Source organism: Dryobates pubescens, chromosome 27 (genome assembly GCF_014839835.1).
Source record: "Dryobates pubescens isolate bDryPub1 chromosome 27, bDryPub1.pri, whole genome shotgun sequence".
NCBI classification, from domain to species: Eukaryota; Metazoa; Chordata; class Aves; order Piciformes; family Picidae; genus Dryobates; species Dryobates pubescens.
In genome coordinates this window covers 3,792,430-4,032,500 of record NC_071638.1, presented here as the reverse complement: position 1 = coordinate 4,032,500, position 240,071 = coordinate 3,792,430, and the positions used below count along the sequence as shown (strand labels likewise).

Here is a 240,071-nt window from a genome sequence, read left to right as displayed (position 1 = left end):
ACTGTTAGCCTTACCATACAAATCCATCTGTTAAACAGATGGTATGAGATCAGGGTATGATCTCATACCTTCTTGGGCACAATATCAAACCCATGGGATCACACTCGAAGTATATGGAGCAAAGGACCTGCATGTGAGAAGGCCACCTCAGAACCACTGCATCATCATGAAGATGAGCAGAGCTCCTTTCAAACTTGCAGAAGGCGAGTTTTTCAAATAAGATCAGGAAAAACGTTACCTTGTGTGCTCTGTTATCTCCAAGACTCAGTGACATCATTCCCAAGGCTAAGAATCAGACAGGCTCCTTGATACATTGCTCCTTCATCCTATTTTTGAAGCCACTCTGCCAGCATTGAAGATCACTAGAGTGAAGTGTGAAACACATTGTCATAAAATTAACCAGAGCTATTCCTGAAAAAACAAACCCTCCTTAACATTGTGATGAAACAGTCACTTCCTGGCTATTTGGAAAGGTTATTCCACAAGCACTGAACCTAAGCCAATAACTCTTTCTGCATGTTCAGGTGTTAACACTGCCTGCTCTCAGCAAGCACCTTAATACTACTCAGCAATGTTTTGCTTCATATAATGGAGGATTTGTTTTCTTGACCTTTTCTTTCCATCAGCAACACATCAACATCCTATCTCTCTCTGTCTCAGAAGATCATAGTGCCACACTACATTAGAGGTGGGAAGGGACCTCCAGAGTCCAACCCCCCTGCCAAAGCAGGATCACTTAGGATAGTCCACACAGGAATGCATCCAGATGAGTCTTGAAAGTCTCCAAGGAGACTCCACAACCTCTCTGGGCAACCTGTTCCAGTGCTCCATCGCCCTCACCGTAAAGAAGTTTCTCCTCATGTTCTGTGTTCAAGCTTGAACCTGTTGTTCCTTGTCTGTGCATCATTCAAAAGAGATTGGGCCCCTCCACTTGATGCCCACCCCTCAGATATTAATAGACACTGATGAAATCCCCTCTCAGTCTTCTCAAGACTAAACAGCCTAAGGGCTCTCAGTCTCTCTTCATAGGGTAGATGCTCTGAAGTCCCCTAATCGTCCTTGTGGCTCTCCATTGGATTCTCTCCAGCAGGTCTCTCTTGAACTGGACAGCCCTAAACTGGACACAGTATTCCAGGTGTGGTCTCACCAGGGCAGAGTAGATTTATGATATAACTGACATAATGTGATATCTGAGATATTTGATATAATGTGAAGCTGCTCTTCAGGAGAGGCTGATGAGAATGTATCCCACAAATTCTGACATCTCAGTGGTTAGACATCCATCCAGGGGTGGGGCCCTGGGTTATGTTTCTCGTTTTGGGGCCCAATTATGTGTGACCTAAAGAACCATCACAAACACAGAAATTAACAATCCTCCTGGTCCGATGACCAGGACCTAGCTCTGAGAGAAGCTCTACTTTAGCTCAAACAGGTCATTCAAGGATGAATGAAGTGGGAACACTTGCCTTTCATTTTAATGAGAGAGGGAGGGAAACTAGCTGCAGCTGACCAGAAGCAAGTGTTTTTATCTAAAAGTTTTGCTGAACTGGAAAATCAACTTTTCACAAACCCTCTGATCAACACAAGGCTTTCATGTTAAATACAGATACATACACACACACCCTCTATGGTATGTAACAACCCCTTCTTCCCCCACCCCCACCCCAGCCTTAGACATACTCTTATTTACATCCTTTGTTCCACTTTTCCTGCAGAATTAGCTTTGCTCACACTTAACTAACACTTTGAGCTAAGACACGTAGAGGTGCAAGGTAAGTCTCCAAATCCCTTAGTGCACTTGATCTGTGGAAATTAGAAAACCTTCTCAACTTAAAGATTTATCAATGAGCTTCATTTATTCAGTCACAAAAGGAGGATCTCGGCATGCGTGCGGTTTAATGCTGAAAGGCAAAGCAACTTACCAGAAAGGCACATTGGAAAATCTAAAATGAGGGGGGGAAAAACCCAACCCTCGCCGTGAGTGAACCAGCAGGTCTCTGAGTTTCCAAGGCTGTGGGGTAAGAAGATGAAGTTAAATGCCCGTGGTGTGAGAATGTGCTTATGCCAACTGCATCTGGAAATGCACAACTGGGGGTATTATTTGGAGGCTGAAGGTTCCACCACAATAGGATGTGAGAGGGTCTTTCTGTGGGTGACAAGTCCTTTCACATGTCCTTGCCCTGAAAAGAAAGGAATGCCAACGCATCAAGTCACTTCTCCTTCTCCCATCACCATATTTTTCTTTCCCATGCTCATCTCAGCCAGCTGTTACATTGTCCCAGCTCATCTTTATTTGAACAGCTCAATGGTATTCTGGAGCAGCGAAGCAGCCCACCAGGAAATTCCCATCCTGACTCACGGCTCTTGCTGGTCTCAGCCATATTTCATCCTGCAGATTTACAGGGACAAACAAACAGCTGACTGACCTACAGACAGACAACTGGGAGGATTCTAGAGCTCTGCAAGCAAATTCAGACTCTAAACTTCATTTATTTGTGTTTTAGTTCTGTTAAGAGCTTCAAAGCAATTATTAGCATATTTTCTACCATGACTTCCTGAACAACACACTCTGCAGAAACTCTTTTTTGCTGAAATTCCCAGGAAACAGCTTTGTGCAAACCTCATTTTTAAATGGCAGCTCTGATCTTTCTGTTCACCTATGCTTCCATGAAGCAGCTGGAGGTTTTGACAGGGAGAAGATTTGGGTGCTTACTCTGTTTTACCACATGTATGACCTCTAAATTACTGTTCTGTTTGCTTGATATTAAGCTTAACAACACCCCTAGATAGTTAAGAACTGTTATTAATTTCCCATCTGTAAAACAGGAATTAGATACAAAGATATTAAGGATTAAATACTCTCCTCCCCCTCTGCCAATCCCATGATGAAAAGCAAAGTCTGAACATAAACATCTCATGTTCTTGAGATGAGATTTGGACTCTCAAAATCTGAGCATATCTTTCACAAGCATACTATCCAAGCAAAACTTCTGCCAGTTAAAAACTATATCTAACGTTTTTCCACTGTTCTTGCCCAGGACTGCAACCTTCTCATCAGAAATGAGAGTCTTTATTCTCATCTTACTCAAAAGCCAATTTGCCAAATTAGCAGCAGTCCTTGGCCTAAAATCCCTTACAGAATCTTAGCATACTGGAAATACTTTTGTTATGTTATGCACCTCAAAGGTGCATTCAGAGAGGAACAGAAGTGATTGTCCCACAGAACATTGCCAATGCAGAACATTGCCAATACACAGGGACATACCTACTTGCTCTGAGTTCACAACTAGCTTCTGGAAGGAACTCCCAGTTAATTCTGCAATGGACAGCCTTAACCTCACAGCTCTGTCTTCTGCATACATGCCATAAATATATAGCATTCATTTAATGGAACAGACTACCCGAAGAGGTTGTGGAGTCTCCTTCTCTGGAGACTTCCAAAACCCACCTGGATGCATCCCTGTGCGGACTATGCTAAGTGATCCTGATCCAGGGTTGGACTCATCTCTTCGAGGTCCCTTCCAACCTCTAATGTACTGTGATACTGTGATACAGGCTCACAGGATGTTAGGGGTTGGAAGGGACTTCTGGAGATCATCAAGTCCTACCCCCCCTGCCAGAGCAGGACCATAGAATCAAGCACAGGTCTCACAGGAACACATCCAGACAGGGCTGGAAAGGCTCCAGGGAAGGAGACTCCACAACCCCTCTGGGCAGCCTGCTCCAGGGCTCTGTGACTGTCACAGTGAAGAAGTTCCTCCTCATGTTGACGTGGAACATCCTGTGCTGTAGTTTATATTCATTGCCCCTTGTCCTATCACAGGGTGCAACTGAGGAGACCCTGCCCCCTGTAATGTACTTCAGCTTCCACCTATATTATTAGCCATTAAGTAACTTGTATGGTCAGTATGCCCTTGTCAAGCACAACAGAAGGCCACTGTGGAAGTGCTTTGATTTCAAAGCTCATATTGCAAAGGAGGCAATGATAAATAAGTGAAAGGGGAACTACAGCATTAAAAGACAGGCTGAAGTTCTTTCACAGTGTAGGATGCCAAGCTAGTACTGCAGCATTATATTCAGCTCTGTTCACCCAACTCACTGCAGTTTATATTATTGTGCAAAACTTGGCAAAGGGAGTTCAAAGAGGTAGAGCAAATGTTTGCACTCTGGCCCTATAGCAGATTACAGGTGAGTAGAAAGCAACTGAAATGCAAAGTGAGCAAGTCCTTCACTGAGACCTCTGTCTTACCTAATTTTTCTAAATTGAGCTGAAGATATTCTTGAGGGCAAATGTATGTTTCATCCTCCATAGTTTTAGATGAACAGGAGACACCAGTAATGTTTGGGGAGAGCTGAGGTGGCACAGTGACTGCTTTGAGGCACAACTTCATAGAATCAGAATCAATAAGGTTGGAAAAGATCTCAGAGATCATCAAGTCCAACCAATTACCTAACACCTCATGACTAACTAAACCATGACTTCAAGTGCTACATCCAATCCTTTTTTGAACTCCTCCAGGGATGGTGACTCCACCACCTCCCTGGGCAGCACATTCCAATGGCTAACAACTCTCTCGGTGAAGAGCTTTCTCCTCACCTCAAGCCTAAACTTCCCCTGGCACAGCTTGAGATTGTGTCCTCTTGTTCTGTCACAGGTTGCCTGGGAGAAAAGACCAACCCCCTCCTGGCCACAACCTCCCTTCAGGTAGTTGTAGACAGCAATAAGGTCTCCCCTGAGCCTCCTCTTCTCCAGGCTAAACAATCCCAGCTCCCTCAGCCTCTCCTCACAGGGCTGTGCTCAAGGCCTCTCCCCAGCCTTGTTGCTCTTCTCTGGACACATTCAAGAGTCTCAATGTCCTTCTTAAATTGAGAGGCCCAGAACTGGACACAGGACTCAAGGTGTGGCCTAACCAGTGCTGAGTATGGGGGCACAATGAACTCCCTGCTCCTGCTGGCCACACTATTTCTGATGCGTGCCAGGATGCCATTGGCCTTCTTGGCCACCTGGGCACACTGCTGGCTCATGTTCAGCTGGCTGTCAACCAGCACCCCCAGGTCCCTTTCTGCTTGGCTGCTCTCCAGCCACTCCGACCCCAGCCTGTAGCACTGCAGGGGGTTGTTGTGGCCAAAGTTCAGACACAGAGAAAATCTCTTGTCCCAGGGAGGAATAAAAAAGAATCATAGAATTCTTAGGGTTGGAAGGGACATCAAGGATCATCCAGTTCCAACCCCCCTGCCATGGGCAGGGACACCTCACACTACATCAGGTTGCCCAGAGACACATCCAGCCTGGCCTTAAAAACCTCCAGGGATGAGGCTTCTACCACCTCCCTGGGCAACCTCTTCCAGTGTCCCACCACCTTCATGGTGAAGAACTTCTTCCTAACATCCAATCTGAATCCACCCATTTCTACTTTTGTTCCATTCCCCCTTGTCCTATTTGACAGCCTCAGAAGTTCCTCACCAGCTTCCTTGTAGCCTCGTTCAGACACTGGAAGGTCATAATAAGGCCTGCTCCAAACTGAACACCCCCAATGCTCTGTCTGTCTTCATAAGAGAGAACAGCAAGCTGCCAATCTCAGTCAGCACATGGCTGTGTTAGGCAGAGGACACAGCCCTGCAGGGCTGGAGCATATTCACCACCCATTCTCTGGCTGCAGGAAGGTGTGATAGTATGTGTGACTCACACAGATCACTCACCATCGTTCTGCTCCTTTCCAAAACAGGAAAAATAACTCTTACAGAAAATTACTGCCAGTCATAGAATCATAGAACCACAAAATCATAGAATCATAGAATGGTCTGGGCTGGAAGGGACCTCCAAAGGTCACCTAGTCTGACCTGTGCCTGCAGTCAGCAGGGACACCCCCAACTAGACCAAGTTGCCCAGGGCTACTACTCAGGCAATTACACTCAATATTCAAAACTCTTGATTGGCATACAGCAAAGCAGCTAACTTTGGGCAAGTCCTCTTTCTTGACAGAAGTGACAGATCTGTTTCTCTCTCAGTGCTGCAGCCACTCGTCACGCCTTAGGTTCGGTTGCGATGGATGCAGCTCGCGTTGGCCACCGCCAGCCCATATCATTGGGCTTCCTATGCAGCTGCTCATAACTCCAGGCCTCTCCACAGCACCGAGCCTTCAATCAAAACAAATTGTTTGTTTCTTTCTGACCACAAGAAGAAGTCTGGTTTCATCATTTGCTTTGGCTATACTGCCTGAATGAAAACATGCTATAATGCTAGGAACTCCACTTAGCTCCACTCTGCAGCTCTAAATCCATACAGTTGCAGTTTACAGTTCTGACTGACAAAGCAAAATAATTCATAACTGCTTTTGAAGCTGTGGCCCTCACCAAGGAACCCTTCTTTGTATGCCTTACACATATGCTGAGCTCATACATGAGTGTGAAGGTGAAGACACTCACTGAAAGGTTTTGAAATAGTGTGAGAGTTTCCAAGGATGGTGTATTGCACAACACAGGCATACTTAAGCTAGTGTGAGAATGGAAACCACCCAGACAGTGCGGTGTGGGGCTCCCCAGGTGTCAGTTCCCTTTGTCCCCAGCATCCCAGGCTCCTTGACTCACCCTAGGCTGCACAGCAGGGTAGGCATACCTGAGGGAAGTGAAGTGCTTTCACTCCTCTGACAGCAGGTTGCAAACAGAAAGAGAAATAATGTTTGGAAACCTTATTTTCCAACTTGATGCTCCTCCTGGCTGCTGGAAGAGTGACTCTGAATCCTCCTTGTTCTTCATGTTCTGCTCACTTGTGTTGCTGCCACAGTCCCCAGCCTGCTGGCACACTGCCCTGTGCCGAAACAAAGCCACCAGTAGAAACTCGCGATAAGCCTCCCTCAGCTAATGGAGACAGGGGAAAACTCTACTGGACTGGGACAAATCTGTAAATTTAAATCCCCATCTTTTGTATCATCTAATGGTATGTCAAGATCGTAACACAGTCTGAAAGAGGGCAACACAATGCGATTTCCTGAGACTGGGAGGGACTGGAGCCAGTGACCCAGCAGGTCCCAGCCCTTCCCATGCTCTTCTTTTCTTTCCATGCTCCCTTCTTGCTGCCACACATCTAAATTGAGGCCATAAACTAATTTTAAGTGTTAAGGGGCATGGGGTTGACTCTTTTGAGTGCCTGACACACTGTAGGAGCAGGGTAACTAAAACACAAATGCTTATGTAAATTCATCTTTGATTTCGTAATCAATTTAGTTCACTAATTTATTGCAGGGATTGGCTGAAGCAACGTGCCAGAATTTTTACTGCCTCTCTGCCATAAAACTGACAAATGTAGGGTTTCTGTTTTTGTTTTTGCTTCCTTTCAAGTGTAATAACTTCCCTTTTCATAAAATGCCAACATATTCTTTTAAAACTGTTAGGCTGCCATCAACCTGGTCATGATCCAGTGCCAGGCCATAGCCAGACAAGATGAGTTACAAGGTAATCTTTTCCGTGCCAAACAATACAAATATTGGCACCTTTCTCACGGCTGCAAATCAGCTCGAAAGGCCACAGAAATCAGAAACCCAAGAATCACTTCTTCCTTCTTTTGGTGTTTGCCTTGTGAGGAAAGTGGTGTTCTGCAAGGAATCTAATGTTTTCATTAATAGCATGCTGGCTTCTTTCCTTTCTCCAAGCCTTTTCCTCCACAAAAATCCTGGAAATTATTTTAATGAAATTGAGGATACCCTCGCCCCCTCCAAGTTACACACTGGATTCCTGAAGGCTGGTTTCAAGCAAATGCTATTCCTGAGATGAAATACAAAGCAGCTGCACAACTTTGGCAGAGGAAACTGCACAAATGCCACCAAAAAAGTGAACTGCTGTCTCAGCCTAACTGGAAACACATCAATATTCCTCTTCAGGAAGGCCGTGGAGCAGTGGACACCACCCCTTACATCATGTAGGAAAAAAACAGTACAAAAGGCCACAGAACTGGAGTATTGACCCCATTTTTTCCATATGACTGACACTGAAAAATCAGGCTTTTCAAAGTCCATCAGCTGGTAAATTAATACATCAGCACAGTTAGAGTCTTTAGACAGATCTGTAAAGCAGTGGTAGCTTCATGTGATTTTGAGACTGCAACTATGTTCTCTGCTGCTACAGTCCCTCTAAATTCCTGTTGCTTTTAAAGGGTCTGAGATGTATGTGGGTGGTACTGAATTCCTACCTCCTACCTCCATCCCTTTTCTGGGATTTCAGAGCCAGATGCATCAGGCTGTTAATTTCATAGTCCTGAAAGGGCATCAACAATCAAGATGAAAACAAGTTTCTCCATGTAGTGCTTTCTATGACACTTACCCTAGTAAATGCAGAAACAGCAGCTTTGCACAGGCAGAAAACAGGTAGGGAATGCAAGAAGCTCTTGAACTCTTGCTTAGTGATCCTGGGAGGATTTTCCTTTTTAAAGTAATTTTATTTCTATGACCATGAAGCACAGATAGCAACATTAGTGCATCAATCCTTCCTCACACCACTTTATTGAGCAGCATGCTACTTAACGGTTGCCAAGTTGAGGAGAGTTAGCCTGGACTCTGACCGAAGTCAAGCTGGTTTTCATTTGGTCTACACAGCACCACCAGTAACAGAGATTCTTAGAGCCAAACTTAGCCCTCAACTCATTGTGGACAACCTGTTTCTAATCATGTAGAAGAAAGGTAAATTAAAGGCAAGATTTGCATTCATGGTAGCAAAACAGTTAACAGTGCCAAGACTTATTCCAAAACTGCTTGCAGCAATAAAAGTAGTAAATATTAATTTCTTTCACAAGAGCAAACATATAGGGATATGTTATCAGGCATTTGCTGATAATGCTGTGTTATGGAGCGATAATGGTATGTTATGAAGTGATAATGGTATGGAGGAAAGGTGAAATTTTTTTCAGAACACCTTTTCAAAGTAGGAGCATGATGGAGTTGGAGCATAAGGGAGCTGAAGAAAGAGGTAGGCTGGTGGAATCACAGAATTTCAGGGGCTGGAAGGGACCTTGAAAGATGATAGAATCATAGAATCAATAAGGTTGGAAGAGACCTCAAAGATCATCAAGTCCAACCTGTCACCACAGACCTCATGACTACTAAACCATGGCACCAAGTGCCACGTTCAATCCCCTCTTGAATACCTCCAGGGATGGTGACTCCACCACCTCCCAGGGTAGCACATTCCAACAGCTAACAACTCTCTCTGTGAAGAACTTTCTCCTCACCTCAAACCAAGATCATCCAGTCCAACCCCTATGCCAGAACAGGATCACCTACACCAGATTACACAGGAACACATCAGGTAGAGTTCTGAATTTCTCCAGAGAGGGAGACTCCACACTTCCCTGGGCAGCCTGTTCCAGTGCCCTGTCATCCTCACAGTGAAAAAAAATTTCATCATATTTGCATGAAACTTCCTATTCCTTGACTTCCACCCACTGCCCCTTGTGCTGTCATTGGGCACCACCAAGAATCACACTCTGTCCTCCCCGAGACAGGAACAGGGACAGGATTGGTCACTACAAAAAGCTCATAATCAAAAGGATCCTGCATCATCCCCACAATCAGGAGGTAGGTAAGGCCCTGAAGGTGATCAATGAGTGGAAATGAGTCCCCAGGATGTGAAGCTCTGTTATGAAGACAGGCTGACAGAATTAGGGTTGTTCAGCCTGGAGAAGAGAAGCCTCCTGGGAGACCTAATAATAACCTGAAGGGGGCCTGCAAGAAGGCTGGAGAGGGACTTGTTACAAAGACCTGTAGGGATAGGATAAGGGCCAATGGTTTCAAACTAGAGAAGAGTATATTCAGATTGGATATTAGAAACAAGTTCTTCACCATGAGGGTGGTGGAACACTGGAATGGGTTGCCCAGGGTGTTGGTTGAGGCCCCATTGCTGGAGATATTCAAGGTCAGACTTGAAGGGGCCATAAGCAATCTGGTCTAGTTGGAGATGTCCCTGCTCACTGCAAGAAGGTTGGTTAACACGACCTGTGAGGGTCCCTTCCAATCCAATGTATTCTATGATTCTGTGAAACATCCTCTGGAAAGCATTGGGTTAACTAATGCCTCACTGATATATATTGATATTACTGATAATGACTGGCTATTAGAACAAATACACACATATACCCATACAAAGGACTTGTGAAAATGCCCATATGAGTACAGTACACATCACACATATCCTTCTTAGAAACTTGAACTGCCATTGGATTTTAGTCAGCTTTAGGCTCTACACGAACTGTTTAGCAACAGACAATGGCCATTTAATAAAGGATTTATGAAGTTCAGTAAGGACAAATGCAGGGTCCTGAACCAGGGGGTGCGGTGGGGGTTAGGGGCTGGAGCACCTCTCCTATGAGGACAGGCTGAGAGAGCTGGGGTTCTTCAATCAGGAGAAGAGAAGGCTCCCAGGAAACCTTATTGTGGCCTTCAAATAACTGAGAGGGGCTACAAGAAAGGTGGGGAGGGACTTTTTAGGTTGTCACATAGTGATAGGACTATGGGGAATGAACCCAAGCTAGAGGAGGGGAGATTTACAGTATCACAGTATCACAGTATCACTAAGGTTGGACGAGACCTCGAGGATCATCAAGTCCAACCTGTCTCCACAGACCTCATGACTAGACCATGGCACCAAGTGCCACATCCAATCTCCTCTTGAACACCTCCAGGGACGGTGACTCCACCACCTCCCTGGGCAGCACATTCCAATGGCGAACAACTCGCTCAGTGAAGAATTTTCTCCTCACCTCGAGTCTAAACCTCCCCTGGCACAGCTTGAGACTGTGTCCCCTTGTTCTGGTGCTGGTTGCCTGGGAGAAGAGACCAACCCCTTCCTGGCTACAACCACCTTTCAGGTGTTTAGATTAGATGTTAGGAAGAAGTTCTTCACCATAAGGGTGGTGAGACACTGGAACAGGTTTCTCAGGGAGGTGGTAGAAGCCCCATCCTTGGAGGTTTTTAAAGCCAGGCTGGATGGGGCTCTGAGCAACCTGATCTAGTGTGAGGGGTCCCTGCCCATGGCAGGGGCTTTGGAACTAGATGATCCTTGAGGTCCCTTCCAACCCTGACAATTCTGTGATTCTGTGATTTGGGCAAGGTAATACCTTTGGAACATTCAGTAAGAATTTACAGCATTAGAATAGAATAGAATAGAATAGAATAGAATAGAATAGAATAGAATAGAATAAACCAGGTTGGAAGAGACCTTCAAGATCATCATGTCCAACCTATCATTCAACACCACCTAATCAACTAAACCATGCAACCAAGCATCCTTTCAAGCCTCGCCCTGAACACCCCCAGTGATGGCGACCTCACCACCTCCTTGGGCAGCCCATTCCAGTGGGCAATCACTCTCTCTGTGTAAAACTTCCTCCTAACCTCCAGCCTAAACCTCCCCTGGCACAGCCTGAGACTGTGTCCTCTTGTTCTGGTACTGGTTGCCTGGGAGAAGAGACCAGCCTCTGCCTCACTACAACCCCCCTTCAGGTAGTTGTAGAGAGCAATAAGGTCACCCCTGAGTCTCCTCTTCTCCAGGCTAAGCAACCCCAGCTCCCTCAGTCTCTTCTCACAGGGCTTGTGCTCCAAGCTCCTCACCAACCTTGTTGCCCTTCTCTAGACACGCTCCAGCAGGTCAACCTCCTTCCTAAACTGAGGAGCCCAGAACTGGACACAGGACTCAAGGTGCAGCCTAACCAGTGCAGTGTACAGGGGCAGAATGACCTCCCTGCTCCTGCTGGCCACACTGTTCCTGATGCAGGCCAGGATGCCACTGGCCCTCCTGGCTGCGGGGCAGGTAACTCTGTTACGCACAGTTCCAGTGCTTGCACCTTTGAATCCAGCACAAGGTATCATTAGAAAGGGAATGTTTGCACTCGCGTTCGAAATCACAAGCCCTGAAACACGCCTTATTGGAGCCATGGTGGCTGAATATCAAACACGCTCATTTTGAGGCATGAAGTCTGAGACAAGCAGGCGACAGTAAAACTTTCGCAATAGTAGAGCTCAGCCGCTCCAGAAGCATGAGAAGAATGACTAAAGAAAATAAAAAGCAGAAGAGAAAGGTGACACAGCTGACTGAAAGCATGCAGTGATTTGGGAGTTTGTCCAGTTCTGCTTAGGAAGCCAAATGAACCACTCTTCAAGGGAAAACGATATCCAGTAAGGAAAGGAAACCAGATGAGTACACAGTTTACACACCATATAGATAAGAGATATTTACCTTCAGATAACTTTAAATTCAACTGCTGAAATCAAGTATTTCCGGTCTCCAAACTCTTGTGACCTACACCAACATCTCAATAGCTCTAATCCATGTTGTTGGAGAGACTAAAAGAAAAAAGAAAAAGAAGAAAAGCAAGATAAGGAGGTAAAGTACATTCAATAAGGAAGTCCTCAGGCAATCTTCTGCCTAAAGAGTACTCCAAAGTAGTCCTCTTTTTCTTGCTCAGTATATTTCCTTTGAAATGTTTAACTAGAAAAATGAGATTATATTAAAAACAAATTTCCAGGGAGAAGTACACTTCAGCTCCACTCCACAAGTGAGTGAAAATCTGAGACATGGGGTGGGGGGGTGAGGGGTTTGGACTCAATGATCTCTGGAGATCCCTTCCAACCCCTAACATCCTGTGATCCAGGTTATGATGATGGAGAAACTGAATCTCCACTCTTACATTTATCACAGTATCACAGTATAACTAAGGTTGGAAGAGACCCCAAGGAGCATCAAGTCCAACCTGTCTCGACAGACCTCACGACTAGACCATGGCACCAAGTGCCATGTCCAATCCCCTCTTGAACACCTCCAGGGATGGTGACTCCACCACCTCCCTGGGCAGCACATTCCAATGGCTAACAACTCACTCAGTGAAGAACTTTCTCCTCACTTCCAGCCTAAACTTCCCCTGGTGCAGCTTGAGACTGTGTCCTCTTGTTCTGGTGCTGGTTGCCTGGGAGAAGAGACCAACCCCCTCCTGTCTACAACCACCTTTCAGGTAGTTGTAGAGGGCAATGAGGTCACCCCTGAGCCTCCTCTTCTCCAGGCTAAACAATCCCAGCTCCCTCAGCCTCTCCTCATAGGGCTGTGCTCAAGGCCTCTCCCCAGCCTTGTTGCCCTTCTCTGGAAATGTTCAAGAGTCTCAATGTCCTTCTTAAACTGAGGGGCCCCGAACTGGACACAGGACTCAAGGTGTGGCCTAACCAATGCAGAGTACAGGGGCACAATGACCTCCCTGCTCCTGCTGGCCACACTATTCCTAATGCAGGCCAGGATGCCATTGGCCCTCTTGGCCACCTGGGCACACTGCTGGCTCATGTTTAGGCAGCTGTCAATCATCACCCCCAGGTCCCTCTCTGTTTGGCAGCTCTCCAGCCACTCTGACCCCAGCCTATAGCTCTGCATGGGGTTGCCGTGGCCAAAGTGCAGCACCTGGCACTTGGACTTGTTAAATGCCATCCCATTGGACTCTGCCCATCTGTCCAGTCGGCCGAGGTCCCTCTGCAGAGCCTTGCTACCCTCTAACTGAACAACATCTCTTCCCAACTTGGTGTCATCTGCAAACTTGCTGATGACTGACTCAACCCCCTCATCCATATCATCAATGAAGATGTTAAAGAGGATGGGGCCCAGCACTGATCCCTGGAGATAGTACAATTAGTAAAGACTCCACTCAGAAAAAGACTTTGAAAAGATTTTCATGTTTCTGTCAGTGGTGGAACACTGGAACAGGTTGCCCAGAGAGGTGGTTGAGGGCCCTTCCCTGGAGATATTCAAGGTGAGGCTTGACAAGGCCCTAGGCAACCTGATCTAGTTGGGGATGTCCCTCCTGACTGTGGGAAGGTTGGACTAGATGAGCTCTGGAGGTCCCTTCTGGTCTAGACCATTCTATGATTCTATCCTTTACATCAAATCTAATCTCACTCAATAGTTGCTGTTGACAATAAAGTAGAGCCTAATAGTATGAAAGATTATTAAGGGTCCTATGAAATATAACTTTACATGCTCTTCAAGGCACCTTTACAAAGTGGTAAAGGTTGTCTTGTGGTGGGTTGAAATTACCCCCAAAGATAACATTGCCAGACCAGTGCAGTTAGAAAGCAAATGAAGCTATATTTTCACAAGCAAAACTATAATCTAGAAATATGAAATGCAATGAATATGTACAAAATATACAGTATTTACATGTATTTTATGAACAACACAAGCACCCCTGTGGACAAAACCAAGGGGTTACCAAAAGCTTCCCCCCTCTCAACTCCCTTCCCCCACCCCTGTAAAAGGGAAAAGAGAAAGAGCAACAAGAATGCAGCCAAGGTGTGGTGGGTTAATGCCCATTCTGAAAACAAACAAAACAGGGGGGAGGGCTTGCGGGTGCTTTGCCCTCCCTGCAGGGCGTTTTCCCCTCTGGGAAACTGAGTCTGTCCCACTCCCCCCTCCCTGCCCAGCCAGGGTATAAAAAGCAGGACATTGCAGTCATTAGCGCTCCTTTTGGCTCCTGCCTCTGCTGGATGACAGCTACTGCAAATGCCTTCCTGCTCCTCTGCCATGTGGTCCGGCCTGATCCTTCTCCCTGCTGCCTCCACGCCTCTTCAGAGAGAGACTGGTTTTGTATTCTTCTTCTTTGTCCCCCTCCCATCCATCCTTGTTCCTTGCCCTTGTGAACCTTACCTGTTATTGTTATATATATTTTGTTTAAAGAAAACTCTTTACCTCTCTACTTCCAAGCTGAGTCCAAATTATTGCTTGGTGGATTTGCTCCTTTCCTTTTTTTTTCCTCTCCGTTGAACACCTCCAGGGATGGTGACTCCACCACCTCCCTGGGAAGTACATTCCAATGGCTAACAGCTCTCTCTGTGTGATGAACTTTCTTCTCACCTCCAGCCTAAACTTCCCCTGGTGCAGCTTGAGACTGTGTCCTCTTGTTCTGGTGCTGGTTGCCTGGGAGAAAAGACCAACACCCTCCTGTCTACAACCACCCTTCAGGTAGTTGTAGAGAGCAATGAAGTCCCCCCTCAGCCTCCTCTTCTCCAGGATAAACATCCCAGCTCCTTCAGCCTGTCCTCGTAGGGCTTGTGCTCGAGGCCTCTCATCAGCCCCCCAAAACTCCTCTGTCCCAAGAGAGAATGGAGTTAAGAGAGAAAGCAGTGGGTTAGACTTATCCCAAGGCCAACCAGAAGCACATTATCTCCCTCCCAAGTGAAGCAACACAGCCAAGATCAGAAGAGAGGAGAAAAGGAATGGGAAATGGAAAATGTGAAGAATTGTTATGACACAGCTCTCCTCTTATCCCAGACATTTACCCAATGAATTTGATTAAAATAATCTTTTGTTTTCCTTTTTACACCCAATAGTGATTTGTTTATATTCTTCTACTTTTCTGCCCCAAATCTGCAGCTAGATTTTAAAGGCATAGTCTAAAACTACCACAACTTGTCAGTAAATCACATAAATTAAATGAAAAAGCACCCACTGGACCTCTGTCAACCAGGAATCAGAGTCCTTCTTCTCTCGATCTCTGTATCACAATCCCAAAGAATGATTAGAAGATTGGAGCTCCTCCCCTATGAGGACAGACTGAGGGAGTTGGGACTGTTCAGTCTGGAGAAGAAAAGGCACCAAGGAGACCTTCTTGTGGCCTTCCAGTATCCCAGTATCTGAAGGGGGCTTACAAGAAAGCTGGTGAGGGACTTTATAGGGTGTCAGATAGTGATAGGACTAGGGGGAATGGAACAAAACTAGAAATGGGTAGATTCAGATTGGATGTTAGGAAGTTTTTCAGCATGAGGGTGGTGAGACACTGGAACAGGTTGCCCAGGGAGGTGGTAGAAGCCTCATCCCTCGAGGTTTTGAAGGGCAGGCTGGATGTGGCTCTGGGCAACCTGATGTAGTGCGAGGCGTCCCTGCCCAAGGCCATGGGGTTGGAACTGGATGATCCTTGAGGTCCCTTCCAACCCTAACAATTTTATGATTCTACGATTCTATAAGCCAGGAGGACAACAACAACTTTAATTTTGCACAACATGCCCACAGCCCCAAGGGTTCTGGACACAAGCACATGGAAAAGTGTGAGGCAGAGGTAAGGGGGAAAGCCTACAGAGTATGCACTGCCAGTGAGCTCACCATCCCTTCTTCTGAGTGAAAATTCATGTAACGGGCCCACTCCTTTTCTGTAGTAACATACAAAAGAAACTACTAACCTAAACTTGTAAAAGACTAACCTAGCTGCTCTCTTAAGGAAAGGACTCATTCTTCTTAGGAAGTGCCAGGTGCTGGTGGATATATGGAAAGTAAGCATTAATTATGGACAAGGATCTAGGTGTTGTATGCACATACAAAAGAAAGTTGGCTCTTGGATCAGAGAACTGCCAGTTAAGGAGGGCAAGAGAAGAGATGTGGACACAGGCAGACAAGTAAAGGACAAATGACGGACAGGGACAAAGGAAGAGATAAAACAGGTGGCTCTGTTGGTAGCACATAAGACCCTTAATGGGAAGATTGTGAGTTCAAGCCTGCAGTGGGCACTAGTGTCCTCCCTACTCTAGTCATGTGGTCTGTGGTGACAGGTTGGACTCAATGATCTTTGAGGTCTCTTCCAACCTTAGTGATACTGAATACTGAATACTGAGAGCAGCCTTATGAATAGAAGAATACATAGAATACATGCTCTCCAGCCACTCTGACCCCAGCCTGTAGCTCTGCATGGGGTTGCTGTGGTCAATGTGCAGAACCCGGCACTTGGATGTGTTCAATCTCATGCCCTTGGACTCTGCCCATCTGTCCAGCCTGTCGAGGTCCCTCTGCATAGCCCCTCTACCCTCCAGCAGATCAACTCCTGCCCCCAGCTTGGTGTCATCTGCAAATTTACTGATGATGGACTCAATGCCCTCATCCAGATCATCAATAAAGATGTTAAAGAGCATGGGGCCCAGCACTGATCCCTGGGGCACACCACTGGTGCCTGGCTGCCAGCTGGATGTGGCACCATTCACCACCACTCTCTGGGCTTGGCCCTCCAGCCAGTTCCTAACCCATCGCAGTGTGCTCCCATCCAAGCCATGGGCTGACAGCTTGGCCAGGAAATACCTGCAAAAAGTTCTAGATAAAACTTGCTTTGCAGTCATTCCAGCAGAACGTTCCAGGAAGATTTTGAAGGGAAATAACATCATATGAGATTTTGTGTGACTACAGAGGAATCCTCTGACACACAAATAGCAGCAGCTGATGGCAAGGCATAATTTTGAATAGTCTTCACCAATGTAGCTCATCAAGTATCACCTCCATGCCTTAAGCAGGGTCATACTTCAAAAGCATCTCTATTTGTTGTGACATTTCAGCCTTCACTATTTACATACTCTTAGCGTGAGTGTTGAGCAAGTCTGGCTTTCTTTTATCAGGCAACACTTTATTCACACTCTAAAAACATCGTTTCCCCAGAAATGCCTTCAATATGCAATTTGGATGACAGCCAGGCATGAAAAGCCATCTCTAAGTGAAAAGTATGAAAAAATTGAATGGACTTTGGAATGAGGAATACCTCTCATGAAAATATAGCAAACATGCAGAGTAGATTGTGTGCAACAGGCAAAAGCTTTACACAGGTTGATTGCCTAATCAACATCTCTTTCATGGATGAACTCTCACTCATAGCATACTGGTGAGTAAAGCAGTGGCAGTGCTTTGAGTCACATCCACAATCCAATTCCAACTTTAACTGCATTTATCATATTTGTCTCAAAGAAGAAACAGCCCCATAGTAATCTCAGACTATCTTAACAGCCCCAGCTCAGGCACCCTACACCTGGGAGGGAATCACAGCATCACCAAGGTTGGAAGAGACCTAAAAGGTCATCAAGTCCAACCTGTCACTAAACCATGGCACCAAGTGCCACATCCAATCCCCTCTTGAACACCTCCAGGGATGATGACTCCACCACCTCCCTGGGCAGCCCATTACAATGGCTAACAACTCTCTCAGTGAAGAACTTTCTCCTCACTTCAAGCCTAAACTTCCCCTGGTGCAGCTTGAGACTGTGTCCTCTTGTTCTGGTGCTGGTTGCCTGGGAGAAGAGACCAACCCCCACCTGGCTACAACCACCCTTCAGGTGGTTGTAGACATCAGTAAGGTCTCCCCTGAGCCTCCTCATCTCCAGGCTAAACAATCCCAGCTCCCTCAGCCTCTCCTCATAGGGCTTGTGCTTGAGGCCTCTCCCCAGCCTCGTTGCCCTTCCCTGGGCCCATTCAAGTGTCTCAATATCCTTCTTAAACTGAGGGGCCCAGAACTGGACACAGGACTCAAGGTGTGGCCTAACCAGTGCTGAGTACATGGGCACAATGACTTCCCTGCTCCTGCTGGCTACACTATTCTTGATGCATGCCAGGATGCTGGGAATCACTTTCTAGAACATAAATGGGAGTGAGAAAAGCCCAAATATGATTAGAAACATTCAGCTAGTAACTTTTAAACAGTAATCTCCTTGAAGAGAATACATAGATGTGACCGTTTGAGGCTGTGCCTTTAAGGACAAACAGTGCTGGGACACTCTGGCTAAATGTTTTCCCTCCCTTGGGGAGGGATTTTTGTTGTGTTATTTCTCTTTGCTGTGTATTTCTGTGTATATATTGTAAATACCTGTATATATTGTGTTATATATAACCTGCTTTCCATATATGCTTGTAAATATATAGCTTTGCTCCTTCAACTGGGCTAGTTGTGGTTTCTTACTCTGTGGAGGAGGGAGAGCTAAGCCCTCTCTCAACCTACCACAATAGAATACATAGAATATGCATCCCATTTGCTTCTCATGCTCTATCAGCATGGAAGAGATCACAGAAACACGGTGCTGACTCACTCCAATTCCAAAGGCTGTAAGCCTTCAAAACCACATTCTGTCCTGAGATGATTGCCCCAAAGAGACATGAAAAAAGGAAAAAAAAAAGAAAAAAAAAAAAAAACAAACAAGAAAGGAAAAAGGAAAAAGAAAAACAGAGAAAGGGGAAAAGGAAAAAGAAAAAAAAAAGAGAGACAAAAGAAATAAAAAATAAAAAAGTGAAAAAAGAAAAAACTGGAAAAAAATAAAGAAAAAACCAAAACAGGACACAGCATTAGCATTGTCCTTTTCACTCCTATGGCTGCCCAGGAGTGAGGATTAGCTTCCTTTCAGAAATCCTTGAGATTTTAGCCTTCATAGGCTCAAAGTAGTAATAATGACATTTTGCCTGTTCCTCTTCCAGGGGGCTTAGAGCATGACCAGACTTTCAGAATTGAACCAACAGGAAAGGGAAAGTGCTCTCACAACTAAGTGCCATCCTTGCATTCTTTCCCAGTGCTCATGGGAGAGGAGAGAAGCCCCAGAATAAAGTGCTAACCCTGCCACATGTGGTCATTATTAATTACATAGTTAATCAAGCTAGAAAAGCCACAGGACCTTGCAGAAACCTGGACAGAAATAACTTTTCTTTTGCTGTTGATCATCCACCCCCTTGGTATGTGCAGGTAAACCAGAAACTGTCATTTTCAAACTGTGAGGACAGGCAAAAGCTAGAATTGACAGATTTAACTTGGGAGGAGGAAAGGTGAAGTTCATGGTGAATGGCATGAGCCAGTTAAAAACTGAAGGCCTGTCATATGAAATAGGAAGAAACCTATTAGCTACCAAAACTCTGCTGAGCAGAGTCTGACCCCACTTATGGAGAGCTTGAATTACAAGATATTTGTTATAAGAAACAGAAAAATTCTAGGGAACCCAAGCTAGGAGTCAGGCTGGGCAGTACACTGCAGCTCTCTCCCCAAGGTGACAACCTTTCCCCCAGGGAAAAGAGCAAAAGAGCAGCCCTGCCAAGGAAGAATCTATCTGTGTAGCCAAGTTGTTTTCTCCCTTGGCCCCTAGGCTAAGAGGAAGTTAACTGTCACAGAATCATAGAATCAATAAGGTTGGAAGAGACCTCAAAGATCATCAAGTCCAACTTGTCAACACAGACCTCATGACTACTAAACCATGGCACCAAGTGCCACGTTCAATCCCCTCTTGAACACCTCCAGGGATGGTGACTCCACCACCTCCCTGGGCAGCCCTGCTGTTTGTGAGAAGTACTGCCCCCTCCTCACACAGGGAATTGAAAATAAAATCTTTTGGACAAAGAGCAGAGCTTCTTCTTATAGGGGAAAGGGTAAAGCTTACTGATGGGAAGAAACTCTCTGTAATACAGATCAAGAGCTGGTGGGTAGTGACAGAGAGGAAAGAGAAATGTCCTTCTACCTTTGATGTCCCTTACTTAGAGTCTTAGAATCATTAAGGATTCAAAAGACCTCTAAGATCATCAAACACAACCATCCCACTTGCAAGACAAGGGAATTACAGTAATGCTATGGCCATCTATGCAAGGTGAAAAAGCATTTCTTACTAAAAAGGCATTTCTTACTATCTGGAGTTTCTCAATGATCATCTGGAGTGTGATTCCTAATGCCCAGCCCGAAGGCCCTCACCAAAAGAAGCTGGGGAACTCAAGACCTCATGTGCATGCAGGACCTCTAATGCAACAAGAAGCAAGACTCCCATGGGACTGCAGCACATGTACTTGCTCCTTGTTTCAGCCTATCATCTGCCCTGTTTGGTGGCTAGCTGATAGGAGAGCGTGACCGCCACTCTCCTGAAAGACATAAGCCACAAACAAGTCTAACAGCACCAGAAGTATTAAAGTGGGGCAAAGATGCCAGGAAGAGGCAACATGCTCTGTGATTACTTAAGAAGGGTGAGAAAACAGATCCCAGCTTAGGAAACTACTACATAGAAGCATGTCAGGTTAGATCAAACCACTGCCCAACCCAATATCCTGCCTCTGAGCGTATTCAGCAGCAGATACCTAGGGTAGGTGTGTGAGAAACACAGCAGGAATAAAACAGTTCTCCTTGAGATATTCCTTCTCAGCTTCCAGCAACCCTGAGCATTAAGGAGAGGATGTAGTAAAATCAGATTGCCTTCCTGCTGATGTGCCTCATGGACCTCTGCAAATCACCACCCTTCTGTGCCTACACTGCCTTGCCCTCCTTCCCCCAACACTTCTTCCTGTTCCTTAGACTGAAGCACACCTGGGAAAGGGCTGTCTCTGCTGTACACATGAATGGCACTTAATACAAACCAGCCCTTATCTGGAAGGCCCTTCATGAGATCTGAAAAGAAATTGTAGGTTAAATCCCACCCTCATCTAGAAAAGGCAAATGGGAAAAAAACCCCAGCAACTCATGTTCTGCTTCTACATGCAAATAAATAGCGGGATAGTAAAGAAAACCCCTGGCTATGTAATTCCTCCCCACTATTCCAGCTGCCAGAAAATCAAAGGAACTGAAAACAATATTTTCTGGGGGGAGGGCCACGCTATTCCTTTCCATACTACATCAGTATGCTAGGATAAATCCAGCAAGAAAGTTGAAATACAGCAGATAAAACAGATAAGAGCTACTACTACTGCATTTGCAAGAGCTAAACAATTGGATGATCCATTAGAGACCTAAGACAGCACAGAGGAGTGAGAGGTCAGTCACTGCCTTCAATATGCAAATTAAAAATGCTGTAGGTATTGTAATCTTCTTACTTACAGAGAAAGCTACATTTTATTTAAAGGTGTAGTTAGTCTCAGGAAGCAATGGCAAGTGTAAGCCACAGCCAAAGAGTAAACTCCTTGCTTTCCAATGTATTTGGATACCATTAGAACACCATTATTGAAAGCACAGCCATACAGCTGAAAGGTTAAACAGCTATAATTGTGGGGAAAATTTGGCCTGGTCTCTAAATTCAGGCTACAATAACAATTTGATCCATATTAAGTACATTCCTTCCTTTTCCTTCCTTTCTTGCTTCCATCCTTCCTTCCTTCCTCCTTCCTTTCTTTTCCTTCCTGCCTTCCTTCTTCCTTGTTCCTTCCATCCTTTCTTGCTTTTCCTTCCTTCCTTCCTTCCTTCCTTTCCTTCCTTCCTTTCCTTTCTTCCTTCCTTCCTTTCCTTCCTTCCTTCCTGCCTTCCTTCCTGCCTTCCTGCCTTCCTTCCTGCCTTCCTTCCTTCCTTCCTCCTTCCATCCTTCATTCCTTCCTTTTACCACCCATCCTTCTTTCCATCCTTCCTTCTTCCTTCCTTTCTTCCCCTTTCTTCCTCCCTTTCTCTCTTTCCTTCTTTCTTTCTCTCTCTCTTTTCTGTCCTTTTTTCTTCTTTCTTCCTTACTTTCTCCCTTTCTTTTTTTTCCCCCAAGCACCAAACCCATTAGTTTCATAGCTTAAACTTCTCCTTGAAAACACACTTTAAAATCTGATACTAAACAGGACAGCCATAGGCCTGATACAAAATACAGCACTACAGATGACACACTGGGAAAAAATAAAACAAAATTAACATACCAATGTTTGTGGCTGGACCACGATACCATTACTGGCATTTTGCTTATGTAGTGATTCCATTGGTGTTTTGCATTACATGGCAAAACCATAGGTTCCCCTTCTAAGAAAAGAATTGCTTAATGTGCCAAATGGTACATCTGGAGAGAAGCACTGCCAGCCTGCAATGACAAAACACAAACAAACAAAAAAAAAAACACCCAGAAAGAAAGAAAAAGAAAGAAGAAAGGAAAGAAAAAGATTCATCTGATGCCTGCTGGCTGGGTTTCTAAATGATGCTGCTTCTCTAAAGATTCCTGTTGATAATCACAGTTTGCTAATGCATTGTTTAAAGCTTTCAGGTCTGAAAGCATCTTTAAGCCATTAGTCTCTGCTTTGCCCTTATTTATTTATTTATTTATTTATTAATTTTTTTTATTTTTAATTTTCTGGCAAATGCTGCAGGGAAGAAAACTGTGGGTTTGGGAAGAGAAAAATGCATTACCAGTGCCTTGCTTTAGCTCTTTAATTAAAATATTCTGCTGCCTTCCGCTGTCAAAGACACTATCAGGCACAGAATTTGTTTGATCTTCAGATGAGTAATGCAAAAGGAAGCTTTTTGCCTTCTAGTGTGGTTTTAGTGTTGTGTAGCACTCAAGGTTTAGAATCATAGAATCATAGACTCATCAAGATTGGAAAAAGACCTCAAAGATCATCAAGTCCAACCTGTCACCCAACACCTCATGACTCCTAAACCATGGCACCAAGTGCCACGTCCAATCCCCTCTTGAACACCTCCAGGGATGGTGACTCCACCACCTCCCTGGGCAGCACATTCCAAAGGCTAACAACTCTCTCTGTGAAGAGAGTTGAAAGGGACCTCAAGGATCATCTAGTTCCAATCCACCTGCCATGGCCAGGGACACATCACACTACATCAGGCTGCTCAGAGCCACATCCAGCCTGCCCTTCAAAACCTTCAGGGATGGGGGTTCTGCCACTTCCCACGGCAACCTGTTCCAGTGTCTCACCACCCTCATGCTGAAGAACTTCTTCCTGACATCCAATCTGAATCTACCCATTTCTTCCTTTGTTCCATTCCCCCTAGTCCTATCACTACCTGACAGCCTAAAAAGTCCCTCCCCAGCTTTCTTGTAAGCCCCCTTCAGATACTGGAAGGCTACAAGGTCTCCTCAGCGCCTTCTCTTCTCCAAACTGAAGAAGCCCCAACTCTCTCAGCCTGACCTAATAGGAGAGGTGCTCCAGCCCTCTGATCATCCTCATGGCCCTTCTCTGGACACATTCCAGAGAACGATACAAGCAGCATCCAGATCTGACAGATTTTACCTCAGTGATAGAAAAGATAAGCCCTATTAGCAGAAGAAAGAGAACAGATGTTGTGGAGGATACTACTGCAGCAAGGCACACAAGTAATTCGGGGTAGGTTCAGGACATCACCAAACACATCTGTTCCAGCAGCCAAGGCAGGGATATGAAGATGTCTTGGAGCAAGGCTCTGCATTGCTAAAGCAATGCCAAACCATTCAAGAACACAACTGTGAGAATTTGCAGCCATTTCAGAAGCTGAAGGAGCTCCCTGGTTTTGAGGTTTGTAACAGTCCCTACATTCCAAAGGCCATCTAAGGAAAACAGATGACTTTTATTTTTCCCACTAAAGATGAATGATTTTCTAATTGGACACCTCCCTGACTCAACAGTTCTAGGCATGCTTTCTGGAGTTTTTGGTACGTCTCAAGAGTAAAAGCTCTGACAAACATTGCTCTGGAATTGTTTGTAACCAATCTGAAATAGTCAGTGGAGCATCTTAAATGGCAATGCCTGTGTCTACAGGACATTTCACACCAAACAAATAAATAAGTTCATAGAATCATAGAATCAATACAGTTGGAAAAGACCTCAAGGATCATCAAGTCCAACCTGTCACCCAACACCTCATGACCACTAAACCATGGCACCGAGTGCCACATCCAATCCCCTCTTGAACACCTCCAGGGATGGTGTCTCCACCACCTCCCTGGGCAGCACATTCCAATGGCTAACAGCTCTCTCAGTGAAGAACTTTCTCCTCACCTCAAGCCTAAACTTCCCCTGGTGCAGCTTGAGACTGTGTCCTCTCGTTCTGGTGCTGGTTGCCAGCTAATTCAGAGAGCTAGCTGAGAGAGCTGAGAGAGGGTACTTAATCTGGTAGTACAAATGCTTCAGGGATGATACATCAGTGCATGTGACAATGTAGACACAACACAGGTGAAATATGTGGAATTCTGAACAAGGCTATAGGTCATTGTTACTATTATTAGCCAGCACGCCTAGGTTAGGGCTGAGAGGAGGAGATGAAAAGTGCCTCTCTGGGTTACATCCTTTGGATGTTTATGCTGTGGAATTTCTTAAAAGTTAGAACAAAGACCTTGACAGAGTTGGCTTGGTCAAACTCCTGGTTTTCAACAGCCACACTGTGCCCACTTTTCAGCCAGTTTAAGCATAGAACTATGATACTGATGCCCCTTCAGCTCTGCTGGACAGATTGTGGTGGACAGACATGTGTTCTGCTTAGGCAATTTCCACTTCCCATAGGATTAATAAATACTGAAATATAGAATTGAACTCATACTGACCTTTTGACAATTCTTCACCATCATTTCCCTTACACAGACAAATTACTACCTGTCACAGGAAGCTTCCGTGTTTCCTAACATGAACAGTGTAGATTGCTTTGACATTTATCAGTGCTTCCTACATCTAGAAGCACCTCCTAGCAAACTCACTACACAACTTAAAAGACAGACCTGAAGTTTGCAAACAAGCCAAGTTTGGCAAACGCACTCACTTGTTCTCTAAATCTAGCGAGTGACATTTTTCATCTCAGGTAGCAGTTCCTTTACTTTTCCTAACATGAGAATTTTCACATTCCAGGAGGTAGTTTTCAGGATCGCTCTTCAGATCCTTCCTGAGGGAACACGTTTGAAAATTGATCTTATCTAAGTTATTTCCCTTCTCTGACACAGAATATTAATGGAAATTTGAACAAAGAGGTCAGAGCAGCTTGCCTGACGATGAGTGGATGAGAAGTACCTACCTTTAGACACAAGCTACTGAACTTGTCAGACAGCCTTGAGAGACAAATCCTTACTGAGCCCAATGCTGTTTCTTTTCACCATCCAGATTTGTGTTTCATTTTATTGAACAATCAGCTTTGAAATCTTTCCAGCTTCATGTCATGTATCTCTTATTATAGCCTCAGACATCAGCCCTCCAAGCGTGGCTCTTGTGGTCTGTATCTTGAATTTCTGCTTAGCTTATTTCTATGGAGTGAAAACGTTGTTTTTCCTGAAACAATGCTAATAGCAAAAGAACAAAGTTCACAGGGAAAACAGACGTGGCAGGGCTCTATCCCACGATAATGTAACAGTTCCTTAATATTTAACTTTCATAACAACAGCTAAATTAGATACATGCTTGCAGAGACACAAACTGTTCCAAGCCTTGCTGTTTCACAGATGCTGGATGCAAAGATTAAGTGACAGAGAGTAACACAGGAAGTCTGTGGCAAAGCCAAAAACTGCTCCAAGAGCTCCTGATTCCTATCCACTGTCTGAACCACAAGAGCATTCTGCCATCCAACTTGTATTATTAATTTGAACCTGTAGATCATAGAATCATAGAATCAATAAGGCTGGAAAAGACCTCAAGGATCATCAAGTCCAACCTGTCACCCAAGACTTCATGACTACTAAACCACGGCACCATGATGTTTGTCCTCTTCATGCGTTGTTAATAGAACTCCAGATGACATTAGAAAACACCATTGGACAACTCTAGATAACATTAGGTTGCACCCATGTTTAGTCTCAACAGCCCTAACTCCTCCCCAAACCTTGATGGGGATCCAGGAGTCCCTTCCATCACTGTTGTCAGACACAGAGCACTGACAACCCATCTCTTGGCAGCCCTATGAACACATTCTCACAGACCTCTCACCTGCTCCCAACCTCTTGAACACAGTCTGCCTTGCAATTCATTTGCTAAACCTACAAATCTGGAAACATAGCTGCTGAAGTAAGCCTTCCCTGTCTATTAGTGGCTTGAAGATACTCGTGGTTCAGAAATCCCTTTCCTATCCGGTCTGGGAGGTCCACACTCCCCTTGGTGCCCAGCAACTTCATCCAACCAGCTCCAGCTGCAGAAGTGAGCTGCCAGCGTTCTTGGAGGAACCAGGCAGTAAATGTCACCTCTGACAATATGTTTCTGCAGAACTTGAATTCCAGGGAAGAAGACCCTAAAGCTTTAACCTTTTATTTGGGATAACTGAGAACGTGGAAACGGAAAGACTGTATGGGAGGGATTCAGAAAAAACACAGCTGGCTGCTAACTGCTTCATGTGGAAAGTGTCCTTACCCATGGCAGGACGGGTTGCAACTAGATGATTCTTGAGGTCCCTTCCAATCCTGACAATTCTGTGACTGTATGTCAATGGGAAATAAATACCAGATGTGGTCTTTGAAAGCCTCCCTGATGTGGTATCTCTAGAGCTGCAAAGGACACACCAGTAATACCATCCAGGAATCACATAAGTGTGTGTCCGGGCACTGATCACCACTAAATGGCTCACTGCACCTTGTGTTCACACACGGAGCACCTTTGATTCTTGCTGAGTGGAAAGAAATCAAATGCAGCTTCCACAAATCTGCTAAAAATGTGGAGGGGGGGAAAAAAAATAAGGAAACATGAAAAATATTTGTATAGAGCTGTAAGCGAATATAGAAGTCTACAGTGCCTACAAAATGTAACATTCATCACCCCTTTAGAAACAGTGATAATTTCCCTTTCAAAAATCCCTTTTACAAACAGACATACCTGTATTTAACTGCTCTATAAAGCAGTCCATCCAGGTTGGCTCCTATTAGCCAGATTCCATGGACCAGAAATGAAAAGCTGGCCGCTGCCGGTGGATGCCGGACGGCTTCTGAATAAAACAACAACAACAACAAAGATTTTTGGGATTGAGTTTCCTGAGTAATAATGGGGGGGGGGGGGAGGAGGGAAAGACCACCACATATTGATGCTCCTCAATTTAAGGAGGACATTGAGACACTTGAATGTGTCCAGAGAAGGGCAAGGAGGCTGGGGAGAGGCCTCAAGCACAAGCCCTGTGAGGAGAGGCTTAGGGAGCTGGGGTTGTTTAGCCTGGAGATGAGGAGGCTCAGGGGAGACCTTATTGCTGTCTACAACTATGTGAATGGAGGTTGTAGCCAGGTGGAGGTTAGTCTCCCATGCAACCAGCACCAGAACAAGAGGACGCAGCCTCCAGCTGCACCAGGGGAAGTTTAGGCTGGAGGTGAGGAGAAAGTTCTTCACTGAGAGAGTTGTTAGCCATTGGAATGTGCTGCCCAGGGAGGTGGTGGAGTCACCATCCCTGGAGGTGTTCAAGAGGGGATTGGACGTGGCACTTGGTGCCATGGTCTAGTAGTCATGAGGTGCTGGCTGACAGGTTGGACTTGATGATCCTTGAGGTCTTTTCCAACCTTGTTGATTCTATGATTCTATGATTTCACTGTTCTTCTATCCTAAGGGTAAAAATATAGGAATATGCATTTGTTTACATCAGTGTAAAAGGAAACAGTTGAGAGAATGACTGTAAGACCACTCTGCCCAACAGAATTTCTTGGCTCTCACAGCACCTGCTGATGTTTGAAGTGAATCTGCAGGGTTTTCACCTTTGCTAAACTTCTCAAAACATATGAAATCTAAACTACTTCTAACCAAAATTACGTGCTAGGTGTATATACCTGAATTCCTATTTGACTCCCACCTGCACTAGTGGAAGCATATTACTCAGGAATCTCAGAATGATGGTGTTTATTTCCATACCACCACTGATTTGTGGTCCTTAACTCCATCACTTCCCATAGAAAAGAGAGGAAGCTGCGAACAGCAGATAAGGAAAAGAGGATTACCATCAGAGAGACTTGTCTCACATTAATAATTTGCCAATATTTGAGTTATGCCCTCCATAACCATGGCATCAGCCATATTCTTTATATTACAGACACAGAAACAATGAGGAAATGTCTGTTTCAAAGTGTCAAGTAATTCCAAGTATGATAATTTTGCTAAAGTTAGAATAACTTTCTTATGCCACTCATGAATCTAGTTGCACAGCATGGAAAACTGGATGGTGCTCTTCCTTACAAGCATAAAGCAGAGACAAATAGACCTCGTGCTGTTAATTTGGTCGGTAATCCCTGGAACAGTTTGGTCCAGAATTTGTCTTAAAAGAAAGACAGAAAAAAAAGAAGTAATAAATCAAAGGAGATGTGTGACTATGGTGGAGGAAGTCTTGGGGTCCAGCACTCAGAAAATGATCAGTAGATTGGGTACTGGGGGAGAAGCAGAACTATTCTTCCTTCCATACCAGCTTCCACATAATCTTCCCCTCCATCTCCAATACATCCCTCACAGCAACAACTTGTCCTGGACATGACCCCCATTTCCAGCTAGTGGAGCCCTCCTCTGTTTCCCCCATTTGCTCAGAAAGGCATCAGGTTTCTATTTTAAAAACTTCAACTCACCCTATCTCAGCTGCATTATAAACAAAGACCAACAAAACAACCCCAAACAGTTTTGTGTGTGTGGAACAAGAACAAAACACTTCAAACCCGAAGAAGTTTCCAATAAGTCACTCATTGAAATTCAGGAAGAAAAAAACCCCAAAGGGTAAAAATACCCCCACGTGTCCAAGTTCTCTGAGGCCATTTCTTTCCCTCATCTGTGTTCCATCAGCTTCTCCCTTATCCAAAAAAGTTGTGGTGTCCGTGGGAGTATGAAAAAACATTGGTGTGACCACCAAAAGGAACTCTCTGTCTGGCAGCACAAAGCCACGTGTTATCCCGTCTCCAGGAACTCAGTCCTGCTTCGACAGTCATAAATATTCCCTGACGACAAAGCAAAGGCCACTCACTCACCCAGCCTGAATAATGCTTTAAAATCTTGAAAAGCACACTGGGACCTATGCTTTGTCCCCAGACAAAACATAAGATCCATAGGGAAACAACTCCTGACTGGCCTGAATGCATAAGACAGTGCTGCCTGCTTCCTTCTTCAGGGTGATTCAAAACAGGAAAGAGCAGTGGACTTCTCCCTTCCAGAGGTCCCAACCCAGCTGGTGGCTGTTCAATTTATCTGAGGACAGAATGAAGTTTTAAAACCTACCTAATTCCCTCCCTTATAAAAAATATTTTCTGAGTGTACTGAACACTACTGGAGAGAGTCCAACAGAGGGCCACAAAGATAATGAGAAGCCTGGAGCAGGGAAGTCATTGTGCCCATGTACTCAGCACTGGTTAGGCCACACCTTGAGTGCTGTGTCCAGTTCTGGGCCCCTCAGTTTAGGAAAGATGTTGACTTGCTGGAAGGTCTCCAGAGAAGGGCAATGAGGCTGGTGAGGGGTTTGGAGCATAGCCCTATGAGGAGAGGCTGAGAGAGCTGGGATTGCTTAGCCTGGAGAAGAGAAGGCTCAGTTGCTACCTACAACTACCTGAAAGGAGATTGTAACCAGGTGGGGGTTGGTCTCTTCTCCCAGGCAAGGAGCACCAGAACAAGAGGACACAGTCTCAAGCTGTGCCAGGGGAGGTTTGGGCTGGATGTTAGGAAGAAATCCTTCACAGAGAGAGTGATTGCCCATTGGAATGTGCTGCCCAGGGAGGTGGTGGAGTCACCATCACTGGAGGTGTTTAAAAGAAGAGCGAATGAGGCATTTAGTTGATAAGATGGTGTTGGATGATAGGTTGGACTTGATGATCTTGAAGGTCTTTTCCAAATGGGTTAATTCTACTCTATCTCTCTTATAAAGTGAGGCTCAGCGACCTGGGGATCTTTAGCCTGGAAAAAAAGACTGAGAGGGGAACTTATCAATGCATATAAGTATCTAAAGGGTGGAGATCATGAGGATGGTCCTGGGCTCTTTTCAGTGATGGCCAGTGACATGACAAGGGGCAATGGGTACAGACTAAAACACAGGAGGTTTCACCTCAACTTTAAGGAGAAACTCTGAGAGTGACAGAGCACTGCAACAGGCTGCCCAGAGAGGATGTGGAGTCACCTTCTCTGGAGACTTTCAAAACCTGCCTGGACACATTCCTTTGAAACCTGACCTAGGTGAACCTCTGTGTTAGCAGGGGGGTTGGACTAGATGCTCTCCAGAGGTCCCTGCCAACCCCTACCATTCTGTAATTCTGTTTTCACTTGCTAGCCTCATCCCATCTTGAACATGTATAGGAAGCCAGTCCACATTATGCAGGTAGCTGGAGGCACTTTCATAGCAAGTTCAAATATCCTCTCTGTGAGCGTAATCAGCCTCAAGTACGTCACTGAATGACACACAGATGCACGAAGGCTGAGGAAAGCATCCAGGCACAGGCTGATCAAAGATAGGTAGTGTATACTATTAGGACAGGAGGAAATGGCCTCAGGATGCACCAGGGGAGATTTAGATGGGATATTAGGAAAAATTTCTATGCTGAAAGAGTGGTCAGGCATTGGAATGGACTGCCCAGGGAGGTAGTGGAATGAGCATCCCAGGATGTGTTCAAAAATGTGTAGGCATGGCACTTTGGGACATGGTTTAATGGCCATGGTGGTGTTAGATTGACAGTTGCTGATCTTAGAAGTCTTTTCCAACTGAAAAAAATTCCATTAGAGGGAGCCCAGAAAGTTAGGTCACCTTTTCAGCTACACTCTGCCCCTGGAGGTTTTCAAAGCTTTACAAAGTGTTTGCACACACGTGTTTAAAAGGAAGGGGAGGATGGAATCATAGAATCAAAGAATCACAGAATCAGGCAGGTTGGAAAAGACCTAAGAGATCATCAAGTCCAACCAATTACCTAACACCTCATGACTAACTAAATCATGGCTTCAAGTGCCACATCCAATCCTTTTTTGAACACTTCCAGGGACAGTGACTCCACCACTTCCCTGGGCAGCACATTCCAATGGCAAATTACTTTTCTGTGAAGAACTTTCTCCTCACCTTGAGCCTAAACTTCCCCTGGTGCAGCTTGAGACTGTGTCCTCTTGTTCTTGTCACCTGGGAGAATGGACCAACCCCCACCTGGCTACAACCTCTCTTCAGGTAGTTGTAGACAGCAATAAGGTCTCCCCTGAGCCTCCTCTTCTCCAGGCTAACCACCACAGCTCCTTCAGCCTCTCCTCACAAGGCTTGTGCTCGAGACCTCTCACCAGCCTCGTTGCACTTCTCTGGACACGTTCATGTATCCTAATGTCCTTCTCAAATCAGGAAGCCCAGAACTGGATGCAATACTCAAGGTGTGGCCCAACAAGTGCTAAGTACAGACTCATTACAGCATTGCTTGTATACTCTACTGCATCATCAGAGATCTAACTCTCAAGGGACCACTTCTTGACATCTCGCTGTGTAAATATTCTGCTCATGCAAGCAGGTCCACAAGCATCAGTCATGTATCTCACAGTCTTGCAAAAGTCAGTATGAGAAAATTATCTTTATGATGAGCCTTGATTTGGACAGCTAGGAAAAAACCCAACAACCCAACATCTAAATGGAAGTCACTTCCCTCTTTTTGGTCTCCTTTTCCACACTCCAACCCCTGAATTAAGGGCCACGCAGATATCAGAGGGCTGGAGCACCTCTCCTGTGAGGACAGACTGAAAGAGTTGGGGCTGTTCAGTCCAGAGAAGAGAAGGCTCTGAGGTGACCTTATTGTGGCCTTCCTGTATCTGAACGGGGTCTACATAAGGCTGGGGAGGAACTTTTTAGGATGTCAGGTAGTGATAGGACTAGGGGGAATGGAATGAAGCTGGAGGTGGGGAGATTCAGAGTGGACGTGAGGAAGAAGTTCTTCACCGTGAGAGTGGTTGTTCAGGGAGGTGGTTGAGGCCCCATCCCTGGAGGTGTTTAAGCCCAGGCTGGATGAGGCTCTGGCCAGTCTGATCTAGTGTGAGGCGTCCCTGCCCATGGCAGGGGGATTGGAATTAGATGATCCTTGTGGTCCCTTTAAACCCTGGCTGATTCTATGAATTGATAATATATATATGCATTGATTAAGTAATAACATTATTCTATCTGCATGCCTTCTCCTTCCATGGTGGGCTTTTAAATTAAAAGCAATCTTTCTCTTCAAGGTAGAAGAGAGTAATAAAAGCTACCTGTTTATTACTCAGTGTAGTTTCAGAGTTATATTCACATTTCTTCCTTTGAGAATGTAACTGATTGTTGACACAATGTAGGCCAAGCATGCATTTATGGTGCATGATATCATTGTGTGGCTAATAGAGGGAGTTCACTTATTCCACAGATGACTGCCACAAGAGAATGTAATTGCTCAATAATGTGTCGATGCGCCCATGGGAAGGATTTAAGTCATCTGAGACCTGTATTGGGAACCTGCCAGGAACCCCAGCACTACCTCTAATTTGCACGAAATGGAGGAATTGTGGCCATCTTCTGCAAGAAGGATAAACAGAAGGAGGAAGAAAGGACAAGCCAAAAGGGCACCAGAAGTCCAAGAACTGGTTAGGCTTTCAGAGGACATGAATACATTAGAGATTTAGTGATTAAAAAAGAAATAATCATTGCTTGAAGTTTCTGATTTAAGAGAAAGGCTAAGAAAAAACCCAAACATTGAATTAAAAACAAAAGGGTGGTGGGTTTTTTTTTGGGGGGGGTGGGGAGAGAGGGGGGTCATGTGGGTTTGGTTGGTTGGTTGGTTGGTTTGGGGTTTTTTGTTGCTGTTGGTTGGTTGATTTTATTTTGGTTTGGTTTGGTTTTTCTTTCTTTCTTTTCAAAGGGTCCAGCATGTGGATCACAGGATGTCAGGGGTTGGAAGGGACCTGGGGAGATCATCGAGTCTAACCCCCTCCTCCTGCCAGGGCAGGACCACAGAATCTAGTGCAGGTTACATAAGAACGCATCCTGTTACCACCTAGCCATAAGATGCTGGCAGATGCAAATGTCTCTTCATAAAAAATGATTATGACATGCTCCTTTAAAACAAACAAAAGTGAAAAAAAAGGCTTCTCAGAGAACTGAACAAAACTAGAAGGGGAAAACTGTTACCCAGATGCAGAAAACAACAGCTGGAAGAGTCACGAGCTTCCAAAGGGACAAGACAATATAAGTGTGGTATACTCCAGCACAACGAAAGGCTCAAAACCAGATGCAACACCTGACTAAAAAGCTGTGTGTGAACAATCAAAACTTTGCATCATCCACACTGTGGCTTTAGTTTTTTAATGAGGTATCAAGTTAAAGTGGAACACCTGACTGAATACTAGTGTGAGACAGAAAGAGTTAAGAGCCCTCTGAACACTGCAAACTGAGTAGAACAAGGCAGGATCAGCTCAAAGTAAGTAGGAATGCTTTCCATACTTCTCAAGGATGCAAAGGGCCATACAATCAGCTTCAGCTTGGTGGATGAACTAAGCGCACAACCCCTCTCACTGGTTTTTGAGAAGGCTACCCAACTGCTTTGGTTTGTGTATGTGCAAATAAAATGGGGGTGAATGAAGTTCTGTATTAGGAATTCTCCTCTGGATGTGTTGAGAAGCTTTTCAAAGCAATGGAAATTGTAACTCCAATGAGACCATGATAATTTAAAGAGCCCCTGTGGTTAAAAAGAGGATGACCAGACAGCCCCCACTGGCTAGGGCAGGGACTGGAATTTGAATCACAGAATCACCAAGGTTGGAAGAGACCTCAAAGACCATCAAGTCCAACCTGTCACCACAGACCTCATGACTAGACCATGGCACCAAGTGCCACGTCCAATCCCCTCTTGAACACCTCCAGGGATGGTGACTCCACCACCTCCCTGGGCAGCACATTCCAATGGCTAACAACTCTCTCTCAGTGGAGAACTTTCTCTTCACCTCCAGCCTAAAGTTCCCCTGGTGCAGCTTGAGACTGTGTCCTCTTGTTCTGGTGCTGGTTGCCTGCGAGAAGACACCAAACCCTTCCTGGCTACAACCTCCCTTCAGGTAGTTGTAGACAGCCATAAGGTCACCCTTGAGCCTTCTCTTCTCCAGGCTAAACAATCCCAGCTCCCTCAGCCTCTCCTTGTGGCCCCTCCCCACCCTCATTGCCCTTCTCTGGACACGTTCAGGTGTTTCAATATCCTTCTTAAACTGAGGAGCCCAGAACTGGACACAGTACTCAAGCTGTGGCCTAACCAGAATCCAACTTGGGAGTCTTTTCCTGGGTTTCCTGAGTTCACCTTTCCTCAAAACAAAGCTCAGAAGTACCTGATCGCTCTCAGCACAAATGAGTCCAGTGTTAAGCCCTGCGAGTGAAATGATCTGATTCAATGAGATGCACTTTGTCATGATGTGATGCTCAGCTCAGGGCCCATATGTAACCACTACCCTTAAAATAAAATATAAATAATCCCAACCCCAAAACCCAATGATTATCCTCATTTGGCTAATTTCAGGTTAGTTTTTCAAATAGATCCTTTCCCCCCAGCTCTCCCTCTATTCCTCCCACCACCCTGATCGGATTTTTCCCACTTCCAAATAAATTCTAGAAATCTGCCCAGTGGCAGGTGGGTGGAGGCACTCCAGATACTATGTTTGCTGGTAGCCCAGAAGTTATTTGTGGTTGACTTTTTTGGTTGCCCACAGGAATTTCTAGGGTGGTGTAAACAGACAGATGTGGCTTCTTCTCTGCTATATAGATCACACCATAGAGAAGATATCAAAGGAAAACAACAAATCCATGAATAATGCACCAATGCACTCAGAACTTTAAAGACTGGCCTCTGAATTGATTGGTTTAATTGTTGGGTATGGACATTTAAGCCACCAGACAGCTTTTGAAATCAAAACATCACTGAGAGGTTTCCCAAATGTTTAAAAGATCATACAAAGTGAAAGTGGGCTCAAGTACTGGCAACTTCAAAGCTGCTCCGGTCCTGAAAGCACTGCCCTCATCTTAAAAGCTAAATTTCCTCCCTGGTTTTATTTCCTCAGTGTTGAGTTGTTTTTCACTCCAGTGAGGCATCCCAACACCTATTTCATGGCTCTTGTCTGCTGTCATGTTGGCAAGCGAAAAGTGAGGACTTTGAGGGTTGGGCGACAAGGCAGACCTTTTGCTGGCATAGATCAGCTCATGGAATTAACCAGGTTAGAAAAGACCTTTGAGGTCATCAAGTCCAACCCATCACCCAACACCAGCTAATCAACTAAACCATGGCACCAAGTGCCTCATGCAGTCTCTTTTTAAACACTTCCAGTGATGGTGGCTCCACCGCCTCCCTGGGCAGCCCATTCCAATGGCCAATCACTCTTTCTGTGAACAATTTCTTCCTAACATCCAGCCCAAACATCCCCAGGCACAGCTTGAGACTGTGACCTCTCATTCTGTCACTACTTGTGTACTATGTATTCTACTATGTACTATCTAGTTGTGTACTATGTATTCTACTATGTATTCTATGTATACTTTCAGGTAGTTGTAGACAGCAATAAGGTCTCCCCTGAGCCTCCTCTTCTCTAGGCTAAGCAACCCCAGCTCCCTCAGCCTCTCCTCATAGGGCTTGTGCTCCACTGACCCCAGGTGAGCTCAAGCAGGAAATACTACTCCTTGATCTCTTTATATTTTAATTTTTACTGGTACCATTATGTAAAAAAAAAAGAAAAAAAGAAAAAATTAGTTTTGCCATGTGATTTTTTGTGTGCCTTTTGCTCACACAAGAGACACAACACAGCTTATTTCCCCCTTGAGATTCCCAACCAGCAGCACATGATTAAAAATCATGTTAACTCAACAGTACAACTCGCTAACCATTCTTCCTCTGGCACTGCCAGTTAAAGCTTTTTTTCCCCCCCATTTATTTTTTCAGTAGGGTTTGTGTATGTTTCTGTCAGCCTGTTTTCGAGCATTGCAGGTTACAGAGGCACTTTGATTCATGGCTGGACATAGATTATTTGAAGTAGAAGGGAAAAGGAGTCTGGGTTTTAACAGCATTGCACTGTCATCTTGCGGTTACAGTGCTCAGCTCCTAAACCTTATTTGGAAATGCCTTGAAAAAGAATTTGATGTGAGCTGGAAGAAATGGTGTTTGCCTCATTCCCAGAGCTTTAGTTTGTTTGGAGGCCTCCTTCCTGCCACTCTTGTGACAACAAGGCAGCCTGACCTTGCCAATTGTTTCCATTTCAGTTCTTTTCACCTCCTTCCTTCATGAGAGAAGAGCATGGCCTCCCCTATAAACCCATTATTACTTAGAAGATTCCATCTCCTCCAGACTTGCAGTACTTCTATGAACAGTTATTTGAAGACACATTTTTAGGGCAGCACTGTGCAGAGTCCTCTTCCTGCCTGAGCCTTAAATAGGAAATGCTTTACCACTGCCAGCCGCTGCCGAGTTGTACATTTGTTTCACAAGTCATTTCATCCAACTTGTCAACAGCTACCATTTTTGTTTCCTTTTCTGGACTGTCTAAGACTGTCTAAACATGAGCCAGCAGTGTGCCCAGGTGCCCAAGAGGGCCAGTGGCATCCTGGCCTGTATTAGGAATAGTGTGGCCAGCAGGAGCAGGGAGGTCATTGTGCCCCTGGACTCTGCATTGGTTAGGCCACACCTTGAATACTGTGTCCAGTCCTGGGCCCCTCAGTTTAAGAAGGACATCGAGACACTTGAACATGTCCAGAGAAGGGCAACAAGGCTGGGGAGAGGCCTTGAGCACAGCCCTGTGAGGAGAGGCTGAGGGAGCTGGGGTTGTTTAGCCTGGAGAAGAGAAGGATCAGGGGTGACCTCATTGCCCTCTACAACTACCTGAAAGGTGGTTGTAGACAGGAAGGGGTTGGTCTCTTCTCCCAGGCAACCAGCACCAGAACAAGGGGACACAGTCTCAAGCTGTGCCAGGGGAGGTTTAGACTCGAGGTGAGGAGAAAGTTCTTCACTGAGCGAGTCGTTCGTCATTGGGATGTGCTGCCCAGGGAGGTGGTGAAGTCGCCGTCCCTGGAGATGTTCAAGGGGAGATTGGACGTGGCACTTGGTGCCATGGTCTAGTTGTGAGGTCTGTTGGGACAGGTTGGACTTGATGATCCTTGGGGTCTCTTCCAACCTTGGTGATACTGTGAGATACCAGCCAGTGCAGGATTCTCCTTGTAGACCCTTCCAATCAGCTCAAAAATGTTCATTTCCTGAGCGTGTCCAAAATGTAAGAGGAAAGCCTTGAGCTAGGCTCCACCTCCAGTTCTGCTGTTCCCAGCTAAAGCTCTGCTTTCCCATCTACCTTCTAGTGGCTAAAAAGAAACTATATTCCAGAATGACACAAAAAATGCATCCAGTCCCACTGAAGTCCAATCTAATCATCTACTAGTGTGTGACTAGAAAGTATGAAATAGTCATCAGTCTAACTACTTACTTGGAATTGTGCATCATGATGCCACCCCTACCCTAAACTGCAGGTTCCAAAAGCCACAACCACGTCCTCCTCTTTGAAAGGCAATAATGTAACTCTGCTACTAGTCAGTATCATCACAGAACCACAGAACATTAGGGGCTGCAATGGACCTTGAAAGATCATCAGTCCAACCCTGCTGCCAGAGCAGGATCACCTAGACCAAGTCACACAGGAACATCCTGGCCTGTATCAGAAATAATGTGGCCAGCAGGATCAGGGAAGTCATTGTGCCCCTCTACTCAGTACTGGTTAGGCCACACCTTGAGTCCTGTGTCCAGTTCTGGGCACCTCAATTTAAGAAGGACTTTGATACTCTTTAACATGTCCAGAGAAGGGCAGCGAGGCTGGGGAGAGGCCTCGAGCACAAGCCCTACGAGGAGAGGCTGAGTCTCAAGCTGTGCCAGGGGAAGTTTAGGCTCGAGGTGAGGAGAAAGTTCTTCATAGAAAGAGCTGTTGGCCATTGGAATGTGCTGCCCAGGAAGGTGGTGGAGTCCCCATCCTTGGAGGTGTTCAAGAGGGGATTGGATGTGGCACTTGGTGCCATGGTTTAGTAGTTATGAGATGTTGGGTGCCAGGTTGGACTTGATGATCTTTGAGGTCTTTTCCAACCTTATTGATTCTATGATTCTATGTCCAGGTGGGTTTTTCAGTGTCTCCTGAGAGGGAGAGTCCACAACTCCCCTAGGCAGCCTGTTCCAGTGTTCCATCACCCTCAGAGTGAAAAAAGTTTTCCTCATGTTTCCATGCTCTTACTTCCACCCATTGCCCCTTGTTCTGTCATTCTTTGCCCATTGCCCCTTGTTCTTCCTTACTGTTTTACCAACACCAAGAGTCAAAGGTGTAAAAATCTCTGTGGTTTCTATTTCTGCTTTTCACTTCAGTCATTTCTCTCAGGGAAGTAAAACTTACAAGGTCACTGTGGTTACCTTCACTTTGGCTTTTGTATTTGGGCTGCCAATACTTTGAAGGAGTATTTATTTTTGAATATACATTATATATATATTATATTTTATATATATATAATTTTTTAATATTTTGTTAACATTAAAGTTTGGCAAAACAAACAAACAAGCAATAAAAATCACAAATGGGCTCTTACCTGGCTTAGAATCCTGTTACTGTTGTTCCTCTGAAGGGAATTTGGCATTTTCACACTGCATTTCCCCTCCTCAGAAAGCCTTGCCTACAACCTGCTATGTCATAAGCCCCAACACTCCAGCCATTTTCACATGGGAAGAGTTTCATGGTCTTGCCAATGGATTACCAAAGCTAGCCTTGTGCATTGACCTAAAATCTGACTAACACCAGAGGGATCCTGTGTGGGCCCTGAAACGAATTAATGCACCTTTCAGAGTACACATGAAGGTTTGTCCTGGATTTGCTGGGCCAGAATCACAGGCAAGCTGTGGCCTGCAGGCTGTTATCAGTTTCAAGTCCCACAGGTGTATGTATCATAGACCATAAATTATAGAATTCTTTAGGTTGGAAAAGACTTTTGAGGCCAACCATTTAACTACCAAGTCTGGTGCCACAGCACCTCACCACCATCTCTCTGCCTCTTTGTAACATCTCCAGGGATGGGGATTCAACCACCTCCCTGAGGCTCCTATTCCTGTATTTGAGAACCCTTTCAAAATCCAATCAGAACCTCCCTTATGCAACTTGAGGCCATTTCCTTTCCTATTACTTGCTACTAGGGAGAAGAGACTAACCCCCACCTTGCTCCAGTCTGCTTTCAGGTAGTCGTAGAGAGCAAGAAGGTTTCTTCGCACCTCATCCTCCTTTTCTCCAGACTAAACATCCTCAGTTCCCTCAGATGCTTCTCAGGGGACTTGTTCTGCAGACCCCTCACCCCTTCTTTGGACCCACTCCAGCACCTCAATGTCTTTCTCATGCTCAGTATAAAGGAAGAAGTTTTTTGAGGAGAGGGAAGCCTCCTGCTCATAGTCCTAGTTGGGCTTCCTCTGACCCTGCTTTTCTTTCTTCTGCTCTTGAGGACAGCTTTCCTGTTTCTTGTGACTGCTGCACCTTCACTGGACTGAGTAAAACTTCATATATTCATATTGCCATTGGTATCAGTTTTATTGCTTCATTAAACCCAGTTTCATCTCAACCCACAGGTCTGTCCTTTTCCTGGTCCTCCTCTTCTGCTAGGAAGGGGTCATGGGGTGATAAAGGAAATGCTTTACTTTAGCCTCAGATACAGGCTAAATGTGGACAGGGTTAGATTGTAAAACTCACAGAAGATATTTATTACAAGATTTTTGTTTCAGCTGCAAGTTATTTTGAAAGATCAGAATTATTTTATCCTCACACTTTCAAAATGACCAAGTTTGAGCTTAGCTTCAGAAAAGAACAAAACTTGTGGAGATCAGGGAATCACAAGATGTTAGGGGTTGGAAGGGACCTCCAGAGATAGAATAGGATTAACCAGGTTGGAAAAGACCTTTGAGATCAAGTCCAACCTATCACCCAACACCATCTAATCAACTAAACCATGGTACCAAGATCATCGAGTCCAACCCCCCTGACAGAGCAGGACCATAGAATCCAGCACAGGTCACACAGGAATGTATCCAGATGGGGCTCAAAAATCTCCAGAGCAGGAGACTCCACAATCCCTCTGGGCAGCCTGTTCCAGTGCTTTGTGTCCCTTACAGTGAAGAAGTCCCTCCTCTTGTTGAGGTGGAACCTCCTGTGCTGTAGTTTATATCCATCGCCCCTTGTCCTGTCACAGGGTGCAACTGAGCAGAGCCTGTCCCCTCCCTCTTGACCCCCAGTCCTCAGATTTATGAAATCCCCTCTCAGCCTTCTCTTCTCCAGACTAAGCAGCCCCAGGGCTCTCAGCCTCTCCTCACAGGGCAGTGCTCCAGTCCCTTAATCATCCTGGTAGCTTTCTGTTAGACTCTCTCCAGTAGATCCCTGGCCCTCTTGAAGTGGGGACCCCAGAACTGGATGCAATAGTCCAGGTGAGGTCACACCAGGGCAGAGTAGAGGGGGAGGAAAACCTCCCCCAGTCTGCTGGACACACTCCTCTTAATGCACCCCAGGATCCCATTTGCCTTCTTGGCTTCTTGAAATACAAAAACACTTCAGATAGACTCAAAATGATCGGAGCAGTATGGAACCTCTTGCAACTGACAGCTGCCCTCGGTGCAATCGCCATGATGAAACAAAGGGACTGAAATGTAATGAATCTTGTGGTACCTGTAGCAGAGATGTTAGGGGGCTAATCTAACTGATAAAGAATACATAGAATACATACATACATAGAATACACCAGGTTGGAAGAGACCTTCAAGATCATCGCGTCCAACCCATCAACCAATCCAACACCACCTAAACAACTAACCCACGGCACCAAGTACCCCATCAAGTCTTCTCCTGAACACCTCCAATGATGGCAACTCCACCACCTCCCCAGGCAGCCCATTCCAATGTGCAATCACTCTTTCTGTATAGAACTTTTTCCTAACATCTCGCCTGAACCTCCCCTGGTGCAGCCTGAGACTGTGTCCTCTTGTCCCGGTACTGGCTGCCTGGGAGAAGAGACCAATATCCGTCTGTCTACAACCTCCCTTCAGGTAGTTGTAGAGAGTAATAAGGTCACCCCTGAGTCTCCTCTTCTCCAGGCTAATGCGTGGGAAAGTACAACTCTCACGCATGGAGATGCCTCTGAACCCAGAAATCAATGAAGTGCAGAGGGCAAAGCAAAGCTAAGCCAAAATGACGGCACAGCTTACAGCTTGATACTGTAGGAGCACAAGAAAAGCTGCAGTCTCCTCAGAGGAAGAAAATGCACATGCACACAATCCAGATAGTGTCAAAACCAAGCTGCTGCTGCTGCTGCAAGACTCCAAGAGCAGGATGCCCTGGCTCTGTTTCAGCGAGACCACCTCGAGCAGCAGAAGGCAGCTTGACGGCTAATTCAGTCCTGCGCATCACTAAACCAATCCTGCCAACAAGGAAGCTAATTAGTACTAACTGTGATGGTGGTTTCTGTGATGTGGACAGCTGTTAGCAAAAAGCTGGATTGAGACCACCAACTCACTTCAGACAGGCCACTAAACAGCCAGCTGAGGGTAACCACTAGGTCGCTAGCAACTTGGGTTAGATTCAAACTAGTGACTACGAGGTGAAAAGGCTCCGTATTCAATTACCAGTCCCCTGAGTCATCCCATCCACCCTCCACAGTTACTTCAAAGTGCTTTGGTAAGCAATATCTGAGGACATTACATGTGTTCAAAATGCTAAAAATATACATCTCAGTTGGCAGGGGAAAGAGCAGATCACCCAAAAGTAAATTTTCCTTTCTGTTAAAAAAGAAAATAAAGGAGGAAAGGGAAAAAAGAAAACAAAAAAAGAGGCAAACCCCAATTTTGACACTTTAGGCTTGGTTGGTTGGGTGGGGATTTTTTTTAATACATAAAAGCCCCCCCCCCCCCCCCCATTTCACTTTGCCTTTCCAATTAATTTCTTGAAAAAAAAAATCAATCATTAGAATATTAAGAAAGAGAGATTGCTCTTGGAAGGAAATAATAATACTTCTTTTGCCATTGTGTTTTCTAAATAGCCAAATCAGTAGCAGGGAGAGGGGTGGGAGTGCAAGAAGCGTAGCAAATGAAAATAAAATGCTAAAAGATGGTTTCAAAAAGCCCCAGGCTGAAAACAACTCCCAGGGATTCCACCCAGGGCTTCTCAAACTTGCAGATTTGTTTTCAGAGTGACGCTGCCCTCCGGTACCCGGGCACAGGGTATATTGAATGCAACTCCAGTGGGCCACCAGCCTACTTTTTTTGTCACCTATCCTGGGATCTGACAACTCCCACCAGGGGCTCACTTAAACAAGCCTCCAGTTTTTAAACAAAGTGGATTTTAATTGAGAAGCACCTGTGGTGAGAGAGCCGACCAGCATTATTGGAGTGAAAATTTATCACAGCTAATCACAGAGGCAGGAGGCAGGGGAGCGAGCAGGGACTGGGGGGGGGGATGTCCATGCATACGTCATACCTGCAGCACAGTACCATTCCTTTCATAAAATTCCCTTGAAGAAATGTGTAGGATTTGATTGCACCCCATGAAGAGTGTTTTTCCCAACAAGCTGTTCCCAGGCTGTTGAAAAGCTGTCATTCATAAAAAATTATTGAGGGGGAAGGAGGCAGCAAAGGGGAGTTCAGAAGGCCAAGGATGCCAGTGGAAAGCACAGAATGAGAGCCTCTGTAAAGCATGCACCTGTTTATGGCCACCATAATAGCTTCACTAGAAAGCTTAAAAGTTCCAAATTGTGGGAGGTGGGAGAAGAGGGAAAAGAGGGAAAGCATAATGAAAGCTTGTTCAAAATACCAAAATACACTTTAACCCATGGAGTGAAGGCTCGCGGCAGATAAAATGCAGTCTAGAATAAGACAATCAAAAATACAGAGGATTGAGAAGGGCACTCTTCAGACTCATCTTGGTATCACTAAACAGACATGGGCAGGGACCAAAGACTGGAAAATAATAAAAGATGTGGCTAAAATAACATGCTTATTAAATAACACTTAATTGTGGCCCAGAGAGCACTTGGCAGTGGGGCCTAGGTCTAAGTGCAGTATTGAACAACTCCTTTGACAAAGGACCTGGACAATACACAAATATGTAGAATGACAAAGAATGTGCTGTGATTTCATTGACATTGTGAGTGAAATCCCTTGGTGATTTGTAACGGTGTTATGCATGCACTTTGCCCTCAGTGAGTGCTAAAAGTGAGGTACTCAAGCCTGTTGGTCCAGCTGAGAAGACCTGGCACTAAGGATGAGACTCCTCACAGGTATTAGTCAGTTCAGATGCTTCTTTTTACCACCCCAGACAGGAGCTACGCACTTTAATCCGCCATTCCCTTATGAAGTGGCTTTCTGACCTTTTTGCCAAGACTTCTCCAAACATCTTGAGAAGATTCATCTCAAAAAATAAGTTGAAGGAAACCACAGGCAGGGGAATAAGTGACAGAGAAGCTGGGTTTAAACCTTTTATCTTCAGTATTCTGAGTGAGGCTGGGAGGTTGCCTTTGATGCAGACATCTTGGTTTTGTTGAGAGATTAACACTTGTGGAAGAACCTGTCACGATGGGCCTGCCTGAAGAGAAGGCTCAGGGGAGACCTTTTTGCTGGATATTAGGAAATATTTCTTGATTTGAATTGAGAAGCACCTGTGGTGAGAGAGCTACTTTTGCCCCGACAGAGGCTTTAATGGAATCATGGAATCATAGAATCAATAAGGTTGGAAAAGACCTCAAAGATCATCAAGTCCAACCTGTCACCCAACACCTCATGACTACTAAACCATGGCACCAAGTGCCACGTCCAATCCCCTCTTGAACACCTTCAGGGATGGTGACTCCACCACCTCCTCCCTGGGCAGCACATTCCAATGGCTAACAACTCTCTCAGTGAAGAACTTTCTCCTCACCTCAAGTCTAAACTTCCCCTGGCACAGTTTGAGACTGTGTCCTCTTGTTCTGGTGCTGGTTGCCTGGAAGAAGAGATCAACCCCCTCCTGGCTACAACCTCCCTTCAGGTAGTAGACAGCAATAAGGTCTCCCCTGAGCCTCCTCATTTCCAGGCTAAACAACCCCAGCTCCCTCAGCCTCTCCTCACAGGGCTTGTGCTTGAGGCCTCTCCCCAGCCTCGTTACCCTTCTCTGGACACATTCAAGAGTCTCAGTGTCCTTAAATTAGGGCCCCAGAATTGGACACAGGACTCAAGGTGTGGCCTAACCAGTCTACAAGGCTTGCCTTAACTTTTTTGTTTGTTTGTTTTGACACATGACAGTTTGAACTCTGTAGATCTGTATTTCTAGGTCTGATCTTTTTCAGTCAGCCTGTCTCATATATTTTTCCAGCATGCTCCCCCTGCCTCTGCTGTAGTTCTTCTATACAGCATTAAGAGCTGAAAAAGCTCTGTAGCAAAAGTAGGCAACTTCATCCACAATTAATAAAACTGAAGGAGCAAATGGGATTCTTTTCCTCCCATTCCCCCAAAACTCCCACAAACCCACAAAAATAAAATACATTGCAAAGCCCAGTATAAGACACTGACCTTGCAACATGAAAGCACAACTCCAGATGCTCCAGGCAGTTATGTGATTGGCTTTCATCACTCTTTCATAGAATCATAGCATCAATAAGGTTGGAAAGGACCTGAAAGATCATCAAGTCCAACCTGTCACCCAACACCTCATGGCTACTAAACCACAGCTTCAAGTGCCACGTCCAATCCCCTCTTGAACACCTCCAGGGATGGTGACTCCACCACCTCCCTGGTTAGCACATTCCAATGGCCAACCACTCTTTATGAAAAGAACTTTCTCCTCACCTCGAGCCTAAACTTCCCCTGGCACAGCTTGAGACTGTGTCCTCTTGTTCTTGTGCTAGTTGCCTGGGAGAAGAGACCAACCCCCTCCTGGCTACAACTTCAGTATCACAGTATCACAGTATAACTAAGGTTGGAAGAGACCCCAAGGATCATCGAGTCCAACCTGTCTCCACAGACCTCATAACTATACCATGGCACCAAGTGCCACGTCCAATCTCCTCTTGAACACCTTCCCTTCAGGTAGTTAGAATAAACCAGGTTGGAAGAGACCCTCAAGATCATTGTGTCCAACTTATCATCCAACACCACCTAATCAACTAAACCATGGCACCAAGCACCCTATCAAGTCTCCTCGTAAACACCTCCAGTGATGGTGACTCCACCACCTCCTCGGGCAGCCCATTCCAATGGGCAGTCACTCTCTCTGTGTAGAACTTCCTCCTAACCTTCAGCCTAAACCTCCCCTGGAAACTGTCCCCTCTTGTTCTGGTGCTGGTTGCCTGGGAGAAGAGACCAACCTCTACCTGTCTACAACCTCCCTTAAGGTATTTGTAGAGAGCAAGAAGGTCACCCCTGAGTCTCCTCTTCTCCAGGCAAAGCAACCCCAGCTCCCTCAGCCTCTCCTCATAGGGCTTGTGCTCCAAACCCCTCACCAACTTTGTTGCCCTTCTCTGGACACCTTCCAGCATTTCAACCTCCTTCCTAAACTGAGGGGCCCAGAACTGGACACAGTACTCAAGGTGTGGCCTAACCAGTGCAGTGTACAGGGGCAGAATGACCTCCCTGCTCCTGCTGGCCACACTGTTCCTGATGCAGGCCAGGATGCCATTGGCCCTCCTGGCTGCCTGGGCACACTGCTGCTTCATGTTTAGCCAGCTGTCAAACAGTACGCCCAGGTCCCTCTCTGCCTGGCTGCTCTCCAGCCACTCCGGTCCCAGCTGAGCTACCCAAATTCAGTATCGCTTCCTGACATTTCCCATAACAAAATATTTTCAGAGGAGCTCATCACTTATCAGTTAGTTAGTCAAGCTAATATGAGCAACGAGCCACAGGAAGGTCCATTGTCATGAAGCTTACTTCCTTATTTTTTCTCCAATCTGCTCTTAAGAAGTCTCTCCTACAAAAGCCCACATACACTGCTTTCACATAATCACAGAATGTTGGTGGTTGGAAGGGACCTCCAGAGATCGAGTCCATTCCCCTGCTAAAAGCAGGATCATGTAGGTTAGTCTGCACAGGAATGCAGACAGGTGGGTTTTGAAAGTCTCCAGAGAAGGAGACTCCACAACCTCTCTGGGCAGCCTGTTCCAGTGCTCCATCATCCTCACTGTAAAGAAGTTTCTCCTCATGTTGAGGTGAAATCTTCTGTGTTCAAGTTTGTATCCATTATTCCTTGTCTTATTACTGTGCACCACCGAAAAGAGCTTGGCCCCCTCCACTTGACACCTACCCCTCAGGTATTTATAGACATTGATGAGATCCCCTCTCAGCCTTCTTTTTTCAAGACTGAACAGCCCCAGGGCTCTCAGTCTCTCTTCACAGGGGCTAAAGTACTGTGATCATCCTCGTGCCAATAGTTTAATGATCTGCTCTGTGAGAAATGTGTCAAACACCACATTACATGCTAATCACAGAATCACAGAATCAACCAGATTTGAAGAGACCTCCAAGATCATCAAGTCCAACCCATCACACAGCCCTATCCAATCAACTAGACCATGGCACTAAGTGCCTCATCCAATCTTTTCTTAAACACCCCCAGGGATGGTGACTCCACCACCTCCCCAGGCAGCACATTCCAATGGGTAATCTCTCTTTCTGTGAAGAACTTCATTCTAAGATCAAGCCTAAACTTGCCCTTGCACAGCTTGTGACTGTGTCCTCTTGTTCTGTTGCTGGTTGCTTGGGAGAAGAGACCAACCCCCACCTGGCTACAACCTCCTTGCAGGTAGTTGTAGACAGCAATAAGGTCTCCCCTCAGCCTCCTCCAGGCTAAACAACCCCAGCTCCCTCAGTCTTTCACAAAATCACAGAATCGCCAAGGTTGGAAGAGACCTCAAAGATTATCAAGTCCAACCTGTCACCACAGACCTCATGGCTAAACCATGGCACCAAGTGCCATTTCCTCACAGGCCTTGTGCTGCAGACCTCTCACCAGCTTCATTGCCCTTCTCTGGACATGTTCAAGAGTCTCAATGTCCTTCTTAAACTGAGGGGCCCAGAACTGGACACAGGACTCAAGGTGTGGCCTAACCACTGCTGAGTACAGGGGCATAATGACTTCCCTGCTCCTGCTGGCCACACTATTCCTGATGCAGGCCAGGATGCCATTGGCCTTCTTGGCCACCTGGGCACACTGCCAGCTCATGTTCAGCCAGCTGTCAACCAGTACCCCAGGTCCCTCTCTGCCTGGATGCTCTCCAGCCACACTGTCCCCAGCCTGTAGCACTGCATGGGGCTGTTGTGACCTATGTGCAGCACCCAGCACTTGGACTTGTTAAATGCCATCATGTTGGACTCTGCCCATCTGTCCAGCCTGTCAAGGCCCCTCTGCAGAGCTCTCCTAACCTCTAATAGATCCACACCTGCCCCCAGCTTGGTGTCATCTGCAGATTTACTGATAATGGACTCAATATCCTTGTTCAGATCATCAATATAGATACTGAACAGGATGGGGCCCAGCACTGATCCTTGGGGCACACCACTACTGACTGCCTACCAGCTGGATGTGGCACCACTCACCACCATTCTCTGGGTTCAGCCTCCAGCCAGTTCCTAAGCCAGCACAGAGTGCTGCTGTCCAAGCCATGGGCTGACAGCTTGGCCAGGAGTTTGCTGTGGGGGACAGTGTCAAAGGCCTTGCTGAAGTCCAGGTAGACTACATCCACAGCCTGCCCCACATCCACCAGGCAGGACACATGATCATAGAAGGAGATCAGGTTGCTGAGCCAGGACCTGCCCTTCCTAAATCCATGCTGGCTGGGCCTGATCCCTTGGCCATCCTGTAAGTGCTGTGTGATTGCCCCCAAGAAGATCTGCTCCACAATCTTTCCTGGCACTGACGTCAGGCTGACAGGCCTGCAGGTTCCTCCATCTGGCCCTTCTTGTGGATGGGCATCCCATGGGCCAGCTTCCATTCTGTTCAGTCCACACACTTCAGATGTAATTTTGAGATTGTTTTTCTTAGACAACATAACTTTTGTGACTGCTTTGCTCACTTTTTCAAAACTTCATGAGAAGAATACCTCTTAAGAACACACCCCTTCCCCTCTGCCCCTCCCCTCTCCCCCCCCCCAGAAACCCACAAATTAGAGAGTGGATTCTTCATCTTGTAACAAATACTGACTATGAACATATGTAAATTCTTTTAAAGATATTCAGAACTCTTGAATTATTACACAGCACCCAACCAAAACTGAAGGCATCACATAAAGCTCCACAAGTGGACAGAAAGGTTAAAACACTTCTTGAATGACAAAGTGAAAATTCAAACAGAAATCCCTTTTGTGAGAATGTGCCTCCCAACTTTGGTTTGCTTGTTCTCAAAAAATGATAGAAAACTTTTAAGTCTAGCACAAATAGGTCAGGGAAGTCGCCTGAAGTTTAAACAAGAGCCAGTGCACATTACAGCGATTCTTACTAATGGAGCTCTGCCTCACTGCTGAGGTGTTAGCTGTGCTTCTGAACTGAGATCACAGGATTGCTTCTGAACTGAGATCACAGGGGTTGGAAGGGACCTCTGGAGATCGAGTCTAATGCCCCCTGACAGAGCAGGACCATAAAATCTAGGACAGGTTGCACAGGGGCATTCCAGATGGGTCTTGAAAGCCTCCAGAGAAGGAGGCTCCACAACTTCCCTGGGCAGCCTGTTGCAGTGCTCTGTGACCATCACAGTGAAGTTCCTCCTCGTGCTGAGGTGGAACCTCCTGTGCTGTAGTTTACATGCATTACCCCCAGTCCTATCACATGCTGCACCTTAGCAGAGTCTGTCCCCTCTCTCTTGCCCTCAGATATTTGTAAATGTTTATGATGAGATGCCATGCAGCAAAACAGGATAAGGTTAATTTCAAATCCTCTAGACTTCCATCTATCTTTGCCTCCAGCAGCCTGATCTAGCTGAAGATGTCCCTTGCTCACTGCAGGTCTAGATGACCTTTAAAGGTCTCTTCCAACCCAAAGCATTTTGTGATGCAATACTTTAAAAGCAGCACACCCACTATTACCCAGCCGAGACCTCATCATACTGCAGATAAAACTCTGAGTGGCCTGGGGGAAAGAGCAGCACGCGAAACAGGCCATGGCTTCCCCCGTGGAGGTCACCAGCGGCTCGCAGAGCTTCCTCCGCACAGCCACGGGCGGTGTCATCAGTACCTTGGACAGCACCTGCGGGGAAGCCAACGTCGCCCGGCGCAGCCGCCGCGCCTCGGCCACCCGCAGCGCGGGACGGCCCCGACCCCAGCGCATCTCCGTTCCCTACACTGCCGCCTTCAAGTGCACCAAGGGGGTGGCTATCACGCAAGGAAAGCCTTAGGGATTTTAAGGCGGCAGTGAAAAGACAAGGTACAAAGCGCTCTTCTGCATCGCTTCAGCATTTTTTGCCCGCCAACACTTGGTACGACGAGTAAGTCTGCTTAGAGCACTGTAAGAAGACAGCAAACAATGAGTCAGCACAGAACAATTATATAGATAAGGCTAGGTACAAATATATAAGGTTATTTTACATATATATAATAAGGTTAACATGACTTTTGGATACAGCCTGATGTTTTTTAGTACTTCTTTCTCTTGCAAAAAAAAGGGGAATTTCTCAGAGTCTTTACTATGCCCTCAGATCACTCCCAAAATACAAACCCAACTGCTGTATCAAGGCTATGACAATGGCATTAACTGCCTAGGATTTTATTTGAGATTTTTTTTGTGTGTTTTGGTTGGTTGGTTGGGGTTTTGTTGTTCGTGTTGGTTGCATGTAACAATGTATTTTACAAGTGCTTTAGGCAAAACAAACTTAAACTATTTAGAAGCAGTAAAAATTCGGAGCTTTGCAAGCATTGAAGCTTATTTCTCACAATTTGCAAGAAAGCTCTTCAAAAATCTACCCACTTACAAAGAAAATAACACAACTCCCTGTTCCTTAAAAAAAAAGGTAAAAAAAAAAAAAAAGGTTAAAAAAAAGTAAAAAGATCTGATCACTATTGTTGGAAAGCACTCGAAAGCAATAAGATGGTCACAAGACGTGATCTGACTGTTCTGCCCCTTTACAAACTCAATAAAGCTTGCTTTTTATGACTGATTGCCGCGCTGTATTAATCCCCCAGCATATAAAACAAGCCTATTGGAGACTGGGACTCCGCTGGGGGAGGACAGGGAAGCTGTTGTGTTCCAAGAATTAATCCATCTAGGAAAATCAAAAGCCAGCCACTCACAATACAGTAATCAGCATGTTCCCCAGTGTGAAAGCCCTACATTTCCCATTTAGAAAACACAATTATTGCTCCATTATGTACTGAAAGACACCAACCCCCTTCTATTTATTTGTTTTATTATTTGGCTGATGTTTATGGGTTTGTGCCTGTTCCATTGGTGGGTATACAACCACCAAGTTTAAAAAACAACAACAACAAACAAACAAACACCCAAACCCCATTTCCAGCCACTTAAAAAGGAAAAAGGGACTCCTACTGCTTTTTCCACAACCAAAGTTCTTTCTGGGTTTGCTTTGTGAACAGGATTTTAACTCTTTAGTACCCTAAATAAAAGGAAATTCTTTGCATTCTTTCCTGACACAGAAAGTTCATTTTCTGCTCAGGGCAATGATGTTATTTCTTCCTTAAAAAAAAACCTAAAAATCATCTGAGTGTCCTAAGTTGGTGCTACAATAAAAATGGCTGAAGTTTTATAATTGCTCAAGTGAAACCCAGGTTATTTGTAGGTGCTGTTATATGTTTGATGCTCCTTTTTTAGCAAAAGTTTTTGTTGTTGTTGTTGTTTTTCATTTTAAAGTTGAATGATGTACCCTCCCAAATAAAATACATGTATTTGAAAAGTAGAATTCTTTACTTTTTCTCCCCTTCCCTCCCCCCTCCCCCCCCCCCCCCCATTTACATGCTGGAAGTATTAATTTTGCATTGTGCTACGGAGATAAAGATTACAAAACCCCACCAAAACCAGCTGTAAATCTTAAGTGACACAGTAATTAAACTGCTAAATGAATTCTGTCCTAAACACAAGAATTAAGGCTTATGGAAATCACCGGGAAACCACAATCTGATGGATCATGTCCTCAAGAAAAATAAAAAGAACAACATCTCCCCTTTTCCATCCAGCCAGTGAAAGGCACCTTAGTGCAATCAGCAATTAAACTCAACAGCTTTTAATATCCACTGAAATGTTGCTGCCAACTTGGTTTTAAAAAGCAAATGAAGCACTCTGTTTATATTAATATTTATTCTCCACGAAAACAAAGAACACTTTGTTCCCCCATTTGTTTTTAAAGTAAGAAGCAAACAAAACCAACTGAAGTTAGTCTCTGCTCCTATTGCCACCACCCCTTCCTCTACATCCTTAACTTAAAGACAACAGTTTTGCATCCTTGTCTTTGAAACCAGCTGGTGACTAAAACCCGACACGGTCAATTCCACGGTTGCACCTGGTCAGCACAGTAGACAACAAAATCTTGTGGTTATCCTGCACTCAGGTTAAACTCATCCTCAGTATTCAGCATTACTATGCATTTCTTGCAGTTCACAGTGCCATGTGGGGTTTTTCCATTTTTAAACCAAAAAATGAGTGGAAGGAGCACAAGCTGACACACATTCAGGACGATCTTGCCTTTCCATTCAAGAATGGGATTAAAAGACGATGACATGATGAACCATCTAACTTGCCTTGGACCTACCTGTCAGACATAACTGAAGACACCCAAATGACAGCAATTATACAGAAGTGATAGTAATACTAATCTGAAATGCCTGGTTTGCTTATGCATGAAAGGATTACATTTCTTGGCCACCAGGGCGAAGCTATGGCACACACAGAGTTAACCATGCTCCCCCCTCCTTTTCTTCACCACCCCCACCCCCCCTTTTCCCCCCATCTCATTCATGCCACATTCCACAGTGGCAGGGTCCAACAACAATATAGGAGGGTACCCAAAATGAAGAGGCAGGGCCTTCCATTCTTCTTCCTCTCTTGAATTAATTAACTGGAAATGAGTTTTGTCAATGTTTTGGAAAGGCAGAGGGGTGAAAAGAAACTGCTAGAATTAATCACAGTGAGAAACTACCTCTTCAGCAGTCTGCCAGAGTTCAGAAAACCCATGAGAAGTGCAAAATAAAAGGAAAGTGGGCTGACTTACCATCCAAAGGAACAAATAAAATTCAAACAAACACCCGAGTCTCCAAAACAGAGACATGCCCCAGTGCAAAGGAATGTAGCATCTGTTGCCACAACAGCTTCAGCTTTGCTTTTAATACACTTGTCATGAAGACTGAAAGGTAACAAGGTAGAAAAGACAATTTACTAATAATTTAAACAGATAGAAGGCATGCTGTGTTTCATTCACTAAATATGTCCAGTATTTATGTTCCACAGATCCTTAGGTAAGTAGAGATATTTAAGCACCATGACTGAAAACCAATAACTTGCATTGTTTAGCCCTGACTCAGCACAAAGCTTTCAGACAGAGGAGGCAGACTGCAAAGTAGTTATTTCTTAGTTGAGTTTTTAATGATAGTTATCTCCAGGCTCAGAAACGGCAATGGCAACAACTCCACACCGCACACATGGCACCTTTCTGCTAACAGAACAAGAAAGGAACACAATTCCAACCTCCTGAAAAGAAGCATCTTCTTTCCACAGCTAAATTTACTTAGGCATTTAGAAAACGGGTAGGTGTCCCTTTGTTTACAACAGTGAGGCCAAAGTATCATTTGGCAGCATTTCTGAGAATGAATGTACCACTTCCAGCAGGCTGGAACCAAAACTGAAGAAATCCTGATGGCCTGAACAGGGGGAAATGTTTTTAAAGGGAAAACCTCTTTTAATAATTTGACTGCTCTTCATTGCTTCATTCATGAGGGCTTTTTCCTGGCAGATCTGAGAATTAAATTGTTGTCCCGTTTCTCTACCTCTAAACCCATGCTCTCAAGGGCAGAATTGTCTGCCAGCCTCCTCTCCTCCATCCGTGCAATAAACTCTTGATTTCTCTCATTTTGCTCCGTGAGATTTCGGATAGCATATACTGCCCACTGGCTCACAACTGTTGGACAAAGTTAAGGGTAGTTTACTTATTTAAAGGTGAAACAACACTTATTAATTCCTATATTCCCCTCCCTCTCCTGTACTCTCCCCCTCCCCTCCTCCAAATCCCTTAAACCCATAAAAAAGAGTAGAAATCAAGACTTAGGAAAAGACAGACCTTTACAGGCAATGACTCTGAACCTGTACATACTTGCATGGGAGGTAATTTCAGTTTAAATGAGGTATGTCCATTAACTTCAGGCAACTTTGCTAGGCTTTATCTTGAGTTAAACACCAACACAATAAAACAAAACACAAATGAATGGCAGGAGCTATCAACCAGGTACAAGGAAGAAGACAACAGTTATTTCCACTGTACAAGCTGAAGAAACAAAGAAAAAGAGAAACATATCTTAGCCAGGTTAACAACTGAAAATAGCACAAATGACATGGGAGACACTCAGAAATATTTATCTTCTGAACTTGGTGCCTTGTCCCTGGGTGCTTTTGCAAAGTTGCCAGCAGAACAGCTACTAAGATCACCAGCAGGTAGCTCCTGATCGTGTTTAAATGGGCACAAGCTGCAACTTATTCACCTTCTAAGGTGGTCCCTTGAGGCCAGGATTGAGGCACATGTCAGGGTTATAGACAAAGGATTTAAATTCCCAGGATTATCAGTCAGGAATCTTCCAAATGAACTACAGTGTTCATTTTATGATGTGTCAGAGATGTTAGTCCCAATTCTGCAGCTGAAAAGCTATGCTATGATAAAATCTTTCCCAAGTTACCCATATGGGAGGCAAGCCATTCTGAATCACACAAAAGTGGTTTGCCTGCAGGGCACCAATTATTTACTACATGTAGCTTCACATCCAGTATAAGAATATGCATAATTTACTCATCTCCTTGATGTCTTCTGGGTTGGACAGTGTCTAAGCACAGAGATAAGATATTGTTCTTATGGGCATTTGCCAGAGGTTGGCTGGAGGGGAAAACTCCAGTTGTGGAAGAGGAGAAACTTCAGCCAAAAGAATAAAATACAGGAACTGGACTTTCTTACACACTCTACCATGACAGCATTTGGAAAACCCAGTATCACTGCATACACATCCTTACACTAATGCTCTTGCCATTACCTCTGTGCACCTTGCACTGACTCTTGTGCTTACTTTGCTGCCACTTCCAACCACCCCTTAGGCATTGAGCAGAGGCAGTTTCCCATGCTGGGTTGCTGGATGCACGAGGCAATGTGGGTGAACAAAAGCATGCAGCAGGAGCAGCTTTATTATATATGACCTGGTCCTGCCTCACAAGCTTACATTTAAGAGAGAGGAAGTGATAAAATAAGAACACAAAAGACCAAAAAAAGAAAAGTTTATGACTCTATCTAACCACAATGCTACTTACATGCCAAAAGAGAACCGAGAAGGCACTGCAATAATATGCACACGAGGAACTGTCAACAGAGAGAGAAAAGGATAAAGAAAGAGCAGCTTGGGCAAACATCACAGGAAACATCCACGGTAGGCAACAATCCTGCACTGGCAAGCAAGACTGAAATAGCCCCTGCCTTGCAATAGCAGTTTATATTTATCTTCATGTTCAAGCAGCCCAGAATCAAAGTTCAGAAACCTCAAAGCAGTAACAATCAAGGGCTTTTCTCTGACAGAGCTCTTCAGGCTGTCAGGAAACATGCTGCATAGCACCTCCATTTAAAAAAAATCCTGGTCTGAGGTAATGCCATATGGCAGAAATTAAGGGAAAAAAAAAGAATTATATATTACATCAAACCCTCAAAAGGTGAACATGACACAGACTGTCAATGTGTTCTCTTCCATGAGTGCATCACTGCTATAGTTCAGTGAAAAGACAAGTGCCAAATTACATTCAAGTTACATAAGTGGAACATTTGCACTGGAGATTATATCTGAGCATATAAAACAACAATGAAACACCAAAGAAATACAATTATTTATGAGCAGACTCTCCCTCATCAGCACCAGTGGTGAGAAAAAGGTTCAGAATAGTGAAGCATAGAAGTCAAGCAACGCAGATAAACAAAGGCTGATACTGAGGGCTGATTTCAGGAGTGCCAAACAGGAACACAAAATTCTCCCAACGGACTGTGAGAAACATGCTACCACCCTCCCTGGCTCTGCTCCTGGGATGAGGAGCAGACTTCTCTTGTTGTGCTCCTAAAGTACAGCTCTGCATAAAATAAAGCACTTGCACAAAAGAATACCTCTTAAAAAAAAAACCAAAAACCAAAAAAACACATTAAAAAACCCCCAAACCACCCCATCAAAAGAGTGACAGTTCTCCATCATGTACAGTACTCTCTAGTTTATTTAAATTTATTTATTCAATTTTTGGGTGTGTGTGTTAGTCTTGGGAATAATCCTGTTACCATCATCTTTCTGGCCCTCAACACAAAACCAACGCTAAACCCCACAGCAAACGCTCTTTTCCTATTATCATATCCATTCATGCTTACATAATATCTAAGACATCCCCATTATCTTATGAACTCTATCATCATTATGGCATTTATCATTATTGACTACTGTAGCTGAAGTTGCAAAATGGTTTCAATAACGTTTTCACTCATTCAAACCCTCTTTTCTCTACGTAGGTTTTCCATTGTAAATTCAGCCATGAATATGCATGATTTCCCTCGTTCACATGCTGTGAGAGGCTAAGACCTTTGGATGGCTGTGTGCAGACCTAGACAGACTTAAGTGTCAGCAGAGATTAAAGCTAGTCTCCAGCTAATATTCACATTACCCTCTTGCTCCTCTCCAAAGACAGAGACACACAGAGAAAATTAAACATATTCTGGAGCCTCTAATCCTACGAACACTTTAAGCACTTTATTGTATGGTCAGCTTTAGAAAGAGAGCTTCTAAAGTTTCCATAGTTACTACAAATAAGAGCATGAGCGTGTTTGTTGTGAGTCTGCAGGAAAGAAAATAAAGTGCAGCAAGCACAGCAGATCTGACTGGGTAGCCTTGTCTAGATTTTTCCAGCAGGGCACACTGCACTCTCAAATCGAGTCATATTAGAGAAAAGTGAGGACTGCAGTATCTCTGTTATCATGCAGAGGGCAATAGAAAAGAAAGAAAGAAAGAAAAAACTTCTTTTGATTTTGCAGGAGCTTCATTGCTAAGCTACCTGTGTGTTTAGGGAATGAAAGCAAACATATTCTCACCTTTAGAGCAACTTTCCCCCCCCCCGCCTAAATCTATCAGTGCTGTGCGCTACGGGATTCCTACCTTATTCTGACTTACACAAACAATAACAAAAGTGAATCAACTTGCCCTGTTACCTCTGCAACACCTTCATACAGCAATTTAAAATTTATCACCTAAACTCTTCTGGGTCATAACTTTCAACACCAGGGAGTGGGACATACAGGCAGAAAAGAAGTAGAGAAAATGTGCTGGCAGCTTGCCCCAAGAGGATGAAAAATTTTACCATCTGGAATGAACCATGAAAATTTATGCCACTGGCTCCCATGGAAATGTTGCCAATGGCTGCAATGGGAACTTTTCACAGTTCTCTCTTTTCATATGGATTCTGCTAGAAAAGGTTGCTGGAGGCAGAGCTAGCAATAGCACAGTGCTGGTTTTGTAAGTGGAATGGTGTATGAAAATACAACTGCAGAGTGTCAGGAGCCACTACCCTATATCCTGTTGTGACACATTACTGAAGAGGAGGACTTAAAATCCATTCCCAAGGAGAGCATTCCAGTTTTTCATTCTCCTATGAGAAGGTCCAGTTTGGACTACATGTTGTTAGTAAGTCCACTGCAGCCTTATAGATAGTTCTATAAAACAATTTGGATTCTCTAGATGAAAGACAGTAGGCATAATTATTAATGATATGTGAATTTGACAAGGTAGATGCATAGCAATGCATGAGTAATCCTGGAAGAATGGTGCTTGGAACAAGAAAGTAGCAAGGTTTAAAAATTAAGTATCACTAGGATACCGAAGAGGATGAATTGTGGTGACGAGCAGAATGAACTCACAGAGTCATTGAATTGCACTGTTATCCTAAGTCCCCTGAATAGTTATCAATACTGAAGAATTTCTAAATATAACATCCTTGGAGCAGAGTATTAGCTTTTACAGGGTAGACACTGGTGGGTTGGTTTTTTAGTTAAACTGTTTCCTGCACTACACTTAATTTTCAATAATCAAAGGATTACTTAGGCAACTTTCTTCCTTAAGAGTCACTTGGCTTCATGAGAAAAGCAAGATCTTCTTTGCCCAATTCCATTACCTGATTTAAATCAGATTTTAGACAACTGTGATGGGTTGAGATTTCCCCCCCAACAGTAGTTAAGTATTAACTACATTTTAATCAAATATAGGAAGAGATACAAAACCTTATCAAAAAAGATAACCTACATGATTTGCAACCCCAGTCAAATGGGCTGTTTATGCAACAGTTAAAGCCACCCAAATTCCCTAAGAGCTTTTCAGGAACAGGTCTACAGGGCTAGAAACAAGAGATAATGAAGGTACAATTCTAGTTAATTGTATTTCTTTCTGGTCTTCAACAAGTAAACCAATCATCACTAAAATATCTGTAGACAGGAATGAAATATTAGAGTGTCACGTTAGAAGAATTGCTTCCACTTACAGACCTGACTGGACCACACTGAACAAACATAAACCATTTCCCCTTCAAGCCTTTCAGTCTAAGTACTTTTGTTACACAGCAACCTAAAGATAATTCTTCTCACCATTAAAAGAGGTCTCCAGACAACTACTGCCAACTGTTAATCACAGTTTGAATCGGTGTGCTGTGATTGACCACACATAGTAGATAGTCAGGACTTTGGCCCTTCACAGTCAGCCAAATTGCTTGCAAAGCTCTGGAAGTTTATTTAGGGTGGAGGTTTTAATCACTTTACGAAGTCCTAGAAGCTGTAACAGATGTCAGCAACTCCTTACAGCTCCTTTACCTTTTGTACATAGCTTTTACTTGTGCTTAAGACTACCAAAAAAAGTAATCCCAAAAAAGGTTTTATCTTCTGTACTTAAAAGAAGCTAATTAAAATTTGTAGCATTAATGCTTTGGACTCTATTTACACCTGACAGACTATCAGAGAACTTCAGGAATTCAGCCTATACAAACTCCATGTAACTGTTTAGAAGTTAGAATTCAAAAAGTCTAAGGTATTCTGGTTGCTTGCATTTTTATTTACTCCATAGCAGTTACCATCACTTATGATTGCAGTCACCACATTCTAGGCTTAAAAGCTAGAAACAGGTAGTGCTGTAACATCTGGGAAAGTCCTTCACTCCCCTGCTTGACTTGGCTCCTGAAGAGCAGATGTGGCACAACACATCTAATCTAGAAGCTTCCAAGGTGGAAAGGCTCCATTGGATACTGAAAGAGGCATTTATTCCTGACCATGCTTCATAGAATCATAGAATGCCAGGTTGGAAGGGACCCCAGGGATCATCTGGTCCAACCTTTCTAAGTGATAGTATAAATTAAATGAGATGGCCCAGCACCCTGTCAAGCTGAGTCTTAAAACTGACTAATGCAGGAGAACCCACTGCTTGGGAGATTATTCCAATGCCTAACTGTACTCATTGTGATTTTTTTTTCTTCTGTATTCCAATCAGAACCTTCCCAGCAGTTGCTTGTACTCACTGCCCCTTCTCTTTTCTATGTGACTCCTTGTGAAAATGGGAGTCTCTATCGTTTTGATAGCCACCCTTTATGTACTGGTAGATGGTAATATGGTCTCCCCAAAGCCTTCTCTTCTCAGGGCTGAACAAAACCAGTTCTCTCAGCCTTTCCTTGTATGGCAGGGCTTGCACTCCTCTGATCATCCTTGTGGCCCTTCTCTGGACACTTTGCAGCCTGTGCACAGCTTTTTTCGTACAGTGGAGACCAAAGCTGAAAGCAGTGCTCCAGGTGCACATTTCCCTTTTGGTTCTGAGTGGACCCAGAAACGCAGAGTTAAGCCAAGGTGGGGGGATCTCTTGTTCCACCTACTCCCCTTGCCTTTAGAGGGGGTGAAGTGGTTTTGTGTGTCTAGGATAATGCTCTTGAAAAACTCCTAGCATTTGCTAGCTCCTTTTATTCTCCTTGGAAGCTTCCCACAGGATCCCTTCCAAATGAGCCCTGAGCATGCTGAAGTTTGCTTCTTCTAAAATGTAAACCTTTTGTTTTGGAGGTAACCTTCAGTGTGCTCACAGTGTCTCACATTTCACAATATTGTGCTCACAGCAGCTGAGGTTGTCAGTAAACTGAGATACTACAAAGCAGGTTTTCTTGGCTGGTGAGCAGCAAGTCCAGCAGCGCCCCATTCCTGGTTGGCACATCTAAGTTTTGTATGAGGAAGGAGTCCCCTCTGTGTTCCAGAAACTTGATGGATGCCAGGTGAACTGCTATGCTGTTACTCCAGAAAATATCTGGGTGATCAAAGTCTCCTGTAAGAACCAGGTTTTGTTGACCTGAAGCTTGGTTTAGCCTGGAGAAGAGGAGGCTCAGGGGAGATGTTTATTGCTGTCTACAACTACCTGAAGGGAGGTTGTAACCAGGAGGGGGTTGGTCTCTTCTCCCAGGCAACCAGCACCAGAACAAGAGGACACAGTCTCAAGCTGCACCAGGGGAAGTTTAGACTTGAGGTGAGGAGAAAGTTCTTCACAGAGAGAGTTGTTAGCCTTTGGAATGTGCTGCCAAGGGAGGTGGTGGAGTCACCATCCCTGGAGGTGTTCAAGAGGGGATTGGACGTGGCACTTGGTGCCATGGTTAAGTAGTCACGAGGTGCTGGATGACAGGTTGGACTTGATGATCTTTGAGGTCTTTTCCAACCTTATTGATTCTATGATTCTTGCTCAAGTGACTCAAGAATTGCCTCACTGGCCATGTCATTTTGGTTTGGGGGTCAATAACAGACGCCTGCTGTAAGATCTCCCTTAAAGATAAGTTTTGTAACACTGTTGAAACATAGAGCAGAGGTTCGTTTCTGCTACAGGTAATCCTGTCCTGGTCCAAGAGCTCACCGGGAGGGTTGGACCATTCATAGTCAAACAAGCTTCAATCTCCACCACTATGTGGCAGCAAAGCTTCACTGGAAATGCATGAGAGAAGATGCCTGCGAGCAGCCCTGGAGGTGTTCAAGAGGAGATTGGACGTGGCACTTGGTGCCATGGTCTAGTCATGAGGTCTGTGGAGACAGGTTGGACTTGATGATCCTCAAGGTCTCTTCCAACCTTGGTTATACTGTGACACTGTGTGATACTGTGATACTGTAATTATGAAACATCCATATTAGAAAACAATCATGCATTGAGTATTTTTCTTTTCAGTTCAGAAGCCATCACTAACCAGTAGGTATCTCTTCCTACGGCAAATAAACACCATCTTTCTGGCTCCCTGTATTGATATCAGTCTCTGGACATCCTACCCATCACCTGTAATGACGACTCCATTTCTTTGTGAGGTACAGGTCTCTTTGAAATGGGACTGATCTCATCTGTGTAATCAACAGACAGGCCTGTCATTTCATGTAGAGCTTTCACTGAAAGGTCAGTCATTTAATTTCCTGTGCCAAATAAACACACTTAAATGTTGTAATATAGACTAAACTACAGAATAGAATAGAATAGAATAGAATAGAATAGAATAGAATAGAATAGAATAGAATAGAATAACCCAGGTTGGAAGAGACCTTCGAGATCATCATGTTCAACCCATCATCCAACACCATCTAATCAACTAAATCATGGCACCAAGCACCCTGTCAAGTCTCTTCCTAAACACCTCCAGTGATGGTGACTCCACCACCTCCCTGGGCAGCACATTCCAATGGCAAATCACCCTCTATAAAGAATTTCTTCCTCACCTCCAGCCTAAACCTCCCCTGGTGCACCTTGAGACTGTGTCCTCTTGTCCTGGTGCTGGCCGCTTGGGAGAAGAGACCAACCCTCACCTGGCTACAACCTCCCTTCAGGTAGTTGTAGACAGCAATAAAGTCTCCTTTGACCCTCCTCTTCTCCAGGCTAAGCAATCCCAGCTCCCTCAGTCTCTCCTCACAGGGCTTGTGCTCCAAACCCCTCAGCAGCTTTGTTGCCCTCCTCTGGACACGTTCCAGCAAGTCAACATCCTTCCTAAACTGAGGGGCTTAGAACTGGACACAGGAGTCAAGGTGTGGCCTAACCAGTGCTGAGTAGAGGGGCACGAGGACAATCCCTGATGACTTCTCCAGGCTAAACAATCCCAGCTCCCTCAGCCTCCTTGCATAAGTAGGGCTTATGCTCGAGGCCTCTCCCCAGCCTCCTTGCCCTTATCTGGACACGTTCAAGAGGTGACAGAAGACATCATTGAAAAGTAGTATACACCCAGACAGCTCTTACTGTTTAATGCCTACTAGCTAAACAACATTTAATTCATATTTTATGTGCTACCTTTCATGCTCTGGGAGATTTAAAAGCACAGTGTCAACACATCTTAGGAAATTAAACGCAAAATTTTGGTCAAGTACTCCAGGGCTCCAAAAGCCATAGCAGATGTTTAGCTATGTCAGGCTATTTTTATGAGCATGTCTCTTATGCCAAAACTGACAGAACTTTAGCAGTAATTAAGCCATAACTTCTAGTTCATTTTACTTTTTCCTACACTCAGGCTTGTAATACTAGCTTAAAAGCATGAATATGACAGACTCATTTTTTGCTGCTTAGGCTGCCAATGCTTTAAATTATGACTTACATTTTTTAATAGCAACCCATGATTTATGAGTAACTATAAATCATCTCGTTTTAAAAACAGAAAGAGTCACACTCTTGATCAATTTCAAGCTAATGCTCCACAGCTACATTATGTTCTTACAGCCCCTTCTATTACACTAATCCCATTTTAAGAATTCATGACAAGTGAATGTGGCAGTTATCTATGTGAAGCACCAGAGAGTCAGAAGATTGTTACATTAAAAAGCTTCAATTGCTGTAACCTAACTTTAAAAATGCCTTAGCTTATCTTCTTTACTCAGGTACAGGGAAAAAAAGGCAGAATTCCATTAAGCTGAAACTCATGTATCCAATTCCTATTAAAACCTACCACAAACATTGACATGTAAGGCACTACAGCATAGAAGGATGGTAACTGTATTCACAAGTTGATTAATATCAGGCAGATTGTACTCATTTTAAATTTCCTTGGACATGTAAAGAAAAATCTCCACCTAGACAGACAAAAATGTACTCATGAGTATTTCCATGCAGACATCTGGAAACAAAGAGCTTTTTAAAAATGCAGTAACATGGGAATTATGGAAGTCAAATAAAACCTTCAAGAATTGAGAATCATAGAATAGAATCATAGAATCAACCAAGGCTGGAAAAGACCTCAAAGATCATCAAAGTCAACCTGTCACCAAAGACCTCAAGACTACTAAACCATGGCACCAAGTGCCACGTCCAAGCCCCTCTTGAACACTTCCAGGGATGGTGACTCCACCACCTCCCTTGGCAGCATATTCCAATGGCTAACAACTCTCTCTGGGAAGAACTTTGTCCTCACCCCAAGCCTAAACCTCCCCTGGTGCAGCTTGAGACTGTGTCCTCTTGTTCTGGTGCTGGCTGCCTGGGAGAAGAGACCAGCGCCCTCCTGGATACAACCTCCCTTCAGGTAGTTGTAGACAGCAAGAAGGTCTCCCCTGAGCCTCCTCTTCTCCAGGCTAAACAATCCCAGCTCCCTCAGCCTCTCCTTGTAGGGCTTGTGCTCGAGGCCTCTCCCCAGCCTCACTGCCCTTCTCTGGATACATTCAAGTGTCTGTGGTGGTTTGAGCCTTAACTGGGAGTTAAGAGCTCAGATGGGGGCAAGGCTGAGAATCTCTTCCCCCACTCCTCCCTCCTCCCTCCCAAAAGAGAGGGAAACAAAAAAGAAGGAGCAAATCCACCAAACAATAATTTGGAGTCGGCTTGGAAGTAGAGAGGTAAAGAGTTTTCTTTAAACAATATATATATATGTAACAATGACAGGTAAGGTTTACAAGGGCAAGGAACAAGGATGGATAGGAGGGGGACCAAAAAAAAAAAGAGAATAATACAAAACCAGTATCTCTCTGAAGAGGCACAGAAGCAGCAGGGAGAAGGATCAGGTCTGACCACATGGCAGAGGAGCAGGAGGGCAGCTGCAGTAGCTCTCATCCAGGAGAGGCAGGAATCAAAAGGAGAGCCCATAGGTGCAGTGCTCTGCTTTTTATACCCTAGCTGGGCAGGGAGGGGGGAGTGGAACAGACTCAGCTTCCCAGGGCAAAACGCCCTGCAGGGAGTGCAAAGTACCTGCAAGCCCTCCACCCTGCTTTGTTTTTTTGTTTTCAGAAAGGGCCTTAACCCACCACAGAGTCTCAATGTCCTTCTTAAACTGAGGGGCCCAGAACTGGACACAGGACTCAAGGTGTGGCCTAACCAGTGCTGAGTACAGGGGCACAATGACTTTCCTGCTCCTGCTGGCTACACTATTCTTGATGCAGGCCAGGATGCCATTGGCCTTCTTGGTCACCTTTGGCACTAGACTTAAAAACCCAACCTAATTAATACCTGAGATGTGGTCAAGCTAATTCTAATTTATCATTCTAAGGTAGATGACTAGATAAGGTGACTCACAATTTGGAGAGAAGTTGGTTTTCTGTTTATAATCTCTAGTGATTCATCTGTTTAGACAGATTCAGCAAAGTTTGCCTTTCTGCATTGTACTTCAGTATTTTAACGATTCAGGGTCTCTGAAGAACATTTGTCATAACTCCTGCCACTGATGCCTTTGGTAATTTCAAATATCATTTTATGACAACAATGAAGGTAAAGCAAATGGCACTTGCAGTCTCAAAGACAACAGATGATGTCCAGTGTGCACCCAAAAATAACAGTTAGATAAATGTGTGTTTAGAAAGTTGCAACTAAATTATAACCAGCTAGGGTTTTTCTCCCACATTTTGCCAAACAGCTGTTAGCCACAATTATATCTGATACAGCTGCAGGGAATCTTTGCATCTCCTTGAAGAAATCTCTGGCCACCAGAAGACAAGAACAAATCAACAAGGTCGGTGGAATGGACTGCAAATATATCCTCAGTGAGAAGGAAAGGTTAAATTTTGGAAACCATTTCAGAAGTAGAAAGCACAGTCTCAACAAAGAGCTGAGAAAGTGAGGGAAAACAATTCAAGGACCAGGAAGGAACTCCACAGGCAGCATGCAGATCTGGAGCCCTCAGCTCAGGAAAGACATTGACCTGATGGAGTGGGTCGAGACAAGGGCCACGAAAATGATCAGGGGGTTGGAGCACCTCCACTATGAGACAGGCTGAGGGAGCTGGGGGTGTTCAGCCTGGAAAAGAGAAGCCTCTTGGAAGACCTAACAGTGGCCTTTCAGTACCTGAAGGGGACCTACAGAAAGCATGGAGACAGGCCTATAGTGATAGGATGAGGGGCAATGACTTTGAACTAGAGAAGAGCAGATTTAGATTGGATTTTAGGAACAGGCTCTTTATCATGAGGGTAGTGGAACACTGGAACAGGTTGCCTGGAGAGGTGGTTCAGGCCCCACCCCTGGAGATATTCAAGGTGAGGCTTCACAGGGCTCTGGGCAACCTGATCTAGTTGAAGATGCCTCTGCTGACTGCAGAGGGAGTTGGGCTAGATGACTTTTGGAGGTCCCTTCCAACACAGACCATTCTACGATTTGCCAGCTGAAGTTGCAGCTTGCTTTAGTAACAGTAATTGAAAATGTGAAACCAGAGAAATGTTAGAATAAAGATATTATGCAAAGCATTGGTCATGGGACATTTGAATATTCTTTGGAGGCATGCAAGAAACAATGTCAACAAGACAGGCTGAAATATGATAAGGTGGTTGTGGAAGGCATTCCATTCTCAACAATATTTCTGAACCACTCCTGGCTTTATTAACAACAACAAAAAACCTCCACCAACAAACCTTCAGGTCTCAAATTTCTAGTCCTCTGTCTCAGCCCAGAAGGGAATCTTTGAAAAGAAAGTGTACAGAAAAATCAAGCAAGCTGTTTCAGCTGTAAAGCCAGTGAAATAATATATTTTCTCTGTTTCTTTGTGTGTGTGTGTGTGCGCTCCTGGTGACTACAGATACACTATCTTTCCTGAATTCAAGCCTGTCATGGATTTAAACCCACCAAGAGGATTAGGGCAGAGGACAAATATGACAATATTTGGTTTAGAAATAAAGTTATTAACTTTAATGCCTCACTTTTACATGCGTGAGTTGCTGCTGATAGAGATTATTCTCCTCAAAGGATTAGATATATTATAATGTAACATTTGAAAGCACCTTCTTGCGTTCTGTATACCTCTGCTAAACTTCCTCCAGCTCCAAGAGGGACCATGTTTCTTAATCGTGGTAGCTGTCACTTACTGGGGCTGGGTAAAAGTGAGATACTGAAGAACAGACTTCATCTTGGCAAATCTGCTTTAGTATTTTAAATACCCTCCAGAAGATGAATACTCCCCTCCATGACCTCTGAATTTCAATATTTTAATCACCCTGCAGATGCATTAAATAAATTGCATCCTGACATTATGGGATCAGCAACCTGAAATATACCATTTGGAATTATAACTTTGTTAAATGTTACAACACAGAATTTAATCTGTGGCTGATTCTGGAAGGTATCTTTTCCTCTACTGCACACTGCATTCCTTCCTTCCCTTCTGTGATCTTAGTCTTTTTCATGTTAGGAGAATGTTGCTAAAAGAAAATTTGTTCTTGCTGAGCAATGTGGATCACTGCTATAGGTGGTAGATGTAGGAACATCTCACAACAAAATTCCCATTTCTGTTTCTGTTCTAAAGCAAACATTCTCTTGCATTAAACATTCAGTAGACTCAGAATTTAGATCTACCAAATACCACACTGAATATGGTAGATTTTTTTTTCCCCTTCCCTCGTGGTTCTTCACCTTCACCAGAGTTCTGTTCCAAAGAGTTTGCAGCATACAGAAAAGATAAGCAATGGCTTAAGACATGGAAGTTGTATTATCACAACTCTTCAGATGTGAAGCCAATGTCAAGGGTGATTTAAAGTAAGATTAGGTTACACCAATACCTCCTGCATCCTTTTCAACCAGGAGCATGCACCTAGATCCTCCCTTTTCAGAGCTTTATAATAATTCCACTCAAGATACTTTATTCACAATCGTATAGAAAAAAACTACATAGACTGGAATCCAGAATCCTTTAATCCATTAAACACTGCTGTAAGCACAAGGCTTGCTCCGAGCACTGCTTCTTTCAAGAGTGTAAAAGTATGCTGATACACAGTGAGTGCTTGTGGGTGAGAATTAGAGGGAAGGTCAGCAGGGCTGACATCCTGGTTGGAGTCTGTTATAGACCACCCAACCAGGAGGAAGATGTTGATGAAGCATTCTTTAGGCAGCTTAAGGCTGTCTCAAGATCACCTGACCTTGTTCTCATGGGTGACTTCAACCTGCCTGATATCTGCTGGGATCTCAACACAGCAGAGAGGAGGCAGTCTAGGAGGTTCTTAGAGTGCATGGAGGACAGCTTCTTATCCGAGGTGCTGCACAAGCCTACCAGGGTAAGGCTATGCTTGACCTCCTCTTCACCAACAGGGCAGGGCTGGTGGGTGATGTGGTGGTCAGAGGGTGTTTAGGGGCCAGTGACCATGAGATAATTGAATTTTCAGTACTCAGTCAAGCTAAGAGGGACAGCAAGAAGACCTCCACTCTGGACTTCCAGAGGGCAGACTTCAGGTTACTCAAGGAACTAACTCAGAAGGTTCCTTGGGAAACAGCCCTTAAAAACAAAGGGGTCCAGGAGAGCTGGACCTGCTTCAAGTAGGAACTCTTGAAGGCGCAGGAACAGGCTGTGCCAATGTGCCAGAAGATGAGCCGCTGGGGCAGATGGCCAGCCTGGATGGGTGATGAGCTTCTAATAGAACTAAAGGAAAAAAAGAGGGTGTACCATCTTTGGAAGACAGGGAAGGCAACCCATGGAATGTTTAAGGATGTTGCTAGGTCTTGTAGGAAGAAAATTAGGGAGGCAAAAGCACATTTGGAGCTTAGCCTGGCCTCTGCTGTGAAGGACAACAAAAAGTCCTTCTATAAATACATTAATAGCAAGAGGAAGGGCAAGGACAACCTCCACTCCTTGGTGGACACAGAGGGGAATGTTGTAACAAAGGATGAGGAAAAGGCAGAGGTACTTAACACCTTCTTTGCTTCCATTTTTTCTAGCAGGACAGAATGTCTTCCAGACAGCTGGCCTGCAGAGCTGGCAGAAGGAGCCAGGGAGCAGAATAGTTTTCCTCTGTTCCAGGAGGGGATGATTAGAGATCTCCTCAGCCACTTGGATCCCCACAAGTCCATGGGACTGGATGGGATCCATCCTAGGGTGCTGAGAGAGCTGGCAGATGAGCTGGCCAAGCCACTCTCCATCATTTTTCAACAGTCCTGGCTCACTGGAGACATCCCAGAAGACTGGAAGCTGGCCAGCATGGTGCCCATCCACAAGAAGGGCCAGTTGGATGAGCCAGGGCAGGTTGGATGAGCCTGTCAGCCTGACCTCAGTGCCAGGCAAGATTATGGAACAGGTCATCCTGAGTGCAGTCACACAGCACTTAGAGGATGGCCAAGGGATCAGGCCCAGCCAGCATGGATTTAGGAAGGGCAGGTCCTGCCTGACCAACCTGATCTCCTTCTATGATCAGGTGACTGCCTGGTGGATAGAATAGAACAATAGAATAGAATAAACCAGGTTGGAAGAGACCTTCAAGATCATCGCGTCCAACACCACCTAAACAGCTAACCCATGGCACCAAGCACCCCATCAAGTCTCCTCCTGAAAACCTCCAATGATGGTGACTCCACCACCTCCCCAGGCAGCCCATTCCAATGGGCAGTCACTCTCTCTGTAAAGAACTTCTTCCTAACATCCAACCTAAACCTCCCCTGGCGCATGTGGGGAGGCCTGTGGATGCAATCTACCTGGACCTCAGCAAGGCCTTTGACACCGTCCCCCACAGCAAACTCCTGGCCAAGCTATCAGCCCATGGCTTGGATGGGAGCACACTGCGATGGGTTAGGAACTGGCTGGAGGGCCGAGCCCAGAGAGTGGTGGTGAATGGTGCCACATCCAGCTGGCAGCCAGTCACCAGTGGTGTGCCCCAGGGATCAGTGCTGGGCCCCATGCTCTTTAACATCTTTATTGATGATCTGGATGAGGGCATCGAGTCCATCATCAGCAAATTTGCTGACAACACCAAGCTGGGGGCAGGAGTTGATCTGCTGGAGGGTAGAGAGGCTCTGCAGAGGGACCTGGACAGGCTGGGCAGATGGGCAGAGTCCAAGGGCATGAGATTGAACACATCCAAGTGCCGGGTTCTGCACATTGGCCACAGCAACCCCATGCAGAGCTACAGGCTGGGGTCAGAGTGGCTGGAAAGCAGCCAGGCAGAGAGGAACCTGGGGGTACTGGTTGATAGTAGGCTGAACATGAGCCTGCAGTGTGCCCAGGCAGCCAGGAGGGCTAATGGCATACTGGCCTGCATCAGGAACAGTGTGGCCAGCAGGAGCAGGGAGGTCATTCTGCCTCTGTACACTGCACTGGTTAGGCCACACCTTGAGTACTGTGTCCAGTTCTGGACCCCTCAGTTTAGGAAAGATGTTGACTTGCTGGAGCGTGTCCAGAAAAGGGCAACAAGGTTGGTGAGGGGCTTGGAATACAAGCCCTGTGAGGAGAGATTGAGGGAGCTGGGGTTGCTTAGCCTGGAGAAGAAGAGACTCAGAGGTGACCTTATTGCTCTCTACAACTACCTGAAGGGTGGTTGTAGCCAGGAGGGGGTTGGTCTCTTCTCCCAGGCAACCAGCACCAGAACAAGAGGACACAGACTCAAGCTGCACCAGGGGAAGTTTAGGCTGGAGGTAAGGGGAAAGTTCTTCACGGAGAGAGTTGTTAGCCATTGGAATGGGCTGCCCAGGGAGGTGTTCAAGAGGGGCTTGGACGTGGTACTTGGTGCTATGGTCTAGTAGTCATGAGGTCTTGGGTGACAGGTTGGACTTGAAGATCTTTGAGGTCATTTCCAACCTTGTTGATTCTATGACTGTATGAAATAACTGCAAGAGATTCAGTGAATTTGTTCTTAACTGCCCATAACCACCTTCACGTCTGTTACTAATGTGAGTAGTGTTTTTGTTTGGGGGTTTTGCTATTACTGAAGGAAAAAAATATTTTTTGTTAGTATAAATGTAAATGGTACAAGTCTGTCTGAGATATAATTAGACAAGATAACAGTTCTCCCAAACTGGGCATTAAAAGATAGGATAGGATAGGATAGGATAGGATAGGATAGGATAGGATAGGATAGGATAGGATAGGATAGGATAGGATCTAATAGAATAGAATAGAATAGGAATAGGAATAGGAATAGGAATAGGAATAGGAATAGGAATAGGAATAGGAATAGACCAGACCAGGTTGGAAGAGACCTTTGAGATCATTGTATCCAACCTATAATCCAACACCATCTAATCAGTTAAACCATGGCACCAAGCACCCCATCAAGTCTCCTCCTAAACACCTCCAGTGATGGCGACTCCACCACCTCCCTGGGCAGCCCATTCTAATGGCCAATCACTCTCTCTATGAAGAATTTCTTCCTCACATCCAGCCTAAACCTCCCCTGGCACAGCTTGAGACTGTGTCTTCTTGTTCTGCTGCTGGTTGCCTGGGAGAAGATACCAGCCACTGCCTGGCTACAATCTCCCTTCAGTAGTTCTAGGGAGCAAGAAGGTCTTCCCCAAGCCTCTTCTCCAGGCTAAGCAACCCCAGTTCCCTCAGCCTCTCCTCAAAGGGCTTGTGCTCCAAGCTTCAAGCTTGTGCTTCAAGCCTAAAAGGCTAAAGCAATGCAAACATGTCAGCTGAACTTCAGCTAGCAATCTTGTAAGTAACCAATCTCCTGATATTTCTGTGCACACCACAGAACTGTGCAGGATCTCAAACAATGCAATTTTAAGGTAATGACAGGTTTATAAAGACATTTATTTTAGGATAAGAGCAGATCCATTTCCGCTTTCTGTATGCTTCCATATGCTACAAACAAAAAGATTTATCAAAGGATTTCTTCTCTGAAGGTTATAAAGAGCTCTTTTTAACATCTAACATGGCAGTCCAGCTTCCCCTGATGAATTGCATACTTTAGGGAAATTATTATTGTTTTCCTATCCAGGAGAAAAAAACCAAATCAACAAAACCAAAACCTCTAATATTTTTACCATGAAAGTTACATTTTATTTTGGAAAATTTTGTGCATGTAATCTGGAGGCAGAGCTTAGTTTATAAAATGTAGAAAATGAGCATATTAAGTCTGTTTTCAGTAGAAAACAATCCTTAGAGCTTAGCTACCTCCAAAACAGACAAAAGATCAAACAAAAACATGCAACTACAAAGACTTTACTAAGAAATCAAAGAAGTTCTGCTATAAAAAGAACATAGATGAAACTTCTTCCAGTCAGCTCTATCCAACTAGAAATCCAAATAACACAGCTTGAAGCCACAAAAACAGGCACCAGAAACAAGACTGTTAAATAGAAATTTCTGGATGTGACTCCCTGAAGGAACTATGGGTGAAGAACTACACTAAGCCATCCCCCATAGCTTTCTCCGTCACCTTGGCAAGCTGCAGCACCACTGAGTGATCATATTCGAACCTCAGTAACTGTCTCAACACCCAGTTCAAGAGCTGCCTAAATACTTCCTTTTAATTAATCTCCTTTGAAAAGAGAAGAGACACACAATATATTCACTCTCCAGCCCAAAGTTACAATGCAGGCAATTTTAGGATGTTTCAGTGTTAAGCAAATGGGATTTCAAATCTTAGCAACAGCATGGCTCTCATTTACAAGCATTACAAAATAGAGTTGTGCCATGGGACTGAGAGCAAAGAGAGAGGAGAGAGACAGTTGATTCTCCTCAGAGGAATGTTATACTGAAGGCTTGGTTTGTGGTGTCTAGAAGCAGCAAAATTGCTGAAAAGCGGATGAAAATAGAGACAGCTACAAACTGCATTCTGTAAGGTGCCAAAAGCCCAGCAGAAGGGGAATATTAGAGGCAGGAGAGAAGGGCAACATTAACTTCAATGTGGTACAAGAACACTTAGGTCAAAATGATAAACAGTAGTAGCCAGAAGCTGTGCTCCAAAAGCTGGTGAAGCAAACTGTCACAGCCCTGCCTGTGCCCAAGTGCTGCTTAATTTTTCACACACTTGAATACTGTATGCTATGAATCAGTGGTGAAACTCATATTAAGAGGTATCACTATGTCTACTAAGTCTTTAAAACCCAAGTAAACAAAGTTTTATCCTCTGGTAAGTTTATAGTACAGCCATAAAATGTCAGCCTGTACCAAAAGGTGTAAGAAGTTCCATGTTGCTCAAAATGCAGTAAAGGCTCCCATGGTGTTTTATCTTCATTTCATTCAAGACTGTAAATTTCAGTTCTACCCTTTGAAGGCCTCAAACTTTAACCTCTTTTACTAACAGCTAAAGTGAAAGATTACTCCTAGAAAGAAATTCTGAAAGTTGTTGCGTAGCTGTGCTTTCCAGCACATACCAATAAACTGGAATCAAAACTCTTCACTCAGGTTACTCAGGGTTGCTCTTCTGCTTAGAGAAATTTAACTTGCTTGGCCCTCCTCAGTACATCCAGTAGTGTCCCTTACCAGAATTAGACTATGTGAAGTGGAACCCTAATACTCCATGCACTGCCAAAAGACACAGTCAGGTCTCCAGCTACAGGAATAGTGATGAATGTGGAAACCTTGCATATCAAGCGACTAAGCGAATAACCCATTGCTCCTCTACCCAGCTGGTTAACATTTTGCTACCATTTGTCCCTACATGATTTCATCCTTTAAAAGTACAAATATATGTAGATGATATTCTACAGCACAACATTATGAGAATACATAAAATTTTCAGAACCTTTTTGGGGTATTTTATGATATATGTTAAAAAGCGAGCTGCTTCTGACAAATTAAAACACTATTCATGTGTTCATTATAAGAAAGCTAACACTACTGTAGACAGGAAAGGCATTTGATTTCCAGATGCATATATCAGATACAAGGAGCTCATGATAAGATGGAAGAAAATAATAGCTCACCCACTGAACACATCAGCAGGATAGAATGCAGTTCATGAACAGATGGGGAAGTCTGCTTAACAGCTGCTTATCTTCAATAGAAAGTTATTCCCTTCTAACAGCAATCTATCTTGGAAAGTCTCAGCTGTTAAACCTCAGGAAAACAAACAAACAAAACCTTCCCAATTATGAAGCACAATGCCATTTAAATATAAGCCTCCTCAACACTTCAGTAAACTGTATCATTATTTCACTCAGTTATATGCATTTTCATTACAGCTTTATTAGCCTTGTCTCTGTGCTTAAAATAAGTTCTCCAGCCAGATTTTGTAAGCATATAGAATTCATGGGGTGCTTACTGCAGTCTAGATTTCAGCTGAAGCAATAGCTTCGAGATCTGATGCAAGGACCAAACATGGTCATAGCTCAAATTTCTATCACGGTTAGCTCTATGGATCAACATTCTTAAACCAGTAGTATTTATTATTTTAGGAAACAGATTATAACCACAGTTCAACTTAGAATCATGTTCCTGGAAGTGCATTTATGAGACTGCTCTCTTCTGAATCAATCATTTAAATACAACCAAGGAACTCATGAGGTCAGTTAGACTTAAAGCTATGCTAGCATGAATATATCAAACCTCAATACCTTTTCTTAAGAGTAACATCCAATAATTAGAATTCTTTTGTAAAGGATACAAGGATTGTTGTCATCAATGCTGCAGTTGTCCAGAATCAGGGGAATGCCATCTAACTCATAAACCTAAATAAAAGCACAGAAGTTTAATTCAACAGATCTCAACAATACTAATGACATTTCATGCAAGCAGACATTAATCTCACATTCGTCCTTCATTTTGCATGTGTTTGAGGTATTTTCTATGCTGTGCTTCTCTGTGAGCCACAAAAGCTATGCTTATTGACAGAATAACAGAATTGTCAGGGTTGAAAGGGACCCCAAAGATCATCTAGTCCCAAACCCCTGGCATGGGGAAGGACACTTTCCACTAGATCAGGTTCTCCAGAGCCACATCCATCCTGGCTTTAAAATTCTCCAGGGATGGGGATTCCACCACCTCCTTGGGCAACCTATTCCAGTGTCTCACCACCCTCATGGTGAAGAACTTCTTCCTAACATCAAATTTAAATCTCCCCTCCATTCCCCCTAGTCCTATCACTACCCAACACCCTAAAAAGTGCTGAGAGTCTCTTAAATATCCTCATGCTAATCAGCGTGTAATCTCCCACACCAGCAGATGTTGTAAATACTGAGAAACCATCACCCTGTTACATAGATTTATTGGAACTATGCAGCCCCATAGAAAGAGGTGAGTTAATTTTTCCAGAAGTTCTCAGAGTTTTCCCTTTGCTAAGTGGATCTTCTGCAAGGGTCTTCTGCAGGTCTTGGGAAAGGAGTCAATACTGCAGAATCCTCAAATCTCACTTTAAAGAAAGTGAGAGAAGATCTCTGGAAGACACCGCACAGTGGCTGGTGTGATACTGGCTGCAATCCATCCAGGTTTTGGAAGAAGTTACAGACAGAAACAAAGGAATAGGACACTTCTGGAATCTGTTTTCTAAATGCAATTCTTCACACTGGCCTGTGTTACAAAAGATTGCTAAACCTACTCCCCATTTACATTACTGACAACACAGCCAGCCCATAACATGGAACTGCACTGGACTGCACACTAAAATCACAAGGCTATTTTATTATGAAGAACTACAATACTGTATTCTGATTTGCATAGAAACAACAAATGAAGCTGCAACCCATATATAGGCCAAAATCTCTATCAGGTTTAAGTTAATGACAAAAGTTACTTAAATTTAAATGAAGATCTGCTTCAGTTGAGTCAGCACCAAAAATTTTGCCCTAATGCTATTATGTCAGTTTCTCAAATTGTTTTCTAAAAAGCAGAAAACAAAACATTCAGCATTCAAAGGCAAGCATCTGTCCCTGCCAGGTTAAAAAATGCATCTTGCACACTTGTTTTCTATACTTGCCTTTGAAACATAGTAGAAGATTGGGATCATGCCAGTGAGAAATTGAATTGTATTACACTTACAAGAAAATGCCTTCCCCAGTGACAATCTGATTGCTAAGTTTCTTCTCTTTCTCTGTACATGGAATTTAATGATCTATTTCAATAACTTAAACCAGACAGTAACAGAAGCTCATGTAGGCAGAGGTGCTACATAAATGCTAAACAAGAGCTTATGGAAGTGATCAGTCCAGACTGGCCAGGAACAATAGACTGTTTTATTCAGATGCTTTAGGACACATCCTGGAGAAAAAAATGTGCTTTTCCTCTTGATAACCAATTAAAATATTCAGACCAAAATTAAAGCTTTGATCCTATCTTACACACTTTACATTTATTGACCAATATATCTAAATAAGGTCACTAGCATAATTAAGGATGTCTGCCTGAACAGAACTACTTCTGAGAATAGAATAGAATAGAATAGAATGGAATGGAATGGAATGGAATGGAATGGAATAGAATTAACCAGGTTGGAAAAGACCTTCAAGATCACCAAGTCCAACCTACCATCCAACACTATCTAATCAACTAAACCATGGCACCAAGCGCCCCATCCAGTCTCTTCCTAAACACATTCAGCAGTGATGGTGACTCCATCACCTCCCTGGGCAGCACATTCCAATGGCCAATCACTCTTTCTGGGAAGAATTTCTTCCTAACACCCAGCCTAAACCTCCCCTGACACAGCTTGAGACTGTGTCCTCTTGTTCTGGTGCTGGTTGCGTGGGAGAAGAGACCAACTCCCTCCTGTCTACAACCACCTTTCAGGTAGTTGTAGAGGGCAATGAGGTCACCCCTGAGCCTTCTCTTCTCCAGGCCCAGGTGGCCATGAAGGCCAGTGGCATCCTGGTCTGTATCAGGCCCAGTGTGGCCAGCAGGAGCAGAGAGGTCATTCTGCCCCTGTACTCAGCACTGGTTAGGCCACACCTTGAGTGCTGTGTCCAGTTCTGGGCTCCTCAGTTTAGGAAAGATGTTGAGTTGTTGATTCCTCCTTTGAATCTCTTTGAAGTCTGCATGACTTTCTCAGGCAGAAAAATCATAGTAGAATAAACCACGCCAAAGTAAAGTGATCCAATGAAATGCATGTTGGGGATTCAATGATGGTCTTTGGTCATCACTGAAGATATGCCTAAGTCTTACTCTTTCTGAATGTACAACATAAGGACTACAAAATGACTACACAATGAGAAACACATCCTTCAGGCCGTGCCACCAAAGGGGCTGACCATCAGAAGTCAATTTTCCTCCAAGTCCTGCTCAACATCTGGGCAGCATCCAGCATTAGGTTCATGAACTGGCTCCTCTGCAGCTGTGCTGGTAGGGAAGAAGAAGGTTATTTCACTTATTTTCATTTGTGAGTCTCAGGTTTGGGATTTTTTGTTTGTTTGTTTTTTTTTTTCAAACAGCAGAAGTGATGGGAGATACACAGGACATTCTACTTGAAAGAACAAAAGCACGCTTTAGTCTCTTAACACTAGTGGATTCCTAGGTCTAGTGCAGACTGCAGGCACTTTGGCTTAGAATAGAGGCAGCTGTGGCTTGCGGCAATCAAGTCTATTATTGGAGTACACCACATCCTGCAGATCTACCGAAATACTTGTGGACAGAAGCTCCTTTCTCCAGGATATCACAGTAAACTTGCTTAGCTAGTTTGAGAGCTCCTTGCACCAGCATGAATCACTTTTGAGAGCAGAGGGAGATCTTTATGCCCATTTCAGTCCAGTAGTGTCCCCAGTATACTCTTCCACCTACCACGCCATTTAGGTACGCACATATATATATAACATTTGAATGCTTGACCTTGAGAAATCATGGCAACAAAACTTGTGGCTCCTGCTACACTAATTTTAAATATCTTCTCCCACTTTTAGCATTATTTCCCAGAGTAATGTGAGGTCTATTTCAGCTCTCTCAAAAGAGGTGACCCTTGCTTCTTTCTGGGATTTAAAAAAAAAAAATTGAAACAAAACAAGTCTAAGAAGCTAAAAGTGGGAATCCTCTGAGATGTTCTAAAAGTCTCCTAAGAGAATTGGTTTAGATATGATGGCTTTGCCCTTACTGAAAGGGAAGGGGAGAGAACACGAAGGTACCAAGCACACAATCAGAACTGAGCCAAAACAAACAGGAGCTAGAGCATCCAGCTACTAGGAGAGGGTAACAAGCCATCTTCGTTATGAGTAATTTTTTCCTTTAGTCTTTCCAAGAGCAAAACAGAGGAGTTTCCAGCCATTGAGATGATAACATAAACACTTGAGAATTCAGAATGGGTTCCCACAAGAGAGAGTAACACAATTGCTTCATTTGCTTTTTAAACAATTCAGCTTTTATCATCCACCTATTTACAGTTCCTGAAACAGAAGCCACTTTTCAGTAACAAAAGCTGCTATGAGGAGAAGGCTCTTAGCTATTTTTAGGTTCAGGACTGCTACTTAACAAGGCTAAAGTAAGGTCCAACACAAGATGGAGTTCACTTGAAATACACACTATTTGATAGTGTGGTCTTTACCTATCCTGGCAAGTGCATTAAGAGAAAACAATAGTGCTAAGCATCATCCAGTATGCTGCCCTTTAGAATCATAGAATCAACAAGGTTGGAAAAGACCTCAAAGATCATCAAGTACAACCTGTCACCCAACACCTCATGTCCACTAGATCATGGCACCAAATGCCACGTCCAATCCCCTCTTGAACACCTCCAGGGATGGTGACTCTACCACCTCCCTGGGCAGCACATTCCAATGGCTAACAACTCTCTCTAGGAAGAACTTCCTCCTCACCTCCAGCCTAAACTTCCCCTGGCACAGCTTGAGACTGTGTCCTCTTGTTCTGGTGCTGGTTGCCTGGGAGAAGAGACCAACCCCCCCCAGCTACAACCACCTTTCAGGTAGCTGTAGACAGCAATAAGGTCTCCCCTGAGCCTCCTCTTCTCCAGGCTAAACAATCCCAGCTCCCTCAGCCTCTCTTCATAGGAGAGTTGTATCAGTTGGATTTGTACAAATTTACATCAACAACTGAGAGTAAGTTTCGTAATTCTAGTCACTCATCATTTTATTCTCAGCCCACTAAAACCACATGGTCTTAGTTTGCCAGTTTCAAATCATTGCTGTAAAAGAGGTTCTCTGGTTTTTGTTTCATCAGGAGGAAAAGTGAAAGGAAATTAAGTGTAAGAATTAACTATGTGACTACAGCTGGGCTGAGGCAACTTATCCAAGATCATAAACATTTTGAATTTGTATTGTGTTCCAGACCAGAGTGAAAAACCAAAGGCTTCAAAGCTCTGAAAAAAAGAGCTAAAGCTTAGGCAAGTCACATGATTCATTTCAGCTACTTTAATCATAGAATCGTAGAATCATTAAGGGTGGAAAAAAGATCATTGAGTCCAACCATAACCCAACTATCATGACCACGAAACCACGTTCTGGAGCACCACCATCTACACGCTTCTTTAACAGCTCCTTGGGATGGTGACTCCACCACCTCCCTGGGCAGCCTGTTCCAGCCCCTCCGCACCCTCGCACTAAAGAAGTTTGTCCTAATATCCAATCTAAACCTCCTCTCTCACAACTTAAATCCACTTCCTCTTGTCCTATCAGCATTTACTTGGGAGGAGAGACCAACACCATCCTCACTCCAATCTCCTCTCAGGTAGTTGTAGAGAGTGATAAGACTTCCCCTTAGACTTCTCCAGACTAAACAGTATCACAGTATAACTAAGGTTGGAAGAGACCCCAAGGATCATCGAGTCCAACCTGTCTCCACAGACCTCATGACTAGACCATGGTACCAAGTGCCATGTCCAATCTCCTCTTGAACACCTCCAGGGACGGTGACTCCACCACCTCCCTGGGCAGCACATTCTAATGACGAACTAATTGCTCAGTGAAGAACTTTCTCCTCAATTTGAGTCTAAACCTCCCCTGGCACAGCTTGAGACTGTGACCCCAGCTCCCTCAGCTGCTCCTCCTATGGCATGCCCACCAAACCCCTCACCATTGCCACAACGTTTTAAGTCATCCTGGCAAATATTTTAGTGTCTATGGTACTTTTATCATCCATGTCAAGCTTAACAAAACATTTAAGCATCTCTCAAAATAAGGAACTTTATTTTACTGTGGTTTATTTATTTGGGGAGGGGGAAGGGGGTGGTTGGCAGGGGGCACATATTGTTTTTTTGCGCGTATTGGTTTCTTTTCCTTTTCAGTTTGATGTCTTATGTTGGAACACCTTTTCTTCTGAAATAAAATTCCAGACATTCCATAAAAGAGTTCCATTTTGAAAATCACTGCTGTAAAAACAGATCACCACAGAATGTTTCTGTTGAAGATTTCCTCATCACTGTTTTGCACACAATCACACACACTCTTCTACCCAAAAATCTTGTCGTTCGCTATTAACCTCTCTGCTATATTGCTCAAGACAGTTTTGGCACTTAATTCATTCTCCCCCAACAGCTGGCACACCTGCCTTGATGCTACCTTCTCTCAACATTTGAGTTGCTTCTTGAAACCCAGTTCAGCTGAAATATTTCTGGAAGCCACCAGCTGCTTACAACTTAAGAGTGAGTGAGAATGAAAAAGAAGGAAAAAATAATCCAAATTCATATCATCTTTGGATGAAAACACCCTCTCTCACTGGGGCCACATGTCATCACTCTCCCACATTAGTACTGTATTCCAAAATTGCTTCCACTCCCAGTATCAAGAACTACAGCTCTTCCTTAGAAACTTCTAAATTCAGCAAGCAGAAATAAATGCCAATTAAATATCCTGGGCTCTAATATCAACTTTCATTTTGCCCAGCATTATTTAGCATTCTCCTTTTACTTCACCTTGAACCAAGGGACTGAAAAAAAATCCCTAGCAGATATATTCACACCCCCCCCCCACTCTGCCCTGCTGAGGCCATATCTGGAATATTGTGTCCACTTCTGGACAGGGAACAGAAACACAGGGAACTAATTGAAAGAGTCAAGCACAGAGCCACTAGAATAGAATAGGAATAGGAATAGGAATAGAATAGAACAGAATAGACTAGACTAGACTAGAATAGAATAGAATAGAATGGACCAGGTTGGAAAAGACCTTCAAGATCATCACGTCCAATCAATCATCCAACACCATATAATCAACTAAACCATGGCACCAAGCACCCTCCTGAACACCTCCAATGATGGCAACTCCACCACCTCCCTGGGCACCACATTCCAATGGGCAATCACTCCCTCTGTGCATTATTTCCTCCTAACCTCCAGCCTAAACCTCCCCTGGTGCAGCCTGAGACTGTGTCCTCTTGTTCTGGTGCTGGTTGCCTCGGAGAAGAGACCAACCCCTACCTGGCTACAACCTCCCTTCAGGTAGTTGTAGAGAGTAATAAGGCCACCCCTGAGCCTCCTCTTCTCCAGGCTAAGCAACCCCAGATCCCTCAGCCTCTCCTCACAGGGCTGTGTTCCAAGCCCCTCACCAACTTTGTTGCCCTTCTCTAGACACGCTCCAGCAAGTCAACCTCCTTCCTAAACTGAGGGGCCCAGAACTCGACACAGCACTCAAAGTGTGGCCTAACCAGTGCAGTGTACAGGGGCAGAATGAACTCCCTGATCCTGCTGGCCACACTGTTCCTTATGCAGGCCAGGATGCCATTGGCTCTCCTGACTGCCTGGGCACACTGCAGGCTCATGTTCAGCCTACCATCAACCAGCACCCCTGCCCAGAGGTCCCTCTCTGCCTGGCCGCTCTCCAGCCACTCTCACCCCAGCCTGTAGCACTGCATGGGGTTGCTGTGGCCAATGTGCAGAACCTGGCACTTGGATGTGTTCAATCTCCTGCCCTTGGACTCTGCCCATCTGCCCAGCCTATTGAGGTCCCTCTGCAGAGCCTCTCTACCCTCCAGCAGATCAACTCCTGCCCCCAGCTTGGTGTCATCTGCAAATTTGATGATGGACTCAATGCCCTCATCCAGATCATCAATAAAGATGTTAAAGAGCATGGGGCCCAGCACTGATCCCTGGGGCACACCACTAGTGACTGGCTGCCAGCTGGATGTGGCACCATTCACCACCACTCTCTGGGCTCGGCCCTCCAGCCAGTTCCTAACCCATCGCAGTGTGCTCCCATCCAAGCCATGGGCTGACAGCTTGGCCAGGAGTTTGCTGTGGGGGACAGTGTCACAGGCCCTGCTGAAGTCCAAGGGTGTTGAAGGGAGTGGAACATCACCCTTCTGAGGAAAGGCTGAGGCAGCTGTGTCTCTTCAGCTTGGAGAAGACTGACAGGTGACCTCATTAATGTTTATAAATATGTGAAGGGTGAGTGCCAGGAGGATGGACCCAGGCTCGTCTCAGAGATGCCCAACGGTAGGACAAGGGGCAAGGGGTGCAGGTGCAATGGGGAGCACAGGAAGTTCCAATTTTTCACTGTGAGGGTGATAGAACACAGAAACAGAGAGCTTATGGAGTCTCCTCCTCTGGAGATACTCAAAATCCACCTGGACACGTTCCTGTGTGGCCTGCATCAGGAACAGTGTGGCCAGCATCAGGAACAGTGTGGCCAGCAGGAGCAGGGAGGTCATTGTGCCCCTGTACACTGCACTGGTTAGGCCGCACCTCGAGTCCTGTGTCCAGTTCTGGGCCCCTCAGTTTAGGAAGGATGCTGACTTGCTGGAACAAGTCCAGAGAAGAGCAACAAAGTTGGTGAGGGGTTTGGAACACACGCCCTACGAGGAGAGGCTGAGGGAGCTGGGGTTGCTTAGCCTGGAGAGGAGGAGACTCAGGGGTGACCTTATTACTCTCTACAGCTACCTGAAGGGAGGTTGTAGACAGACAGATGTTGGTCTCTTCTCCCAGGCAGCCAGTACCAGAACAAGAGGACACAGTCTCAGGCTGCGCCAGGGGAGGTTCAGGCTAGATGTTAGGAAAAAGTTCTATACAGAGAGAGTGATTGCCCATTGGAATGGGCTGCCTGGGGAGGTGGTGGAGTCGCCATCATTGGAGGTTTTCAGGAGAAGACTTGATGGGGTGCTTGGTGCCATGGGTTAGTTGTTTAGGTGGTGTTGGATTGGTTGATGGGTTGGACGCGATGATCTTGAAGGTCTCTTCCAACCTGGTTTATTCTATGTATTCTAATCTATGTATTCTACTCTAGGTGATCCTGCACTGGCAGTGGGGCTGGACTCCATGATCTTTTGAAGTTCCCTCCAATCCCTAATTTTCTGTTATTCTGTGATACAAATTCATCAGCACAAAGGCAGCAACATGCAACAGTTGAATGATTGAAAACAACAAGTGAGAAATGCTCTAGGATGATTTCAGACTGTACAATGATTTGTGCTGTTGAGTGCTGCATTACATGGTCAAATTCTGCAGCCAAATACAACAGCATGCCACATTGAATTGCAGTGCTTGGAGTGTACTGACAGACTTAAACCTAAAAGCACAGTGTTACCTCCCCCCAAATGGTGGCAGCTTCCCATAATCCCCCAGTTTCCTATGGCAGTTATGAAGTGACTTTAGTAGTGGTTAAGTTTTTTAAAGAACTGTGAAGAATAAGTTATTGAGTGTATTTACATCACCCCAAACGTCACAGCCAACAGAAGGTGGGAGTAAAGAGGGGGGAAGAAAAAGCAAACAAACAAGCAGACAAAAAAATCAACCTAGTAGGCTAGAAACTGGAAACAGCACACACACATTCTAAATGGCATTCACTGTTCTCTGTTTCCACATGCAGAGCTTCCAAGATTTTAGTGAAGGGTCAAAGAACAAACCATTAATTTTCTAGTACATGTGTAAAGGATGTGCACTCTAGTACACATCAAGAATAAAAACTATCCTTGATGATAATTACATTTTTTTCACTGAGTTCCAGTACAGTAAAATAAAGCAAGTGTTTCAGGAAAGGACTGTAAAATGCCTTTCTAGAACTCTGTAGAATTTGTAAAGTGTAGACTGCAGACCTCAGTTGACTTCTAAAGCTGGAAGACAGTTTAATGGTGTTTGCTGCTTGTGTTTTAAATCAGGCCTGTCTTCAGAAGTCTGCAGCCAGCCTTTCAACTCCGTGGCTCAATACCCTGCTTACAAAGGTCTGCAGCAACAGGGTGAGGGGCAATGGTTTCAAACTAGAGAAGAGTAGATTTAGATTGGATGTTAGGAACAAGTTCTTTACCACGAGGGTAGCAGAACACTGGAACAGGTTGCCCTGGGCAGTAGTTGAGGCCCCACCCCCAGAGATAGTGCAGTAAATGAAACCTCTGACTGAGCAATGACGATTTCATGCTCCGCTTTATATGAAATGTTACGTTTTCCAAGAAACATATACATAACAGAACTATGGTCCTTTGACACAGAAAGGCCCCCAGATCCTGCAATTACAACAATTGCTTTAGAATAGAATGGAATAGAATAGAATTAACCAGGTTGCAAAAGACCTTCGAGATCATCAAGTCCAACCCACCATCCAACACTAATCAACTAAATCATGGCACCAAGCACCCCATCCAGTCTCTTCCTAAACACCTCCAGGGATGGTGACTCCACCACCGCCCTGGGCAGCACATTCCAATGGCCAATCACTCTTTCTATGAAGAACTTCTTCCTAACAGCCAGCCTAAACCTCCCCTGGTGCAGCTTGAGACTGTGTCCTCTTGTTCTGGTGCTGGTTGCCTGGGAGAAGAGACCAACCCCCACCTGGCTACAACCTCCCTTCAGGTATTTAGACAGCAATATGGTCTCCCCTGAGCCTCCTCTTCTCCAGGCTAAGCAACCCCAGCTCACTCATCCTCTCCTCATAGGGCTTGTGCTCCAAACCCCTCATCAGCTTTGTTGCCCTTCTCTGGACATGTTCCAGCAGGATTAACAGCTGCAGTCTCAATTTACTGCAGAGCAATCTGCAAGGCTTTCTGGGGGTGGTATCAAAGGAGGCCAATGCAGGTGCAAATCAAATCTCAAGTTGGGAGCTTTAGACATACACTCCTCTGCTAACACTGATTCCTATCTTCTTGACAATAACATTTTCCTTCAAATTATGGTTTGAAGGTTCTGTCAGGGTTAAGTTTCATTCAAAATTATGAGGGTGACTGATGGACTGGAACATCTCTCCTATGAAGAGAGACTGAGAGACTCAGGATACAAAGAAATCCCAAGAACTTTCTCTGGAACACAGAGGAAAGGTAAAGGAAGGCTGAATTGTTCAGCTCAATTTCATAATGAGGACTACGTCCTCTTTTAAACACAACCAAACACCAAGCCCCTTTCACAATTCTTTCACAAACTGTACACCCAGCTCTCCATTTTTCCCTATATTACTTAAAGAACAGTGATTAAAATCTACCACATTTTACACAGAATCACTATGTCTGGAAAAGACCATTAAGATCATGAAGTCTGACTCTAGCACGGCCACCACTACACAATATTTTTGAGCACCATATCTAGATGGTTCAAGGACAGTGATTCAATCACTTCCCCAGACAACCTGTTCCAGCCTTTGATAACCCTTTTGGTATAGATGGTTTTCCTAATGTCTAAACTAAACCTCCCCAGGGAGACCTTATTGCTGTCTACAACTATGTGAAGGGTGGTTGTAGCCAGAAGGGGGTTGGTCTCTTCTCCCAGGCAACCAGCAACAAGAGGACACAGCCTCAAGCTGCACCAGGGGAAGTTTAGGCTGGAGGTGAGGAGAAAGTTCTTCATTGAGAGAGTAATTCACCATTGGAATGGGCTGCCAAGGGAGGTGGTAGAGTCACCATCCCTGGAGGTGTTCAAGAGGGGCTTGGATGTGGCACTTGGTGCCATGGTTTAGTAGTCATGAGGTCTGTGGTGACAGGTTGGACTTGATGATCTTTGAGGTCTCTTCCAACCTTGGTGATTCTGTATTTCTGTTGGAGCAGGTCCAGAGGAGGGCCATGAAGCTGATCTGAGGGCTGAAGCACCTCCCCTATGGGGACAGGAGGTGAGCATTGCGGTTGTTCTGTCTGGAGAAGAGAGGGGTCCAGGGATCCCTTAGAGCAGCCCTCCAGTACTTAAAGAGAGCCTGCAGGAAAGATTGAGAGGGACTGTAGTGATAGGACCAGGAGAAATGGTTCTATGAAACTGAAAGATGAACTGGAACAGGTTACCCAGAGGTGGATGCCACCTCTCTGGAAGTGTTCAAAGCCAGGCTGGATGGAGCTTTGAGCAATTTGATCTAGTAGAATGCGTCCCTGCCCATGGTAGGAGGGTTGGAACAATATGATCTTCAAGATCCCTTCCAATCCAAACCACTCTACTGTTCTATGACTGAAATAACACCACAAACTATTTCAGCAATATTTACACTGAGACAACTACAGCCATACATTTTATGAATAAAAAACCAATAATCCTGGTGGTTAAGAACTTTGCCTGAAGATACCCTTTTGAAAACACAGTCTCCCAGACAGACTAAATGATTTCTCACATGCTGAAACTGAACATTAAAAGCAAACAGAGGACTCTCAGTGAAGTATTTAAAAGACTTCAGAGTATTAATGCAAGGGAAGCTGGAACATTTTTCAGAGGGGAAAAAAACCTGGACAAATACAGAAAGAGAGGCTTTAACTCAAGGTAGGAATCAGTATCATGGTGTGCCCATTCTTCTCACTTCATGGCACCCTGTGAAAAACAGTGTTCAACTTCAACAAGTGCTTTGACCTTTCAAAAAAAAATCAAATGTCTCATGAGGAGACAGGTTGGACTTGATGATCTTTGAGGTCTCTTCCAACCTTGGTGATACTGTGATGAGCTGAGTCTCACATAAACCACTTATTTAATGGGATGTATCAACAGAGGTGTTTTGAACGGCCAGCCCATTAGCACAGAATCAATAAGGTTGGAAAAGACCTCAAAGATCATCAAGTCCAACCTGTCACCACAGACCTCATGACTACTAAACCATGGCACCAAGTGCCACATCCAATCCCCTCTTGAACACCTCCAGGGATGGTGACTCCACCACCTCCCTGGGCAGCACATTCCAATGGCTAACAACTCCCTCTGTGAAGAACGTTCTCCTCACCTCCAGCCTAAACTTCTGCTGGCACAGCTGGAGACTGTGTCCTCTTGTTCTGGTGCTGGTTGCCTGGGAGGAGAGACCGACCCCTTCCTGGCTACAACCACCTTTCAGGTAGTTGTAGACAGCAATAAGGTCTCCCCTGAGCCTCCTCTTCTCCAGGCTAAGCAACCCCAGCTCCCTCAGCCTCTCCTCACAGGGCTGTGCTCAAGGCCTCTCCCCAGCCTTGTTGCCCTTCTCTGGACACATTCAAGAGTCTCAATGTCCTTTTTAAACTGAGGGGCCCAGATCTGGACACAGAACTCAAAGTGTGGCCTAAGCAGTGCAGAGTACAGGGTCACAATGTCTTCCCTACTCCTGCTGGCCACACTATTCTTGATGCATGCCATGATGCCCTTGGCCTTGTTGGCCACCTGGGCAGACTAATGGCTCAGTGGAGTGGTTCAGAAGTACTGGATGCCAACATAAAACTTGAAAAATACCAATGGACGGGGAAATGACAAACCAGCCTTTTCTGAGAAAAAAATGTTGACCTAAGGTTTGTGAGTTGGTGTCATTGCAAAAGTCTTATTTATCAGCTTAGCTAAGTGGAGGAAATCTCTATGCACACATGCTAATCTAGCATGTTCCTCTGGAGCTCCTATTACAGGACATGTATGGATGTGCTGGAACATGTCCAGAGAACGGCCATGAGGATGATCATAGGGCTGGAGCTCCTCGCATATGAAGACAGGCTGAGAGAGTTGGAGTTGTTGAGTTTGGAGAAGAGACGGCTCCGAGGTGACCTTACTGTGGCCTTCCAGCATCTGAAGGGGGCCTACAAGAAAACTGGTGAGGGACTTTTTAGGCTGTCAGGTAGTGATAGGAGTAGGGGGAATAGATCTGAGCTGGGGTTGTTTAGGCTGGAGAAGAGGAGGCTCAGGGGTGACCTTATTGCTGTCTACAACTACCTGAAGGGAGGTTGTAGCCAGGTGGGGGTTGGTCTCTTCTCCCAGGCAACCAGCACCAGAACAAGAGGACACAGTCTCAAGCTGTGCCAGGGGAGGTTTAGGCTGGATGTTAGGAAGAAATTCTTCACAGAGAGATTGTCCAATGGAATGTGCTGCCCAGGTAGGTGGTGGAGTCACCATCACTGGAGGTGTTTAGGAAGAGACTGGATAAGGCATTTAGTGCCATAGTTTAGTTGATTAGATGGTTTTGGGTGATAGGTTGGACTTGATCTCAAAGATCTTTTCCAACCTGGTTAATTCTATTCTATTCTATTCTATTCTATTCTATTCTATTCTATTCTATTCTATTCTATTCGGGAAATTTACATCAGACATCAGGAAGAAGTTCTTCACCATAAGGGTGGTGAGACACTGGAATGGGTTGTCCAAAGAGGTGGTGGAAGCTTCATCCCTGGAAGTTTTTAAGGTCAGGTTGGATGTGGCTGTGAGCAACCTGGTGGGTTGGAACTAGATGATCTTTGAGGTCCCTTCCAACCCCGACAATTCTGTGATATTGCAGCAGAATAAAAAAGTTTCACTTTGTTTTGAGGTCTTTTTTACAGCTTTTATACGAACAGAAAAATATCCTCAGCAGTTTCAGGCTTTTGCTAGTAAGGGTGTTTAATTTTTAACTGAAAAAGCAATCTAAATGTTGATCTTTTAATGACTGTTCATCATTCTTAATACTTACAACCTCTTCTCTTAATGAAACTGGAAAAATAGCTTGTAGAGGGTTTTCCCACAGACAATCATTAAGAAGTGTGATTCTGGCAGCGTAAAGTTTTCATAACTTTCCCATTATAGTTTTGGCAAGTCCCAGATGGCCACATGACAAAAGGTTACAGAATGCAAGCCAAATTATAATCGAGGTTACACTATTGTAATACTTCAGTACTTGGCCCCTTCATGCAGTTATCTACAAGCATGCCAATATATGAGAGCAGAATAAATCCCTGCATCTTACACTACACCCCCACAACAGCTGAGGAAATCAGTTATCAAATGTCACAGTCCATTTGCTTCATAACCCAGCTCAACTGCTTTCTGAATTGCCACTGGCAGCTCCAAATACCTGTCCCTCAGAACACCCTTTGACAAACAGATAAATGCTTTGCTTAGCAAATCTCTGCCGCAGGTTGAGAGATACCTGTGTTTTGAAAACTGTTTCCAAGGAAAACAAACTACTGAAAAGGTTAGGAACTACAAAATGTTAACACAGGAGCAGCTTCAAACCCACATGCTGCAGCTGAAGAGACCTGCAACTGAACTAGCAATGAATTGTCAAAGGTTTACCTATACAAAACAACTTGAGGTAAGGGTTTCCATGGCTCAAACCAATGGACCCAAGGTCTAATTCCTCATAGTGTGATTGAAATAAACTCAAGAATCATTACAGGAGATGTGGAACTTAAGGTGGAAGGAATAAAAACACTCATAAACCTCATCTTAGGTGAACAATACAGTAGTGAAGTCTGAAGGCTGCAACAATCATGAGTTATTCCAACTCATGCCAACAGAGCTTCTAATAGCATTAGTAAGAGATGCAGAGCTGGGATGCCAGGCTTCAGCACTGGCTTGTGGTTGCTGTTGCATCTGTACTTTTCACATAGTTCCTGAAGGGCTGTGGGCTCATGACAACTGGCATCCCTCTTGAAAGTATTCAGGAATGGTTGAGTATATAGTGTAGGCTACAGGCTCTTCCCAAGCAGAGGTATGGCAAAGGCAGTTCTAAGACCCAATTTTGGTGGGGGAAGATTAAGGTGAAGGAATAAAAGCCCTCAAAGGAGAATACTATTATAACAAGTTCTTTACCATGAGGCTAGTGAAACACTGGAACAGGTTGCCCAGGGAGATAATTCAGGCCCCATTCCTGAAGATGTTCAAGGTGAGGCTTGACAGGGCTCCAGGCAACCTGATCTAATCTAGTTGAGGAAGCCCCTGCTGACTGCAAAGGGAGCTGGACTAGATGACCTTCGGAGGTTCCTTTTAACCCAGACCATTCTATGATTCTACAGTTCTATGTGGAAGTGAGCCATGCCAAACCTTGCAACTTCCACTCAAGGCTAGAAATTATCCCTAATACATTTTACTTGCTGTACCCATTAGGGCCTGGCCCAGTCCTCATGTTAAATTCACTGTGTTTCTCTCCTGGTAATCCAGACTTACAGTAAGACTTGCACTTAGAAGAAATTCTAAGAATATGCATTTTCCTTTAATGATTCACCAAGTGTAACCTTTGCACAGGATCAGATTCTCTTATTAAGATAGATTTAGCCACCTTGTTGAGATTAAGATCAACTTTACATTTAGAAAATCCTGATGTTGTGATTTATGTGTCTATAAAAGCTATACACTTAGTATGCATGATATACAGTGATTCAGGTATGCATGCACTAGCATTAAATTTCATGCTGAAAGCCTGTTAACACCCCAGGCCACAGAGCGAGATGATACATGAAGCTGTACATAAAGAGACTGCATACTGCTTTCTTAATTTGCCTCTAAATGACATCTACCCAAGAGGTTTTTTTGAGCATTTGAGTCTCTGAATGCCTTAAGTCTGGTAGTAACAATGGCAGGTACTATGAAAGTAGAATTCCCAGCTCCTAGCTGAACTCACACATCCAGGAAGAACCAAATTCTAAGTTTCAAGATGTGTAGAGGTGTTGCTTGAGTAGTCCTTAAAATACCATAAACAATTGTATCCTTTCACAGGGTCACCTTGCAGGAAAATATTAGTGGGGAAAACAGGGCACATTTATATATCCTTAGGCACTAAGCAAACTGCCTACAACATTTTAGATGCTCAGTTTAGCTTTATTTATATTGTTATTTCCTTTCCTGCAACAGATAATTCATTTGATTACAGGTCTGTATCTATTAAGTGCAGACAGCAGGTTCTAACTGAAAGCTAGAAAGAATTCTTGTTTCAAGACACAGTTTCATTACTCCAAGTATACACATATAACATGTTATTAAAAGTCCATTAAAGCAAACCTACACAGGCACAGCAACTCTTCCTACCAAGTCCATTAAAGAACAAAATGAGATGTTATATAAACAGAGCTGTAGGGTACACTGGAGTAGCTGAATTCACAGTCTCACAGTATAACTAAGGTTGGAAGAGACCCCAAGGATCATCAAGTCCAACCTGTCCCAACAGACCTCACAACTAGACCATGGCACCAAGTGCCACGTCCAATCTCCTCTTGAACACCTCCAGGGATGGTGACTCCACCACCTCCCTGGGCAGCACATTCCAATGATGAACGACTCGCTCAGTGAAGAACTTTCTCCTCACTTTGAGTCTAAACCTCCCCTGGCGCAGCTTGAGACTGTGTCCTCTTGTTCTGGTGCTGGTTGCCTGGGAGAAGAGACCAACCCCTTCCTGGCTACAACCACCTTTCAGGTAGTTGTAGAGGGCAATGAGGTCACCCCTGAGCCTTCTCTTCTCCAGGCTAAACAACCCCAGCTCCCTCAGCCTCTCCTCACAGGGCTGTGCTCAAGGCCTCTCCCCAGCCTTGTTGCCCTTCTCTGGACACGTTCAAGTGTCTCAATGTCCTTCTTCATAGAATCATGAATCTTCATAGAATCATGGAACCAATAAGGTTGGAAAAGACCTCAAATTCACACCAAAATAAATGCAATCATAAAATCATACACATTTTTAAAAACTATTACTGTGTACAGCTCACTGGGGTTTATTATTTTCTTTAAAGAGTACAGAAAACTTCTACAGGACTTTATTAATAAACACTGTTTTCTTTGAAGCTGATATGCAAAGGGACAGATCAACACTTCTATAGGGAAGCCTGCAGGAGCAGGTTGAGAGTAATGGTAGGTTAGAAGGTGAGAGGAGAACAAGCATTGCACCAGAACCTCAGTCAGCTGCCACTAGAGTGATCTATTGTAGGGGCATTGAAAATAACAGTTTTACTTTCAAACTATTCAAGTACTTTGGGTCCCTTTTGCTTAGAGGGAAGGTGGAAGGAATCTTGCTAGCAATATCTAATCAGCTAAAGACTAATACATACACTTGAGCCACCACCTTGCCTTTTGCAAATTGAGCTCGTTCTGTATTTCAAACAGCAGAGGATTAATTCAGTATCTTCTTGGTCCTCCAACTTCCAGTACTGAGATCACTTGACACAGTGCTTGAATGCTGTTCCCACTGCTACAATTCAAGGAACTTAAACTAAAACCCAGCTGCTATTCCAGTGTCTTAACTACATCTCTGCTCAAAGCCCCTTTGAAATCCTTCGAGCAAATCACTTCTGCCAGAACAATCTGAACATGTCTGATTGATTGCAATTATGATGTGTGAGCTTGAAGATATGCAGTCTTGAACATTTAAATGCTCACTAATGAGGCAGTTTTTAATCTTTGCCACTTCCTTATGGAAATACTGAGGGTTTTGATTAAAAATACCAAATTTTCAAAGCACGCAGTAATGTGAATTGCCAAAATAAAGATATCAGTAGACTGTTAAGGAAATATTACTGTCTGTTCTCCTCAAAAGACAGACAGGAGTGTCTCACTACTAATGAAGTCCTCAAGGTGAGAACTATGGTCATTTCCTAAAATCTCTTTAAATATTACCAGACTTTCTCCTCTTCTTCACCTGTCCTACCACTGCATAGATAGAAGGTGTGAAAAGCTAGAAAGGTTCCTTCCAGTCATTGGCTGTTGATAGCAAGGAGATGAGATAACCTATAGTTAACAAAAAGATGCAGAAGTGATCCCCCCCTTTTCTTTTTATTGCAGCACTCTAAGACTATCAGGGCTCTTCACAGAGACCTGTGTTTCAAGAAAAAAAAATATAACTGAATGGAATCCTACAAATAAGAGCTGACCAGGCAGAACCTTTGCCCACATGGCCATGTGCATCCTCATTCTCCCCTCTGCTTCAGCCTTTAAAACTGAAACGATTCAAGTACTTTGGGTGCCTTTGGATTCCCCCTGGGCACCAGCATCGTCAAACTTCACTCAAGCACTGACTTGCTGAGCCGGAAGGAGGAAAGTACTGCAGGTCTACAATTTAGAACAAACAGCATCACCCAATGGCAGAAATTCAAAACTGCACATGGCCATCACTACACTTTCTCTCTCCCAAAAAACACAAACAGAAACAGAAGAAAGGGGGGAAACACCAAAAAAAAACCCCAAATGCTAAGTCTTTGTCTGAAGACCAGGTGCTCTGATATGGCCTCACATGCTTCCAGAGGAATTTTAACAACAGAAATTGCACTGGCAACAGAAGTTTCACTGGCTTGAAAGCATGCAGGCAAAGAGAACTGAAGGCTCACAGCTGCTTTTTTGATAAGGCAAAGCCAGGCTGAAGCCTGCAAGACATTACATCTCTGCTGAACCTGATGACAGGCTGCCACAGCAGTGAAGGGTGTTAAGAAACTGAACCCCGCTGTGATGAAATGGAAACTGGACACCAGACTTCTGTAGGCACATTTGTAGGCTTCTGTCTGGCTAGATGCTTCTCTGATTTTGGTGGGAAACTTAGTATCAGGACTCAGTGGCATGCATTCAGTATCCTGCTTGCTGATCACTCACAAAGGATCTTCCACCACACTCTGCCACAAGCACCAGAACAAGAGGACACCATCTCAGGCTGTGCCAGGGGGAGTTTAGGCTTGAGGTGAGGAGAAAGTTCTTCACAGAGAGAGTTGTTAGCCATTGGAATGTGCTGCCCAGGGAGGTGGTGAAGTCACTGTCCCTGGAGGTGTTCAAGAGGGGACTGGACGTGGCACTTGGTGCCATGGTCTAGTAGTCATGAGGTCTGTGGTGACAGGTTGGGCTTGATGATCTTTGAGGTCTTTTCCAACCTTATTGATTCTATGATTCTAAGCCTTTATAGAGAGCCTTCTTTGTATTCTCCTCACGCTAAATGTAGCACAGAGTAGCACTAAACCTAAGAGTTACTGCAATAAATTCATCACCAAATGCACTCTGTCACATATGTCATGCTCCATTATTTCCTCAGTGAAACTATTTCCCTGGTGCTTCCAAAATGTGAACTGAACTGACAAATTAGAATTACTGACGGCCAAATCTCAACACCCAACAAAACTGAAAAATCTTTGGGTTTGGCTTGTACCTGTGTTTATAAACTTCAGGACTGTCATAAAAATACAAGCTGAGAACCTTTAATATCTCACACTAACCAAAACTTAGTAACTACACAGGAAACATATGAACAGAGGACTGATTCCCGTGCCTCACCAGGTAATTGGAACAGCCAAAAAGCCTCTTTCAAGTGGAAGAGAAAGTTTTATTTATCCAAAAGAGATCACATTCAACACTCACAGCATTATAACACCAGCTAATTGTGAGGCCTGGCACAGCTTGTAGAAAACAACAGAAAAGAAAAAGGAAAAAAGCAAGCAAAAAACAAAAACAAAGAAACAAAAAACTATGTGAGACAGTCCAGAGAAGAGCAACGAGGCTGGGGAGAGGCCTTGAGCACAAGGCCTATGGGAAGAGGCTGAGGGAGCTGGGATTGTTTAGCCTGGAGAAGAGGAGGCTCAGGGGAGACCTCAGTGCTCTCTGCAACTACCTGAAGGATGGTTGTAGCCAGGAAGGGGATTAATCTCTTCTCTCAGGCAACCAGCACCAGAACAAGAGGACACAGTCTCAAGATGCACCAGGGGAAGTTTAGGCTTGAGGTGAGGAGAAAGTTCTTCACAGAGAGAGTTGCTAGCCATTGGAATGGGCTGCCCAGGGATGTGGTGGAGTCACCATCCCTGGAGGTATTCAAGAGGGGATTGGATGTGGCACTTGGTGCCATGGTTTAGTCATGAGGTCTGTAGTGACAGGTTGGACTAGATGATCTTTGAGGTCTGTTCCAACCTTGGTGATTCTGTGATTCTGTAGTTAAGAAAAGATGGGGAAACTCCAAGTTCATGCTGAGGTTAGAACAATGAAAACCAACAGAGAAATCCAGTAAAATTCCTTGTTATAGCAATGTAGTACTTCTCCACTCTTCTTGGCTTTAGCTCTACTGCTGCTGCTACTACTACTACTTGGAGCACAAGCCCTGTGAGGTGAGGTGAGGGAGCTGGGGTTGCTTAGCCTGGAGAAGAGGAGGCTCAGGGGAGACCTTCTTGCTGTCTACAACTACCTGAAGGGAGGTTGTAGCCAGGTGGGGGCAGGTCTCTTCTCCCAGGCAACCAGCACCAGAACAAGAGGACACAGTCTCAAGCTGTGCCAGGGAAGGTTTAGGCTGGATGTTAGGAAGAAGTTCTTCACAAAAAGAGAGATTGGCCATTGAAATGTGCTGCCCAGGGAGGTGGTGGAGTCACCATCACTGGAGGTGTTTAGGAAGAGACTGTGTGGGGTGCTTGGTGCCATGGTTTAGTTGATTAGATGGTGCTGGATGTTAGGTTGGACTCGATCTCGAAGGTCTTTTCCAACCTGGTTAATTCCATTCCATTCCAATGCAAAAACATATGTCACTTGTATCTGACACCAGTGGAGAGAATTTGGATTAACAGCTCATATCAGAGCTGCAGAAAAAGCGTTCAGAAAGGTAGACCTTCTTTCACATCTGGTGGTCTTGCTCCCAGCAATCAGTAGCACTGGCAAAAAAAAAAAAACAGGAGCACAAAACACAGATAAACCCCTTCCTGCAGTACAGGCTACAGCATGTGTGACAGTTTAGGCTGTGCCTTTAAGAAGACAGTTGCAGAATTCTCTAGCTGAATGTTTGGGTGTAAAAAGGAAAACAAAGATTAATTCTAAACTAATTTCATTGGTCAGATGTGAGATGTACCATAGCAAATATCTCTAACATTCTTTCTCTCACTCACTCCAGCTTCAGTCTGTTCTGACTTTTCATTTCTTAGCCAGAGAGCATGCAGCTGACCCTGGAATTAAACTGATAAGGTGAGAGTAACTAACTTTCTTAACAACTGCTTTGAGCTAACGAATTTCCCTTAATAGCCTTTTCTCTAGCTTTCTCCTTTTTTGCCTAATTGACTACTAGGAGAAAGGGAAGGAGAGGGAGGGAGGTTTGGGGGGAACTTGAGGTGGGATCCTCCTCGGGAGGATCTGTGTTTGTGTTCTTTCCTATAAATTCTTGTATGATATTGTAAACACTGTACATTTTGTATATAGTCTTTGGATTTCATTATTGCTTGTAAAACACTGCTTTCCATTCGCTTCTCTGACTGGGTTAGCTGCGCTTTATTGTTGGTGCGTGTGGGCTAAAGCATCACACCTCTACAGTATGTCCTTCAGAGTCTTTTTCAAAAGATATGTAATTAGCCATATTAGAAGGTGGGTATTTTATTAAGACTTTCCCTAACATTGAGTATCCCAGTTCTTCACCACCTAGTAAAGCAGCAATCAACATTTTTGGCTGCTCTTCATTTGAGAATGATAAATGGAATGACAGGGGAAATAAATAAATAAATAGATAAATAATCTCTGAATGCTCAGAAGACTTTGCAGGCTGCTAAGACTTTAACATGCCATGCCTTACTAAAGCATTTGAATCCAAGTTGGAGAAAAAAAAGTTATCATGACTTCCCAGACTACTTTTTCTAGAAGCCAAGTCACAATCTCCCACCTCAAAAGATATAGCTGGGAAAAGACAAGACAAGTCGAATTGAGATGCTGAAGAAAGCAAAGCTATTTTCTGATTGCAGTGGACTTCAAACCAGGGCATTTGTCCAACAGATGCTGAGGTTATTCTTGAAGAAAGCAAATGCCTGCAAAGCCCAGGAGAACACTGTTCTACAAAGGAGGTAACTTGACAAGAACCACCTGCAATCTCCATGGCACAGCTGTAGCTCCCTCATCATACAAGTTACAGAAACTAGCCCAAGCAGTGAGGACTGCCACAAAATACACCTTTCAGGGAAGCACTACATCAGGCCACTCTGCAAACCACCAAGTCTAAAAAGCCTGAAACAGTACACAACACTCTCTGGTGAACACCAAGTTTAATTCATGTCTGCCACATGTATAGTAGCTACTACTCAGCCCAAATAACCAGGAAAGGGGTTGCAGAAACTGCTGAGAATACTTACTTTTAAAGGTCAATATCTTATTTTTAGACTTCAGTCTGTCTTAAAAAGAGTATTTTTACAGGAGCTGCTCAACTTAGACACACTAAATATCAGTGCTACAGATGTAGTTTCTGAGGGTTCTTAGTGAGTTTGGAAAAGGTCTGGGAATGGCTATTTGACAATGATGTGTTGAGCTTTCCTTTAAAAGGCCTGGAGTCCTGTGCTGCACTGCAATGGTGACACATTTCAACACCAAACCAAGTTCAAAAATAGAGTCAAGAAGAGGCCAAAGAGCCTGTAAATTGGTACTGGCTGTTTGGAAATGCATGCAGAGCCTGCTTGTTTTAATTTTGAATGGTAGAAGACATCTAGTCATCTTAATTGTTTTTATCTTCCCTCTCCACCATAAATCGAAGCAATTAATTTAATTTCTAGAGCTAGCCAACATCTTAATGTAAATCACTATGAACTTCACAAGAATATTCTTCCTCCCACAATCTTCATTTTACTTCAAAATGCCCAAGTCCTGTTCTTGCTTTTGGCAAATATATGCTGCAGAAAATTGTGCTACAGACACCTTCAGGTTGGCAGTAGCCAGGGTAGTTTACATTTATATATATTCAAGGCCTGCTCAAAGTTCAGCCTATGATTCATGAGAACATGACACAGTTCCTGACACAGCCAGCTAGGGAAGGCACCTTGCTGGACCTGCTGTTTGTGACCAGAGGACTTGTGGGTAATGCAATGCTTGGGGGGTGTCCTGGACACAGCAATCACAAAACAACTGAGTTGCTGGAGAAGTAGAGAGGAGGGTCAGTAGAACTGCCACTTGGGACATACTGCCTGTTTTGGAGACTGGTGAGCAGAGTTGCTTAGGAAGCCCTCCTGAGGGGCCAAGCAGTCCAGGAAGGTTCAAGAGGGAACTCTTAAAGGCACAGGAACCCATGTGCCAAAAGACAAGAGGAAAAAAGCTGGCCTGGTTAATTAGAGAAGTTTGACTGCTGCTTATAGGCAGAAAAGGAGAGTCTATAGTTGTTGGAAGGAGGGGCAGGCCACTTGGGAGGACTACAAGATTGTCGAGAGACTATGCAGGGAGAAATTTAGAAGGTCCAAAGCCCAACTGGAAAATAATTTGGCTTCAGCTATTTTAAAGAGAACAGGAAATGCTTCTACAAATATTAGCAACAAAAGGAGGACTAAGGAGAACCTCTGTGCTTGCTCAATTCAGGGGGGAACACAGTGGTCAAAGATGAGAAAAAGGCTGAGGTACTCAATACACTCTTTGCCCCAGTCTTATAGTAGTAAGACCAATTGTTTGCTGGATACCCAGTGTGCAGGGCTGGATGGCATACATCCGAGGGAGCTGGTGGAGCTGCTGACCAAGCCTCTTTCCGTCATTTATGAGCAGTCCTGGCTAAGTGGGGAAGTCCCAGCTGACTGGAGATTGCCAAACATGATGCTCATCCACAAGAAGGGCTGGAACAAGGATCTGGGGAACTACAGACAGGATCTGGGCAACTACAGACCTGTAAGTCTGACCTCAGTGCCAGAGAAGGTCATGGAACAGGTCACCTTGAGTACCATTATGCAGCATATGCAGAGAAAGCAGAGGATCAGGCCCTGCCAGCATGGGTTCCTGAAGGGCAGGTCCTGCTTAACAAACCTGATCTCCTTTTATGACAAGGTGACCCACTTAGTGGATGACAGAAAGGCTGTGGATGTTGTTTATCTGGACATTAGTAAAGGCTTTGACACTGTCTTCCACAGCATCATCCTGGAGAAACGGGCTGCTCATGGCTTGGATGGGTGGCCAATTCACTGGGGTAAGAACTGGCTGAATGGTTTTGCCCATAGAATAGTGGTGAATGGAGCTAAATCCAGCTGGCAGCTAGTCTCTAGTAGTGTTCCACAGGAGTCAGTATTTCAGACAGTTCTGTTTAATATTTTTGTCAATGATCTGGATGAGGGGATGGAGTGCACCCTCAGTAAGTTTGCAGATGACACTAAACTGGGTATGAGTGTTCATTTGCTTGAGAGTAGGAAGTCTTCTGCAAAGAAATCTGGACAGGCTGGATTGTTGGCCTGAGGTCAGTTGTGTGTGGTTTAATGAAGCCAAGTGTTGGGTGCTGCACTTGGGTCACACCAACCCCATGCAATGCTCCAGGCTGGGGTCAGAGTGGTTGGAAAATTGCCTGGAAGAAAAGGACCTGAGCGTGCTGGTCGACAGCTGCCTGACCATTAGCCATCAGTGTGATCCCTGTACTCAGCACTGGTTGAGGGCACACCTCAAATACTGTCTTCAGTTTTGGGCCTCTCATTACAAGAAAGACATTGAGGGGCTGGAGTGTGTCCAGAGAAGGGCAAAAAAAAGCTGATAGACGGGTCTAGAGAACAGGAAGCAACTGCGGGAACTAGGAGAAGAGAAGGCTGAGGGGAGACCTCATTGCTGTCTACAACTACCTCAAAGGAGATTGTAGTGAGGTGGAGCTCGGTTTCTTCTCCCTAGTATCAGGTGATAGAAAAGAGGGAATCGCCTCAAGTTGCAGGAGGGGAGGTTTAGATTGGATATTATGACATTGGAATAGGTTACCCACAGAAGTGGTGGAGTCACCATCCCTGGAGATGTTCAAAAAACATGTGGACATGGCACTTTGTGACATGGTTTAATGGCCGCGGTGGTATTAGGTCAACGGTTGGACTTGGTGACCGTAAGAGGTCTTTTCCAACCAAAAACAATTCTATGACTCTATGTACACAATAATAATACATAGACTCATCTTTATACCTCTTTATCTGTTAGATGGCAATTGTGGCAATCCTCCACAGGAAGGAGACGTACTAGAAAGGAAGAATGGTACTGTGTGTATGTCAGCCTTCACCTAGTCATTGCAGATATGCAATCGTACATGAATCACAGAATCATGGAATCACAAAGGCTGGTAGAGACCTCAAAGGTCATCAAGTCTAACCTGTCACCACAGACCTCATGACTAAACCATGGCACCAAGTGCCATGTCCAATCCACTCTTGAACACCTCCAGGGATGGTGACTCCACCACCTCCCTGGGCAGCACATTCCAACGGCTAGCAACTCTCTCTCTGAAGAACTTTCTCCTCACCTCAAGCCTATACTTCCCTGGCACAGCTTGAGACTGTGTCCTCTTGTTCTGGTGCTGGTCTACTGGGAGAAGAGACCATCCTCCTCCTGGCTACAACCTCCCTTCAGGTAGTTGTAGACAGCAATAAGGTCTCCCCTGAGCCTCCTCTTCTCCAGGCTAAACAATCCCAGCTCCCTCAGCCTCTCCTTGGAGGGCTTGTGCTCGAGGCATATGCAATTTAACTATCAAATGGAAGTTGTTTAAAATAAAGCCTAAAGCATCAGTTTCTGGACTACTGAAATTACCTTTAACTGCACCTAAGAGTATCTAAGCTCCACAAAAGAGAAAACTTTCTATGCATTGTATGACCAAGGCGTCAAGTGAAATCGGTCAAAATGGACAAGTCACAAGGAAGGAGTGGATCAACTCTATCAACTGGAAAAAAATGATGGAGTGAAAGGGGGCATAGGTGCAGTCCAAGAGGAGACATTAACTGGTTTCCTATAAAGGGGCAGGGCAACAGAACAAAGTTTTGTTTTATTCTCTAACAAAAAAGTAATTACAGCATGACAAAAATAACTCAGCACTCTACAAACTGCACTGCATTAGCCAAGCATCTCTGACCTCAGGGCTAAGAAAACTCCACACCAACCCTTTATTACTCATATTGTCCCATCACTCAGGAGATCTCACGATTCTTTTTTGTTGAACAGTCTCTAGCACTTTGATGAAAATCTTGGCACTTCATTAAGGATTTGTGATTGCGCCAGAGCTGAAAACTAACATAAAATCCATTAGGGACCAGGACTAGAGACATTACCTGGTATGTTGCAATAGATACTTTTAAAGGTACTCTTGAACCACAGATATTTTTCTCCTTGGAGTATCTCACAACTAGCTAGCTAGAGGTCACATTTCCACAGCAGAACTTAGGCTTTTAAAGCACTTCTGTGAGAAAGTCTATTTTAAGCTCTATTACTGACTTCTACAGTCCAAATAGAAAAGCATTTCCCAATGAAAGGGCTCAGTCCTGCAACAACCCTGAATGTTTTGTCCTTATCTAGCTAACCATTAAAACATAGAGATATATAGAACAAAAAAGCCCCATCCAAACAGCCATGCAGAACTTTACAGTTAGGTGTGCAGCAGAGCACTGAGATCCAAAAGGCTCCTTTTTGCCTCAATTCTAAACCATGAATCTCTTCCATTTCAGGCTTACATCTAACATTAGAAAAGCATAATAATCACAATTATGTAGAGTAGTAATGAAGAAATCACAGTGGTTTATTTCTTTTCTCCCTCTTTCAACAGCATATGCTGGTGGCCAAGAAGGCCAATGGCATCCTGGCCTGGATCAGGAACAGTGTGGCCAGCAGCAGCAGGGAGGTCATTCTGCCCTTGTACTCAGCACTGGTTAGGCCACACCTTGAGTCCTGTCTCCAGTTCTGGGCCCTTCAGTTTAGGAAAGATGTTGAGTTGCTGGAAGGTGTCCAGAGAAGGGCAATGAAGCTGGGGAGGAGTTTGGAGCACAGCCCTGTGAGGAGAGGCTAAAGGAGCTGGGGTTGCTTAGCCTGAAGAAGAGGAGGCTCAGAGGAGACGTTGTTGCTCTCTGCATCTACCTGAAAGGAGGTTGCAGCAAGGTGGGGGTTGGTCTCTTCTCCCAGGCAACCAGCACCAGAACAAGAGGACACAGTCTCAAGCTGCGCCAGGGGAGGTTTAGGCTGGATGTTAGGAAGAAATTCTCCACAGAAAGAATGATTTGCCATTGTAATGGGCTGCCCAGGGCAGGGAGGTGGTGGAGTCGCCATCACTGGAAGTGTTTAGGAAGAGACTGAATGGGGCACTTGGTGCCATGGTTTAGTTGATTAGTTGGTGTTGGATGATAGGTTATACATAGAAATACATAGAAATCAATACATAGAATAAACCAGGTTGGAAGAGACCTTCAAGATCACCGCGTCCAACCCATCAACCAATCCAACACCACCCAAACAACTAACCCACGGCACCAAGCACCCCATCAAGTCTTCTGAAAGCCTCCAATGATGGTGACTCCACCACCTCCCCAGGCAGCCCATTCCAATGGGCAATCACTCTTTCTGTATAGAACTTTTTCCTAACATCCAGCCTGAACCTCCCCTGGCGCAGCCTGAGACTGTGTCCTCTTGTTCTGGTACTGGCCGCCTGGGAGAAGAGACCAACATCAGTCTGTCTACAACCTCCCTTCAGGTAGTTGTAGAGAGTAATAAGGTCACCCCTGAGTCTCCTCTTCTCCAGGCTAAGCAACCCCAGCTCCCTCAGCCTCTCCTTGTAGGGCTTATGTTCCAAACCCCTCACCAACTTTGTTGCTCTTCTCTGGACTCGTTCCAGCAAGTCAACCTCCTTCCTAAACTGAGGGGCCCAGAACTGCACACAGTACTCGAGGTGTGGCCTAACCAGTGCAGTATACAGGGGCACAATGACCTCCCTGCTCCTGCTGGCCACACTGTTCCTGATGCAGGCCAGGATGCCATTGACCCTCTTAGCTGCCTGGGCACACTGCAGGCTCATGTTCAGTCTACCGTTGACCAGCACCCTCAGGTTGGACTTGATGATCTCAAATATCTTTTCCAACCTGGTTAATTCTGGTTAATAAACATGGGATGCTCTTCATTGCAAGTAACTCCAGATCCTGCCATGCCAGGAAGAATGTAACTACTTTAGAAAGTTAACTGTGGTTGTTTAGGCTGGGTGCCAGCCCTGATGTCACTGCACAGGCCACACCTGGGATGTTCCAAAAGGGGGCCCAGCCCAATGGGTGGTCACAGGAAGCCAGGTATTGGGTGTACCCCAAGGTGGGGGATGGGACATTCTTGGGTATGTTCTGGGATCTCTCTCTCTTTTGTCACAGTGCTTGTGGTTTTCTGTAACACTCTCACTGGGTTTTCTTTCATGTAAACTTTCCTCCATTTTTGCAATCCATTTTGTCTGAGTCTTTCTTTTGCCTGTGGTGGGAAAATTGGCCTCCCAACCCACTACATTAACCTAATCATGAAGAAAAAGAACAGATAAGATCATAGCCTTCTTGAAAACCATAGGTGAGAAAGAGCCAGTTTTTAAATAAAGCACAGTATTTGTGCTCAGTTTGAAATTTTCTAATTGATAAGCAGTACAGCAAGAACATTAGGGTCAAGGGATTGAATGGTGGAAATTTGATCTATCTTGTTTGTACTTGCAGGGAGAACAGTCTTCAAATTAGGGTTCTAGCCTCCCATAAAACAATTTGGCTTAAGGTATATATATCAAAATAAATCCTAGTTACATTAAATTGTATCCAGGTGTGTTACTTGCTACTTTTATTAAGATTAGTTTTAACTGTAGACGCTTCCCCCCCTCCCCCCTTTTCTCCTAGGAGACTTTCTTTCTCAGCTCTGCATTAGAGGAAGCACTGCTGTCATCTCAATTAAAAAAAGAAAAAGCTATGTGAAAAAAATTCCCTTGGTTCACCTTGTTAGAATAATTCATTCAGGGACAAAGGTGCCAGGTGTCAGTATCAAAAGCAACTCCATGTTTAATTTTTACCCCCTACATCAGTAATACAAGGTTACCAATGAAGCGCACACATCCTATCATAGAATCACTGAATGGTCTGGGCTGGAAGGGACCTCCAAAGATCATCTAGTCCAACCCCCTCTGCAGTCAGCAGGGGCATCCTCAACGAAATCAGGTTGCCCAGAGCCCTGTCGAGCTTCACCTTGAATATCTCCAGGAATGGGGCCCAAACCACCTCCCTGGGCAACCTGTTCCAGTGTTCCACCACCCTCATGATAAAGAACCTCTTCCTAACATCCAATCTAAATCTACTCTTCTCTAGTTTGAAGCTATTGCCCCTTGTCCTATTACCACAGGCCTTTGTGAACACTCTCTCTCCATCCTTCTTGTAGGCCCACTGTCAGGTACTGAAGAACCCCAGCTCCCTGAGCCTGTCCTCATAGGAGAGATGCTCCATCCCCCCAGTCATCTTCCCGTCCCTCCTCTGGACCTGCTCCATCAGGTCCGTTTCTTTCCTGTACTGAGGGCTCCAGAGCTGGATGCAGTACTTGAGGTGAGATCTTACCATTTGCCTTCTGGACTGCAAGCACACATTGTCTGCTCATGTCCAGCTTCTTGTCCACCAGCACCCCCAAGTCCTTTTCCACAGGGCTTCTTTCCACCACCTCACCCACTCCATATCAAAAAGATATGTGTGTGTATTCACTGTTCTGCAGGGGACAGAGATGTCTCCATGTGTATTGAACTGTCTCAGACTGCTAACTGTACTGCTAGACAAAGTAAGAAGGTAGCAACAAACCACCTATCACAGAATCATTCAGGTTGGAAAAGACCTTTGGGACCACCAAGTAAACCATTAACCCCACTCTACAAAGTTCACCCCTAAACCATGTCCCCAGGCACCACATCTAAATGACCTTTAAACACATCCAGGGTTGGTTACTCAACCACCTCTCTGGGCAGCCTATTCCAATGCCTGACTACTATTTCTGTGAAAAGATTTTTCCTAATGTCCAGTCTAAATCTGCCCTGTTGCAGCTTGAGGCCATTCCATCTTGTTATATTGCTCATTACCTTTCAGAAGAGACCAGCACCAACTTCTCTACAATGTCCTTTCAGGTAGCTGTAGAGAGGGATGAGTCCTCCCCTTTGTTTCCTCTTCTCCAAACTGAACAGCCCCAGCTCCTTCAGTTGCTCTTCATTAAGATTTATTCTCCAGGCCCTTCACCAGCTTAACTGCCCTCCTCTGCACTTGATCCAGGACATTGATATCTCTCATGCACTGACAGATGCCCAAACCTGGACGCAGTATTCAAGGCGTGGCCTCACACCAGTATAGGGGAACAATCACCTCCCTGTCCTTCCAGTAACAGGAGTCAGTCAAAAAAGGCAAACCAATGCAAAAGGATCACAGTACCAGCCCAAGCCAAGTGCTGTGCTCTAAGTAAGGCAGCCTTAATTGTGCATTCAGAAACATGATGATTCTTCCCTTCAGGATCCCTCTGAATAGATGTCAGTACATCATGAGCTCAGCACACCAGCGTTCTGCCAGCTGGCTACTCCCACACTGCAAGGAACGCAGCTCCTGTCTCGGAGCCAGCTTGTTCCAGACAACGCTGCATCCTTTGGTAACAGCTTACACAGGACAGAACCCTCCAGCAATTCAGATTCCCTTGTTTGATCTCAGGGGTAATCATGGACTACAGCAAACAGCGAATAAAGGGTGCAATTAAACTTTGTCAAGCCTTCTACTGCCTTTCAGTTCCCTGTTTGCTAACTCCAGTGAGGTTATGTGATTGAAGTCTGTGTAATTCCTCTTTCTACAAGAACAGAAGAGCAACAATGTAAAATAAGGGCTACACTATTCCAGTGTTTATTCAAACACTGATCACACTCACATTAAATCAAGTATTTTAAACAAGTTTTACTGCATAAACAGCAGCTTTAGGGAAAGGTAGTAAGGCTGTGTAGAGCAGTGTAGTGTCACTATGAGGCAGAAATTTTAGTCCTCTCACTTTCCAGTACCTGCTCTTGTAAATAAACAAAGACATAGGGGTGCAAATTAATTGCTATGACCTGCTTTGCATTTGCATCATTTTGAATCACATAATTATTTTGGTTGGAGATCTTTAAGATCATAAAGTCCAACCAGTAATCAAATACTGCTAGGTCACCACTAGACCACGTCCCTAAGCACCACATATACAGTCTTTCAAATACCTCCAGGGATGGTGACTGAACAACTTCCTTGGGCAGCCTGTTTTAATGCTTGAGAACTCTTTCTGTGAAGAAATTTTTCCTAACATCCAACCTCAAGCTCCTCAGCACAACTTGAGGCTGTTTCCTCTTGTCCTGTTGCTTGTGCTTGGGATAACAGACTAATCCCATTCAGGGAGTTGCAGAGAGTAGTAAGGTTTCCCCTGAGCCTCCTCCTTTTGTGCAGGATAAAAAAATAACACAGTTCCTCAGCCAGCACCTCAATGTAGCTCTTGTAGTGAGGGGCCCAAAACTGAACACAGTATTCAAGATAGGACCTCACTAGAGGGATAAACACTTCCCGGGTCCTGCTGGACACAAGCCAGGATGCTGTTGGCCTTCTTGGAAAACTGGGTACACTGGTGAAACTACAGTTGCAGCTCTGTGCCCAGCAAGATCACAGAGCAGATCTTCCTGGAAACTTTGCAAAGGCACATTAAAAATGAGGAGATGATCGGTGGCAGCCAACATGGCTTAAGCAAGGGCAAATTGTGCCTGACAAATCTGGTATACTTCTATGAGAGAGTAACAGTGGTGATAGACAAGAGCAACTGATGTTGTCTACCTGGACTTCTGCAAAGCACTTACCACTGTTGCCCATGACATCCTAGCCTCTGATTTGGAAAGACATGGATTTGAGGGGTGGACCACTTGGTAGACAAGGAATTGGCTCAATGATAACACTCACAGATTTACAGACTGCATCGGGTTGGAAGGGACCCTCAAAATTCATCTTGTCCAAACCCCCAGCAGCAAGCAAGGAGTATCTCCAACTAGATTAGTCTGCCCAGGGTCACATCAAGTCTGATCTTGAGTGTCTCTGGGAACAGGGTCTCAACCACATCCCTGGGTACCCTGTTCCAGTATCATCCAGACTTTTTATGCAGGCATGTAGTGACAGGACAAGAATAGCTTGAAACTGGAAGAAGCCAGATTTAGATTAGACCTTAGGAAGAAACTCTTCACCATGAGGGTGGTGAGGCACTGGAACAGACTGCCCAGGGAAGTAGTGGAGACTCCAGGCTTGGAAGTGTTCAAAGCTGGACTGGATGCAGCCTTGGGCAAACTGGTTTAGTAGGAGGCGTCTGAAGGTACAGACAGGGTATCATACTATTGGCATTTCTATGGTTTCAACGGCACTTAAATAATGTTCCATGACATCACACACAAGAATCTAACTAATTTTCAAGCCAGCATAAAGCAATAATATTTGCAGGCAGTTTAAGGCAAGTTAATACCCAACTTCCATTAAAAACACTAAGCCTGCATGACTAATTGCTCCAGCGGCCTTTGAAAATCCAGCGAAAATGCACAATGAGCAGTAAATCAACCCTTCCAAAATGAAAGCAATTCCCTCCCCTCCCCTGTCAAAAGGTATCCCACAAAAATGTATTTCACTTCCATAAACACATATTACATCACAACAGGTCAGAGACAGAGCTCAGCAAGAGTGATTAAGATGATTAATAGTATTTTTCAGAAATACTAAAATATTTTATTACAGACTGTAATCTGAAGAGGGAAAGGGAGGGTCATTACTGTATTCCCCATCTATATGCCTGTATTGTTAGCATTTGTCAGACAAAGAGGGCAGCATTCCTCAGAGTCTCCACTTCTCTACCCTGCAGAAAAAAAACTGAAGGAAAAACTATGTAAATCCCTGCCACCACTAAAGAATTGTAACTTGGGAGACACTGAAGTAGTTGAAACCAGATTTGATGGCACCAATAGCAAAGAATCTAGCTAATCTTTGTACAAAGAAGTAAACACCAGGGAAAAATACTTTAGGAAATAAGGTGCAAGTAGAGATTGATTTTTCAGTACTCGGTGTCTCCATAGCTCCTTGGTGACACAGAATTAGACTCAGAGTATCTCATCATAGACTGCTTCCTGCAGAGCAACCAGTACTAGTTACTGTATATTTGGTGAATAGAATAGAATAGAATAGAATAGAATAGAATAGAATAGACCAGACCAGACCAGACCAGACCAGGTTGGAAGAGACCTTCAAGATCATCGCATCCAACCTATCATTCAACACCACCTAATCAACTAAACCATGGCACCAAGCACCCTATCAAGTCTCCTCCTAAACACCTCCAGTGATGGTTACTCCACCACCTCCCTGGCCAGCACATTCCAATGAGCAATCACTCTCTCTGTGTAGAATTTCTTCCTAACATCCAGCCTAAACCTCCCCTGGTGCAGCTTGAGACTGTGTCCTCTTGTTCTGGTGCTGGTTGCCTGGGAGAAGAGACCAGCCCCCGCCTGTGGACAACCTCCCTTCAGGCAGTTGCAGAGAGCAATAAGGTCACCCCTAAGTCTCCTCTTCTCCAGGCTAAGCAACCCCAGCTCCCTCAGTCTGTCCTCACCGGGCTTGTGTTCCAAACCCCTCACCAACTTTGTTGCCCTTCTCTGGACATGTTCCAGCAACTCAACATCCTTCCTAAACTGAGGGGCCCAGAAGGATGTTGACTTGCTGACATGGGCCTCCTTTGACATCATAAGAGAGATGTAAAAATACTCTACCTCCTTTACTCCTTCTTCAACTGTCTAAAAATTGTTTCTTTGAGAGCAGGTGAAAACTTTGATTCAAATTAATAAAGGCAAACAATTCCAACTGTCCCCATTCAATAACAAATACCATGAACAAAGGCTACTCAAGATCATTTCCTTCCAGGACAAGGCTGCCGTAAGAAGAAAAGACTAACAAAAAAGTAAGATATGGTAATTCAACAGATGCTTTCTCTACAAGAAGAAACTCACAAGGAAGACCTAAACCTTTCACTAAGCTGAAGCTACTGTAATATACTATGTGGTTGTTTAGGACAAATCAGAACAGTAATCCACTTGGATTTCAGGAAGCACTCAGATGAACCATGACAACAGTATTTCATGACTGCTTTTCTTGCTGAAACTAGGTTAGTCTAACAAACCCTGGAGGGGTCACTCCAAGAAAAAATGGTTTCAGATTTAAAAACATGCTGCTGTTTCCTCTTTTCCTTATAATGGAAACAAACCTAATTTTCCACACAGAAATTCTACAGATAAAGGGTTCAAAGCAATTTGATGGAAGCAGACCTACATTTTACAAGTGACTTGGGAAAAAAAGTGGGGCCAAGGTGGGGAGAAGAGGAGAGAAAAAAGCTTTAGAGACTAATACAAAGATTTTAAATTAAGTTTATGCAATGATTCCTATCCACTTCCCTTCAAAGTGAAGCTGAGGTCTTCAGACATGTTCTTTTCAAAGAAAGCCCAAACATGAAAGCAATAAAGGAACTGAACACCAGCTTGCACTCTACAGGATTTAAGGTAGACAGGCACCCATTAGGGTAGGGTAGGGTAGGGTAGGGTAGGGTAGGGTAGGGTAGGGTAGGGTAGGGTAGAATAGAATAGAATAGAATAGAATAGAATAGAATAGAATAGAATAGAATAGAATAGAATAGAATAGGTTGGAAAAGACCTTTGAGATCATTGCCTTCAACCTATCACCCATCACTATCTAATCAACTAAACCATGGCACCAAGCACCCCATCCAGTCTCTTCCTAAACACCTCCAGTGATGGTGACTCCATCACCTCCTCGGGCAGCCCATTCCAATGGCCTATCACTCTCTCTATGAAGAACTTCTTCCTAACATCCAGAGTAAACTTCCCCTGGTGCAGCTTAAGACTGTGTCCTCTTGTTCTGGTGCTGGTTGCCTGGGAGAAGAGACCAGCCCCCACCTGCCTACAGCCTCCCTTCAGGCAGTTGTAGACAGCAATAAGGTCTCCTCTGAGCCTCCTCTCCTCCAGGCAAAAACATTACACTGTTATTAAAAAGTTAGCATACCAGAAGACACACACACAAAGCAATTAGCCTCCTTTGCATGACCAGTTCTACCCCACAAGCAGTATATTTGCATGAATAAAGTGATACACATCTGTTCACATCAGAGTTCTGCCAGGTCAAAATAAAACAAAATAAAATGTGTGAGCTTACCTTGTCTTGGTTTTCCTTATTTTTGTAACACAAATTTCCAATCAAACGAATGAGATGAGATTTAAAGCCCACAGCTGGATGTGAGATTTCTTCCTGTCCCGTCATAGCATGTGTGGCAGTGAAAACATTGACAGCCTGTTTACCAGCAAAATGAGTTAATCTCAAGGTATCTACAGAAAACAAGAAGATTTGAATGAATTAACACATGAAAATTAGTATCACTCTGTACAAAAAGCAATTATTAGCTTCGAGGCTAATCAACATCATTTCAGACACCCAGCAATACACCAAAAGTGCTCTGATAGTCTTCATATAACCATAAAAGGCTACCCCAAGGTCAGAAGGTGGGTTAGCACACTTACATTGTTCAGACATGAAGCCTGAAGGTCAGGGCTATTGGTTGCTAGGTGAAAGCTTTTAATGACTCCAGTACTGGAAATATATTGCTAAAACCAAGAGGTTTGGAAAACTTCCTTCAGTTGTTCAGTTTGTTACAGCACTACAAGTTAGCCACAGAATTTATTCTCTCTTCTCCAACCTGTTCCTAACTCTGCAGTATGAGGAAAGGTTTTGGGTACATCCAGCAACTTGACATAGCATTTCAAATACTTCAGTGCCATAATCTTGTGAATGAAGGAACACTGACATCTCTGTACAGTAAACACCACTTTACAGCAACTAAGAACTTTTCTGCAATGCTCCAGAAAGCAATCAGGGAGAAAAAAAAACTATTATCTGTGAAAACAACATTTCAACAAAGAGAGCACAAACGGAAAAAGAAGTTGAATAGAATAGAATAGAATTAAGCAAGTTGGAGGAGACATTTGAGATCATCAAGTCCAACCTATCATCCAACATTACCTAATCAACTAAACCATGGCACCAAGCACCCCATCCAGTCTCTTCCCAAACACTTCCAAGGATGGTGACTCAACCACCTCCCTGGGCAGCACATTCCAATGGCCAATCACTCTTTCTATGAAGAACTTCTTCCTAATATCCAAACTAAATCTCCCCTGACACAGTTGGAGACTGTGTCCTCTTGTTCTGGTGCTGGCTGCCTGGGAGAAGAGACCAACCCCCACCTGGCTACAATCTCCCTTCAGGTATTTGTAAACAGCAATAAGGTCTCCTCTGAGCCTCCTCTTCTCCAGGCTAAGCAACCCCAGCTCCCTCAGCCTCTCTTCACAGGGCTGTGTTCCAAACTCCTCCCCAGCTTTGTTGCCCTTCTCTGGACACCTTCCAGCAACTCAACATCTTTCCTAAACTGAGGGGCCCAGAACTGGACACAGGACTCAAGGTGTGGCCTAACCAGTGCTGAGTACAGGGCACAATCACTTCCCTGCTCCTGCTGGCCACACTGTTCCTGATACAGACCAGGATGCCATTGGCCTTCTTGGCCACCTGGGCACACTGCTGGCTCATGTTCAGTTTACTATTGAGCAGTACCACCAGGTCCCTTTCTGCCTGTGTCTATCCTTATTCTTCTGCTCTACAGTATTAAATATTGAATGGACACAAGGATGATTAAGGGACTGGAGCATGTGCCCTTTGAGGAGAGGCTGAGGGCCCTGGGGCCACTTAGTCTAGAGAAGAGAAGACTGAGGGGATTTAATAAATGTTTATAAATATCTGAGGGCTGGGTTTCAAGAGGGAGGAGACAGTCTCTGCTCAGTTTCACCCTGGGAGAGGACAAGGGCCAATGGACAAACTACAGCACAGGAGGTTCCACCTCTTGTGGATGAGGAGGAAGTTCTTCACTGTGAGGGTCACAGAGCACTGAACGAGCTCCCTAGAGGGGTTGTGGGAGCCTCCTTCTCTGGAGACTTTCAAGACCCAGCTGGATGCATTTCAGTGCAATCTGTGCTAGATTTTATGGTCCTGCTCTGGCAGGGGTGTTGGAGTCAATCTCTACAGGTCCCTTCCAACCCCTAACATCCTGAGATCCTGCAAAGGTGATGTAGCTTGGGCCTTGTTGCTAATACAAGATTAAAGGAAGGAGTCTTGTAGCCAAAAAGGAGTCTTAAAGAGAACCCACATGGGGATAAATTACTATTGGCTGAGGGCATGTGCATAGGATGCACATGCCAGCAATGTTCTAGCCTGCACTTGTTTCACTTAGCCTGGTGACAGCTGTGGAGAAGTCAGTCTGCACATCTAGAGAAAGGACTGGCCTATAGGCTTGTAACTTGAACTTATCTCCCAGAAACTCTCTTTGAAAGCCTTATTAAACAAGCGTTTGGATGACACAACACAGGACTTCTGAATTTCCTCAAAACACAGACACATACACAAAACAGACCTTGTTGTTAGTCATCTTACTGTCAGCTATCAAACCATGAACCTGTCCTCAAAAATAGAGGTTTGGGCAGTTTAGGGGTGTTTTGTGGGGTTTTGTTTCAGCAAGGACCTCTGAATGCCTCAAAATAGTGATAGTTAACCACTGCTTTAGCCTTTCTTTTAATGCAATATATTGCATCTTTCTCTTTGCAATCCATAAACTTTTACAAGTTTTTTCAGAAAACAGTGGCATAATGATCAGTCTCACACAGTCATAACACTTAGGAAGGCACAGTCCAGAAGAAGAGGCTCAGGGGAGACCTTATTGCTGTCTACAGATACCTGAAGGGAGGTCGTAGCCAGGTGGGGGTTGATCTCTTCTCCCAGGCAACCAGCACCAGAACAAGCGAACACAGTCTCAAGCTGTACCAGGGGAGATTTAGGCTGGCTGTTAGGAAGAAATTCTTCCCAGAAAGAGAGATTGGCCGTTGGAATGTGCTGCCCAGGGAGGTGATGGAGTCACCATCACTGGAAGTGTTTAGGAAGAGACTGGATGGGGTGCTTGGTGCCATGGTTTAGTTGATTAGATAGTGTTGGATGATAGGTCGGACTCGATGATCTCTGAGGTCTTTTCCAACCTGGTCAATTCAATTCAGTTCAATTCAACTCAATTCAATTCAATTCAACTCCAATTCAACTCATCTCAACTCAACTCAACTCAATTCAATTCAATATGTATAGTTCCTCTTTGATTATACAGGCTCTCTCTGGATCATCCTGATTTAATATTTGTGTACAGCCCATCACTAGGTGTTTCTTAGCAGAAATAAGCTTAGTTTTTAAAATGACCTTAAAAATCAGTGGATTTAGTTAAGAGCATTGAAACTGCAGTTAGGTTCAGTTTTCAGCAATTTGGGAAACAGAAGGTAACAAGGAAAAGTAAAGGCAGGTAAAGCACAGAAGTATAGTATAGGAGGTAAAGTCCTTTTCCTACTTCCTGAGGAAAGTCTTCCACACATTTAGCCAGTGGAAGAACATAGTAGGCAGCTGTCATTTGCACAACTCTTCCTGTATAAATGTGGCATTGCTGACAGTTGAATCAAGGCTCTGTTGGGCAATAGGAACCAGCAGAGCAAGAAGAGAAGCAGAAAAATTCCAGGAACAAATCAAATATTTGAAAATGTAGATTCACTCTATCTCCTATTTATTTTACTAAAAGGTCAGAATCATCATTACCACCAGTTGTGGGTTTGGGAGAAGCCAGCAGTTCACAAACCCTGTGGCTTTTCACTCACCTATAGCTGTTTCAAGCAAACCAGGCAAAGCCTGCAGATGTTCCAGCTGCCCGTTGTTTGACGTCATTTCACAAAGAACATCAAGAAGACGAATTGTAACCAGTGCTTCCTGGAAATGAAAGGGACATGTCTGAAAAAGGCTTATTGAGAGAGAGAGGGCAGGAACTCATCACCTAAGGTTCTGTGCAGCTTATCTACACTTGAGTACTGTGTCCAGTTCTGGGCCCCTCAGTTTAGGAAAGATGTTGAGTTGCTGGAACGTGTCCAGAAAAGGGCAACAAAGCTGGGGAGGGGTTTGGAGCACAAGTCCTATAAGGAGAGGCTGAGGGAGCTGGGGTGGCTTAGTCTGGAGAAGAGGAGGCTCAGGGGAGACCTTATTGCTGTCTATTAACTACCTGAAGGGAGGTTGTAGCCAGGTGGGGGCTGGTCTCTTCTCCCAGGCAACCAGCACCAGAACAAGAGGACACAGCCTCAAGCTGCACCAGGGGAGATTTAGTCTGGATGTTAGGAAGAAGTTCTTCATAGAGAGAGTGACTGACCATTGGAATGGGCTGCCCAGGGAGGTGGTGGAGTCACCATCCCTGGAGGTGTTTAGGAAGAGACTGGATGGGGCGCTTGGTGCCATAGTTTAGTTGATTAGTTGGTGTTGGATGATAGGTCGGACTCGATGATGTTTGAGGTCTCTTTCAACCTGGTCTATTCTATTCTATTCTAAACCACCAAGAATAACTCTCTCGAAATCGAGGACATCTTTCCACAAGGCCGCTGCTGGTGCAACATTGCAATTATTGCACTGAAATAATTTCGCTTCTACAGTCAGTGTTCTGTGTGCCCTGAAAAATCACGGGGAAACCAAAACAGAGCCATGAGGGATAAAATTTTAACAAAAACACAGTAGCTTCCAAAAGCAGAAATGCAGAAAATTACTAGCTGAGAAAATTATTTCTGTATAAATGTTTTCTTTTCAGTTTATTCAGTAGGAGCGTCCCACTTTAAAGACACAAACACCGCCGGCAAGACACCAATTTGTTATCCGCAGGAATTCTGCAAGGTTCTGTGGTCAAATGAACTTTGGCTGCGAGAATTTACATGATTCTTGGGTAAATAGGGTCAGGATCACAGATGCAGCCTTTTGGTTAGGAAGGAGACACATCATTTTATTTGCATATTATTTATTCAGCCAAAGAACTGTGTTTTTTTTCCCCCACAGACTCTGTTGGTGCGTGCTTACAATGACCATGTAGCACTTACAGGAGGTACCTTAAGAGCATATGGCATAATTTGGAACAGCACACATTGCTCAAGAACCAGACTGGGACTGCAAGATGAGTCCACACAAGGTGTGGTACATAAACTGCAAATAGGCTTGAAATGGCTCAGGCATAGGTCACGGTAACTATTTGTGCCTTGTCTGGCCCAGGACAAAGAGACATTTACTTAGCAACACTATAATCTTGAATCCATATAATCCTTATAACATCAAAATAATCAACAACAGCATTCCACAATTAAGTACTATGATTACATCCATTCTTTGGTCCTTCCAATGCTCCTTGAAAACACCAAATTGGTATTTAGGACCTGGCAGTCCAGTATCTGAAGGGGGCCTACAAGAAGGCTGGGGAGTCAGGATATCAGGTAGCGATAGGACTGGGGGGAATGGAATGAAGCTGGAGGTGGGGAGATTCAGGCTGGACATGAGGAAGAAGTTCTTCACCATGAGAGTGGTGAAGCCCTGGAATGGGTTGTCCAGGGAGGTGGTTGGGGCTCCATCCCTGGAGGTGTTTAAGACCAGGCTGGATGAGGCTCTGGCCAGCCTGATCTAGTGTGAGGTGTCCCTGCCCATGGCCAGAGGGTTGGAACTAGATGATCCTTGTGGTCCCTTCCAACCCTGACTGATTTTATGATTCTATTTTCTTGGCTTTTTCCTTTACACAGATGGAAGTCTTGCCCTAAGCTGTTCAATAACTTGCCAAACAGCAGCCTCTGACTACATCAGGGTGAGAATATCCCAGCTGTGTTTCAGAGGCAATAAGCAGGTGTTTACAATTTTTAAGCCATTTTGCATTGTTGCAAGACAGCAGCTTAACCAAAAGCCCTTCACAGCTCCTACGCTTCACACGTACCTTTGCACAAGAAAAGGTTGCACTTTTTACAACTGTAAAGCAAACAAGCATCAATAGGCAACTATAAATCACACCAGTAAGGTATAGTGGCCTTTGCTGCCTCTGTGTACCCTAATATCCTCCTATGCAATGCAAGCTCAGGAGCATCAGACACTACCAAGTGTGGCTTCTACATTTTCAATACCACCACCTCCTTCTTATCTTTTAACTGCCTTTCCTCGCTGTCCTATAGATATTTCTTCCCAGGGTTTTACACTACAGTCTTCCATTTCTTGCCCTTCACCATCTGCCTCAGTACAGCAACTGCTCCATCCAGATTGGAGAAGAATAGGTTATTTTAAAAGCACAAAAGAACCCCAAAATTCTTATCTACATTTGCAACTTGATAACTTCAAAAACCTGTTAAAACATAGAATCGTAGAATCAATAAGGTTGGAAAAGACCTCAAAGATCATCAAGTCCAACCTGTCACCCAACACCTCATGACTACTAAACCATGGCACCAAGTGCCATGTCCAATCCCCTCTTGAACACCTCCAGGGATGGTGACTCCACCACCTGCCTGGGAGCACATTCCAATGGCTAACAACTCTCTCTGTGAAGAACTTTCTCCTCACCTCCAGCCTAAACTTCCCCAGGCACAGCTTGAGACTGTGCCCTCTTGTTCTGGTGCTGGTTGCCTGGGAGAAGTGACCAACCACCTCCTGGCTACAACCATCCTTCAGGTAGTTGTAGAGAGCAATGAGGTCTCCCCTGAGCCTCCTCTTCTCCAGGCTAAACAAACCCATGTCTGGTTAGCTGTGTTTCCCCTTGCCCCAATTTTCCAATATTTTTATTTTTTTTTCAATTTTGCCCTCCACCTGCACACCAGAAAGCCAATAAAGCAGGAGACTTCCTTTTTAAGTTCAGCAACAATATGCTGTTCAACCCTCAAAATACTCTGGAATCTCACAGCCACCCTGATGTGAACACAATTTGATGATTAAATAAGGAAGTAATTGAAAAGCTTTTCAATATACCTACTTCAAGAAAGAGTCAGAAAATAGCTTCCTTACAAAGACATGAAATACAAACTTAAAATCCAGGGGTTTTATTTTGCAAGTATGGTTGAAAGCTAGTGAAAGCAAACTGGTGCTGAAGTCAGGCTTATAATGGAAAAGCTATTTTAAACATTGGTTTAAGCGCTGCAGAAGCATATGATTAGCTTTCCATTGGTTTGAGATGGAAGCTACAAGACCTGAGGTTCCCCAGGGGAAAAAAAATGGCAGTGTCTACATATAATAAATTAAACAGTGGACAGGACACCCAGACAACATTTTGGGAGTCAGGCCAGTTGAAGGACTGTTCCAAAAAGGCAGCATTCAAATGTGGCTTTGCAGTTTTGGCGTCTAAGACAGCTTACTAGTACAAACAGCCTGACCAAGGCACTTGGCTTCAGGGACACAGAGAAGGCCAGGGAGAGCTGAGTTTAATATCACAGATGTTGTATTTTTAATGACAAGACTCCACAGGCTCAATATTTATTCTTTTCAGTCAAGTACAACACTCATGTAAAATCTGAAGTATTTGCACAATTGAGGAGAAACTGGTGTATTTTTTTATTGCTTCTAGCAAGAAAATGCAACAACTTTATGAATGTAAGCCAAAACGTTTCTCTTCCCATGGCAAGCACATATTATAAATAAATGCATACACACAATATGCACACACAGACACTTCTTTAAAAACTGTTCCTGTAATTGCTCTCCATTTGTTCAGCTACTATGACTTTGTGTTCATTAAACGATCTCTACCTCCCCACCAAAGCGCGGTAAGTCACCGTACACCTGGTTTTGGTGAGAGAATGAAACGTCAGTGTCAAGCAGGGCAAGTCACACAGTAGCACCCCCAATACTACCGTGTCCCAGCACCTTGAAATTGGACAGAGACCTCCTTTTGCTAGGTGTGGGTTTTTTTCAAGAACTGAAACCACAGAATCCTTGCAAAGGAACCACACACACACACAAAGAAGCAGTGGGGGGAGAGGGAGTTAAAGAGAGAGCAATACAAAGATGGATGAGGGGAAAAAAAAAGAGATGGCATGGTCTTAGTGTATGTCCTCTTACTGCCAAGCTGCTCTCTTTTCTAGAAGCAGTCACAGAATCATAGAATTGCTAAGGTTGGAAGGGACCTCAAGGATCACCTAGTTCCAATCCCCCTGCCATGGGCAGGGACACCTCACACTGCATCAAATTGCTCACAGCCACATCCAGCCTGGCCTTAAAAACCTCCAGGGATGGGGCTTCTACCACCTCCCTGGGCAACCTCCTCCAGTCTCTCACCACTCTCATGGTGAAGAATTTCTTCCTAACATCCAATCTGAATCTACCCATTTCTAGTTTTGCTCCATTCCCCCTAGTCCTATCATTACCTGGTACCCAGTCATTTAAGTCTTTTAACATAACAGACTAAGCAGCTGGGGCAGTGGGGGAAAGCTGTACTCCTTGGAGAGATACAAAAAGACTGTTGTGTGGTTGGTGGTTTTTTTTAATGTATCCACCTACCATCTCTTCATAAAGTGGTGCCTGATATCTTTTTAATAACACCTCTCATCACAGAATCACAGAGTGTTAGGGGTTGGAAAGGACCTCCAGATATCATCTAATCTAAACCCCCCCCCACCAGAGCAGGATCACCTATGTTAGGTCACATAGGAATGCAACCAGGTGGGTTTTGAATGTCTCCAGAGACAGAGACTCCACAACTTCTCTGGGCAGCCTGTTCCTGGCCTCTGTCACCCTCACAATGGGAAAGTTTTTCCTTATGTTAATGAGGAACCTCATCTGCTCCTACTTGCACCTTGTCCTATCCTTGGACATCACTGAGAAGAGCCTGGCTCCATCCTCCTGAAACTTGCCCTTCACACATTTTATAGAATCATAGAACCAACAAGGTTGGAAAAGACCTCAAAGATCATCAAGTCCAACCTGTCACCCAACATCTTGTGACTAACTAAACCATGGCACTAAGTGCCACGTCCAATCCCCTCTTGAACACCTCCAGGGATGGTGACTCCACCACCTCCCAAGGCAGCCCATTCCAATGGCTAATAACTCCCTCTGTGAAGAACTTTCTCCTCACCTCCAGCCTAAACTTCCCCTGGTGCAGCTTGAAACTGTGTCCTCTTGTTCTGGTGCTGATTGCCTGGGAAAAGAGACCATGTCCCACCTGGCTACAACCACCCTTCAGGTAGTTGTAGAGAGCATAGAGAGCAATCAGGTCTCCCCTGAGCCTCCTCTTCTCCAGGATAAGCAACCCCAGCTCCCTCAGCCTCTCCCCATAAGGCTTGTGCTTGAGGCCTCTCCCCAGCCTTGTTGCTCTTCTCTGGACATATTCAAGAGTCTCAATGTCCTTCTTAAACTGAGGGGCCCAGAACTGGACACAGGACTCAAGGTGTGGCCTAACCAGTGCTGAGTATAGGGCACAATCACTTCCCTGCTCCTGCTGGCCACACTATTCATGATACAGGCCAGGATACTGTTGGCCTTCTTGGCCACCTGGGCACACTGCTGGCTCATGTTCAGCCAGCTGTCAACCAGTACCCCGAAGAGGTCACCTCTCAGTCTCCTCTTCTCCATGCTAGAGAGACCCAGCTCCCTCAGCCTTTCCTTAGAAGGGAGATGTTCCACTCCCTTAATCATATTTGTGGCTCTGTAATGGACTCTTTCAAGCAGTTCCCTGTGCCTCTTGAACTGAGGGTCCCAGAACTGGGCACAATATTTCATATGTGGCCTCACCCGAGCAGAGTAGAGGGGGAGGAGAACCTCTCTCCACCTACTAACCACATCCCTTCTCATACTCCCTAGAATGCCCTTGGTCCTCTTGACCACAAGGGCACATTGCTGGCTCATGGTCATTCCGTATTCCACCAGGATGCCCAGTTTGCTTTCCCCTACACTAGTCTCCAAAAGGTCAGTCTGCAACCTATACTGGGGTCCATGAGGTTGTTCTTTCCCACATGCAAGACTCTTGAACTTGTCCTTCTTCTAGTTGGGGTTGCTTAGCCTGGAGAGGAGGAGGCACAGAGGAGACCTTATTGCTGTGTACAACTACCTGAAGGGAGGTCGTAGCCAGGTGGGGGCTGGTCTCTTCTCCCAGGCAACCAGCACCAGAACAAGAAGACACTGTCTCAAGCTGTATCAGGGGAGGTTTAGACTGGATGTTAGGAAGAAGTTCTTCACAGACAGAGAGACTGGCCATTGGAATGTGCTGCCCAGGGAGGTGGTGGAGTCACCATCCCTGGAGGTGTTTAGGAAGAGACTGGATGGGGTGCTTGGTGCCATGGTTTAGTTGATTAGATAGTGTTGGGTGATAGATTGGACTCGATGATCTCAAAGGTCTTTTCCAACCTGGGTAATTCTATTCTGTTCTAAATTTCTCCCCATGTTTTGAAAATACTTGGAAATACATTTAAAATTCTTGTGCCTATTTAAACCAAGATTATAAAAAGTATCAAAAACTTGGAAAATGTCAGCAAGCAATGCACTGTGCAACGTTATCACGGAAAAGCACTTAAAGACCAGCATTTGTTTGACTTTGATAGTACATTAGTTATGGCAGCTGGTTTTTGAGAGTTTCTCCAAATGAAACTGTTACAGGTTAATTTTTGTTTATTTTTTTTATTAACACTAAAATGCTACTGAGTGCATGTACACTGGGTAACAAAATTCCAGCATGCCACTCTGGTCACTCAGCAAGACAGAAGCTAGATGTTAAAGTATCTTTAGAAATATTAAGAACACATGTCAATCACATTAATCACACTTCTGAAGCCATGTATGATTAATCAGTAAGAAATAGTGATTAATTAATTCTGTTTGATTAAAACATACTCAATTTCTCAAGACTTTTATGGGTAGTCGTCTTTATTTAAATAATCTGAAAACATCAAAAGTTTATGGGAGAACAAAGACTTAACACAGCACAAATGAGGTCACTGCAAGTTATGGTACTAATTGCCTTCTGTATTCCCCAGGGTGCTGCTTAAAGCAGCTTGTCAAAAGTAAGAGTAAAAACAGAGCACCAGGTTATTTGAAAAGACCCCTACCCTTAGATGGCCCAAACCCCCTTACTGCACTACACAGTATGGCAAGTAGCCAGCAACTCTTGGGATACTCCATAAGGAGGAAATAAAATAAAGCCATCCAGGACTCAGCTCTGCATCCAAGATTCCCAAAGTGCAACCCACAAACCATCTGTGACCCATAAATGCCTTCCTATTTAGCTTGCAAAGGGACTCCATTGTGGCCATCCTCAACAGAAACAGTTTATTAAGTCTGAAGCAATAACAGACTTCTTCCAAGTGGCCAAGAGTTGGGGCAAGTGTCTGGGTGCACAGGAGACAGAAGCTGTCTGCCACTTGGCACCCAGCAAGCTCGGCAACTTGATGCTGTGGATGCCAGCTGGCCCCAGGGGTGCCACCTTGTCAGAGCCATGTGAAGCCCACCAGAGAATCCCCAATCCTTGGGTAACAGGAAGAGCCCTTGCTTGCAGGGAGGATCACTACACATTTCAGACAGCTTCCATACACAGAGCTAATCACACAACCACAGCTCTTGATCTTACAAGTCCCAAAGAGATCAGGAACACCTGCTCTAGAAGTAGCCAAATGCATTTTCAATGAACTAGTGTGTGGGACCTTAATGATACATTAATTATGAAGCTGTTATCACTTAATGGTTAAAAAAAGATCATGTCCTAAAGTGACATGCCCACATGTTTCTTGAACACCTCCAGGGATGGTGACTCCACCACTTCCATGGGCAGCCTGTTCCAATGCCTGACCTCTCTTTCAGTAAAGAAATTTTTCCTGAGATCCAATCTAAACCTCCCCTGGCACAATTTCAGGCAATTTCCTCTCATTCTATCACTTGATAATATGGAGAACAGACTTATCCCCACCTCATTACAACTACCGGAAAGGATGTTGTAGAGAGCAATGAGGTTTCTCCTTAGCCTTCCCTTCTCCAGACTATACAATCCCAGTTCTCTCAGCTGCTCCTCATAAGACTTTTTCTCTAAATCAGTTAAGTTTAAAACTGCCCTAAACATTTACTTACTTCAGTATGGCTAGAAAAGCATTTACTCCATTTCTACCCTAATTCTAAGAGGGGTGAGGAAGAGATGGTGCTTCCCATCTATACCTTTCAAGTTTTGACTCATATTTGAAAAAAATAGAACTCACAACACAAATAAATTAGAGACATGATCCTTAGTGAGAACAAAATCCACAGTAAGAACATTCAAACCCAAAGATATGAAAACTTGAGCATTTGGAAAATTTTCAGATTTTTAACAATCACAGAATCACTGAATGTTAGGGGTTGGAAGGGACCCCCAAAGATCATCAGGTGCCAAAGCAGGATCACCTAAGGCAGGCTGGATTCAGGCAGGTTTTGAAAGCCTCCAGAGAAGGAGACTCCACAACCTCTTTGGGCAGCCTGTTCCAGTGCTCCATCACCCTCACCATACAGAAGTGCATCCTCATGTTGAGGTGGAACATCAGGCTGGGGTTGGAGTGCCTGGAGAGCAGCCAGGCAGAAAGGGACCTGGGAATACTGGTTGATAGTAGGCTGAACATGAGCCAGCAGAGTGCCCAGGTGGCTAAGAAGGCCAATGGCATCCTGGCCTGTATCAGAAATAGTGTGGCCAGCAGGAGTAGGGAAGTCATTCTGCCCTGTACTCAGCACTGGTTAGGCCACAGCTTGAGTCCTGTGTCCAGATCAGGGGCCCCCAATTTAAGAAGGACATTGAGACTCTTGAATGTGTCCAGAGAAGGGCAATGAGGCTGGTGAGGGATCTGGAGCACAAGCCCTATGAGGAGAGGCTGAGGGAGCTGGGGTTGCTTAGCCTGGAGAAGAGAAAGCTCAGGGGAGACCTCATTGCTCTCTACAACTACCTGAAGGGAGGTTGTAGCCAGGTGAGACTTGGTCTCTTTTCCCAGGCAATCAGCACCAGAACAAGAGGACACAGTCTCAAACTGTGCCAGGGAAGTTCAGGCTAGAGGTGAGGAGAAAGCTCTTCACTGAGAGAGTTGTTAGCCATTGGAATGGGCTGCCCAGGGAGGTGGTGGAGTCACCATCCCTGGAGGTGTTCAAGAGGGGACTGGATGTGGCACTTGGTGCCATGGTTTAGCAGTCATGAGGTCTGCGGTGACAGGTTGGACTTGATGATCTTTGAGGTCTTTTCCAACCTTATTGATTCTATGGTTCTATGATTCTTATGGGTTCCAGCTTGGACATGTTTTTTCTTGTTCTCTCACTGGGCACCACCAAAGAGCCCATCACCTTCATCTTGATACCCACCCCTCAGATACTTACAGATGTTTATTAGATCCCCTCTCAGCCTTCTCTTCTCACGACTAAACAGCTCCAGGTCTCCCATTCTCTCTTCATAGAAGAGATGTTCAAGCAGATTTATTTTTATCTCAAAGCACCACATCCTTTGTCATTCTCAAATCAAAAGCAAAACTTGGACTGCTGTCTTACATATTCTCCTGTGAACTCTGTCACTGCTGTCCCAATCTAAACTGGGAACGTCCACAAGTCCTACCAGGGTAACAGTAGCAGTGAGGATTCACCACTTCAGATCCTAGTACTATAATTTGGTTTTTACTCAGTCATACCTCATCGCCTGCATCCGTTGCAGAAGTTAACTTGAGCACAGCCTCACATTTCTCCTGGAAGCACTCTGCAAGGAAGGCCGCATGACTCACGAACACATTCACGTCTTTGCTGGCAACTGGGCTCTTCTCGCTTACCTTCGCCATCATCAGCTCTAACAAAGTAACTCTAGAATCAGAAAAATCACTTGTTAATTAAATTCACTAAGCCACACAGAATTATCTGTAGACTAAGTAGGTAAAGCTGTTCAAAACAACACAAAAACTAGCATGCTATTAACAGAGATTGTTTGTAAAAGCTCAGCAGCCTTGGAACACTGCTGATCGGTTGTGACAGTTTCAGGCTGTGCCTTTAAAAGCAGCCGCAGATTTTCAAGCAGAAGAGTGGAGAAGTATAAAGAAATCTGCAAACCCTTTCCTTTCTTTCTCTCCTGGCTGCCTGGCTGCTTCGTGGGAAAGGATACTATCTAACGACCTTGAGATTAGCACACTAACAGAGATCTCTAACATCTCTTTTCTCCTAATTAAACAGAGGAAAGGGGGGAAGAGAAAGGTTAGGGGGGAAGTGGGGCAGTTTTCCCCCATTCAGGGTGTTCAAGGGGAGATTGGACGTGGCACTTGGTGCCATGGTCTAGTCGTGAGGTCTGTTGGGACAGGTTGGACTTGATGATCCTTGGGGTCTCTTCCAACTTTAGTGATACTGTGATACTGTTTCCTTTCTGTTCTCTCCCTTAAATACCTGTATAATATTGCAAAGACTATATATTTGTACATATTCATTGCATTCCTTTGGAAAGTGTAGTTTTGCTTGTAAATATAGCTTCCATTTGCTTCCCCAACTGAGTTGAGCTGTGCTTTGTTAATGCTGGTGGGCCAAACCATCACATCAGTTCGTGTTTGCTGGCTTATTTGTGCAGACCATTAATTTCATTTGTTGTTCAATTACAGGATGCAGAATAAACCAGGTTGGAAAAGACCTTCGAGATTGTCAAGTCCAACCTATCATCCAACACCAACTAATCAACTAAACCATGGCACTAAGTGCCTCATCCAGTCTCTTATTAAACACCTCCAGGGACAGTGACTCCACCACCTCCCTGGCCAGCACATTCCAATGGCTAACAACTCTCCCTGTGAAGAACTTTATCCTCACCTCAAGCCTAAACTTCCCCTGGTGCACCCTGAGACTGTCCTCTTGTTCTGGTGCTGGTTGCCTGGGAGAAGAGACCAAGTCCCACCTGGCTACAACCTCCCTTCAGGTAGTTGTAGAGAGCAACAAGGTCTCCCCTGAGCCTTCTCTTCTCCAGGCTAAGCAACCCCAGCTCCCTCAGCCTCTCCTCATAGGGTTTGTGCTCCAGATCCCTCACCAGCCTCATTGCCCTTCTCTGGCCACAATTAATACAATATGGCCAGACAGTCAGATCCATGGTTTTCTTAAGTCTATTTAAGTTTCTAATTTCTTATGTCCCAACAGAACATTACTGTGACTGCATATTCCCTGTCTAAAATTTCCACCAAAACAGCTCTTGAAAGCTGTTGCTACATTCAGCAAAATAAACAGACTATTGGACAGCTTCTGTTTGAAAACATCAGGTTTTCCCAGCCCTTGCCTTGCACACAGTCCCTTCACTAAGTCTCCTTTCCCAATCCTAAACCCATTCTGAGCAAAGAGAGAGGGGAAATAAACAAAAAAAAGTGTATGTACACTCAGTTCTTCACAGCTGTTTTATAATTGCTACTAGATGAACTACAGTACATCCAAGTGAGTTACTCATATATCCAGCAAGATCATTGGGTGTATTAAACCAGCAAGTAAGTGGCTATGTAACAAAGCTGCTCTGTAAAATGTACTTGGGCCATTTTTTATTTTAACAGCTTTAGCACCATTTTATTTACAATATCTCATCACATTGTTAGGGCAACTGGATGTATCTTGTGGAAGCAGAACTCTAACACAGAATCACAGAATGGTTTGGGTTGGAAGGGACCTCCAAAGGTCATCTAGTCCAACCTCCTCTGCATTAAGCAGGGGCATCCTCCACCAGTTCAGGCTGCTCAGAGCCTTGTCAAGCCTGACTTTGAATACCTTCAGGGACGAGGCCTCAACTACCTCCCTGAGCAGGCTGTTCCAGTGTTCCACCACCCTTATTGTAAAGAACTTGCACCTAACTTCCAGCCTAAATCTACTCTTCTCTGATTTGAAACTACTGCCCTTCATCCTACCATTGCAGGCCTTTGTAAACTGTCCCTCTTCAGACCCCCTTCAGTACTGGAAGGCTGCCACTAGGTCTCCCCAGAGTCTTCTTCAGTTCCCTCAGTTTGTCCTCATTACAAGAGGTGCTCTATCCCCCTTTTCATCTTTGTGGCCCCCCCTCTGGACCTGCTCCACCAGTTTCATGTTCTTCCTGTGCTGAGGGCTACAGACCAGGATGCAGTACTCCAGGTGAGGTCTGGTAAGATCTTACCAGAGCAAAGGGGCAAAATGACAAACAGCATGAGGCCCTCCTACAGCTTCCCTGTTCAGCTCCAGCACAGAGGAGCACGCAAGTTAGGTGAAGTCCCACTGTAATTCTCTCACCCTGAAAGAGTGCTATGTAGTGACTGAATTCAAGAGACTGCTCACCAAAATATTTGTAATTCAGATGGAAGGACTGACATTTAAACATGTGGAATAGTTACATGCCTTTTTTTTTCTTCCTTAATTTACCAAGCAGGTTGTCACAAGGGGAAGAGAAATGTTTTCTTGTAGGAAAATATGGTCACTGCTTTACTAACCTCCAAGAGCCCACCCCTATTAATCATGTAACAGCTACTCAGTTCTTGCTAAACTCAGTCCTCACTGTCATTAATACAGCTGCATTAAACAATTACCTGAATGAGGACAAAAAGCTTTTTCAACATGGTAGCACAGAATTGTGCTTTCTTTTCCATCTGGGAAAGGGTGGATTCCAGAGCGAAGGCTGTCAAACACTGGGTAACCTCTCTCACAGGCTTCAATTAACATATGTGCCACAGCACAGACACGGAACAGTCAGTGTGTTTGTTCTGCAGGTTACAACAGGGGACCACATGCCTGCCCAGCTACAAGCTACCAGAGTCCAGTTACCCAACATCCCCAACTGAAGGAAGGCTTTCAGATTCGGCAGGCTATACAAAAATCAAGTTAAGTGCACAGACGTGTCACTCATCCCCATGACAGATTTTACATACCAGTTTTCACTAAACTTAGAGCCTTTCAAGCATATGCTCAGCTAAGAAGCTGCTCACAGGCTTTAGGATTACAAGAACTGTTCCAATAAAATATTATTTCCTGCATAACAGAATTCTAGTCAGTTGTTGCTGCACCAGCAACACGAGTAATACAAGTTTGTTAGTGATATCCTATAAAGTTAGAGGGTCTCACCACATACTTCCATAAACTGTATTAGTGGAATAAATTGTTGCCAATAGGGAATTCTTTTGCAGTACTCTTTCTCTTGGTTGTAGCCAGGTGGGGGCAGGTCTCTTCTCCCAGGCAACCAGCACCAGAACAAGAGGACACAGTCTCAAGCTGCACCAGGGGAAGTTTAGGCTCAAGGTAAGGAGAAAGTTCTTCACAGAGAGCTGTTAGCCATTGGAATGTGCTGCCCAGAGAGGTGCTGGAGTCACCATCCCTGGAAGTGTTCAAGAGGGGACTGGACGTGGCACTTGGTGCCATGGTTTAGTAGTCATGAGGTGTTGGGTGACAGGTTGGACTTGATGATCTTTGAGGTCTTTTCCAACCTTGTTGGTTCTATGATTCTATAATTGGGTGCCCTTTCAGAAAACCATAATCACCAAGAGTGACATCAAACCACCACCTCTATGTCATATCTTCTGCAGTTTTCTGTTCAAGCATTCATGTCACAATTTTTTCCTGAGTTTTCTTCCAGGCACAGATATTCAAGACATGCTGATGTTTCCTATGAATTTCATGCATGTCCTATTATTCAGCCAGCAATTTCCTGAGAGCACCCCTTTTTGTTCTAGTACAAACTCCCTTGCGTTCCTTCCTTCTACTGCTTCTCTCCTTTTCCAAGACACCTGAATTTTCCTAAGTTAGCTCTCCCACACAATGCAATTTACTCATTTCTTTTAATCCATCTCACAACTATGTAGCCATTCAGATGACAGAGCCTGTTTCTACTTGTTTGCCTATAGCTAAATACAATAGATACCACAACTGCTAGTACCACCTTGAGCATGTCTTCTCATGATTTTTGTGACACGGTTCAAGATCTAAAAACTATGATTTTGTACACTCTATCTATATTTATATTTAGAAATTCTCATGCTGCAGGTGTCATCTTCCTTTTCTCCAGGCAGTACATAGAAAGACTTTTTGTCAATTTCTTCCCTTTTTTCCCCCTAGTCAAATTTGGACCCATTCTGCCTGACCAAATGGGTAAGAACTTAGTGCAACTACTATCACAGAATCATAGAATGGCTTAGGCTGGAAGGGGCCTTAGAGATCCTCTACTCCAACCTCCTCACCATGGGCAAGGACACCTCCCAACTAGACTTGGCTGCTCAAGGGCTCATCCAACCTGCCCTCAAGTAGCCCAAGGTAGAATAGAATAAACCAGGTTAGAAGAGACCTTCAAGATCATCGTGTCAAACATATCATCCAACACCACCTAATCAACTAAACCATGCAACCAAGCATCCTATCAAGCCTCGCCCTGAACACCCCCAGTGACAGCAACCCCACCACCTCCTCGGGCAGCCCATTCCAGTGGGCAATCACTCTCTCTGTGTAAAACTTCCTCCTAACCTCCAGCCTAAACCTCCCCTGACGCAGCCTGAGACTGTGTCCTCTTGTTCTGGTACTGGTTGCCTGGGAGAAGAGACCAACCTCTGCCTCACTACAACCTCCCTTCAGGTAGCTGCAGACACCAATAAGGTCACCCCCGAGTCTCCTCCTCTCCAGGCTAAGCAACCCCAGCTCCCTCAGTCTCTCCTCGTAGGGCTTATGTTCCAAACCCCTCACCAACTTTGTTGCCCTTCTCTGGACTCGTTCCAGCAAGTCAACCTCCTTCCTAAACTGAGGGGCCCAGAACTGGACACAGGACTCGAGGTGTGGCCTAACCAGTGCAGTGTAGAGGGGCAGAATGACCTCCCTGCTCCTGCTGGCCACACTGTTCCTGATCCAGGCCAGGATGCCATTGGCCCTCCTGGCTGACTGGGCACACTGCAGGCTCATGTTCAGCCTACTATCAACCAGCACCCCCAGGTCTCTTTCCACCTGGCTGCTCTCCGGCCACTCTGACCCCAGCCTGTAGCTCTGCATGGGGTTGTTGTGGCCAATGTGCAGAGCCCGGCACTTGGATGTGTTAAATCTCATGTCCTTGGTAGGAAGCATCCACAACCTCCCTAAGCAACCTAATCCAGTATCTGCAATTATCTGACAGCAACACGTTGCTGTCTCCTGTACTCTGCAAATAAACCAGAGCATTGAAGTGTAGTTAAAATCTGGAAGCTCATTGTTACAAAATCTAAATCTAAAAAAGATATTGTAAAATTCTATCAATTTTATTATCATCAAACAATTTTTATCAAGCATGCTTGGTTTATAACCTCTTACCAAGTGCCAGACCCTTGGAAAGTTCCTTCTCTACAACTGGGACACTACCTTGGGCTTCTCTGTGTTTGTGAGCATTAACAAGAACAAAACCCATCATAACATCAACATCAGTATCCCTGCAGCTAAACATAGGCAAAAGTGGTGCCATTTCCAGTACCCAAGTGGCCATTTCCCATCTGATATACTGATCAATGGCTCCATCATTCAATGAGATTACTTTACATGAAACAGAACAAACATCAAAACTAAAGATGCAAGTAGCTGAGCATCTTAAAAACACCTGAAGCAGTTCAGAGTTGCTACTCATTTGCATTTTGGTTGATGTTAACTAAAAGCAAGATTCCTCTTCAAAAGGGACAACACAGAAGCACTCATTTTGAAGACTTTACAATGTAATTAAGGCTATGAAGCCATTAACTTACATTGACCACACTCAAAAGCTAACCTGGATTAAAACAAAGGAGGCTTTTTCTAAGCACTTATCTTGAAAGAATTCAAGAACCTGCAACCTTTTGGCTCAGTACTGTATCCATCTGTTTCTGCAATAATCACTTGCAGAGAAACATCAGGCACTGTTGCCTCACCATACATTTAAGGGCACAATTTAGAAAAATGACCATACTATCACGGCATCTTTTTCAGACCGTTTGTAACCTCAGACATGCGACACCAAAGTGCTCAGATTTGTTTGCAAATGAAAGAGAAAGGTGTCCAGAAGTCAAGAATTTAATTGGAAAGCTGGATGACAGATCCACTTCTACAATAAGAACTACTTCCTGGATTTTTGTTCAAAGTGGGGCTCGATAGGGCTCTTGACAGCCTGGTCTAGTTGAGGATGCCCCTGCTGACTACAGAGGGGCTTGGTCTAGATGACCTTTGGAGGTGCCTTCCAATCCAGACCATTCTATGACTCTATGGCATGCATGATGGCCACTGGATTTCAATCATAGGAAATAGCTTGACTAGCGTGAATAGTGCAAATAACTGAGGTTATGCAACTGCATATACTTTGGTTATCTAAGGCAACTGCCAACATAAGGTATGCATCCGCAAACCCTCAGCATAGTTCACACCGTCTCAACAGATACATTTAAATTGAGTCTATTTAACGTCCATGGTAGACAGTACTGTAACTGAGAGTTACCACAGATTCATGAGCTCCAGCTGCTTTCCACAGGCACCTCAATGCCACATCTGTCCTTTCTCCATTTATATAACTTACTCAGCCTTATGGACACCCAATGTGTCAACTCTCGGGGTGAAGCTCCTTGTCTTGTTTTGAAACAACATCACAACCACCCCAAGCAATATGTGACCGCTTTAGGCTGTGCCTTTAAGAAAGGGACAGTTACTGGAACACTCTGGCTGAATGTTTTGGCGTAATAATGAAAACAAAGATAAGTCTAAACGAATTTCATTGGTAGATTGGTAGAATGCAACTTTAAACTTTTAGCTTTAGTTCAGTTTGAATCTCAGTCAGTTCAGCCTGTCTGTTTCAGTCCCTCTGAACAGCAGTCTTCTGTCTGTGCTGGTGGGCGCTGACCTTTCAACTAACCAGAAAAGAGACTAATTCTTGCATACGCTCTGAGCTAACAGAACGTCCTCCTTAATAATTACCTTTTCTCTCTTTAACCCCTTTTTGGGAAAAAAGGGAGGTAAGAGGAGAAGGGGGTACAGTTGGGGGACCCCCCTCTTTGGAGAAGGGAAAGGTTTTTCTGTGTTACATATTTCTGTATATATTGTAAATACTGTATATTGTGTATATATTCATCTGCATTTCATCCTGCTTGTAAATATAGCTTATTCATTTCTGCTTCTCCGACTGAGTTAGCCATGGTTTCTTTGTGTGTGGGGGAGAACTGAACTTTCTCTCACCACCACACAATGCTACAGGCTAAGGGAAGCGTGGCTGGAAAACTGTCTGGCAGAAAGGGACTTGGGTACCTATACATTGATGTTTTTCAGGTTCTGCTAATCAGTATCCGACACACTTCCAGCTTAAGTGAAGGCTTCCTTTTAACTTCTTGTAATTACAACAGGAGTATGAACAGCGGAGGACATTTCAAACACAGCTCTTATGAAATCAAGACACAGTTGCTAATTGACAAGTAACTGAGTATGGGCAAGCAGTGTGTCCAGGTGGACAAGAAAGCCAATGGCACCCTGGCCTGGATTAGAAATGCTGCATCCAGCAGGAGTAGGGAGGTGTTTGTCCCCTTGTACTCAGCTCTGCTGAGGCCACACCTTGAGTATTGTGTTCAGTTTTGGGCACCTCAACACAGGAGAGATGTGGAGGTGCTGGAGTGAGTGCAGAGGAGAGCAAGGAAGCTGGGGAAGAGCCTGGAGAATACATCTGATGAAGAGTGACTGAAGGAGCTGTTTAGTTTGACAAAGTGGAGGCTGAGGGGAGACCTCATTGCTGTCTACAACCACCTGAAAGGATGTTGTGGAGAGGCTGGTGCTAGTCTCTTCTCACAGGTAATTAGTCACAGAACAAGAGGGACTGGCCTCAAGCTGCAACTGAGCAGGTTTGGACTGGACATTAGGAAAAATTTTTTTGCAAAAAGAGTGATCAGGCATTGGAATGTGCTGCCCAGGGAGGTGGCTGAGTCACCAGCACTGGATGTGTTTAAAGGTCATTTGGTTGTGCTGCTTGGGGTATGGTTTTGGGGTGAACTTTGTAGAGTAGGTTTATCAGTTGGACTTGGTGATCCCGAGGGTCTTTTCCAACCTGAATGTTTCTGTGATTCTGTAATGAATTCCCTATGCTTTGTTTTATATCATTACTTCTTCTTTTTCCCCTCCAATTAAAGAAAGTAAAAAAAATGTTTTTCTGTGAATTTGATTTCTCTCCCTATATATTTCTATATATTAAGTATGTTAACGTTACGGAGGAAGATGCCACCGAGTTTTCTTCTATAGCTCAGATGCTAAAGGACTGTTTCCTAGACCACTTACTTCCATATGTTTGACAGTAAATTAAGCAGTATCAAATTCATAATAAACTGTACACTGATTATGCTCTAATTGAGTTCACTTGATTTGCAGAACTCTTGGGATTGATAATAAATTCAGCAAATATGCAGTGACTAGCCATCCTGTAATGTGATCAGCCATATGATGTCTACACCAGAAGACTTTGAGTTGAGGGAGCTGATCAGTGTTTGTAGTATGGCGCATGCAACAAATCCAGCTAAGACCTTTCTGGAAACTGATTACATCTAGAGCTCGAAGTACAACCCTAATCCAGTCCTGGCTGTCCTCAAGGGGATTACAAAAGCATACAATCTACCATTTATGACATCCCCCAAAGGAATTGTATCTAGCTCATTCAGTCAAAACACTCATTCCTGCTAACTGTTTAAGGAGCCCTTACCTCCAAGAAGTGCACAGCTCATACTCATTCCAATTTGGTCAGCCCGAATAAAGGAGGAAAACAATCTTTCCCTCCTTATCATTCCCATCCCTTATTTTCCATCCCTTGCCTATACATTAATGCTATTTTATCTGTGGTTTTCAAACTATCATCTTTGCCTGCTATCCCTTTTGTTTCTTCCTAATCTGGTTAAGGGACTGTACCACCATCTGTGGTTTCAGTCACAGCAAAAAACACAGAAGAGAAAAATACTAATAGATCTTTGAGGTCTCTTCCAACCTTGGTGATACTGTGACTGCTTTGTTTACTGCTTTGTCTCTCACCTGCATAAACTATAGTAGTGGGAACCTACAGTTTCCCTGGCCAGATGGGGAACAAAAACCATCAACAAAATCCCAAGATCTACAAGCAACTGGAGGAGCTCTGAAACAATAGTACAGGATTTCCCGAAGTTGATTATTCTAAGAAAATAAGTTTTTATCTCCCCAGATTCTCTGTCAAAGAAAGGCAAACGAGTAATGGTCATTTAGAATCATAGAATCAGTCAGGCTTGGAAGGGACCACAAGGATCACCTAGTTCCAACCCTCTGGCCATGGGCAGGGACAACCCACACTAGATCAGGCCGGCCAGAGCCTCATCCTGCCTGGGCTTAAACACCTCCAGGGATGGGGCCTCAACCACCTCCCTGGACAGCCCATTCCAGCGCTTCACCACTCTCATGCTGAAGAACTTCCTCATGTCCAGTCTGAATCTCCCCACCTCCAGCTTCACTCCATTCCCCCTAGTCCTATCACTACCTGAGATCCTAAGAAGTCCCTCCTCAGCCTTCTTGTAGGCCCCTTTCAGATACTGGAAGGCCACAATTAGGTCACCCTGGAGCCTTCTCTTCTCCAGACTGAACAGCCCCAACTCTTTCAGTCTGTCCTCACAGGAGAGGTGCTCCAGCCCTCTGATTGTCCTCGTGGCCCTACCATTTCCCAACAATTTAGCATACATTTACTCAAACACCTGCAGGAAAACTAGCTAGTTTCTTTTGAGACGAAGGTTTGTTGAAGCACCCTGTATTTTCACTAGCAGAAATACTGAAAGATGAAGCAATCTTGGATTACCTATACATTGATGTTTTTCAGGTTCTGCTAATCAGTATCAGGCACACTTCCAGCTTAAGTGAAGGCTTCCTTTTAACTTCTTGTAATTCCAACAGGAGTATGAAGAGCGGAGGACATTTCAAATACAGCTCCAAAACACTGCAGGGTGTGGTGCTCTTATGAAATCAAGACACAGACATGAAATCTTGTCCCTTCTTTTTGGTAAAAAAAAACACACTATTTCTTTCCTGAGTAATGGCGCCAACCTGGATTCTGCAACCCTACATAAATCACTGCCAGTTGTGGCTAAGCTGTAATGTTAACCAACCAATTTAAAACCATTACTGACATAGAAACATGTATTTAGAGATTTTGTGCCAACTATGAAACCACACAGTTTTTCAATCATGTGAACAGGATACTCTATATGGAATGCTAAATACTAAAAGCCACATTGGGTTTTGGGGTTACCTTTCTTGATTGCTCAGTTTGGCATAAAGGGTTTTTACCAGCTCTGGACATTTCAGCAAATGGTCTGTGAAAATCAAGAACCTAAACAAAACAAAACACAAAAGAAACAACAAGTGTTACTGGTGCTGCAACAACAACAAAACCAGCATCTACATTTACTTCACATGGTGTTGGTTATTTTCACTTGTAGATGACAGTGTGACATGCTTTTGCTCCTATTTGCTATTAGGCACAAACTGTCACATAATAGTTACACATTGTTCTGCAGCAATTTTCCTAATACAGCAATAGCCACTTCCCATCAACTCAGCACACTTTTCCTTCAATGCTTGAAAGAAAGTGGGTTAGAGTCTTTTGCCAGTAATACAAAAGGCACACCACAGTTCAAATAACAATAATACAAAAAATATTCATCCAATTGTTCCTGCATCTCAGCAAAAAGCCACAGTTCACGGTTGAAAACTATTATGCTACTCATCACAATGCTGCTTTTAAATGCAACAAGCAATCAAAAATGTGCCCAAAGATGGTTTGTTTGTTTTTTTTTTAACAGAAATTATAACCAAAAATCAAAGCAAATGGAAATTTGTCACATGTAAGGCAGCAAAGCACTGCTCTCAACTTACAGAAAACCCTCCTTGCGTTACAAGATCCTAAGCTGATAGCCAGATCTAACTCATCGCCATAGAATGGCTTGGATTGGCAGGGACCTTAGAGATCCAACCTCCCTGCCATGGGCAGGGAACACCTCTCAACTAGACTCAGCTGCTCAATGCTTCATTCAGCCTGGCCTTCCAGGCACAGTCCATCTACCCTTGTGCTAGTGCCAGTATTTGCAGTGAGCACTTTACCAAGCACCACTCAGTGCAGGCAACAGCAGATATTAGTCATTTACCAGACCTACTCAGCACTGTGTGAAAAAAAGTATTTTATAATATTTTTCTTCTCTAATTACATTCCTAGGAGTACCAGCAGCATTAGACATGCTGCACAGGTATGCAGACACTAAACTATGCATTTCTTTTAAGCAGAGTGTCTACCTATTAACTACGAAACAATTACAGGTTAATTCTTAGAGCATTCTTGGAGCTGATGAAGCTACTGAGAAAGAACAGCTAAAATAATATGTATAATTGGGGGTTGGACTAGATGACATTTGAAGGTCCCTTGCAACCCAGACCATTCTGTGATTCTGGGAAAAAACAATCAATTTCAATATTCCCTCCACACGAAAAACAAATTGATTTCCATATTGCCTCCATTTCTTGCCCACTGTTCACTTTGCTGGCAGCCTTTTATTTTGTGTATCCATAAGCCACTACATATCCAGCAAGATGATCACACTGGAGCCTTCCAGCTACAATTAAGCATTTTTTTGACAAATGCTCAATGACAGTTGGGGAAACAGAAGAACAAGAGGCCCAAAAGATTAATAGCTATTCTCTTTCTAATGGTAACTGTGTGCTTAGCCAGCGTCTGGTTCAGTTACTGTAAACTAGAAATTTTAAGAGGGGGAAGGAGAAGAAAAGATATTTCATGCTGTGCTTTCTTCTTTTGGCTGATATTTGTACAGACATTCAAGGAAAAGGAAGTGTAGGGAATCATAGACTCAAAATTGGCATTCTCAGCTGTTTAGCACCGATTCAAGTTTCTCAGCACAAATTTGAATCTACAGACTTCCCCAAAGTCAACAGCAAAGAATGGATTCCAACTGAGCAGTGCAGGCTCAGCCATAACTGAATCAAGCCATCAGCAGGGCAGTCAAGGGCAATACTTCCACAGTTCCTGAACCCACAATTCACAGCATACAAGCCATGCTCAGCTAAACCTTCAGAGTAGCAATCAACTTTATATTTTCAAGTATTTAGAATAGAATAGTAATAACCAGGATGGAAGAGACCTTTGAGATCATGGAGTCCAACCTATCATCTAACACAATCTAATCAACTAAAACACGGAACCAAGCACGCCATCCAGTCTCTTCTTAAACACTTCCAGTGATGGTGACTCCACCACCTCCCTGGACAGCACATTCCAATGTCAAATCTCTCTTTCTATGAAGAACTTCATTCTAACATCCAACCTAAACCTCCCCTGGTGCAAATTGAGACAGTGTCTTCTTGTTCTGGTGCTGGTTGCCTGGGAGAAGAGACCAGCCCCACAAAAGCTTCTTTCCAGAGCTGAAAAAATTAGGTGTGTGGCACAGAGCACAGAGCCTCATCCTGTACAAATTTCAACTGATAGTGATGCATGGTGAAACTGCATTCAAGGAGACAAACTGGAGGGCAATTTTTCAATTCTGCAGTTGGAACTATGAATTTTAATCTTAATTTTCATGATTAACATTGCTTTGTGGAAACCTTCTTGCCTATTTGCCTTATGATCAATAATTATCACAGAAAGAACTAATGCTACTAGGTGTACATTAGAAATTGCTATTTCAGAGGGAGCTGGGGTTGCTTAGCCTGGAGAAGAGGAGGCTCAGGGCAGACCTTATTGCTGTCTACAACTACCTGAAAGAAGGTTGGACCCAGGTGGGGGTTGGTCCTTTCTCCCAGGCAACCACCAACAGAACAAGAGGACACAGTCTCAAGCTGCACCAGGGGAGGTTTAGGCTGGATGTTAGGAAGTTCTTCACAGAAAGAGAGACTGGCCATTGGAATGGGCTGCCCAGGGAGGTGGTGGAGTCACCATCACTGGAGGTGTTCGATTGGATGTGGCACTTAGTGCCATGGTTTAGTTGATTAGATAGCGTTGGATTATAGGTTGGAGTTGATGATCTTTGAGGTCTCTTCCAACCTGGTTAATTCTATTCTATTCTATTCAACTGTCCATAAATTGCAAACATGTTGCATTTTTCATTGGTTTAATGAAAGTGAAGTAGCACATTCTCCTTGCAGGCATTACTCAACTGTATCTACACAATTTCAATTATTTATTCCTCCCCCACCCCCGCCAGCCCTTACAACAGAGCCTATAATCATCTGATTGCTCCTTTAAAGAGCAATACACCGATCAGTTTCTGCTCTCGGCTATAGATGGACTTGGCACTTGAAGCCAGGGTTTAGTAGTCATGAGGTGTTGGGTGACAGGTTGGACTTGATGATCTTTGAGGTCTTTTCCAACCTTATTGATTCTATGACCTGCATTTCAGTCGTTACTTGGGTCTACACTCTTGCGTTTATTCACATGCATCTTTCACATGCTGTGGACTACACTTTACTGCTGGAGGAGCTTACAGCATTTCAGAATAACGTTTCTGCTTACGAAGGAGCACAGACTGCCACAGATGTTTCTTACCTTCGAAATTCCATAACACCTCAGAAATGTTTGCTTCTGTTTTTAAGTTTTCCTTTTCCCTTTTCCACTTCCTGCAGTACTGTATCATTCGGAACAGAGCGCTAGCATATTTCACAAGGGAATCATCAAGAGGTGACACAAGAATTAGTAGTGGAGTAAGACACCTTTGCTCTTTCTATGGTGCTCAGAAATTTTGGTACTAATAAAGCAAGGATGCAACAAATGAAGTTGTTTAGCCTGCAGAAGAGGAAGCTCAGGGGAGACCTCATTGCTCTCTACAACTACCTGAAGGGAGGTTGTAGCCAGGAGGGGGTTGGTCTCTTCTCCCAGGCAACCAGCACCAGAACAAGAGGACACAGTCTCAAGCTGTGCCAGCAGAAGATTAGGCTGGAGGTGAGGAGAACGTTCTTCACTGAGAGAGTTGTTAGCCATTGGAATGTGCTGCCCAGGGAGGTGGTGGAGTCACCCTCCCTGGAAGTGTTCAAGAGGGTATTGGATGTGGCACTTGGTGCCATGGTTTAGTCATGAGGTCTGTGGTGACAGGTTGGACTCGATGATCATTGAGGTCTCTTCCAACCTTGGTGATTCCGTGAAATCTAGTGTCTGTAGTGCTTGGTTCTTCTGTTTTTCATTTTGGACAGGAGAGAAGAAGAGAAAAAGTAAGGCCATCCACAACTCTAAAATAAAAGATACTCAGTTTTGGGTTACTGACTGAATATGGCATTTCGGATGCACACAAAAAGCTTTGGTAGGAGATTTAAGCTCTCTTTGGGGGCCAAGAGCAGAACCACTGGGATAAACTGAGGACCACTGTAATTTAGTGAAGGAAATGGTGAAAATTGTTCTGCAGGCGTAACACAGTAACAAATGAACAGTGTTAAATATGCCAATTTTCTTGACTTGAAAAATTGTTTGGCTGAAATCCTAACAAAAAAAAAAATCAAGTGCTTACATGGCAGATAAATACAGGAGAAGATGTTCAGTTCAAAGACTTTGCAATAGCACAAGGGCTGCATTATACCAAATTGAACTTGAGAAGCAGCCAAGACGAAATGGTATAAGCTACATTTGTGCTCAGTGTATTCCAAATGACCACTAAGCTTGCTCCAATCAAAGCTGGGTGTAAGCAATCAACTTTATCATCCAATGTCATGCTCTACATTAAGTTGATTTGATCCCATTAGCAAGTTTAGAGAACAGTGTCCTCGGTCTCAGAAGATGAGGAAGAAAACTCCCACACATGTTTTGGAATAAAGAAGAGAGAGACATGGCAATTTTCTATTTGATCAGCAAACTTCTCTTCTGATCTCAAAACCAAAAGCATTTTCATCATCCTACAGTAACGCCACCCCATCCAAAATAGTTAGTAAGAACAAAACAGCTATTTCTACTCTAGTTAAACGAACAAATGCAACAAATCATTCACATTTTGAAGAGAAAAAACAAAAAAAAAGGAAGAACATTTACATGGGTAATGTTTCAAAGGCATGTTACCAGCTTTTTTAGATGCTAAAGAATCAGTATGCTTCATGAGGACCAGAATATATTTTAGAAGCAGATGGGGTTTTGTGACCCTGCGCAAGAATGCAAGCAGCCCATCAAAACTATTTAAAAATAGCAGTTACAAGCATAAATTGTTCAATAACAAACGCAACATGAGCTATTACAAAGCCCTCTGGAAACTAGGTAATTCATCCCACTCAAACACTAGCACTTCTCTCCCACAGCAACGATAAGGAAGCACATTTCCATATTTAAGACTCAACCCAAAGTATCACGCATCACAATAACCCTCTTCTGAGCAGAAATCAAACACAAAAGTGAACATCCTTCCATTTTCAAAAGGCATTATCCATAATGAGGATCCATCCTCCTTACAGGTCATGCTACTGTCCTTCAAGTCAACTCTCAGGTCTAGAAGACCAAGTTAGAATAGCATAGAATAGCACAGAATAGCACAGACCAGACCGGGTTGGAAGAGACCTTCGAGATCATCGCGTCCAACCTACCACCCAACTCCATCTAATCAACTAAGCCATGGCACCAAGCATCCCATCAAGTCTCCTCCTAAACACCTCCAGTGACAGTGACTCCACCACGTCCCCGGGCAGCCCATTCCAATGGGCTCTCTGTGAAGAATTTCTTCCTAACATCCAGTCAAAATCTCCCCTGGCACAGCTTCAGACTGTGTCTTCTTGATCTGGTGCTGGTTGCCTGGGAGAAGAGACCAGCCCCCTCCTCGCTACAACCTCCATTCAGGTAGTCGTAGACAGCAATAAGGTCTTCCCTGAGCCTCCTCTTCTCCAGGCTAAGCAACCCCAGCTCCCTCAGCCACTCCTCATAGGGCTTGTGCTCCAAACCTCTCACCAGCATTTTTGCCCTTCTCTGGACATGTTCCAGCAACTCAACATCTTTCCTAAACTGAGGGGCCCAGAACTCGACACAGCACTCAAGGTGTGGCCTAACCAGTGTGGTGTACAGGGTGATAATGAACTCCCTGCTCCTGCTGGCCACACTGTTCCTGGTACAGGCAGGACTATCTGCAATATTTCTCTGATTCAGAAAACACTCCCATTCCTTTTGATAGCTACATCTGAAAGGCAGTAAAGAGAGACTTATTTTTACTTATGTGCAAACTTGGAATAGGTTTTTTATTTCCTGAAGAGCTACCAACAAAAAACTGGAAGATGGTTAGCCATAGAATAAGGTCCTACTTCCTCCTCTCCATGAAATATACAAGAAGAATGAGGTGACAACATAAACAAACATGTGAAGTTGGGATTTAGAACAATGAGGAGATCTGTGCCAATACACTGCTACTGCAAACAAAAAGTAGAAGCTAGTCAGATCTCCACAATTAAGGAAACTTTTACAATTGTCAGTACAACTTAAAACCACAGCTGAACTTGGAACCTGCAATGAAACTCCAACTTTCCTGGAATTAGAAATAAGAACTATTTTCTGGGTAGTAGAAGAAGAGGGTGGGGGACACCCTAAACTGTCAGAGATAATAGACAGAGTTGTCAGCCCAAAAGGGAGAGAAATAAAAGGGGGGGGGGGGAGGGGGGGGAAGGGTAGTGGAGGGGGAAATGTTACATTTTCTGTTTTCTCCACCACATGCATGCCAATTAAGCAACAAGCACTCTACTGAGGAGTTTCATCTTTGCCTTTTAAATCCATGCCCACAGGCAAGACTCCTTGCCACAGGAACACTGATTTCTGTCCACTCTTCTTTCCATAAGAAATGACAAAATAACCAAAGGCAAAAAATGGGGAGTGGGAGCCCCCACATCCTAATCTTTACAGTCATCATTGAGCTGTGGTTTCCAAAAGAGAAAGTCAGTGTTCAGAAAAATCTTACTTTCAATGCCAAACAGCTGACCACACGCTTAATATCGCTTTCCTGAAAGCCAAAAGGCCTATTACGCCTCTCATTTTAAAATGGAGAGGTTTTGTCCTTGCTCTTCAGGAATCAAAAATACAACCTGTTTTTTCTTGCCATAGTAGCTACACTGCCCCAATGCACACCCTTGGAAAAACTGATGACACAAGCTATGCTCTCATCTAATGGAATAACCAAAGTATTTCTAAAATAAACAGCTTTTAGAACACACATCGGTCTCGGTTAGGATAAATTACAATGTAATTTTGTACTGCTTTTTCCTAATTATTTTACAAAACACACATGTTTGCAGGTTCAATGTTCTAAAATAGATCTCGTGGCGTTCTGTGTTGGTTTCTCTTCTAAATACAGTAGCTTCTAAACTGTGTGACATGCTTTTCTGCTGCTGATTAATACAAGCCTGAGAGGGAGCGGATGTGTGGGGAAACACTGAGGCAATGACTTTAGTTTAAAGGTGCCACAATTTCCCAGTGCCTAAGGCATAGCTTCCTGCATGTTTTAAGAAAAATATTTTTCTGGAGGAAATTTGATTAATTAATTAATGGCAGTGCGTGGCAAGCCTCTCAGCATACTACACAAGGGACAAGGGGGACTGCTTATGAATAGAATAGTATGGAATAGGAAAGAAGGTTGGAAGAGACCTCCGAGATCATTGCGTCCAACCTATCATCCAACACCATCCAATCAACTAAACCATGGCACCAAGCACCCCATCGAGTCCCCTCCTAAACACCTCCAGTGATGGTGACTGCACCACCTCCCCGGGCAGCGCATTTCAATGGCAAATCACTCTCTCTATGAAGAATTTCTTCCTAACATCCAGCCTAAACCTCTGCTGGCACAGCTTGGGACTGTGTCCTCTTGTTCTGTCACAAGTTGCCTGGGAGAAGAGACCAGCCCCCACCTGTCTATATTCTTCCCATGGAACTATAAGGGAGCTTGTCAGACAGGTCTCTTCAAACCATGATAGTAACCATATAGAATCATAGAATCAACAAGGTTGGAAAAAACCTCAAAGATCATCAAGTCCAACCTGTCACCCAAGATGTCATGCCTACTAGACCATGGCACAAAGTGCCACATCCAATCCCCTCTTGAACACCTACAAACAGATTTACTGGGATATATTTTTTAGTTCCTGAAGAGTGTACTTCAGCACTTTCTCCTAAAGGAAGAATACATCCAGCTACCTGATAGCATCCTTTGGCAGGCAGCAGCTGCTGAAAGAGAGCAGTGCCAGAAAAAGAGAATTAGCTTAGGAATTAAGTATATTTGCTTATATGGTCAAGATACCACAGAATTGTAGAATCAGTAAGGTTGGAAAAGACCTCAAAGATCATCAAGTCCAACCTGTCACCCAACATCTCATGACTACTAGACCATGGCACCAAGTGTCACGTCCAATCCCCTGTTGAACACCTCCAGGGACAGTGACTCCACCACCTCCCTGGGCAGCACATTCCAAAGTCTAACAACTCTCTCTGTGCAGAATTTTCTCCTCACCTCCAGCCTAAACTTCCCCTGGCACAGCATGAGACTGTGTCCTCTTGTTCTGGTGCTGCATGTTGCAAAGAACATGATTTCTAGAGGAAAACTGAACTCTTAAGGAGATAGGATCATTTAATTAGTGTACAGCATAAATCAAGGCTTCACAGGCTTTGAAGTGTGCTCTGAAATACCACATGCCTGCAACTTTGTGAGTGCAGCAAGCTCTGGGCACTCGGCAAGCCCAACTACAGATCCAGGCATTCAGGACAAGACAGGTAAGTTTCAATGGCTTTCAGTGCTGAAAACTGCCAGTTTCTTCTTGTTCTAACATTTTAGCCAAAAGCTACAAAACAAAGGGGCATACAGCCAGTCAGGCAATGTTTTGAAGAACCTCAGTTGGAGATACACAATCTGTCTCTTCAGATAATTGCTCTTGGAAGTCAGACTAGCAAGCAGCAAACTCAGAATAGGTCCTAGTATTCAAGATTACAGGATTGCTAGCCTGAAACAAGTTCAGGAGCTGTGTTGACTAGAATTTTAGATGCTGTTTAAAAATGCATTGTCTAATATATGTTAATTAATACTATTTTAAAATGCCATTCAGCATCTAGTATTGCAAATGGCAAAAGCAGCAACATTCAAAAAAATATGGGAGTCATTTAGAAGATCAAGCTTCTAGAACATAAAGAGGAGGATGTATCAGTATTTAAATCAAGGGAATATTTATTAAACACATGAATTGCATTCTGCAACTTCACAGAATTCAGAGACAGAAATATTTCTGATGCTTACAAGTAACAACAAGCTAAAACAAACGAGCCTTGAAAGTACCTGGTCTGGGTAAACAGGTATGAGCATACAAGGATTGAATACAAAATTTGACCTGGGCAATCCTTATAGAACTGACTTCCTTTTTCAATGGATTAGCTGTGTCTTAGCTCATAGCATGCCCCATGCTAACATGACAGGAAAATTCCAGAAAGCTATGTTCTGTTGAAGATGCTTCCTCCACAGCCTGTAACTGAGAGAGGAGCTTGTGGCAGACACAAGAGCAACCGCAAAAAGGTCCTCTACTAACAGCTGCATCTAAAAAAGGAGCTCTGAGGAATGCTCAGAATAATTTCAAATTTCATGATCAAATCTCCCTACAGAACTGCTGTGAGACAGGAGGGAGAAGCTGAAGGTGTCACACTTAGAAAGAGGTTCCTCCTGAACTACCCCTAGGACTTCTTCAGCCTCAAGACAGAAAACTGGACTATGAACACTCACGTGAGATCTTGAACAGGGGAGGAATTACCAATTCACTGGAAAAGGATTTTAAAGAAGTGCTTGCCCTTCTGTGATGGGTGAAAAGTGGAAAACCCAACATGTGCAACATGACTAGAATACTGAGGACACTGTGGGAGGGTCTACACTTCAGCCAATGTCCTCTCTCTGTCCTAAATGTTCAGGGCAGCAACTGCAAAAATAACTTCAGCATCATAATTGTTTATTCATGGAATTCACTGGATACTAACCCAGAGGAACAGTAAGTCGTAAATTTCAGTGGGCAGTAAAAGAAAAGGGAATAAAACAGTGAGTAACATTTTTGTTTATCAGCAAAACTCACCTGGTAACTCAAGGAAAGACTCTCAGTATCTAAACCCAGCATTTGATAGCAAGAAATCCCAGCCAAGAGGAACAAACACATGTAGCATTTTCTTTTTAGTCAGTGTAATATGAAACCAGATACTGCAGCTGAGAGACAAGAAGGCAGGCAAGAAGCAAGTAACATTTTCAAAAGGAAGAATATCTTAATTTCAGCAATTTATAAGTTTAGCAGTGAGCATAAGCTTCTGGAAGAAATACAGTTTGTACTTCAGCTCAGGCATACAAAGTCCTAACAGCTGGTTTAGCATGGTTGCTGTGCACTTCGTTAGCTGTGGCACAAGGGATGCAAATCTTTATAGCAGAGTACTGGCTCTGGTGCAAACATCAAGGCTATGTAAACCCATTCAAGCAATCCTAGCGACATGTACTCCAGTGAGAGCTGAATACAGCTCCAAATTTGCAATGAGTTACTGACAAAGTGTTTTCTCTGCAATCCAGCCAGAAAGGCATCCAAAGCATAGCTTGGACTTCATAAGAAAACAGACAGAAATCTTTTCACGCATTTCCATCTGACTACATTTCACACATACATTCCCTATCAGAAAGAAGAGGGAAAAAGGGTGCTTCAGTAATGAACCAAGAATTAGTGCAAACCAGGAAGATAACAGAATCAGAGAATATATCTGGTTGGAAGAGATCTCAAAGATCATCCAAGTCCAACCCTCGGCACAGCACTGAAGGGTCAGCACTAAACCATGGCCCCAAGCACAAGGTCCACACGCTGCTTGAATACTCCCAGGGTCAACCACTGCCCCAGGCAGACAATTTCAGTTTGAGAACCTTTTTAGTGAAGAATTATTTCCTAATATCCAGCCTGAGCCTCCCCTGACACAGCTTGAAACCATTTCATCTAGTTCTGTCACTTGTCTCCAAGGAGAAGAGGCTGCCCCCTCCTTGCTCCTGCCTACCTTCAGTTTGCTGTAGAGAGCAATGAGGTCTTCTCTCAGCCTCCTCTTCTCCAGATTGAACAACCCCAGATCCCTCAGACACTTCTCATATGCCATGTGCTCCAGGCCTTTCACCAGCCTTGCTGGCCTTCACTGGACACACTAACTAGCTCCTCAATGCCCTTCCTGCAGTGTGTATATATATATATATATATATAGATACAAAATATGCAATGGCAAAAGTGGACATCGAAGCAAGAGCAGCAATACACCAGAATCCAAATTTGTTCTCTGTAATTGAAGCTAAACTAAGACCAACTTGTTGCCTATAGAATGTACACTTCACTAATTCTGCTGAGATAACAAGAAGGAAAATAAAAAATCTTGATGATTTGATAAAAGGCACAACAAAGCAACTACATTGCCAGGCTTTACAATGACTGCTCTACTTGTAACAAGGCCACTAACTATGCAGGCCCTTCCTAATATCTAACTACACAAAAATGCATCAAGAAGGCTCATGACATGACTGTATGGTCTAAGATAAAAGTTTTACATTAGTGTAATACACTGACCTATGGCTAACTGGAAGAGGGGAGAAAAAGAAAGGGGAAAAAAGGACAGAAAAATCATAACCAAACCAGAAAGAAAACCAAAAAATACCCTCCAAAACCCCCAAAACCCAAACAACTTCATTTGAATCAGTTTGTGATGGGTTATGCCCATCCTGAAAGCAGGAAGGGGGAGGACCTGTGAGAGCCTTGCTCTCCCTGGAGGGCATTTCCCCCCTGGGGAACTGAGTCAGTCTGTTCCACTCAACCTTCCTGTCCAGCAAGCCTATACAAAGGAGGACACTGCAGCCATTGCTCTCTTTTTACTTCTGCCTTGCAGGGACAAAAGACAGTTGCTGCTGGCTTCCTGCTTCTCTACCACATGGTCAGGCCTGGTCCTCTCCCTGCTGCATCCAAGCCTCTTCAAAGGACTGGTTTTGTATTCATATTTTCCCCATCCATCCTTGTTCCTTACCCTTGTGAACCCTTCCTGTTATTGTTTTATATATATACATACACTGTTTAAAGATAAATATATATATATATATAAATATATTGTTTAAAGAAATTTTTTTTCCTCTCTACTTCCAAACCAACTCCAAAATTATTTCTCAGTGGACTTGCCCCCTTCCCTATTTTTTTTCCCCTCTATTGGGAGTCAGGGAGAACGGGGGAGGGATTCTCAGTCTTGCCCCCCATCTGAGCTCTTAAATCCCAGTTAAGGCTCAAAGCACCACACTGTTGCATAAGCAGTGGTGCACACTAACAGAATTCCACTGAAAATATGAAAAATAAACCTCTTGTACCAAATTGTTTTTGTAAAAATAAAAGAGGTTGTAAAAATGTTAATTTCTTATCTCCCATTCTGCACCAAGCAGACCACAGATACTACATGTACTATAATATATAAATAACAGGTTCCTTCATTCCATAGCATGGAAATAACTTTTTTTTTAAGAAGGGAAATCTAACATGAAGAAATAATGTATTTTGCTATTTAAACAACCCTCAGCCATGACAAGAGTCTCAATGTCCTTCTTAAATTGAGGAGCCCAGAACTGGACACAGGACTCAAGGTGTGGCCTAACCAGTGCTGAGTACAGGGGCAGAATTACTTCCCTGCTCCTACTGGCCACACTATTCCTGATGCAGGCCAGTATGCCATTGGCCTTCTTGGCCACCTGGGCACACTGCTGGCTCATGTTCAGCTGGCTGTCAACCAGTACCCCCAGGTCCCTTTCTGCCTGGCTGCTCTCCAACCACTCTGTCCCGAGCCTATAGCACTACATGGGGTGGTTGTGATCGAAGTGCAGCACCCAGCACTTACTAATGGTGGACTTAACCCCTTGTCATCAATAAATATATTGAACAGGACAGGACCCAGCACTGATCCCTGGGGCACACCACTAGTAACTGGTTGCCAGCTGGATGTGGCACCATTCACCACCACACTCTGGGCTCAGCCCTCCATCCAGTTCCTAACCCAGCACAGAGTGCACCTGTCCAAGCCACGGGCGGACAGCTTGGCCAGGAGTTTGCTATGGAGTTTCCTTTCTGAATGTAGTAGGTTGAAATTATTCCCCAACTAATTTGAGAGAATTACCCCCCAAAATAAAATTGCCAGACTTAGCTCAGTTTGGATAGAAGTAAATGAAGCTGTATTTACAGGCAAAATACAATCTAGAAATATGAAATGCTATGAAAATGGCTCATGTTCAGCTGGCTGTCAACCAGTTCCCCCAGGTCCCTCACTGCCTGGCTGCTCTCCAGCCACTCTGACCCCAGCCTGTAGCACTGCATAGGGTTGCTGTGGCCAATGTGCAGAACCCGGCACTTCAATCTCATGCCCTTGGACTCTGCCCATCTGTCCAGCCTGTCAAGGTCCCTCTGCAGAGCCTCTCTACCATCCAGCAGATCAACTCCTGCCCCCAGCTTGGTGTCATCTGCAAATCTGGTGATGATGGATTCAATGCCCTGATCCAGATCATCAATAAAGATATTAAAGAGCATGGGGCCCAGCACTGATCCCTGGGGCACACCACTAGTGCCTGGCTGCCAGCTGGATGTGGCACCATTCACCACCACTCTCTGGGCTCGGCCCTCCAGCCAGTTCCTAACCCAACGCAGTGTGCTCCTGTCCAAGCCATGGGCTGACAGTTTGCTATGGAGTTTCCTTTCTGAATGTTGTAGGTTGAAATTATCCCCCAACTAATTTGAGAGAATGACCCCCCAAAATAAAATTGCCAGACTTAGCTCAGTTTGGGATGGAAGTAAATGAAGCTGTATTTACAGGCAAAATACAATCTAGAAATATGAAATGCTATGAAAATGTACAAAATAGACTCTCTCTATATACACACAATATTTATCTCTCTCTCTCTATATATATACACACACACAATTTATAAACAAAACAGAAGCTCCTCATAATCCCCATGGACAGATCCAGAGGACCCATTCACCTCCTCCCCTCCTCCCTCCCGGTTACCTCACACAGCAGTCAAAACAGAGGTACCCTGGCAAGGCCGAAGGAGAGAGAGAGGCAAGTTGCAAGCAGAAGTGACAGGAATAAGAAAAGAGAGAAAGAACTGTTTATGCCTTTTCTCTATAAACCCATTTTCAATCCAATGAATTATATAGACCTTGTTATTTTTCTTTTTGTATCCAATGGTAATTTATTTTACTTTCAGTCTTTGCAGTCAAGGACTAGGCTGAAGTCCCCCCTTCAAACTGCAACTTGGTTCAGGACAATTATATAAAATGCTAAGCAGCTTAAACTTCAAAATCATTGCTTTTCTTTCAGCTGGAAAAACTGATAATGGGCTTTGAGCCTTAACTAGTCAAAGTACAATGCAAGAAAACTAGACCTGGGAAAAGGATACCTCAACCTTTATTTTGATGCTGCTTTTTTCCTGCTATTACCTTCAAAATACAAAATTTAACATCACAACAATCTCTTCCAACCCTTTCTGGTTTTCATATCTCAGCCAAAATTTCAGTGCAGCTTCAATACATAATGAAAATGAAGGCTAATCAAGATAATTACCCAAACAGTAATCTTTCACATTTTTATATTGAGAGATGACAAAACTAAAGGCTTCGTTTGTCACTTTTGAAATGGAACTCTGCTTGCCTGACCCTAAAACTTTCAAATTTGCTGTCTCAAAACTACTTCTGTCCTCAGCAAAATGATGTGGTTATGAAAAAAGCTCAGACACAAACAAATTAATTTTTTCAATACAGTAGCAAGGTATGAAATGACATTTGCTTTGCATTCAATCATCTTCACTCTGTTTAGAGACCTTCCAAATAACTGGGAAAACCCTGAGAATTTTTCCTCATTAAATTTGGCATTTAAACATGACTTTCAAAAGAATGCTACAAAAACATACAAACCATCCTTTTGTTTGTTTGTTTTTCCTGAGAATGCACCATATAACAATTAACTGTATCGTACCCTTGCTGACGAGGGCAGAACACTTCTTAAATCCATAACTGACCACAATATTTACAAGAATGACCATTAGCTAAAAAGATGAAAGCTCAATGAAACAGAATAGAAGAGAATTAACCAGGTTGGAAGAGACCTTTGAGATCATCGAGTCCAACCTATCATCCAACACTATCTAATCAACTAAACCATGGCATCAAGCACCCCATCAAGTCTCTTCCTAAACACCTCCAGGGATGGTGACTCCACCACCTCGCCAGGCAGCCCATTCCAATGGGCAATCTCTCCTTCTATGAAGAACTTCTTCCTAACATCCAGCCTGAACCTCCCCTGGTGCAGCTTGAGACTGTGTCCTCTTGTTCTGGTGCTGGTTGCCCAGGAGAAGAGACCAACCTCCGTCTGTCCACAACCTCCCTTAAGGTAGTTGTAGAAAGCAATAAGGTCACCCCTGAGTCTCCTCTTCTCCAGGCTAAGCAACCCCAGCTCCCTCAGCCTCTCCTCACAGGGCTGTGCTCCAAACCCCTCCCCAGCTTTGTTGCCCTTCTCTGGACACATTCCAGAAAAACTGCATGATGGGAGACGTGGCAAATAAAACTACTGATATGGTGAGTTTGAAGTCTGCAATGTGCAGGATTCACAAACAAAACATCTGGTCTTTTGGTATAAAAATGATTGCATGTTGCACTAGACAACAGATCTATTACCAAAAAAACCCAAACCAGCAACAAAAACAACAATAAAAACCTCCTCACTTTTCATGTAGTACCTAGAAGCATTACTCACACAAGTCTTTGTTGCATGATCCATTAACCAAAGTCTGCAAAAGTATTCTGCATTAAATTTAGTTTTAAATTTCTCAAAAAAAACCAAACCCCAAAACCCAAACCCCAATAGTACACAGGGATAAATTATTTTGCATTCTAGATACCTGTATCATTCTAAAAAAACATGATTTTTAAATTCCTGTCTAAATTCTCCACAAAAATCTCATTTCCTTCTAGCAGCAATCAAAACAGCCTATGAAAGTGTCATGAAAATTATCTTCATACTGAATTAGGTACTTCTAATGGGATTGGCATTTAGTACTTAGCTTTGTCACACATACAGACATTTTAATACAGAGATTTACCCTTGAAAAGAACGTAATAGGGGGTGGGGGAAAGGAATCTAAAGATACATACGACCACTCAGACTCCAACTGCTCTTTGTAGACTTTCAGCACATGAACAGCCACGGTCAAGTTCTCAGGATCCAGTAATTCTCTCACTTTCTCTGAATTAAGGCAGGTGAACAGGACCATACAACAATAGGCAATAACCTTCTCATCACTGTACGTTAAGCATGTCCTTCAAGAGAAAACAAAGAGTTAAGAGAGTAAGTTAAAACTGGTTCCAGAAAAACAGAGTAGTGGCTAATTCACCTCATTGAATTGTTCATCTTTGCTTGCTTTCAAGAGAATCATGAGCTTGTCACTAAAGGAGATAGATACGACTTGAAACGAAAACCATCCAGTTCCTAGATGAATGTCAAACTTAGCAGGCAATTTATGAAACTAATAGAATACATAGAATACACAGAATAAACCAGGTTGGAAGAGACCTTCAAGATCATCACGTCCAACCCATCAACCAATCCAACACCACCTAAACAACTAACCCATGGCACCAAGCACCCCATCAAGTCTTCTCCTGAACACCTCCAATGATGGCGACTCCACCACCTCCCCAGGCAGCCCATTCCAATGTGCAATCACTCTCTCTGTATAGAACTTTTTCCTAACATCCAGCCTGAACCTCCCCTGGCGCAGCCTGAGACTGTGTCCTCTTGTTGTGGTGCTGGCTGCCTGGGAGAAGAGACCAACATTTGTCTGTCTACAACCTCCCTTCAGGTAGGTGTAGAGAGTAATAAGGTCACCCCTGAGTCTCCTTTTCTCCAGGCTAAGCAACCCCAGCTCCCTCAGTCTCTCCTCACAGGGCTGTGCTCCAAACCCCTCCCCAGCTTTGTTGCTCTTCTCTGGACTCGTTCCAGCAAGTCAACCTCCTTCCTAAACTGAGGGGCCCAGAACTGGACACAGTACTTGAGGTGCAGCCTAACCAGTGCAGTGTACAGGGGCAGAATGACCTCCCTGCTAAATGGAGGTCTAGAAGTTGGGTGAAACCATAATAATAACCTTCTTCTATTATCACAAGGTCTTTCCAGAGGACTTTTCAGGAGGTTTTTTTAAGGTCTTTTTAGAGGACACAGTCTCAAGCAGCACTAGGGGAAGTTTAAGCTGGAGGTAAGGAGAAAGTTCTTCACAGAGAGAGTCATTAGCTGTTGGAACGGTCTGCCCAGGGAGGTGGTGGAGTCACCGTCCCTGGAGGTGTTCAAGAGGGGACTGGATGTGGCCCTTGGTGCCATGGTTTAGTAGTCATGAGGTCTTGGGTGACAGGTTGGACTTGATGATCTTTGAAATCTCTTCCAACCTTATTGATTCTATGATTCTACATCTAGTGCTCTCAAGAAGACTCCAAAACCACACCTGGAACGATTATCAAATTGACTGAACGTGTCTTTGTTACAAAGTTCATTATGAAATCACACCAATGATATTGTTTGTGCAATACTTCATTACACAGGGGCCATCAAACCTCCAGGAAGATATGCTGGTGAGGTTAGGAGGGGGACAAAAGGACTGGGAAGTCACGAAGACTAAGTCACTTTTGTATCCACAAATACTGACAGGTCTGCACAGCAGCAAAGTTTTCTTCCAGTTTCTATTAAATTAAATCAATTTTCAGTTAGTTTAGAACAAGCAGGTTTTTAAAGGTCCTGACCTGTGTGGCTGACTGACAAAGAAAACAAACACATCTACTGGATATGGTCTCCACTGTCCTGTTCTCACCAAAGGCACAACTACAACATATAAATGATTTGAACACAGCCACAGAAATTACATTAGAAGAAAAACTCTCATCCATTCTTACAAGAAGAGATCTGGGAAAGCACACTTCCAAATGCTGTTCTGGGAATCTACATTTCCTGCTGCAATGTTTCCAAGAAACTGGAGACTGCAACGAAGAGCTGTGGGGGAAAAAAACAAACCAGAAAATATTAACAAGAATTCAAAGAAACACTAACAAACTTCAACACTGCAGGTATAGACTACAGATTCTATCCTGACTAGATATACTGGACATTGATATTTGCATTTTCTCTTCTGACACAATTAATTTCATAAAGTATTCTAGAGTTATGCCCAAAACAAATCACTTTTTCCCCCTCAGACTTAAATTATATGAAATATTGTACATTAGCAATTAGAAAGATTTAAGACTGGTTGAAAGAATAGAATAGAATAGAATAGAATAGAATAGAATAGAATAGAATAGAATAGAATAGAATAGAATAGAATAGAATAGAATAGAATAGAAGGACCAGACCAGGTTGGAAGAGACCTTCAAGATCATTGTGTCCAACCTATCATCCAACATCACCTAATCAACTAAACCATGGCAACCAAGCACCCTATCAAGTCTCCTCCTAAACATCTCCGGTGATGGCGACTCCACCACCTCCTCGGGCAGCACATTCCAATGGGCAATCACTCTGTCCGTGTAACACTTCTTCCTAACCTCCAGCCTAAACCTCCCCTGGTGCAGCCTGAGACTGTGTCCTCTTGTTCTGGTGCTGGTTGCCTGGGAGAAGACACCAACCCTCACCTGGCTACAACCTCCCTTCAGGGAGTTCTGGTTGCAACATCAGCATTCCCTAACTGCATAACTATTAAGGGATAGCAGTCAGAGGGCTGCACCAGACTAGGCAGCCTTTGGGTAACATCTCTAACCTTAGCTCCTGGGAGGCAACAAACTTCCCTGTGAGTAGGGTCTGGCCAACATATGGGGCCCTCTGTTCCCCTCAGGAGGGAATCACCAATAACAATTGCCCTCTTCTTTTTTTTAAGGGAGCAAGTCCTGATGCCAGGGGAAGGCTGTTAACCTTGGGCTGTTTAACCTTAGGCTGTTTTGCCTCAGGGAAAACCCCAGATGGTGTGTCCTTCGGCATCAGAATCACCTCACCCTCGACCTCCAATGCCCTGTACTTGTTTTCCAAGGGCAGTAGGGAAGGTGATGGGAGGCAAGGAGGTTTAACCTTGTGTCTTTTGAGAGGAACCTGCATCCATTCCCCTCTGCTTTTTGGATAACCAGCCTCAGCTGGGGGAGCCTGCAGAGCCTGGTTACTCAGGTTCATCTCCCTTCTACAATCCCTTACATCTCTAAGTCTAGCAACCTCATCCTTCAGTCTGGCCACCAGGTTAGGCAGATAGTCGATCTGCTCACACCTACTGCAGGAGTTGTCCCTACTACCCTGCATCTCAAGTGCCAGGCTCCAGCACTCTCTGCAGCCAGATGCCTGGACACCTACTACTTGCTTATGACACCTACCTACCTGCTTGTGTTCCACCCCAATGTGAGTCGACACTGATTTTTTGGTACATGGATAATGTTTGGTAAACATCAGGTTTTAAACCTTAAACACTTGGATTTGTATCAGTGGATACAAACTCGAACACAGCTTTCAGCTCAGCATGAGGAGAAACTTCTTTACAGTGAGGGTGACAGAGCACTGGAACAGGCTGCCCCAGGGGGTTGTGTCTCCTTCTCTGGAGACTTTCAAAACCTGCCTGAATGTATTGCTGTGTGGACTACCCTAGGTGATCCTGCTCTGGCTAGGGGGTTGGACTCGATGATCTCTGGAGGTCCCTTCCAACCTCTAACATTCTGTGATTCTGTGTAACTCCTTTTCCCTACCAAAAAAAGAAAAAATAATTACATATAACCTGTTTCAGAGTAGAATAGAATAGACCAGACCAGACCAGGTTGGAAAAGACCTCACAGATCATCAAGTCCAACCTATCACCCAACACCATCTAATCAACTCAACCAGTACTTAGTGTGATGCCAGATCAATGACCTGTGTCAGATATGGTTCATGTTCTGTAGTGTGAATACTTCTGTTATGGCTTCTATGATCATGGATCTACGTCTAAGAAGCCAGGTCTGCTGGGAGCTGATAAGACTCACTTGAATGAGTGGAACAAGAGGGTCTTCACCAAAATGTTGGACCTATATGGTTAAGACCCCACCTTAAGTATTGCATCCAGATCTGGGTTCCCCAGTACAAGACTGATACTGACCTCTTAGAGTGAATCCAGAGGGGGAAGAGGGCAAAGGGAGGAAAGGGGGGAGGGGAAGAGGGGCAGGGAAGAGAATTAACCAGGTTGGAAGAGAACTTTTGAGATTATCGAGTCCAACCTATCACCCAACACCATCTAATCAACTAAACCATGGCACCAAGCACCCCATCCAGTCTCTTCCTAAACACCTCCAGTAATGGTGACTCCACCACCTCCCTGGGCAGCCCATTCCAATGGCCAATCACTCTTTCTATGAAGAACTTTTTCCTAACATCCAGCTTAAACTGGACTGGAACACCTTTCCTATGAAGAAAGGCTGAGGTAGGGCTGTTCAGCCTTGAGAGGCTTCTCAAGAGACAACATTGTGGCCTTCAATATATTAATGGGGCCTAAGAAAATGATGGAGGGAGACATTTTACCAGGGCCTGTGATAAGAACAAGGGGCAACAGTTTTAAACTGCAATAGGGTAGGTTTATATACAAGGAAGACATTTTTATGATGAGGGTGCTGAGATACTCAAAGAAGCAGTAGATGCCCATCATTAGAAGTGTTCAGGGTCAGGTTGGATGGGGTTTTGTGCAGCTTGGTGTAGTGGAAGATGTCCCTGCTCATGGCAGGCAAGTTGGACCAGGTGATCTTTAAAGGCCCCTTCCAACTCAGACCACAGGTGGGCTTGTAATATGCAAATGTCTCATATACAGTGCTTCTCTCCAAAGCTGATTCCAGATAAAATGTACAAACTCAGCACCAAGCTACCACGAGACAGTGAACTTTGGTATGAGCATTGGACATCTATGCTTTTGGTATTCACGCTTTAGCAAAGAAACCACCAAAAAGTCCAACTGGAGTTGTGAATTCACAGCAAGGTATGCATGTGTAAGTAATGCAAATGCTGCAATAAAAGTGAAGTGTTGCATTCCAAACTGTGGAAATCTCCTTTTAGCATTCAATGTTTCACTTTTTTTGCTCTACCTCTACAGGGCTTGACTGCCGCAACATAGCGTGCTCAGGTATGCTCAGTAACCCATTTGACATGGATACTGCTTTTCCCCTCTCCAGCAATTTCATCATCCTTATGTAGAAGGACATTTGGTTGCACCAGAGGTGGCTGGGCAACCAGCTAAAAAGGGACTTACGTCTCAAACAGTGTTTTGGGAGGTTTCCTGTTTTGCACCAGAGTGCTGCTGAAAGATGCCTTGTGGCTGAGCAGCCACCTAAGGCAGGTCTTGCAGTTTTAGTAGTGCCTATTCAGCAGGAGTAAGGGTGCTGGGTCATTGACCTTGAGGAGGGCCTTGTGTGATGTGACCCCCAGAATAGCATTCTTGGCACATTGAGCTTGTGACAAATCAGACTGTGCCTACCATCACCTGACAACAAGCCAACTGTGCCTATGCACTGGTTAGGCGACACCTTTAGTCCTGTGTCTAGTTCTGGGCTCTTCAGTTTAGGAAAGATGTTAACTTGCTGGAACATGTCCAGAGAAGGGCAACAAAGCTGGGGAGGGGTTTGGAGCACAGCCCTGTGAGGAGAGGCTGAGGGAGCTGGGGTTACTTAGCCTGGAGAAAAGGAGGCTCAGGGCAGACCTTATTGGTCTCTACAACTACCTGAAGGGTGGTTGTAGCCAGGTGGGGGTTGGTCTCTTCTCCTGGGCAACCAGCACCAGAACAAGAGGACACAGTCTCAAGCTGTGCCAGGGGAAGTTTAGGTTGGATGTTAGGAAGAAATTCTTCATAGAAAGAGAGATTGGCCATTGAAATGGGCTGCCCAGGGAGGTGGTGGAGTCACCATCCCTGGAGGTGTTTAGGAAGAGACTGGATGGGGTGCTTGGTGCCATGGTTTAGTAGATTAGATGGTGTTGGATGATAGGTTGGACTCTGTGATCAAAACAGTCTTCTCCAACCTTTTTAATTCTATTCTATTCTATTTTAGCAGTGACCTTGGTGTCCATAGGAACAAGAATAAGCAAGAACCCCTTTGTACACCAATCCTTGGTACTGACTAGAAACATTTTGCATTATCACAGTTAGAAGCAAACACTGCCTGCAAAAATAGGCCATTAAGTCCAGAAACTGAAGTCACTTAGAAGAGACTGAGCTGAAAAGTAAAATCTCTGAACTGAATCAGTTCTGTTCTAGCTTACACTGGGACATTATCTCTTCCATAGGACTGAGTTATTTACCATCATTAGTCCAGCCCTTAGCTGCTGCTTACTCTAAGCACTGACTTTCATCAGTAATTCTGTAGCTAATGGCACTGCTGAATCTTAATTTAAAAAACTTGTTCTGCTGTGTGTGGTCAACAATACTATTTTTAACCTGATGGTCAACCACTGTGAAATTATATGTACTAAGATGTAACTTCTGATACACAGATCGACTCCAGTGCTTGAGAATTTCTTCCCCCGCTGAGATTTCAATGGTTTCCATAAAGCAGGATGTTCTTCAGCAAATGCAAACACTCAGATTACATGTTGCTATCACAATCAGCCTGCAATGGATTACTGAGAACTTTCTAGGTTCTACAAAAACAACCTATTTAAACAACTGGGTGAATTGTACAAGAGGAAACACTTTTCCTAATGAATTTTGGTACTTAAATGTCTGCCTATACTTAAACTGATCTTTCAGAGTCCTTCAATGCCATCTATACACAAGGTGAAGTAGCTGATACTTCATGGCCCAGCATGAGGATGGCTTAAATGCCCTTCATCAGTTTGGTACCTTCAAGACAACATTTCCATTTGTTCCCTTCAGTCTCTTATGATCACACACTAACTGAACAGAGCTCCAGCATAAACTTTTACTTTAACAACTACTGAATTACAGAATCACCAAGGATGGAAGAAACTCCAAAGATCATCAAGTCCAAACCTGCCACCATAGACCTCATGACTAAACCATGGCACCAAGTGCCACAGACTCCACCGCTTCCCTCAGCAGCCCATTCCAATGGCTAACAACTCTCTCTGTGAAGAACTTTCTCCTCACCTTGAGCCTAAACTTCCCCTGGTGCAGCTTGAGACTGTGTCCTCTTGTTCTGGTGCTGATTGCCTGGGAGAAGAGACCAACCCCCTCCTGGCTACAACCACCCTTCAGGTAGTTGTAAAGAGCAGTAAGGTCTCCCCTGAGCCTCCTCTTCTCCAGGCTAAACAACCCCAGCTCCCTCAGCCTCTCCTCATAGGGCTTGTGCTCGAGGCTTCTCCCCAGCCTCGTTGCCCTTCTCTGGACACGTTCAAGTGTCTCAATGTCCTTCTTAAACTGAGGGGCCCAGAACTGGACACAGGACTCAAGGTGTGGCCTAACCAGTGCTGAGTACAGGGGCACAATGACTTCCTTGCTCCTGCTGGCCACACTCTTCTTGATGCAGGCCACTCTTCTTGATTGGCCTTCTTGGCCACCTGGGCACACTGCTGGCTCATGTTTAGGTGGCTGTCAATCAGCACCCCCAGGTCCCTTTCTGTTTGGCAGCTCTGCAGTACTGCAGTACAACCTGTATGGTCTGGAGGACACACCTGAACCTTTCACAGGTCCGGCACTGTGTCATACAGCTCAGAAACATAACTTCACAGAGGTTTTGGTAGAGTCAGCTGGAGGTTTAGTTTAAAACTTGAACCCTCGAATTTATTAGGACAAAGATTTTAGGCATTATGATTTAAAAGTACAATACCTGTTTCCTTCTGCTCCATATGATTATGTGATAATATTTCCACAAACCATTTCAGTACTGAAGTCAGAAGAGTTTATTGATGGTAAGCCCTTATCAACAAGATTAACTGCCATTTCTCTCCCCTCTCCAGGTATCTTTCCTAATTAGATTGCTGTACTCAACCATTACATTATCACACCACATATTTTGTTGTGGTGCATACTATCAAAATGTTTAGATTCATACACATTTTTACATCTTCCTTACAAAGCATGAGTTCTTTCTCAGTGAATAATCAGACTTACTCCTACCACAATTTCTCTAGTCAAGAACAGGAGCCAGTGAAATTGCTCACCAATCACTTTGAAAAACCTTCACCTCATCTGCAGAGGCTTGCAACAGTGAGAAGAGATTCCCATTTTTTGTACTTGGAGCAGACAGTAAAAAGATAGTTGTAAGCACAATCCTCTTCCTTTACACAAATTACTTAGAGATATAAAATAAATCGAATCAAAGCACGTATGAAGCTGTGCAACATCCCTTGTCAGACAAGAAACACAAGGCCAGCAAAACTGCTACCTTTAATGTTTTGCTAACCATTCATTATGCATGAAAGGTAGAGCTGGTGTGTCCTCTTTACACTGGGGGCACGTACAGAGGCTTACAAGCACTTGCACCTAATCAGTTTTCTGACAGCCTGGACACCTTTCAAATGATCCTGTGAGCTTCCGAGTAAGCTTGTGAGCTTTGCAAATCTAACCTGTGGACTGCAAGCCATTACACAGACCACCTTTAGCTGTTTGTAAACAATGGCAGAATGTTTTGTGATACATTGCCACCCCTGGATGGCAATAAAACCTGCAACTCAGCATAAGGTGTAGACCTCTATTACTATAAAATGCTACTTTCCACCACTATCATCCGGTCATTGACTTGTTTCCTTGTGGCTGCAAGTTAAAGCAACTTCCAGTCATAAAAAGAGTTATTTGCCTCTTCACCACCATGAATCATACAGCAAATACTGATGAAAGTGTATTTTCCTTGGAAAACAGTCTGTCTAGACTACTCAAATTGAATGTACAATACATATATGGGCTCTGTCATTTGCAGTTATTAAAACAGTGCTTAGCGTTTTATTTCTGTAAATAAAATGAACGTCGAGCTACCGACTTTATTTCTGCCTTCACACTGCACTTGCAGCAGTGCAGGCCAGTAACCCACATTTACCACTTGTGGAATACTGGGACTGTTGTGTTTAATAACTTTCTGTTCCCACTTCTCATCTCCACCTCCGGAAGAAAGTAGCAGCCTTAATTATTTTTACCTTTCCCTTCGGAAATGCCAATTCTAATATTAACAGAACATTATGGGCACTGACTGGACAAGCATTCTGTTCTTGGAGGATAAACACCAACACTTTGTTCTCACAAAAGAAAAAAAAGAGAATTTGACTTGAAGGTAAATAAAAAAAAATACATCAAGAAAAAAAATAAATCCCCAACCATGCTACCATACTCAGCCCCACAGTTAAGGAAAGATGTTGAGTTGCTGGAATGTGTCCAGAGAAGGGCAACAAAGCTGGGGAGGGGTTTGGAGCACAGCCCTGTGAGGAGAGGCTGAGGGAGCTGAGGTTGCTTAGCCTGGAGAAGAGAAGGCTCAGGGGAGACCTGATTGCTCTCTACAACTACCTGAGGGAGGTTGTAGCCAGGTGGGACTTGGTCTCTTTTCCCAGGCAACCAGCACCAGAACAAGAGGACACAGTCTCAAGCTGTACCAGGGAAGGTTTAGGCTGGGTGTTAGAAGGAAGTTCTTCACAGAGAATGTGCTGCCCAGGGAGGTGGTGGAGTCACCATCACTGGAGGTGTTTAGGAAGAGACTGGATGGGGCGCTTGGTGCCATGGTTTAGTTGATTAGATGGTGTTGGATGACAGGTTGAACTCGAACTCAAAGGTCTTTTCCAACCTGGTTAATTCTATTCTATTCTTGTTCAGTATCACAGTATAACTAAGGTTGGAAGAGACCCCAAGGATCATTGAGTCCAACCTGTTTCCTCATGACTAGACCATGGCACCAAGTGCCACGTCCAATCTCCTCTTGAACACCTCCAGGGACGTTGACTCCACCACCTCCCTGGGCAGCACATTCCAATGACGAACGACTCTCTCCTCACTTCAAGTCTAAACCTCCCCTGGCGCAGCTTGAGACTGTGTCCCCTTGTTCTGGTGCTGGTTGCCTGGGAGAAGAGACCAACCCCTTCCTGGCTACAACCACCCTTCAGGTAGTTGTAGAGAGCAATGAGGTCACCCCTGAGCCTTCTCTTCTCCAGGCTAAACAATCCCAGCTCCCTCAGCCTCTCCTCACAGGGCCGTGCTCAAGGCCTCTCCCCAGCCTTGTTGCCCTTCTCTGGACACGTTCAAGAGTCTCAATGTCCTTCTTAAACTGAGGAGCCCAGAACTGGACACAGGACTCAAGGTGTGGCCTAACCAGTGCTGAGTACAGGGGCACAATGACTTCCCTGCTCCTGCTGGCCACACTACTCCTAATGCAGGCCAGGATGCCATTGGCCCTCTTGGCCACCTGGGCACACTGCTGGCTCATGTTTAGGCAGCTGTCAATCAGCACCCCCAGGTCCTTCTCTGTTTGGCAGCTCTCCAGCCACTCTGACCCCAGCCTGTAGCTCTGCATGGGGTTGCCGTGGCCAAAGTACTTTTTCATGTTTTTGTTTTACTCTCTTAAAATATTGCATTCTCCTTTCACTGCTTTTTTATAATTCTTTAATCACATTTTAGTGAGTGATTTAATTTCCAAATTATTACTGGTGTTTCCTGTATAAAAAAAAAAATTTAAAATGTGCCTGGGAAGTGGGATGGAGCAGTAAGATTTTACTAGACAGATGTGGAGTCACCATCACTGGAAGTGCTTATGAAAAGACTGGATAAGGCACTTAGTGCCATCTTTACTTGATTAGATGCTGTTGGGTGATGGGTTGGACTTGATGATCTCAAAGGTCTTTTCCAGCCTGGTTAATTCTATTCTATTAAAAATATGGAGTTACAAGTCAATGAGAAAGGAGCTGGAAGAAACCATCAGACTACTCATCAAATTAGCCTTTGATGCAAATGATGTTCCAATGAGCTCTTGTAATAGCAGATTAAAATACATAACTCAATTATTCCTGTGTTTACTGGGAAAAGAGTCAGTGTGATAGCTTAATACCCGAGATCAGCTTCATACTGGATCAAATTCATTTGGCACTAGTAATGCTTATTAAATACCATAACGAAACCATTTTGTCTTCTGTTTTGCTTGTATTGCTTTATTTTTAGAAAGTAAATATAAGTGTGTCCAGAGAAGGACAACGAGGCTGGGGAGAGGCCTCAAGCACAAGCCCTGTGAGGACAGGCTGAGGGAGCTGGGGTTGTATAGCCTGGAGAAGAGGAGGCTCAGGGGAGACCTTATTGCTGTCTACAACTACCTGAAGGGTGGTTGTTGCCAGGAGGAGGATGGTGGTTTCCCAGGCAACCAGCACCAGTACAAGAGGACACAGTCTCAAGCTGTGCCAGAGGAAGTTTAGGCTGGAGGTGAGGAGAAAGTTCTTCACTGACAGAGTCATTAGCCATTGGAATGGGCTGCCCAGGGAGGTGGTGGAGTCACCATCCCTGGAGGTGTTCAAGAGGGGATTGGACATAGCACTTGGTGCCATGGTCTAGTCATGAGGTCTGTGGTGACAGGTTGGCCTTGATGATCTTTGAGGTCTCTTCCTTGGTGATTCTGTGATTCTGTGTTCATTTCCTTCATACATTACCTATTAAACTCTAAAGGCATAATAAATAGGACCCCTGTTACATCCCCACAAGTAGCAAAAACACACGCCTGAGATCACTGTCCTCTGTGAAGTAAAACACATGTAAGTGCTTGCAGACTTGGGAACTGCATTTATATGCTTCTTGCATCCATTAGGATGTAATTTTTTTTCTTTCTTTCTTTTCTTGAATTAACCAAAAAGTCCATCCTAAATCTATCAGACAGTGTCTCTTTAAAGACCCTGCTCTAGCAAAATCAGCAAATTTGAAGTACTGGGGAGTCTCAATCTGGACTTAAACCATGCCTGGAAACCAAGAAAAACAACAAAAAGGACTGGCCACCCACTTGGGTTATTCATGGTGTCTAACCATATGACACACTACTACATGACACACCTTGTACAGGTCTCAAGGGGAAAAAAATGAATATGTAAAATGCTAACAAGTATTAGGAGCAAATTTCCCCAATTATTTGTGATGGCATACTACAGATGTCATTTAATTTAAGCCACAATTTCCACTCAGATGCTTGTGTTTTCCCCTAGAAAAACTGCATGGTCTTTTTCTGTCAGTCTTTTGTTTTGTTTTTTTTTTTCCCCTCCACTTGGACTATTTATATTCTGCATCTGGCTAATAAATGGAAGCTGTGCCATGACAATGATAATCAAAGTGTCAAGAGAATGCCATGGTGAACTTCCACATAATTGTAACTACTTGGATTTTTATTCAAACAGGCAAAAATCTACCATAAGACAAGCCGATGTCTCACATGGCTCTTTTAGCCTGGATCTTCCTCCAGCTCCTTTCCATTCCCCCTTCCATCTTCACTTTCCTTGAAGGAAAACCTGTAGAACTCTCGGGCCTCTGTACAAGACAGTTTAGTTAAGGGCACTTCCTCTCAGTACATGTGAAAACAGTTAAGGTTCTTCTCTCTACATTATATTCGGGATGCTCTGTCTTTTGGAAGATCCCTGCATGAATAGGTTGCTTTGTCTCATTCTTCCCACCTTGACTTTATGGACCCCAATGTCCCCGCTGGGAAAAGCAAAACCAGCCTAGATTTGTCACAACCTTTAAGAACATCTTTACAACAAACATATCCTTTTTACCTTCTCCCAGCCATAAGATAGGGGCAAAAGACCTGCACTATGCTCATCATTGCCAATAACCACAGGATTTATTTGGGACATTATATAAATTAGCCATCTCTATTGATGCCTGCCCTTTTCTAGACAAACTCCATCAAACATTCTATGAGGTGAAGACTGGTTCCTCTTCCAGCCTTTGATGTAGAGGGAAGCTAGAAACAGTAACTGAACAGCTGCTGCAAGGTAGGATCATCAGCAATATAATGACCCTGCTCACACCAGTGCTGCCCTGTGTGGCTGCCAATTAAGCATACACTGTCAGGGTAAAGCAAAACCACCACAGCCTTTTCAGTAAAAGAAAAAAGGTAGGGAATGAATCTTCTGGGCCCCTCAGTTTAGGAAGGAGGTTGACTTGCTGGAGCATGTCCAGAGAAGGGCAACAAAGTTGGTGAGGGGTTTGGAACACAAACCCTATGAGGAGAGACTGAGGGAGCTGGGGTTGCCTAGCCTGGAGAAAAGGAGACTCAGGGGTGACCTTATTGCTGTCTACAACTACCTGAAGGGAGGTTGTAGACAGGCGGAGGTTGGTCTCTTCTCCCAGGCAGCCAGCACCAGAACAAGAGGACACAGTCTCAGGCTGCACCAGGGGAGGTTTAGGCTGGAGGTTAGGAAGAAGTTCTATACAGAGAGAGTGATTGCACATTGGAATGGGCTGCCTGGGGAGGTGGTGGAGTCACCATCATTGGAGGTGTTCAGGAAGAGACTTGATAGGGTGCTTGGTGACATGGTTTAGTTGATTAGGTGGGTTGGATTGGTTGATAGGTTGGACACAATGATCTTGAAGGTCTCTTCCAACCTGGTCTATTCTATTCCATCCACAATAAAACAGTAATTTTATTTTCCCCCATGCCTTTACAGTCAACTAATGGTGATCATCTTAAATCTACAGATATCTCTAGAAGTTTTGATTCACATACATTTATGTAGATGTGAAGCCTGCCTCATTATGAATCTTGTTGAGATTATTTGCTGGTAGGGAACAGCAAAGAGCAAGGAAGGAAGTAAGGAAGGAAAGAGCTTACAGAACACTGTATTTAAAAGTCCACAGAAATACAGGCATTACTGTTCATATAAAGCCTCAACCAAAGTAACCAGAAACCATTCCAATTAGACATCAGCAAACTCCTATTTCCTTTGTGCTCCAACTGGATATCAGTCCACATTACAAAACCACTATGCATGTGTCATAAATCAGCAACACATAGGCAGCCTGTACTAGAAAGTCTCCCCACTGCAAAAGCAAGCTTAAAAAGAGCAAAACAACTATACACACTGCCTAAAGGCAGTATCTGCAAAAAGAAAAGGGAAACCTACAAGGCAGGCTACTGACATACTCATTGTTTTAACCTAAGCATATTAACTCCGTTTAGCGTCTCTCCCAGAAGGCACAAAATGATTTACACTGGCTCTGAGGCAGTCACCACCTGTCTCCCAGTATAGCAATCAACATTTTTTTCCATGAGTACCTTGGAAGGGACAGTTTTGATGATCATTGCAACTAATATTGAACTGTTTGTGGCAGAAAAACTTTCTGTTTCAAAGCCTGCTACCAATGTCATCCATGTCACCAGAATGTGACAGGCAACATTCATTGGGCTGGATCTGGTCTGTAGTTGAAACTGTACCTGCTGCTGCAATAATACACTTTTACACTCACAGTCCACAGTAAATAAAGTAATTCAGCTCAGCACAGCTTAGATCAGTCAGTCACTGAAGAAGCAACAGGACTCAAGTGGAGAATCAAGCCCAAGTCAGGGAAAAAAAACAACATGCACTGTCAAGAATCACTAGATCCAAACTCAGTATGACACTGAGACCTAGGAAAAGATTCTAAAATAGCATAGAATAGAACAAACCAGGTTGGAAAAGACCTTTGAGATCATTGAGTCCAACCTATCATCCAACACCATCTAATCAACTAAACCATGGCACCAAGCACCCCATCCAGTCTCTTCCTAAACACCTCCAGGGATGGCGACTCCACCACCTCCCTGGGCAGCACATTCCAATAGCCAATCTCTCTTTCTATGAAAAGCTTCTTCCTAACCTCCAGCCTAAACCTCCCCTGGCACAGCTTCAGACTGTGTCCTCTTGTTCTGGTGCTGGTTGCCTGGGAGAAGAGACCAACCCCCTCCTGGCTACAACCTCCCTTCAGGTAGTTGTAGACACCAATAAGGTCTCCTCTGAGCCTCCTCTTCTCCAGGCTAAACAACTCCAGCTCCCTCAGCCTCTCCTCACAGGGCTGTGCTCCAAACCCCTCCCCAGCTTTGTTGCCCTTCTCTGGACACATTCCAGCAACTCAGCATCTTTCCTAGACTGAGGGGCCCAGAACTGGACACAGAACTCAAGGTGAAGCCTAACCAGTGCTGAGTACAGGGGCACAATGGCCTCCCTGCTCCTGCTGGCCGCACTGTTCCTAATACAGTTCAGAATGCCCTTCTTCATAGCCACCTGGGCACACTGCTGGCTCATGTTCAGCCTACTACCTACTAGCACCCCCTGGGGCCCTTTCTGCCTGGCCGCTCTCCAGCCACTCTGACCCCAGCCTGTAGCACTGCTTGGGGTTGTTGTGGCCAATGTGTAGAACCCAGCACTTAGATATGAGGAGATATTTTCACAGGACTAATACAGGATAAACACAGCAAGCTGCAGCTTACTATATTGAAACACAAGACCCTACACAACTACAGTTGCCTGTAGTATCAAGCATCTAATAATGATCCAGGCCCTGTTGGAAACTCCACTCCCTTCTCTGTTTTACCCCCCCCCCCGTTAAGATAAAAAAGGTTGTATTTAGGTAGTATCCCTGGTCCTAAAGATGCCCTTCTTCAATGGATCTGAATTTGCTTTCCTCAAACCTCACTCCTTTCCAGGTGTTGTGAGAAAAAGAAAGGAAGGCATGTGTAAAGTTTCCATATTAATGCCAGAAGTCACAGCCAAGCCATGTGCATGAACACCGAGGTGTCAGGATGAAAACAACAGTGATACTGGCATTTAGACAAAGTGGTAGTTAATGCTGTATCCCATAAATATTTTACTGTACTAACCTTGCAGGGCACAGTTAGTTTTGCCTGTATACACTGCACAAGATTCAAAGTGTGGGGCTCTCAGTGCAAGAGTTCAGTCTGGGGCAATACTACAACACACAAGAGCTGAAGAAAACACAGTGCTTGCTAATTCAGGACAATTGATATGTTTGACTCATCTCAGTCCAGGTTTGGCTCTTTTCCTTCTGCAGACAGCTGACAGAGGTGTAAGAATTTGGCGTGCTTGAGGTTTCTGAAAAAAGGTAAAAGAACAAAGACCTGGAACAATGACCTGAACCAAGACCCACAAAAATCATAGTCATTCCACAGCTCTTAATGGATTCTGGACTAAGAGAACCAAGAGGACCTTGCCCACTACAGGCAGAATCAAATTGACATGATTAGGAAGGGTGAAACTTGCACAGCTGTAATCCTTGCTGCAGGTATTCTAGAGACAGTTCATTAAAAATCTACAGCAATATTCACCAAAGACACACTACAGACAGAGCAGTTGTAAAGTTAAAATTGCAGTATAGGGCAGGACTGAAGCACCTTTGCATCTGCTAACTTAGCACCACCCAGTAGTGAGAATGCCTAAGGCCTGTTGTGGTAGGTTGAGAGAGGGCCTAGCTCTCTCTCCTCCACAGAGTAAGAAACCACAACTAGCCCAGTCAAAGGAGCAAAGCTATATATTGACAAGCATATATGGAAAGCAGGTTATATATAACACAATATATACAGGTATTTACAATATATACACAGAAATATACAGCAAAGAGAAATAACACAACAAAAATCCCTCCCCAGGGAGGGATCCCCTCCCTTTAACCCCCTCTCTCCCCCCCTACCTCCCTTTTCCCCCAAAAAGGGGTTAGAGAGAAAGAAAGGCAAGTTATTAAGGAAGAGAGTTGTTAGTAAGCTTCAAAAGCCCATGCAGGATTAGTTTTTGCTTATCTGAAGGCCAACTCCAGCTAGTTCACGAAGAACCAGGCAGGGAGAACAGGCTGAAACCCAAACTCCCCAACTCCCAAACCAAACTGAACTGAGAGAAAAAAAAAATTCCAACTGCTCTACAATTTAAAGTTGCATTTTATCCATCCACCAATGAAATTCGTTTAGAATATCAGAATGTTTTGGTTCTAGTACCAAAAACATTTAGCCAGAGTGTCCCAACACTGTTTGTTCTTAAAGGCACAGCCTCAAACAATCACACCTGTGTGTACCAGTAACTAGCAAAGAAGCAACTGTCTACTGTTAAACCTCATGCTTGTTTCCCAGCACTGTTACTGGGAGATGGCCACAATCACTTCTCAAAAGCACTGAGACACACTTTCAACTTAATAACTAAATAAATATTAAATATATATATATAAAAATGAGCAAACAAAAAGCCAACCTGAACAACCCCAAATGGTTCCAAGAGAGCAAACAATTACTTTAAATTGTCCTGTTTGGTAATAACTAAGCTATAATAATTAGGGTTTGATAAAACTCAAGAAAACACAGGATTTTCTTAAGCTATGGAAACATGAAGCCAAAATCCCAACACAAGTGCAAATAACAGTTTACTTCTACCAGACAGTGTATCAACTGATTGTTAGGGCACCCACTCTGCAAATGCTACAAAGACCATAAAGATCCCAATATTATTTTTACAGATTGGAAAAACACAAAGGCCAAAAACAACACAAATAACTCAAATAAAAAACTCATGCTCATGTTTATATAAGAGTTTGATGAGTATAATATATTCATCACACTCCCACAATTATTCCCTGAAAAATACTATAAATATTATTTTGACAATGTAATTATAGTTTTTACTTTAACAGTGGCAGCAAAGTGCTGGCTCCAATGCCCCCATAGAAAAAGCCTAGACAGACAAAGAAAAGATCACACATGGAAACTGCAAACTTTTAAGAGCAGAGCTGTCCCTTATTTATAAGGCTTTTTAAAAAGCCTGTTTAAATGAGAATCTGGTTTACTTAAACTGTAAAACCTAAGTAGTTAAATTACATTAGCAGGAAGCAAACGGAAACCCCAAAGATAAAAATGAAGGGAAGTGTAGATTTTAAAATGGTCTTCTCTCAAGCAACTGAGGCATGCTTCCTTCATGCTGCTTTTTGGGAACTAACCCCGTGGACTGTGGGTCTGTTCCAGAACTGCTCTCTCCCACTTGCTCTCCCTTGAAAGAAAAGCTAACATGAATATGAAATTTAGTTGACAAATGTCACCAATAAGGTCTCCCCTGAGCCTCCTCCTCTCCAGGCTAAGCAACCCCAGCTCCCTCAGCCTCTCCTCATAGGGCTGTGCTCCAAACCCCTCCCCAGCTTAGTTGCCCTTCTCTGGACACATTCTAGCAACTCAACATCTTTCCTAAACTGAGGGGCCCAGAACTGGACACAATACTCAAGGTGTGGCCTAAGCAGTGCCACCAGTACCTAACGAGTGCAACCAGAGAAGCACAAGAGAGACCAGACAGACTCCCTTGGTCAATATTGGCATTCACGAAAGAATATTTAGGTTCCATAGTTGACCACTCTGTTTCCCTTTTCTGTTCATTTAAATTACATTGCTGAATAACCAGTCATTCCAAATGAGAAGACATGGAAAAAACCCAAAGTATCAAAAATAGGGCATAGATAGATAGACTCCTATGCCAGTATGCAAGGCCTGAATGTCCTGATTTTCAAACTGACTGGTTCTGCAAAGATACCACATAGATGCATTCTGAAAAGGCCTGGGTATTTTCTTCTAGCTCATTTTCCTATTGCCAAGATACAGTCCTTTAAAAGCATAAAAAGATAACAGTGCTGCTCTTGCCATTTTCTTCTAAGGGAAGAAAATAAACAATCATAAAATCATTTTGGTTGGAAAAGACCTTAAAGATCATAGAGTTCAACCATTAACTCAGCACTGCCAAGTCCAGCACTAAACCATATCCCTAAGCAACACATCTAAACATCTTTGAAACTCCCCCAGCGAGGGTCACTCCACCACTTTGCTGGGGAGCCTGTGTCTGACCAACCCTGGGGGTGAACCCTGGTGGGAGGCCTTGAGTACAAGCCCTATGAGGAGAGGCTGAGGGAGCTGGGATTGTTTAGCCTGGAGAAGAGCATTCTTTGACAGGTTTGAGACTGTCACCTCCCCCTGCCTTTCTATAATCTCCAAATTAGCCACTCTCAATTGTCCAGCGCAATTTCAATTTGCCAATGGTTGAGCACAGAACAAGGAACAGGTCTGAGCAAAGAAATATCTCATGTTTTGTTTCATTGAGAGACAACACTACTGAAACGCTCATTTCTCCTCCCCTCTTTTAGAATAGGAATAAACCAGGTTGGAAGAGACCTTTGAGATCATTGTGTCCAACCTATCATCCAACACCATCTAATCAACTAAACCATGGCACCAAGCACCCCATCCAGTCTCCTCCTAAACACCTCCAGTGAGGGTGACTCCACCACCCCCCCAGGCAGCCCATTCCAATGGAGAATCACTCTCTCTTTGAAGAATTTCTTCCTAACATCCAGCCTAAACCTCCCCTGGTGCAGCTTGAGACTGTGTCCTCTTGTTCTGGTGCTGGTTACCTGAGAGAAGAGACCAACCCCCACCTGGCTACAACCTCTTTTTTGAATCACTTCAATCATTTAAGTGTTATTATTTTTTTGTTTTCAGGATTACTTTTGCAAACAAAAACTCAAAGCTCCCAGTCTTACTCAGACTCCTTCCTCTTCAGAACTCCATCAGCTGCTGGGAGATCCTGATCTGCTTCCCTCGCTTTCTTTTCGAGGATCTCATAACAAAAGGTCAACATGATTCACTAAGACTACATGAACTCCTAGAGCTTACAACTCAGTGGCTTTTTAAACACAGTATGTCTTCATCCTCAAAAGTTCACAAAGAAATTAAGTATTCTGTGTGATGTTCTACTTCGGCAGATCTCAGAAGGATGTCTTGGTATTTCATCAAACATTAAATGCTTCCATCCCATCTGGCTTTTACAAGAAACACTGACTCTGGAACCTATATATAGCCTAGATTCCTCTTGGTTTTTTAAGCACATGCACACTCTTATGCCTTTTTCATTTTAACTCTATGAAAGAGTGATGGTGTTTACTGTCATTTCTTGTGCAGAACACTTGTCTTCCACAACGAGAGATTTAAAAAGCACTTCCCAATACTTTCAGTAAGCAAGAGAACTGATCAGGTTTGCATCAATTCGAGCACTTAAAGAACATTGAAGATGAATCCAACTTATTATTAATGCTCTTGGCAGGCAGAGGAGGAAAACAAAACAACACAAAACAAAAACTGCCAACAAACAAAGCAATCCACAGAATCACCAAGATTGGAAGAGACCTCAAAGATCATCAAGTCCAACCTGTCACCACAGACCCCATGACTAAACCATGGCACTGAGTGCCACGTCCAATCCCCTCTTGAACACCTCCAGGGACGGTGACTCCACCACCTCCCTGGGCAGCCCATTCCAATGACTAACAACTCTGTCGAGCCTAAACCTTCCCTGGCACAGCTTGAGACTATGTCCTCTTGTTCTGCTGCTGGTTGCTTGAGAGACAAAAGCATTGAAAAATTCTCATATTCAAGGTGGTCATCTTTACCAGAATTTCATCACAGGCTTTCTCCTTTAAACAAGGAACATCATAGAATCAGTCAGGGTTGGAAGGGACCACAAGGATCATCTAGTTCCAAACCCCCTGCCATGGGCAGGGACACCTCACACTAGATCAGGCTGGCCAGAGCCTCATCCAGCCTGGGCTTAAACACCTCCAGGCATGGGGCCTCAACCACCTCCCTGGACAACCCATTCCAGGGCTTCACCACTCTCATGGTGTACATCTCTCTGTAGTTGCCTTGTAAGTACATGGCATTTGGAGTACCAGAAAAAAAACATTTAAACCAAGATATGTCAATATTCTCTCACAGATCCTCCCTCAAGAAAGGAGGTGGGAACAGGTGTTAGACATATCATATTTGTGTTGCTGAACATCCTACCAGAAAATGCTAGAGTTACTACAGTAAGCACACTATTATAAAACTTTACAGTGTCATCTTTCATCACTGCTTTTAAAGGAATGTTCCATGCTCTGCTCTGAATAGAGTATCTGTAGCAGTTCAACTACACCTGAACACGTTGCAGAGAATTGGAAGCAAAGTCAAATTCCTGTTCAAGGAATTCAAGCCTCTCACGCACTGTTTTACCCAACATTTCTTGATCTCATAACACCTTTGCACAACAGTCAGCACATCTGGATTCTGATTTTGACTAAAATCTCCAGGAGTACCCATGCCATGAACATATGCTGTTAACATTCTCCCATTAACACACTTTCACACAGCCTACCTTGGTTGATCGAAGTCCCTAAAATTTTAGAGGCACGGCATTAGCACAATGCTAACAGTCTCTGGGCTAGTTGGTTTAAAGGTAGCTCAAGTACCAATAGCAGCCTGGAACTGAGGAATGCTCAAAGCACCTCTCAGACTTACATAAGAGCTCTGCAGCTGATACTGCACAGTTCTCCTCAGAGAGGACAATCAGCTCTTTCAGAGAACTTACACAACAAATTGTCCCACACAGGGTAGTTATCAGGCATTCAATAGCTTTTCATCCTAGAGCAGAGAAAAGTATTTTGACAGACAAATACTTTTTCAGCAATTATGTTGGAATTCAAAGCACATTCTTCAGCATCAGCAATATTTTGAAGCGGTGAAAGGTTTGAGAAGATCTATTTACAAAAAGGATGAGGTGGGGGTGGGAATCAGTGACAGGATCAAATAGCACACAGCCTGGATATAAGCTTGCTTCAAAACAGGTATGCCCTCACTGCAATTTATTGAAGACAAAGACATCAGGCTTTCTCCAGATTTCAGAGATGAATCATAAATCCTGCCCTCACACTCCAGAATCTAGATTCATCATCTCACGAAACCTCAATTCACCTTCCAAGACATCTGCTATGTTCTGCTGGGAAGTTTAAGATTTGCCACAGGAAAAAGGAAAAGAAAAAAACCAAAACAACAAACCAACCCCACAATCAAACCAAGACACATGCTATGAAGTGAAGGAGATTTTCTACTTGGGCTTCTGACAAGGATATTTCCTGTTTCTGTTGCAATCCCTAACATACTCAACTACTTCTTGCTCTTCAGAGATCTGGGTCTGCTTTGAGTTCATCTAGAGTTCATCTGGCAGCTTCATCATCCTGCTCCTCTGGCACGTGTTCTTGGTACCCCCAGTAGAAAACAAAGCTTGCTGTGATGAGGCCTGTTTGGGGGATGGGTTGTTGGGATTTTTTTGTTGGTTTAATTAAAAAATAAATAAATAAGTAAACCAGAAGGGATATAGAGAGTACTACAAAAAAAACCCCACAACTGATTAAATCTACATTCTGCAGAGACTTTATACATTTTTCCTAAGACTCAAAGGTAAACATTTGAGCATCTCATTAACTATTTGTGGTCTCACATCAGATAAAGAAATGTAATGGATCTTCATGCACACAGCATTTCCACACATTTCTCTATCTTCAATCCCTATTCAAATAAATTCTCAACTGGGGAGAGTGGCTCAGCATTTGTCATCTTCTCTGTCTTCCCATCAGGAATATCCAAGTTCTGTAATCTAAAAGGTTTAGTGCCTCCTTACACAAACATCCACTTCCCAGACTTTCAGCTCATACAGCTTTAAGAACACCAAGGTGAAGTCCAGTTTTCAGATAGTGTCCAAGAATTGTAGCACTTGAATTTTTATCCACATGTATGTGAAGTTCTATCTTTTGCAGAGAGGAGAAGGTATGACTGCTGGAGTCATAAGAAAACAGAACACATTTAGAATAGAATAGAATAAACCAGGTTGGAAGAGACCTTCAAGATCATCGCGTCCAACCCATCAACCAATCCAACACCACCTAAACAACTAACCCATGGCACCAAGCACCCCATCAAGTCTCCTCCTGAACACCTCCAGTGATGGCGACTCCACCACCTCCCCAGGCAGCCCATTCCAATGGGCAATCACTCTTTCTGTATAGAACTTTTTCCTAACATCTAGCCTGAACCTCCCCTGGCGCAGCCTGAGACTGTGTCCTCTTGTTCTGGTACTGGCCGCCTGGGAGAAGTAGGTGTAACTTATCTGACAGAAATCAGTCTTGATGCTGCCCAGAAGAAAGGCTACAGATTGTTAAACTCTTGTTAAACACCACTAAACATGAAACCCCTGCACTTGCCTAGATGTTGTCTTTCTCTGTGCACCTCTTTAGACCAAGTTTCCATCTCACAAGTACTACAGAATATAAACTGCTCCACATATGCCTCACATAAATTACTGCTTTGTATCGTAAGCAACTATAAGAAGAGAAATGAGGCTACGGAACACAACTAAAACTTACTTGAGAAGAAGAGGGGAAGAGGGGTAACAAACAACTATCTGTACTAACACCACAAAGGAAAAGTCTAAAAGTGTTCTTTAAGTATCTGTATTAGAAAGGAAGGAGATTATCATCACAGGGATAGCTGGCTTGCAGGTAGGGGTGTACAATCTTTGTAAGCCATACGTATGAATTAACTCATTTAGTTATTATCAAACCTAACTGAAGCCTTAAAAAGCTAGTCCAGGACAGACACGACTAGCTCACCTTCAGTTTTCTGGCCCATTGCAAAAAATTACAGCAGAGTTGTTTCAGTAAATATACTGAAAATCCAAATTAACAACATAAATAACACCTGGGTCTAACACAAACTACTAAAACCCAGCAGTTTTCCTAATACAAAAGATGCAAAGGAGTCTGGATTTAAGTGAACAAATCTTGCCAACAGTTTTTAATCACACCACTGGGAACAGCACCTCCTTTACTTGCTGCTTTGATTACTAATATATTGTTAGAAAAGGCGGTTCATCCCCTCCCTTAGAACCACCACAATGGTTACAGTAGTAGCCAGACAAATTCTACCACACTTGAACGTCCCTACAAAAATGACCACACCACACAGATTTACTAAGTCTTACCAATGGGTAAGAGTAAAAACATACCACAAGTAAGCTTAAACTAATGTATCAGTTCGCACAAAGAATTTTCAATCTCTCTTTTTTGTAAACACAGTAACATTGAAACTTCACATTTCCTTAGAATAGAATAAACCAAACTGGAAGATCACCGTGTTCAACCTATCATCCAACACCACCTAATTAATGGGGTGCATTTATCTAGAAGGGGTAAGAGAGTCCTAGCACTAGAGTTGGCAGGGCTCATTAGGAGGGCTTTAAACTAGGTCTGAAGGGGGTGGGTGAGGAAATCAGTACCTCCGCAGAGGAAAGAGTAGGGCACAAGGTAGGGCCAATAGAGAGGTCGGGAGCCCAGCTGCAGTGCATGTACACCAATGCACGCAGCATGGGCAATAAGCAAGAGGAGCTGGAAGCCCTGGTCCACCAGGGTGACTATAATATAGTCACCATCTCAGAAACATGGTGGGATAACACACACGATTGGAGTGCTGCACTGGGGGGTTACAAGCTCTGTAGGAGGGACAGGCAAGGGAGAAGAGGACGAGGGGTAGCTTTGTATATTAGGGAGTCACTCTCTGCCACAGAGCTTGAGGTGGGGGATGAAGGGATTGAGAGCCTGTGGGTTAAAATCAGAGGGCAGCCTAACAAATCTGACATCCTGGTTGGAGTCTGTTATAGACCACCCAACCAGGATGAGGAGGCTGACAAATTAATCTACAAGCAATTGGAGGCTGTCTCAAGATCATCAGATCTTGTCCTTGTCGGTGACTTTAACCTGCCAGGTATCTGTTGGGAACTTAATTCAGCAGAGAGGAGGCAGTCCAGAAGATTCCTGGAGCAAATGGAGGACTGCTTCCTGATGCAGCTGTTAAGTGAGCCTACCAAAGGCCAGGCTCTGCTTGACCTGCTGCTCTCCAATAGGGAAGGGCTGGTGGGAGATGTGACTGTGGGAGGCTGCCTAGGGTGCAGTGACCACAAGATAGTGAAGATTTCAATATGCAGGGAGATAGGGAGGAGCACCAACAGAACCTTCACCTTGGACTGCAGGAGGGCAAACTTCAGCCTGTTTAACAAACTTATTCGTAAAGTTCCCTGGGTACCAACCCTCATGAACCGAGGGGTCCAGGAGGGTTGGACCTACTTCAAACAGGAGCTCTTGAAGGCACAGGAACTGGCGGTCCCCATGTGCCGAAAGATGAGCTGGCGAGGGAGGCGACCGGCCTGGATGAGCAAGCAGCTCCTGGAGGAATTAAGGGGAAAAAAGAGGCTGTATCACCTTTGGAAGGAGGGGAAGGCTTCTCCAGGTATGTTCAAGGAAGTTGTTAGATTATGTGGGAATAAAATTAGAGAGGCAAAGGCCCAGTTGGAACTCAAGCTGAACACCTCTGTCAAAGACAATAAAAAGCATTGTTACAAATATATCAACACTAAAAAGAAGGGCAAGAAGAACCTCCACTCCTTACTGGACCTGGAGGGGAACACTGTGACTGAAGATGAGGAAAAGGCTGAGGTCCTGAACACCTCCTCTGCCTCAATTTTTAACAGCAAGGCAGGAGTTCAGGACGAGTGGCCTCCTGAGCTGGGCAATGGAATAGGGGAGCAGTGTGATGCCCTGGAAATCCATGAGGCATTAGTTCGGGACCTGCTGAGCCACTTGGACACCCACAAGTCCATGGGACTGGATGGGATCCATCCTAGGGTGCTGAGAGAGCTGGCAGATGAGCTGCCAAGCCACTCTCCATCATTTTCCTCCAGTCCTGGCTCACTGGAGAGGTCCCAGATGACTGAAACTGGCCAATGCGGTCCCCATCCACAAGAAGGGACGGATGGAGGAACCCGGAAACTCCAGGCCTGGCAGCCTGACCTCAGTGCCAGGGAAAGTGATGGAGCAGATTATCCTGGCGGCAATAACTGCGCACCTGAAGGATGGCCAAGGGCTCAGGTCCAGCCAACATGGATTTAGGAAGGGCAGGTCCTGCCTCTCCAACCTGATCTCCTTCTATGATCAGGTGACCCATCTGGTGGATGTGGGACAGTCTGTGGATGTGGTCTACCTGGACTTCAGCAAGGCCTTTGACACCAGCCCCCACAGTAAACTGTTCAGTATCACTAAGGTTGGAAGGGACCTCAAAGATCATCAAGTCCAACCTGTCACCACAGACCCCATGACTAGAGTAGGGAGGCCACTAGTGCCCACTGCAGGCTTGAACTCATGACCTTCCCATTAAGGGAATTATGTGCCACCAACTGAGCCACAGACTGCTGGCTAAGCTGTCAGCTTGTGGATTGGAACAGAACACTATGTGCTGGGTTAGGAACTGGCTGGAGGGCTGAGCCCAGAGAGTGGTGGTGAATGGTGCCACATCCAGCTGGCGGCCAGTCACTAGTGGTGTGCCCCAGGGATCAGTGCTGGGCCCCATCCTCTTTAATATCTTCATTGATGATCTGGATGAGGGGATTGGGTCAGTCATCAGCAAATTTGTAGATGACACCAAGTTAGGAGCAGATGCTGGTCAGTTAGAGGGAAGAAGGGCTCTGCAGAGGGACCTGGATAGGCTGGACAGCTGGGCAGAGTCCAATGGGATGGCATTTAACAAGTCCAAGTGCCGAGTGCTGCACTTTGGCCACAGCAACCCCATGCAGAGCTGCAGGCTGGGGTCAGAGTGGCTGGAGAGCTCCCAAACACAGAAGGACCTGGGGGTAGTAATTGACAGCCACCTAAACATGAGCCAGCAGTGTGCCCAGGTGGCCAAGAGGGCCAATGGCATCCTGGCCTGTATTAGGAATAGTGTGGCCAGCAGGAGCAGGGAAGTCATTGTGCCCCTGTACTCTGCATTGGTTAGGCCACACCTTGAGCACTGTGTCCAGTTCTGGGCTCCTCAGTTTAAGAAGGACATTGAGACACTTGAACGTGTACAGAGAAGGGCAACAAGGCTGGGGAGAGGCCTTGAGCACAGCCCTGTGAGGAGAGGCTGAGGGAGCTGGGGTTGTTTAGCCTGGAGAAGAGGAGGCTCAGGGGTGACCTCATTGCCCTCTACAACTACCTTAAAGGTGGTTGTAGACAGGTGGGGGTTGGTCTCTTCTTCCAGGCAACCAGCACCAGAACAAGAGGACACAGTCTCAAGCTGCGCCAGGGGAGGTTTAGACTCGAGGTGAGGAGAAAGTTCTTTACCGAGAGAGTCATTCATCATTGGAATGTGCTGCCCAGGGAGGTGGTGGAGTCACCGTCCCTGGAGGTGTTCAAGAGGGGATTGGATGTGGCACTTGGTGCCATGGTCTAGTCATGAGGTCTGTGGAGACAGGTTGGACTTGATGATCCTTGGGGTCTCTTCCAACCTTAGTTATACTGTGATACTAATCAACTAAACCATGCAACCAAGCACCCTATCAAGTCTCCTCCTAAACACCTCCAGTGATGGTGACTCCACCATCTGCCCGGGCAGCCCATTCCAATGGCCAATCACTTTTTCTATGAAGAACTTCTTCCTAAGCTCCAGCCTAAACCTCCCCTGGCACAGCTTGACACTGTGTCCTCTTGTTCTGGTGCTGGTTGCGTGGGAGAAGAGACCAACCTCTGCCTGTCCACAACCTCCCTTCAGGTAGTTGTAGAGAGCAATAAGGTCACCCCTCAGTCTCCTCTTCTCCAGGCTAAGCAACCCCAGCTCCCTCAGCCTCTCCTCACAGGGCTGTGCTCCAAACCCCTCACCAACTTTGCTGCCCTTCTCTGGACACGCTCCAGCAAGTCAACCTCTTTCCTAAACTGAGGGGCCCAGAACTGGACACAGCACTCAAGGTGTGTCCTGACCAGTGCAGTGTGGCCAATCTGCAGAAACTACAATAATTTTCTCTGGGAATTTTTCATGGGGACACGAACTGAAGCATTATTTGGTGTTGTTCACTCTGCAATATAGCATTAACGCTCTGCATTTTGTTGCTATGGAAGCAACATGAAGGCATTAATATACCTTAAGGATATAAACAGGCACAGAGAGGGATCATCAACTCTAGGAAGTCAATTAAGGGAGGAAACAGGACACGTATTCAAATGAACAACTTGAACTATTCCACTTAACACCTAACTACCTGCTAGAACAAAATATCCATGCTCCTCCAGCCATGACTCCATTCCTACATGAATTATGAGGAGAATCACAAAGTAGAAACATAATTAATAAACACAGTGGCATTTACTAATTTCATGGGGTTATCTTGTTCCAACAGTGCCTCACTTTTGAAGTACGACCAATAATCCACAGTTGAGTGTAACTGTTAGCTTCTGAGGTACGCCCTGCAGAAGGAGCTGGTGAGTCTAGGCAGTACCGTAGCTTTCACTTAGAACAAAGTTCATTGGATCACTCAGCACAGAATGAGCAACACTTGCTTTTTTAGAAAAAGAATAGAATAGAGTAGAATAGAGTAGAATAGAGTAGAATAGAGTAGAATAGAGTAGAATAGAGTAGAATAGAGTAGAATAGAGTAGAATAGAGTAGAATAGAGTAGAATAGAGTAGAATAGAGTAGAATAGAGTAGAATAGAGTAGAATAGAGTAGAATAGAGTAGAATAGAGTAGAATAGAGTAGAATAGAGTAGAATAAACCAGGTTGGAAGAGACCTTCGAGATCGTCATGTCCAACCTATCATCCAACACCACCTAATCAACTAAACCATACAACCAAGCATCCTGTCAAGCCTCGCCCTGCACACCCCCAGCGACGGCGACCCCACCACCTCCTCAGGCAGCCCTTTCCAGTGGGCAATCACTCTCTCTGTGTAAAACTTCCTCCTAACCTCCAGCCTAAACCTCCCCTGACGCAGCCTGAGACTGTGTCCTCTTGTTCTGGTACTGGTTGCCTGGGAGAAGAGACCAACCTCCGCCTCACTACAACCCCCCTTCAGGTAGTTGTAGAGAGCAATAAGGTCACCCCTGAGTCTCCTCTTCTCCAGACTAAGCAACCCCAGCTCCCTCAATCTCTCCAGAAAAAAAAAAAAAACAGCACCAGAAAAATGTTCTGTACTAGTACCAACAGCACACCTAAGTCATGCTCATCAAAGACGCTTCCCAAGGAGGTCAATGCTACATACAGTCTCAAACAAATATTCTACCCTGGGTCAATACATCAAATTTTAGTTACAACTCAAAATAATTCACTGAACAGGTATGTAGAATAACAGCCACAAAAACACTATTAAAAACTTTTTGGTCAAGGTTCCCCCCTAATTTTCAATGGTGATAAAAAGAGGTTTTACAACATCCTCTGGCTAAGAAAAGGAGACTGAAGCAGTTAATGAAATTACTGGATTCCACCGTTTCCTTTCTTTCTGCTGAGTAGTATTCACTGCTGCTGCTTCAAATCCCAGCAGCAGCACAACAGCAGATAGGCATCTAATCCATCAAGGAGGGGTCAGCAGCCACAAAATTAAAAGAGAAATCTCAGTCAATGCTTGTAACCAACATGAAGTACATCATAATCACTCTCCTGCACATGCTGGGAACCACCACTGAAAGGTGGTATTTTCACACCACAACTCCTGATGCTTCCCAGGACAGCCCTTCAAGTCTACTGCTGTCAGGGACAATGTCAGGCTGGACAAAAGCAGCACTTCAGTTCCCATTGCCTTTCCTTTTCTCTTATTTATCTATGAAGAGTTTCCCAACTGTGGGGCAGGATGTTCTTGCCCTCCATGCCTTTTTCCAGTCCTCCCCGGTCAACCTTGTGACACAGCCTGGAAGCGTCTATCAGTTCCTCTTCTTTACAGTCAACGAGCAAGCCACCCACAGGATTTAGTTCTGGTCCTCCCACACTGAAGCCCAGTGCTAGAATCACTGATCCTTCCTTGGAAGAAGGATTTCAGTAATGGGTGAGGGAATCAGTGTGGCTTAAGCATAACACAGGCTTTGTTTGGAGCCAAATACAGCAGCAGCAAAAGGAAAAATGGTATCCTGGACTTCTCCGCTTTTTCCCAGCTTCATAAAGGTGTTTGAGGGTAAGTTATCATATGACAGCAGTTTCACTGCTTTCACAAAATGATAGAAAAGCAGCAGCAGGAACCCAGTAAAAACCTCATCCAAGTTATAGAAGTGAAAAGAAATAAAAGCAGCAAGAGGAACCAAATGTTCCCAACTCTCGGCAACCACAGATGGTAAAGACGTGTTCAGCCCCATGTATCAAGCTCCACATGAACACACAGTGAACGAGAGGACACTGTCTCAAGTTGCACCAGGGGAAGTTTAGGCTTGAGGTGAGAAGAAAATTCTTCACAGAAAGAAGAATGTGGTGCCCAGAAAGGTGGTGGAGTCCCTGTCCCTGGTGGTGCCCAAAAAAAGACTGGATGGGGCACTTGGAGCCATGGTTTAGTTGTCAGGTGGTGTCAGATATTAGGTAATAGAATAGAATAGAATAGACCAGGTTGGAAGAGACCTTCGAGATCATCATGTCCAACCTATCATCCAACACCACCTAATCAACTAAACCATGGCACCAAGCATCCTGTCAAGCCTCGCCCTGAACACCCCCAGCAACAGCGACCCCACCACCTCCTCAGGCAGCCCATTCCAGTGGGCAATCACTCTCTCTGTGTAAAACTTCCTCCTAACCTCCAGCCTAAACCTCCCCTGGCACAGCCTGAGACTGTGTCCTCTTGTTCTGGTACTGGTTGCCTGGGAGAAGAGACCAACCTCTGCCTCATCACAACCCCCCTTCAGGTAGTTGTAGAATAGAATAGAATACATAGAATAAACCAGGTTGGAAGAGACCTTCAAGATCATCGCGTCCAACCCATCAACCAATCCAACACCACCCAAACAACTAATCCATGGCACCAAGCACCCCATCGAGTCTTCTCCTGAAAACCTCCAGTGATGAGCAATAAGGTCACCCCTGAGTCTCCTCATCTCCAGGCTAAGCAACCCCAGCTCCCTCAGTGTCTACTCATAGGGCTTGTGCTCCAAGCCCCTCACCAACCTTGTTGCCCTTCTCTGGACACGCTCCAGCAAGTCAACCTCCTTCCTAAACTGAGGGGCCCAGAACTGGACACAGGACTCAAGGTGCGGCCTAACCAGTGCTGAGTACAGGGGCAGAATGACCTCCCTGTTCCTGCTGGCCACACTGTTCCTGATGCAGGCCAGGATGCCATTGGCCCTCCTGGCTGCCTGGGCACACTGCAGGCTCATGTTCAGCCTACCATCAACCAGCACCCCCAGGTCCCTCTCTGCCTGTCCGCTCTCCAGCCGCTCTGACCCCAGCCTGTAGCTCTGCATGGGGTTGTTGTGGCCAATGTGCAGAACCCGGCACTTGGATGTGTTAAATCTCATGCCCTTGGACTTTATGATCTCTGAAGTCTTTTCCAACCTGGTTGATTCTGTGAAACACAGACTGTGAAGTGAACTCCTGAAAATGCCTTTAGATCCAGTGAAATGAGCCTGGGAGAAATTGGTAACAATAATTGTCACAGATGCTACAGTCACATTTTCTCTTCGTTGCAAAAAGATGAAAAGGAAAAGCTCTTCCATCGGGAAAATATGAACACTACTCAAATCAGTACTTAGTTCTTGGCAGGTATTACCCTAACTGGCAAGCAATCACAGCACAGAAATGAAAACTTAAAAATAATTTAAAAGAAGCCACAGCCAGAACTTGTTTCCTAGAATCAGATAAACGATTTCAAGTGTCATCAAACTACACATGGGTTGTTCCTCCGTTTCATTATGTTTGCAGATCAAATAAGAAAGCCCAGTAAAACAACAGAACATATTTTGAACAGAGGTATTACAGGAAATTTTCCTTTATGCAATTCAAATATCCTGGTTAATTTTAAAGAAGTTTTCACAGGTCTTTCTTTAACAATCCACAGGCAACAGCTGAGAAAAAAAACCACAATTGGACTAGACATGGGGCCAAGAGTTTTTTTCAGGCAGCGTAAGAGAAGGCCTCCCCAATTTTTAACTGCAATTCATAGTGTCATAGTATCAGTCAGGGTAGGAAGGGACCACAAGGATCATCTAGTTCCAACCCTCCTGCCATGGAGAGGAACACCACACACTAGATCAGGCTGGCCAGAGCCTCATCCAGCCTGGTCTTAAACACCTCCAGGCATGGGGCCTCAACCACCTCCCTGGACAACCCATTCCAGGGCTTCACCACTCTCATGGGCAAGAACTTCCTCCTCATGTCCAGTCTGAATCTCCCCACCTCCAGCTTCACTCCATTCTCCCTAGTCCTATCACTACCTGAGATCCTGAGAAGTCCCTCCCCACCCTTCTTGTAGGCCCCCTTCAGATACTGGAAGGCCACAATGAGATCACCTCGGAGCCTTCTCTTCTCCAGACTGAACCGCCCCAACTCTCTCACTCTGTTCATAGGAGAGAGTGCTCCAGCCCTCTAATCATCCTCATGGCCCTTCTCTGGACACCTTCCAGCACCTCCAGATCCCTCTTGTAACAGGGGCTCCAGAACTGGAGGCAGTACTCCAGGTGGGGTCTCACCAGAGCTGAGGAGAGGGGGAGAATCACCTCCCCTGACCTGCTGGCCACACTTCTCTTGATGCAGCCCAGGATCTGGTTGGCTTTCCAGGATGCAAGTGCACACTGAGAGCTCATGCTGAGCTTCTCGTCCACCAGCACCCCCAAGCCTCTCCCCTCAGGGCTGCATTCCAGGCAGTCTCTGCCCAGCCTGCATTTGTGCCTGGGGTGAAACAATTCAAGAAACAATTCAGATTATTTATGACAAAAATGCACCAGCAAGGTGACAACATACCACCAAGAGACTTCTCCTGTAAAAAGCCACAGTGCAGGCTATATATTTCACAAAATCCACAGCCTTACCAGTCAGTAACAATTCTTCTTTGATTTTTATTCCATGAAGCAATCCGATCAAATGGACTGAGGAAGAGATGAGACCCAAGTTCCTATTATCAAAATGGAAAGAAACCACAACAAACACTTGGTATGAAATACACTTCAATCAAATGAAAAGGCTTTTCATTGAAGCTAACAGCAAGCATTTATCATCTGAAATAAAGAGCAGTTCCTCCTGCTTAGCTGACTACCATAACCACACTGCAACCACTAGAAGCAAGTCAAACAGGTGTACTGCATCATCCTGTACACTAACAATTTTGGGCAAAGCATCTCCAGAGCTTAGAATAAAATAGAAAAATAGAATAGAATAAACCAGGTTGGAAGAGACCTTCAAGATCATCACGTCCAACCTATTATCCAACACCACCTAATCAACTAAACCATGCAACCAAGCACCCTATCAAGTCTCCTCCTAAACACCTCCAACGATGGCGACTCCACCACCTCCCCAGGCAGCCCATTCCAATGGGCAATCACTCTCTCTGTGTAGAACTTCTTCCTAACCGCCAGCCTAAACCTCCCCTGGTGCAGCTTGAGACTGTGTCCTCTTGTTCGGGTGCGGGTTGCCTGGGAGAAGAGACCAAACTCCACCTGACCACAATCTCCCTTCAGGTAGTTGTAGACAGCAAAAAGGTCTCCCCTGAGCCTCCTCATCTCCAGGCTAAGCAACCCCAGCTCCCTCAGCTTGTCCTCACAGGGCTGTGTTCCAAACCCCTCAACAACTTTGTTGCCCTTCTCAGGACACATTCCAGCAGGTCAACCTCCTTCCTAAACTGAGGGGCCCAGAACTCAACACAGCACTCAAAGTGTGGCCTAACCAGTGCAGTGTACAGGGGCAGAATGACCTCCCTGATCCTGCTGGCCACACTCTTCCTGATGCAGGCCAGGATGCCATTGGTCCTATTGGCTCCCTGGGCACACTGCAGGCTCATGTTCAGCCTACCATCAACCAGTTCCCCTAGGTCACTCTCTCCCTGGCTGCTCTCCAGCCATTCTGACCCCAGCCTGTAGCACTGCATGGGGTTGTTGTGGCCAATGTGCAGAACCCGGCACTTGGATGTGTTAAATCTCATGCCCTTGGACTCTGCCCATCTGTCCAGCCTGTCCAGGTCCCTCTGCAGAGCCTCTCTACCCTCCAGCAGATCAACTCCTGCCCCCAGCTTGGTGTCATCTGCAAATTTACTGATGATGGACTCAATGCCCTCATCCAGATCATCAATAAAGATGTTAAAGAGCATGGGGCCCAGCACTGATCCCTGGGGCACACCACTGGTGCCTGGCTGCCAGCTGGATGTGGCACCATTCACCACCACTCTCTGGGCTTGGCTCTCCAGACAGTTCCTAACCCAATGCAGTGTGCTCCCGTCCAAGCCATGGGCTGACAGCTTGGCCAGGAGTTTGCTGTGGGAGACAGTTTAGTACCCTTTCCTCTCTTTTTGCTGTTCTAGATTAGATGCTAGAAATCAGTAGGTTATTCCTGTGATTTAAACAGCTTTATTTGTGTAAAAACTTGCACAGCCAGAGTACATTTTAATTCAGAAGCAGGCTGGATATCTGAATGGACTTGCACTACTTTCAAATGGAATACAACCTAGTTAGGAATATCTGTATCTGTCATACCACTGAAAAGGGAAATCCTAACAGCTTCCAGCCACACAATTTTAGTTCCACAAACCAAATCTGACAAGTTTCATGAAAACAAATTTTAAGAATGTACTCCACAAGAGTTCTTAATGACCAGTTGGTCGGGTTTGGGTTTTTGTGGGAGGGGATGCTGCTTCTTGTTGGGGGTGGGAGAGGGGGGGTTGATCTGTCTTTTTAAAAAACAAAATCAACAGCAGGTAGACTGCCAGGATTTCAGTAACTACAGCTGATTGTATCCTGATCATCCCCTCAATGTTGCAACAGATGAAGGCAAAAAAAAGAGGCTAGATAACTTAAGGAGACAGACTGACTTCTTATTATCCATTAGTATCAGCTTACCTGTGCACATATCAGGGTTGATATGGACAATTCCACAAGCCATAGTTTTCCATAAGTGCCAGACTGGGCCCCTCAGTTTAAGAAGGACATTGAGACACTTGAACGTGTCCAGAGAAGGGCAACAAGGCTGGGGAGAGGCCTTGAGCACAAGCGCTATGAGGAGAGGATGAGGGAGCTGGGGTTGTTTAGCCTGGAGAAGAGAAGGATCAGAGGTGACCTCATTGCTCTCTACAACTACCTCAAGGGTGGTTGTAGACAGGAAGGGGTTGGTCTCTTCTCCCAGGCAACCAGCACCAGAACAAGGGGACACAGTCTCAAGCTGCACCAGGGGAGGTTTAGACTCGAGGTGAGGAAAAAGTTCCTTCACTGAGCGAGTCATTCGTCATTGGAATGGGCTGCCCAGGGAGGTGGTGGAGTCGCCGTCCCTGGAGGTGTTCAAGGGGAGATTGGACGTGGCACTTGGTGCCATGGTCTAGTTGTGAGGTCTGTTGGAACAGGCTGGACTTGATGATCCTTGGGGTCTCTTCCAACCTTAGTTACTGTGTGATACTGTAAAAAGACTAATCTACTGGTCTAAAGAGACTAATCACCTAAACCAAAAGACTGGATGGGGTGCCTGGTGCCATGGTTTAGTTGATTAGATAGTGTTGGATGATAGGTTGGACTCGATGATCTCAAAGGTCTCTCCCAACCCAGTTCATCCTATTCTATTCTAAATGCACATACTAATCCTGTTACTGATAATTAAGGCTATTTACTTATTCATGGTGTGATTAAAAAAATTAAAAGAAATTAAAGAAAAAAATAATAGCTCTCCAGTTAGACTTCCAAAAGGCTTAAGTAATTTGCATAATCAGCTCCTATTAAGAAAACAAACACCTCACTCTGTTATTCAGCAGTGCCCCAAACTCTGACCTACAAATAGGTCAATTATTTTAGTTTCTTGCATATCTCATTTCAAGTGGCTGCACTAAGCAGGTAACAGCAGTTAATAAATCAAGTCACACAGCAGTGTAAAATAAGAATGTCTATATAAAGCCACACGAACAGCAGAAGGTTGCAGTTTTTTGCATGGGTTAAAATGGATCGTAACTATACCTCAGGACATGTTGATTCTTAGTACACTCAACACAAGCATTCCTCAGACATCTGAAACACTCTGTTATGAGCAGTAAGCAGGAGTCAAGATCTACCAGTTCACGGGAGTGCTTGCAGGCCTGCTCAATTTCACCTGAGGCGCTCATCAGGATTTCCAGGAGATCCCGAAATGTACTTTCTTTTGCCATTTCTCTGCAATAAACACATGTCCAGGGAAAAGCAAACAAACATCAAAATACTATCAAAAAGCTTCTATTATGACAATGACACTTCTTACTGTAAACTTGAAGATCCCTTTGCAACAATACATAACTATCTATAGTATGCCTTCAAGTAGAAAGAGCAAAATATAGGCACAGTCACCCCACCAATCTTTTCAGAAAAGGGGTCGAGAGAGTTGTGCTGCCTTAGTATTCCTCACAGCTTTTCAACATCTCTTTGGAATCTTAATTAGAAAAACAAAAAGAGTCCTCCTAATGCATACAGCTAGCATGTTCATACATGACACTGCAAGTTGTTTGAAGAATGAGGAACTGCTTTAACTAACAAACAAAGCACAGATGTCCAGCACCAGGTATTTCAGAAGTTACCAGCAGACTACCACAAATTTCACCAGAAAGAGAAGTCATGAAGAAAGCTAGTGACTACACTAGAATTGTTCTGAGTGTGTGAATCAAAGCCAACAGAGGAATTCACAGAATACATCCAGTTGGAAAAGACCTCAAAGATCATCCAGTCCAATCCTCGACCCAGCACTGAAGGGTGAACACTAAACCATGTCCCAAAGTGTGCACTAAGCTACTTTAACATCCCCAGGGACAGTGACTGCACCACTGCCCTGGACAGACCATTCCAGTGTTTGAGAACCCTTCCAGTGAAGAAATACTTCCTAATATCCAGCCTGAACCTCCCCTGGCACAGCTTGAAACCATTTCCACTAGTCCAGTCGCTTGACACCGAGGAGAAGAGGCTTCCCCCTCCTCATTCCAACCTCCCTTCAGGTAGTTGTAGATAGCAATGAGGTGTCCCCTCAGCTTCCTCTTCTCCAGATTGAACAACCCCAGCTCCTCAGATGCTCCTCGTAGGTCATGTGCTCCAGGCCCTTCACTGTACTTGTCCCCCTTCTCTGGACACACTCCAGCACCTCAATGTAATTCCTGTAGTGAGGGGCCCAGAATTGAACACAGAACTCAAGGTGTGGCTGAGTACAGGGAATGATCATTTCCCCGTTTCTGCTGGCCACAGTGTTTCTAAACCAATCCAGGATATGCCATTGGCTTTCTTGGCCACCTGGGCATACTGCTGACTCATAGTCAGTCAACTGCCAACAAACCCCCAGGTTGCAGCTTCTCAACCACACATCCCCAAGTCTGTAGCTTACCATGGGGTTGTTGTGACCCAGGTGCAGGACCTGGCACTTGGTCTTGTCAAACTTCATGCAATTAGCCTTGGCCCATCGATCTAATCTGTCCAGATCCCATTGTTAAGCTTCCCTACCCTCTAGCAGATTGACACAGCCACCCAGCTTGGTGTCATCTGCAAACTCACTGAGGGTGCCTCAATCCCTTCAATCCAGATCATTGATACAGATATTAAAGAGAACAGGCTGCAGTGAACCCCATCAACTTCATCAGATGACTACCCCAACACAAAAATACCATGCACTTTTTGTGAGTATCAAGACCTAGGAAAGCAACACTACAAAACCATAAGGATCTAGACAAATACTGTATGAACTGGTGACAGAACTGATGCTGCTGCACCACATAGATTCACCCACATACACCTGCAGATGATCTGTCACACAGATACAGAATGTTTCCAAACTACAGCTATTCACATCCCCTGTCCCCTGATTTTATGTTCAGAAGGGAGGGCAATACATTACAAACATTGCTAACTCCGTTTTGATATTATGTCTTGGTGAAAAGCTGCCATGCCAAAGAGTGTTTACGCCGTTGTTACAGGAAAGTTCAATTCATTTTCTCATCCATTACTTCTGACAGGCTGAGGGATCTGGGGTTGTTCAGCCTGAAGAAGAGGAGGCTCTAGGGAGACCAAATAGCAGCCTTCCAGTACCTGAAGGATGGAGAAAGACTGTTTACAAAGGCCTGTGGTGATAGGACAAGGGGCAGTGGCTTCAAACTATGAAGAGCAGATTTAGACTGGATGTTAGGAACAGGCTCTTTACCATGAGGGTGGTGGAACACAGGAACAGGTTGCCCAGGGAGGTGGTTGAGGCCCCATCCCTAGAGATATCCAACATGAGGCTGGGCAGGGCGCTGGGCAGCCTGATCTAGTTGAGGATGTCCCTGCAGAGCGCAGGTGGGGGTTGGCCTAGATGACCTTTGGAGGTCCCTTCCAACCCAGACCATCTGATGATTCTATGATTAAATTAACAACATGGTATGTCCATTTTAAAAACAAAACAACACTATTTCATGCTAAGATAAAAAAGTTTGATTCCTTCATTCTTAGGTATAACAACCTTCAAACAGCTATTGTACAAGCTTCACACCTACCTATGCTTCCTCCCACCTTCCAGGAAAACTATTACTCCCAATTCAGTCATGCAGCCGAACCTCTGCATGCCAACCTATGCCAAAGGCAAGTGTGCTATCACAGAGGTCCCCACAACCTTACCAGCACAGCAATACCCCAATACAGGCCCCCCACCTTCTCCAGCAACACCAAGCTTCCTCGATCTTCAATCAGCTCGGGGGCATTGAAACTTTCCTCACTCGGAAGGCACCGCAGCCCATCCTGCCGCACAGAATATGCCCTCAGTCACTGATGCCTACAACCACCACCCCGGTCACAGGGGCTTGGCCTCGTGTGGGCATTAAACTGTTGCCCAGCACACCTGAGTAACCCTGCAGAGCTCACCGTGGCTTTTTGCCCCACAGTGGCTACTCCCACAGCTACAACCCACCTGAGCTATCTGCCTAGGAGAGCAACTGCTGTCACCTGTGACTCGGAGACAAAGCCCTCCTCCCTGCTTAGTGCCTACCACAGGGACACAGGCAGACTGCCGGCTTCTCACGGGGGGCCTCCAAAATAAAGGGGGAGAAAGCGGACAGGTCACCCCCACTGGCCTCAGGTCCCACAGATGACTCTCAGGAGCCACACAAACAGCCTCGGGCGGGGACGGGATGCAAGGTGATGTGACAGCATAGACGGCGACAGGCGGCCTCTCTATATTCACTGAGTGCTCCTTTCACAGGGGAGACCCCTGCCCACAGCCGACAAACACGCCGCGGGGCAGGAGTCTGCTAGGACCACAGGCGAGCCCGGCCAGCCAGCTCACAGGCCGCCCAAAACCCCCCGGCACAGCCGCCTTCCGCGGCCGGCGCCCCCTCCCCTGGCCCACGTGGCGGCGGGCAGCCCCTCCTCCCCGCTACCTGGGCTGCGCCTCCCGGAACAGGCCGGCCAGCGCCCGCACGCTCTCCAGGCGGGCCTCCGGCGCGGCCGCCGCAGCAGGCAGCGCTCCTGACGCCGCCATCGCCCGCCTCGGCGCAGGCCCGGCCCCGCCCCCGCCGCGCGGAAATAGCTGCGGCTCTCGCCCGGCGCACGGGCGGTGCAGCGTCACGGGGCTGGCCCGCCGAGAGGCCGGGAGCTCTCGGTGGGGGGTCGCAAAAGCTAGTGCTTTTTCCTCGGAAAAAGCGGGCTGTGGGTACAGCTTTCGGTTCCGTCTCCTTCGGCGGGGCCGCCCCCTCGCCTCTATCCAGAGAGCGCGGCGTAAACGCTGGCCGGGCGCCGCTGATTTCGAGTCTCGTCCTCGTAGAATCGTTTCTGTTGGAAAAGACCTTTAAGATCGTCTGGTCCAGCCATTATTTAACTCCATTAAGTCTGGTACTAAACCACGTCTCTCGGCACTATGGCTCGGCGTCTTTTAAACACCTCCAGGGATGAGGATTCCAACCACCTCCCCAGGGAGCCTATTCCAGTGTCTGAGCTTTCTTCTCATACCCAACCTAAACCTGCCCTGGTGCGGCTTGAGGCATCTCGGCTTCTTTTGGGCATGCCTGCTTGTAAATCACCTAAACAAGCATGGCAGTGTATTCTAAACATACGGATGCAGAGTTAGCACAGGGACATCGGGACGGGACGGGACGGGGGGGTGTGGGTGTGGGGGTGGGGGTAGAATAAAAGACTTCTACAGTTATTATTGCTTATGAATCCTTGTGAAAAATAGTTTTGCTTATGTACATGATCTCGTTTGAATCTTTTCTTTTTTTTTTTCCCTTAACCCCACAGCATTTTTTGGCTTTCCTCATTTTTTCTCTTCCTGTGTTGTCATTCATTCCCAAGAACATACTCAAAACTACCTTTATGACAAGGCTATGAAATCCTTTGAGATAGACTGACGAGGGAGTTTTACAGACTCTCAGGGACTCTGTTAATTATAGGATGTAGTAGTTTTTATCAGATCTTTCTCGCAGATGCTATGTTGTGAGCTCCTCTGATCTGCTGTCTTCTGTGAACACATGCAGATCCTTGAAGAATCCCCTGAAGAGCATACAATCTATGTAACGTGGGTTTCTTAGTACAGTTTTAGAGAACTAAAGGGCTAGAACCAACCTAAAGTATAAATAAAGTGATGCAGAACCTATTTTTAAGGGCTCTGCATCAAATTAAGAGGTAGACCAGTCTTTTGAGGCACTGGTGTTTGAAGCTGCATGCAGAAAGAGATCCATCCCACCTGAGACTCCCGAGGGAGACAGTTGCCCCATTTCAGCAAATTCTGGCTCTGCAGGGGGGCAAAGTAGGTGAAAGAGTTTAAATCACTCACATTTCAGATGTTGAGAGATGACTGCTCATTCTAATCCTTGCCCTTTTTTTATTAGAGGTTACGTCCATCAGAGGATATAATTTGGGCTCTGTAAAAAGTTACTTCACACTAAAGAAGCAAATCCAACAGCACACTGTATTTCCACCATAAATATTCGTTTTCAGTGTCTTATTTTGGACCTGTATTAGATTAAGTATGACTTGGACCACAGAGCTTTGAAGCTGTAGACCAAAGCTTTTATTTTTGGTCTAGTATTTAATAGGATCCAGTGAAATTGATTGATGCACTTGGGAAAATGCTTTTCATTAGCCTTTGTTGCTGAGCAGTGATCCCCACAGCAGATCCACTGAGCTGTGGAGCAACCTATACCCTCACCATGGTCCTCAGTTTCCCACATAGGCCAGGCAAATTAGAGTTAATTGGCCAAGAAAGTCTAAACACCTATGTTAAGAGGAGGAGGGGTGCATCTGAGAGGAGATACTATCATCTTCTTTATCACCAGAGGTGGAACACAGAACAGCTTTTAAGTCTTTTTGAGATATTCAAGAGCAACGAAGAAATGGATACTGCAGACTGTCTTAATGCCAAGAATAGCTATTGCAATCCCAAGCTAACAACTGCAAAGGTTGTTTGGCTTCAAAGGCAATAAAAGAGTGATTGCATTTGATGTTGAGATGTATGAGTTACCCCTTTGTTACATAATAGCAGAAATAAAATTAATTTTTCACAAGAAAGAAATCCCTCTGACTGGAAACAAGCCTGCAAAGCCCTGGGGAAGATGTTCAAAGCACTTGCCATTTGTCATGGAAATGAATGGCATCTACCAAGAATTAAATTCAGATGAAATATGTCCATTCAGAGTCACAGAATCACAGAATGTTAGGGTCTGGAAGGGACCTCGAAAGATCATCCAGTCCAACTCTTCTGCCAGAGCAGGATCACCTATACCAGATCACACCAGAGCCCATCCAGGTGAGTTTTGAATATCTTCAGAGAGGGAGACTCCACAACCCCCCTGGGCAGCCTGTTCCAGTGTTCTGTCACGCTCACAGTGGAATAATTCTTTCTCCTGTTTCCATGGAACTTCCTATGCCTCAACTTCCACCCATTGCCCCTTGTCCTGTCATTGGGCATCACTGAGAAGAGCCTGGCTCCATCCTCTTGGCATTCACCCTTTACATATTTTTAAACATGAATGAGGTCCCCCTCAGTCTCCTCTTCTCCAAGCTGTGAGGAGTCACTACAGTTACTCTTGCTTCATTTGATAGATGCAGTCCAATTTCCAGAGCAAACAAATTTACTAAGTGTCATCTGCCCTTCACAAAGTTTTTAAGGGCACATTTGCATGGAGTGCATTTTCATAATCCTGCACCTCATGAGTGTGTGGAAGGACACAATCTTTGCTGTATTCAGCTGGATTGGAGAGGTGTTACTTAGGGTATCTGGTACCCAAAGGAGGAATTTCCTGCTCATTAATTTCACTTCATTCATGCACTAGTTGATTTATATCATGTAGAATTTAATGGAGGGGTTTCATTTTGTATGGCAGGAAATGCAGCTGAATTGTAAGAAGACAGTCTCAAGGGTTAGAGCTGAGCCAGCCAGTAAAGGAGTGACAGATGCTATTAACCTCTCACCCCTCCCAAAGAGGAGGAGAAAGGGAATAAGGGAGAGAGACTTATGGGTTAGAAAAGAATGGAAAATACTAACAATAAAATGCAATATATACAAATACACACAAACCCAGTATTGAACCCAACCCTCCCCTGATGGTAGTCGTGTCATTGTCACCATGGATACTGTGGGACAGGCACTGGGGAAGGCCCAGACTGGACTCAGAAGCACATGGGACAGATTCAGGACCTGGATTCTGGAAAGGCAGAACAGAGTCCTCCTTGGACGCTGGTTCTCAAAAACGACCTTTGTGATCCCTCAGTTGTATACTGAATATGACCTGTATGGAATGGAATCCCTTGTTGTTAAGTTTAGGGTCACCTTCAGTTTAGTCTGTAGGAAAGGGCGAGGATGCTCTAGGCAATGCACAAAGCAGGGAAGGACATACATCTCCATGAGGCAAGCTGTCATTGACATTGATCATGACACTGAAGAAGAAAAGAGAGATATGGGAGAAGTGAAACTAAACAGCAGTTTTACAGAACACTGTGCCCAGGACTGAATTATGCATAGAAGCAGGGTATCTGAAATGTAACAAGTGTTTTCTTTAAGGTTTTTAGGGAAAGGATAATTCTTGAGGAAGACTGTGAAGGTGAGAATGTGCAGTTACTAGTGTCCTCCTCTGACCTTTTCAACTACCCAATGTTTTAAGTCCTAGACTCCCATGTGAAAATACTCCCATGAGCAGTGCTAAGTTTCAACATTTGTGCCATGTAGTATGGATTTCATCTCTTCTGTCATGTGAGAATCTTGGCTTTTCCTCTGGTTTGATAGCAGTAACAGTTTTTGTGAACTTCAGCAGCCTGAACAAGTGAGCATCCAAAAAGTTGCTATTAAGTAAGTGCACATGAATCACTCCTGTTTTCTACAGTGGAGGCATCAGGAACATGGATGGAGTAACCATGACACAGGACAGAGAGTTCAATCAGCCTCATTTCTTTTTCATGCAGGGTGTAGTCACTCCCTGTATGCACATTGAACCTGACATGCTGAGCCTGCATCACTTTTGCAGAGCTGCACGTGGGAAACTTACCTCTTCAGGGCTGCAGAAGTCACTACTTGCCATCTGTGAACTAAATCCTTCAAAATCCTGTTCTGGGTCCTGCAAATATCCTGATTCTGCTGTTTGGGAAATTTAATTGATCTGGTAGGCCTGCAGTCCAGCCTGGCTCCTTCAGCTGTCTTATAAAGATAGCATTGGAGTGGTGAGAATTCTTTCTGAAATTGTTTCTTTTTCTCCCCACAAAATAAAATTAAATATCTCTAAGGAATAAGAATAGCCAAAAAGCTCCTCACCACCTGGTCACTGTCAGAGAGTAAAAAGGCATTCACTTAAATATATTTGAGTCACTCACAAATTAAGTAGCCCTCCTGAGTAGCCTAGCCCCGTATGAGTGGATGGGTGAAGGGAAATGCCCAGAGGAAATCCCACATGACTGCATTCTGCTCCTATTTATCAGCACTGATGGACCTTGCCAACGCTGAGAAATTTTCTAGAGGGAAAAGACAGGGGCTAAAAGAGCAAAGAAGGAAAAACAGCATAGTGGCTCAGAGTATCTCTTATTTTGGGTAACTGCTGGCAATTGGAAGAAAACTGGGATCCCGACCATGCTCCTGACTATGAGAGATTAAGCTCCTCCAGCTCTGTCCACAGCCTGACATCTAGTGGAGGTAAAATCATGAGCTGCAGGATTCAACCTAGAATCATCTCTCTGAATGACTATACTGAGCTCGTATTATCGGCTGCAGAGGTTCAACTCATTTAATTTGTTAGTTCCATTCATGAAATACAAAATCATTTCAGAATGAATCAATGAAACTCTGCTGTAAACTGAAATCACATAGAATGCACTGGATTGGAAGGGACCTCTAGAGCTCAGGGCCATACCCAGCAAGATCAGGTTGCTCAGAGCTGTATCAAACCTGAATGATGCTGTACATTTGCCTGCATCAAGCCTGATGATTTGCAGCATTTCATTTAGCCACAGAAATAAGATGAGGAGCTAACTAAATCATGTAAACCCAAGGCTTTAGAAGGTTTTCTGTACTTATAGTACTGTGTCAGCTGATGAGCTTTGCAAGACAAGGGCAACAGAACTGGGATTTGTTTCTTGGGTGTTAGGAAACCAATACCTTCCAAGATTGGTTTTGGAGCCTTTATGAAAGCTAGGTTTATGTCATCTTAAGAAATACTATTTAGGAAGATTCCATATACATTATCTGTATCTAAAGATGAAATATATCCAGTTACATAGAGTTGTTTGACAGATCCAGAACTGAGAAACAAAGAGTTGAAACTTCAATTCTCCAAAGCCTTCTCCTTTGAGTCTGTCAACTTTTGCAGCTATAAGAAGGATTTAACAGTCATGAGAAAACAGGAGTGAAATTGTGGGCATTCACTTTGGTATAATACTACTTTGGCAACAAGGCTGGGGAGAGGCCTTGAGCACAAGCCTTATGAGGAGAGGCTGAGGGAGCTGGGATTGTTTAGCCTGGAGAAGAGAAGGATCAGGGGTGACCTCATTGCCCTCTACAACTACCTGAAAGGTGGTTGTAGACAGGAAGGGGTTGGTCTCTTCTCCCAGGCAACCAGCACCAGAACAAGGGGACACAGTCTCAAGCTGTGCCAGGGAAGGTTTAGACTCGAGGTGAGGAAAAAGTTCTTCACTGAGCGAGTCGTTCGTCATTGGAATGTGCTGCCCAGGGAGGTGGTGGAGTCGCCGTCTTTGGAGGTGTTCAAGGGGAGATTGGACGTGGCACTTGGTGCCATGGTCTAGTTGTGAGGTCTGTTGGGACAGGTTGGACTTGATGATCCTTAGTTATACTGTGATACTGTGAAAACTCAGGAAGAACTGGAAGTGTCCAACACCATCTTTATGTCTTGTTAAAAGGAGCATGCAACCTAGCCTTTAAAAAAGGGAACAAATATTAAAGTGACATCTTCAAAGGATTCCAGAACACTTCTGGGTGTGAAGATGTTTTACTGCCTTTTAATTTCAAAACCTTAACACACTGAAGAACAAAACCAAGAAAATTATTTTCTCTTTTAAATCAATACTTAAAGGCTCTCCAAGAAGTTAATCTAGTTAAGTATCTGAAGGAAAGCTTTGATCCATTCATGTTTTAGATGTTTTTTTCCCACAAGATCGTGGCAGTAGACTAAAGTTATATGATATATAGATATATTTTATTTATTTTTATTTTAACTACCAACTTAATTTCTTTAAGTAGCCACAAATATAAATGAAATTAGATAATTGCCTTCTGCATATGCTGATTGCAAGATTCAGCCTCTGCAGAAGTCACAGTATCACAGTATCACCAAGGTTGGAAGAGACCTCAAAGATCATCGAGTCCAACCTGTTACTACAGACCTCATGAATAGACCGTGGCACCAAGTGCCACGTCCAGTCCCCTCTTGAACACCTCCAGGGATGGTGACTCCACCACCTCCCTGGGCAGCACATTCCAACACCTAACAACTCTTTCTGTAAAGAACTTTCTCCTCATCTCGAGCCTAAACTTCCCCTGGCGCAGCTTGAGACTGTGTGCCCTTGTTCTGGTGCTGGTTGCTAGAGAGATGAGACCAACCCCTTCCTGGCTACAACCACCTTTCAGGTAGTTGTAGAGGGCAATGAGGTCACCCCTGAGCCTCCTCTTCTCCAGGCTAAACAACCCCAGCTCCCTCAGCCTCTCCTCATAGGGCTTGTGCTCAAGGCCTCTCCCCAGCCTCGTTGCCCTTCTCTGGACACGTTCAAGTGTCATTTCTGTTTATGTGATAGGAGTCTGATTTTTCTGAGTTTAAGAATCCCACATTCTTTGATGACTAGCAGTAATAATGCTATGGAGCTATGTGTTTCCCAAATCAGATGGAGCTAAAAGCAAATGTTGAAGGAGAGAGTTGTTCAGCTCTTCACCTGTGTAATGTCTTCCTTAAGTCCCAAATCAGTTCACTGTGTCTGCATCTGTCTGGCACACAGTACCCACTTGCTAGATCTAGACCACATGGGTTTTATTAACCTCTCCCCCCAGATGTGCCTGGTGCCTCAATAACACTACATGTGGTTCTTCAGCAATATAAATTAATAGTTAAAATCAGTATTAATTGTTAACACCATGCAGACACAGACATGTTCAAGACACTGTCAGGGATGGGCAAGCCTGCCTTTTGATCTGAGCAAGCTGCTGATACCAAATACAAATGCCAGTTTCACTGGAGGGGTAAATAAGGAGAAAACCCAGTGGTGAGTTGGAGGTGGAACCATGGTTGGCAAGAACTGGGTCTGGGATTATGTTAGTCTAAAGCCCCTCCTGACTTCTCTCTTTCTACTTGTGCATCACTTTTGTTACCTGGGACTCTGCAACTGTGCAAGACTCTGGGTCTTCCTATTAATCTTGGGAAAACACGTTTGTCTCCCTTTCTGTGTGTGTGGTCTGGTTTAGAGGTATGACAAGGAGGGCAATAAGGCAGAACATGGCGTTTGTCTCTGCTAGACTTCTTTTTTGCCTTTTCCCCGTGTTCACCCCACACCACTGAAATGACCATCCTTGCCTGCAGGGGGAATCAGCATAGCAGGCACGTCAAGCCCCTGCGGCCATGCTCAGAAATAACAGGCATAGGGATTCAGGCTGTTCAGTGCCTGGGAACTTGTGGGATGAGCTATTTCTCATATAATTAATGCAAGGTAAGAGGCCTGAACTCTGTGGGCCACTCTCTCTGCCTCTCTGCTTCTGTTTTATACCAATGTCACTAAAAGACAGAGATGTGTTTCAGACAAAATCTGTTGAGGTGTTTTTTTTTCCTAGATGGAAACTTCATCTAGCTACATGTGGTATAACTTCCCAAACTAACATGCCCTTGCCTCCTAAAATGTTATTTACCCCTGCACATGCCTGACTTCTGAAGAGAGAATCATGGAATCATTAAGGCTGGAAGAGACCTTTAAGGTCATCAAGTCATATGAACTGTCATGCTCAGCTGGACAAAAGAGGAGCCACTTGATAAGCCAAAAGCAGGTGACAGAGTATATTTCTTTTCCTAGCATATGACAAAGCTTTGCAAGACCATTGTGTTAGGCAAAATGTTTTAGTGTGGTGTGCACCTTCATTCCTGAAGCAAGGAGTGCCTCTACCGAGGAATCTGTTGTAAATCACATTTTTAGTGCAACTGGTAAAGCCGCATAACTCTGGCCTCAGGGAATCCATCTAATTTGTCAGCTAAAATTCAGTCTCCTGATAGAAAACTAGTCCATTCATGCTTCATGAAGACTAATTACCCATGGAAGGAATCTGCTCAGGGAACTGTCAGCAGCGATGTGGTGTGGCACCATCATCTGGCTGGGAGCTTCCCAGTGAAGGTCAGCAGGGTTCCCCCTCCTCCTTGCTCTGAGCCTTAGCTGTGCAGCCACTCCTCTCCATCTCCCTGCTCTACGTGCACACTTCTTCACAGCACGGTCAGCTGAATGTCCCACATCCTGATGTGGTGCTTTTGCAGGGAAACCACTCTCTCCCAGTAGCAAGCTGACCTCTGTGTCTGAAAGTGTGGGAGTTTACTGTATTCAGGGTGGTCTAAAAGAGGCAAGATTTGCAAGAAAATCTGTGTTTTGTTAGACCATTGATAGTGTGGCAGAAACAAGAGGAGCTCATACATACCCACGTCCTTCTTCAGGCCTGCAACAGAAGCTGCTTACAAATTCACTGACACTCTTGTGTCAAAACAGAAGGGACACAAACGGCATACAGCAAACAGGAGCTTCTAGAAATAATCCTGGAAAGAAAAATGACTTAATTTCTTCAGAACTTTTTCTTTTTTTTAATAATTCATGAACTGCAAAACCTCCAGCATTGAATAAATTGCCACAGATTAAAAACTTCTATCAAAGAAGGACTTCCTTTGTCTACTGGACCGATGAAAGCAGTTGCAATGATTTTTCTCACTACAGATCATAGCTTAATTGTCTTCCACAATGTTGGGTGTGCAGTGTATTTTTTTTTTTCCTTCTGGGAAATAGTCCTCTGTTGTTGGTCCTAAACTTTGATGAGTGAAGTGCCTCTAGTTCTGCTGCTTCTATTTTATAGTATTTCTAAATGATTGTGCTTTAGCACTGCTAAATATGTAGCCCAGGCTTTTGAATTTATTACTAGAATAGAGGAGGCCCAGGGGAGACCTTATTGCTGTCTACAACTGCCTGAAGGGAGGTTGTAGCCAGGCAGGGGCAACCAGGCAACCAGCACCAGAACAAGAGGACAACACTCTCAAGCTGCGCCAGGGGAGGTTTAGAATGGATGTGAGGAAGAAATTCTTCAGAGAGAGCCCATTGGAATGTGGTGCCCGGGGAGGTGGTAGAGTCATCCTCACTGGAGATGTTTAGGAGGAGGTGCTTGGTGCCATGGTTTAGTTGATTAGATGGTGTTGGATGATAGGTTGGACTCGATCTTGAAGGTCTCTTCCAACCTGGTTAATTATATTCTATTCTATTCTATTCTATTCTATTCTATTCTATTCTATTCTATTCTACTCTACTCTACTCTACTCTACTCTACTCTAGTCTATTCTATTCGCCATTAAAATGGGAAGAGATGTTGGAACAATGATTGTGTGTTGAGGGGAAAATGGTCATTCACAGTTATTAGCAACCATTAGCAAGTGAGGTTCAGTACCTGCCAAGGCCAAGTCATGATCCTGTAACAAATGTCTTCAGTTGACTCTTTAACTTGCTTTAGGAGTTACGCATCATGCAGTCATGACCAGGTCTCCTGGACTGAACTAATTGTATTAAACAAGGAAAACAGGGTGTGGATAACCAGACAGTTGCTTAGGAAATGGTTACGTCCAGCCCCAGCCTATTTATAGCCACATTTTCGTTTGTTACTAGAGAAAGGCTTAGCTAAAAATATTGTTGCCCAAAAATGTTTGCTGTAATGAAAAAGTATAATGCAGATTGTCCAATGAAACCTGAATTCAGGAGGGTGCTGAAATCAATGCAAGTCTGCATGAAACTGAGCAGTCTTGGGATGACGAGCAACCTTAAAGTAATGCCCACATTTAAGTTCACTGCTGTACCCAGGCCCCTGTGTTCTGTTTGACTCCATCTGATTTGTGTGTTTGTTCTATTAGATGGCATCAATAACCAGCCTCTTCTAAGAGTGCTGTGTTGAAAGGGGAGTAAATTGTCTGAGAAGAGGCTTATTAAGTGTTTGCTTTTAAATCAAAGAACACTTTGGAAATATTAAATGAAGAGGGACTACAATATGCAAGTCACTCCAACCCATCTCAAAAATACTGATGCACATTAATGATTTACTTTGGGTTTATACATCTGTTTGCTTTTGTATTCAGAAAGCTGCATTGTTACCTTGGTAACCCAAATATCTCACAGAATGTAGTTTATTCTCCATCTAAAGTACACCCTCTTGAGGAAATTCATACAGGTTCTCAGGAGAGCACTTTTCCCTTTCCCCCCCTCCTTTGTAAAGTAATAACTAATGACTGGTTGTGTTGTGAATGGGCCATTTTTGTCTGTTCTTCCTCCCTGCTCCCGTCCCATTAATGGTAGCTGAGATTTAAACACGATGGCACATTCAGCCACTGTGTTCACTCTTTAACAACATTCCAAGTCTTAAATGAGTTGAGTTGCTTTACTCCCCTATCAGTGCACACTGATAGGCAACAAAGAGCCTTTCTAAGTAATTCCTCTCCCTATTTTAGAGAATACTGTCCTCAACAGTCTGGCTACTCATATATTCCTTTAAACAAGAGCAATGTAGCTCTGTTCTGGTGTGCTGGTTTTTTACTGGAGCATCATTAACTGGGGCATATTTCAGCCCTTCTTAATGTTTAAGCCCCTTTCAGCTCTTGGTGCAACATCAAGAAGAGGTTGCCATGAGCCTCACAGCCCTGCTTCTGCCCCATGGCATTCCCTCACAGGTAGACAAGGATGGGGAGAAGAACAGTGTGGGTGATTGTACCTTTCAGAAGATGAGATGACTTATATCATCTGCTTTGAAATTGCCTGGCCTTCTTCCTGCACTGGTGATGATTGCCGGTGATCCAGCTCAGGGAGACAGGTGAACAGGGTGGCTGAAGATGTTGGAAGTGACACCTGTTGGAAGGATGGTCCTGCTTTGACCCCCCCCCCCCGATTCTGCTCTTTGAGGTCTAGCAGGCAGTCAGTGGAAGAATGAGCTGACTGAGAGGGCTGATCCAGCAGGAAGACTGGAAGTTGACTCCAGGACTCTCTCTGCCTCCCTTCCTTCTGCCCACTCTTGGTTGCTGATGTCCCACACCTATCTGCTTCCCGTGATGTGCTGTCCTGAGTGTTTATGTGGCCACATGTGGTAGTTATAGGCTGCACCTTTAAAATTTTCCACTTGAACAGAAAGTAGTAACATGGAAATAAATCACTATTGGGTGTAAAAGGGAAAATAATGATAACTCTAAACAATTCCACTGGAGAGACAATGGACTTGCAAATACAGCTTCATTTGCTTCCAACTGGGCTGGGGTGGCAATTTAATGCTGGGGGGAAATTGCAACCCACCACACCATACATCTGGCTAGGCTGGTGACCTGATTTGACTGTTCTGCTTTTTCCCACATAATATTCATACTTTTATTTGCATCGTTGTATTTTTTATTAGTTCCTGATGCCAGTCCACCACTCACCTTCACACAAGGGAGTGGATGGAGGCCTTCAGGAATGAGGGATAGGGAGCTTGAAAGGCCAGGATGTGCTAAGTGGCGTTGCCACCTTTCCTGCAAACCATGACAGGGCAGAAGGTTATGGGATGCGGGTCAGACCTGGAAAGGAAGATAAACTTTGCAGCTCATTCAGGGCCATCTGTAGTGTTGTGACATAGCCCAGAGCTGCAGCAGACCTAGCCCAGACTAGAGCCAGGCAGTAAGCCACAGGAAGCTTCTGAATGAGAAAATGCCATCTGCATCACTTGTCCCGTCATAGCACAGAGCAGCTAGCCTAGCACAGCTGCCCACACCTGCCTGAGCACAGGGCAGAAAGATGCCAGTCAACAGAAAGCTCTAGAGAATTAGGTCCAGGAGAAAATACTCCCAAGAGGTAGATGGACAATCTTCATTGATGATCTGGATGAGGATGTTGAGTCAGTCATCAGTAAATTTGCGGATGACACCAAGTTGGGAGCAGGTGTTGATCAGTTAGAGGGCTCAGAGGGACCTTGACCGGCTGGACAGATGAGCAGAGTCCAACAGGATGGCATTCAGCAAGTCCAAGTGCTGGGTGCTACGCTTTGGTCACAACAACCCCATGCAGAGCTACAGGCTGGGGTCGGAGTGGCTGGAGCACAGCCAAACAGAAAGGGACCTGGGGGTACTGTTTGACAGCTGGCTGAACATGAGCCAGCAGTGTGCCCAGGTGGCCAAGAAGGCAAATGGCATCCTGGCCTGCATCAGGAATAGTGTGGCCAACACGATCAGGGAAGTCATTGTGCCCCTGTACTCAGCACTGCTTAGGCCACACCTTGAGTCCTGTGTCCAGTTCTGGGGCCCTCAATTTAAGAAGGACATTGAGACTCTTGAATGTGTCCAGAGAAGGGCAACGAGGCTGGGGAGAGGCCTTGAGCACAGCCCTGTGAGGAGAGGCTGAGGGAGCTGGGGTTGTTTAGCCTGGAGAAGAGGAGGCTCAGGGGAGGCTGTCTACAGTCTACAACTATCTACAACTGTCTACAACTACCTGAAGGGTGGTTGTAGCCAGGAAGGGGTTGGTCTCTTCTCCCAGGAAACAGCACCAGAACAAGAGGACACAGTCTCAAGCTGTGCCAGGGGAAGTTTAGGCTCGAGGTGAGGAGAAAGTTCTTCACAGAAAGAGTTGTTAGCTGTTGGAATGGGCTGCTGAGGGAAGTGGTGGAGTCACCATCCCTGGAGGTGTTCAAGAGGAGATGGTACGTGGCACTTGGTGCCATGGTCTAGTAGGCATGAGATGTTGGGTGACAGGTTGGACTCCATGATCTTTGAGTTCTTTTCCAACCTTGTTGATTCTATGATTCTATAAAACCTTGATGAGTCTGTCCTCTGAGCAGGTACAGTGTAGGCACAGACACACACTCTCCTTCAGCCCCCTGCTAATGCCAAAAAGAGCAAGAAGACTTGTTGGACCCTGTGATTTACATGACAAATCAACATTTGCTCCAGATGTTCATCTTTTTTTCTTTAATTAAAAAGATTTATTCAGAACAATGGAGAAGAAATAAAAGAAGTAAACACAAGCTGGAGGCTTTAGAAGAGTTGAAAGCTTGTTGCTCAACATTGTTTACTTGCTGCATAATCTCATCACTCACTGACCTCTGGCAAACAAAGGGTTGAGCTGGCAGCAGCTTCCAGCTTCTTTCTTCAAGCCAAGGTTCTTGAGAATATCTTCCTTTAAAAGATGTATGCCAGCTGCTAAAGACATTCTGTCCACCAATCTCTCTTTCTTCTTTTGCAGATAAGAAACTTGCTAAGAGAACTTCACAGTGATGCAAGTAGGTAGAATATTTCTTTTCTTAGGAAGAATAAAGGGGGAAAAAATTCCAAGTGAGGTGAACTTGCTTGTATAAACAAAACTTTTCTTGGTTTGTGTGTGGTTTTTTTTCCTTTGATTTATAAAAATGTCTTGTTCATCACTGCAGGATTTCTGAGGCAAAAAAACTGTCTGAGAGCCCTGCACAGTGGTGCGTTTGGACACATATGAAGCGGAAAAGAGAAGATTGACTGATTTAATGATTAAACAAAAAGAGGATGTGTAAATGGCTGAGGAATGTGTAAGGGAAACATATTAACTGAAGTTTCTCAGTGTGTCTACCTTTGTGTTCTTAATAACTCACTCAGAATAGAATACATAGAATAAACCAGGTTGGAAGAGACCTTCAAGATCACCGCGTCCAACCCATCAACCAATCCAACACCACCTAAACAACTAACCCATGGCACCAAGCACCCCATCAAGTCTCCTCCTGAAAACCTCCAGTGATGGCGACTCCACCACCTCCCCAGGCAGCCCATTCCAATGGGCAATCACTCTCTCTGTGTAGAACTTTTTCCTAACATCTAGCCTGAACCTCCCCTGGCGCAGCCTGAGACTGTGTCCTCTTGTTCTGGTACTGAACTTAGAGGAGATGCTGAGGTGGTCTCAGCCAGTTGTGGCAAACATGAAACGCAAAGAGGTTTGATCCATTTCAATTACAAAAATATTCATCAGGCTGTTTCCACTTTTTTACAGGGGTTTGATTCCCCTTCTTATCAGCTCCGTGGTGAAATTCAAGTTGAGTTGCAAGCTCATCCATGTGCATTGAAGATGCACCAGGGCTTGGGGTTGGACAGAAGCCTGTAAGGTTTGGGTGTCTAGCTGTAGGTGGTGGAGTCGCCATCAATGGAGGTATTTAGGAGGAGACTGGATGGGGTGCTTGGTGCCATGGTTTAGTTGATTAGATGGTGTTGGATGATAGGTTGGACTCGATGATCTCAAAGGTTTCTTCCAACCTGGTCTATTCTATTCTATTCTATTCTATTCTATTCTATTCTATTCTATTCTACACTATGCTATGCTATTCCATAAAGCTATCTCAGAGCTCATGAAAGCTTTCCAAATTTTAGATTAAATGATCTCATTAAAATTTTGAAATTAAATAAATTGGTTTTCCTATTTTTTTTTTCCCAAACCAGTAACGATTTGGTTTTTTTCCTCAGATAAATTATTCTCTGAAATTGTTCCAGGCTTTGGATTGAGGATGAAAAATATTTATGAACATTTTAATATGGAGGAAACATTCTATTGGAAGCTTTGCGGCATGGTGGTTGTAGCCAGGTGGGGGTTGGTCTCTTCTCCCAGGCAACCAGCACCAGAACAAGAGGACACAGTCTCAAGCTGTGCCAGGGGATGTTTAGGCTCGAGGTGAGGAGTAAATTCTTCACAGAGAGTTGTTAGCCATTGGAATGTGCTACTCATGGAGGTGGTGGAGTCACCATCCCTGGAGGTGTTTAAGAGGGGATTGGATGTGGCACTTGGTGCCATGGTCTAGTCGTGAGGTGTTGGGTGGCAGGTTGGACTTGCTGATCTTTGACCTCTTTTCCAACCTTATTGATTCTATGATTTGCCTAAACCCAGAGAAAACAGAGTGCACCCTAATCCAGGTAGAAATGTCAAAACACAGCTACTTTTGTTACAACAGTTTAAATACAGGTCTGCAAATACTAAGTGCCAGTCTCAAGGGATTGGGGGTGGGGGGAGAGTGGTGGATAGGGGGGAATAAATTCACATGTGCTCAAGAAACAATATTTTCTTCCAGTCACAGTGTAATTAAGACATTTTGTGTGGGTTACCTTCAGGAGATAGCTTATAGCTGCCATATAGCTGCCTTCAAGCACCTGAAGGGATCCTGCAGGAAGACTTGAGAGGGACTTTTCATAAGGGTGTCTAGTGATAGGACAAGGGGCAATGGTTTTAAGCTGAGGGAGAGCATGTTTAGACTGGATCTGAGGAGGAAATTCTTCAGTATGAGGGTGACAGACTCTGGAATTGGTTGCCCTGGGAGGTTGTGGAGACCTCCTCCCTGAGGGTGCTCAGGGCCAGGTTGAATGAAGCCTTGAGCAGCCAAGTCTAGTTGAGAGGTGTCCCTGCCTATGGCAGGGAGGTTCCAGTAGATGACCTCTGAGGTCCCTTCCAACCTAAGACATTCTATGGTTTTGTGAGATGAAAACCTTTTGCTGAGCACAGATGGAAAGTAAATGGCTTTGAAAATGGATGTTACTCAAACATCTAAAAACTCTCATTAACCTCAAGCAAGGAAGAGCATCTCTGTGACCCCTGTGCATAGGAGTCATTGCTACCTTAAAATCTGATTGCTTCCTGTGGCTTTGAACTTCTCTGTTAATGCTCAGGGACTGAACCTGGGCTGGTTTCTTAGAAAGCCCATACACTCTAAACTGGATTTTGATTCACCTATGCTAACACAAATTTAATTTCTTCCTTACACCAGTCTGTGAATTTACTGGAACACAATGTCTGGGTTTGCCCCTAGAACAAGTACAGCAGAAATACCATCAGGGCTGCATCCCAGAAACTTCACAGAAATGTCCAGGTTGGAAAAGACCCTCAGGATCACCAAGTCCAACTGATAACCCTACTCTACAAGGCTCAATGCCTGATCACTCTTTCAGCAAAATTTTTTTTCTTAATGTCCAGTCTAAACCTACCCAGTCACAGAGAGCTGTAGAGAGCGATGAGGACTTCCCTCAGCCGCCTCTTTTTCAAACTAAACAGCCCCAGCTCCTTCAGTCACTTTTCATAAGATATTTTCTCCAGCCTCTTCCCCAGCTTTTTTGCCCTCCTCTGCACTCGCTCCAGCACCTCCACATTGTATTGAGGTGCCCAAAACTGAACACAATGCTCGAGGTGTGGCCTCACCAGAGCTGAATACAAGGGGACACTCAGCTCCCTACCCCTGCTGGACACAGCATTTCTAATCCAGGCCAGGGTACCATTGGCTTTCTTGGCCACTTGGGCACACTGCTTGCTCATATTCAGTTGCTTGTCAATTAGAACTCCCAGGTCCCTTTCTGCCAGGCAACTTTCCAGCCACATTTCCCAAGCCTGTAGCATTGCTTGGGGTTGTTGCAACCCATACTAAGAGGCAGAAACAGCATGAGACTCACCTGGCAGTTTGCTTCTAGCATTTCCATTGATGTCCTCCAGCAAAATTAGAACCCTAAGAGAGCGCCTGTTGAAATAGGATCAATTGTCAGCTCTGCTGGCTCACAAACAATGTGTCTCAGGCAAGTCACCAGGCCAGGAGATATTATTTGTCTCAGAGATTGGGGTAGCTGTGAGAAATCCACAGTTCCCTGTGAAAGGCATGCAAGAACAGGAGAGTCTCTGTCTGTAAGAGCTTGGCTGCTACCAGCTTAGGTAAGATCTGAACTCATGACTATGAAGTTCATTGGTTGCTCCACGTACCAGACCGCTCTATCACACCATCTCAGAGTATCCTTACTACAGAATGTGTCTTTGTGTAACGCAGTAGAGATTTGCTCATTGCAGTATGTGAGTTTGAGTTACTGCTAGCCACTGTTAGGAGCAGAGTGACTCCAGGAACACAGCAGGGACAAAATTAGGATATGGAGTTTCAGTTACCTCCTTGGAATATTTTTTTCCTGCTTGTTTCTGTTTACTCAATTACTGGCCATATTAGGAGCATATTATCTTCTTCTCCATGAAATCTTAGCTACATTGCCTCAAATTATTGGAAAAAACAGCCAAAACATCATCCATTTATGACACTTCCAAGTTCTTCCCCTCCTGTCCCTTTAAAGGCTGTCCCACAAAGCTGGCTCCTGCACCTCTGACTATCTCTGTTGCTGTAAAGTGGTCTCAATGTGTGCCAATGAGTGGCAGGATCTGAGAACCATAAAATGATTAAGGTTAGATAAGTCCATTAAGGTCAAGTCTGACCATCAACCCAATGCCATCGTGACATCTAAACCATGTTCCAAAGTGCCATGTCTGCATGGTTTTTGACCACCTCTAGGGATGGTGACTCTGTTACCTCTCTGGGCATCCTCTTCCAGTGATTGACCAAGATGAGACTGTGACTACAAGGAGAAGCTTGAAGTGTGTTCTCCTCAATCCCTTGAGAGGTTGGAAATGGAGGAGTGGGAGAAGGTGGTAGTGTGGTTGCAGCACACACTGGAGAGTGCATGCCTGTGGTGCCTCCGCACAAATACCACATCAGGCCCTGAATCAATACAAACATCAAGTCTGTCTTCAATACATATAGTAAAAAAAGTAGTTCCAGCTCATTCCAAATCAGTGTGTTTACAAAGACAGGGAGGAAATGAGAAGGACTCCAGCAGAGTAATGCTGAGCCCTGGCCTTAATAGGTTACGCTGTGGAAAGCACAGCTATTTTCTCCAGCTGGCAAGCTTTGGAGTTCATTAAAATACAAGTAAAAATGTATTTAAACAGGCCAGAGCAATGATCTCAAAGGAATGTGACTTAATTCTCTAGGATAGGAGTTCTCACAGGACTGTGTGGGAATTAAGGTGCCAGCATGTCCTGTAATTTGAAGGAGATACAGGTTCTTGATGCAACATGCCAGTGTGAAGCCTCCAATGCTCATTCCTAATTAAGTGACATGAGCCACAAAGATGATTAGGGGACTTGAGCATCTCCCCTATGAAGAGAGACTATTTAGTCTCTATTTGGGGCTATTTAAGTCTTTAGAAGAGACTACTAAGAGGCGATCTCATCAATGAGTATAAATATCTGAGGGGGGGTGTCAAGTGGAGGGGGCCAAGCTCTTTCCGGTGGTGCACAGTAATAAGACAAGAGACAACCGATACAAACTTGAACATAGAAGATTTCACCTCAACATGAGGAGAAACTTCTTTACAGTGAGGGTGATGGAGCACTGGAACAGGCTGCTCAGGGAGGTTTTGGAGTCTCCTTCTCTGAAGACTTTCAAAACCCACCTGGATTCATTCCTATGCAGACTGCCCTGGGTAATCCTGCTTTGGCAGGGGTGTTGGACTCAATCTCTGAGGTCACTTCCAACCTCTAATATACTGTGATGGTATTTGTTGATTTTGTCTTTGCAATATTCCTATGTTGTAAAAGTCTGCAAATCCACCTCCCCCAGACTCAGGTATTGATACAAATGTTCAAACTAGAGATCTAAATAGGCTGAGACCTTGAAATCTTTTGGTTTTCTTGCATCTAGAGATCTAGTAATCCATAAAGTAGAAATATCATTAATAAAATAAACCAAGAACTTTGCAAGAAAGGCAGCAACTGAAATGGATCCTGGTGAGTGTTTGATCACAGCTGAAGATAGGCAGAAACACAAAAGAGAAAGGGTTAGCTTTGTTTGCAAGTCACTAAAAATGAAATTGAAAACAATAGAGATCATATAAATCAATAAACTATTCATGGCTGTAAGTTTGCCAAGTATAAATCTGTGCAGTTTTCATTGAGAATAAAAATCCCAGCCTGGATTCCTGGCCTAATTCCAGGTAAGGCAGTTGCATTATACCTACTTACCTTTCCTCTTCAGTTCAGCATGATAGATGAAAACTGTTGTCTAACAAATCTGAAGCCTACCACATGCCTTTCACTTCCATATAGCTTTGTGTTTTGCTACAGGACTCTGTAACTCCAGTAGGCTTCATATTTCTTAGTCTGATAGCATTAAAAAAGGAATAGAGCTCAAGCCATAGCACTGCAAAATCCCAACATTTCTTAGATTTTCATACAATTGAGTATCTTGCTGCTCAAATCAAACGTTTTAACCATACCACAAACACACAGTTCAGCCAGAAAGTGCACTGACTTTGGCCTGGCCTCTAACAGCTGCTGCAGGTTTTTATCATTAGTAAGCAAATTTCACTCAGGTTGCCCTCCACAGATATGAACCTTACATCTTAATGTTTCCCTCTGGCCTGGGATTAGCAGCATGTGACTTCAGGTTTTGGAGCAAGCTTAAAAACATTTCAAAAGCAGCTGAAGGCTGTCCCTGCAGCTCCACCTTTTGGGAGCTGGGGATTGAGGAGGTTGCTTGAGCTAGTTGTTTCTTTAGCAGAGGCTTTACCCTTGTTGTATTTGTGGCTGACATTAATCTCTAAAAACACAAACAATAAAGCACCTTGGAGGTTTTAGAGCTGAGCTGATTCCTCACAGAAAGCCCTAAAATGCATTAGGATGGAGATATTTTTATTCTGAGTAGTTTCTGAAGGCTGCTCAGTATGGGCAGGGGCCCTGGTACATGCACTTCATCATCATCAAAACATTTGCATCTGGCCTTTCTGCTTAAGATTCACGTGAAATCATTCTGCCAGGCTGAGAAGTGATGTACACAGAGCATGTTGAATATAACAGGTGCCCATGAAATTCAACACTCTTCTTGTATGTTTCAGATGGATTTGTTTTCTCATCCTCCATATGTGATTGCAGCCTGGAGACTTCATGCAGTGGGTTGCTGAGTACCTTCAGCACCAGTAATTTCTGTGCTCCAGGGGGACATCAAATTATCTGGTCCCTTTTAAAGAGGGTCCAGTACACAGGAGGAGGAAATGCTAGCCTGCATTGGTGGGCTGAAGATAGTAGAAACATGCAGAAAGCAACCTAGATGTCACAAATTTCCATAGCACCTGGACCTGGACTGCATCACAAGTCTACCTGGCTGGAAAAAATAGGTGTGTTGGGGTCTGCCAAAGGGGCTGATCCGGAGGCCACTGGGACTCCAAACAATTCTCTGTAAGCTTTAAGATGAAAAGATATTTCTGCAGCAAAGAACAGCCTTTGAGAGAGAAGAATCCCCCCAGGAAAAGGAAAAAAAAATATATAAAAGAAAGAAGACAAAAGTATCCTCACTGGTTGGTTCCAGAAAGTGAAGGGATGTGGGGGGAAAATTAATAACTTACAGATCAACAACATAAAATAATTTTTACCTCTTTTCACTGTTCAGTGGCTATCAGATGTGGATTTGCCTTTCATCTCTTTTCAGGTTCTGAACCTCACTCCAGACTCCACATCTCTGTTTCAGACCACTAAATACAGTCTGTGCACAGGAGCAGTGTGGTGTATATAGTGATAGGCACAATTGTTAATTTGGTTTCCAGTGTCTTCGGGCTGCATCCCTGCAGAACTGCAGTCAAACACTTGACAAACCACAAGGCTATGCCTAATCCTCTTTCAGAACTCTCTGGTGGCAAGGAGGGCAGTCTGCCTTTCTTCTTCACTGAAAGACAGAGACACCCAGCATTACTCAGGCTCTTAAAAATACTGCATCTTCCCCATTTACTTCGGTGGTTCATGTTTCAGCTGTAACGTTCTGCCCGAGTCGGTTATTGCCATGTAACAATCTCCTCTTTGTTTAGCCCTGCTACCTCATTTCTCTCTATTAGCCTTTAATCCCTGTCAGAGCTTCACCTTTGCAACGATGAGGTCACAGCTCACGTTGATTGGGAAAGGAAATCCTGATGATTGTTGCTGACAGAAAGCTGATAATGCTGGTCTGGGCAGCAATAAATTCTCAGTCTCTAAATGAAGACTAATCTTTGAGGCAGAAATCACCTCTTTCAGTAGTTTTTTTTCTGGGCCTCATTCACAAATATTTTCCCATGCTCAAGCTGCTTGACCTTTGGAACATTCAATGCACCTATGTTATTGTGCACAACTGTTTTCCAGGGATCAGAATAAGCAGCCATCTATCAGTGAGAGGCAGGTCAAATTGTGGAATAAATCAATGATGTCATCCTCACTGGGAATGCAGCACTCGGAGCTCTCTCTAGCCTTTGCAGCCCTAAGTGCAAAAATGGGCATCTGCTGCTGAGCAGTTCTGGCCTGCCGGCACTTCGATTTCTTTAAGTGAATGTTGTTGTCAGGGCCAAGTGGGGGGATTTCCTTCTTTCTCTCTCTCTTTTTGTCTTTATCTCTTTTCCTCTTTCTCTCTTTTTCTCTTTTTCTCTTTCTCTCTTTTTCTCTTTTTCTCTTTCCTCTCTTTCCTTCCTTCTTTCCTTTCCTTCTTTCTCTCTCTCTTTCTTTCTCTCATTCTGTATCTCTTTCTGACTGGACAGATGGGCAGAGTCTAATGGGATGGCATTTAACAAGTCCAAGTGCCGGGTGCTGCACTTTGGCCACGGCAACCCCATGCAGAGCTACAGGCTGGGGTCAGAGTGGCTGGAGAGCTCCCAGAGAGGGACCTGGGGGTGCTGATTGACAGCCGCCTAAACATGAGCCAGCAGTGTGCCCAGGTGGCCAAGAGGACCAATGGCATCCTGGCCTGTATTAGGAATAGTGTGGCCAGCAGGAGCAGGGAGGTCATTGTGCCCCTGTACTCTGCATTGGTTAGGCCACACCTTGAGTCCTGTGTCCAGTTCTGGGCCCCTCAGTTTAAGAAGGACATTGAGACACTTGAACGTGTCCAGAGAAGGGCAACAAGGCTGGGGAGAGGTCTTGAGCACAGCCCTGTGAGGAGAGGCTGAGGGAGCTGGGGTTGTTTAGCCTGGAGAAGAGAAGGATCAGGGGTGACCTCATTTCCCTCTACAACTACCTGAAAGGTGGTTGTAGACAGGAGGGGGTTGGTCTCTTCTCCCAGGCAACCAGCACCAGAACAAGGGGACACAGTCTCAAGCTGCACCAGGGGAGGTTTAGACTCGAGGTGAGGAAAAAGCTCTTCACTGAGTGAGTCATTCGTCATTGGGATGTGCTGCCCAGGGAGGTGGTGGAGTCACCGTCCCTGGAGGTGTTCAAGGGGAGATTGGACGTGGCACTTGATGCCATGGTCTAGTCATGAGGTCTGTTGGGACAGGTTGGACTTGATGATCCTTGGGGTCTCTTCCAACCTTAGTTATACTGTGAGACTGTGATCTCTTTCTTTCTTGACAAAAGCATGGGGAATCATGGACCCATTAAGATTGGAAAAGACCTCTAAAGATCATCACGTCCAGCTATCAACCCAATGACACCATGCCCATTAATCCATGTCTCAAGGTGCCATGTCTATGCATCTTTCTTTTTTTAACACCTCCAGGCAGGATGACTCCACCACTGCCCTAGGCAGAGAGATAAAAGGGGTGATCAGGAGGGGTTTGCACTTGTGGTAGTTTAGGCTGGGTGCCCCCTGCTTGCTATCACACAAGATACACCTTTAGTGCCCCGGGTGTCCAGCCCAGTGGGTGGACACAGGAAGCTGAGTATTTCATACCCATAATGTCCTGCTCCCTGTAAATCTATCAGCAAGGTCTCACGCTTCCTCTTTCTTCCTTCACTGCTACCATGGGAGATGCTCACTATCTGGTAATGGAAGGGGAGTTATCTCAAGGCCTCTTAGACCTGTCTAGGCCTAATGCCAGGAGGAGAAGGAAGAAGGGCAATCTCAGATCTGGCCAGCTGAGATTAGCCTTACAGTGGAGGAGGGGGAAGAAAGAGCCCTGGGGGTTTTGGGTGTACCCTCAAGTGGGGAGAGGGGAGTGCTGGGAGGCTTCTGGGTATGCTTTGGGATCTCTGTTTGTCACCATGCTTGTGGTTCTCTGTAAAACACTTCACTGCTTTTCCATTTAAACTTTCCATCACTTCTGCAATCCATTTGTCTGAGTCTTGTTTTAATGCCCCAGTGGGAGGCAAGGGAGGATCTGCCTTCCAACCCACCACAGCACTGTGAAATTCATATTGGTGGTGAGTGATTCAATAAAGACAGAATCAATCAACAAGGTTGGAAAAGACCTCAAAGATCATCAAGTCCAACCTGTCAGCCAAGACCTCACGACTACTAAACCATGGCACCAAGTGTCACGTCCAGTCTCCTCTTGAACACCTCCAGGGAGGGTGACTCCACCACCTCCCTGGGCAGCACATTCCAATGGCTAACAACTCTCTCCATGAAGAACTTTCTCCTCACCTCGAGCCTAAACTTCCCCTGGCACAGCTTGAGACTGTGTCCTCTTGTTCTGGTGCTGATTGCCTGGGAGAAGTGACCAACCCCCTCCTGGCTACAACCACCCCTCAAGTAGTTGTAGACACCAATCAGGTCTCCCCTGAGCCTCCTCTTCTCCAGGCTAAACAACCCCAGCTCCCTCAGCCTCTCCTCGTAGGGCTTGTGCTCAAGGCCTCAAAGACAATGCTTCTTTTACAACTTCATAAATGCTGTCTTTGGCTCAGCTCACCACTTCAAATCAGGTATGGCCACTGAGCTGGCCCTTCTCTGCTGCAGACTCCGCTATATGCAAGCTCCTTGCAACTTCTGCCTGCCTTCTCCTTGCACAGCTCCTTCCCAACAGAGAGCAGCAGGAAAGATAATTGACTAAACAAGGAGAACTTTGCTGGGAATCAAATAATTCAAATAATTGACAATACTGTGAAGAATAGGATAGGATAGGATAGGATAGGATAGGATAGGATAGGATAGGATAGGATAGAATAGAATAGAATAGAATAGAATAGACAGCAATAAAGTCACCCCTGAGTCTCCTCTTTTCCAGGCTAATCAACCCCAGCTCCCTCAGCCTCTCCTCACAGGGCTGTGTTCCAAACCCCTCACCAACTTTGTTGCCCTTCTCTGGACTCGTTCCAGCAAGTCAACCTCCTTCCTAAACTGAGGAGCCCAGAACTGGACACAGGACTCAAGGTGCGGCCTAACCAGTGCTGAATACAGGGGCAGAATGACCTCCCTGCTCCTGCTGGCCACACTGCTCCTGATGCAGGCCAGGATGCCATTGGCCCTCCTGGCTGCCTGGGCACACTGCAGCCTCATGTTCAGCCAGCTGTCAACCAGTACCCCCAGGTCCCTCTCTGCCTGGCCGCTCTCCAGCCACTCTGACCCCAGCCTGTAGCTCTGCATGGGGTTGCTGTGGCCAATGTGCAGAACCTGGCACTTGGATGTGTTCAGTCTCATGCCCTTGGACTCTGCCCATCTGTCCAGCCTGTCGAGGTCCTTCTGCAGAGCCTCTCTACTCTACAGCAGATCAACTCCTGCCCCCAGCTTGGTGTCATCTGCAAATTTACTGATGATGGACTCAATGCCCTCGTCCAGATCATCAATAAAGGTGTTAAAGAGCATGGGGCCCAGCACTGATCCCTGGGGTACACCACTAGTGCCTGGCTGCCAGCTGGATGTGGCACCATTCACTACCACTCTCTGGGCTCAGCCTCCAGCCAGTTCCTAACCCATCGCAGTGTGCTCCCATCCAAGCCATGGGCTGACAACTTGGCCAGGAGTTTGCTGTGGGGGACAGTGTCAAAGGCCTTGCTGAGGTCCAGGTAGACTACATCCACAGCCTGCCCCACATCCACCAGGCAGTCACCTGATCATAGAAGGAGATCAGGTTGGTCAGGCAGGACCTGCTCTTCCTAAATCCATGCTGGCTGGGCCTGATCCCTTGGCCATCCTCTAAGTGCTGTGTGACTGCACTCAAGATGACCTGTTCCATGATCTTGCCTGGCACTGAGGTCAGGCTGACAGGCCTGGAATTCCCTGGCTCATCCAACCGGCCCTTCTTGTGGATGGGCACCACGTTGCCAGCTTCCAGTCCTCTGGGATGTCTCCAGTGAGCCAGGACTGCTGAAAAATGATGGAGAGCGGCTTGGCCAGCTCATCTGCCAGCTCTCTCAGCACCCTGGGATGGATCCCATCTGGTCCCATGGACTTGTGGAGATCCAAGCGGCTAAGCAGATCATCAACTACCCCATTCTGGAACAGAGAAAGACTATGCTGCTCCCTGACTCCTTGTGCAAGCTCTGCAGATAGATGTTCTCTTGGCATGCTGCAATCTAATCTACTCTTAGTGTTTTATCTACCTAGCAGAGCCTCAGTGCTTCCAAGTGCAGCTTCTCTGTGTGCTAATTCACTCCTGGACAGCTGTATCCCAGGGTCAGTTCTCCAAGAAATGAGAAGCTGGTGGGTGAAAGCTTCAGCTCACTCTGCCACTCCAATCTGGCTGTTGCCTTTGTCTCTGCAGCAAGCTATACTCACTCTTTTGATCCCAATGACCCTGGACTTTGGCCTGTATTACATCAGAACTTTACAAATTGGGTCTTCCTTGACAAAGTGGGCATTTTACTCCCTTTCCTGCTAGCAGTAAAAAAACTCCCTGCTTCTGTGCACAGCTGCTAGCATTTTAGTCAGGCAATCCCTATGTAATCTGTTAGGATTTTTATTTCCTTCCAGTGTATGTAGGTCTTCCCAGTAGTGAAAATCCATTATTGCCTGACCATAATTGTCTCTGAATACAGGCTCCAGCAGAGCTCCTGAGGGAAACAGTTCAGGTCCCTGAACTCAGATGTGCAGCACCACAGTACATGATTTGGGCCAGGCAAGATACCCACACCAGCCTGTGGAAGCTATGGAAGGTACACACCTTTCCAGAGTGGCTGCCAGAGCCCAGGCAGCCTGTGATACAGGCTTGGAAAGATCACAGTATCACAGTACATTAGAGGTTGGAAGGGACCTCCAAAGATCATCAGGTCCAGCCCGCCTGCCAAAGAAGGATCACTTAGGGTAGTCTGCACAGGAATGCATCCAGGTGGGTTTTGAAAGTCTCCAGGGAAGGAGACTCCACAACCTCTCTGGGTAGCTTGCTCCAGTGCTCCATTACCCTCACTGTAAAGAAGTTTCTCCTCATGTTGAAGTGAAATCTTCTATGTTCAAGTTTGTATCTGTTGTCTCTTGTCTTATTACTGTGCACCACCGAGAAGAGCTTGGCCCCCTCCACTTGACATCCACATTGATGAGATCCCCTCTCAGTCTTCTCTTCTCAAGACTAAACAGTCCCAGGGCTCTTACTCTCCATAGGGGAGACACTCAAGTCCCCAAATCATCCTTGTGGCTCTCTGTTGGATTCTCTCCAGCAGGTCTCTGTCTCTCTTGAACAGGGCAGCCCAAAACTGGACACGGTATTCCAGGTGTGGTCTCACCAGGACAAAATAGAGAGGTAGAAGAACCTCCCCAGACCTGCTGGACACACTTTTCTTGATGCACCCCAGCTAATTTCAGACATCAGGCAGCATAGTGCCATCAAAGGGGCAGATTAATTCTGTGGTCATCAGCTGAGTAGCATAAGTAAGTTTGTCCTGTGCATTACCAAGTGTCACAAGTGGATCAGCCTGATGTTGTAGAAAACACTGAGGTGCTAGTTATACTGACATGGCTTCCTTCACAAGGACAAACATCACTATGTTTATATTATAGTCCTTATGCCTATAGATTGCTAGTTTTTGTATCTTGTATATGCTGGGCATCTGTCTGTGTCTATCAGATTTTCCTATCCTTTTGTCAACTAAATCTGCTGGCCCATGGGCCTCCTCTTTAGAGGAGAAAGGGCAGCTTTGTTCCTTGAATTGTTTTGACTTTAGGATTCTTTCCAGTCTTCACAGAATCAGAGAAACATTCAGGTTGGAAAAGACCCTCAGGGTCGCTAAGTCCAACCCATAATGCTACTCTACAAAGTTCACCTCCTAAACCATATCCCCCGGCACCACATCCAAACTACCTTCAAACACATCCAGGGTTGGTGACTCAGCCATCTCCCTGGGTAGCACATTCCAATTCCTGATCACTCTTTCTGTATTTTTTTTCTCCTAGTGTCCAGTCTAAACATACCCAGTCATAGCTGGAGGCCATTCCCTCTTGTTCTATCACTAATTACCTGTGAGAAGAGACCACCACCAGCCTCTCTACAACATCCTTTCAGGGAAGCAGAGAGCAGGGAAGTAGAGAGCATTGAGGTCTCCCCTCCTTTCCAAACTAAACAGCCTCAGCTCCTTCAGTTGCTCCTCATAAGATTATGTCTTGGTTTAGTGAAAAGCCTACCATTAGCTACACTTTGTTTGCATGCAAGAGAAATGCCTCATTAGAAATGTTTGGCTGGACCAAGACTCCTGGATCTGCCTCACATCCTCAGCCAAGAACCCCTCCATATCCCATCCATAACCATCCATATCCCAATTTCTGCCAGACGGCTCAGAAGCTCAATGACAACAAGGAACAAGCAGCTGTGGTTAGACAGACAGAGGGCAAGTAGATACCTGTGAAGTGCTTAGGTGAACTCAGGCCAGGGGCCAGGGAAGTACCATGCTTGGAGAGCAGAGGCTGAGCAGCTAGTATGCAGAGACCTGATGTCCCCATGGGGCTGGAGAAGCAGGAAGGAAGCAGGAAGGGTAAAAGCAGAAAAGCAGCTGCTATACAGAGAACACAAGAGGAGATGATGGCCTGCTTAACCAGGTTTCCATTACCTGCCTTGGCTGAGAGTGCATTTCCTTAACTGCAAGAACATTATCCCTGCAAGGAACTGGGATGGATGACCTGGTTCCTGTTTCTGCTCTCCATCAGTATGCCCAGGGATGTTGCCAAGATAAAATACTGCATAAACGCATAAGTACATTACAGCATAGCAGTCAAAGACCACAGCATCATCCCTCCTGCACTCCCAGAATGCTACTCAAGATTACAGATCTCACTGGTTGTGGTGGGTTGAAAGGAAAGGCTCTGCTTTCCCTCCCCCACTGAGAAAGAAACCGCGGCTAAAACTCAGTCGGAGAAATGAGAGTATATTGTACAAGGAAACAGATTCTATGTAACACAACAAATACAGGGATTTTACAATATATACAGGAATATACAGCAAATAAACACAGTCAGAAACCAGACCCCCAACAGAGGGGGCTTCCACCTGTGCCCCCTTCACCCCCCTACCTCTCTTCTCCCCCAAAGAGGTAGAAGAAGAGAGAAGAGGGGAGTTAGCACAGCAGAGGCCTAAGCACAGTATCACAGTATCACAGTATAACCAAGGTTGGAAGAGACCCCAAGGATCATCAAGTCCAACCTGTCCCAACAGACCCCACAACTAGACCATGGCACCAAGTGCCACGTCCAACCTCCCCTTGAACACCTCCAGGGACGGCGACTCCACCACCTCCCTGGGCAGCACATTCCAATGACGAACGACTCACTCAGTGAAGAACTTTCTCCTCACCTCGAGTCTAAACCTCCCCTGGTGCAGCTTGAGACTGTGTCCCCTTGTTCTGCTGCTGGGTGCCTGGGAGAAGAGACCAACCCCCTCCTGGCTACAACCACCCTTCAGGTAGTTGTAGAGGGCAATGAGGTCACCCCTGATCCTTCTCTTCTCCAGGCTAAACAACCCCAGCTCCCTCAGCCTCTCCTCACAGGGCTGTGCTCAAGGCCTCTCCCCAGCCTTGTTGCCCTTCTCTGGACACGTTCAAGTGTCTTGATGTCCTTCTTAAACTGAGGAGCCCAGAACTGGACACAGGACTCAAGGTGTGGCCTAACCAATGCAGAGTCCAGGGGCACAATGACTTCCCTGCTCCTAATGCAGGCCAGGATGCCATTGGCCCTCTTGGCCACCTGGGCACACTGCTGGCTCATGTTTAGGCAGCTGTCAATCAGCACCCCCAGGTCCCTCTCTGTTTGGCAGCTCTCCAGCCACTCTGACCCCAGCCTGTAGCTCTGCATGGGGTTGCCGTGGCCAAAGTGCAGCACCTGGCACTTGGACTTGTTAAATGCCATGCCATTAGACTCTGCCCATCTGTCCAGTCGGTCGAGGTCCCTCTGCAGAGCCTTTCTGCCTTCTAACTGACTAACATCCAATCCCAACTTGGTGTCATCTGCAAACTTGCTGATGACTGACTCAACCCCCTCATCCATATCGTCAATGAAGACGTTAAAGAGCATGGGGCCCAGCACTGATCCCTGGGGGACACTACTGGTGACTGGCCACCAGCCGGATGTGGCACCATTCACCACCACTCTCTGGGCTCGGCCCTCCAGCCAGGGAGGACTGACTAACTAACTAACTAACTAACTAACTCCACAGGGAGTTAGTTAGTTCTTATCTCTTGGCAAGAAGCCCAGAAGCAGTCCAGTGTGGAAGGGACAGCGAAGAAAGGAAGACAGAGGGAAAGTCCCAGCTCCCCTGGGTCTAACAATCTCACCTCCCACAATCCTACCAATGAAATTCATTTAGAATACCAAAATGTTTTATAAACATTTAGCCAGTGTGCCCCTTTCTTAAAGGCACAGCCTCAAATGGTCACACTGGTTTATGCTGACTCCTTTGAGCATCTGCCCATTCTCTGCCCATACTGCACACAGTATTAACCTTGAAACTGAAAACAAGCATAGGAATACATCCTGGAAGGAAAATGTGCATGGAGATACTCGGTAGATGTCACTGTATTTCTCCTGGACAAGATCAGACTTCCTTCCACGCATTGCAAACAGCTTTCCACATGCATCCCTTTTCAAGCAGCTCTTGACCACAAGCACATTGTCCTGCATTCTATACAGATCTATTGCTAAAATTATAATACATGTTCTTTTTAAAGTAACTTTTTGGGGGGCATCTTTCATGTTGTATATCAGTATAACTTTGAGGGTGATGGAGCACTGGAACAGGCTGCTCACAGAGGTTGTGGAGTCTCCTTCTCTGGAGACTTTTAAGACCTGCCTGGATGCATTGCTGTGCAACCTGTCCAGGGTGCCCAGGTGGGGTTGGCCTAGAGGGTCCCCAGAGGTCTCTTCCAACCCCTACCATTCTGTGATTCTGTATGATAACATAAAAGCTCAATAAAAACAAAGTAATCTTGGTATTGCTGAAACATACACCTAACCCATCCAAAATGAGTTAGGTATATCTTACTGCAAAGAAAAAGTAAGCAGCTCAAGGCATGGAAAACCCTTTAAGGAAGAAAAACGGGGATGTTGAGTACAGTGCTACTATTCTGCAATGCCATTTTAATCCAGTTACACATCCAGAGCTGAGCAGTTAAAGCCACCACAAGCCTCTCTCCAGCTCTGCACCGACTTCATTATTCCAATTTCAAAATTTAATCACTTAAGCTACAGTAACCACAGTGTTATTGCCACAGCTCTTGCTGTGGCAGATAGATAGGACACCTTTAATCTTTCTCAAGCAATACAGCTGAAGATGGAGTCTTGGAGCAGAACAGCTTGAATGCCATACCACAATTGCATGACAACCTTGAGACTGAAAATTGCTTTGGGCTCAGGAGGTATTACATTAAAAAATGTTCCTTCTTGAAAACCAAAGAGGAATAGGATAGGATAGGATAGGATAGGATAGGATAGGATAGGATAGGATAGGATAGGATAGGGTAGGGTAGGGTAGGATAGGATAGGATAGGATAGGATAGGATAGGATAGGATAGGATAGGATAGGATAGGATAGGATAGGGTAGGATAGGGTAGGGTAGGGTAGGATAGGATAGGGTAGGGTAGGGTAGGGTAGGGTAGGGTAGGGTAGGGTAGGATAGGATAGGATACGGTAGAATAGGATAGGATAGGATAGGATAGGATAGGATAGGATAGGATAGGATAGGATAGGATAGGGTAGGGTAGGGTAGGGTAGGATAGGATAGGATAGGATAGGGTAGGGTACGGTAGGATAGGATAGGATAGGGTAGGGTAGGATAGGGTAGGGTAGGGTAGGGTAGGGTAGGGTAGGGTAGGGTAGGGTAGGGTAGGATAGGATAGGATAGGATAGGATAGGGTAGGATAGGATAGGATAGGGTAGGGTAGGGTAGGGTAGGATAGGATAGGATAGGATAGGATAGGATAGGATAGGATAGGATAGGATAGGATAGGATAGGATAGGATAGGGTAGGGTAGGATAGGGTAGGGTAGGGTAGGATAGGATAGGATAGGATAGACCAGGTTGGAAGAGACCTTCAAGATCATCGCATCCAACCTATTATCCAACCCACCTAATCAACTGAACCATGCAGTGTTTTAACCCCATTGGCTGCAAGCATTTTTCCTTAAAACCTTATTTTCCATTCTAAATTTCATAGCTTTTTATCACCTCTTTTTCTTCAAAGGTTGTATAACACTTACAGCCAGGCCCCTTTCAGAATATTTGGCCTATCATAGAATCATTTTGATTGGAAAAGACCTCTGAGATCATCAAGTCCAACCGTCAACCTGACACCACTATGCCCTTCTAACCATGTCCAAAAGTGCCATGTCTATGTGTTTTTTGAATGCTTCCAGGAACAGTGACTCCACCACCTCCCTGGGCAGCCTGTCCAACACCTGACCACTCTTTCTGTAAACAATTTTTTTCTATTTATCTATCCAACAATTTATTTCTAATTTTCAATCTAAGCCTCCCCTGGTGCAACTTGAGGCCCCTTCCTGATCTGAACATGAGCCTGCAGTGTGCCCAGGCAGCCAGGAGTGGTCAGAGTGGCTGGAGAGCAGCCAGGCAGAAAGGGACCTGGGGGTACTGGTTGATAGTCAGGTGAACATGAGGCAGCAGTGTGCCCAGGGGGCCAAGAAGGCCAATGGCATCCTGGCCTGCATCAGGAACAGTGTGGCCAGCAGGAGCAGGGAGGTCATTCTGTCCCTGTACACTGCACTGGTTAGGCCACACCTCGAGTACTGTGTCCAGTTCTGGGCCCCTCAGTTTAGGAAGGATGTTGACTTGCTGGAGTGTGTCCAGAAAAGGGCAACAAGGTTGGTGAGGGGCTTGGAGCACAAGCCCTATGAGGAGAGATTGAGGGAGCTGGGGTTGCTTAGCCTGGAGAGGAGGAGACTCAGGGGTGACCTTATTGCTCTCTACAACTACCTGAAGGGGGGTTGCAGTCAGGCAGAGGTTGGTCTCTTCTCCCTGGCAACCAGTACCAGAACAAGAGGACTCAGTCTCAGGCTGCATCAGGGGAGGTTTAGGCTGGAGGTTAGGAGGAAGTTTTACACACAGAGAGTGATTGCCCACTGGAATGGGCTGCCCGAGGAGGTGGTGGGGTCACCGTCACTGGGGGTGTTCAGGGCGAGGCTTGACAGGATGCTTGGTTGCATGGTTTAGTTGATTAGGTGGTGTTGGATGATAGGTTGGACACGATGATCTTGAAGGTCTCTTCCAACCTGGTTTATTCTATTCTATTCTATTCTATTCTATTACTTGTTCCTAGGGAAGAACCTGACCCCCACCTCACTGCAACCTCCTCTGAGGTAGCTATAGAGAGCAATAAGGTCTCCCTCTCAGCTTCCTCTTCTCTAGACTAAATCCCAGTTTCCGGTGTGCACTGAGGCTTCAATGTGACCTAACAAGGGATATATTTTTTTTTGCCTGCTGTTTAGTAGAATTTCCTACACTACTTGTTCAAGGCCACATCAAGGGCAGCATGAAGATAAAACTCAGACCTCCTGAGCTGCTTCTTACATCTTACAATAGAATCATAGAATGCTAGAGTTTGGAAGGGATCTATGCCATTATAACCTACTGTATCTAAATATTTCAGGCTATATATAACTTGATATCAGTGTGCACATCTGATCTGTCACCAGCTACAGTCAGTAAGCTGCACCCCCATCACATAGACCTGTCCCTCTCATCTATTGTTCTTTCCTTCAGAAAAGAGCTTTGATTTCCATCAGTGAGCTCCACAGTGATGTGGGACAATTCCCCCCACTGGCTTCTGACAAACCAATTTAGTCATGGACGATGATGATAACTTGACTAATTGTGGGTGAGTAGTGCAAATACTTCAAGGCCAGAAATCATATAGCATGTTGATGACAGTTTCTTCATGCTGAGGGGATAAGTGGGCAGTTTCAAACAAGATTTATTGACCATAAGATGAAGGTGAAGAGGCTGAAAGTATTTAAATCAGTGCTTTCTTCCGCTGTTTAACCAACAATCCTTTGCCCTACTATACAGATGGCTTACAGTTCATCCTCCTGACACTTGAAGCAAATTGACAGTGGTAGTATTGGCCCATCATCTGGGACTGAGGTATTCCTGTAACCCTGAGGTATCTCAGTGATGCCCAATGACAGGACAAGGGGCAATGGGTGGAAGTTGAGGCATAGGAAGTTTCATGGAAACAGAAGGAAGCATTTTTTTTTGCTGTGAGGGTGACAGAACACTGGAACAGGCTGCCCAGGGAGGTTGTGGAGTCTCTCTCTCTGGAGATATTCAAAACCCTCCTGGATGTGTTCCTTTGTGACCTGGTATAGGTGATCCAGCTCTGGCAGCGGGGTTGGACTGGGTGATCTTTTGACCCTGACATTTTGTGATTTTGTGATACATAACCTCTGTTTGAAATTTAAGAGTGGGCAATGCCAAAGTACATCCTAGCAACTCTAATATATTCTATTTTAATGTTCTAGTCAGGGAAGACTCCAGATTGTAGATTCTCCAACTCTGGAGGCCTCCAAAACCTGCTTGCACTTGTTCTTATGTGATTTACTCTAGGTGATCCTGCTCTGGCAGGGGAGTTGATGATCTTGAGAGGTCCCTTCCAACCTCTACCATTCTGTGATTCTGTGATATTTCAAACCAACCAACCAAAAAAACCCCAAACCAACCAAAAAAGTGCCTTTCTGTAGACACCTTAGCAAATACTTTGTTATACAGCCACATTTTGAGGAGAATAAGGACTAGATGAAAAAAGGCTTGATGTACCTAACTATCACAGACGGATAATCTGTCTTGACTCTTATGACAATCTGCAGACCATCAGCAATCTGGCCACATGGAAAACGGTTTCAGATCCACAGAGCCTATGAAAAAAAAAAATGTTGAGGTTTTCTTACCCCCAAGAGTTTTGTTTCTGGTAAATAAAAGATAAAACTGATGTGTCAGAGTCTAATACATTCAGCATTGTAGAGTCACAGAATGGTAGGAGTTGGAAGTGACCCCTGGGGATCATCGAGTCCAACCTCCTCCCCTGCCCTATTAAAGTAGGGTTACCTGGAGCAGGATGCACAGGAGCACATCCAGGCAAGCTTTGAAAGGCTCCAGAGAAGAGGCTCTACAACCTCCCAGGGCAGCCTGTTCCAGGGCTCTATTAGCCTCAAAGTAAACAAGTTTTTCCTTAACTTCAAATTAAACCTCCTGTGTTCTCTTTTGTATCTGCTGTCCCTTGTCCTATCTCTGGCCACCACTGAAAAGAGCCCAAGCCCCATCCTCTTGACCTCCCTCCCCTTTAGATACTTATATGCATTGATAAGATCCCCTCTCAGTTTTCTCTTTTCCAGGCTACAGAGCCCCAGGTCTCTTGGCCTCTCCTCATAAGAGAGATCCTCCAGTCCTGTAGTAACTTTTATAGCCTCCACTGAACTCTCTCCAGTAGCTGCCTGTCTCTTGGACAGAACTGGGCACAGTACTCCAGATCTGGTCTCACTAGGGCAGAGCAGAGGGGAAGGAGAACCTCTCTCAATTGCCTGGCCAAGCCTCTCTTAATGCACCCCAAGACATCATTGGCCACCTTGGCCAAGAGGGCACATTGCTGGCACTCAGTGAACTTCTTGTCCACCAGGACTCTCCACAGAGCTGCTTTCTAGCAGGTCAACCCCTACCCTGTACTGGTACATGGGGTTATTCCTCTCCAGCTGCAGGACTCTACTTGTTGAATTTCATGAGGCTCACCTCCATCCAACTCTCCAGCCTGTCTGGGTCTTGCTGAATGGCAACACAGCCTGACAGTGTGTCACCCACACCTCCCAGTTTTGTGTCATCAGCAAAGTGGCTGAGACTAGACTCTGTCTCTTCATACAGGTTCTTGATGAAGGTATTGAAGAAGACTGGAAGCAGTGCTGACTCCTGGGGAACAGCTCTAGCTAGAGGCTTCAGAAAGAGGAAGAACTGGTGGTGAATGGTGCCACATCTAGCTGGAGGCCAGTCATTAGTGGTGTCCCCCAGGGATCAGTGCTGGGCCCTGTCCTGTTCAATATCTTTATTGATGATCTGGATGAGGGGATAGAGTCAGTCATCAGTAAATTTGCAGATAACACCAAGTTGGGAGCAGGTGTTGATCTGTGAGAGGGCAGAAGGGCTCTGCAGAGGGATCTTGACAGGCTGGACAGATAGGCAGAGTCCAACAGGGTGACATTCAACAAGTCCAAGTGCTGGGTGCTGCACCTTGGCCACAGCAACCCCATGCAGAGCTACAGGCTGGGGTCAGAGTGGCTGGAGAGCTGCCAGGCAGAAAGGGACCTGGGGGTACCGGCTGACAGCCGGCTGAGCATGAGCCAGCAGTGTGCCCAGGGGGCCAAGAAGGGCAATGGCATCCTGGCCTGTATCAGAAATAGTGTGGCCAGCAGGAGCAGGGAAGTCATTGTGCCCCTGTACTCAGCACTGGTTAGGCCACACCTTGAGTCCTGTGTCCAGTTCTGGGGCCCTCAATTTAAGAAAGTCATTGAGACTCTTGAATGTGTCCAGAGAAGGGCAACAAAGCTGGTGAGGGGTTTGGAGCACAGCCCTATGAGGAGAGGCTGAGAGAGCTGGGGTTGCTTAGCCTGGAGAAGGGGAGACTCAGGGGAGACCTTATCGCTGTCTACAACTACTTGAAAGAAGGTTGTAGCCAGGAGGGGTTGGTCTCTTCTCCCAGGCAACCAGCACCAGAACAAGAGGACACAGTCTCAAGCTGCACCAGGGGAAGTTTAGGCCAGAGGTGAGGAGAAAGTTCTTCACAGAGAGAGTTGTTAGCCATTGGAATGTGCTGCCCAGGGAGATGGTAGAGTCACCGTCCCTGGAGGTGTTCAGAGGGGTATTGGACGTGGCACTTGGTGCCATGGTTTAGTAGTCATGAGGTGTTGGGTGACAGGTTGGACTTGACGATCTTTGAGGTCTTTTCCAACCTCATTGATTCTATGAAAAGAAAACAGGGGGTGGCGAGAGAGACAGACAAAGAAGTTCACTTGTTAATTAAGTTCTCTGGTCAAAACCAATGGCAATGCTCCACTGACTTCAGGAAAGCACATTCAGACCAGGAACTGCAATTGGAAGAGAAGAAAAGCAGGTTGTCTGGACTAGATATACGTGCGTCATGAGTTCACAGATGGATGCTCGGTTATTTTACCATGTTGCATGTACAAGACAGACCAAGGGCTGCAATTACCTGACAGCTCCTTATTGAAGCCTGAATTAAGTTTCTTATAACATTTATTAACTGCAGAACAGGGCAGTGCTTGTTTGCATCCACACAGTGGCTTGCACAGTGTTCCAAAGAGGATGGTAGGTACTGAAAAGAGTGCAGGGACCAGGAAGATTTGTGTGTGCAAGCAGAATAGTGAAGGAAATTAAATGACCAGAACATAATTGCCAGGTTGGTGTTTAGCCTGTAAACAGCCTATAATATACCTGCTTTTATGAAGTCCTAGATCAAAACAAAAAAAGTCTGATGTAAACTCTTTAGCATCCTGCAAATAACTAGATTCTTGAATTGTCTTTAATCTTGGGGGGGGGGGAGGGGGACAGGACATAAAACCTTGAGTGAGGCACCTGTGGTTGAAAGCTGATTTGTTCAACTTGTCTGTATCTGATAGTCCCCAGCACAGCACCATAAGTTAGTCATGGCTAATCTGGTTATAGCTACGCTTTATCTCCTGTTGTTGTTATCATAGAATCACAGAATCAACAAGGTTGGAAAAGACCTCAAAGATCATCAAGTCCAACCTGTCACCCAACACCTCATGACTACTAAAACATGGCACCAAGTGCCACATCCAGTCCCCTCTTGAACACCTCCAGGGATGACAACTTGTGGTGGTTTGAAAGGAAAGGCTCTGCTTTCCCTCCCCCACTGAGAAAGAGACCACGGCTAAACCCAGTCGGAGAAATGAGATTATATTTTACAAGGAAACAGATTCTATGTAACACAACAAATACAGGTATTTTACAATATATACAGGAATATACAGCAAATGAACTCAACCAGAAACCAGACCCCCCACAAAGGGGGCTTCCCCCTGTGCCCCCTTCAACCCCCTACCTCCCTTCTCCCCCAAAAGAGGTAGAAGAAGAGACGAGGACAGTTAACAGGGCAGGAAAAGAATAAAGGCCTTGCACAGGGAGTTAGTATCTTATCTTAGTTGGCCAGAATCCCAGAAGCAGATCCAGCCGAAAGGGACAGCGAAGGAAGGAAGACTGAGAGAAAGTTCCCAACTCCCCTGGGTCCAATCTGACCTCCCACAATCCTTGGCCAATGAAATTCGTTTAGAATACCAAAATATTTTACAAACATTTAGCCAGTGTGCCCCTTTCTTAAAGGCACAGCGTCAAACGGCCACACAACTCTACCACCTCCCTGGGCAGCACATTCCAATGGTATGACATCCTCTCTCTCACAGTGAGCAGTACACTTTCTGCATGGAGCTCATCTGCATTTTCCAGATGTTCCTGAGTGAAAGCAGAAGTGAAGGAAAGGAACTCTTTTCCTGTCAAGTCATGACTGCAGCCTCCCTCCCAGTCTGGGGATGTGTCAACAGAATGAGATTGTTGTTAGGTTTGGTTTTTTATAGATTCCTCTTTTTCTTTAATGAAGGCCTCAAATTCCAATTAAATGGAGCAGAACAGGGCAATTTAGAGTTTTGCACTAGAGCTCACACCAGCTTCCATAAAAAGACCGAGATCCAATTCACTTCTCCAGCCTGTTTAGGAGGACTCAGTTACAGACACTTGCTGGCTCTCTAGAGAGATTCACTGAGCAACAGAGATTACAGATGGAATTGAGTTGTTCCAGTGACAGTTTCCTCTGTGAGTAGATGCAGTGGTTTGAGCCTTAACTGGTAGTTAAGAGCTCAGATGGGGGCAAGGCCACACCTTGAGTACTGTGTCCAGTTCTGGGCCCCTCAGTTTAAGAAGGACATTGAGACATTTGAACGTGTCCAGAGAAGGGCAACAAGGCTGGGGAGAGGCCTTGAGCACAGCCCTGTGAGGAGAGGCTGAGGGAGCTGAGGTTGCTTAGCCTGGAGAAGAGAAGAATCAGGGGTGACCTCATTGCCTCTACAACTACCTAAAAGGTAGTTTGTATTGGGTTGAACTGAGCTGGAGTTAATTCTCCTCACAGTATTGTTCTAGTGCTGTGGTGTTTTGTTTCTTTTTTCAGCAGTAGTTGATAACACAGCAGTGTTTTGGCTGCAGCTAAATCCAGTATTCAAGCTGTGTCCTTTCAACATTTCCCTGCCCCAGGAGTACATTGAGGGGTGGGCAAAATCTTGGGAGGGGACACAGCTGAGCCAGCTGACTCAGACTGGCCAAAGAGGTATTCCATACCATATGACGTCAGCTCAGGTATAAGTAGGAAGTGAAAGAAGGAAGTGTGGGGATTCGTCTATGGCGTTTATCCTTCCGAGGAACCATCAAGCTTAGAGAGCCCTGCTTCCCGAGACCGACCACCGTCCTGCCGATGGGAAGTAGAGACTAACATCTCTCTCTCTCTGCTTTCTTTGCTTCCGCACGGTCTATTGCTATTTGCTCATTAGTGTTATTAAATTGCTCCTATCTTATCCCCGGCTTCTGTTATATTTTCTTTCCCTTCTTCCCCTCTTCACTTAAGAGGGGGAGTGATAGAGCGGCTTGGTGGGTATCTGGCCTCCAGGCCAGGGCCAAACCACCACAGTCCTTTTTGGTGCATTGGCCGGGAAACGAAAATATAACGAAACTAGCTGTAGTTTCTGCAGGTTTTTTTCTATAAGCTTCCTTATCCTGCAGGCTTCTGTGCTGGTCACGTGGCTTGCTGGTAACTTCTGCTTTGTTTTGGAAACGCTTCATTTGTTTAGGAACATGCCGAAACAGATAATGGCTATGTGTTTCTTTCTTCTGATTGTAGGGCTGCTGCTTTGTGGGAGCTATGCTAGAGAGGTCATCATCTCTGTCTCCCCACCCAGAATGAATGTAGAGAATCTTATTATGCAGGCCCCCAAGATTTTAATCCATCCTTACGTGAGCTGCCTAGTATTGCTAATCAACATCACTGGCATGTTGCGGGTTTTGTGGAGTTTGATGCCATCATGGTATGAAAAGAGACAGTCTTTGGGTGGGGATATATTGAAGTGTGCCCTGAAGCGGTCAGTCCCTGGGTGGCAGGGTGTGTGGAAGGACTTGGGCAGGTTCCTAGGACGGTTATCACCTCCCATAGCCTGAGACTTTACCCCAGAAGAGGCAAGCGATCCCACTAAACTGACTCGCCATCTGATAGAAGGGTGCCTCACTTATCCCAATGAGAACAAACAACTTCTTGCACTCTACTGGGGCCTGGCCTGCGCTTACCGAGCCACAGTTCAATATTCTCATTGCTCTCTACAATTACCTTAAAGGTGGTTGTGGCCAGGAAGGGGTTGGTCTCTTCTCCCAGGCAACCAGCACCAGAACAAGGGGACACAGTCTCAAGCTGTGCCAGGGGAGGTTTAGACTCGAGGTGAGGAGAAAGTTCTTCACCGAGCGAGTCGTTCGTCATTGGAATGTGCTGCCCAGGGAGGTGGTGGAGTCACCGTCCCTGGAGGTGTTCAAGGGGAGATTGGACGTGGCACTTGGTGCCATGGTCTAGTTGTGAGGTCTGTTGGGACAGGTTGGACTTGATGATCCTTGGGGTCTCTTCCGGCCTTAGTTATACTGTGATATTGTGATACTGTGAATCTCTCCCCCATTCCCCCCTCCCCCCTCCCAACAGAGAGGGGGAAAAAAAGGAAAGGGAAGGAGCAAATCCACCAAGCAATAATTTGGAGTTGGCTTGGAAGTAGAGAGGTGTAATGGGTTGGGGCAGATCCCCTCCCCACCACAGGCAGAAATAACGACTCAGGCAAACGGATTGCAAAAAAAAGTGATGGAAAGTTTAAATAGGAAAACAATAACAAACAACAATGAAAGTTTTACAGAGACCCACAAGCACCATGACAAAGAGAGAGATCCCAGAACATACCCAAAAACATCCCATCCCCACCTGGGGGTACACCCAAACCCCCCCCCAGGGCTCTTTCTTCCCCCCCCCCCACCCAGCCTTGGGCCTGAGCAGGCCCAAGGGAGGCGGCTCACGCCATGTTACCTAGGCAGCAGCAGGGGACGAAAGAGGAAGTGCAGACCCCGCATGGCCTTTTTATAGGGGTGCAGGGCATTATGGGAATGGAATACCTGGTCCCTGTGACCACCCCCTGGGCTGGGCCCACCCCTTGGGACCTCCCAGGTGTGGCCTGCGCAGTGGCATCTGGGCCAGCACCCAGCCTAAACCACGACAGACCACCCCTTATTCCATACCATAATCCCTGCACCCAGAACATATCATCAAATTAGAACTCTTCTTATGACATATCTAGCAACAGTCCATGTCTTCTTCTGGGCGTCCTTCCACACAGTCTCTCATTCAGGCTCATGCATCAGTCCATTCCAGTTGTTCTTCCTCCTGTGATGGAACCTCCCAGCGACGCAGTCCTTCTCCTGCAGTGTGAATTCCTTGTGGACTCCTTGGGACATCCTGGTCACCTGGAAACACCTCACAACTTCTCAGCCAAGCCTTTATCTGCATTTACAGTTTCTCAGCGGCTTTTTCCACCCCTGGGGCAAGCCGGTCGGAGCAATCAGGCTCCACGACCGCTTTTTCCATCCCTCCAGGGAACCACAACCGACAGCTTCTGGCCAGTCCAAAGCTACACCAATGCACATCGCAGGCACATCGCCCCCCCACGGGGCGTTCACATACCGAGGCATCACCGCATCCGGTTCACAGCCCTCCCCCGGAGGGGGCGGCTGCAGCACAGCTCGCTGAGAAGAGAGGAGGCGGAGCCAGGTGCTCGGCGCCGTTTTCAGAACATGCCCGAAAACACCAGGGAAAGATTTACAGCTGCCGCCGCCGCCTGAACGCAGCCCGGCTCGGGCGGTGCCGCCGCCGCCGCCGCCTGAACGCGGCCCGGCCCGGCCCCCGCCGTCTCTGTCGCCGCGATGCAGAGTCCGAGTCACCTCCAGCAGTCGCTTGCCCGCTCGCCGCGGGTGTCCGCTCCCGCAGCGGCCGCGGGCCGACCACGCTCTGCTTGCCGCTGCCCCTCCTCCGCTCCCTGCCGCTCCGCAGAGAACGAGGAGAAGGCAGGTCTCGCCTTCTTAGGCTACTCGAGCATTCTTAAGCTACCCTGGGCAGAAAGTCACAGAAAGAGCCACCCCTCGCTGTTCCCAAGCAACAGGAGGGAATTCCATGCCATCGACCACGCACCAGCTATCCTTCTGCAGTCCACAGGAGTTCACACAGTCGCCCCGGCAACAAAACCTGAGCCCCAACTTCCCAAACCCAAACCGACACCCAGAACTAAATTTAAACTCTCCATCTTTTGCAATCCAAGCCGCAGTTGGCCCCACGTTGGCGCGCCAAAATGTAATGGGTTGGGGCAGATCCCCTCCCCACCACAGGCAGAAATAACGACTCAGGCAAACGGATTGCAAAAAAAAGTGATGGAAAGTTTAAATAGGAAAACAATAACAAACAACAATGAAAGTTTTACAGAGACCCACAAGCACCATGACAAAGAGAGAGATCCCAGAACATACCCAAAAACATCCCATCCCCACCTGGGGGTACACCCAAACCCCCCCCAGGGCTCTTTCTTCCCCCCCCCCCACCCAGCCTTGGGCCTGAGCAGGCCCAAGGGAGGCGGCTCACGCCATGTTACCTAGGCAGCAGCAGGGGACGAAAGAGGAAGTGCAGACCCCGCATGGCCTTTTTATAGGGGTGCAGGGCATTATGGGAATGGAATACCTGGTCCCTGTGACCACCCCCTGGGCTGGGCCCACCCCTTGGGACCTCCCAGGTGTGGCCTGCGCAGTGGCATCTGGGCCAGCACCCAGCCTAAACCACGACAAGAGGTAAAGAGTTTTCATTAAACAATACATATATATATATATATATATATAAAACAATAACAGATAAGGTTCTCAAGGGCAAGGAACAAGGGTGGATGGGAGGGGAAAAAAACAAGAATACAAAACCAGTCTCTCTCTCTCTCTCTGAAGAGGTATGGAGGCAGCAGGGAGAAGGATCAGGCCCAACCATGTGGCAGAGGAGCAGGAAAGCAGCTGCAGTAGCTGTCATTCAGGAGAGGAAGGAGCCAAAAAGGAGCTCTAATGACTCCAGTGCCCTCCCTTTTATACCCTAGCTGGGCAGGGAGGGGAGAGTGGAACAGACTCAGTTTCCCAGGGGGAAAACACCCTGCAGGGAGGGCAAAGCACTCACAAGCCCTCCCCCCTGTTTTCAGAATGGGCATTAACCCACCACATTAGACATTGATGGTCTTGATTTGTGACAGGAGTTTTAGTGGTTTGTTGTCTTATTCTATTGCTTATATTTTATTTTTGTCAAGTATGCCAATGTGTATTTTATGTATGCGTTTACAAATATTTTTAATATACTTAAAATATTATTTTAATAAAAAGAGGAAAGCTAACAAACTAACCATATGATGGGCCCCATCCTCTTTAATATCTTCACTGATGATCTGGATGAGGGCATTGAGTCAATCATCAGCTAATTTGCAGATGACACCAAGTTGGGAGCAGGTGTTGATCTGTTAGAGGGCAGAAGGGCTCTGCAGAGGGACCTCGACTGACTGGACAGATGGGCAGAGTCCAACAGGATGACATGTAACAAATCCAAGGGCTGGGTGCTGCACTTTGGCCACAACAACCCCATGCAGTGCTACAGGCTGGGGTCACAGTGGCTGGAGAGCTGCCAAACAGAAAGGGACCTGGAGATGCTGATTGACAGCTGGCTGAACATGAGCCAGCAGTGTGCCCAGGTGGCCAGGAAGGCCAATGGCATCCTGGCCTGCATCAAGAATAGTGTGGCCAGCAGGAGCAGGGAAGTCATTGTGCCTCTGTACTCAGCACTGGTTAGGCCACACCTTGAGTCCTGTGTCCAGTTCTGCACTCCTCAGTTTAGGAAGGACATTGAGACTCTTGAACGTGTCCAGAGAAGGGCAACAAGGCTGGGGAGAGGCCTCCAGCACAAGCCCTTACAAGGAGAGCCTAAGGGAGCTGGGGTTGCTTGGCCTGGAGAAGAGGAGGCTCATGGGAGACCTTATTGCTCTCTACAACTACTTGAGGTTGTAGCCAGGAGGGTTTGGTCTCTTCTCCCAGGCAACCAGCACACAGTCTCAAGCTGTGCCAGGGGAAGCTTATGCTGGAGGTGAGGAGAAAGTTCTTCACAGAGAGAGTTGTTAGTCATTGGAATGTGCTGCCCAGGGAGCTCTTCCCCCTATTACAGTTGCCTTTCTCTCCTCCATGGGCTCACACAGCTCTCCTCAGCTGCTGCTGCACCACTCTCCCCACCCTGGCTCTTAATGGTGCCCAACCATTTATGCAGCTCTGGGAAATAAATCCTGATGGCATGTATTTTTCCTTCTCCTTGTTTCAATAGGTTTTCTCCATTTCACTAGAACATAACTGACTGCCATGGAAAAGAGCCAGGAGGTTCCCAGTCTGTCTTGGCAACACTGCGTCCATGTTTCAGAGGAGATGGTGACCTAGAGAAGTACAGGGGTGTGAGTTTTCTTGCAGAGGTTGTAGAGGCCCCAGTGTCCACACTGCTTTCTGAACTGCTGTTCTCTCCCCAGTCACCTCACAGAAATGCCCCTCCAGAGGCAGCCCTCTAGACCAACTATCAACTACAAAACCACCACTGAAGACAGGATCTCTCGACTCCACCTCAGCTGAGCACTTGTGCCTCTTCAGAGTCCTTCTGGTGTTGCCTAGGTAAGCCCATCTCTCACCTAGACATGGAACTCTGCTTTAGCTCCTCTCTAACCCTGTCTCAGCAAGCTGTTCATCTACAAATCTGGGTAAGCTTGCACACTTAAAAGAAAAAGCTCAATTTGTCAATACCCTTCAACGAGAGGAGTCTTTCAGCCACCCATGCTACCTGTTTGGCCAGACATGAGAAACAAAATCAAGCCTGAGCCACCAATGGTTGCAGTATAACCTTTGCCTAGGAGGAGTTCAGGAAAGCCTCCATGTTTTCAGGCTGCATTAAACCCTGCATCCTGTCTTTCTAGAAGATGTTCCTCTACATCTATCTGCCCTTCTCATCCACATAAACTTCTTCACTGAGTCCCTGAGTATAGAGCCAGCAGCTCCACAGAACACAATACTTCATGGGACCTGGACCTCAGCAAGGCCTTTGACACCGTTCCCCATAGCAAACTCCTGGCCAAGCTGTCAGCCCATGGCTTGGATGGGAGCACACTGCGATGGGTTAGGAACTGGCTGGAGGGCCGAGCCCAGAGAGTGGTGGTGAATGGTGCCACATCCAGCTGGCAGCCAGGCACCAGTGGTGTGCCCCAGGGATCAGTGCTGGGCCCCATGCTCTTTAACATCTTTATTGATGATCTGGATGAGGGCATTGAGTCCATCATCAGTAAATTTGCTGATGACACCAAGCTGGGGGCAGGAGTTGATCTGCTGGAGGGTAGAGAGGCTCTGCAGAGGGACCTGGACAGGCTGGGCAGATGGGCAGAGTCCAAGGGCATGAGATTGAACACATCCAAGTGCCAGGTTCTGCACATTGGCCACAGCAACCCCATGCAGAGCTACAGGCTGGGGTCAGAGTGGCTGGAGAACAGCCAGGCAGAGAGGGACCTCGGGGTGCTGGTCGACGGTAGGCTGAACATGAGCCTGCAGTGTGCCCAGGCAGCTAAGAGGGCCAATGGCCTCCTGGCCTGCATCAGGAACAGTGTGGCCAGCAGGAGCAGGGAGGTCATTGTGCCCCTGTACACTGCACTGGTTAGGCTGCACCTTGAGTCCTGTGTCCAGTTCTGGGCCCCTCAGTTTAGGAAGGAGGTTGACTTGCTGGAACGAGTCCAGAGAAGAGCAACAAAGTTGGTGAGGGGTTTGGAACACAAGCCCTACGAGGAGAGGCTGAGGGATCTGGGGTTGCTTAGCCTGGAGAAGAGGAGACTCAGGGGTGACCTTATTGCTCTCTACAACTACCTGAAGGGAGGTTGTAGACAGATGGATGTTGGTCTCTTCTCCCAGGCAGCCAGTACCAGAACAAGAGGACACAGTCTCAGGCTGCGCCAGGGGAGGTTCAGGTTGGATGTTAGGAAAAAGTTCTATACAGAGTGATTGCCCATTGGAATGGGCTGCCTGGGGAGGTGGTGGAGTCGCCATCACTGGAGGTTTTCAGGAGAAGACTCGATGGGGTGCTTGGTGCCATGGGTTAGTTGTTTAGGTGGTGTTGGATTGCTTGATGGGTTGGACACAATGATCTCGAAGGTCTCTTCCAACCTGGTTTATTCTATGGGGACAGAACATCTCATTCTGGTTTGACTGACACACACATCAACAACTGAATACTCTTTCCATGGTCGCAGCTGTTCCACATCTGAGAGACTTGAGGAGGGGAGTTAGACTAAGGGGCCAGGTGTGAATCTTACCCAGGGTAGGGGGAAAAACAAATTATAGTCACAAACATTTACAGAGGGCTCAGTGGCCAAAAGAACATGAGTTGGAAAGGACAGAATTGCCAGCATGAGTTGAAGACATACCAGTGAAATCAGGCTTGTGCATATAATTCAAGACAAAATGAAACTCCCTGATACTAAAGAAAGCAAAACAACCTGTTAACTGCTAGGGTCTGTCTCAGTCCAGAGAGGGAAAGAGACTCAAATCTTTTGAACATTCCTGTGTTATGAAATTAGAGGCACAAACAAGGCCAAAATACCAACAGCCCTCAAAGTTGTTTATTAACAAAATAAAGTGGATGGAACAGAAGTGAGAGAGAGGAAAAATAGAGAAAGAGAGGGAGCACAAGCCCCATGAAGAGAGGCTGAGGGAGCTGGTGTTGCTTAGCCTGGAGAAGAGGAGGCTCAGGGCAGACCTGATTGCTGTCTACAACTACCTGAAGGGAGGCTGTAGCCAGCTGGGGGTTGGTCTCTTCTCCCAGGTGGCCAGCACCAGAACAAGAGGACACAGTCTCAAGCTGTGCCAGGGGAGGTTTAGGCTGGATGTTAGGAAGAAGTTCTTCATAGAAAGAGAGATTGGCCATTGGAATGTGGTGCCTGGGGAGGTGGTGGAGTCACCATCCCTGGAGGTGTTTAGGAAGAGACTGGATGGGGTGCTTGGTGCCGTGGTTTAGTTGATTAGATGGTGTTGGATGACAGGCTGGACTCGATGATCTCAGAGGTCTTTTCCAACCTGGTTAATTCTATTCTATGTTCTGGAGAAAGAAGAGGAAAGGAATTATACTACCACACCCCACAAGACAGTTTGGGTCTGTGGAGGAAGGGTGCTGCTGCTTTGGCATGGAGGAAATGTCACCCTTGTTGGCTGTGTTGTCCTCTACTAAAGGAGGGGAGGGAGAGATCCCAAAGTCCAAGTCCAAGTCCTTCTCTGGTCAGCCTCTCCAGCTCCATGAGTTGAAGTAGGTGGAACTTAGGGTATGGAGTGAGAGTTCCTCCTGGTCTGCTGCTTCCAGTCTACATGGTGATGTCTTTTCTCCCATGTCTGTCCTTTTCACTCTTTGTATGTTCTTCTCCATTTTTCTTCTCTTGAGCAGGTATTGTTGTTATCCAGTGGCATCTGCCCAGTACACATCAGCTATTGTCTGGGTAAGGAGCAAAGGTAATTTTATCTTTGCTGATTCACATCAAGAGAGACAAGATTGAGTCTCTTACAGGGTCTAATTAAAATTTTTGAAACAGTTAAAAATCTATGACATGTACTGGTTCCAAATGCAGTCTCTGATGTGCAAGTCTTACAGAATCACAGAATGGTAGGGGTTATAAAGGACCTCTGGAAGTCATCTAGCCCAACCTAGATCAGGTTGCACAGGACTCCATCCAGGCAGGTTTTGAAATCCTCTGCAGTAGGAGGGTCCACAACCTCTCTGGACAGCCTGTTCCAGTGCTCTGCCACCCTCAAAAGTGAAGTTCTTCCTTAAGTTCAAGTGAAACCTCCTGTGTTCTCATTTATAGCCAGGGCCCCCGTGTCACTTGTGAAGTGCATCTCTAAGTCAAAGGTTACAGAATACATTTTGCCTTTTTTGTGTGTATGTGCAGCTGTTTTACAAAGTAGTCTTTGGTCTGCTGATACCACAGACACCCTGATGCTTGTGGGGCAGAGCTGGACAAATGGTCACCAGCTCAATATATACAAATGTGGAGCCATTTTTCCACTTTGGAAGGGGAAAAAAGTAACCAACAAAACCATTCTTTCCTAATTTCTAAATACTAGACAGCTGGCCACAGTCGAAGCACCATCTAGTACTTTCTGGTTAGCCTTAGTTAAACACATATTTGTAATTTTCAAAACCTAAGTTGTAGTTACAGAGTTATGATGGTATCCATTACACTGGGGCTTTTTTTACCATGCATGCGAGTTCTGCCCAAAACGTTGGCAGTATTAGGTCAATTCAGCAGCATGTAATTTCACTTACCTCTCATCCAGAGCTGAGGGTGGTCCCTCTGATTAGGCCTGAGGTCACTGATAGGGCAGGTTCAGAGAAAGTTGTTCTTCCTTATGCCAAGATCAACCTGACTAGGGAGAGTCAAAAGCATTTCTCTTTTATCAGCTCTCCCCCATCATCACTGTAGGATGTGCACCAGTTCTCACTCATGTGAGAACAATCAGCTAAGGGCAGCACAAAAGAGCTAATCATCATCTTGGGAGTCAGTCTGCAAATGTCCCTCTGTGAGAACTGCTAGGCCAAGATACTTAGCACCTGTGCTGTCAGATGTGATACAACCGGGTTTATTTGATTTGATTTCTCTTTTTATTGAAGTAGGGTAAGGGAATACATTTCCTTCAGAACAATGGCAATGACAGACTTAAGCTAGATGTGTTCATAAAGCAGCTGTGCTTTGCCCTCATGGCATCTCAAACACTGTGTATACTGTTAAATCCCACATTGCATCTCCAGGTCCCAGGAATCATCACCCACAGGCTGGTGAATTGTTCCTTTCACTGCAGAGGAGTGGAACTTCTGACTGCTGTCTCCTTGCTGCTTGTGGTTGGGGGCTCAGTGGAAGTCATGTAGCAGCTTTGTAAATGAAAGTATGAAAGGGCTGGATGATACATCATAGCCTCATATCCTTAATCTACACTTTTTTGGCCATTACCAAACATTATTTCAGCCTGAGCTGGGGCATATCTCAGTGCCATAATCATAAAACTTCCAAGTTGTTCCTGGTTACCTGCATGACAAGTAGTTAACCTAGTTCAGTTATTAAATACAGTTCCAGAGAAGAACCTTTCTCATGCTTCTTGGACTCCAGCTTCTCCAGAGAATGACCAGCACTGGTTGCAGGAAGGGAGGGAAAACCCCAGCGTGCTGTTGTTCAGAGTTCCAGATCTCCTGACAAGCCAGCTGCCTTTTAGCACAGGCAGACCCCAAATGTCTTCCAATACACTAAGAACTTGATAGCATGAGTTCATTGGGTGCCATGAGATTTCGTGGCATGGGAGAACACACTCTCAGTAGGACATGGAAACTAGTGTGGGGAACCTGTGTCTGCTAGTGGTTTAGACTCCATGAGGTGGTTCCCCAGACCCTTGTCTCAGTGCCACTTGCTGCAATCTATTAGTCTGGGCTCAGAATGCAGGACTGAACCTTTGCTTCAGCAGCACTGTCAAAAGTATCATCCAGAATTGAAGCTTGCAAATAGCCTGGCAGGTCCCCCAAGCAGCCATGCAGGCCTGAAGGACAGCTATCAACCACTTCTCTCACCTGCAGCACACACAGAGAAACTCTGGAAGCAGAAGGGAGAAAATCTGTTTGTATCTTGTGCTCTCCTTGCCTTTCTGCACTAGCCACAGCCTGAAAGGTCTGGAGAACAGGGCTCATGAAGAGTGGCCTAGGGAAGTAGAGTCATATAGCATGGAGAAGAGGAGGCTTTATTGCTCTCTTCAACTCCCTGAGAGGAGGTTATAGTGAGGTGGGTGTTGGTCTCTTCACCCAAGTAATTAGTTATAGAACAAGAGGAAATAGCCTCAAGTTTTGCCAGGGGAGGTTTAGATTGAATATTAGGACATTTTTGTTTTACTAAGAGAGTGGTCAGGCACTGGAACAGGCTGCCTGGGGAGGTGGTTGGATCCCCATCCCTGGTGATGTAAAAATATGTGTAGACATGACTTAGTGGGCACAGTGATGGTTGGACTTGATGATTCTCTTCCAGCTTTAAAGATTCTATGGTTCTAACTTCAATTGCTCAGTTGTAACACTCAGAAGACAGGGAGAAGGGAATCCAAGAGAAGGAAAGACAGAAAAAAACTGAAATAGGATAAGGGGGAAGGGAAGGGAAGGGAAGGGAAGGGAAGGGAAGGGAAGGGAAGGGAAGGGAAGGGAAGGGAAGGGAAGGGAAGGGAAGGGAAGGGAAGGGAAGGGAAGGGAAGGGAAGGGAAGGGAAGGGAAGGGAAGGGAAGGGAAGGGAAGGGAAGGGAAGGGAAGGGAAGGGACGGGAGGGGAAGGGGAAAGGAAAGGAAAGGAAAGGGGGAAAGGAAAGGAAAGGGGAAAGAAGAGAAGAAAAGAAAAGAAGAGAAGAAAAGAAAAGAAGAGAAGAAAAGAAAAAAGAAAAGAAAAAAGAAAAGGAAAAGAAAAGAAAAGAAAAGAAAAGAAAAGAAAAGAAAAGAAGAGAAAAGAAAAGAAAAGAAAAGAAAAGAAAAGAAAAGAAAAGAAAAGAAAAGAAAAGAAAAAAGAAAAAAGAAAAAAAAAGAAAAGAAAAAAGAAAAGAAAAGAAGAAAAGAAAGAAAATAAAGGTTGGGTGGGAGCTTATTACAGAACAGATAGCACATTCTTAGCCACAGCAGGAATGAAAAGTCTTTCATCAGATCAATGATTTTGGAGACTTGGTGGGTGTACTTTATGTCTTTCTTGTCTAGTAGCAGCAATTTCCACGCAGCCTCACACCTCCTGCGCTCACCACAGGCAGCAGGGAACAAAGCCACTCAGAAAGCAGAAGTGATGTTGGAAAGGGCTTTGGCATTCCTTGCTGTTGCAGAGTGGGGAGGACCGCTGAGGGTCAGACCAGACAGGTAATTTGAGGGCAGAGTGTCCTCCACAGGCACGCAGGGCCACCCGGGGAGCCTCAGCCGCCATGGGCAGAAACCAAGGTACAGGCGAGGGCAGCCGAGGGTGTGGTAATGCCTGCAGGCAGGTTTGAAACGTCTGCCAGACTGGAGACCCTGAGATGTAAATCAGATTCTGGTCCCTCTCTCTTTCCCCAGGAGAAACAGTGTGTCTTGACAAATGGCTGAGTGCACGATGGCCAGACAGAAGTGGCTCTGGCATTTTTATCAACATTCTGCTTGCTTCAGACTCAGCCAAGACAGAGCAAATCCAGGGCTGTTTTCGAGGGTGACTGACTGCATGCCCTTGGAATGAGCATCCCTAGGAGACCTCAGCTGACATCTTTCAAAGAGCCAGCAAAAATCCCAGCTTAGGGAAGAGAAAGAGGATGATTTTTTTCCCCTCCTTGTAGAGAGGATGACATTTCTACAAACCAAAAGGAATATGTTTAATTAGTTCTGACTGGGTGTAAGAGCAACATGCTCTTGTGGCCAAGATAGGCCAATGCCATTCTGGGGTGTATTAGAAGGGGTGTGGTCAGTATCACAGTATCACCAAGGTTGGAAGAGACCTCAAAGGTCATCAAGGCCAACCTGTCACCACAGACCTCATGACTATACCATGGCACCAAGTGCCACGTCCAATCCCACCTGGAGGTGTTCAAGAGGAGATTGGATGTGGCACTTGGTGCCATGGTCTAGTCATGAGGTCTGTGGAGACAGGTTGGACTCGATGATCCTCGAGGTCTCTTCCAACCTTAGTGATACTGTGATACTGTGAACCCCCTCCAGGGACGGTGACTCCACCACCTCCCTGGGCAGCACATTCCAATGACAAACTACTCACTCATTGAAGAACTTTCTCCTCACCTCCAGCCTAAACTTCCCCTGATGCAGCTTGAGACTGTGTCCTCTCGTTCTTGTGCTGGTTGCCTGAGAGAAGAGACCAACCCCTTCCTGGCTACAACCTCCCTTCAAGTAGCTGTAGACAGCAATAAGGTCTCCCCTGAGCCTCCTCTTCTCCAGGCTAAACAACCCCAGCTCCCTCAGCCTCTCCTCACAGGGCTGTGCTCAAGGCCTCTCCCCAGCCTTGTTGCCCTTCTCTGGACACGTTCAAGTGTCTCAATGTCCTTCTTAAATTGAGGGCCCCAGAACTGGACACAGGACTCAAGGTGTGGCCTAACCAACGCAGAGTCCAGGGGCACAATGACCTCCCTGCTCCTGCTGGCCACACTATTCTTGATGCAGGCCAGGATGCCATTGGCCTTCTTGGCCACCTGGGCACACTGCTGCCTCATGTTCAGCCTACTATCAACCAATAACCCCATGTGCTTTTCTGTCTGCCTGCTCTCCAGCCACTCCAACCCCAGCCTGTAGCTCTGCATGGGGTTGTTGTGGCCAATGTGTAGAACCCGGCACTTGGATGTGTTCAATCTCATGCCCTTGGACTCTGCCCATCTGTCCAGCCTGTCGAGGTCCTTCTGCAGAGCTCTCCCACCCTCTAACAGATCCCCACCTTCCCCCAGCGTGGTGTCATCTGCAAATTTACTGATGATGGACTCAGTCTCCTCATCCAGATCATCAATAAAGATATTTAGCACCAGACTTGTTAGATAATGGTTGGACTCAATGACCTTAAAGGTCTTTTCCAACCAAAATGATTCTGTGGTTCTGTTCTATGGTAAAAGCAGTCAGTCTGACTTGCCTGCTCTATTTTCCATGTTCCTCAATTTCTCCATTACAATCAGATATATTTGTCCATAATGGCAGTTGTGAGGGTTCCAAGTTCTGTCACAGCCCTGAATGCATGAACAAAACTCTAAGCACAACCAACTTGTATTGTGCTGTCTCTGTAAATGTCCCCTGCAGCTGCTTCCCCGTGCTTCTCTTAGGTGCTTGGCCACCACTGCTCCAGGCCAGCTCTGACACGGAGTAGCTCAGTGACACCGAGCCAGCCACCATGGGCAAAGTGTTGTGAGGAAAAGCTGCATCAGCTGGGGCCCAAACACATCTGTTTGGAAGGTGCATTGGGGTCCTTGCCTGATACGTGCTGCACTTGCGCTCTGCCCAACCATGTCAACCATGGCCAGCTGTCATCAGTCCTCCCTGAAGCCTGGCCTTGGCACTTCCAGCAGCTAAAGAAAAGCAATGTGGCACCATCCCTGTAAAAGGTTTTTGTGAAATATTACATCCAAGCTGCTGAAACCTTGCAAGAGGATCACTAGAGGCTGTCATTCACAGGAGCTGTTGCTAAGGTGGCATAGATCATTTTGTGCCCCAATACAGTTTTCACAAACAGATCAGAAATACAGTCATTAAAAAAATGAAGGTGGCAAGATCATACTGACTGAGGAGAGCATATTCTGTGTTCAGTGGAAATAACAGCATGTTGACATCTGACAATCAGTCCTGGAAGGAGAGTCTTC

The 240,071-nt window shown here is 45.1% G+C and overlaps 1 protein-coding gene across 1 annotated transcript; it reads right to left on the bottom strand.

Moving 5' to 3' along the window:
- Positions 1-52,968: 52,968 nt before the first annotated feature.
- Positions 52,969-187,393, bottom strand: ATXN10 (ataxin 10). The gene is made up of 11 exons (XM_054173835.1): positions 187,288-187,393; positions 183,887-184,078; positions 180,770-180,852; positions 150,093-150,189; positions 148,308-148,472; positions 132,397-132,477; positions 121,862-122,027; positions 112,073-112,181; positions 108,498-108,667; positions 73,258-73,321; positions 52,969-53,424 (listed from the first exon to the last, which is right to left on the bottom strand). Exons 1-11 carry the CDS (start codon positions 187,386-187,388, stop codon positions 53,237-53,239), a joined length of 1,416 nt encoding a protein of 471 aa, XP_054029810.1. The 5' UTR covers positions 187,389-187,393; the 3' UTR covers positions 52,969-53,236.
- Between the last annotated feature and the right edge of the window lie 52,678 nt (positions 187,394-240,071).

Coding starts and splice junctions, on each gene's coding strand:
- ATXN10 (XM_054173835.1), bottom strand. CDS start 187,388: ATGGCGGCGTCAGGAGCGCTGCCTGCTGCGGCGGCCGCGCCGGAGGCC. Junction 132,478..148,307: donor CAGTTGGAGTCTGAGTGGTC/GTATGTATCTTT, acceptor TGTTTTGTTTAG/GTTCTTGATTTTCACAGACC. Junction 108,668..112,072: donor TTTGCTTGAAACAGCTATAG/GTGAGTGAAAAG, acceptor TGTTTTCTGTAG/ATACCTTGAGATTAACTCAT.